Source organism: Canis lupus, chromosome 15 (assembly GCF_048164855.1).
Source record: "Canis lupus baileyi chromosome 15, mCanLup2.hap1, whole genome shotgun sequence".
In the NCBI taxonomy this organism is placed as follows: domain Eukaryota; kingdom Metazoa; phylum Chordata; class Mammalia; order Carnivora; family Canidae; genus Canis; species Canis lupus.
The window spans coordinates 49,774,947-50,063,304 of record NC_132852.1 but is presented as its reverse complement, the minus strand read 5'-3'; the positions used below and the strand labels follow the sequence as shown (position 1 = coordinate 50,063,304).

Sequence of the window (288,358 nt, the reverse complement as noted above, 5' to 3'; positions counted from 1 at the left end):
TGGCAAGATTTCATTCTTTTTTATTGCTGAATATTCCATTGTGTATTTGTATATCACTTCTTTATCCATTCATCAATTGATGAACACTTGGGCTCTTCCATAATTCAGCTATAATGCTGCTATAAACATGCGGGTGCATATACCCCTTAAAATTAGTGTTTTTGTATTCTTTGGGTAAATACCCAGAAATGCAATTGCTGGAGCTGCATTTTAAATTTTTTGATTCAGTAAGTGTCTACTGAGCAGCAAGTTCTTTGTATATTTGGCAAATCTCTCCCCGTATATGACCAGCCTTTTCACTGTCATAGCAATGCCTTTAAAAAATATTTGAGTTTGTCTAATTAATTCGGTTTTAATGTGTCCTATTTCAGAATCTTGGGCAAATTTAAAGTTCTTCTCAAATGTTTTCTGCTGAAAACTTCATAGTTTCACTTCTTTTCTGTGGGTTTCTGATGCATGTCAAGGTACTTTCTGTAGGTTATGTGAGGCAAGAGTTAAGGTACTTTTTGATGGTTTGTTTTGATTTTTTACCTATGGCTACCCAGTTTTTCCAGTACTGTTTGTTGCAAAGATTATTCTTTCCCAGTTGAATTGCTCTGGCACCTTTGTTGAAGAGCAATCAACATAGGTAGATGTCTATTTCTGGACTTTTGTTTTGTTTTGTTTTTAAGATTTCATTTATTTATTCATGAGGACACGGAGAGGGAGGCAGAGACACAGGCAGAGGGAGAAGCAGACTCCCTGCGGGGAGCCTAATATGGAACTTGATCCTGGGACCCTGGGATCACGCCCTGAGCCAGAGGCAGACACTCAACCGCTGAGCCCCCCAGGCGTCTCCTATTTCTGAACTTTTTATTGTGTTGCATAGATCTATCTTTCTGCCAGTACCACGCTGTCTGTATTACTATACTTCATAATTTTGAAGTCAGGTAGTTTAAGTCCTCCAATTTTGTCCTTCTTTGTAAATGTTGTTTTGACTATTCTATGTTCCTCAAATTTCCTTGTAAGTGTTAAATTGTCTTGTCAATTTCTACAAAAAAAATAAAGTTCTGCTAGGATTTTAATTAGGTTTGCTTTGATCTATAGATCAATTTCAGGAGAATTGATACCTTAACATCTCGGTTCTTCTAATTCATGAACATGACATCTCTCTCCATTTATTTAGGAGTTAATTTTTTACAACTATATTTTATAGTTTTCAGTGTACAGGTCTTTCATGCCTTTTGTCAAATTTTCTCCTAAATATTTCATATTTTTGAGGCAATTGCTAATGGTACTTTTCATTTCAGTGTCTAACTGCTAGTATATAGAAATACAATATTGATCTTGTATCCTACAAATACAAGATATTAATTCTAGGAGTTTTTGTAGCTGTTTGGGGTTTCCTACATTAAAGATCATGTTGTCTGGGTATAAAGACAGTTTTACTTTATCTAATCTGTATGTCTTTTAGTTCTTTTACCTACCCTACTGTACCAACTAGAATCCCCAGTACATTGTTGAATAAGAATGGTGACAGCAGACATTCTTGCCTGGTTCCTTATCTTAAGGAGAAAGCATTCAGCCCTTCACCAGAGTATGATGTTAATTATAGTTTTTTTTTTGTAGATTTTACGTTTTTGTTAGGCTTAAGAAGTTTATTTCTATTCCTAGTTTGCTTGGAGTTTTTATTTTAACGGATACTGGTTTCATGAATCAATTTTTTTATCCTTATATTTTTGCAATTTGCATTGATAAACCACCATAACATTTTTTCGTTAGAAAGGAATTTCTGTTACTCATAAAATATATTTAATTTTCAATATTGTCAGTATTATTTACAGGGTTTAAGGAGAGAAGACAAGTCAGATAGAAATTTTAAATTGTTAATTTAGCATCCATAGATTTTATTTTATGTGATTGCCTGCTCTGTTGGCTGGTCTGAGTCATAAGCATTTGTAAAAGCTTTGTATAGCATTCTGGTAAATAATGGTTTATTAAATATCCATTTTGATCCTTGAAAGACAGGATTCTGAGAAACAGGAAAAGAACACAATTGTAGATACACAGCTTATCAGTTATTGCCCATAAAACTGCACTGGTCTTTATGTTTCTGGACTGTGTGAGAGTCTCAAGTGCATATCAAATACTGCTTTCTCTCATTTCTTGCTAGTTCATAGAAAATTTAATTCTCCAAGTTCAACCGTACCTAAAAACTCACCTGGGTAAGATTGAGTCGGGCTTGCATAAGATCCAAACAACCTTGAATACCCTACATAAATCTTTCAGATTAGCTTTCTCTGGAAGGGAGAGATTGGGGTCAAGAGTAAAACTAATTTGATCCTCAAAAATTTTAAATTTATTCTATCATCTAAACAGCATATCTAGATCTGGCAAGATGCCTCCTTATCTTGTGGGGATTCAGTCTACAGAAATAAAATAAAAATGATTCATATTCATAAGCATTCAGGAGCCTGCAGAGTTGCCACAACAGCAAATAAATGAAATGTCCATTTCCCACAGCTGGGTGGTTATGAGAATGCTAGAAAGAAAAGACTTGGTCCCATGGTCCCTTCTCTCCTCTCATCTTCAAGGCTCAGCCTTCACTTGCCTAGGGAAAGTGATATAAATCCCTGGGAAGCAATCTGTCCCTATTCCAAAAATTTATTCCACCCACAAGCTGCCCTCTGGGATTTCACTCATGGATATCCTTGATCATCTGGACTGGAATGCCCTTGACAGCTGTCCATCTAACACTGCATCTTTGGGCGGTTCTGGTTCAAAGAACAGCCATCTAGGGGTGCCTACCTGGCTCAGTCGATAGAGCATGTGAGGGCTTACTTTAAAAAACAAACAAATAAACAAAACAGAATAAACCTCCATGTACATTTCACCCAGTGGTCCCAGTTTCACCCTTGACAATATGATACTGAACAAGTCTACCGCCTTCCTAGAAGACATCCCACATGAGAGTGGGAGATAGCTCTCTAGGCCTTGCTGAACCTGTTCTTTATTCCTTACTAATCCAAATGTATTTCCAGGTGTTCTTAAGACTAGGAGTCCAAAATTATATGCCAAAACCTCCAAAGAAGTCTGATGCCTGTGGAGTCTGATTGGAATTTATATATCTTCATGTTGTGCTCACACTAACACCGACTTCTTGGGGCAGTCGCATCACACCATTGTTTTTTTCTTACAATTAGTGTAGGATGATAGCCCAGCTAAATCTATTATTCTATTAAGAGGCAATTCTTTTAAAAAGCAAATGCCAAAAAATAAAAATTAAAAATAAAAAGCAAATGCCTTGTTTGCAAAGAACACTGTGGAGAGAAACCTGTTATGAATTGATTTCTCAGATCTATTTCCTCTGTGGGAAGTCTGATAATCCGGTACCAAGAGAATACTCAGTTTGAGGGAAGAAGAGATAAATTTGTGAGAACTGCAGAAGCCAGGCCTGGGCTGGGAAGGGATGCGCGGGGAGGGTGCCACAGTGGCCAAATGAAGGAGAGGACACAAAATGAGGAGGCAGGGTTGTACCAAGGAGCAAGTCCAACTTTTTAATAGTTTTTCCAGAATTTAGAATTGCCAAAAACAGCAAGCTTGCTCTTTCTCTTTTCTTCCAGTGAATTCTCTAAGAACAGAAATTCTTGTCAGCCTTCTCACGTGGGGGAAGGGATCATTCCCATTGCTGTGCTCAGCAATTTCAAGTTCTGCACCCTCTTCTGGCATATTCTAGTCCACCCTACTTTTCCTTTTAGCCTTTTTACAAATGAACTCCAGTTTCCTCCTAATCAATATATTCATAAATGACTGCATGGTTCTTTAGCCAAGGAAGTGATTGTGGCAGGGGTAAGGGTCACAGGACAAGCCTGAAAAACCGCCCAAATAACAGCTGTGATACCACAGTCAGAGCATTATGGAACTAAAAGAACATCTGAGTAGCCAAACCACTGGATTCACATCTTACACTAACACCTAGAAACAGAGTACCGTGGGGTTGGTAGGACTCTGCAGAGAGCTGGCGGCCCATCACTGCAGGATCAGAGAGCGAGGGAAGAAAGGAATGTCTACCGCCAGACCCAGTCTGGGGGCTTCATGTATATTAACACCCACACCAACCTGGTGGCACGCATTACAATGTCCACACTACAGGTGAGCTCACAGAGGTGACACTCACAGATCTTGCCCAAGGCCACACAACGCATGGATGGATGACTAGATCTGGGCCACACAAAGTCCATCATATTTCCCCCACTACACAGCCCCCTGAACCCAACGGAAGTGTGTCTGAAACCATTTGCTCCACCTGATTCTTGGCTGTCAAACTTGAATGATACATGCTGGAAACCATGGACACAACTCTAAAATCCAATAGCACTGAGAAAGAAAGAGGCTTGAGTTAAGGAGAGGCCTCGGTCCTGCATTAAGTCCCATGAGGCAAAATCACACACGGCTACAGAGCCTACAACAGGTTACCTCTGCTAAGAGGGCATCAGCGGGGAGCAGAGGGAGGTGACCCACTTTTACATATCGCATTCAGGTGCATCTGCCCCATGTGGGTACCATCACTACTATCATCCCTCACTTTAAAAGAAGTGATGTTTAGTAAAAACACACGCACACAGACATTCGCATTCACAAACAATACGTCACTGTAGCTTAGTTTCCCAATCTGAATCTCTTTTAAGTCCCTAAAAAAAAGCTGCAGCTCTGCCATTTTTGCTTGGGAGGGTCAATCTGGGAGTCAGTGGTGATGTGGAAAGAGAAACACGAGGATCTAGAGTGACCTGTGGTTGGAGAGATGCCATGATCTATAGACGGGGGATGAAGAAAGGCAAAGGAGGGGTTGATGGGCTCCCTGAGGATGATCTGCTAAATACTCATTCATAGTGGATCTTGGAATAGTTAGTAACTCTGAAGTGGTAACCATTTGATTCTAAATGCTGTGCTCACAAAAAAAAAAAAAAAAAAAAAAAAAAAAGGCAATTCAGTAAGGCCACAGAATCTGTAATTTCTGAGGCAAAATTAAACAGCACATCTGTCTCCTTGTGATTCTTTCTTACTAGAAATCACAAAAGATCTTAAACAGTGTACTCACATTTGATGTACTCCCTAGTTCACCCCACGGTAGATAAAATATGTTTTAAAAATACTAAGAGTCATTGTTGGACTCAAAAATAAAATAAACATCCCTGTGGAGCAGCTGCAAAGCAAAGTGATCAGGACTGGAGGTGGGATACTGACTACTGAGGCCCAAAGCAGACAGGGGCACCTGGGAAGAACGCTGGTCACCCTGAAGGAAGGTATGTTAGTCTCCTCCAGCTGCCATAACACAAAACCACAGACAAGGTGGCCTCAATAACAGACACTTATTTGCTTACAGTTCTAGAGGCCGGAGGTCCCACATCAAGGCCCAGTGGGTTCAGTTTCTGGAGAGAGGTGTCCTCCTTACAGGTGCTCACTTTCTCCCTGTCCTCACATGGCCCTTGCTCTATGTGCAAGTGCGCAGGCGTGCATGCACACCCGGGCAGTGGGGGGTAGAGGTGGTAAGGAGAGAGGGCAGGAGTTCTCCTGTGTCCCTTCCTAGAAGGGCCCCACCCTCAGTTAATCTACTTCCTTAGAGGCCTCATCTCCCAGTACAGCCATGCTGGGGGTTAAGCTTCAACACAACATTTGGAAGGGAGTACAAACATGCAGTCCAGAGCAAGGGAATTGGCCTCAGATTGACTGTTGGAGAACACCACTGGGAGGGAACAGGGGGACCAGAAGACAAGAGTTTCTTGCCTCATGGAAAGCAGCTGAGAGCAGGCTGTGGACTTAGAAGGAACCTCCTAATCAGGAATTAAGCTACTGGTCTGTATCTTCCATGGAGCATTCCCATGGAGCGGGAGCCCCAAAACACCGTGCTGAGACTTGATCTCAGACTAAGAGCCTGAGAGTCCAAATGGAAGCATCTTCAAAAATCATCATAAAACCTGAAGATACAAAGACACAAAAAATTGACACAAATCTCCATTGAAGGTGACCCTACTGCCATCTTTAATGAATATTTCTATTTGTTGCCACCACTGCTGCTTCTGTCTTCTTGAAATGGGTACTTAGCTTATTGGTTTTCAGCCTTTTTTAAAAATATGTACATATAAATATGTGCTATAAGTTTCCTTGTAAGCAAGGCTGAAACTTCATCCACAAGTTTTCATCTGTCATATTTTCATTAGGATGCAGTCCAAATTATTTAACATTTTTATTGTTTTTTCTTTGATCCATAAGTTATTTGTGGGAGTATGTTTCAATTTCCAAATATAAAGGATTTTGAATCTTTTGTTGTTGATGGTGTTGATTTTTAACTTAACTATACTGGAATAGAAAGCACATTCTGTAAGATCTCACTATTGTTAAATGTGTTGAGATTTTTTTTTTAAGGCCCATGATAAGGTTTTAACGAACAACAGCTCATATGTTTGAAAACTTGAAATGTACCCTTAAATCATGCACAGATTAAAGAGATAATCATCAATGAAACTGCAAAATATTTTGACCTGAACTACAATGAAAATAATGAACATTAAAATGTATAGGTGCAGTTTAGATTGTAATTAACAATTTAGAGCTTTAAACAAAATCTTCAAAATTAAAAACAAAGAAAAAGATTGACTGAGAAAGAAACAATTCACTCAAGGAACCAGAAAAAGAATAGCAGAAAAAGGTTTTTTAAAGTAGAAGAAAATACAACAAACACAAACAGATACATATGGTAATGTTTGCTGCAGGATTGTCTATAAAAGCTTTAAAAAGTAACTTTTAATTACCAGATACTAGATTCAGAATTGACAGCTGAAAACAATTTCCCTTTAGTTTTATAAGTTGTGGTATGTCCATTCACTGGAATACTATGCAGCCATTTTACATGTATCTGTGACTGTCTGTTTACCTGAGAAAATGCCCAAAACACATAATTAAGTAGACAAGGTTAGAAAGCAGTAAATACTGTATTTACTACATTTCATCAGGTTACAAAGAGGAACTGATTCTGGCTAGAATAGGAGAGACAGAAGGAGAAAGAGAAAGAAAGGGAGGGAAGGAGAGGGCATGGCTTCACTGGAAAGATCCTGGAAATTTTCATAAGATTCAAGAATAAAACATCTAAGAATGAGGAAAGGAATGAAACCAGCATAGTTTTAGGGATCTCAGTAGAAAAAAAATTCCAAAGAACATTTTTTTGAGTTGGTCTAGATTAGTCTAGACTGGATCTGATATCTACACCAAAGCCAAGCAGCTATGGCTTATCAAATAATGTAAATCTTGATTATTAGGATGTTCCCAGAGTAATAAAAATGATTCTAAATGTACCCAAGAGGTATCTATCACCAGTAGGATCCTGTTTTTGTAATATACTATGTGTGGGTATGTGTATGTGTGCATTATGTGGTGATGAACTGATGAAGGTTGGTCACTCACTTCTATACTTTTCTCTGTGCCTCAATGAATATGTATTAATTTTACATTTTTTAAAATGCAATTTTCCATAGGGGAAAGAAAAACTCACTTTAGAATATGCTATCATATTTTATAAGATTCTAGACAGACCTGACAGCTGAAGGTGCAAAGCTGTCATCAAATATTCCTACAAAAGCAAACTGACCATCAGCTCCATCTTCCTCTCTGCCATCTGCCCACCTCTGCTTCCCTGTCACTCACCCAAATCTGTTCCCTGACTTGATAACAAAAAAGAAAAGGTTATTATCCTGTAGGATATAGGGCAAAAGCACGGACAATAGTCTCAAATCATCCCAACAGAAGGAAACAGTTTTCAGCCATCAATTCTGAGAACATCATCTGGTAATTTAATGCTCTGCAAAATTTAGAGTCTTTGATGGAGTCTGCATCTCTCTTTCTGCTACTGATTCACAGAGGATAGGCTTTTGTCGCTCTTTTCTCTCTTTTTCCTTTATATATACACAGTGCAGGAAGAAAAAAAAATCAGGTATTCTTTTAAAATCTTTTCAGTACCTCTTGTGTCTCTGGTAATTCCTGTTCTGGGCATTTTCATGTGCATCCCATGAATAAATATTCATTTGACAAACACTGACTAACATCTCTCTAAGATGGAACAGCTCAGGCTTTGGCATCAGCATGCCCTGGGTTTGAATTTTGGATGCTGTTTTGTTTTTTGTTTTTTTTTTAACTATTTGCATGTCTGAAAGAAATCAGAGGAGTATCCTAAGCCTTTGTTTCCTAACCTGTGGAAGGATTTTGTGAAGAATAACTAAGACAGAGGAGCATGCTAGCTTCTAACTCACACGTACAGCCTGTGGTTAGCATGTCTCTAGCACCCTCTAAACTATCAGTTAAGGGAAAGAATTACAGCTTCTTCATCTTGCCCAGACCTGGTGCAGTGCACACAGAAACAAGGACTACCATTTGTTGCGTTATACCAGACACTACACTAAACATATACCTTATGAAATGCTTTTATTTGTGCCCATAAGTATACCCCAACCATTTTTTGCAATCTCCTATACCTTAGTGTGCCTAGACTGAAACCAGGTGAGTTAGGGGGACTCCCATAATTATTTGCAGAATTAATGCATGCAGCCAGCCAGCCACACATCCTTATATTTAATCAACATCTCATATCAGAAGTGCTCTTCCCAACAGAGACAGAGGCAGTGAGAAGTCACATGTTAATGTTGAACCATTGATGAAATGGAGGCACAAAGATATGAAGTGGATCATCTACCCTCAAGTCAATGGTAAAATGTCATTCTATGTTCCCATATCCATTTCCAACCCAGTCTCCAAGTAAGAAAAGAACAGGAAGTCCCTGGGTGTGAGACGAGGAGTAAATAGCGCCCACACCTAAGGATGAGAATAAGAACAAAGGAGGCCATTCACCAACCTTCACAGAGCATAGAACTGCAGGTGAGAAATGAGGCCTTCCAAAATGGGGGTGGAGATCACTATTTGGGAACCCCATATTTAACCTAAAAAGCCAAAGAGTGAACTGCTCTGTTGGGGAGAAATCCCAAGAAGTTAATGGTGAGCATGTGTCTAGGGCCTCTCAAAGGTGTCAGTCTTCAAAGGCGCCTTCTGCTCCCAGAGGGTGACTACCATGGGCATCAATGAACACTTACACTTTCCTCAAGGATACAACAAATAGAACTGTTTTGTTTGTCAGATGAGCTTGTTTCTATAATTCCAGAATGTGCTCAAGCTGCCCAAGGGCGTTGTGTCAGAATGCAGGTCATGTTTTATTCCAGGGCGGAGGCTGCTCTTCTTTTAACCAATTATAAAAACAAAACAAAAAATAAAGATTGCAGAAAGTGACCATAATCTTGTTGGCTCCATTTATGGAAGAAAAACTCACTTGAAAGTAAGAAAAGTAAGAAAACCAGAGGACTATGTAGAAGTAAGGGCTGCTAATGAAATTCAGGGTCAAGAGTGCTAGCAGATACACTTCCTGCTCTGAACAATTAGCATCCCATCAGGACAGTATCTCTGTCACAGATTACACCTCGACCCCAATGGCTCCTTCACAGATGTACACCAATATCACAAGGCAGCAGTAGGTCTGTGTTACCTGGCCTCACAACTGGAATAGCCCAAAGTGTCATCTTCCCAAATAAGGGCAAAATATATATAATGGGCCAGCTCAGGGATCCTTCCGTCTTTCTAGCAAAGAGCTTTGTGGCTCCATTTGGTGCCACGTATGATGCACTAGGCATCAGGGGTTGTGTTCCAGGGCTGGGACTAGATTGCAATAAGTCCTAAAAAGTTGTACTTAAGGTAAATAATATTCAAATGCAATATTTTCTTAAAAAATTAAAATGAATGCAGAAGCTGCTATAGAAAACAGTTGGAAGCATCCTCAAAAAATTGAATATAGAATTACCACATGATCCAGCAATTCCACTTCTGGGTGGAATATACTCAAAAAGAATTGAAATAGAGACTTAAATGGTTATTTGAATTCCCATATCCATCAGAGCCTTATTCACATTAGCCAAGAAATAGAAACAACCCAAATATTCATCAATGAGTGAATGAATAAGCAAGATGTGTTATATACCTACAATGGAATATTATTCAGCCTTTAAAAAGAAGGAAATTCTGACACATACTACAACATGAATGGACGTAGGGGCACATAGGAGGCTCAGTCAGTTAAGTGTCGACTCTTGGTTTTCACTCAAGTCATGATCTCAGGGTTGTGAGAATAAGCCCTGTGTTGGGCTCCATGCTAAGTGTGGAACCTGCTTAAGATTCTCTCCCTCCCTCTGCCCTCCCCCTATCCCCACTCACACATTCTCTCTTTCTTTCTTTGAAAAACAAAACAACAAGACATGGATGGACCTTGAGCACATTCTGCTAAGTGAAACAGGCCAGTTGCAAAAAGACAAATACTCTAAGATTCCACTTAGAGAGAAGCTGAGAGCAAATTTATAGAAATGCACAGTAGAATGGCAGTTGCCAGGGGTTGGGGGAGGGGTGGATGGAGAGTTAATATTTCACGGGGATAAAGTTTCAGTTGGGGAAAAGGAAGGGACTCCTGAAAATGGATGGTAGTGATGGTCACCTAACAGCATGAATGCACTTAATGCCACTCAACTGTGTACTTGAAAATGGTTAAAATGATAAATTTTGCATTATACATACTTTACCACGATAAAAATGGGGAAAAAATGGCAAAAGATTCATGCTGAACAAAATGGCAACATTTTAAGTAAAGATAGGATCAATACTACTGATTTTTTTCCATTTGCCTGAGGCTCCATTATGGCTCCATACGGCGCTGTTACTAATCCAGTCTTCCTTTAAAATTGTGATTTTGGCAGATACTGCCTTGAAACATTGCTTATCTTGATTTCTGAGATCTAGGGTTCCCCATTAAATTTTGTGACCCAGGAAAGCACCTTCCTCTCCTCACCTGCCTCTCCCTGGGCCCCGTATCTTCCCACTGCTTTCTCTTGACATCCTAACACCTCCGCATTTCCATTTAGACTCTAACATCGCTCTGTTGTGTCTGGAAAAAGAGCAGGGACCCAGAAGCTGGTGACTTTAGATCATCAAAGTCATGTTTTCGTCTCTGGACCTTCCTGATGCTCCCTGGGCTCATCACTGACTATAATTTGGACTTGTTCACACGCCAGTACCCTCTCGCCCTAATCCCATCAGCACCTGGAAACTTTCAGCCTGTGACCCCGTGTTACCTTTAGCAGAAGGCCCTGCAGAGCTCCTGTGCCAGCTGTTTTTTTCCTCTTCTGGAGGAATTGATTCCTCGTGATCCTCTGAGCTGTAATCTCATCAGGCTGGAATAACTTGACACTCCCATTCGTCTGAGACAGAAGTCGTTTGTCTTCCAAACCTCAGAGCTGGGGTTGTTGCGAATTCCACCCATTGGCCTCCTCTTAGGGGACTGTGACCACTCCATCAGCTGCTTTGCCTTGCCTCTGAGAGATCCAGGGCTAGCAAGGACGAGAACATTTCTGAGCAGTGAATGAGAACTGCAAAGACCATTCTGGGTGAGAGCACCTCACCTCCCAAGAGGGAGCCTGGCTCACACAGCCTGGCCTGGTAGCCCGGACAGAGCTCAGGCAAGGGTCTGCAAACTCCACAGGAGGCATAACTGTCCAGCAACAATACTGGATCCTGGGTGAATGCTTCTTCATGGTAGCATATGTCATTGTGATTAGAAGCCTCACAACACTCCATGGAGCACCGAGTGCAGGGTGAGAGAAACGAGAGCCAAGGCCAACCCTGCCCCATAGCAGCTGTGTGACCTAGGCCCTTTGGGCCTCAGTGGCATGACTCCATGGTGGTGGTAAAAATGGGCCAGGCTATTTCAGGGGGAAGCAAACACAATAAAATGAGTTGATCATTGTGGAAATGTTTGAAAACTCTATAGTGCCAAACAAATATGTTATTTTGATAGTTATCTAACCAAAAGCTATGACAAGCCACTTTTCAAGATGAAACTCAAAACAAAGGATTGACCCTTTGTGATACACAAGGCAACCCGGGCCCGGGTCTTGAGAGGACTCGAACTGTGGCAGTGGAGACCTCAGGGAGCATGAGCAAGGCTCCAGTTCCTTGTTTTTTGCTTCATGGGACTGCCGACGAACTCTTGGCTGAGTAAGGGGAGATCTGAGCCATGGGGCAGAAGCATCATGACCCAGAAAGCCCTGGAGGAGACTGGGGTGCTGTCCTGAGGACAGCCAACAGAACATGCAATTGGAAAGAGACCGAACCATCATCTCTTCCACACTCACCCCAAAGCCTGCAGTAGACAAGGGAGTCCAAGAGCATCTGCTTAGAGAAGCAGAGATACAATGAGTAGTGGTCCCATGGAGCCAAAGCTGACCAGAAAGTTCTCATGTTCCTAGGTACATCCCAGGTGACATGTGAGAGCATATACAGCTACAGAGCATGTGTCCAAGTGTTGTGGATATTTTTCTTTTTTGGTTACCCAGCCCCTAATAGCCTCCCTTTGTTTATAACATGTCCCCCTTTGTGCTTCTCTGTAGAAAGCAGGGCCTTCTTCCCACTAGCGATCCTGAAAAAAGCCAGTCTTTCTCCAAGACTCCCTTGCAGCTCAGCAAAGGTGAAAGGCCTAGATCTGTGTGTGCTGGCCTTTGAGTCAGGACTTAGTACATCATGCACAAGAGGCAGAGCGTCCTTCTGGCAGTGTGGCAGCAGCCATGACAGCAGCTTGGATTTGCCAGGGGCAGGCACGTCCAGGGTCCTGGGCTAGCAGCAGAGGTGACATAAGTGGATGTGCCCATTCAGGGATGGCAAGAGCAGGATCTTAGGTGATTGCTTCTTCACGGAAGCTTCACCAAAGCTGTGGTTCGGGATACAGGGCTTCACTGGGCTGTAGTTTGGAATGTGATGGGGGCTGTGGTCCTAGTTGATGCCTCCTCTCTTATTCATGCTTGCTTTCCAAATCTAGGTTCTTGGGCCAACCTAATCCCTGGTCAATAAATGTCTTTGCTATTATGTAAGCAGAAGTAGTATCTCTTGTTTACCTTGATGAATTCTACATGATGCACCAAAAGTGTCACAGGCCGACACCCACTAATCCCTAACACATATTCAGGAACACCCCCTGGCAATGCACAGCTTCTTAAGGGCCCTGAAACAGTGACCTGGGGTACTGATGCCAGGAAAGTGCCCTACTGCTCCAGTCACATAGGGCAAGATGAAAATCTCCCTCAGATGAGGAACAAAACCACAAATATTTAGTTCATGTCAAAAGTTTAAAGAAATTTCATATTTTTGATCTTACGTTTCAGTGGGTTTTATCTTAATAAAAGAATTCTTCTATGTAGTGCCTTTGGCCAGAACCTGGATTAACAGAACTTTTCAAAGTTAGAATGTATTTCTGGCACATGGTACCTTAGGGTGAATAAATGAGGACTTGGCTTGCTAATTCAGGAGAGTTGTCGGTTCCCGAGTTTGGTAAATGCCAGCATCTTCTGGCCATTGCTCAGAAAGAAGATTCAGCTACAAGCCAGCCACCCCCTCAGCCCTAGGCCTAATCCTCAACTTAGTCATCAGTGACACACTGAACTCCAGGTACGTACAGACTCCCCAGCTGCTAGCTTTACTCCTGCAGGAAGGAGGCAAATGGTGTCTTCACCATCTCTTATCCCCTCTGTACAGAATGTGGACCCAGGGAATGCCATGATCTCTTTTGAGTTAACAGCATAAATCAAATAATCACAGAATTCTGAAGCTGGAAATGGTGTGTGCAAGTAAATACTAAATAACCAAATCTCCAAAAAAAAAAAAACAAAAAAACCCAACATGTATAAGGTTACTGTAGATTTTGCTGTTATGACGCACATTTACAATACACAATTTATAGATCGTAAAAAAATATACAACAGCCCTCACTGCAGATTCCACAGTTAATTTTTGCCAAATCCTTGTATCTGTACTCAAGCTATGGTCCCAATCCCACCATGATTTGACAAATGGAGTCGCACATTGATCTGCTAACTCTCCTCCCAATAAATGTATTGTTATTAAATAGGATGAGATCCCCCGATAAACTCACTTTTGTACAAATTATGTTCATTGAACTAATTCCTCTCTCCCCTTTAGCTCCAGTCATGACAGACTTTTAAGTCATAGCTGCATCATTAATGTTTTCTCCTTTACTTTAAGTCTAGAATAAATCAAGCACAGACTTACAGCATTCGCCCACTACCTTGGTGTAAATACTCCCTTTGCAACCAAAGTGTTATCACAGACACTGAGTGGAAAAGAGATGGCCAAGGGCACCTGGGTGGTGGCTCAGTCGGTTAAGCATCTGCCTTTGGCTCAGGTCATGATCCCGATCCCAGGGTCCTGGGATTGAGCCCCATATTGGTGGGTGGGGTGTCTCTGCTCAGTGGGGAGCCTGCTTCTCCTCCCCCTCTGCCTGCCACTCTCCCTGCTTGTGCTGTCTCTCCCTGTCAAATAAATAAATAAAATCTAAAAAAAATTTTAAAAAGATATGACCAGTAGCTCACCATTACATAGTATTTCTACACTATAGGTATGATTGATATAAAAAACACAAAGGCATAAATAAAATGTGATGTTTTGAGTATTTATTACCTTTATTTGTAATAAAGATATTTTTTAATTTATATAATTCTTTTTTTTAAATGTATTCTTTTTTAAAGATTTTATTTATTTATTCATAGAGACACAGAGAGAGAGAGAGAGGCAGAGACACAGGCAGAGGGAGAAGCAGGCTCCATGCAGAGAGCCTGATGTGGGACTTGATCCCAGGACCCCGGATCCCAGGACCCCGGGATCACGCCCTGAGCTGCAAGCGGCGCTAAACCGCTGTGCCACCGGAGCTGCCCAAAGTTATATAATCTTAATAATGGGTATATTTAACAACCAGCTCACTAAATTTCTAAAGACCTAATCAGCTTTCAGATGCTGGTACAAACCAATTCCAAAGCACTCCTAGGTGGAGGAGACCTGGAGAGATCTATTTCTACATCTATTTCCCCGCATCTACAAAATATGCGGAGTTGAGACTCAGGGAAGGGGGTTATTGGGATCAGGAAATCCAACTGCCCACAAAGATGTCCTTTGCATTCTTAAGAAATTCTGGACGTTACAAGGGTGGAGTCTGAAACCTGGTATGACTGCCCTGGCATGAAGCCTCCAGCTCCTCAGTGCCTTTGTGGATCTGACCTATTTTCAGACAAAAAAAAAAAAAAAAGAAAGAAGAAAAGAAAGAAAGAAAGAAAGAAAGAAAGGAAGGAAGGAAGGAAGGAAGGAAGGAAGGAAGGAAGAAAGAAAGAAAGAAAGAAAGAAAGAAAGAAAGAAAGAAAGAAAGAAAGAAAGAAAGAAAGAAAGAAAGAAAGAAAGAAAGAAAAGAAAAGAAAAGAAAAGAAAAAAAAAGAAAGAAAAAGGCTGATTTCTTCTCCAGTTGCCAGCTTTGGCTACTAGCTGCACAGACCTCGCTCTATCCCTGAAGACACACCCTTGGTTTTGACAGCATTTCCCGTAAGCCTGCAGGTCCAGAAGAATGACACAGCTGGAGATGATTTTGAAGACAATTAAAGCTAACGAGCTGACCCAGCAGAAGCAGCAGAGGAGGCAGGAAATGGCTGTGGCTAGAGGGGAGCTTTGCCTGGATAGCCCGGAAGAGACCAGTTAGGAAGTAAAATGGGACAGGATCCGCTTTACTGACAAAAAACAAGGATTTGCTTAACCAAGCCTTGACCGGCGCTGAATTGGGGAGCGTGCTTCTGGCGGTGCTGTGGGCACCCAGGCACTCTTCTGGCCTGTTGACAGAAGTATAAAACTGGAGCCTCTACAGAAGGGACTCTCAGGGTTTTAAGTGCACAATCTCTTTGACCCGGATGCTCAGGGATCTGCTTTGCAACACTGTTAGAATGAGTAATGACACTGGGTTAGAAACCAATTCAAAGTCTATTAACAGGTGGCCTGCTAAATGTATAAACGGTGACAAATCCAGGTATAGGAATATTATACAGCCACTAAAAAGAATACGGCAGCTTTTTATTACCTGATGAGCAATCTGAAATATGCTGTTAACTAACAAAAAAAGGAGGAGCACTGGATGTTTTTTTTTAAATTTTATTTATTCATGACAGAGAGAGAGAGAGAGGCAGAGACACAGGCAGAAGGAGAAGCAGGCTCCATGCAGGGAGCCCGACGTGGGACTCGATCCCAGGACGCCAGGATCACACCCTGGGCTGAAGCTGGCGCTAAACCGCTGGGCCACCGGGGCTGCCCCACTGGATGTTTTAAATAATGTATTTAAACACTTAAATGAGCATAAAATGTCTTTGGAAGGATACATAAAGAAACTGGGCAGTTTACCTCTGAGGGAGAGATCCAATAGAGGGGTGCCCGGGTGGCCCTGCATCAGGCTCCCTGCTCAGTGGGGGGATCTGCTTTTCCCTCACCCTCTGCTGCTCCTCCTGCTTGTGCTCTCTCTCTCACCCTCACTCTCTCAAATAAATAAATAAAAATCTTAAAAGAGAGAGAGAGAGAACTGATAGAGGCCAAGAGTGGAAGACTTACTCCTTACTTACTCCTTACATTTTAATTTCATATCAGGGATTATCTCATTTTTGAGAATTATGTTTTAATTTTACCTCTGAAATAATTAACATTAGCATTAGTTTCAAGGGTACAATATGGTGACTTGACAATTCTATACATCACTTTGTGCTCATGATAAATGTACTCTTAATCCCCATCCCCTACTTCACCCATCCCCCACCGTCTCATTTTTCTAATCTAATACATAATAAAGTGTGTGGTTATTTTTTTTTTTTATGATAGGCACACAGTGAGAGAGAGAGAGAGAGAGGCAGAGACACAGGTAGAGGGAGAAGCAGGCTCCATGCACTAGGAGCCCGACGTGGGATTCGATCCCAGGTCTCCAGGATTGCGCCCTGGGCCAAAGGCAGGCGCCAAACCACTGCGCCACCCAGGGAACCCGTGTGTGGTTATTTTTAAAACACCAACAGCAACTACACTTCAGTGGGTCTTAACCACTGTCTTGAGCTCCCTTGAGGTTTCCTTTGGCACATTCTAAAGGGGCCCCTCCATTGAGTTTTGCCTGGACCCTCCTGGTCCTAGCCCTGAAAGTCCCATGTCCTGGGAAACCTGCGGCCGTAGGGAAACTAGGATGGTTGGTCACACTGTTCCCCTCATGCAGCCACGTGGTCCCTCAGGTAAGCTGACCACAGTGTCTATCCCAACAGGCTCCTTCTCCCTATCTCCTGCCAGTGTTTCCTGATGGCCAAGTCCAGCCAGAAGCCAGGGAGCAGGGAGGGGCAGGGAGCCGTTGGCTGCAGTTAGTCCCAGCAGGTCAGCTTCCTGGGCACTGTGCAACTGGGAGGCTGGAGAGGGGGGCCTGGAGGGGCCTGGCCTTGCCAAGAGTTCCTACCTTGGTGACCTGAGAACAAGGACAAGTAGGGACTAAAACATGGGTTCTAGTTTCAATTTTTTTCTTTTCTTTTTTTTTTTTTTTTTTTTTTTAAGATTTTGAGAGAGAGAGCGCAAAAAGGAGAGAGAGCATGAGCAGAGGGAGAGGGAGAAGCAGACTCCTCACTGAGCAGGGAGCCCGATGTGGGGCCCAGGATCCTGGGATCATGACCTGAGGTGAAGGCAGATGCTTAGTTGACTGAGCCACCCAGGTACCCCTAAGCTTCAAATCTTTCATGGCCTTCGGTCCATCCTTTCCCCTTTCGCATCCGTAAAATGAGAGGGAAAGCAGGCCCCCTTCCAAGGCCTTCGCCATATACCCCTCAACCGCTCAGCCCCACTGGCAGAGGCTCAGGGCCCAGCAGGCAGTGATGTGAGCGCTCACTCCTGCTCCCTGCTCTCCCCAGAATAATCAAGACCCCTGGGCTCTCCCCTCAGACAGCCTTCGCAGACACGAACCCGAAGAGTCTACCCAGAAAAGTTGCCCATGGTCCTCCAGGAGCCAATGCAAAGTTGCCTTCTCTCAAAGCTCAGTTCCTCAGCTCCAAATGTCAATCCCTGGGCCTCACCGCCAGGGGTCCTGATGCAGCAGGTCTAGGGTAGGAGTGCGAGGTAGGCTCTCCCTTGTTCCACACTGGGAAACCCGTGGTCCTAAAGAACAGGGCTGCACCACAGAGTAAGAATTGTGAAATTCATTTCCCTTTCAACGAAAACAAGCCATTATTCTGTAATGGTTATTTTTTAAAAACAACAACAAGAGCTTGGGGACAAGCAATCCACTCAATGCTTTGCAGCATGGACGTGCACGCTAAATGGCAAAATTGCATTTCAAGACATGATCAAACATCAGCCTAATCAGCCAGGTGTTAGATGCTCAATCACAAGCCTCAAAACACATAATCAAGTATCAGTAAGCAGGTGTTTTAAGTGAAGATTGAGATAAACAGTTGCCTTTGTGGCTATTTAGGAGGTTTTGCAACATTAAAATGGAGTACCTCACGCTCGAGCCAGCAGACATCAGAAGCTTCGCGGCTGAGTAAATCCAGGCAATAATTAGCAGTGGAGATTTTAACTGGATTGCAATCAACAGCTTTGAGCTTTATTGGGGAAATCTGGGTCCTTCCTTTGTTTCCGCTACCTGTAAGGCGTCGCCCTCATCATGAGGACACGTGTCACTTTGTTGCGTCTGAAGGTTCCGATCCCGTTAGAGACAACTGTGTGCAGATCACAGGCGCACCTTCAGTGCCACGATGCCAACGACCCATCTCCCCCGTTTCTCCAATGTGACCAGTTCAGGACAGGGAGGTCTGAAGAAACAGCAAAGTTCCTCATTAGAGATTAATCTTTGTTTTCACAATCCAAATGGCTTTGCAGTGGCCCAATCACCAGTCCAACGTCACCTCTCGAAAGTCCCTGGGGACAAATGATGGTCAAGTGACCATCCTCACTTGAAGCGCCCTTTTTGAGAACCGGTAGCAGTAAGACCAGCTTGTCACGTAAGCACAGTAGCTTGTCCCTGTGATATCTTTGAGGACATGCAGAGCAGGAGCCCCGGCTGAAAAGGGCAGCTCATCAATTTCCATTAATTCCCCTTGATCATGAGTAGCCATTGAGCTTTGGGAGAATTTCTCAAGCTTCGTTTTCTGTTTCTTTTCTCTCTTCCCCAGCCTTGAATTGCCACCAAAATATTAATTTCCGCTCTTCTAATTTTATCTCCTACAGTGAAAGGAGCCATGGCTCCACATTTGCTCATACGTGATACCAACCTAACAGAGTCCCAATCGTCCTTACCACTCAGCGGAGATGAAGGTGTCTGAGACATCAGAAAGCTTCATTGTCGATCCGGGACATCAACACACTCCCCTGAAACAAAATCAGGAGACTTTCATCAAGGGTTTTGAGCCTGTGGGTTCTGAGTCTGAATAAGCCCAAAGAACTTCATTCTTCCCTCCCACCAGTTCCCAGAACCCCGTCAGTAATTGCAGACCACATCAGGACTGGTCTTTCATATCATCTTCCTCTTTCACGCGGTAGGATTCAGCGGGGTGCTGGTGAGTGTGTAGTGGGGCTTCTGTGACTCGGGACATTCAAACCTGAACTTTGAGTCTATTTGCAGAGATGAAAGGTTTCCTCCCTGAACCAGGGAGTCTGGCTATCTTTGGGCTTTTCTGGTGCTCCTTTGTCCTGGGAATTTGTACTCTCTTTGGTATATGTTCTCTCTCATCTTTCCTTTCCTGACAGTGCCAGCAGGGGTGTCAACCTCCACTTACCCAGACGCAGGAGGGCCTCACCCACCCTGTCAGCAGCCTGAGCCATGGCAGGAGGTGCTGCAGCTTTGAGCTGGACTGGAAATTCCCTCAGAAGTCCTGAAGGAATCATACAAATGATTCAGATCAATTCTACCACGATTTTTTCCCCTTCTCTAAACCTTTCAATAAACCTCTGGCCTCCTCTTTCATGGAGAAACTAGAAATCATTGAATGGAAGCTCTGTTAATTCCTTGCTGGTCTCCCCTAATTGGAGAACCCTCTCTCCTGTTCCTCCTATCTGTTCCCCCCAGACCAATTCCCCACCAAGACTTTGGACCCCGATTCCATCAGCCTTCCTCCTTTTCTTTCTTTTTTTTTTAAGATTTTATCTATTTATTCATGAGAGACACAGAGAGAGGGAGGCAGAGACACAGGCAGAGGGAGAAGCAGGCTCCATGCAGGGAGCCCAATGTGGGACTCGATCTCGGGACTCCAGGATCGCACCCTGGGCCAAAGGCAGATGCTAAACCGCTGAGCCACCCGGGTGCCCCAGCCTTTCTCCTTTTCTACAGCTTCTCCCTCTGTTTTAGTGCTGGCTCTTCACCATTTATATATAGCAAAGTGTTAAGTTAGAATTTGTGAGGAAAGCACCAAGATATTATGAAGACTACATTCCAAAGGCTGCCTCAGACCGCATGGAAATCTCAAAGCAGGATTAACCAAAAACTGGTATTTTGACTTTTAAATTCCCTCACTCACATGGAGGATAAGAAGAGTCAGAGGGGTGGGGATTGCAAGGATTTGAGAGTAGAGCCAGTAGAAAGCTGTGGGTCTCATCCCCCAGGGAGAGAAGGATGAAGGCCATGGCCTGCCTTTGCTTCTAGCCTACTGAGAAAGGTTTAATAGAACCACTTGGGAAAATTAATGTGCGTGCCCCCCGGAGTGGGGCGGCTGCAGGGACTGGGAACTACCTCATGTCGGAGAAAGTCAGACCGGCCCGTGGCAGCAGGCAAAAGTCCAGATCTAAGGGGTAAGCCCACTCCTGGAGACCAAACCTAAGAACCCAGCTTAGGAAAAGGCTACCTGGAAAAGAAGGCCCTAGACTTCTACCCAAGAGATATTTTTGAGCAGCACCGAGGTGGGCGGGTGGGGTTCAAGGGTGAATCACGTGGACAAGGCCAGCAAAAGGGTTGCCACTGGAAGGCCCTACCAGGTGAGCTTTCAAGGAACCCATGGAAATGCCCAGTGAGTGTCTACTACTCACACCTGCTGACCCACCGGGGGCAAAGCCATCTCACGTCTGGCCCTCCTGGCTCCAGCCCTGACTCCCTCATTAGCAGTCAGGGCACGAAGTGAAAGGTCAGGTGGGGGAGAGAAAAGGAGGACCATGCCAGCCACCCGGCCATCACAGCAAGGGCGCAGCTGCGGGGAGGAGGAAGACGTTAAGCCAGGCTCAGAGTGTTGGTTACTAGCTTGGAGCAGACGTTCTAAATTAACTAACATGAATCAGAACATTCTTTTACATAAGAGGAACCAGAGAAATGACTAGTGCCTGAAACAGATTTAAAGGGACAGTGGAAGGACTGCCTGCAAGGCTCAGTCGGTAAAGGGGCCAACTCCTGATCTCAGCTCAGGTCTCCATCTCAGGGTCATGAATTCAAGCCCCCTGTTGGGCCGCACACCGAGCATGGAGCCTACGTTAAAAAAAAGAGAGAGAACAGTGGAAGACAAAAATAAGACTGCTTTCAGGAAAACACAGCCTGTGTGCTAATGTTTGACAGAGACAGACAGACACCTTAGAAGGCGAAGCACAAACCTCCCCCTGACTCTACATCAATCAACCTCTAGCTTTGCTTCATCTTTTCCCTCAACCTCGCTGGAAGTCAGTCAAGGAATGTAGTACTCCCCCTGCCTCTGCTGCATCCCGTCCACAGCCATCCTGCTTCTGCCTTTTTATTACTGCTCAAAAATATCTCTTGGGTAGAGTCACCTTTTTGTTTTCTTATTTTCACAAAATAAAATTTTTCTTATCATAGAAGCAAATATGCTTATTACAGAAAAATTTTAAACCCCTAAAATGAGCATTAAAAAATAAAATCTAAGGGTGCCTGGGTGGCTCCGTCAGGTGAGAGGCTGACTTCGACTCAGGTCATGATCTCAGAGTTGTGGGATTGAGTCTCGGTGGCTCCATGCAGAGCCTGCTTCTCCCTCTCCCACTGCCCCTCTCCCTGCTTGCACTCACTCACTCCCTCTCTCTCCCTCTCAAATAAATAAAATCTTAAAAAATAAAAAAAGAATTTTAAATAAATAAAACCCATAAACCCATACACACCAGGTCAATTGCTGTTAGTGGTTTGATGCAGATCCTAGACTACTCTGCATATAGACGTGTGGATACAGAGATATACACATGTAAGTGAGTTGATTCGAGTGTTTCATTATTACAGCAATGCTGATTTAAATGAGCTTGCATAAAGAAACAAAAGCAAAAATGAACTATTGGGACTTCATCAAGATAAGAAGCTTTTGCACAGCAAAGGATACAGTCAACAAAACTCAAAGACAACCTACAGAATGGGAGAAGATATTTGCAAATGACATATCAGATAAAGGGATAGTTTCCAAGATCTATAAAGAACTTATTAAACTCAACACCAAAGAAACAAACAATCCAATCATGAAATGGGCAAAAGACATGAAGAGAAATCTCACAGAGGAAGACATAGACATGGCCAACATGCACATGAGAAAATGCTCTGCATCACTGGCCATCAGGGAAATACAAATCAAAACCACAATGAGATACCACCTCACACCAGTGAGAATGGGGAACATTAACAAGGCAAGAAACAACAAATGTTGGAGAGGATGTGGAGAAAAGGGAACCCTCTCACACTGTTGGTGGGAATGTGAACTGGTGCAGCCACTCTGGAAAACTGTGTGGAGGTTCCTCAAAGAGTTAAAAATAGACCTGCCCTTCGACCCAGCAATTGCACTGTTGGGGATTTACCCCAAAGATTCAGATGCAATGAAACGCCGAGACACCTGCACCCTGATGTTTCTAGCAGCAATGTCCACAATAGCCAAACTGTGGAAGGAGCCTCGGTGTCCATCGAAAGATGAATGGATGAAGAAGCTGTGGTCTCTGTATACAATGGAATATTCCTCAGCCATTAGGAACGACAAATACCCACCATTTGCTTCAACATGGATGGAACTGGAGGGTATTATGCTGAGTGAAGTAAGTCAATCGGAGAAGGATAAACAGTGTATGTTCTCATTCATTTGGGGAATATAAATAATAGTGAAAGGGAATAGAAGGGAAGGGAGAAGAAATGGGTAGGAAATATCAGAAAGGGAGACAGAACATGAAGACTCCTAACTCTGGGAAATGAACCAGGGGTGGTGGAAGGGGAGGAGGGCGGGGGGTGGGGGTGAGTGGGTGACGGGCACTGAGGGGGACACTTGACGGGATGAGCACTGGGTGTTATTCTGTATGTTTGTAAATTGAACACCAAAAAAAATTAATTTATTAAAAAAAATAAATGAGCTTGCATGTGTATATAGACATATGTACTTAAAAATATATATGTACATGTACGAACTTGATGTGTATTATTGTAAGTCTTTAGCAGGTTCTAATAGAAGTCTCACAAATGAACAAGCAAAAACAGGATTATGGGAGATGCAAATAGCTTAATTACACAGGTACAATCTTTACCCACACTGTCTTTTTACATAGTGAGCTTGTAAGATAGTATAGTCCACAGCTGCATTTTCTTCGCTCAATCTTTTGCTGTTTTATCTTTGCGTATCTTACATAAATCAAAACTGTTTTGGGATCCCTGGGTGGCGCAGCGGTTTGGTGCCTGCCTTTGGCCCAGGGCACGATCCTGGGGACCCGGGATCGAATCCCACGTCAGGCTCCCAGTGCATGGAGCCTGCTTCTCCCTCTGCCTGTGTCTCTGTCTCTCTCTCTCTCTCTGTGTGACTATCATAAATTAAAAAAAAAAAAACTGTTTTATTCTTTCTGCAACTTCTGTGTCTTCCAAAGATTTATGAAGACATTGGCTTTCATTATGAAAGAAAGGACTCTGCGACTTGTTGGCACATCCATCTACATGTCAGAAAGCAGTGGGAGGTAACAGAAGTATATTTAACACCTTATCAAATAGTAAGACATCATTTATTTTCTAATTATACATTGTGATGTTAAGATAGGAAAAGACAATGGTGGAAATTCTGGGCAGATGACTTTTTCTTGAGCTGCACTTTTATTTTTTTAAGTACACTCCATCCCACAAGGTGGGGCTCAAACTCATGACCTCAACCAGGATCAAGAGTTGCTTGTTTTACTGACTGAGGCAGCCAGGTGCTGCATGGGCAGATGATTCTGACATGAGGAAATATCTTTTACCCTTATAATCATGTTAAGTCCACTTCTGCCAATATGCCAATATATAATTTTTTTACCACCAACTATGGATGTATTTATATGTACATACTACTTTGTTGTTTATACACATACCACTATGTTAAAAATAAACAATATATATTTTTAAATTGCACCTAAAAACTCTCACCCTCTGGAAAAGACAACACTGAAGAATCTCAACTCTGAGATCATGACTTGAGCTGAAATCAAGAGTCGGACACTCAACTGACAGAGCTACCCAGCTGCCCCATTTTATTTAGTTATTATTACAAAATGAGAGATCACACAGACTGTTCTACAACTTGCTTCTTTTACTTAACAATGCCATGAACGATTTTTCAAGTCAAGACATACAGGCTGACCTCATGCCTTTTAACAGTTGCATATTGTTTTATCCCATGTCATGGCCCATGATTTATTTAAGCGTGTCCTTGCTGAGAAACATTTATTTCAAAGAATTTATTATCACCAATAGTGCAGCTCTGCACATCTTGTGCATTTATCTCCAAATAGTTGTCTAATCATTCGTGTAGGCCAAGTCATCAAAGGTAAATTCACTTGGTCAAAAAATAAGCACATTCAAATTTCAGTGGTACCAAATAATACTCTAAAAAGATTGCACCAGTTTACTCTCCCTTGTCCTCTTCAAAAATGGTATGATCGATCTCTCTCTGCCAATCTGATAGGTATAAATGAACACTTTATTTCCATTAGCATTTTTTTTCCTAGTCAGGGAGGCTGTACTTCTCATCTGTTGATTAGCTGTATCATTTCTTCCAGAAATTGCTGATTCCTGTCATTGTCCATCTTTCTGCTAGGTTATTTGTCTTTGCTAGCAATTTATAAAAATCCCTTCAGCTAATAGAGATATTAACTCTATTGTGCTGATTGCAAACAATTATTCCCAGTTCTTATCTTTGCCTTTGTCCATGGGTATCCCCCTTACAAGAAGTGTAACTTTTCCTACAGTCGAGTATATACATGTTTTCTTCATGGTTTCTGGTTTTAACATCATGTTACACAATATCTCGCTACTCTACTGCTCTAAGAATAGTCACCCACGTTTTTCTTCTATTATTTCTAGAATTTCACTTCTATTCTTAAATTGTTATAGAGTATATGCTTTGGTAGAAACAGTGAAATTAGAATCCAATAGTATTAAACTCTGTGTATTTTGACATCATTTTTTTTCACTTATTGTATTGTGATCATATTTCCATGTTCACAGATTTATTCTGTGTAATATCGTATACTGGTTCTATACTTGATTTAATCTTATTTGATTGGATAATTCGGGTATTTGCAATTATTTAAAACAGCTGTGTGATAAACATAATGGAGGCTAAGCCCTTATCCATCACCTAACAGTTTCCTTATTTTTTTAAAAAAGATTTTATTTATTTATTCATGAGAAACACAGAGAGAGAGAGAGAGAGAGAGAGGCAGAGACACAGGAAGAGGGAGAAGCAGGCTCCATGCAGGGAGCCTGATGCAGGACTCGATGCCGGGACTCCAGGATCACACCCTGGGCCGAAGGCAGCCGCTCAACCCCTGAGCCACCCAGGCTCCCTAACAGTCTCCTTAGTTTGCATGTCAAACTCCTTGGATCTTCTCTAAACAAACCTTGCCCTGCCTTTGTATCACAGTGAACTGTACTTCCACCCATCCTATTGCTCAAACCAAAATCTTAGGAGTGACTTTTGTTTCCTCACTTTCTCCAACCTTCAAACCCAATCCATCTGAAAAATCCCACCAGCTCTATCTAGTTGCCCACCTGTCCCTCATTCTCCTCCTCACCTGTATGACTGCGACAGCCCCTCTGTTCTCCTGCCCACTGCAATCTAGTCTCTGTACATCAGCCACACTATCATTTTAGAATATAAATCAGATCAAGTCACTTCCCTGCTCACATCCCTTTAATGGTTTCCCATTGCATCAGAAGGTAAAATATAAGCCCTTTACCAAGCCCTGGAAGGCCTCTGTCATCTACCCCTGCCAGGCTGCCTCTCTGACTGAGGTACCACTCACCCACCTCCAAACACTTTCTGCTCTTTCATTTTTTTTTTTTTTAAAGAAAGAACCCAGTGTGGAGCCCAGCATGGGGCCTGAACTCATGACCCTGAGATTAAGACCTAAGATCAAGAGTCAGATGCTTAATCGATTGAGCCACTCAGACACCCTGATAGGTACTTTAAAGTTCAACATGAATTCTCTCCAACATTTGACACTCCCATGACCTGCTCCGTAAGTCATCACTTCCCTCGGCTTCTGTGACCCCATGTTGCCCTAGTTGACCCTTGTCTCTTGGACTCTACTTTCCTCTTTTCTTCAAGAGCTCCTCTTCTTCAGCCATTCCTGAGATATTGTTCCTCAGGGAGTTCCATCTTGGGGCACCTTCTCTTCCAGCAGATGATCTCTGCACCCCTGTGCACACCTCATCAGGTACCATCTATTTACTCATGACTTCCAAATTCCTACCTCTACCCCATGTGCACGAGGCCACTGAGACATCCCACAGGCCCCTCAATATTTCCCAACTGAAGTCATCACTTCTACCAAGCCCAGGCTACACTCTCAACAATCCTCGCTGTTGGACATGGCTTAGCCTGCTGGCTCTGAAGTTCTGGTTCTGCAGTGGAATTATTGGGGCTGGGTTGCTACAATGCCCTCCATCAGTCTCTGGACCACCAGCCCTGCTGCCAGGCAACACATGTTTCTCGCTTTGCTGCTTAAAACTCTCAAAGGCTTCCCATGGTCCTAAGCCTATGATATAATTCCCTCCCATAGCTTTTAAGAGCCTTTGTGAACTGGCTGTTCATCACTCCAACCATCTAAACCAAACTGTCTCTTCACCTCTGGAGCTACAGATTGCTTCTTCCTAGGTCAGAAACACTGTTCCCTCCACCTCTCCTGTGCCAGGACTCGGACAATATTTGTAAAATTAATGGGCAATTTCCATTCCAGTTCTCATGTCATTATGTCTTTGGTCTGGATCTCATGAGACTTTGAATCACCTTTAAAAATAGGCCCAAATAATCTTTCCCCCATTGCAAGTCCCCAAATGGTCTTTGCTTCAAATACAGCTCAAGATAACCTCTTTGAAATCATCTGTGGAGTTTTTATATCCTATTTACCTTATTTCCCAGGCCCTAATACTAGTTTTTATATCCCTCCCTCTGCTCTGCACCACAAGAGACATCCTAACGACTTCTGTGAGGGTCTGGGTTAATTAGCAACTAGAATTTGCATCCTCCAGCTAAGAATCTAGCCCAGGATTTACATTTTGCTGCCACTGTACACTTGGTAATGGTGACTAAGTATTTTGGCAGCTCTCAAATTGTATAAAAGAAACTCGGAGATAACACAATTGATTATCAAGAACTAATGAAAAAGCAATTTGTTATAAATAAAATGCTGATTAAGAAGTTACATATTAAAACACACATGCAAAAGGAGCAACATACTGCTATCTGCTCAAGGATGTCACTGTTCAGCCTCTGCAATCTGCCTCTAGCTCGACTGTCACTGTCCTGTCAGTTCCTTGGTGTCAGCCTGACATACGATGTGAATGTACTCTCAGCTGGGCCTCTCTAAAGGCAGACTGACTCACAGCCGTCAGGCTACCCAGTTTCCCAATCAGGCCAGCCTGAGACACATCCCCCAAAGGATCATATTCCTCTTACCCTAAATATTATTATCAGGGTAGACAAAGTCACCCTGGGATCTGACACATACCACTGGATCTTGCCTGTGTTTTATGCTGTTTTCCCCAGTTGTGCAGGTCTAGGAGAAGAGCAGTAACAAGTGACAGCACCCAGACCACATCCTCGCCAGGCCATCTCCAGCTAACACGGGGTGAGCAGGGAATTCACCTTGTAGATTAGTGACAGCAGTGCTCACAGAGAATGCACTGGGGAGTAGCTTGCCCCCCTCAACAGGGAGCTGCAGGAGCCTACACGATGTGACTGCGAACTGCAGTTTTGAAAACACACAGCCAAGCACCCCAACATCGTCTCACTCATCTGTGCCCAGTAACATGGGACTCTATTGGTGTTAGGAGCCCAACATGCCCAATGTCTCAAAGCTCTGCCACAGAGAGGCACGGAGAGACAGCCGTGACCATGGAAGCCAGAGAGAAGCAGGTTCCCAAAGCTTGGGGAGAAATCTCCTAACGATGGCCAATGACAAAACGTATTCATGTTGCAATGCAGTAAAAGAAGCAAACTGGCCCTACTGTTCAACCCTGCACTCAGCGCAATGAGGAAATTAGAAACGGGAAATCCCTACTCTAGAGGCAGCTGTGGCCTAGTTCAGGAAGAAAGATCTTTTGCATGTAAAGTAATACCTTGTGTTGGGGCTCTTGGCCCTCCTGTCCCCTGCCCCCAGTCATACTCAATAGGCCAGGGACCCATGGAAATATTTCAATTTCCTTTAAAATCCGAAGAAAAAAGTGAATATAATCCAATCTGGATTACTTTCACCTTTATACCAACACGATCATAAAATATCAATTTTAATATGTTTTAATGCAGAAGGAAGCCCATGCCAGGCCAAACAGTTTCAGAGGCCCATGGAAGTCATCATGCAGCCCCAAGTAGAAGGGAAACCAAACAAGCAGCTACACAAAATGCCCGATCCCTAGTCTGCCCTTGCACTTGCCAGCTGAGCAAGAAGCCTGCAAGTCCTCTCTGCTTTTTTCTCTGGAGCCCCAGAGCTAGCCTTAGGTAGCCATTCTGCTCGCAGGCATCCAGGCCCTGCCCTAAACTTGGAAATGAAATAGAGATTGGAATGATTACGGTGATAATAGTAGCGCCCATTTAATGAGCACTTCTGTATGCATCGGATTCAGTGCTACAGGCTTTGTAAAGTGCTTGATCTCATCTCCTCACCTCTGTAGCCCCGGAAGGCAAGTAACATTACCTACATTTTATAGATCAGAGAGCCACAACTCTAAGAACCTAAGTAACAAGTCCTGGCCACAGGCTCGGCCTGGACAACTCCAGAGGGTACCATCCACATTATAGCCCCCATTAATGACAGCCCCAGGAGTCAGGTGATGGACAGCGCCAGCCAAGCTTTGAATCTTCACTGCCTCTAGAATTACAGACTTTTCCCAAGCCAAAAGCACACCCCGACCAAACAAGAGAGAACAAGAGACCATAGCAGTGGTCCTTTATAAAGCTCAAGCTTTCTCTCAAGTACCCCACAGCTCAGGTCACAGCACCAAAGGGCCCTCATGACCCAGCCCCCAGAGTTTGCTGATCCTGGGGGTAGGGGTGCTCTGTCTACAACTGCCCAGGGGTAGGCAGAGCAGAAAGTCCTCACCCCTTGCCCCACGTGGTGGACCGTCCTCACCCTAGTTTTCCCAACCTCACAGTTGTCACCATCAGACACATCTTTGCCGGTTTCTTTCAGATGTTTCCAAAGCCCTTTGAAAGCAAGGCTGATGAGAGAGATAAAAGTAAGTGCTAATCTTTGTCTATGTATTTCCCATAAACCACCTTAAATTTTTTATGGGCCAAGGGGAGTCTAAACACACTGACAGATGTTGTGCAGCACTTTGCTATTCAAAGCGTGGTGCCCGCACCAGCAGCAGCAGTGGCACCACCTGGGAACTTGCTAGAAATGCAGAACCTCGGGCCTCACAGAGACCTTGCTGAATAGCACATACTTCAATTTCCACAAGCACTAGTGAGGTATGGGAGATGAGCTCACGGCCAAACTTAGCTCCCTGTTCAATCACTGGGAGCTCTAGACGGTTCTGATGATCCTGACCCATGCCGGAGACTCTTCTCTAACTCCCATGGAAGACAGCCTGTGCATTGGGGAGACTTGAAAAATCCCAGGGTGATCCTAACACAGCAAAGCTGGAAAATGCCTTGAGTGAGTGACAGGATGGCAGTGCTACAGAAAGATCTGGCAAGGAGGCACAGCAGGCGAGAAAGGCAGACCTGTGCAGGTGGGCGTGAGCACACATGTCCATGGGGTAGTGAGCACGTGTGTCCAAAGAAAGTTGAGGGCTTGTCTGGGGGCCCTGGGACAGGGACCCTTAGGGGGAGCCGGTGAAGGTCATGCTCAAGTACTCATACTTGAGTAGCAAGAAATGGGGCCCTAGCAGAAATGAAAACCACTCGGCAACCCTTACTCTACCTGTGGATGTGCCCAACCGGCTGGAGAGGAGGGAGCCCCGAGTCAGAGGCCAGCTGCTCACAGGAGCCCATGTGAGACCTGCAGACACTGGAGAGGCAGGAGGACAAGGAGAAGCAGTGAAGATGGCAGACGTGTTGCACTAGTTTGCCAAGGCTGCCATAGAAGCTCCAGAAACTGGAGGACACAATGAGACAATGAGAGTTCATCGTCTCTCAGCTCTGGAGGCTAGGAGTCTGAGAGCAAGGTGTTTGCAGGGGTGATGTCCTCTGAGCTGTGAGGGAGAATCTGTCCCCTGCCTGCTGATGGTTTGCTGGCAATCCTTGGGGTTCCTTGACTTATGGAAGCATTGCCCTGATCCCTGCTCAATGCTCACTTAGCCTTCTCCCTGCGTATGTGTCTGTGTCCAAATCCCTCCCCTTCATAAGGACACTAGTCATCGCACTAGGGCCACCCTAATGACCTCACTTTAACTTGATTGCTTCTGTAAAAATCCCATCTGCAAATACAGCCACATTGTACTGGGGTTTAGGATGTAACATATGAACTGGGCCAGCTGACGGGAGTTACAAGTTCAATCCATAAGACACACCGAAGGGGAAAAAAATATCTAAGACACCAGTTTTTCTTCCTCACACTGTAAACACCAGAAGTCAGCTGGGTGAGATCTCTACTCATGTCTTCTGAGGTTGATGATGGTAGCAGTTTACTGGGGGCAGGTGCAGGTAATTGTGGGATGAAAGAAGACTTTCCTCAGCAGGGAATGTTGGCCAAAATTCGGTTTTTACATTCAGTTTTTCTTACATCATAGCAATGACAGTTGGTTTAAATGTATCAGTTTGCAGAGTATGGATTTATAGTCCATAGTGTAATATTTAAAAGCAAAGGTCATCCTTTGTATATAGAAATAACTGTCAGAGATCCCAGCACACCCAGCAGGAGAGGAAACAGAGACAAGATTCTATACCACCAATGGACTGCAGCCAACACCAGCAAATGGATGGCCAGCCATGGGCTCTAACCCATGTTCAAGAAGATAGGGGATTTCCAGGGTCAAGAGCAAAGGCCTCAGAGGTTAAGGCAGCCAAGGTGTGAAGCCATGATGGTGAAATCATTGTCAAGTCATACCCTAACCTGCTGTATTCCTCTGGTGGCTCTGGACCCATGGCAGAGATAGTACCTGTGGTAGGAGAGACTGTGACCCAGATTCGCAGATCCCACGGGACAAATAGTCAAGGAAAAGTTATGCCCTGACATGGTTCTGCTGCTCCTCACCCAACATTAGCTCAATCTTCATTTTTGTTTTCTTCTCATAACAGAGATATGAAGACTTTAGTATACATTGGAACCAGTGAAGGACTTGTTAAAACACAGATTTCCTGAACCCACACCGAGAGCTCCTGACCCTGTAGATCTGCAGTGAGACCAGAGATTTTCCATTTCCAACATGTTTCCAGGAAACGCTGGACTATGGACCATACCTTGAGAACCACTCTGCAGAGTTATGCACTCTCTTGCTCTCTCCTCTTCATGACCAATGATAAATGTTTGAGGAAGAATGAGCCAAGGTTCACTGTACAGCCTGTGACCACAGAATGTAATTGTCCTTGCAACTGTTTATTGGGGATCTAGTTCAAGATCTCTTGGTCTCATTAGCTTCTTGCTCTAACACATTGAATTAAGGGGCCTCAATGTTTAAATTCTTTTAGGATCTAAATCAATGAAGTCATAAGATACTTACCCAAGGATTCTGACAAGATGAGAATTATTTGATTTTAGAGTAGTCATTTAAAACTAGCTCTCGGGCAGCCCCGGTGGCTCAGCGGTTTAGCGACGCCTTCAGCCCAGGGTGTAATCCTGGAGACCCAGGATCGAGTCCCACATCAGGCTCCCTGCATGGAGCCTGCTTCTCCCTCTGCCTGTGTCTCTGCTTCTCTCTCTCCTCTCTGTATTCTCATGAATAAATAAATAAAATCTTTAAAAAAAAAAAAACTAGCTCTCAAACTCTGGCACAGAGGCCCACTCAGAAGCTTCATAAACTCAATTTAATAAACAAATGAGCAAGACATTGAGGCAACACCAACATAGAGGAAAGAGCATGTGGTATTAGATCAAGTGACCTCCACTGAAATCCCTGCTCTGTTACAAAGCAGCTCTGTAACTTTAGTTTCCTCATCTGAAGAAAACAGAAGATTGTTCAAATTATAACTCAACTAGCATATTATACAGGAGATGGATTTCCCCCTTCTATCCAAAGACCTTTCTCTACTACCATTTACCTCTCATGGTTTTTGAGTATAAAATGAGATAATACGTGGGGAAATGTTTGCTTTGACCCAAAAGTACAACCTCATGGTATTGTAGAAAAAATCTTACACGAACACAAAGAATCATGTTCATGGCAATATTGACTATAAAGAGCCAATGTTGGAAAAATCTAAAGGACCATAAATTATTGCACATCCATACTAATCAATGCAACACAGGGGTTTCAAAGAAGGTACAAATGGGAAAATCTCCAAGGTATATTAAGAGAAAAGAAGGAAATTGCAAAACAATACATACCAAATTATCCAGGTCGTGTTTTTTTAAAACCCACGTAGATATGTGTACACTACATAGAAAGGGACTGGAATAATGCATACCAAGCTCTTCAGAGAAGTTCTTTCTGGGGAGGGGAGGTGAATGGGACAAGGATTAGTTCAGTTGCCCATACAAGCAAGAGTCTGACTTTGGCTCCTGCCAAGGAGGAAAGCATGGGCCTTAGCTGAGCCCACAGAGGTTCTGGGGTTCCCAGCAGCTGGCCAAGCAATCTGGTGATACAGCTTGGGTATAAACTTCAACCAATGACGGACCAGAGAAGATATGGCTCCCTTGGGTGCAATTTTTCCTTGATGGTATCCCACATTACCAAACCATGAGAGTTTTCTTATTTTCTTGGCCAACTGGGTGATGGCTGCCTTGTGTTTATCTTCCTCTTTCTTGGCTTCCTGTCCTGGTTTCTCTCAATCTCTTTTCCCTGGGACTCCTGCCCCCACCCCTCAAGCATTAGCACAGGAAGCTTGGCCTCCAGCTCATTTTTCTAGGGAATCTGGACTAAGACAATAGATTTCTGTGTTCTCTGAACTTTATACAGTGATAATATATGCAGATACTACTTGCAGAAGAATAAAAGATTAAGAGAGGAAGGGTGCTCATCTTGTTATAAAGAGTAACACAAAGGTCACAGTAATTGAAGGTGTTTTGCTGGAAAGAAGGCTAGGTGGAGGAATTGCTGGCATCATCAGTTTCCAGGTCTTCCCAGAGGAGCCTGGGAACCAAATGCTACTGTTTGACCTGCAGTGTTTTCATTGAGCCCCAATGACCTTCCAGTCGGCAGTTGGGTCAACTGTGTCATACCCTCCAGGTATTATCATCTTCTCCAAAGCCTCAGAAGCCTTCCTTCCCTGGCCTGCTCAAGCCTTCCTTCCCTGCTTGTGAAAATGTGTGTGTGTGTGTGTGTGTATGTGTGTGTGGCTTAGGTTGTTAGGTTGTTTCAGACTGATTGAACTGAGGGCTCAAAGAAACAGTCCCAAGGAGTACCACCTATCAGCACACTTTTATTTTTGCACAGCACTCCAGAGAAACTGGGGCTCTCTTGGATTTGAGAAACAGGATGGGAGCAGGAGAAGCAGAAACCTGGACTTACAGTTTAGTGGGACCTGCCAAACTCCCCCATAGCAAATGCCCAGGAAGCAGAAGACACTAGAGGTCAAGATCTCCAGGTTACACAAGAGTGGGAGTTAGGGGAAGTTTCCCCCAAAATCCATTAACAATCAAGTTCATAGACAGCACCACAAGAAAATGGGTTTCCACAAATCAGACTTTAAGCACCAAAAGGAGCCAATACAAAGTCCTGCTGGTTCCCTGGGGTGCTTCTGCTTCAGGGGATTGGGGCGGTGGGGTGGGCGGGATCCACCCGGGCTAAATTGTGCCAGGTGCAATGAAAGAAGCTAACCCGAGGGGCAGCGCTTGGGGATGCTTTGCAAGTGATACAAAAGAACAGAGCTTTTCTCTGCCATTGTTTGTTTTGTCCCAGGAAAATCACCCTTTATTCTGCACCAGGAATTGTTTGAGAAGACAATACGAGCAAGAGGCTGGAGGTACCCGAGTCCTGCCCTTTAGCGAGAGAGGATTTGGTCTCCCTTACACCGGAATCCTCAGAGTCCAATACCCTCTATCTGGACAGGCTTGCCATAGGATTTCACTGGGGGATTGGTTGAAGAGCAAAGTATAAGCAAAAGAAGTGAACATTTTGAAGAAGCCTTGGATTTTGCTATAAAACAATAGGGGTCCAGATAAGTTGCTCTGAAATGAAGTATCTTTCCTTAAAGCCAGCCCTAGCTGGTTCAGTGGGAAGAGCAAGCAACTCTGGATCTTGGGGTCGTGAGTTTGAGCTTCACGTTGGGTGTAGAAATTACCAAAAATAAACGTTAAAGCCAGCCCTGATTGCAGGTGAGGAACGAACTAAGAACTGAGAGATGCCTTCCCCACCAAGATCAGAAGAGGCAGCCTACTGGGCCACCCCCTTCGTCTGATGTGACCCTGTTCCTGTCGACAACTCTTACCACGTCAAGGTTCTCCTGGGGATCATTGGGGCTGCTCAGAGACTCAAGGCTTACAGACTCTTTTATCCACTCAAGCAAGCCCAAGGAAGAACCTTCCATCCCGAAGCAATATTACTTCAGTTACAATATTTATGACTCTGCCTGGATGTTCTGTGGGTTCGTTCAGGAACCTGAGAAGTGCTCCACTGCAAAGCTTTTCCTTAAAACCTCTAGTCTTCAGCTCCAAGGTCACCCTCATCCCGCTGGTGTCTGGGGCCTCCCGGCCCTACAGCTCCATCCTACATTCCAGCAGCCTCCCTTTGAAGGCTCAGCCTCACCAGTCAGGAGCCCATCCTGAGCCAGGCAGGAAAGAGATGCTTGAGCCACAGACCCTCAGGAGATGGAACCTCGAACCTCATGACTGCCCCAGGGAGGCCTGAGCCTCCTCGCACCCACCAGCTCATCTAATCCTTGCCACACACCTGGGTTCCCCCATAAGCATTGAGGCCCCGATACCTGGCCTTCTCCTAACTTCTCCTCCTCCAGGGGAACACAACGGACCCTGTAACCCCAGGGCTTGGGAGCTTTTGAATTGGACAGAGCATCTATCTAGACTCCACAAGTACCCCCTGCCACCACGGTGCCTGATAGCATGCCAGTACTCCATGCAGCCCAGGCCGAGCCTCTCCCACTGCACCACGCCAAGCACCCTACAGCTCAGGGACTCTCACTCTCCAGGGCCATAAGAATACCTGGGAGATTGTTAAAAATGAGAAGTCCTCTGCCCACCATTGGAGATTCCAATCCCGGTGCCTGTCCACCCACCCACTCATCGCCTGTCCTGGCGATCCTGATGGAAAACTCTATGAGCCCCACCTTGTATAAGCCTGCTGGGGGTGAACCAAATCCCCAGCCCACGCCACCGCTCTGGAAGCCCTCTCCCCATACTGCCCACTCCTTCATATGCTCTGTGGCCACGTCTACCCGTCACCCATAACCTCCTCACATTCGTTCTATTGCAGGTGAAGCATCCTGCCACGATGGCATGTGTGTTCCCCTCAACCCAACAAGACTGTAAATGGCCCTCTGGCTTCCCAGCCCCATGCACAGGCTCCTCCTACCTTCCTTGAACATTAAATAAATTCTCTATCAGGCGGTGACAAGAAGCTAACCTAAGGCCTACACATTATTACAGACAAGTGTGTGTGGATATTTCAAGAACAATGAATTTTTAATGAACTGCAATCACACAGAGAGGGACAGATTCACCTAAAAAGGTTAAATAATTTTGTACTTGCTCCATTTGGTCTATCTTCAGCCTTCTTACATTGCAGCAGAATACATTTTGAGCTGACACCAGAAGGAACTTTCCATCGTGGCTTTGTTTCAGAAGGCTGCCGGCAAAACTGGCACCCCATCTTGTGGGCAGAGAGCTATTTGCATAACCACCCTCTTCCCCCCGGGAAGCACCCTGCCGGCATCCCCAGGGAGTCAGGCAGGCAACCCTGGGACTGTGCAATCCCATCTCCCTTCCTGGGTGGGCGGGGCCCAGACCCCCGGGGGCTCACCCACTCCTCCCTCCAGCCCCTGCTGTGCTCCCTTTCTGCTCTGTCCTCTTGGCTCCCCAGACACAGCACTGGGGCTCACATTAGCATAGGGAGCGACAGCAAGAAATACAGCATGTGGGAAGAGCCTTCCGCTCTCTTTCTCTGCAATTATCACTCAACTGCCTCAGTCCACAACAGGAGTGTTCCCCACATGCATCATCACCATCTACAGGATTAAAATAGTCCGGAGGTTACGAAGGTAACCACGGGCTACTTGGAGATTTGGAGAGGCATTGCTTTTCCTGGCTGAGCCTCCCCCAGAGCCTTCCTTGCTGAGGAAACTGAGGCCCGACAGAAGCTAAGGTGGCATCTCTGGGGAGAGAATTTTAGAAAGAAACAAAATGAACAGATAGCAGTGGCCAAAGCAGGCCTCTGTCCCAGCGGCTCTGGGTCCCCCGTGAAGGTCCCCTGGCACTCCCCGTACCTTCCTGGCCTCGGCCTTTGGGTTCCATAATCTCCTCCCTACGGCCAGGGTTGCCTTGCCCACCCTGGGGCTCCCAGCACACTGTGCCCTGGAGTTGGGGCTCACACTGTGCAAGCCCTGGATGCCAGGAAAGATAGCTCTCTGGCTCTCTGGTAACGGCTGGCCCATCCACAGGAAGAAATCATTTCCATGGTCTTCAAAGGTGTCCGGAAAGGGCACACAAGGGTCAGCCGTGAGCCGATTTAGTGGTGCACACAGTCCCTACTGGACGCAGAGCTCACAGGACTGACAAAGTCAAATGACAAGGGCCAAGAAAGTAACATTAGAGTCATGCCCTAACCAGAGACATGTGTCACCTGAAGGCCTTCAAATTCAAGTTTAAAAACTGTGCTGCTTTGTGGCACCTGGTGGGGGGAGGGGGGTGCTCAGTCAGTTAAGCGGCTGCCTTCGGCTCAGGTCATGATCTCAGGGTCCTGGATCAAACCCCATATCCGGCTCCCTGCTCAGCGGAGAGTCTGCTTCTCCCTCTCCCTCTGCCCCTCCACCTATTTGTGCACACGTGTGCTCTCTCTCTGTCTCAAATAAATAAATAAATAAAAATTTTTTAAATGTGCTGGTCAAACAAAACACACGTGAAGACCGGGTTCAGCATCCTGGCTTCCAGTTTACAACCCCTGGATTGGGGGGGGCAGGAGGTCAGAACAACTGGGTCAAAGTATTTAGCTCTCCACCGTTCCCACAGCCCACATTCGCACTCTGCTGTGGAGCACCATCCAGACTATGGAAAATGATCCCCAAAGGACATACTCTCCAGGGAGGTTTTTCTAGGAATCAGGATGAAGTCCACCAGCCAGGCTCTCTGTTCTCATCCCTTTTGAGACCAGGGAACATGTGTAATGTCACAAGTAAATCTGTGTCCACGGGATGGTTTTCTTCTAATTGAAACTAATTAGAACTGGCCATAATAACAACTCCAGGACCTGGACATGGTCAGCTTGGTGTTCTAAGAACAGCACCAGCCACCTCAGTCCTCAGGTATTGGCGAGGATAGGAATGAAGAGACACATGACAAATGTGGCCCATCTGGCCACCTGCATTGTGCCAGTCAAAGCCACCGGGGAAAACCTCGGCCTATCACCTAACACCATCGTTACTGTTCCCCATCCGAGAGGAGGAGTTAGGGTTCCATCACATCAAGCTAGACTGGAAATGGATGGAGCTCTGTGTTCAGGGAGCACCTGGCTAGCATGATTCCTGCAGGTGATCCCAGCAAAGATACCGCTGGTCCCTGGAGACTCTGGGCAGGTTTATTGGGGGGGTTGGGGGGTGGGAGAGGGGGGTAAGAGAAGGGACTGTAGTTCCCAGGGTTTGGAGGCTTGGGAAGCAAAGGAGGGGGAGGTCAAGCTTCGGGGGGCTTGGATCCTGTAGGAGTCCTATGTGGCGTGGTCCAATGAAGATCAGTTTGGGGGATGGCTGTAAGGATTTGAGGTCTAATTAAACAGATTATAGTTAATTGGTTTAAAAACATTTTCTTCCCCAAATGTGTGAATTGAAGACACCTGTTCAGTTCCCTGCCTTTGTATTTTCCATAAATAGGAAATCTCTAGGGATATGGGAGCAGGAAGGAAGATGCCCCGTGGTGCATGCATTTTGAGGACTAGTTAAAGAATCTAGAATGAGGAGGGCACTTGGTGGGATGAGCACTGGGTGTTATGCTATATGTTGGCAAATTGAACTCCAATAAAAAAAAATTTAAAAAAAAAAAAGAAGAAGCAGCAGCAGCTTGGAAATGGGAGGCCCCAAGGACAAAGGACATCCTTTTGTAAATAACTGTTTCCAGGAGCCTCCCTAGTGCCTCCCACCCCACAGCCTCACTGCCCAGGAACTCCAGCCGTCCACTGTGGGGCCGCCTGGCACCTGCAGCTCCCAGCCCACCAATGCCCAACCACCCCGCCTGGGTCCTGCACTCCTGCCCCATCCCCACAGCCCCCCTAGCCAAGCAGGCCCAGGCGCTGGCAGAGGAGGCTCGGGCCCATCTGATCCTCGGAGGCCCAGGAAGCCTGGCTGGCCCCCTGCATTTTCCCCCAGGCGCCCTATCGTGGCCGCCGTGGGAACTGCAGCCTCCGCAGGAAAAGAAATTGAGGAGTCTGAGCTCCCCTGGCCAAGATGTGCCTGTCACCCACCGAGGGAGAAAAAAAAAGCCCAGGCATCTGTGCATGTGGAGACATGGCTCAGATGATGACAATCAAGACAAGATATGCCAGCAGGCTTGAAAATGTCCACGCCAGCTCCAACCATCCCAAATCTCTGCCTTTCTCAAGCAGCCATTGAACGCAGGGCCAGAGAGATAGGGTCCTAGAGTGTAGACATTTTCCTGACCTGCCTGTTTTCTGGATTTTCACTCGGTGCCTAGCACCTGATAGAAGATGCATAAATACATGAACACAGGCTGACTGGTTTCCTCCCCAGAACACTTGGCCTTGACTGAAATAAGTACTGAACTCAAGAGAACACCCAGGCAGAAATGCAGGTCTGCCTGCAAAGTGAGAGGAACACAGGGCACCTGTCAGGATCCGCTCTTCAGAGACCCAAGCAGCCCTGGGAAAAATCATGTCGGGGCTGCCTAAGGAGGGCCCCAATCACAGAGAGTCTCTTAGCTGGTCTCCTTCACTCTGGTCTTTCTTCTACCCTCTCCAACCTGTTTGCCATGTGCTAGTTGAAAGAGACCAGTCAGGTCATGGGATCCCCTACCTGGAAACCCACAATGGCTTCTCATTGCTCTCAAGATAAAGTTCTGATCCCACTACATGGCTTCGTGATCTGGTCCCTTTTAATTCCTCCTCCTCCTCCTCCTCCTCCTCCTCCTCCTCCTCCTCCTCCTTCCTTCCTTCCTTCCTTCTTCTTCTTCCTTTTTAAGTAGTCTCCACACCCAGGATGGAGCCCATGCAAGGCTTAGATTCAGAGCCCTGAGATCAAGACCTGAGCTGAGATCAAGAGTCAGCCGCTTAAGTGACTAAGCCACCACCCAGGTACCCCAAGCGGGCTAATTTCTTAATATCCCCTGCCAAGAGGTCTCCACTCCCACCTCTACTTTCTCAGAAAAAAAAATGCCATCCCTTCCCACCATGCCTTTCCTCCTCCCAGAGCATCACCCCACCCCAGCTCTCCTTTACCAGACCACGTTCGTCCCACAGGCTTGGCTTATCATCATTTATTCCCTCATCTCAGAATATTATGTGTAATTACAAACTGTGACCAGAGCTATCAGAGCTGTGGTCAGAAAAATCTTCAAAGAATCTGAAGGATAAATAGAAGCCAATTAGAGTGACTGGGTTTGGAGAATATTCCAGACCCAGGAACCACATCATAGAAGGCTCTAAGTTGGGAGGGAGCAAGACAACTAGAGATAACTAGAGCTAAACCCCTCCAAGGTGCTCCCACCACCCTCTGAACATCTTTCACTGTAAGTTTAGCTTACAAATATTTGGAGATTTACAACTTTTTGAGGGCAGGGTATGTGCACATCAGTTTCAAAGACACAGCTCTAGCTTCTAACACAGTGCCTAGCACATAGCAGTGGCTCAAAATACTTAGTGAATGAATCAGTGAGGAACCTGACACTCAGAACTTACAAGGTTTACCCAAGGTTGCTCAGCTAGTAAGCAGTGTTGAAGCTGTGCCTTGGACCCAGATCTGCTAAGTCTAAACCAAAGTTTTGTCTATCTTGGTCCTGTGCCTTATGTTCTTAAATAGATTATACATTCCTTGTGGGCAGGAATGCTATTTCCATCTCTCCAAAGAACTTAGGAGTTGGTGTTGGATAAATGTATCGAATGGATAAAAACAAAATACTCATTGGCTAGGGGAGCTCATTTTTATACCCTTGACTAGATTTTTTTTTTTTCAGTATATCTATCCTAAGTATGTCCCCTGGGTTATAGGATAAAGCCTCCTAGGATTAGAGAGAGTGGTTGTACAAAATCCTGTTTTTCCCCAAGGTAAGAGTCATTAATATTCCTGGCAGGGTTCCCGAAGGCTCCATAAAGGAAAGAAGTAGGACTGTCTTGGGCAAGTCTCAAAGCAGAACCCAGCAGAACATGGGGAGCCCAGCCTTCTTGTACGTCTATAAGGAGTCTGTGTTCTGAGTCCCTAAAACATAGCCCCATAATCTGGAATTCCCAATCCAATTTGTAGAGGGTTTTCCAGCCTTGAGTGTATCAGTCAGGATCCTCCAAAGAAACAGAACCACAGACACATGCTCACAATTATGGCAGCTAAGAAGTCCTGCCATCTGCAAGCCAGAAACCCAAGAAAGATTGTGGTATAAATTACTGAGTTCAAAGGCCTAAAAACCAGGGGGATCCAATAGTATAAATCCCAGTCAAGGGCATGAGAGAATCGTAGAGGAGAGGCAGGAAAAAAGGTGTGAATTTCTCCTTCCTCCGCTTTTCACTTTCCCACAGTAGGTTGTCTTCCTCAATATGGTAGACATCACCCAATGTATTTACTGAATCCATGAATTCAAATGCTTATCTCATCTGGACACACCCTCACAGTCACATCCAAAATAATGCTTAATCTGGCATCCCAAGGCCAGTCAAGTTGATACATAAAATTAACCATCACACTCAGATAGCTTCCCAGAATTTTTCTAGCTTAAAGACAATGGAGAAAGATAACTTCATTCATTCAGAACTCAAAAAGAATGGTCTCTGGCGACATGAAGTTCACTAATCAAATACATTAGGTTAAGTCTGACTTCTTCACTTGACTGACCAAATTCCACCATCCTTAAGAGGAAGAAGAATTTCTGACTTAAGTCTTAACCAACTAAAAAAAATTAGTGATCGATGGCCTGGTCTTTGTGTTTGATGATGATGACAGGTTAGTGTTTCCTTGTTTGGCAGTATGTGGGGACAACAGAAAGTCTCCAGGAGATGTGAGATTGCCCGTTAAATAAGTTCTGTGTAAGAAGAACTGCAGTAGAGACAAAGTCTCCTGAAAGAGAATGACTCCCAACCCTCTAAGACTGGATTGAAGGCATAACATAGATGAAACAAGAACACGCCATCAGAAATGGAGTTGGCATCCCCACCTGACGTGTGTTCAGGAATGATACGCTGCCCGTTTCGAGTTCATCAGAGCAAGTTCACTATATCCCACACGTGGCTGTGATTGATCGCACTCTCACAACTTAAGGCTAGTCAGCACCAAACCATCTAACTAGTTCCGTTTGTCTGATTCCAGGTTCACTAAGCAATCTACCATTGACACTTGGCCTGAAGACTGTTCTAGGGGAAGAGACAGGTATAGGCCATCAGAGTGTATTTTATCTGCAGGACTTCTGTGTTTTTCAGTATAAACCAACAAAGTGGCATTCTGTTTTCAGCCAAAAACCTATATATTTGGTTGGAACAAACCTTTCTCAGGCATTGGATCTGCTTTCATGGTGCTGACTTAATCAAGCCTTGAGTCTGTAAGGCTAGGAGCAGACCCTAGACTTCGGGGAGGTCAACATCATTATCGTTTTGTGACACCCCTTTGGGTCAGCCAGCTCCCCTGGATATGCCTCACTCTAGACCTTCAAATTACATCTTTAACTTCCATTTGAGTTGTTTCCACCACCACCACCACTCCACCAGGAGTATGTTGGGCTACCCTGAACCTCATCTCCCAAAATCAAAGCCATAATTTGCAAGCTATCTGCCTGTGAATGGTTTTCCCTTCTTTGATAGGTTACTTGTTATCTCTGGGGATTAAACCCATAACTCAAGTCTCTGGGCACCTAGCTCTGGTCAAGCGAGTTGAAAAACTCTGGTAGAGGCACCTTGAACACTCTCCATTCCAAGCATCTTACCTGGGGTGGCGTCTCCGGAGAGACAGTAATGGCTTACAAAGTTAACAGAGGGGGGTGGTCAGCTTCCCCACCCCCCTCAACCAGAGTCTTACAGGCTCACCTTCACGGCAAGCTTTCCAAGGATGTCAGCAAACACTATCTTCCTGCCTCCTCTCCATGACAATATCCCAGTGCCTCAGAAAGTGCCAGATCCATAGCAGGGGCTCAGTAACTGTTTTGGGGGGGAGGGAGTGAAAGAGGCAGGCAATTCATTCTCTCCCTTTCCTCATTCCCCACGTACCGGCTCCCGTTACACAGAGCGATCCTCAGTAGCACAGGAGAGGGAGAAGGAGTCAGCTGAGTATCAAAGTATCTAAGGCCTTATGTTTGATAGTGCCCCCACACCCACTCCCCAGGAGATTCTAGAATGTCCACGCAGACCCTTTTGGAAAGAAAGATAAAGAAAGCACTCCCGCTGGGCCTCTGGCCAACCCTGGACAAAGCCAGACAGAGCACCAAGGAGCGGCGGGGAGGAAGGTGTGGACCCCCCAAGCCTGCAAGCTCTGCTGCTCTCGTACACCCATCCACATGCCTGGAGACCCACTGCCAGGGTTGGTGTTTGCCATTCCCGGCACAGAAAATGGTAAGGTAACTTTGTTTTCAGAAAAACAAGTCTCCCACTAAAACATGCAACCCCCGAGCAGAAGAAGCCAGGGAGGAAGCGCAAGAGCGCACCATCAGGGCTTCTGCGTGAAGCTGCTTTGCCCTCTTGCCTGAGACAGCGCCGGTCTCTTCCTCTGCCTTCGGGTGGGAGCCTCACCTCTACCTTCCACGCGGTGCGAACACAGGCCAAGCCCCAAGGCCACTGCCACTGGGGTCCGAGGAGCCTGTGGGAGCACGCGAAGAGCCAGAGACCCACTTTTGTCAGCACCAGCTACGTGCCCGGGTGGCCTTGATACGAAGGTCTCGGCTCGGCTCATTGAATGAAGCCACAGGGCCGGGCCTGGAGGACTGAGAGACAAGAGCCCATTTTGAAGTGAAACCCACCGGGATGGATGGAGAAGAGCCTCTGGAGTGCAGAGCAGTGGGTGGGGAGGGGCCTCCCTGGAGCAAGAAAGTGGCCAAATGGTAGATCAGAACCACAGGACCCGCCAGCCTATGTCCACAGCCTCTGAGAGCTCCAGGGCCCCGCCGCTCTTCAGTGGGTGCCGAGAGAAGGGTGCGGAAATGGCTGGAGACAGCCCCCCACGGCCTCACGTGTCATCCTTCCTTCCACCTGCCACCAAAGCAACAGCAGCGCAGCAACGTAAGCTTGCCCCAAAGGCATCGTGCAAAGCCAGAGATGAGACAGGAGGGAAGAGGGCCTGGTGCCCAAATTCCTGCTGCTTCGGAGTTCTGGGGGGGCAAGGGCCTGGTTTCCCCCGAGCCACCGACACGCTGCACAGGGACTTCACACTAACAGCCCCGCTTAGCCTTTGTAGCCCCGTGTGGCTGCTCGGTTTCCAGCCAGGAATCAAAAGCTGCTGCTTGCACCTGCCTTGGTCCTGCTCAGAGAGAACCCAAAGACCCCGTTCCTGGGCACAGCAAGGCTCGGACACCCCCAGACGGCAAAGGCCTGCTTGGACCTAGGAGCCACAAGCAGAGCAGCCACCAGGCATGGAGTGCGGGCCCTGGGCCGGGCACCAAACACCCCAAGGGCCCTCTCCCCTCCAAGTAGAGGCTCTGTGCCCTTTGTATAAAGGGGACGCAGAGAGATGCCTGGGTGGCTCAGTTGATTAGGCATCTGCCTTTGGCTCAGGTCATGATCCTGGGATCCCAGAGTCCTGGGATCAAGCCCTGAGTTGGGCTCCCAGCTCAGGGGGGAGCCTGCTTCTCTCTCTGCCTCTGCCCACCTGCCCACCCCTCTGCCCCACTCATATGTGTACATGCTCTCTCTCGCTCGCTCGCTCTCTCTCAAATAAATAAATAAATCTTTTAAATAAAGGGGACATGAAAGGGTTGAGCCCATGCCCTGGACAATAACCTTCATCCTTCCATCCAGTAGGATCAGTTCATAAAACTAGGACATGGAAAGAAGCTTGTTGCTACAGAAGACAGTTTCCTCCCAGATGTGAAAAGAGAAGCCCCCACACATTCCATTTTCTATTGCCTGCCTTACCCCCATCTAACCAAACATCTGCCAAGATCGCATGTGTCTTTCACCCACCTCCATTAGCATCTCCCTGGGTGCTGCTCTAAAACATTTGGCATCGGAACGGTAGTGGCCAGAAGGTCCAGGCTGCTGGACTCTGGAGTCTTGGCCTGACCTATGAGAACAGTGGCCATTTATTCACTGGCTCCCCTGCCAGACACACAAGAGACAGGGGCTCTCTAAGATGCTCATTTTGTAGGTGGCTAAGAGCCTCCCACCCAAAGCGAAGCTGAAAAGGCATCTGTCTTCAAGGATGGCAGGATCCTCCTCCTTTTTATTTTAATAAGAGGGAAATTAAAAAGCTGTGCAAAGTACTGAGAGGATGGAATCATAAAGCATCAGAAAAAGAAGATTATCCACTGTTGTCCAGGCTAGCCCCGGCAGCCTGGTCAGCAAGGACAAACAGAGGAGGGTTGGCCTGGAGGATTCTGTGGTCCAGCCCTGGCAAGGAGCAACCAACCCCTCCCTAGAAAAACCTGGCCCTCTGCAAGAGCAGCTGTCCCCTGCTATCAAAAAGTAGGGCATTCCTAGGAATCCTTCCCTTAGCCAAAGTGGCATAAAGCAAAGAAGCAATTCCAGTACCATTAATTTATATGGAAAAAATGTTAAGCGTTCCCAGACACCCCCCCCAAAAAAAAATCACCTCTCTTAGGCTTTTCTGATACCTTAGGGCACATCTTGCTAACAGATGCACAGAATAAATCGAGAGGAACCACAGATGCTCAAAGGCAGTTCAAAGCTGGCAGCGTGATCGGGGGAGATGCTGAGCGTGGTTCTCAGGGAGGGAGCTTGGTGGCACCCCTGTCCCAGATCTCAGGCGCTACTGGTTCTATACAGCCCATGCAAAGCCACTGCTGAAGGCTAATTCCCCTTTAAGACCTTCCCTAGAAGCAAGAATCCTCTCCAGATTTCCGTAGGTGAGAACAGGTACTAATGTAGTAGAAGCAAAGCAGCGGAACTCGAACTTTCAGAAAGCAGAGGTTCCCTTATGGAGCTGGCCCTCCTTCTCAGGGGCTCTAGAACACTGGTCCTCGGAGCCAGGTCCCTGGAGCAGCATCAGCATCGCCTGGCAGCTTGTGAGAAATGCAAGTTCTCAGCCCTGCCCCCCACCCAGAAAACCCGGGTGGGGGGGCCCAGCCTGTGTGGTTCTGATCCGCCCTGGCTCGAGACCCGCTGCTCCTGGCACCGAGGCCTGCCTGGCGTCTCCAGCCCATGACCGAAGCCACAGAGGGCCTCTGCGACCTGCAGGTCAGGACGGAGTCCCCACCCTGGATTCGGACTCCCTGGGCCACCCAGGAATCATGAACATGTTGTCTCCCCGGTCACTGGGGATCCGAGGGTCTCGAAACTCCATCTTCTGGCCAGACTCGGCCTCCTGCTCCCCTTCCCAGGCGGATGGCTCCAGGGCTCCCACGGGACGAGGGACTGTCACGGACTATACCAGGTCCGTCCTCGCCAAGTGCCTTAAGCCACGCCTGGCCCTTCATGGCACCCCAGGAAACCAGGTCCCCGTCTCTCCCTCCTGCTTCTCCCATGCCCCCCAGAGCATGGCATAGCTGGACTCCCCTCTGCGCATGTTCATAGGAGCAACAGCTCCTCCAGAAGTGGCTGATCCAGCCCTGCTGGGGCGGGGAGCGAGGGGGCACCCTCCCTGTGAGAAATACGCCAACACTCCAAGGCATTTAGTCTGACCACCTAATACCACCCATCACCACCCATCATCACCCATCACCACCCATCATCACCCATCACCACCCATCACCACCCTCACCACCCATCACTACTCATCACCACCTATCACCACCCATCATCACCCATCACTACCTATCACCACCCATCACCACTTATAACCACCCATCACCACCCATCACTACCCATAACCACCCATCACCACCCATCATCTGCCACTTCACCTGGGCCTTGTTACTAGTGTGACGCTGTTTTAGCACAAAGATGAAACCAGGTTGCAAAAATGAAAACCACAGATTGGATCGATCGCTTGTCAGCATGGGCATGGAAATTTCTAGTAATCCCTGCCATCCAACAGGAGAGCCATCCTCTATGGGCAATTGGCCTGTTTTGTCTCTGCAGGAGGAGATGGAAGTTTCATTTCATGGGACCCAAATTTAAGCTCAGGCCACCATTGTTAGATCAGCAGTTAGCAACCACCCCAGACGGTGGGCGGGCACAGCCTTGGCCTGTCTTACATAGATGTGGTGACCTTGGGCCGCCCAGGAGCCAGTGAGAGGCCTGCAAGCTGCTCATGACCCAGTGTTACTTGGGGCTGGGATTCCAGGGTGTCAGCGGATTGGTTGGTTTTAAGTGTGGTGCAGGAGAGCTCCTGGGCAAGGGAAATGAGGGTGGAGGCCTCACAGCTTCCCCACAACTTGGAGCCACTTGTTTACCTCTGTGAAGAGCCCAGCTGACTGCCCCTCTGCTTAACTCGAGAGTCCCTGGAATTCTCTGGAAGCCACTCTGTCCGTCAGCTCTTCAGAGGCCACGGCCACAGGGCCTGGAAGGATGGTGTCTGGGGCCAAGCTGCTCTCCAGATGCCACATCGCATTCCCTTCCTTTCTCTGTCCCCAGAAGAACCTCCTTTCGTGCCTCCTTTAAGGGCCTGAAAGGTAAACAGCTTCCAGACTCTTCTACCTATAACCAAAGCCCATTCATGGAAACCCAGAGGGTCTGAAAACACACCTGAATGCAATACCTACTTTCCAGAAATACACCGGGTATTCTTTTTGTCTTGCGAGGTCTCCTGTGCACTCATGCCTGGGCCCATGCACCTCGCAAGCTGAGCTGACCCCCAACCCCAATGAAAAGACCGAAGAGAATATTCCCTCAGTCCGTGTGTACAGCACGTGCTGAGGTGCTGCGCCAGGCCTCAGAGTCCCCACCCGGAGCCCAGCAGCGCCCTCAGCACCTCAGTGTGGAGGGCCACAAGCAACCCCAAGAGCAGACAGCCAGATGCACACATCATTAGGACCCCTGGGAAGGGCTGGGGACGAGTGATATGCCATGCTGGAGCAGAGGAGGGACCACTCAGAGCAGCCCCTGAGAAGGGACATTAAAACCAAGACCTCAAGGACACCTGGAGGGCTCAGTGGTTGAGCATCTGCCTTCTGCTCAGAGTGTGACCCTGGGGTCCCAGGATCGAGTCCCATGTCAGGCTCCCTGCATGGAGCCTGTTTCTTCCTCTGCCTGTGTCTCTGCCTCTATCTCTGTGTCTCTCATGAATAAATAAATAAAATCTTAAAAAAAAAAAAAAGAAGAAGAAGAAGAAATTTCTTAAGGTCAAGACCTCAAGACCAGAATGGGCAGACAAGGGACCTGGGCCGAGGGCTCCACCGGCCAGGAGAGCAGATGTGGGCAGTGTCACACGGGCTTAGGGAAAACCAAGAGTTCCCTGGAGCGGCCCAAGGGAGGGGGCGAGGAGGGGAGCAGAACAAGGGGAAGCTGCAAAGGAAGGAGGGCGGGGCCTCGATGACAGACAACCTTGGGTTCGAACCCAGGTCCCAGCCCCTCAAGGAGCGGACAGCCTGAGGCAAGTCACTTGCCCTCCCTGAGCTTAAAATCCACGTCCTTCTCTGGAAAACGAGGACCATAGTAACTTTCCCACGTGGCTGCTGTGGACCGAAAATGAAATGGTGACTGTAAAGCTAAGGAACCACGATACGTGATCATGAAATAGAAGGTATTACTGCAAGCTGCTCATCTCCTCACGATCCTTGCCCACCTGTGGCGACACTAGGGAACCACTGGGTGAGAAGACACGAGGCCCGAGAAGAAGTACTGAGATGTTTGGGAGATGGGGGGAGAGGGGGATGATTCCAGAACCTCGGGAGTCTGATGAGTGAGCACCTCCCTAACCTCGGTGGGGGCCGGTGATTTCAACAGGATTGCTGCGGATCTTTCGCCTCCCCTGTAACTGCGTTTGTGTTGCATCAGTACCACCGCGAGGTGTCCTGTTCATTTTCTGTTGCTTTCATAACAAACCATCACAAAGTTTGTGGCTTAAGAGAATACAAATTTATTATCTCAGAGTTTCTGTGGGTTACGAGCCCCACACGGGTCCCACTGGGCTAACATGGAGCTATGGGCTGGGCTGTGTTCCCCCTGGAGGCTCTAGGGGAGAACGACTCCCAACCCACTCAAGTTGTTAGATAAATAAGATCAGTTGCTCACAGTGCTGGGCCTGAGGTCCCCATTTCCTTGCTGGCTGGAAGCTGGAACCACACGTGCCTCGTGGAGGCCTTTCTCCGGTCCTTGCTACATCTCAGAACAGCAGTGGTGCAGCAAACCCTCCCCAGGCTTGGAATTTATCTCCTCCTCTCCTCCCCCTCCTCCCCCACCTCCTTCTCACCTCTTCCCTTTCAGCCAGAGATAGTTCTGCTTTTAAGAGCTCCCACGATTACACTGGGCTCACCGGGGCCCAATCTTCCATGGTAATCTCCCTGTTTTGAAGTCTGTCATCTTAATTGCACCTGCACATAATCCAAACTATTCATTCGGAGGCTCCAGGGATGAGGGCATGGACATCTTTGGGGGCCATTCTTCAGTCCAACACAGATGCAACACGACTTTCCTGATTCGTAATAGAACAACCTAGACAGTCAACGGGGCTTTATAACCAAGAGTTCTAGCCAGAGGGTTTGGATTCACAGAGCCTGAGAAGAAATGACAGGAACACCTCAGAGCCCCTGGGCAGGACCAGAAGGTAAGCGAGCCAGCCAGAAATTCTGGACTGAGGCCACAGGACAGAAAACCAGCTCCATGAAAGAGCAGTGGTGGATGGTGGGTGCAGAGTTCCTGGTACAAGGCAGAAACCTAGTGAGTCTAAGGGGTACAGGATGGGCAAAATGGGCAAAGGGGAAGGTGGGCCTTCCAGGTGTGGGATGAACAAGTCACGGGGAAAAAAGGCTCAGCCCAGGGGAGGTAGCCAACGGCATTGCCGTAGCTACACTTGTGAGCATGACATACAGATTTGCCGAATCACTGTGTTGTACCCCTGAAAGTACTAGAACGTCATCAACTACACTTCACTTAAAAGGAGTGAAAAAAAGAAGAGGAAAAAGCCTAGTTACCCTACCACACAAGATCAAAGCAGCCTAGCGCAAGGTTGGCTAGATGTTGGGTCTTTAGGGCTCCTGCATTAGGAGCCCTTAGCATTTTCTGACTGCGAACAGGGTGCTCAGAACCTGCAAGTTGTCTCCCAGTGTCCCCGGCTGGAAGAACTTTGGTTTGAAGGGAGAAAACAAGGTAAGTCCTGACAGCAGGAAATATGGCAGACATAATTCACAAATGCCCTTGTCCTAGCAATTTTCCTTCTGTATTCAAATACCAAGAGGTAGAAGAATCTTCTAGTTAGTTCATGGAGATGCCCATTTGCTTTCTTGGTCTTTGATTCGTGTGTGTGTGTGTGTGTGTGTGTGTGTGTCATTGACTTGTAAAGTTAGGCCCCTCCCTTTCAGTCTCTGGACCTGATGAAAAGCTGATTATACTGCTCTACATTATAAAGGTGAAAAATGTAAAAATCTATAATCCACGGGAAAGATTAGAGGCAGCAGAGCCCTCCCTAGAGCATAGCACCTTGGTGTAACTGTTTGGGGTCATATCACCCAAGACACCAACAGGAGGATGAAGGAGGTGATTCAGAGAACAGACTTTCTAGAAAAAGAAGAGAAACCTCATCTCCCAGCACCCTCTCCTGCGTCACCACAGACAAAGGAGAGACAATTGTTTCAGCTTCCAAACAATAGTGCTTGTTCTTTTCCGTACTCCCCACTCCCACTCACTTCCTCATCTCTGAGGCTGTTTTTCCATCTGGCTTCTCTCTTCTCCCCCAGCAGTTCTACTGACGACCAGGCCAAATGTCGACTCTTGGCTTCAGTGTTGCTGTGGATGTTTATTTTAACTAGGTTTTCCCAGAGCGGGATTACTACAGGTTAGGGTGGGGGAGGGATACTGTTCAGTGCGGCCAGCTCTGCCCCCAATGCCCTCAGGATGGCTCAGAACCCCAGTGTAAGAGACACACTTAGCAGTCATTTTGGGCCCAAGTCTAGGTCTTCCTGTGGATTTCCATCACTTGGCAGCCGTGAGAGGCAGAGCCCAAAGTACTAGAGTCCTGTGGAACCCGCCGAGTAGGGTTGGGGGGTGGTCAGAGCAGGTTCTGTGGAAGGGCCCGGAGATGAAGTTGTGGGTGGGGTGTTGAGCTAACCCAGCAATTCCGGCAGCTGGCTGTGTGGCCTCTGGCAGGTCACCTCACCTCTCTGGAACTCAGTGTCTTCAACTATAAACCAGGGGCTTGGGATTAGATAGGACACCTCCCAGCTCAGTGAGCCTCTGAGCCTATCATGCAGCTCACCTTCTCCGATCCTTGACAAAACAAGCGGCCTATGAAGGGTCTGGGAAGTAAGGGGATTTCACATCTAAAGCCCCAATCAGGGACGCCCGGATGGCTCAGGGGTTGAGCACCTGCCTTTGGCCCAGGGCGTGATCCTGGGGTCCCGGGATCGAGTCCCGCATCGGGCTCCTATGGGGAGCCTGCTTCTCCCTCTGCCTGTGTCTTTGCCTCTCTCTGTGTGTCTCATGAATAAATAAATAAAATCTTTAATAAACAAATACCCCACAATGACACACTGTGGAAAGACTGGCCTGTGCCCTACCGCTTCTTTTTCCCAACACGGGCTCTCGCAGTTCAATTAACTTGCTAGAACACTGTGCTCCAGTATCTAATGCGCCCACCCCAACGAGACCGCAAGCTCCCGGAGGCCAGGGTGGTGTCGTCGTCCTTTGTACCCACGGCTGTGCTTCCCAAGCTCATCACGACCGAAAATAATACAGATGTCAGGGCCCAGTCCCAGCTTGCCTGAATGACAGTCTCGAGGAGCAGGCCAGTGTCCCTTTCAAAAGTTCCCTGGGTGACTATACTGCGAAGCCAGCTTACAGTGGGTCCTGGATTTGTCGAAAGCACCCGGAAGTCCAGACATCTGGTAGACTTGATGGTGATGGGAAAGAGAAGGAGAAAGGGAGGCTCCTCGCTGCCAAAAGTGAGACGCTGTCTGGCTGTCCAGGCCCAGTCTTCCTGTGCTCAGGTTGGTTTTTTCTGGAATGGCTATACTTGCCCTTCAGGATCATAAGGGTTATTTATGGGGTGACAAGCACCCTGAATTAGGGACGTGATGAGGCCAAATTCCTCTGCCAGCCCTGAGGTCCAGGGAAGGGGATCTGCCCTCTTAAGCCTACGGATAAGAAGGCGCAGCTACACTGTCTCGACTCGGGTCGGCTCCAGAACGCAGTGGCTCGTGGAGAAGGGGAAGCCGGCAGGGAAGGCAGAGGCAGGAAGGCGAGTGGAAAGGCGGGAGAGGATTCCGATCCTGTCCTCCCTCGGTGATCCCGGAGCCGATCCCGGAGAAGAGTCATCCTGGGCACCTGCCCTTGGCCTGCTGATCACCATCGGGGTTGCCTCGGTCCAGACGATCCTCGCGGCCCATAACACGGGCCAGAGACGGACTCGACAGCAGCCACTGTAGCTCTTTCCTCCCTCCACCACTGGCTGGCGCGGGACCGATGCAAAGGAAGGGGAGCCAGCTGCCAGCTGCAGGGGACGGAGGCAGCCAGGACGAAGGGCAAGGCCCTGGCCATGAGGAGGTCATTTTATTTAAAGATTTATTTATTTATTTATTTATGATAGACATAGAGAGAGAGGCAGAGACACAGGAGGAGGGAGAAGCAGGCTCCATGCCGGGAGCCCGATACGGGCCTCGATCTTGGGACTCCAAGATCACACCCTGGGCCAAAGGCAGGCGCTAAACCGCTGAGCCACTCAGGGATCCCCAAGGAGGTCATTTTAAATCAGGAGACTGGTATACACATGTCAGAGCAGCTCGTAGCCCCACGGCCCCAAGGTCTGCAGCAGCAGCAACAAGTAGGGGTTTGGTGGTGGAGGGAGGTTAGGGAGGCCACAGCTCAGTTCCTGACCATTCTAATCTGGGGGGCGGGTCGGGGGGAAGCCCTCCACCGGAGGAGATCACACTGGAACCTCAGCTGGAAAGGCCAACAGCATTAACAGCCTTAATAAGCTCACAGGTTTCCACCTGTGGTGGGCACCAGACTCTCCTGGAGAATCTTGTTAAAATTCAGATTCCTGGGCCCACCCACAGAGGGCCTGGCCCTATCGCCAGTCTTGACCCTAAGCCCTGGAGTTCCGGTGGGCAGGGGGAAGCTGGCATCTCCCTCTTGCTCTATTTCCGCATCTTAGGAAACAGATCCCACTCTTGGCCTCCACCCAGCAGGTGCATCGGCTCAGAGTCGCGTGGCCCCTGACTGGCGGCGGTGAGGCCGACCTCCTGGAGGGCCGAGCTGCCCCAGATGCCTACAATTTCAGTCACAGTTAATCCCATACTGACAGGTTCTGGTTCTGAAATGGTCCATAGGGAAATTCAGCCCCGGGGATGCATCAGGAAGGCAGCTGATACTTGAGAAGTCACTGAAAATGTGACCAGGATTGGGTTACCCCCTTTGAGCTGCTCAGGTCAGATTTCCAGATGCAGGGAAGGCCTTCTGGGGACACGGCTTCAGATGGCCTACCCCATTGCAGTGTTCTATTTTGGACTGTCATATTGCCTTGCAAAGAGAGAGAGCGTGTATCTGTGTGTGCACGTGTGTGCGCACACATGTACTTGGAAGTACAGATGTTAAGGCACCTCATAGGTGTACAGCAGCAGTAAGGCCCTGGGTGTACAGGCATAGGTCTCTGAAGATCATTGTTCATTTTTTCCTTCCTTTTACCGAGGATAAGACATTTTTACTTTCTAAGCTTTGATGGAGCACCTCCCCGGTATGTGGGCACCCTTAGGCTACCAGAACTTACAGTCTAGCTAAAAAATTCTGCAAGATAGGGATGCACATCACTTGACTTCTTTTGACTCCATTCCCAGTTTCATGGCACTCACAGAGCCCAGACCATTCCCGTTTGCCAGGATTTACTGACCAGCTATTATGTGCCCGATATTGTGCCAGGTGCTATGGAGCACACCAAAAAAGCATGATAAATACTTGGGGAGCTAAGTTTAGAAGGCATAAAATTAATCAGAGGAGAAAAGAAGACAAATTTGTAGTGCCAATAATTTGTACATAATACAAGTATCTTCCCTCCAAATCATAGTTTTTCTCAAGCCAGAGTAACAAATAGTCCCCTAAAAGGAAAAAAATTTCAGAGACCTTCCAGGGTGACTTAAAATTTTTATAAGGTTACTTGAATAAGTGTAAACATAAAAGGGACGCCTGGGTGGCTCAGTGGTTGAGCATCTGCCTCCAGCTCAGGTCGTGATCCTGGAATCCTAGGATTGAGTCCCACATCAGGTCCCTTGCATGGAGCTTGCTTCTCCTCCTTCTGTCTGTGTCTCTGCCTCTCTCCTCTCTGTCTCCCATGAATGAATAAATAAAACCTTTTTAAAAAAAAAAAAAAAAAAAAGCATAAACAGGGATCCCTGGGTGGCTCAGCGGTTTAGCGCTTGCCTTAGGCCCAGGGCCTGATCCTGGAGACCCGGAATTGAGTCCCACGTCAGGCTCCCGGCATGGAGCCTGCTTCTCCCTCTGCCCGCATCTCTGCCTCTCTGTCTCTCTCTCTCTCTCTCTGTCTATCATAAACAAATAAATAAATAAATCTTTAAAAAAAATGCATAAACATAAAAGTTGGTATAAATGCTTTAAATTTATAAACACCCAGGCAAATTTTTAAATTGCATGCCACGAAAAAATTCCTGAAAAGCCAAATAATTTTCAAATTAGCAACACCAATTCAATGATACTGTTTTTGCTGAAAGTGAATTAGTGCTCTTTAATAATAGAAAGAGAGAGCCTCAGGACTGGTTCTTATTTAATTGCTGGCTTTGTATTTTGACTTTGAGAATACTAATTCAGAGAGCGCTTACTTATGGAAGAGTGCTGTTCAAAATGATACTCATGATTATAAGGTTTTGCCTCCTAGTTCAGAATAATAAAACCTCACACTTAACCAAAACTTGCCACATGCAATTCTCAGCTGCCTCTTTTAGTGATGTATCATCTGATAACACTGTAAAACTGTCTAATTCAGTTGAACATGAGATTATCATTATGACACTCTTGAATCTGCATTGAATTTAATCCTACTATTGTCTGTATTCACAGAAGAAAACTTCTTTGTTGTAAATTTACTACTTTACTTACATTTAATAAGCTACAAGTTGCAAAGTATGCAACTCAGCTGAACCATGGCATATCTGGCTTTTACATGTCAGCTTGACTAGGCTAAGGGGTACCCAGAGAGCTGGTAAAAACAAACAAACACAAAAAAAAAAAAAAAAAAAACAACAACAAACACACACACACACAAAGATGATTTCTGGGTGTGTCTGTAATGAGGTTTCCAGAAGAAATTAGCATTTGAATCAGTAGATGAGTTTTTTTGAAAAAATTGCTCTCACCAATGCAGGAGTGCATCATCCCATTAATCAAGGGCCTGAATAGAATAAAAATGTGGAAGAAGAGTGAATTTGCTCCCTCCTTGAGCTAGGACATCCAGGTTCTCCTGCCCTTGGGCATCCGCACTTCAGTTCTCAGGCATCAGATCTCAGTCTGTGAGACTTACATCATTGGTTCCCCTGGTTCTCAGGCTTCTGGGTTTGGACTGGAACCACACAACCAGTTTCTCTGGGCCTCCAGCTTGGAGATGGCAAGTCATGTGACTTCTCAGCCTCCATAATCATATGAGCCAGCCCCTCATAATAAACTTCTTTCTATATATCTTTACATATCCTATTGGTTCTGTTTCTCTGGAGAACCCTGCTAATGCCGATGTGAAAGTGCAGTGGTACAGGTGCAAGTTCTTTGGCCTCCAGCGTGCTTCCCCAGCTCCACGTTGGAAGAGGACACAGTTCTCCCCCACTCAAACTTCCTTATTTGAAGCTACAAAGCTTCATTCATACAACCACTGTGACTTCATTTGACTTTCACTTGGCACAAATGGGATTGGGTACAAAAATTGTAAATGCCAGCATGAAAATATTATGACAGCTTCGAATGATCATCCAGGAAATCTTAGATTAACATTTTTACATTTTCACTGAATTAAAATTATAAAGTTAAAAAAGTGTTGTAAAACAATCAGAAGGGGCATCTGGGTGGCTCAGCCGGTTAAGCATCTGCCTTTGGTTCAGTTCATGATCCTGGGGTCCTAGGTTGGAACCCCAAGTCAGGCTTCCTGCTCAGCGGGGTGTCAGCTTCTCCCTCCGCCTCTGCCCCTCCCCCTGCTAGTGCTCTCTCTCTTTTTCTCTCATATAAAAAAAAATAAAATCTTAAAAAAAATTTCAGAAACCCCTGAGAACGCTGAGATGCACCCATTACCCTTCACTCCGACCTCCCAGTTCCCATTTCTCCATGCCAGGCTTCACTGGAGCATACTCAAAACTCAGGTTCATTAAAAATATGAACTTGACATTGAAGGGGAAGAGATAAAGCTGAGCATTACATGAATAGGACTTTGTCAGACTGCAAAGGGAAAGCATCTAAGGTGTTAAGCCCTCCACATAAGGTGCAGCCTTCATACCTAACCCAGTCCTCAGACCTGAAATCCCCCTATCTCTGCTCAAAGCATCTCCTTTCATCCCAAGTCAGAATCTCCAATTATCTGCTGGGAAAACCAGAGCCCTGTGCACCAACAGTGACGTCAACGTCCGCCACAACCTCCTCTACCCCTGTTAGTACTATTCTCAGGTCTACCTCACGTAGTCTGGAGGCAGGTCCTGAGAACTTTCCTAGATTGCCACTGATGGCCACTAACACCTCAATTCCCAAGAGCAGCCCAATGGATTTGGAATTCCCACTTTCCTAATGGGTCCAGCAGAATCTTCTAGGTTAAGTTGCCTTTGTGATCTCTCATCTGAAAGATTATGTACTGTTTCTTTAACCATTGGATCTGTTGAAACAGGTCCATTTACACACACACACACACACACACACACAGCACAGCCCAAACAATGCTCAAAGACAGTAGCTTCCACTGGGAAGATAATAATCTCCTAGGCACCATCTCCATCCATGAGGACAGAAAATCCTATTACTATACAGAACAGTGTTTACTTTCTTTCTCTCTTCTTCGCCAGCTTGCAGAATGAGAAAAAGATCACACGTTCCTTAGTAGCTGGTCCCTCAGAACAAGAAAAGCTGTGAGCTGACCCTTCTAGTGAGAACTCATCTAAATTATTTGCCAATGGCTTTTGCCCTCTTGGTGACTGGCCATTGAGGGAAGGGAAGGCTGTGAGGTTCTCTTCTAGTTATAAGGTTTATAGCTTCTCAAAATAGTGGGCAAATATCAACAGTTTCTGAGTTATCAAGGAGGCTTCATGAACAAGGGAAGGGCTGAGTCGACATTTGAAGAGCAAGTAGGCTCAGCATAGATGTAGTGGAGGTGTGGGTTGGGGCAGGTGAAAGGAGAAGAAAGAGTGAGATAAAGGCATCAAGGAAGGCAAAGAACCTGCCCTGGGCCAGAGGGTGTGAGGACACTGGCACAGGAGGAAACAGAAGAACATGGGAATAAATAACTGAGGTGGGCAGATTATAGGGCCACTAATGTAACAGACTCAGTTTGGGCTGAGTCCAAAAGGCCATGGGAACCACTCTATTTATGTGAGTAGAAAAGAGAGAATTTAGAAATAAAGTGGTATCTGGGACAGATATATCTGACAGTGGTGAACAGGATGGATTGGTCTGGACACAAGTTAAGGAGTTACTGCAATAATTCAGGTAATGAAGCCTAAATTGTTTGACTCTAGTTCCAAATGGGCAAGTGCTGGGTCACGCTATGATAGATCCGAAGTCCACAAGTGGTGCCTCTCAGACAGGAGAAGCTCACTTCTTCAACTCAGATAGGCTAAAGCCTAGTGACCAGGAGGTATCAGTAATGGAACCCGGGTGAGGACTACCAAAGTCTCCCACTATGTTTAGATGGACACCAGACCTACACGTGTCTGGCTCAAAGAGCCATGATCTTCTGTGTTCTTTTTTATTTAAAAAATGTCACCAGAATCTCCAAGCATTTTCCCAGTCTACTCCCACTAGTCTAGAGCAACAAAGAGATATGAGGCAAGCCCAATAACTCCCAGAATCTCAGGGGTAGGAACACTCCAATGGCACTCCCGTCCTATGCCAGTATCAGCCATCTAGTGCCACAATGTTGTTGTAGAACAAACAACCACAAAACCCCAGTGGAGTACAAAAATAGATATTTCTATTTGCTTTTGAGTCGATGGATTGGCTGAACCATCTTGCTAATCTGAGCAGGCTCACTCATGTGTTTGGCAGATCAGCTGAGGGCCAGCTGGTTTAAGATGGCCCCAGCTGGGATGACTCAGCTCCATGTGCCTCTCAGTCTCCAGGAGCTAGCCCAGTTTTGCTCACATAAGGTAGCAGAAGTTGAAGATGAGGAAGAAAGCAAACGAGTTTTCACAAGTCTATACTTCAGTCTAATTTGCTCCCATCCCGTTGGCCGCAGCAAGTCACACATCCTGCAAAGCCACACACAAAGGGCAGAGATACAGAGAGTTCATTAATGGGGACCATTGATGACATTACTGTATCACCATGCCAGAAAAAGACTAGAAGAAATTTGAATTCCTTTTCTTTTAAGATTTTATTTGTTTATTTGAGAAAGAGAGTGAACACACAAGCAAGGGGAGGGGCAGAGAGAGAGGGAGAAGCAGATTCCCTACAGAGCAGTAAGTCCCATGCAAGGCTCTATCCGAGGACTCCCGGATCATGACCCGAGCTGAAGGCAGACACTTAACCAACTGAGCCACCCAGGCACCACAGAAGAGATTTGAATTCCAAAAGCAGATCAAGACCTGGATTGAGGAAGGAAATCTCCACGGTGATGTTAGGAAGGAAACGGTACAACTGGCCACCAGGAGAAGTGAACCTTTAGTGTTAGAAAGGCTGATGAGCCTTGGGGCACCTGGGTGGCTCAGTTGGCTAAGCAATCCAACTCTTGGTTTTAGCTCAGGTCATGATCTGGGATTGAGCCCCGTGCCACGTTCTGTGCTCGGCAAGGGATCTGCTTGATGATTCTCTCTCTCCCTCTCCCCTTGCTTGTTCTCTCTCTCTCTCTCTCTCTAGTTACAAAATGGGTAAATAAATCTTAAAAGAAAAAAAAAGAAACAGATAAAAAAAGACTGATGAGCTTCAAACACACCCCAAGAATGAGGGCTCATTCTTACCTCTTGGCACCTATGGGCAGTGTGAGCATGGACAATGAGTGGCTATTTTGGTCTTCACTGCAGGTGATCACAAATACTTTTGCTTTCCCTACCAACTGGATTCTTCCCTTCTGCATTCATATATAATCTCTTCACCTCTCTCGCTTGACTTCATATGCCTCTCCAGCCAGGCATTCTTGAAATATAAGGAGGAAAAGGAGTAGATGGTGACCTTCTATGGCTATTCCATCAAACTGGTATAGTAAGATGTAAGTTAGAAGCAGAAGGTCCTGGTCATGACCAGCTGGGGAGAAGAAGACCAGATCTTGACCTGCTTATGTCATTGGAAAGACGGCAAAGGTTAGAACATGGTCATGGCGTGCCTTTTACTCTTGACCATGAGAGGTGGAATAATCCAACTTGTGCAAGATGTGGGCAGCCTCCTCAAACTTCAGAAAAGAAATGAGACATTCACTTTACAAAATTCCCAAGACCCCACTTCCCAAGGATGATTCCTCCTACAAGAAAGATCCTGAGATCAGACCTGTAAAGTTGAAGAAGGCTCCTGGCTTCCTGATGAGACAGAGGAACAACCTGAGGTGAGCAGATTTGAAGCAAAGGGCTTGGGGAACAGCCCTTTGACATGCCCAGGAGCCAGGGCAACTGGCATTGGAGGAAAGTGAGAGCCAATAGCATGGGAATGGCTTCTGGGGAGGATGCAAGAACAGGGCTCAGCTCAGAGAAGCAGAGGGGCAGACCGAGGAGCCATAATCAGCAGGAAGCTCTGCAAACAATACTGGAGGTGACAGCTGGGGGAAACAAGAGCCAGCCAGTAGGGCATGTGGCCTGTGTTCCAGCCCAGGTCAGGGAGCAAGAGCTGGCATCTGTGACCAAAATGGGCCAAAGCAAAAAGCACAGCCTCAGACTGGGGTGCTCAGGGGGCAGCAGACTGCCAAGAAAAATAAAAATTCCAGGGCTGGCCAGTTGGCCAAAGCAAGGCCCCAGGCAAGCATCGGAGATGGTGAGGGGAGCACCTCAAGTAGATGATCAGTGCCCACACATCTATGTGGGGCTGGGACAGTGACAGGGACTGTGAGGGCCACTTCCCTCACCTGAGCAGCATTTGCTCCCTCAGAACCCTACAACCAGCAGTAGAATCTAATCATAGATGTGAAATGCTGACCCGCAGAGCGTAGGAGGAGGTGATGGGAACAGGAGGGACCGTGCATTCAGAAGCAGGTTGTACAGAGAATTCTTATACCTTCTCTGTCTTCTGTCTGGAGATGGACGAACCTATTGGTCACTTATTAGAAGTAGGGGATCAGTTATATCGTCCTCTCCTTCATCTGGGAACGTCAAACTCCCCTTCCCCTAGGAATGAAAATAATAACGCTGAGTCATAAGATCCCAGATACATGTTAGTAAGGCAGCAGGCCAGTGACTTTGCCCTGAATATCACTCAGGTCAAACCAACTGCCCTAAAAATTAAAAACAAAAAACAAAAAACAAAACAAAAAAAAAAAACCACTTTTTTTTTTCTTTTTTTTTTTTTTTAAGTTGACCTAATGCAATAGGCGACAGCCTGCAGAGGAGTCCGGCTCTCTGGCTGCTGGTTCAGCAGTTAGAATGGCGCTCATTGCCTCCTTCTCCTAAGAAGAGAGCGCCACCTTGTGTGGAAGCCCTGAAGTCCAGGATAGGTCAACCCATTATTTTATTTTAGCTCACCAGGTTTCTAGAAGACCTGGGCCCTCCTGTCTAATTGCTGGACTACACTGACACAGCATATTATAAGCAAAATAAGGTATCTCTGAGCACGTTAAGCTCTTGCCAGGTCCAGGAGGTGATGCTAAAGATGTACCTGGTCCCTGGAAGCTACCCTTCAGCATAGTTTTTGAGGACCTACTACTCGTCTTCTTCAATTTGGGGCTTCATAGAAGTAGAAACTCTGTGTACCCGAAATTCCCCTATTTAAAGCATGTCTGTGAAGTACAGGCTTCCTACAAGCTCCCCCATTCAAGTCTGAAGCATCCCGGTAGGCTTTCTGCACGAGCGTGTGGGCCAGCCACAGTGCTGCCGTGGGCAAGCCAGCAGCGTGCTGGTGAATCAGCTCTCTTGCAAGAGTGGCCCTGCTTTTGCACCATTTGCTGGTTTCCTTACTGCAGATACTCCCACCGGGGCTGATTTCAAGGACCAGCATGATGACATCACTGCTCCTGAGCTGTGGGGAGACACATACCACTGGCCCTTCGCAGTAGGTGCAAGCTCGCTCCAGGGCGCCACCCGGCTCACAGCCCCACGTCTTGGGCTCATCTGTGGAGAATGTCTCCCGCTCCCTGCTCAGAAGTAAGTAAACAGTCAAAAGGGTCAGAAGAGCTGATGGAAACAGACCAGATTGGGAAATCCAAAGATCCAAAAAAAAAAAAAAAAGAAGAAGAAATCCAAAGATCTACAAAAGCACCAGGCAACACTAGGAAGAGGGATGGGAAGCAAAGAAAAGTTGCCTTTCATGCTTTATAAGGACACAGAATTCCAGGGATGGGGTCTTGGATGCAGTGTTCAGATGGACAATAATACATGGAGGCACCTAACACAGAGTGTGTGCTCAATAGGTTGTCGTGGTGGGCGTTAAGACTACAACTCTTTGAGTTGCCTCAATGGGGCACATATCTTGACAAATCTGTCATTTTCTTCAATTAAGTTCTAAGAGGAATAACTGTACCTTTTTCATCCTCCAACAGATATACTCAGCCTCTCTGAAAGGCCCTGAATGTTTTCATCTTTCAAGTGAGATTGGCAACCACACCGTCAACCAGCACAACACTACTGGGAAAATGACATTTATTGAGTACCTAATGCATAATAGACAATTAATAGAAGATCTCGTTTCTTTTTTGTAGCAACTCTATAAATAAGATGCTATGGCTTTCCTTTCATAAAGAAACTGGGGTTCTGACATATTAAGAGATTAGTCCACAGCTGTTTGGTGAGATAGTGCCTGAACTGAGTGGTTCAAATTGGGACTTTTTGGGCTCAAAGTATATCACTCTCACCATGCATCCACACCACCCTTGAATGAGAGAAGTCAGATCAAAGAAAGCATTGTCACTAGTTTGCAAACCCCGTTCTGCGTATCACATCACTGTTCATGTGAAATGGAACCCTGCGTTTGTGCAGTGCACAACCTGTGCACCCTTCTGTGGCCATGCATGTATTTCCCTCCTCTCTTCCCTGTTACTTGTCCACAGGGCCATTTTCTCTTCCTTAGTTACACTAAAGCAGAAAAAGAAAGTTAAAAAAAATTAAAAACAAGCCCACTTCCACTTAAGTGAAAGACGAAGATTTTCTTTTCAGAGACCTGATGGAAGGGAGAGAAAAGATGGTGGCCACTGAAAACAGGAGTGGAGGATGGTCTGGACTCTGGAGGGATGAGGAGCAGTTAAAACGGAAGAAAGGAGACCCTTCAGTCAGCTCAGTAAGAATGAGCTGCCCAAGTGGAAATTCCCTGCCAGGTTCTCCCACGAACATCCTAGACATATGTAATTCCCCCTGACCTGCAGGTAGGGAACCTGGGGCGGGCGCACCAAAGGACAACTGCTTTGTGGCCAAGGGGTACCTGAACAGAAATCGGAGCAGGGAGGGGCATAACCCTGCAAGCAGGGGCAACATAGAACACCCAACCACCTCACAAGTACTGCACACCCCACCACTGTGGGTACACATACCACCCAAACGGCGCAAGCAGTGCTGGGGATAAAATTATCACCTTGCATAACTGCCTCCAGAATTTCTCTTTGAGGGGAGACTGTCTGTAAGAGTAAGTTGGTGAATGCTGGGGCCTAATAGTGAACCCCTGAGGGGCATAGATGATGTCCTGGGCATAAGGGCTTCCAAGGAGAAGGAAGGCAGGGCAGCTCTGCTGGGGAGGAAGTACAGCTGGGTGTGGGGGGAGGGGAAGAGAGGGGAGCGAGAGGAGGGGGAGGGGGAGGCCAACAGGAAGACAGGAGAAGAGAAGTCAGCAGGGTGCAGAACACTGTGTAAAGGGCTGGGGTGCCCCCTCCCTCAAGCACCCCACTCCAGGAAACATTCAACAGGTGCGAATGGGACTCTGGCCACTGAAGAAGCATCTGCGGTCATATCTGGGCTGCCAAGGTGTGGGCCTGGGACACAGACAAAGACTAAGGGACCAGCAGGCTGTGGTGGTGGCCTGACTCCAACAACCTCTTCATCCCTAGAATTTGAAGAAACAGCAGGTTTCCTAAATAGCAAGTTTAGCTATACCGTGCGACATTGGGAGGCCCCAGCTGATATCTGGCTTACGTAAGTTTAGAGGATGGAGGGAGAAAACATAATTCCCAGCGTGAGAGGGTTCAGAGAATGCTTCGCAGAGCAAGACTTAGCAGTAGAGCTTTGCTAGCTAAGAAGATGCTGCATTGCACATGCTCGGAGGCCCTTCCCATCATTTCACCAAGTAGGTAAGTCACCCCACCCTCCTTCCTGTGGCCCGAGCAGTGCCAGGGGAAAGGAAAGGCAGGTTTCTCCCTGCTTCTTCTGAAAGTGTGGAAGAGCTCAGGGAGAAATGTGGGGTGAAGGAAAGGAAAAGCCTTTACCAACCACTCCCTCCCCCCCCCGCAAAAAAAACCAGCTGGACATGTTTGCCTTCTACCTCTACCTATTGCAGAGGCCCAGAGGGCTAAGTATAATTGACAGGAAGGGAAAACCCTTATTTAAATTTTGAATACTTGGGGATCAGAAATTTGTTCTTATGCTATGGGAATAACTTGACTATTTTGCCAATGTCTAACTGTACATATTTTAAGACATGCCTCTGCCTAAAGCTAATAAATGCTTAATTTTGGTGTAACTAGCATTGGATCCATTGACCTGGAGGTGCAATTCCAAGTAGTTGCCCACTTGCAGGTGTAGCACATGGTTGGCACACAGCAGATGTCTGTGGGACAGAGGAGCCAGTCTCCGCAGCTGAGCGAGACAGCCACCATAAGCTCTGGAATTCTGAATGGGAAGTAAAGGGGTTTGAAGGCAGAGGGCACTGTCCTGCCAGACACCGAGGATGGACCTTGCCCGGAGCTCCTCTAGCTTGCAGAAACTACAGTGAAGGGCTCGGATCCAAGCATTCCAGAGGCTACCAACATCTTCCCAGCCCGCACGATGGGTTTCTCTGCTTTGCTGTTTGCTTTCCTTTGATTCTGCTCTTCAAAGGAAATAGGGTGTGTTGATGTTTTCATTAAAGAATGTGCTTTCAGGATGATCTAAATCATCTCACAATAGAATGGAAAGGAAACAAAGAGGCATAAGGAAGCAAGGCTCATGGAATACCTTGATAGAATGAAAACATGTGAGTTTTTGTATATAATGGCATATGACCATGGATATGCCATTCTGTTGTGCTGTGTCCTCCATCCTCTACCCCCTGACCCACAGTCCACAAAAACATAAGCAGCGTGATGAATAAATGTTACTGGGGTAGAGATGAGGGGTGAGTACATGAGGAATTGACATATTTGACCCAGAAAAGAACTCAGCACACATACCACATTCCATCGTCACAACAGCACAAAGGGTAGCTAGCGTATAAGCAAATAAAAACAAACCAAAGTCTTCCCACTGCTTCCCAAAGGCAGTGAGGACTCTGAAAATTACAAAGCAGTAGAGCTTGTGCGAAAATTGACCTTAAGCCAAATGCACTTACTCCCGGAAATCTTCAGCTTAATAAAGGTCTCAGGTTTTTTAGAATAGATGTGGTATAGATGAGATATTTTTAGCTAGCCTACTTATATCAATCTATTAGGCTATATTCTTCCTACTGTAGTTGTGGATAGGGAGAGTAATGGGATTTTGCTCTTAAGAAGGTTAAATCACCATATCTAAGCAGCTGCGGTATGTCGGGATAAGGGAGTTATTTTGCCTCCTGAGACAGGCGAGAGCGAGAAAGCCGGTTACAAAGGCTATGCAAGTCCACACATGCCCCTGAGTCCAGAAGCTGGAAAAAGGGGGCAGAGAGGTGATTATTAGACTCTGCCCCTCGCTTTGATTTCATTTGACTTGGATTGGTCTTTAATCGCAGTCTGTGCTGATGTAAGAAATGCCAGGACTTTGTCTACACCTGCCTGAAACAACTAGAAGACTGGTCAGCTCTTCCACTTATCTCTACAGATGCCAAAGTTCCCTGTATTTGCTGACTTTTTCATTCTTCGTCCAAATGCTTGGGTGTTTGTACGTTTCATGCCTACAGATGCGAGGGTTCCCGTAGAGCCAAACATTTGGACTTCAAAACCTTGAGAATATACACATGGCTGGCTTTTTGTTCAGACAGGGGGCATTGTGTAAAGACAGTTCAGTTTCAATAACAACGTCTAAGAATGGACAGTGCTGGCTAGTAGTAAGAGGGAATCCCGCTTCATTCTAGGGCACTGTGTATTTTAAAAGCCAGCGAACATTTTTTTTAAGTAAGCCCCACACCCAACATGGGGCTTAAACTCATGACCCTGAGATCAAGAGTCATGCGCTCCACCTACTGAGCCCGCTGGGTGTCCCCGCTAGTGAACATTTTTATTGGGCTGAAGTTCTACTTGGCCTGAGCCCCCCGCCACCATCACAGAGGGCCAAAACGGGGTCACCATGCAGCTAGGAAGAGATCACAGCTGCTGATGCTGAGCTGGACTCAAGCTTTACACAAGCCAAGAACATGAAGAACAAATAAAACTGTGATCTAAGGAGTTTTTTGGACCAGGTTAGAGAAGCCAAATTTTATTGTCAGATACAAAACCAAGGGGGTCAGGAATCAAATAATAATCATTTAAAGACCAGAAAAAAATGAGGAAGGAGGTCCAGGACCATCTCTCTGAATGGGGCTGACATGACTGAGCCTTGTTTTCCACACATTCATGTTGAATGTTGTTTGAAGGTGCAGGTTGGCAAGGACTGTCTTATAGGGCATAGATTTGGAGTGTCTGTTCAGGAACAGCTTTCTCAGGAGACTTTTCTAGTCGCTGAGAGTTACAGTCCACAGCCCTTCCAGAACAAATCCTTGGCCAATCTCAGCCTGACAAGGACAGATGGTGTCCTTTGGTGTCATGCAGGCTCATACACCACATCCCTGACCAGGTGGATAGAGAGGGCATGAAAACAGAAACTGGTGCCCACAAACACAACCCCCAGTAAATTTCAGGTCTTGGAGGAGGTAAGGAAGGAAATATAGTCTAGGCTGGAAATTGCAGAGGTAACAGTATAATCATGGACCTCGAATTCCTACAGATCAGCAGCTCTGCAGCATAGTAGGTGTTTGGGAACACAGGACTAACTTCCCTTAAACCTCAGCTACCCCATCTGTAAAGTAAAGCATAATAATAATGGCACCCACTCTCCTGAAATTCTATAAGGTTTGAAGGGCATGGCAGTAGCTGATGTGTCTTGAGTACTTACAGGGTATTGAGCATCTTACATGTATTGTTATGTTTGTCAAATGGTAAGGACACAAATGTTCGCTATAATAACCATCTATATTCTAAAATTAGTACAAAGACTTTTAACCAAGCAGCACAAAAGGCAAGTTTTTATTCTTTTTTTTTTTAAGCATACTCCATGCCAAGTATGGAGCTCAATGTGGACTTGAACTCACAACCCTGAAATCAAGACCTGAACTGAGATCAGAAGTCAGCCACTTGACCGACTGAGCCACCCAGGTGCCCCCAAAAGGCAAGTTTTTAAACTCAAGTCACTAGTCATGAACTATTCAAACCTTTGTCTACAGGGTATGTTTGAGGAACAGTCCTGGAGGCTATCCAGAATGCAAAGATGGTCTCTGCTCTTGAGGAGTTTCTAGTCTAAAAGGGAAGATCAGATGAACAGAAAAATAACGGCTAGTTACCATATAAGAGAGCAGATGTGTGCTGAAATCAAGATTCAAAGAGGATTAGGAGCAAGGAGGGAAAGGGGCTCCTCTCCTCCTGGATGAGAGCATGGAGCCTCCAGGAAAGGGAATGGCATGGCGGACACAGACAGTGGGCTCACCCAATGGCCATTCCCACCTCCGTGCCCTCTTGCTCACTTGCCGATTAGATACTGACTTTCCCAGCCTCCCTTGCAGCTAGAGTAGGAGTGGCCATGTGACACAAGGCTGGACATGAGACGTTAAAGGAAGATCATGAAAGCTTCTGAAAATGTTCTTAGTATTTGATAAAAGGGAAATGCATCAATAGTGACACCCTTGCACTTCTTCTTACTCTGAACATGGACATGATGCTTGGAGCTAGAACAGACACTTTGCGACCATACTGAAACAAGCCAACATGTTGAGGTGACCGAAAAGAAGGATCCCCAGGAATGAGGTCTTCGGTGACGTGGCTGAGCCACTGCAGCAGCTCTGGGAAGCCCACCTTTGGACTCCCCGTTACATGAAAGATTGAATGTTCTTCTTGTCACTGCTATTTTATGTGACTTGTAGTTAAATGCATTCCTAACGGATACAGAGGAGGAGAGAGCAAAAACACCAAAGCTGGAAAACACAGAGCACTTGCAAGGAAAGGTGAGTCTACCCTGATTTGTTGGAACACAAGCAGAGGAAGAGGGAACATAGCAAACCAGGCTAGAAATGCAAGCTGGAGGGCCTTGTGTCAGGGGGAAAGTTTACATTTAGTGGTGGAAAAGTTCACGAAGTGTTTGCACAAGGGAATCATGTGAAAAGAATGGTATGTCTGGAGGCACCTGGGTGGCTCAGTCGGTTAAGCATCTGCCTTCAACTCAGGTCATGATCCTAGAATCCTGGGATCAAACCCCACATCTGGCGCCCTGCTCAGCAGGGAGTCTACTTCTCCCCCTACTCCTCCCCTGTTCGTGCTCTCTCTCTCTCTCTCTCAAATAAATAAAAATCTTTAAAAAATAAAAAAGAAAGAACTACACCTCTGGAATATGAAACTATGGGTAGCTTGGTTTGGAAGGCAGAGGTGCTAAAGGCTGGGCGAGCTGCTGGTTAGCATGCCACAGTGGGTATTCAGGGGACAGGTGGCGGGTGCCTGTCCAGGGGGTGATGGAAGCAGGAAAGTGGATGACATAGACACAGACTGAATTCTCTTTTAACTTCTCCTCAAATATGGAGAAGTGCAGTCCTTAAAGCAGAACTTGAAAGGACCGTTTTTATGGACTACCTACCTGTATTTCACACCAAAAAGTACTCTTACGAATCCCTATCTCTCCTAATCTATAAAAACGCTTTGGTTAGGGCTAGCGAGTGCGTGCGAGAGCATTCAGAGGGACCTGAGAGAGCCAGCACCTCATGATGCCTTCATCTGCCCCATGAGAAGGATCCATGTTTCAAATGAATTTCCTGGGGGAAAGAAAACATAGAAAGCCCTAGAGGTGTGAGGGAACAAAAACACAAGTTATTTATTTGTGCCTGCTTTGTGCCAGAAACAGTTCTAGAAACACATGCACACTATCCCTCATGTTTACCAATTTTTAGAACTGGTATAATTGTCTTCCTTTTCCAGCTAAGAAACCATGGGTTAGAAAGTTTGCCCCTAACCCACATTATGCACCTGTTACCTGGCAGGGCTGGAACCAGGCATTAACTCAAAATCCTGTGACACGCCTCACGAAAGCGGTTATGAGCTGAATTGTGTCTCCTCGAAATTCCTCTGTTGAACTCTGGATCCTCAGAACCTCAGAGTGTGACTATTTGGAAGTAGAGCGCCATTAGAGAGAGAATAGAGGCAAAGTAAGGTCGTATGGCCAGGGGCTGGTCCCATCTGACTGGTGCCCAATGAGGGGAGGAGACCAGGACACAGCCAAGCATGGAGCAAAGACACGGGAGACGCAGGGAGATGACGGCCATCTGCAGATTAAGGAGAGAGGCCTCGGAAGAAGACAACCCTCCTGACACCTTGACTTCCAGCCCTCAGAACTGTGAGAAAATACATTTCTGTCGTGTCTGTTCCCCAGTCTGTGGAACTCTGCTCTGCAGCCAGCAAATTCACACAGCTTTCTTCCCCCAACCTGGTCACTTTTCCTGCCACCCCTGAAGACAGGGATGCCAGAGGACTGGCTCTGGATGAGAAAGAGGGAGGCTCCTTTCTGTACCACCAGCATGCTCCAGTCTCAGAATAAAGAGAGATTTACTCCACTTAAAAGCACTGGAAGGTACCTCAGAGAGTTAAACGTATAATCACCGTCTGACCCAGCTATTCTGTGTATGTATCCCAAAGAACCGCCAATGGGCCTCCACAAAAACACTTGTACACAAATGTTCACAGCAGCATTATTCATAATGGCCAAAAAGGTGGAAAACATCCCAAGGGCAGCCAACAGACGAACAGACAGACAAAATGTGGTCTATCCACACGATGGAATAATATTCAGCCATCAAAAGGAATGACCTGGTGATTCACACTACGACAGCTATGAACCTCAAAAATGCGCTCAGTGACAGAAGCCAGACACAAAAGGCCACATACTGCATGATTCTACTTACGGGAGACGTCCAGAATACAAATCCATAGAGACAGAAAACAGATTAGTGGTTGCCAGGGACTGGGAAGTGAAGGGAATGCCGAGTGATTGCTTAATGGGCTCAGCGGTTCCTTTAGGGGAAATAAAAATGTTCTGGAATGAGAAAGAGGTCACAGCATTGTGACAGTACCAAATGTCCCTGAGCTGTGTGCTTTCAAATGGTTAATTCTGTATTACATGAATTTTGCCTCCATTTTTTTTAAGGGCCAGGAGCATAGAGAATGGAGGAGGAAGGGGATCTGCAGAGACATTGGGCAAAGCAGGGTGGTGGAGAAAGGACCAAAGTGACAAAGACACCACCTCTGCCGAATCCAGCTGTGTGACTGTGGGTGACTCACCCTCGTTCTCTCCTCTGTTACAACAGCCAGCTCCCAGCAAACACTCTACAGATGTTAGTTCCTGTGCGGAATTTACTATGATCAATGCTATGGATCTATATGACCTTCTCTAATGACCTCCTAGATGCACCCCGGTTCGTAAATGTTTGCTTGTTCAATCACAGCCAACTTCTAAGACAAAACAGCGCCAAGAGGCCAGAAGAAGAGCCTACTGTTCTAAGAAACATTCTGTGTTGCATGAGGGGAGGAGAAAGGCAAAGCAGAGCCAGCAATTCGGGAGTTAGAGGAGCAAAAGCAGGCTTCTGGCCAATGTTGTTAAAGAAAATACGTTTTTCTTCACCATCTTGCCAAGTCCATAAATAGCCCACAGTATAGGATGAAATATGACATTGTATGTAAATGTGATTCGTAAATTCTAAGGCTTGTCTGCTCCGGGGAAGAGCTGATTTGTAACCATGGGAACATCTAAGAGGCAAGAATTGGCTGAGCACATTGGCTGTAATCAAGTCAAGACCCCGCCCCTGCCAGGGAGCACCCGAAGTCAGGACCATGATGGGGAGGGGGCCTCATGACTGCTTTCTCTTGACCAGAAGGACACAGCCACAGACACATCCTGAATGCTGTGGTCTCCAGGGCATGTGGGGCGTGGTGTTCCATCCTGCTCCACCTTCCAGAGGACAAAGCCCACATTTTCCCTCCTGGCCCTCCAGGCCATGCTGCAGGGAAGGACTCCAGGTCCCCCGAGGCAGTGCCAAGCAACGCTGGCACAAGCAAGCCTGCAGGGCGAGTCAGGCCATGGCTGGATGGGAGGCTCCCCCAGGATGATGGATCCTGCGCCAGGGTGCCACCCTGTCTTGCCTGCCAACAACCACCTAACCCTGGGAGCCCCTGTGCACAAGGAAGAGAAGCATACGGATTCATCTAAATGCATTCCCCCAGGCCTTGTGCATCCTGATGCTGTCTACGTGGGCTTTGCCTTGACCAAAAAAACACTCACACAAGGAAAGACCCAAAACATGGTCACCTGGGGTCTTCCTGCCTGCTCAACAATGTGCCAACTTCTATTCTAGCAAAACTGATATGTGTATGTCTATTGCACACCCAACATTTGTTAGGGTCAACTATGTTCCCAACATTTCCATTTGGCAAAGCGAGAGGGTCATAATAAACAGAAGGCAAGTTCTCTGACCTAAGGACTTAATTTGTTTATTCATGGATTCATTCAGTGTTTTGGTTGTTTTCTTTTTTAAGATTTCATTTATTTATTCATGAGAGATGCCGAGAGGGAGGCAGAGACATAGGCAGAGGGAAAAGCAGGCTCCCTGCAGGGAACCAGATACAGGACTTGATCCCAGGTCCCTGGGATCACCACCTGAGGCAAAGGAAGATGCTCAAGCACTGAGTCACCCAGGTGCCCCTGATTCTTTTTTTGAGCCACCTATTATGTGCCAGGCTCTGATGCTAGAAGTTTGAAGTCAACATAGGGAGGAAAAGTATCCTATCCAAATCAGCTATAGAGAAGAATCTCAAACAGACATAGCATGTAGGCAAATCGTACCAACTGGTGACACAAGATAGAAGTTTAGCCATTTGTGTTCATCATCATGTAAATTCAGGCACTTTGGAGCTAGAAGGGACCCAAGTGACCACTGAGTCCAATGCTCCCTACCCAGTGACTAGCTCATCAGAATCTCCTGGAGAGCTTCTTAAACACGCAAATTCCTCACATACCCACCAGGATGGGAGAGGAGGTAGAGAAATTGGAACCCTTGTGCATTATTGGTGGGAATGTAAAATGGCTATAGGACGCAGTATGGCAGCTCCTCAAAAATTTAAAAATAAAAGTACAATAAGACCCAGCAATTCCACTTCGGGGTGTCCACCTAAAAGAATTGAAAGGGGGACCCCCAAGAGATACTTATATACCTCATATAGCAGCATTAATAAATTGTGAAAGCAACCCAAGTGACTGTGGTCAGATTAACAGGCAAGTAAAATATGCCAAAAAAAAAAAATTAATTCAACCTTAAAAAGGAAGAAAATGCTGTAGTATAGTATAACATGGATGAACCTTGAGGACATTATGTTAAGTGAAACAAGCTGGTGGTAAAAAAGACAAATACTTTATGATTCCAGTTATTATGAAGTACATAGAGTAGTCAAATTCATAGAGACGGAAAGTAAAATGGTAGTTGCTCTGGATGGGGGGCAGGGAGAGAAGGGGGAGTTGTTTAATGGGTACAGAGTTTCAGTTTAGCAAGATGAAAAAGTTTTGGAGATTGGCTGCTCAACAGTTGGAATATACATAACACTGCTGAAATGTACTGTTAAAAATAGTCAAGTTTGTCAAATTTACATCATAGGTATTTTACCACAATTTTTAAAATACAGGTTCCTGGGCTCTGGTCCCGAAGATTCAGATTCATTAAGTCTGGAATGGGATTCAAGAATCCCAAAGCTCCCCGGGGATTGCTGATTTGAACCAGTTTGGATATCTCCAAACCAACCAAGTTCTTATTCCAGAGATGAGAAACTGCAATTCAAGGAGGTAAAGTGATTTGCCAAAGGTCACTCAGCTCCCTAGTGACTGTGCTTGGACAGGCCTAGGTGGGTGGTTTCTAACCCTGGCTGGACATCTGAGTCACTCACTGGGCCCCAACCCAGACCCACTGAATCAGGATTTCTAGGGGGAGAGACCTGAGCAATTGAGTTTTGTAAATGCTCCACGAGCTCTCAAAATCTTGACCTCTGGCCAGAGTCGAAGCTCCTGACAAAGTCTTTTGGTTCTTTTCACACTCACGCATTGGAGACCAGATTGTAATTAAGAACTGGGGACCGTGTGTCTGCTGTTTGAGAGGGCTGCTACCAGCAGAGCTTCCAGCCAATTTTGTTGGTTTAGCAACCATGGTTTAGCACCCTCTTGAGACATAAAGTTTTGAAAAAAATCAGAAGACCTCACTACTGCATATTTAGGGGTCTACAACATGCCTCTGAATCATTCATACAACTGAGAACACAACCAGAGACACATGTGGAAGAAGGAGCAGGATACAACTGCTCTGTTCCTCTTCACTAGCCTGGAAGGCAAAAGAAAGCCATGGTTCTAACACAGTCTCCAAGCCCTCAGCTGCCTAAGACAGTAAGAAGCCAAGACATATTTCTAGAACTTTCTTTCAAAAAATACCCAACAAAACCCCAAGCCTGCTTATGCAGACCAAAGGGCACTCCACCTTAGCCTCACCACACATAAGCTTTCCTGCTTAAAGCAGATCAGATTCCAAGGAGCCATTGGGCTAAAGTTAACAAACCATTTCTAGGTTTACCAACAGGATTGCCATTCAAACATGCGAAGCTTTCACACTACTTGGGAATGGCATGTGTGTTTGGGGACGGTCTCCTCTAGAATAGGCCAATGTGGCTGTCATCAAAAAGACAAGAGACAACAAGTGTTGGCAAAGGTGTAGAGAAAAGGCAGCCCTTGTGTACTGTTGGTGGGAATGTAAATTGGTGCAGCCACTAAGAAAAACAGTGTAGAGGTTCCTCAAAAATTAAAAATAGAACAACCATGTGATCCATCTATCCCACTTCTGGGTATACATCCAAAGGAAATGAAAACAAGATCTTAAAGAGATCTTCACCCATGTGGGTGAAGATTGCAGCATTACTCACAACAGCCAAGATATGAAAACAACCTAACTGTCCATCAATGGAAAAATGATGGATAAAGATGTGGTATATACATAAATACAGGGAAATCCTGCCATTTGCTACAACTTGAATGAATCTTGAGGGCATTATGCTAAGTGAAATAAATTGGATAGAGAAAGACAAATAGTATATCACTGATATGTGGACTCTACAGAGCCAAACTCGGAGAACCAGAGAGTAGAGTGACAGTTACTAAGGGCCGGGGATGGGAAGCAATTGGCCAAAGGATTCAAACATTCAGATATAAGATTAACAAGTTTAGGGATCTAACAGCATGGTGATTATAGCTAATAGTCCCACGTTAGATATTTGAAAGTTACTAGGGGAGTAAATCCTAAGTGAAAATCTTAAAATTACATGTTGCTTATATCTCAATAAACATGGGAAAATAATTAATTCTTGATAATGGGATAGGTCAATATCACCTATGCTGAACACCTGTTGAGGCAGGGAACCCCCTTCCTGGATGATCTCTGCAAGTGTCTCAAGGAATTCTTTAGCAGCTGATCTCCAGGCCACTGTATCTGCAGTCACCCCCTCAAATACACTCTTTGATGCCAAGCAGCAGATCATAGATGGAACAGAGCAGTTATATCCTGCCCTCTCTTCCACGTGTATTTCTGGTTGTATGCTCAGTTGCAAAAAGGAAGCAGAGGCAATGCAATAGACCCCAAAATGTGTAGTAGGAAGGTCTTCTGCTTTAACAAAGCCTTTATTTCTCAAGAATAGGTTTTGAACTTCTGGGCCACATTCAGCTTGTGATGGTTTGGCAGCAACATTTTTGCCATTTACAGGCTTTTAATGTCCTAAGCAAACTGTGTCACCTGAACCAACAACAGTAAGCCAAGACTTCCAGCAATGGTGCTCAACGTCTCATCATAGCAGCAAATTTTGATTTCATCAGCCACTTTTCCTTGTCTTCTTGTGACTTGACAAACATCTCCCGTGTTGCTTGATCTACTCTTTGTCCTTGTAACCATCCTTACTGCCTAATAATAATTCTCCCTGCATATGCAAGTGCAGAGTAAGCCAATAAATAGTATGGCTGCCAGAAAAGGGTCCCCTGGCAGGAGCTTTCCTGCAGCCACCTGCTGGGGGTGGGCAAGTTGGTGCCCTCTGGCTCTGGATCAGGGCTCTGTGGTCGGAGGTTTGGAGATGGAGAGGCCTTCTGTGCTCTGTTCAGTTGCCCGACAGCCCTGTTTTCTCCATCCTGATTCCCTTGATCCTAAAACACGTTGTCACTTCCATTCACGGGAGCCCAGCAGCCCAGGACATGCCCATTTACCCCAGGAGTGACTAGGGCAACATAGTGGAGACTCTGATCCACAGAAATAAAGGCAACAAAAGGCTTAATGCTCACTGCAACTGCAGACCACGCAGAGCTCCTCATCCCTCAGCACGGTGTCCAGCCACATGCATCCCACGAAAGAGAGCAGGAACTTGAAATTCAAAAGTTACGTCCAATAACCTACCCTCCCCATTCGTGGGGAGATGCAATGACTCCTCCCAAAGAGACGTCTGCACCCCCATTGCAATATTTTTCCTTACAGCATTATTCACAATAGCCACAATACAGAAACAACCTTAGAGTCCATTGATGGATAAAGAAAACGTGATACACACACACACACACACACACACACACACATACGAATGTTATTCAGCCATAAAAATGAAGGAAACCCTGCCATTTGTGACAACACGGATGGAATTCATACAGAAAAAGACAAATACTATATGATCTTACTTATACGTGAAACCTAAAAAAACATGCGGGAAGATACACACGCAAACACACACACACACAGCCATTCCCTGTCCCAAAGCTACATTCATGGCTCCAAGATGATTGATCTAGAGTAGGTCCTGAATCTGCCAAACACCACAGCCGAAATTAGCCCTCTCAGTTCTGGACCAGACTCTCCTACCCTATGGCGAGCTTACCCCCGAGAAGCTCCTCTTATCCTTTCCTGCCATCTGACCTCTGTTGGGCAACTCAGGATACAACGTTTGTGGAAAAAACATTGAATATTCTTTTTTCCCATTGTTATTGAGATAAAATTGACATATAACATTGTAAAAGCTTAAGGTGTACACCATAATGATTTGATATATGTACATATTGCAAAATGATCACCATGATAAGTTTAGTTAACATCCATCACTTCGCCAAGTTCCTATTTTTTTTTTCCTTACTACTAATTTTTCCTTTATCCTGGTGCAAAACTCTTAAGATCTCCTATCTTAACAACCTCCAAACATACAATGCAATATTGTTAACCATAGTCACGATGTTGTGCATGATAGCCCCAAGACTTATTTATCTTATAAATAGAAATTTATACATTTTGACCGCCTTCACCCATTTCCTCATCCTGCACTCTCTGCCTCCAGCAACCACAAATCTTCTGCTTCTATGAATTTGTTTTTTTAGATTCCACATGTAAGTGAGATCATATAGTATTTGTCGTTTTCTGTATGAATTCCATCCATGTTGTTCCAAATGGCAGGGTTTCCTTCATTTTTACAGCTGAATAACATTCGTGTGTGTGTGTGTGTGTGTGTGTGTATCACATTTTCTTTATGGACTATAAGGTTGTTTCTATATTGTGGCTATTGTGAATAATGCTGTAAAGAAAAATAGTGCAGTGGAGGTACAGACGTCTCTTTGGGAGGAGTCATTGCATCTCCTTAGGATAAAGACCCAGAGGTGGATTTACTGGGTCACGTGGGAGTTCTATTTTTAACTTTTTTACAGAACCGCCATACTGTTTTCCACCATGGCTGCACCAATTTACATTCTTACCTGAGTTTTCTGAAGAGAGGATTAAAATCTGAATCTGTTCCCTCTCTAGAGATTCCTGTGCTCCATATGCAAAGGTATAGCCACTCTCTCTATTACAGTGAACTTGCTTTGCATGTCTATCCCTAAAAAGCCATTTTATCAATAATTTTCCTAGAATGAAACAAGTGAAAGCAGGTAGAGACACAAAACTTGGAACAGCAGAAGTAAAGCGTTGTTATTGAAGGATTCTGTGATGATACACCAGGCAACCGAAGGAAACTGACAGAAAAACTACCTCAAAAAATAAGAACATTTAGTAAGGTAGCAGGCTATCGAATTCATAAGGAAACACTAACCGGTCAGACAACATAATGTGGGGGGGAAGCCCCATTTACAATAGGAACCAGAGAGGAAAAACATAAAATAAACTTAACCAAATAGCTTAAGGCCTACAGGAAGAAAATAGTTCTGAAAGAAACAAAATAAGATTTGGACAAATCACGTTGTGATGTCAACATTCCTCTAAATGAATTCACAAATTTAACACTACATCAATAGTAAGTGCCAGCAGAATATTTTCTGGAGCTGGACAACAGGATTCTAAAATTCTTCAAGAAAAATAGGGGTGCCTGGGTAGCTCAGTTGGTTAAGCGTCCGGCTCTTGATTTGGGCTCAGGTCACCATCTCAGGGTCATGAGATCAAGTCCCATGTCGAGCTCTGTGCTAGACATGGAGCCTGCTTAAGATTCTCTCTCTCTCAAAAAAAAAAAATTAAACTTCTGCATGAAGAAAAACAGCCAAATGAATTATTATAAACAAAGACAAATGACAAATAGAAAGATACAACTCACACCCATATATACAAAAAGTTCTTACACATCGACAAGTAAAAAGATCAATGACCCAAAGAAAAATGGGTAAAGGGTAGCCCACTAAAAAGGAAATATAAATGCTCTCCCTCATTCACAATAAAAGATGCAAATTAAAGCCATCAAGATTTCATTTTTCTACTTAACAAATTGGCAAAAATCCCAATGTTTAATAAGGCGGAAGTCAGAAGAGGAAACAGGTCCTCTCCCTTATGGCTAGTGGGAGTGCGAAGTGATACAATCTGTTTGGAAGCAATTCAGCAATGTCTGTACAATCACAAAGGCATGTTCCTTTTGGCCAGACAATTCCACTTCCAGGGATTTAATTAAACAGTCACTTTTTCATGCGTGCGAAATGACCATCATATAGAATTACTAGTTGAGGTGTTGTATATGGTAGCAAAAGATTGGCATCAAATTAGATGTACACCGATGGGAAGTCATGGTCCAGCCAGACAGTGGAATACCACACAGCTCTAAAAAGAGACGAGAATGCTCGTAAAGAACGGAGACAGAAAGGTCTCCAAGATCAGAGGTCACAAGGGAAAAATAAGCACAGAATATAAAGAACACTGTTAGTTGTTTTTCACATTCACATCTGTTCATACCTTTCATCATGCCTCTTAAAGGACACCCGAAGGAACTAAATCATACTGGACACCTGCTGGAGGAACAGAAACTGGGAGGACTAGAGACAGATTGGGGCAACAGCCAATGGACCTATTTATAGTTTTCATCTTAAAACTATGGAAATGTATTTTTTAAAAATAGCCTATGGGCGTGTATTACTTATTTTTAAAAGAAAATGCTAATTTCTTAAAGAATGCGCCTAACAAGGGGGTTCAATGATACTTCCCTTGCTTAACTCGTGCAAAACACCGTGTCACAAACAGAAGTGGGGCTGCTGTCTGCTTATCGCAGAGGGGCCACGGTGCTGAGATTCCAGGCCTCACCCCATGAGTCTCAGTCCTCAGGACAAGGCCAGTCAACTGTCAGCCCGAAGTCCCTGCTCTGCAATCCCACCCCCAAGCATTCCTGGGTCGGTAAAAAGATCTAAAACAGCCAACCTGGCCCAAGACAGTCTTTCTTTGGGAAGCTAAAGCTTATTTCCCACACCACATTGTAAAATTTTAATGAGTTGATGCCTTCTCAATACTCATTATGGAAAAACGACTGAATAATCTGCAATGACATTATAAGATAAACGTTCCTTTTGGAGCAAGACTACCAAAGAACATAAAGCCGAGATGTGCTGGATGTCTCCCACTGGCTCTCCATACTGTGTGCTTTTCAACATGGTGGTGGTTCACCGATCTCTCAGAAGCAACCCTTTATCCTGACGAGAGCTTATGTTAGCTCTTATGTCTTAGATAACACAGCCGTAGGCAAAGCTATGAATTCTTTCTTTCCATGAGAACCGTGGCTGTTGAAGGCAGTGGAGCGTCTTGATGTGGGCTGTCACTCTCTGCGTTGAGTTGGGCAAGTGGAGACCCTGCATGGTTGCCCACCGTTGAACCCATCTCCTTCCTAGACTTGGGTGCAAAGCAAGAGTATGTTCGGAAAGCAGAGTTTTGCTCTTCTTCTGAGTGGCTAGACTCCTACTGTAATATTTGCTGTATTCTCAACCAGATGTCCCAAGGGAGCAGGGACAGAGGAGAGGAGGGCAGGGGCATGAGGAAAGCAGTGTTTCTGTGTGCCTGGAGACACTGTCCACCGCGCTCCAGCCAGCGCATTCTTGCCTTCTTGGCCTGCTTAAGCCCTATTTGTTCGTCGAGACAGAAGATATTGCCTCCTCCAAGAAGCCTTCTCTGACTCTCCTGCTGCACAGAATGCCCATCATTATTTCTTCCTCAGTGTCCTGTGCCCATCTTTTATCAAAGCCTAATCCTATCACACTCCAACAGTCTCTCCATATGTCTTCTTTCGTCTAGACTGTGAACTCTCTAAAGCCAAGAGGTGTACCTTATTCATCTGAACCGTCAGACTAAAGAGCATCAGCGGGTACGCTGTAAGTGCTCAGCAAAGACTGGATAAATGAATAATGGTTCGGAGAGAGGAAATTTCACCTACCAAGGGTTAGGAGACAGCAGAGGTCAAGTCTTTCCTTCTATCACCAGTTAACAAACACAAGAGGATTATTTGGGAACCCTGGGGAAGGCCCAGAGACCTAAGCTGTCCACGAAATTTCATCTCCGGTTGCAGATCTTTAAGTGGGTCATTCTGCCTTCCATGGACAGCTGGGCATGACCAGCGGGACAACAGCTGCACCAGCAGGCGTCCCCATAAAGTAGCTAAGTCCAAGAAACTGAGCCCATAGGGGCTCTAGGAGCTCAGAGGGGAGAGAGTAAGGGATTCCTGATGGGAAGACCCCAGTGGGGAGCAGAGTCTCAAAGAAAGGAAGTTCAAGACCCGGATTGCTGAAGCAGACAGTGGCAAATGGCAGGGGGGCTAGGACAAGCCAACCACACAAGTGAGGATGAGCTCCTCACCTCCTCTACCACCTACCTTCCACCCTCCCCGCCTCCTCCCCTGAGAATGCCGGGCTCTGAGCTAGTGGGGGAACATACAGCCCAAAGTAGGAAAGTGGCAGTCAGGATACAGGGAGGGAGAAAGAGGAAGAGCGATGAGACCCCAAGTCTAGAGAGAGAAATAGTGTGAGCAAAGGTGGAGAGGACAGAGAACACACAATGAGTAACTGCACAAAAAAAAAAAAAAAAAAGGCTGAACAGGTAAAGCAGAGCCGTCCAATAAAAACAAAAAACAAAAACCCCACCCAACAGGTGGAGGTGGCAATAGGGAGCCATCGTGAGCTCTTGAGTAAGGATATGACAAAGGCAATGTTTTGAGAACATCAATTTGACAAACATTCAGGGTGGTTAGAGCCGGACCATTGGGGGGTGGGGGTCTGCCCGGCCAATCAAGGGGTCGCCCCGATGTGCTGTTATGATGACAATGAGAGCTACATGGAGAGAAAAATCAAGCAGTCCATTTCTAAGGAAGGAAAAAAAAAATTGCTGCCTTGAGGACAGTTTGAATATCAGGTGCGAAGCGCAGGGATGGGTCTTCAAGAAGAATCTAAGGCTTCTACAGCCTTTGTGGAAAGATGGGCAGCTCACCTAGTGGGGAAGGATCTGGGACTCAGGTAGGAAGATGACTAAGGAGGTGGACTCCGAGCCTGGTGAGGTGCTGGGAGCAGTGTGTTGAGCTGATGGGCCAAGCCTGGACCTGGACCAGGCCACCCACATGGCTCTGCACGTGGACGCAAGGGCAACTTTTATACTGTATGCTATGCAAGTCCCCTGCCCAAAGAGATTTAAGGAGGGGCCCATCTCTGGGGCTCCCTCTTTCTGAAGTCAGAGCACCCCTGGGTCCAACGGCTCTGGATGGACCCAGGCAGCTGTGCTCGTGCCCCACAGGCCCGATTTTACCTCTTGGCTCTCACCTCACCCTGTGGGGTCGGTCTCCCTTCACTCCACGGATAGGAACTTGGCCTCGGGCTGAGGTTGGCTTTGAATCCAGCGTTCAAACTTCATAAAAATCACCTCTTTTCTCACTGAACGTCTTGTTGGAGGTAAGTGCTGTCCTTGAAAGGTTTGAAAAAGCAGCTTAGGACAGAAATGTTATTCTTCCAGAAACACCCTCCCCAGGTCCCAAACCTTGTCAACAGGGGGGAGGGAGTCCCTGAAAAGCACAGGGTCTGGGAGGAGGGGTGGGGGAGCTATTTTTAGGCCATGATGTCACCTCCCAAGGGCCATGAGTGTCAGTGGGCGAAGGAGGGAAGGAGGGCTGGCCCCAGGACTGTGTTTCTCAGCCCACATTCCAGGAGCTGCTGGCTGATGAATGGTTATTTTCTGCAAAGAAAAATGTGCTGTCCAGATGAATGGGGGTCTGTCTGGGGCCTCGCTGGAAAACCTATTGGTGGATTTCAAAAGGAATCCTGGCTGAGCAACCGACCGCAGAGCTCCATTTCCAGGCCTGCTCCCGTCGCCTCCCATCTTCTCCCTCCCTTCCTCCCTCCCTGTCCTCCTGGGCCTTCCCTTGTCACCTGCCCTCCTCCCCTTTAATATTCCAGCAGGCAGCTGCTTGGCAAGGAGCGAAGAAGGGGTGCGTGGGCCCCACAACAGGAGGTAGGGGCAGCCGCAGCCCACAGGCCCCAGGATCCCTGCCCAGATGAATACAATCTTTTTTTTTTATTTTTTATTAATTTTTTTATTTTTTTATTGGAGTTCGATTTGCCAACATATAGCATAACATCCAATGCTCATCCTGCCAAGTGCCCCCCCATTGCCCATCATCCAGTCACTCCCACCCCCCGCCCACTTCCCCTTCCTCTACCCCTTGTTTGTTTCCCAGAGTTAGGTGTCTCTCATGTTTTGTCACCTGCACTGATATTTTCACTCATTTTCTCTCCTTTCCCTTTATTCCCTTTCAATAATTTTTATATTCCTCAAATGAATGAGACGATATAATGTTTGTCCTTCTCCGACTGACTTATTTCACTCCAGAAACTGGGTTTTCGATGGCTACAGACAGGCAAGACCAAGTGTACTTTTTTATTTTTAAGATTTTTATTTATATATTCATGAGAGAGCGGGGACAGGGAAGTGGGGGAGAGGAAGAGAGGCAGAGGGAGAAACAGGTTCCTTGTGGAGCAGGAGCCTAGTGCGGGACTTGATTCCAGGAGCCCAGGATCATGACCTGAGCTGAAGGCAGACGCTTAGCCGCTTAGCCACCTGGGTTTACTGATGCCTCCTCCAGCTGTACCCAAATGTCACAGGGTATACTTCCTAGCTCATGCCCTATGAATAACTTTGAAATCGAAGATACTTCAGCTGATAGGGTTTACACACAAGATAAAAGAACCCTAGAACCAGGGTGATTGACTTGAATAAGGCTAAATTCAGGTCAACACACCTCGCAGTAGATTCTGGAACCCATCTAGCTCCCTGCCTAAAATTGGGCCTGTCCCTTCCCCAGAGCCCAGCAGTAAAGTGAGAATTAAATGGAGACAGTTAACTGGCCCCCTCTGCTGGGGTGGGACAGTTCCGACAGCCAGGCTGGTCTCCAGGGGGCTACTTGGGGTAACCAACCGGGTCAGTCTAGCAACCAACGTGGGCAGGTCTGAGGACGCCTGAGGTCCTGACTCGGAGTCCCCTCATCTCTCGGACAATCAGGGAAGTGTCCTCTTGCCAAAACGGTTGGCAGCCAATGGCCTAGCCTATAAAAGGTGCCTGTTATAAGGGTCTCCTTAGAAACAACTCAGCACGTGGGATGCGCGGGGGGGCTCAGTGGTTGAGTGTCTGCCTTTGGCCCAGGGTGTGATCCCCGGGTCTCGGGATCCAATCCTGCTTCGAGCTCTCTGCAAGGAGCCTACTTCTCCCTCTGCCTGTGTCTCTGCCTCTCTCTGTGTGTTTACTAAATAAGTAAAATTTAAAAGAAGAAGAAGAAGAAGAAGAGAGAGAGAGAGAGAGAGAGAGAGAGAGAGAGAGAAAGAAAGAAAGAAAGAAAGAAAGAAAGAAAGAAAGAAAGAAAGAAAGAAAGAAAGAAAGAAAGAAAGAAAAACTCAGTGTACATATCCCTGAATGAAACCTTGTTTGGTTTTTCCACATTTGCAAACCTTATGTCAATGGAGTCATTGGGAATGTGTTCATCTGTGAATGGCTCCTTTCACTCAACACCGCTGCTGAGATTTCTTCCCCCAGGTTAAAGTATGAGCAGTCGTTCATTTCTTTTCCACTTACGTAGTACAATGTGTATATTCATTTAACCCTGGGTGGGTATTTGTGTTATTTTCAGGTTTTTTGTTATTAGCAACAGCTCTGCTATGAAAATTCTTGTACATCTCTCTCAATCCTCATTATGGGAGAATTTCTCCAGGGGTTACATACTGGAATTTTTCTGGGCCATTGAGGTATTGTGCATCTTCAGCTTTTCTAGATAATGCCTTTTTGCTCCCAGAATACTAATTTACACTCCCACTAGGAGTGATTTGTTCCACATCCATGGTATTGTCCAAATGATTGATTTTTTTGCCAGTCCTGTGGCATAAAATGGCCTCTCTTCCTTGGTTTAATTTGCACTCCATGATTAATAATGAAGTTGAACCTTTTTCATATGCTCTTAGCTATGTATCTTTTTCTATTTGTATTGCTCTCATGCCTTCCCTACTTGCATATTGTGTGATTTACCTGCTTCTTAATGATTTCTAGAACTTTTTGATATATTCTGGATAACAATCTCTTTTTCTTGTTTCCGTGTGCTAAAGATGTCTTCCCACTCAGAGCTTCCATTGTCCATCTTTTTTTTTAAAATAACATTTTCTTAAAGATTTTAATTATTTGAGGGAGGGAGCACAAGCAGGGGGAGAGGGAAGAGCAAGCACCCTGTTGAGTAGGGGATCATGACCTGAGCCAAAGGCAGATGCTTAACCTACTGAGCCACCCAGACGCCCCTATTCTCTTGTCTTCTCATACAGTCTTATAATAGTTCTTAATTAAGGTAGTAGGATTATCAGTCTCTTCCTGATGGCTTACACTTTTGAGTAATGCTTAAAAAATCCTTCTCCACCCCAAGGTCTTAAAAATGTTCTGTGTTTGTTGTTGTTGTTTTTAAGATTTTATTATTCATTCACGAGAGACAGAGAGAGAGGCAGAGACACAGGCAGAGGGAGAAGCAGGCTCCCTGCAGGGAGTCCGAAGCAGAACTCAATCCCAGGACCCCGGGGTCACACTCTGGGCCAAAGGCAGACGCTCAACCACTGAGCCACCCGGGCGTCCTATTCTGTGTTTTTTCTAAAAGGCTTCAAGTTTTACCTCTTACCTTTGAGGTCTTAATCCAGAATTGGTTTTTGTACATGGAAAGATATAGGGCTTCGATTCCATTTATTTTCCGTACGGATGATTATTGAATAGTCTAGCACTTCCCTATTTTTCTGCAATGCCACGTCTGTTGTTTATCAAGTTTCCAAATATGTGGAGGTCCATCTCTGGGCTCTCTATTTTGCTTGTCCTCTATTTGTCATTTGCTACACGAACATCTCATTGTCTTGGTTCCTATTGCTTTATAACGAGGCTTGATAGCTAGTAGGGCAAATTCCTCTGTCCTGTCCTTTTTCCTTCTAGACTATGTTGGCTATTCTTGGACTTTCACTCTTCCATATAAATATTAGAATCAGCTTGCCAACTTAAATGAGAACCATGTTGGTATTTTTATTGGAAATGTTTTGAATCCCGAGCTGAAATTTGGAAAGAAATGGACACAATTTCCCTATACTTTTATTGCAATTGTAAATGACAGCTTTATCTAATTAAATTTTCCAAATGGTACTGATATATAAAAATACAATTGACTTGCTTATATTGAGTTTATAATTGGCAATCTTGTTAAACTCTCTTATAAATTCTAACAAATTGCCTGTGACTCTGCAAACAATTATATTATGTATGAATGACAGGTTTCTTCCTTCCTAATCCTTAAACCTTATAAATCTTTTTTTTGTTTTGTTTCGTTTTGTTTTGTTTTTGGCCTCTTTTACTGGCTCAAAACTGGTGAAAGCAAGAATCCTTGTCTTGTTCCTAATTTCTAAAGGACCGGCTTTTTCTGTTTCATCATTAAATGTAGCTTTTGCTGTAAATTACTTTTTATCAGTAGATGTCCCTTATCAGGTCCAAAAAGTTCTCTTCTATTGCCAGTTTTCTAAGGCTCTACTTTAAGTTGATGTTGGTTTTTATCAAACAATTTTTCTGCTTTTATTGAGAGAATGCCACGTGAATTTTCTCGTTCGTTCCATGACAGGGTAACTATAGTGGTCAATTTCAAATGTTGAGCCAGTCTTGCATTTCTGGGACATGCTCCCATTCCAATTTAGTCGTGATCGGCTCTCTTTTTATATCTTGTTCATTCAGTTTGCTAAAATCTGTTTAGGATATTTGTTTCTGTGTTCCTGAGTGAAATCGGACTATAATCTTCCTTTCTCATATTGCCCTCATCTGCTTTTGGAAGGAAGAGGGTTTTTTTTGTTTTTTTTTTTTTTTTTTTATGAGCTTCATAAACCAAGCTGGGGAATGTTGTCTCTTTTTCTATTCTTTGTAAGAGTTTGTGTGCTATTTCGAGGATCTGTTTCTTGAAGTTTGTGAAACCTGCTTGTGAAGCTTTCTAGATCTAGCATTTTCCTAATGGGAAGATTCTTCAGTACTAATTCAATTTATTCAATTCAATGATTACGGAAGTACTCAATTTTTCTTTTACTTTCCAGTCAATATCAATGTTATATTTTCCCATTAATTTGCCCATTTCACCTAAGTTTCTATTTTATTGGCATCTATTTGTTCTTAATAGTCTCTTACTATATTTGTAAGCTGTTCCTGCTAGATGTTCCCTTGTTCATTTCCTAATATTATTTCCGTCCTCTCTCTTTATCTCTATCAATCTTGCTAGGAGCCTGTTAACTTTGTTAGTAATATCAAAGAACAAACTCTTTGTATTGATCATTTTTATTCTATACTGTATTCTCTAGGTGTTTACTATTTCATCAATTTCTTCTCAAATCTTTATTGCTCTCTTTATTCCACTGTCTTTGGGTTATTTTAATGTTCTTTTTCTAGCTTCTTAAGTTAAATACTCAGCTCCTAGATTTTTAGCCACTTTTATTTTATAAGTGTTTAAGGCTATAAAATTCCTTATAACTGCATCTCACAAATTTAGAGATGTCACATTTTCATTATTTTCCAATCAGAGCATTTTATTTTTCACAAAACAGCACATAGCCCCATGACTTGCTATAAAATGAACAGTTAACCAAAAATCAACCTGAAAAATAGAATATTACTTGTACCCCCTAAAACCCCTGAGCATCTCTTCTCAGCCAGTACACTCTCCCACCCTCCCTGAAGCTAAGCATTATCTTGATTTTTGGTTATCCTAGCCATTTTTTAATTTTTCTTTTTTTAAGATTGTATTTATTTATTCATGAGAGACAGAGGGAGAGAGGTAGAGACACAGGCAGAGGGAGAAGCAGGCTCCCTGTGGGGAGCCCAATGTGGGACCCGATCCCAGGACCCTGGGATCACGACCTGAGCCGAAGGCAGACATTCAATCACTGAGCCCCCCAAGTGACCCTAGCCTAGCCTTTTTAAGTCATTTTTTCCTCTTAAGTGTTCACCCCTTAATACAACAGTTTTGTTTTGCAATGTTCATAGTTTCTCTGTTTGTTATAAATGGGCTCATCTAGAGTATATTCTTGTGAATCTGGTTCCTCTCCCTCAACATTATACTTGTGAAATGTATCCACATTTGTTTATAGCTAGAGTTTGTTCATCTTCAATGCTATAGTTCTTATTGTATGAATATATCACGAGTTAGTTAACACTCTACTCTTAATGAACACTTGAGCTGTTTCCACTTTGGAGTTATTACACACTACATTGCTGTGAACAATCTTGTAAGTCTCTTAGCACGTATGTGCCTGTACTCATGTTAATTAAACACCTATCAGAATTGCTAGCTCCAAGGGTATGAGAATCTTCAACATTGGTAATGTGACAATCATTCTCTAAGAGAGTCATACCAAATTACATTACCATCAGCAGTGGAGCTACTGCTCCACAATCTCATTAACACTTGAAATTGTCTTTGGTTTCAATGCTAGCCGTTCTGATGAAAGGCTAATACTTTCTACTTGCATTTGCCTGATTGTAATGCTTCATAGGCTTACTGAGCAGAAGAAAATATTAGTCACTGCTAAAGAAAGAACTATAAACTACAAGATAGATTTAGAGAATTCACCCAGCATATAGCACAGAGGGAAAGAAAGATGATGAAATTGAGGTTCTATGAAATGGAAGACAGAGTAAGAATATTTAATTTATTGTTTCTTGGAATTCTGGTATAAAATAACATAACGGAAGAAAATAATATTTAGGGAGATATTAACTTAATATTTCCAAGAATTGATGAAAAGTACAGATCTTCAGAGTCAGGAAGCCCAGTGAATTCCAAGAAGTACAAATAAGAAAGAATCTGCATTCAGATTCTGACAGTCAGGGCACCTGGGTGGCTCAGTGGTAGAGCATCTGCCTTCGGCCCAGGACGTGATCCTGGGGTCCTGGAATCGAGTCCCATATCTGGCTCCCTGCATGGAGCCTGCTTCTCCCTCTTCCTGTGTCTCTGTCTCTCTCATGAATAAATAAATAAAATCTTAAAAAAAAAAACATTCTGACAAAGACAAAATACTAAAGAGAAAGAGAGGATCTTAAAAGCACCTGGTGAGAACAGAAAAATTACCTATGATAGAATAACTATTACATTGACTTCTGACTTCCCAACAGCAATAAATGAAGCCAGAACACAGGGGAATAATATTTTCAAAGGCCTAAGAGTCACCTCAGACTGTCACCTTGGAATGGATATCCAATGATAGTTTCTTTCAGGAGCAAAGATGAAATAAATACCTTTCAGACCAACAAAGACTGAAAAACATTTACTGACGTTAGACTCTCACTGAAGCAAAAGACCAGATCATTGGTAAAACGTTGTGGCAGCCATCAGGGAACAAGAGATTCACAGGAACCAGAAAGGAAAATATAATACTGAGGTGTCAATCCAATCCTCCCCCTTTTGTCAAGAACAACAGAAATACAATTTTCAAAAAGTTAACACGATTCTCATACAAATAAACATATGTCAAGTTTGGTAAGTGTGTGTATGAGGAAATCAGCAGGATTTGGTGGGGGCTGGTTCAAAGGAGGAGCACAGGATGAAGGGTTACATCATCATTAAAGAAAGAGAATGAATATCTACTGGACAAATATAAATTATCATGTAGACTTCAGAGTCTGGGTCTTTTATCAGTAGCAGAAAGTGAGTCAAAGGCACATCTAGATAATTAAAGAAACTTTAGCTGGTTAAACAATGCTTCAACATGACATTGAAGGACCTACTGTCCTCCTTTTGCCTTATTTTCAAATTTGAGTTGATTTTTCTTCACAGAACAAATCTCTACCTACCTAATGAAATGAACCACAGCACGAATGTTGGTATCACACAACTCTCTGTCCCTGGCCACAGACTTGATCACAACTGACCCGACCTAGGTTGCTCAGCTTCTCTACCAGCTATTGGGAACTGGGGCATCCTCAGGGCTTCCCCTTGAACTAGGGAGCAGTCCACCATTCACCATTTTGTGACAGCCATGTTTATCCATGCTCATGCCAAAGAAGTTAAAGCTTGTCTCCAGAGAAAAAGAACGTGATAAAGAACAGATCAAACATGGAGAAGGAAGCAAAAGAGTTCAGGTGACCCCAAGTGAGAGAGAAGAATCAGAATAAAAGAACCAACGAGATCCCGATGACTTTCCATCTACTTCCTGATTCCAGGCCTTCGTGAAGCTTAAGCTATAGCTATTAGCCTTGGGTGCTCTGAGATACTTGAGTATTCCCCAGCAAATTCCCTTTTGTGCTTAAACAGAGTTAAGTGGGTTTAAAAAAAAAAAAAAAAAAGATTAGCCCACAAATTGAGAATGAGACAATCAAGACAGAGCAATGTGAGACTGTCCAATCAATGCAGCTCTACAGGTCCAAGTTCAAAGACCCCCTTGATATGTCGGAAGACATCAGTTTTTATGTATTTCCTGTTAACCAGCGGAAGACATCAGTTTTTATGTATTTCCTGTTAACCAGGGTAAGGGTACTCCGCTGTGCAATTAAGTGCCACATGGAAGACAGGCAGTTGGGACTTATCATGAGCCACGAGTTGCACTGGGCTGAGCCCATGAGCTCATCCCCACAACACATGTGGCAGATCCGGGAAGACAGTCACACCTCCCTTCTTTCTAGCTTCTTATCATTCACTCAGATGGCTTACAGCTGGTGTCTCTCGACCTGCAGTAAATCCTCTGCTGCTGTATTGGTATAAAGAAAAACATAAGAAAATCTCCACAGCTCTTTAGTTCGATTGCTCAGGCCGATTGGAGGGTGCGTCATGAAATCAGAATATCCACATGTCAGGTGGGTAGTTTCCCCTATATTGAATTCTTTTTTTTTTTTTTTTAACTGTTCAAGATTCGGGGAGTAGGAGCAGGAAGGCCAGTGGTGCGTGGGTAGGAAGAAGGCTGGGGAGGGATGGGCCCCCGTGAGAGAGACGAGCTGGGACCGAGATAACAGAAATTGAATCTGATAATTTGTGGCAAACAAGGGAAAGCCAGATATTACCAACTGTTTACCCTGTATAGACCTTTTTAAAATTACCCTGGTGTGTGTGATAGCAAGTAAGAAAGGGGAAAGGGGCTTTTATGGGAAAGCTTCTCAGAACGTGTGAAATAACAAAAGGCCTGGCTTTCCATCTCAGCTCTTTTGTGCAGTTACATCAAATGGAAACTCAGCAGGCCCAGGGGCCACCGCTGCTTCTAATTAAGGCCCCAAGGTGAGGCAGCGCTTCAGGAGGTATCATCCCAGCAAAACAGAAATTCCACCTCTGTCTCTAGCAGCGGAAGGCTGATCTGGGCTCGGGGTGCTGTGTTTGTTCTCAGCTTGCACTAGAAGTGGCAGGTGGCACCTGCCTTCCAGACACCCTCCAAGCAAGTCTATTCTAACGCCGATCCTCTTGTTCAAATAACTCAGAGCACGGATAACAGATGTTAAATGGAGGAGGAATGAGAAGCAAAGCATTTCCCCCTTTATGTGTAGTTTTGTGTGTTGTGTGCCTGTGTGTGTGTGTGTGTGTGTGTGTGTGGCAATTCTTTGTACATAAAAGAATTCCTATTGCTTCCCTTTGCAAAAATGCTGTCCTATGCCATCACACAGGAGTCGACCCTGAAATTTGGGGTGTGCTGGTAAGGAGCCTTATCTCAGCCACGTGTCTCAAGGAGAGGGGTTCTCACATCTGGGAGATGATTAGAATCACCTGGGAGGGCTTGTTACAATGCAGATTAGCAGCCTCACCCCAGGAGTTTCTGATTCTGATTCCATAGGTCTGGGGTAGAGTCCGAGAATCAGTATTTCGAACAATTTACCAGGTAAGGCCCTGCTGCTGGTTCGTGGACCTTGCTTTGAGAATTACCGTTCTAGGACAATAAAGAGAAAGAGAAAAGGTGAAGAATTACGGGCTTGGTGACCTCCGACCCGGCCTGTGGGTATTTTGAGAGAGAGATAGCTGGTAGACAAAGGAGAGAGAGCTGCTGAGGATCTGAGCAGGTATGTGGAAAGGCAAGCTGAGAGCAAGGAGAAGGTGCTTTTAAAGGATTCTCAAGTGTGGGAGGGTTTGTGAGGAGGAAGGGGTACTTAGCAGAGAGTGGGCTTCACATTTGCTGCAGGGGTGGGGGTGCATCTTCTTCACCCTGCCCCAGCTTCCTGGAGTCTTCTGAAGCCTGGGCGGGGTCTCGTTCTGCGTTTCTTCCCTCTCTTAGAAGCCGTGGGTGTCCGGACCCCCAGTGGTTACCCCACTCCTGCTCCCCACTGCCCCGTATCTCCCCTTGTTGGAAAACCCAGCTGCTGGACAAAGGAGCTTCTTCAGCTTGGTTTCTAGCAAGGAGGGCTGAGAGTCAGCACATTCTAGGTTATACTGTTTCAGACCCGAGCTGTAGGGCACAGACTGCCTCTAACTGCATCCCCAGCCAAGCATCCCTCCCAAACACTCCATCCTGCCAGAGGTGGGTCATTCTGTCAATTTTGGGGGGACTGCAGTGGCTGGGGAAGGGAATCTGTCGTATAGAGGGTGTTAGATTAATTAAATGAGAAGGCCTTCCGAGTGAGGAGGCTCTATTGCTATGCAGCCCACTCAACCAAAATCTAAGCTTGTAATGATGCAAGACTAAGAAATCAAGACACCAAGGACGACCAATCACAAACAGCCAACTAGGCTTTAAACTGCAGCTAATTAAGCAATTTTCTTTTTTTCCTTCCTCACTGTCTCCATACGAGTCTTTCTTCTGGCTTCTGGGTCAGAGCGCGCCTAAGCCCTTCTGGTTTGATGTTGCCTGATTCAGATCGATTTTTGCTCCAGTAAACTCTCAAAGCTCTTAAGAGGCCTAAGTTTCTCTTTTAGAAAGGAAAACAAGAATATGACATTCATGTTTCCGTTTATCCTTCCCACTGACCCCCACCTTCCGCTGGTTTCCAGGGAGAGACTACAGGCAATACTGATAAAACAGCCACAGCTCCTGGTCTTGGCCATACGTAGCATGAGTCATGGACCATGTTATTTTCAGGGCCCAGTATAAAATGAAAGTGCAGGGCCCCTTGTTCAAAAGTATTAAGAATCTCAAGATGGCAACAGCTGAGCATTAAACCAAGCATGGAGCTCCTCTATGTATGTAGCTCTGGGCAACCACACCAGTCACACAACCATGGGGCCAGACCTGGCCATAGGGTCACCTAAAAGAGCCTTAGCATCAAGGTAGAAAGCTCCAGGCTCTCCCTAGACTGGGCTGCTGGCCCCTTGTTTCCTGTCAAACAGGAAACAAAGTCTCTGACCTCAGAGACTCTCCAGGGCCTGGGAAGGCAGACAGACACCAACAACTGAAGGACAGGTTCTTCTGTACAGCTTCACGTGGGTGAATTGATATGGCTGACCATTTACATGCCTAATTCTACTCGCTGGCACTTTTCCAGCAAGGTTATCTAGGAAAGGTAAGCACAGGAGACCTTACACTTCCAAGGGCAGGCAAGGTAAAGCTGAAATTAGGAGGCTCAGGCACCTTCTGTATGATCACAGCCTCAGCTTCTGGAGGGTTCTAACAGTATTTAGAAATCCAATGTGCAAATCAGAAAGCCAACTTGAACATGAACCCAGCCTTCTTCACAATGAAGGTCCAGTTATCTATTATGTAGCAAACTATCCTAAAACTTGGTGGCTTAAAATGACCACCGTTTTAAAATATCCCACCATTTTATGGATTAGGAATTCAGACAGGGCTCAGCCGTTTGATTCTGCTGCTTCGCATGGTATCAATGAGGGAGGACCCAAGATGGCTTCACTTACATGCTTGTGCCTTCATGGAGATGGCTGGAAGGCTGAGCCCAGCTGGGACTATCCTCTGGAGCACCTGTGGGCGGCCTTTCAAGCCTGGACAACTCATGGAAGTCAATTCTTACCTGGCAGCAACCTTAAGCCTCATGGAGCTCAGGGCTCTCAGAAGAATGTTCCAAGGAGCCCAGCAGAGAGTTCCAAGTCTAGCTATGGGAATCCCAGAATGTCACTTCTGCTGCATTCTGTAAGTCAAGAAAATCACTAAGACAAGCTAAGATTGAAGTAGAGGAAAATTGAACTCCACCTCTCAATGGAAGGAGTCTCAAAGCGACTGATTGCTATGAATGTGGTCCATAGAAGAAAGACGACAGGGAACTCCAATCAGCATACCCATGGTCAAAGAGAAGGCCTAGACTCAACATTAAAATATTAGGAAATGAATGTATATTTTACATTTTAAGTTAAAATAAAATGCTTAAGGGACGCCTGGGTGGCTCAGTGGTTGAGCATCTGCCTTTGGCTCAGGGAGTGATCCCACGGTTCCAGGATCGAGTCCCACGTCGGGCTCCCTGCATGGAGCCTGCTTCTCCCTCTGCCTGTGTCGCTGCCTCTCTCTGTGTGTGTCTCATGAATAAATAAAACCTTTTTAAAAAATAAAAATAAAATAAAATGCTTAAGATATATGGGTCCGGTTTTTATATTGATTTCACAATCTTTTTTTTTCTTTAATTTTGACCAATTGTATGAGATAAAAATCTATTGTAAATTTTTTAAAAAAATTCAAGGACTTAGATCCATCACAATTGCTTATTTGTCCTTCAGAGTCCAAAGCACCAAGCATAGATTGTTTGCTAATTAAAGAGGGGGGAGGAGGAGGGAGTAGCGACAGTTTTTTCTGCCCCAGAGCTTTCTGCCACAGTGCCTATGGTTTATAATGTGAAGTTTCTACATCTAGGGCTCTATCACCTTTGTTGTGGGCCACTTTCACCTCTTGTCTCCACCAGCACCTTGGCCACACTTGCCACTTTCCAGAATCCACCTCAGCCCCAGTCCCCTCAGACTCTCTCTTTCCCTGCCTGCTTCAAACTTAAACTGGGGAATGCTTCTCACTCCAGAATTCCAATGAAAGCCAAGGTTTTCCTTCTGCAGATTTTGAAATGCCCGTCATCAACCTTCCTCTCTCATGAAGCCATGATTGCTTGGACCCCTGACAGCTTCACCAATGATCCAACCCCAGGTGCCATCATACCCTGGGCTCCTGCAGACCCTGTCCCTCTGAGTCTACTCATCCTTGGTTGCCATGGTAACCATTTCTGGGCTTCCACATCCCCTCCCCCTATGCCCATGGGGCCTTCTCCAATAGGCGCTGGCAAAAGAGTACCTACACTTTCAGACTCTCCATCCCCATTAAGCCTCTTCCAGTTAGCTTCACCCATGGCTGTTCTTGCCTCATTTTAAATCCCAGTGCTCCCCTGCCTGCCCTCTGTGCCATCTCTCTCCCTGTAGCCTATGCATCACATGAAGACTGCTTCTAGATCGTCACGCATCCATCTTACATTACCCCCACTAAATCACAAACCCTTTGAGAGCAGAGACCTTGGCTGACGTGTGTGTGTGTGTGTGTGTGTGTGTGTGTTGTGTTTTTCCTTTGGGTACAGAGAACGGGACTGGGCTTCCCAACACATGCTCTAAAGACGTATATCAAAGTTAAATGTCTAAGAAGTGTATGGAAATGGTGCCAAGCACTAGACTAGGCACTTTATGTGATTTAATTTAATTCATATATTTAATTCTTACCCTGTCCCACTATTACCTTCTCTCAGGTCTAATTTTAACAAAATTCCGCAAAGCAGAAAGAATCGGAATGTCCCATGTGGTTCATTATAATGGGATTTGGCATCTGGTACAAGCACAGCTCAGAATGCCAAATAGAGGCATGAGCATCGTCAGGTGGGGTCAATGGCAATGATTTCCTGGCAGGTGAGCTCGAGTTGCTTTAGGAGGGACATGGCTCAGACTGCAGGCAGAGAAGGGGACGGACAAGAAATAAGTTTCCTGTTCTAGAGGGAAGGAGCCATGCAGAAGTCGTGGGGAATGGAGTTGTGGAAGTGGTGGGTGGATCCCACTTCCTCAAAAAAGTCAGACTTTAATTGTCTTATTATATATCCTACAAAAATTGGAACCAGGGAGAAAAAAGAACAAGCCACAGAAATTCGTTCTTGGCTCCTATCAGACAACTGAGTCCCAAACCACAGTCCTAAAGTCTGTTTGCTATTGAAAAGGCGATTCAAAGACCAAAAGGCACCAGCACGTCTAGTGGGGCTCACTGGCCCAGCTGCCAAGTTGGAGAGTTGGGAACACTTGCCAGCAGCCTGCCCTGGTACACTCTGTTCCTGTCCCAATCTATGGCGGTAATTAGCTTTGCTTGTTAGTTTCAAGTAAATAATCTCCTTGTCACAGCTGGGATCCCTTATCAGAAGAGTGGACATGAGGGTTTCCAGAAGCAAGTCATTTTTCCCCCCTTGGAATTCCCTGGAATGCTGAGTTATGACCCAGAGATCTGAAGGATGCAAGTAAACTTCCAAAGAGATCTAAAAATCCCAGAGAGTCGCTCTGCCTGGGAGGCGGAAGGGTCGGGAATTAAAAAGCAAACACATGCAAACAGGACAACCTAAACAAACGAATCAAACAACCTTCGGGGTGGGTATTGGCCTTGCCTTCAGTCCAGGTTCAGGGCTCAGGGCCCCAAACATGCGTCAGCATCTGCTGTGTGCAGGGAAACAGCGCTGCCCTCGCAGGTGCCCAGTCTCGGGGGATGGCAAGTGAACCCATAGTAAGGATGCTAAGAGCACAGATGCACCAGGGGTGCAAACGCAGGGAGGGCGGGCCCCCGATCGGCCGGGACCTTCACGGGAGCTGCCCCTCCAGGCGTGGGTAGTTGGGAGGGCGAAGGGGATATCTTTTCACTTGTATTGATTGGAAGCTACAAACTGAGGAGAAAAGTAAGGCAAAGAGTGAAAATAATTGCACGATGATTAAGAGCCTGAGCTTTGGAATCAGATAGCGCTGGATCTAAATCCCAGCTGTAGAGGTCTGCTCCTGGATCTCCCCGAACCTGTTACCCCATCTGCTAACGGGGTGTAATAGCAGTCAGTACTCACCCCAGTGGGTCGTTGTACAGATTAAATGCAGTCATACGCGTAAGCGCTTCCTGCAGCATCTGGCACGTAGCACCTGCTCAGTAAACATCAGCCCTTGTTTTTTGGCGGCCGGTTGCATCCCGCATGTCAACGCGCAGGATGCCCAAACCCCCCAGGGATTACCAGGACAACTGCCTTTATCGGATCATTTAGGAGATAGCCAACAATTTTTTATACTAGTCGTTTTTTTTGGGCTTTTTGGTTTTTTGGTTTTTTGGGGTTTTTTGGGTTTTTTGTTTTAACCAGAAAATGAAGAGACTTTCTAGAAGCAAAGAAGAGTTCCCAGGGGAGACCGGAGCTACCCCAAGCCTATCTGCCAGGATGTGGCTTCTCATGTCCTTTCAGGCAGAGGGGCTTATTTGATGGGACTTTGCCTTATTGGTGCCCAGACTCCACTCAGGGGCACAGTTAGTGCCCTGCGATGCCTCACCATGGGCAGGCCAGCGTACCGAATCCTGGGATGAATGGAAGTCAAGGTGAGAGGCCTTTGCCATTGGTTTATTTATTTATTTCATGTCACTTTTACTTTGATGAGCAGCTACTATGTTCAAGCACTGCTCTGGAAATCACTGTCTAAACCTGGGACAGGAGGAGCAGAGTCGTTGAATGGGCGGCCCACTGATTCTGAAATCCCTACTCTCCGTCCACGGCCATGCTCACGCTCCATGAACTCTACTTACCCCCAGCTGTATAATAGGTCAGCATTGGAAATAACACATTCATACCCATGGCCTCCCTGCGACAGAGGCAATCCGGGATTTTGATTCTTGTCTTTCAGAGGCAACGATTTCCCTGGGAGCTTACGTACTGAAGTATAGCACCATTTACCTTTGGCCTTTTGATTCTAAAGCTCTTACGTCACTAAATCAGATGGATTTTGTCACGTGGAGGGGGCACACTGCAAAGTCTTTGGAATGCATTCCAGAGAACACACTTCTGGGAGAGCTGGCTGGTGTCCAGGTATGGGCTATGATGGCCCTAGAGGCCCTAATCTTCACTTATGTCATGATCTATCCACCCAATGAGGGAATTTTGTAACTGGCTTTATCACATTCCAAATCCTGCTGTTACTTGAATTAGAACTATTCCATCAGCTGGCTAAGCCTGAGTAGAGGGAAACCTCTGGGACTCTACAGGCCTTCTAGGGGGAGGAGGATAGAATGAGCTGTGCTTTTATTTTTTTTTAATTTTATTTATTTATTCATGAGAGAGAGAGCGAGAAAGAGAGAGAGAGAAAGAGGGAGAGGCAGAGACACAGGCAGAGGGAGAAGCAGGCTCCATGCAGGGAGCCCGATGTGGGACTCGATCCCATGTCTCCAGGATCAGGCCCTGGGCTGAAAGCGGCGCTAAACCGCTGAGCCACCCGGGCTGCCCAGAACAAGTTGTTCTTGAGGGAAAATTGCGTCTATTGCTCCAGCTGGTGCAAGCTTTCTGACCTTCAAGCCATACACTCTATCTCTTCTCAGGCTTCAGTCTCCAGGAATGAAATGAAACTGCACTGACTGTAGGGTAAGAATTCTTTGTGTAGGGCGAGCAAGAGTTCTGACCACTGCTCGCCTGTAAAGGTTTCGGTCAGAGGGCTTAGGAAAAATCCTTACCTGGAGAGCCAGCACCCCCTGCCCCCGATCCTTGAATATTCTTGGTATCCTCTCAAATAGAGGGGAAGCCACATGGGGAAGCTAGACACAGTCAAGTATCTGGCAGGAAACAAAACATTCAACCACCCATCAGAGTGAATGGTGTCAGAAACTAAAACATCAGAATGGTAAACTTTCCTTCAAATGGCCAAAAGGCCCAGAATGCCAGGGCTACCCCAAATATGTTCTAGGGATTTTCTTCCACGGTACTGCAACTTACTTAACAAGGATTCCCAGTCCTTACCCCTTGCCCTCTTCTGCTGTGGGGGCGGTCGATATAGTCTGTATCCCAGGTGGCATGCTCAAGCTCTAAGTCAGCCTGTCCTGACTACTCTGCACCTACTGTCACATGCAACAAAAAGACCCCTTGAGTTTCAAGCTATTGGATGTGGGTTCTCTCCCTGCTGCAAACCCAGCAAAGCCTTCCTCTCCAGCCTCTCCCGCAGAAGAGTGGGACGCGAATTCAGTTGCCATGACCTTGGCAGTGCCCAACCCCAATTGGTCTGGAAAGATGGGAACGTTCGAACACAGATGGTGTTAAAGCAGATAGCTTCGCCTCACCCAGCCTCTCTCTCCCTCTTCCCCCTACCTGTTCCCTGTTCTCCTGAACTGTCCAGAGCCCTTATTTTCTGGCCTTTCTTCATATTCTCTATGGGTCAACCCCTCTGCCGCTCAGTCCCTACAAGAATTACCTATCCTAGCATGCAATAACCAACCCCAAGACCCTGCTTCCAAACCAAATGTGGAGTTTGAAAGACTCTAAAGAATTAATTCGTTCTAAAGGACATTAGCTTAATACATTGTGTCTCTCAGGTATATGTGCATTTTTTTAAGGAGAAAGTCATTTATCTGAAGACTTAAAGGCTGACCTTGGGGCATTTATGACAGGCAGTGGGGAAATACTTTGCAGCAAGGGGCTGTATCAGCCAATAGGGGGCTGTCTGGTGTGGTGAATTCCCACCCACCCCACCCACCATCTGTCCACTATGGTCAGCCCTAGGTCACTGCTTCTCCTGTGAAATCAGAAGCTCCTCATCCAGCTGCTAAGAAGAGAGCGCAAAGCTGCCAGCTGATTATTATTCAAGAACAAAGCAGATCATTTATTTTAGCAGGTTCAGAGCCATTATCTCCCCAGGACATATGCTACAGTGCCTGCTAGCTTTATCTAGCCACATTTCCTTCTGTCCTCAAATCCTTAAAGAGTGTGCTGTCCCTCTCTCTGGAGCAAGACAAAAGAGAACTGGAGAAAGAAATTTGTTGTCGCAGTGACCTACGAAAGCTTCTCTCTCCTTCCCTTGCTGCCTAGACGTCTCCAAAGCAATAGGATTTCCTGTCTCTTCCCGAAACCCAGGCGAATGAGAGGAGCTATGAGAAAAGAGGACTTGGGTGGCCATCTTCCATCTGAAACAGGGGCAAAACCACACCCTCAGCCTCACGACCGTCAGCAAGGTTTCAGTCTCCTTTGCTGCCAACAGTCTCCAGAAAGGATTGCCAGATGAAACACAGCATGCCTGGCTAGATTTGAATTTCAGATGAACAGTGAATAAATGTTCAGTATCTAAGTGTATCTCATGCAATATTTGGGACATATTTAAACTAAAAAACATCAGTCATTTTTCAGATGTGCTAGACATGGCGACCAACCACATCATCTCTCACTCCTCACTCCCATCCCCTGTACCCTCTCCCCCAGCTGGCTCTGGCCACCACACAGTCCTAGACTGGACACTGGTAATGCAACAGACTTCCTTTGCTGCAGATGAGGATTTATGGGGGTCCACGCCAGAAGCATATAGAATGATGTAGATCTGTGTTAAGCATTGAACAGTGTCAAAAATCAAGCTCACTGGGAAATGCTTCATGTCTGGCTGCTTCTGACTTGCTTGCCTAAGGTCATGCTGAACACCTGAAAAACCAATAAATATGTGCAATGGTCTCAGCAAATACAGGGACCACTTCTCTAGAGGAGACAGTGAAGTCTAGGAGGCTTGCCTACGTCAATCTCCCTCGGCCCTATCTGAAAACTGTGAGGTTCGCCTAAATGCCAAAATTCCTTTCCTGCTCAAAATTCGTGAGTCTGTCCACCCCCGGCTGGCTGAGAGGTCCAGGCTTCCTCCCTTTGGTGCTGCCCAGACTTGCTCCAGTCCTAGGCTCCCCAGGGGTCGAGTTCCTGCACCCAGAGCCTTCTCCCACCGGCAGTCCCAGCGACAGACTGTCTCCCAACTATTCCTGGCACATCTGACACTTCTCCACCCTCCCATCCTGAACATGGGTCCTGTTTGGAGGTCCTTATCTGTGCTAGGACCCCAAGCCTTTTGGCTCTCTCACCGATCCTGCTGTATCTCCCACTTTCCTGAGAACAACCAGTCAATAAAAAGCAATGGTCATCATCCTGGAGAGACAGGCACCTCCCCAAATGTAGGCTGAAAGCAGCCTCAGGAATTCTAACACAATGAGGGTCCTAAGGTGTGGTCTCTGATGCACAGCAGCAGCCTGGTAAAACTCACTTTTAAAGTAATATTAGCCCAATACCACCCATCCTTCCGTCTTGCTGCCGTATCTTTGTTCCCTTTTTTGGTCTTTTTGTTCGATTTTAACTGTGTTCTCTTTTGCTAATCACACTGAAATCAATTTGTCCATTTGAATTAATTGACCAGTAGAGTCCTTGGAAAGGTCAGTCCATCTTTTCTGTTAAATTAACTCCCCTGTGGGACCTATCTAACCAACAACTTGTCTTTTCTCTCAGTCTCTGCCAGATTTTTTTCTGCCCAAAGCAAACCACAAAATAAATCTTGAAATTCACTGGAACTTATATTTTCTAGCTTTGCATATAAGGTCTTCTGAAAGCACTCCCCCATCCCCCCACAAAACAAAACAAAAACCCAAACAAAACAAAAGAACAACTTTACCCTCTCAAGCATGTTATTGTTTGGAAGATAGACACAGAAGAGGTTACCACTTACCTAAAGCCAACACTGATGAAAATTTCTGAGATTAAGAAAAAAATGAAAAGATGGGATTTTTGTGGTAGATTTTTCCTTTTATATTTTACTTGTGACTTGCCCCTTGCCTAAATTGTATGACTCTACAACAAATACCCTCCTGAGGCTCTCGTGGCTGCTAATGGCAGTATTGGGGGGGGGGGGGGCTTTTTCCTTTAAACATGAGAACCTGGAGGCTTAAAATTCCAGAATGCTGGTTTTATCCCAGTGAGAAAAATCTCTTCGGTATAGTATCTATTGCTATTGTTTTGTAGGAATGAAAAGGAGTCACATAATTAAGCCTGGAGCATGAGAAAAGGAGCACCAGGAAAAGACGCCTCTGTGGGGCTATGACAATGGATGACAAAGCAGATGAATGGGAGGCCCGCACCTCCCCCAGATAGAAAGAAGGTCGCATTGGTCATTCCTCTGCCTCATGGAATGGTGTTTCATATAGTACTAGATACCCAGCAAACCAAAGTTTACAGTTCAGGGTCTCCCAGTAAGCTAGTTCATTCATTCATTCATTCATTCATAACCATTTCTGGCCTATCTCTCATATGCCAAGTGATATGCCGCCCACAGAAAACATCAAGGTGAATGGGACCCAGTCTGCGACCCTAGAGAACTTTCAGACTAGTACATGAGACAGATCTACACATGATAAATGCATCACCATACATCTTTATGTGTTGAACTGTAAGAGCTGGCTCTCTGCCACAAGGGTTCTCAACCGTGGGTGAGTTTGTCCCTCCGGGGACATCTGGCAACGTCTGGGGGCATTCTGGGCTGTAACAACGGGGGTGAGGGGTGCTACTGGCATCTGGCGGGTAGAGGCCAAGAAAATTCCTAAACATCCTGCCATGCATTGTCCAGCGCCCCCATGACAAGAAACTACCCAGCCCCATATGGAGATGGTGGGGAGGTTGAAAAACCCTGGTGTAACTGAGTGAATATGATGGGAGTCATTCCTATCACGTTGGCTCAGGTACTTGAGTCCACATGGCCACTAGGGCTCTTTCCCTGACTCTGTCATTGATTGGCTTTTGCCCCTAAGCGAGTCACTCCCCTACTCAGCTTCACTTTCCTTGTCTATAAAATAGAGTTGGAGTCTCTGGTCTCCACTCCCTTCCTGTCTGAGAATCTATGGTTTTATTGGGCCAATACTTGTGCTTCCATGGAGCCCTGCTCCTGTTAGGAGAATATCTTGGCCAAGGACTATCTACTCCACCCAGGTAGAGGAGATAAGCTTGTCTCCTAGGTTGATCCTAAGGCTAAATTATGGAGGGTGTGTGTGACCTCTGCCCAAGAACCTCCACTTAGGACACCACCATCTTCGGAGACTGTTTTCCCATCAGCAAACAAGAACCGCTTAATTCATCTTCCTCCCTGTGTCAGGAGGAAATGAATGAGTCAATGAAGCAAGATGGAAAATTATCCGGATCTGCTCCAGTGATTAAGCCCAAATGCTACAGTCTACTTCTATCCTTCCACAGGGCTCCGAGGCAATGAACGGGTACAAGAGACCAGCTCTGTGGCCTCAGGTGATGGGCTGGGGAAGGGTTAGTATCTCTTTATATGTCTTTGGAACTGCCTCAAGGAGAATCTCTGTCATTGGTCTCCCTGAGGGGAAGTTAGACTTAGATTTTTGGCCACATATTTGAGGCAGTGGGGCTGGGTGTGAGCCCAGTGCCCTTAGATTCTCTCTCTCTCTCTCTCTTTCTCTCTATGTGTCTCCTTCTTTCTCACTCTTCTCTCTCTGGCTTCAAAGTCCTTCATCAAAAAGAAAGGCCCTTTCAGGGCCAGTGGGCTGGGGGACAAGAGGAGCTTTGGAGCAGAGGGGAAGCAGGCCCTGAAGTCTGGGCCTAAACATAAGGCCCATCCAGAGCTCCTGTGGTGCTGGCTGCAGACAGAACAGCAGGAAACGGGAGACAGGGCAGGGCTGGCGTTGGCAGCTACGTTTATTTCTGTGTCACTAGGCTCACTGTGCTGGCAGGATAGCATCACGGTCTGTAATTGGAGTGTCCTCTCCACTGCCAGCCTGGTGCCATTTAACGTGGCGGAGTCTGTGTGCAATGAGCAAATGAACGCCCCCCTTTTTTTTAATAGGGAAAAATACTAAAATTCAGACATTAAGTAACACGCCCAAGTTACTTAAAATGCTAGGCCAGGGGACTTCTGTTAGTGCTGCTTACCGCTAGATCCGCTTCGTGAGCATGTCACAGTAACTGTCCTAAGTCCATTAACCACGTATTTCCCATCCTCTGTGTGTCCATTGTTTGGGTTTTGGTTTTGAGGTTGTTGTTTTGTTTTGTTTTTCTGGTATGATTTACATCCGGTAAACCTTTTGCAAACCTTAAGTATACAACTCAATCTCACACACACTCACACACACACGCGCGTGCGCACACACACACACCCACAAGGCATTCACTTGGATAAAAGTATAAAACATTTCCATCATTTCAGAAAGTTCTCTTTTGCTCTAGTCAATATCCTCCCTCACTCCAGGCAGTAACTCTTTTTTTTAATACTTCTATTGCCATAGTCTAGTTTTGCTTGTTCTTCAACATTGTATCATCATCTTCCTTTGCTCTATACATGCTTTTCCGGTTTATCCATGATGTTTCAGTAATTTGTTCTTTTTTATTGCTGGATAATATTCCACTGTATGAATTTACCATATTTTCTTTTTTTTTAATAAACAATCTTTTTTTTAAGATTTTATTTATTTATTCATGAGAGACACACACACAGAGAGAGAAAGAGAGAGAGAGAGACGCAGAGACACAGGCAGAGGGAGAAGCAGGCTCCATCAAGGGAGCCCGATGTAGGACTTGATCCTGGGACTCTAGGATCACGCCCCGCCAAAGGCAGGCGTTAAACCGCTGAGCCACCCAGGGATCCCCTTTTACCATATTTTCTTATCCACTGTTTTATTGATGGATATTTGCACTGGTTTTAGTTTGGGGCTATTATGTTTATTTGATTTTGGGGTGGGGGGTGGTAACTGGTCTCACATGCATATTTCAATTTTCTATTCAGATGAAGTGTAATGAAAGTCACCCTCCACAGGTCACGGTATGTTGAGAAAGAAGGAGGTATTAGTTGATCTAAAGTCCTTCCAGCCATGAGACCCTCTAACTCAACTTCTTCTCTAAGAGCTGCTTGCACCCACTTGCACATGGGTTATAACAATGTCCTCTCTGAACTATGGGGCAGAAAGTGGTTGTTTCCTCACAGGGATGCAACTCTGTACCTCTGCATCCACCAGCAAAGACCAGAAGAAGTATAGGAAACGCATGCATTTTTCTTCACCAGATGACAGCTATCTCAGAGGAAAGGTGCTCTCCTGTTCTATCCACTGGAAGCAACCTGAGGGGGACCAGCAGACCCGGTGAGACATAAATAAATGTATCTGGGGCGCCTGGGTGGCTCAGTCGGTTAAGAATCTGCCTTCAGCTCAGGTTATGATTTTGGGGTCCTGGATGGCTCCCTCCTCAGCCAGGAGTCTGCTTCTCCCTTTCCCTCTGCTCCTCCCCCTGCTTGTGCTCACTCTCTCTCTTTCTGTCAAATAAATACATTTAAAAATACAGTAAAATAAACGTATCTACTTCAGCCAATTTCTCTGCCCTCCGTGGAAAACAACCATTCTCCCCTGAGATATGTGGGAAAAATATGGGCCTATATGGGGCCATGAACCCTGTCTCCAAAGTACTTCCATGAGATGGAGTTTACAGACCCTTGAATGGATGCTTACCACTCATTATTATTCTTTCTGATTCTCATTTTGTCTAACAAAACCGTAATCTACCTGGAGAGTCTAACTTCAGTGCACAATCTCCATCACAACTTCAAGCATCCATTTAACCACAGGAAAGGACTTTTATACTCCTCGACATGCAAAGAAAAATTGGGAACAGTCATTTGGATGATGTGCATTAAAAAAAAATCACTTTGTCTTAAGATTTATTCAATGGATATGTATTGAACCCCAAAGACTTGAAGCCCAAATCGTCAAAATTATTACTGTTGTGCTCACACCATGCATGGTTTTCAACCAATGATAGCCTCCCTTCTCACACATAGTGTCCTCACAGGGAAGATCCGAGAGGCAGAGCAGTGGGGGGGTGGGGGGTGACACAAATTCACCCATTCCCTTCTGGTCTCCTCTCATCCCTCCAAGCTCAGCCCTGGATCTCTCCTTTCTTCCAAGCTCCTCCTCTCCTTTCCCTCATCCCACTAATTAGTTGCATCTCTCTCCTAATCTCCACTCTATGGGCTCACAAGAAAAAGAGAAAAGGACAACTAGGTGTGGGTGTCACAACAAAATGGCCTCTCCCCAAGCCATTCAGATTCCTAGACCTCCCCCAGCCTGGACTACCTGCCCCACTGTCGGCCCCTCAGATCCCCCACCTAGGCCCAGGAATTTCTCATGTGCACCAGCTGCCCTCACACACTGCTGTTTCCCCAATACCTTCAAATCAAGACACATGCTTTCCTGTGTGCACACCCCCCCACTTTGCTTTTCCAAGATAGGGAGCCACACTGTTCCCCAGGGCCTTGGTCAGGGGGAGGTCCCGGGTGCTTACCTCTCGTTCATTTGCAGGGCAGGTCTGGGTGGTGCTTGTCTGTGACTTGACTCCTTCCTGTTCCTCTCTCAAAGCTGCTCTCACCCTTTGCTTAAGGGTGACAACCCCATCCCAGGCCCCGTGCGCACCAGCCCTGATCATGCCTTCCAAAAACCAAGGTGTTTGCTAACTTATTCCCTCCTCTCCACCCACCTCTTCTTTCAGGAACAAGTTCTCTCCCCAGCATTTCTGCATTAAGAGGAAAAGAGAAGGGGCACCTGGATGGCTCAGCGGTTGAGCATCTGCCTTCAGCTCAGTTCGTGATCCCGGGGTCCTGGGATCAAGTCCTGCATCGGGCTCCCCTCTGTCTGTGTCTCTGCCTCTCTCTTTGTGTCTCTCACGAGTAAATAAATAAAATCTTTAAAAGTAAAAAAGAGAGAGGAAAAGAGAAAGGAAAGAGACTTTCTCCCGTTTTGATAGCTGATGAAAATAAATTCGTTGTCAGTTATCTGCCAAAATTGGATTCAGGAATGAACCGGCCCTGGACTGGATTGGGATTTTAAGGACAAACCTGAAAGAGCTTCTGAGGTATTGTTTTGAAAGTTTACCAAAAGTGGCCAGGAGGTAAATTTGCTCGACTGTGGTTATTGGCATTAGGGGTTTGCAGAGGCAGGAAATTCCCTGCATAACTAGCCTCTCTTCCCGAGGCCCGCTGGGATCAGGAACCACCAACTCCTCCCTGGCCGCTTCTTCCCATTCCCAGCCCAGACACCCACTGGCTCCGAGCAGAGCCCACCAGCCATTTACTGTAAGTGACAGCTTTCTAGCATATTTTCACATCCATTCATCAAGTCCCTGCTAAGCAAGAATTCAGGATGGAAGATGGGAATTTCGCTGCAGAGACGCCAGTACTTACTTCCTCCTTTCTAAAGTCTCAGCAGTGTCTTCGCCTTTTACGGAATCCTAGCAAAAGAGCAGCCAAGATGCCCACCCCAGAGAACTTTCTGTTCTGAGAAATGCATTCTGGAATCACCCAATCACCACCTCCGACCTCTCTGACACTCCCACCTCCGCCCAACATGCACACACACGCACACACTCACGCACAGGGTATAGTGGTCAGGGTAGGCCTAACTCCTGTAACAAACATTCCCAACATCCCAGTGGATTGACATGCTGAAGGCTTGCATCTCACACGTAATGCCTGATGCTCTTATCAGAGATTGCCTTGATCATAAGTTTTTTCTAATTAAATCTCTTGCCTTCTAGGTCATAATTCCTTGAGGGAGTATGACTTATACATTTTTATGTAACTGAGATGCCCCTCTTTATCGTTTGCAGTAAAAATAGCATACCTCGACCGCATCCCATAGTTGGTAGTAGCTCCAGATCCAGTTTATGTTATCCAAAGCCCCAGCAGCTTTGCCTTCGTCTACCCAAAAATATCCGAGTTCTTATTAGTATGTAGGTAGGGCATTGGAGGAGAAATTGCGAAGGAAATGAGAAGTCTTGTGGAGGGATCAAATGGTCTTTAGTCCTCGCTAGCTGTGCCAACAGCAGCGGCGGGCCGAAGGCTGGAGAAGATTCTCACTTGCCTGGGTATGGAGTCGCAATCAGCAGCCCTTCCTAGAAACCACACAACAAAAATCCCTCTGGACTGTGCCCGGTCAAGAAAACTATACCAGGGATCCCTGGGTGGCGCAGCGGTTTGGCGCCTGCCTTTGGCCCAGGGCGCGATCCTGGAGACCCGGGATCGAATCCCACGTCGGGTTCCCGGTGCATGGAGCCTGCTTCTCCTTCTGCCTATGTCTCTGCCTCTCTCTCTCTCTCTCTGTGTGTGTGACTATCATAAATAATAAATAAAAAAATTAAAAAAAAAAAAAGAAAACTATACCAGTGGGGAGGGGAGTGGGAGGAAGGTGGTCAAAAGATACAAAACTCCAGCTATCAGATACATAAGTACCATGGATATGACGCAGGACGTGATGACCACAGCTAACCCTACTGTGTGACGTATCAGAACAGTAGATGCTCAGAGTTCTCATTGCGAAGAGAACTTCGGTGGATATTGGCCGAAGCTCTCGTGGTCAGCATTTCACAAATGTAAACCAAACCATCACTCTGTACACCTTAAACTTCTACGGTGTCAATTATTTCTCAATAAAACTGAAAAAAAAAAAAAAAAGGAAAGCTATATTGAAGGTCTGAGGCCGCCCCACCACTACCACTACCACCACCAAAGTTTCCTTCAGCTGCTTCCTCAGGTGAGACAGCCCCAGGAGAACTGGATCAGGATGGGCTCCAGCAGAACCACTACCCCCTTCTCTCCCACATCAGTCAGATGGATATATCAATCCATCTATCTGTCTATCTGTCTATCATCATCATCATCATCTACCTATCTTGAACTCCCTGGTAACTTCTGTCTGGGGGGATTCTGTTTGGCAGTTCCTTTTGCTGAAGAAGAAAAAAAATCATAACCTTTCAAAACACCATGCGACCACCTATATTTCCCCCACAGCAGCTTGTAGCAGTGGACACCAGTGAGTGTTTGTCACGTGAAGGCAACTGGAACAATTCTAAAAGGAACTAGTAGCATCGTGAGTATAGTTCGAAAACCTAAGGGATGGATGGGAACACCTAGAATTTGTTTCAGCTAAATCTATACACATGCTATGTCTCTGTTTTAGCTAACCACACACACACACACACACACACACACACACACACTCACATGCATATACTCTAGAAGCAAAGGGTGTAACTGGCTATTTTCAATCTGAGAAATACAAAGACCCCAGGCTGGACGAAGTCCAACAAAAATACAGTCTCCTCTCTCTGGCCTCCCCGGGCAAGGCACCTGCATCTAGAATGGAGAGCATGCAGTCGCGTGGGCTGTAGAGAAGCCAGGCAGCCCAACTGACTGCATTTCAGATGTTGTGGGGACGTGGACACCCGGCTCCAGAGGCTTTGCCCATGTAGCCTGAGCTTAAGGGTGTTTCCACCAGATGGGAGATCTGACCCATTTTGTTCAACTGGCCCATCAGTTCGTGACCTCACATTCACTCCCCCAAATAATTGCTCCGGCTGGCAGAGCTGGTAACAACTGGATGTGGAGGCCTTACATTGACACACGAGCTCAATTACCCTAATGTTCCTTTTACTCCAAGCACAGTGGACCTCTGCGTGGCAGGAGGGTGTCCCGGCCTGGCCCGGCACAAGTGTGCACGTACTACTGAGTCATTTATGTTGGCACCTCTTAAGGGCTGGAGATTTTTCTGCGTTACAGGCTGGCGCTTCATAATCACAGCTGTGTTTCTGTTGTCATACCCAATTACCTCACTTACAGCCTTCAAATAGAACCCAGCCTAAAGGTGCTGGCTGTACAGACAAGGAGGGAGGCTTCCCCGGACTCAGAACCTGGGTGCTGAGCCGGGGAGGGTGGGGGGCAGGGCTTGAAGCCAGACACAAAAGCCCTAACCATGAATACCTATGTCACCTCTCCTTTGTCCCCATGATGGAAACAGAGCAGTGCCGTGAAATTGTCTGTTCCCAAACTAGAATCGAGAATCATCTTGGAGTCCTAACTCTGTCGTGCTCCCATTCATCTACTTACTTACTAGATATGAACTACTCCCCTTGCCTTCCGCGTCACTCTCTTCCCTGTTGGTCACTCGGCCTTGTACCTCAGAGACTGACATGCACCCTTTCCTACAGACCACATCACCCTGCTCCCTTGCCCTCTGGCTGCCAGCTGGGCTAGACTAATGGGAGCAGAAGATGGAAATTTGAAAGTGGGAGAGGAGAGAAGTCAAGGCATCCGCTCCCCTGTTCCGCGCTAGGCCGTGGTCTACAGCAGTTGCATCCTTCTACCTGGCCCACAGCTCCTGGCAGGTGGCCTCTCTCACAGTTCATTGCAAACAGTGTATTTCCTCCCCTTGTCCCTGAAGCCTCTGAGGGATGTATCAGTGTCCCAGAGATGCTGTAACAAAACGTCCCAAATTGGACAGTTGGACAAGTGTATCGTCTCCCAGTTCTGGAGGCTAGAAGTCTGAAATCAAGGTGTTAGCAAGGCCGCGCTCCCTCTGGAACATGTCAGGGAGGCCAGGTAGGGCTTCCGAGGGAGAGGGACACTGAGCCAGAATGCAAAGGATGTAATATGGAGTCAACAGCAGCACAGTAGAGAGGGTACAGCAGGAAGTGAGCGCCTAGAAACTAAGGAACACAGGCCCAGAAGGCAGGCTCAGCACTTCCACACTGAAATCACAGTGTCCCGGAAGCCAGCACCACCTCCTTCTGTGCTCAGAGTCTCAGCTGGGGACACCCCAGAACTTCTTATCTGCCTCCTCTCTCCCTCTCTCAGCTCTTGCTCTGAGGAATCACTGTGTGTTCCCGATTTTACCTCTTCAGTCTTTCTCAAATCATGCCCTTCTCTCCTTCACCACTAGCCCCTGCCCTGATTCAGGTCCTTAGCATCTTTCCCTTGAACTTTGCATCTGCTCCTTCCTCGACTGGTCTCTACCCTATCAAATCCACCCTCAGCAGCCTAGCCACCTCACTCCTTGGTGGTGGCCTCCAGGACTCCCTGTTCCTGGCAGAGTACCATCCAGGTGTGACGCAAAAGGTTCTCCGAGATTGGGCCCTGCCTCCCTACCAGCCTGCCTCCTGCTGCTGCCTGGTTCACCCTTGGTCTTTCAACAAGACCACCACTTTTAGTTCCACATTCACATCAAGTTGTTTCTCCCCTCTGTGCCATTTTTCAGGTTGCCCCACTCCCCACTGTCGCTTCTCCCACAACCTAAGTAAATCAAACCCATACTATTTCAGGTGTCAGCTCCTCCAAGAAGCCTTCCCAGATAACCCTCCCCTCTCATTTACTACCATAGGATCGTCCCTCATTAACTCTAACATCGCATGTTCTAAATACCTATGGGGTGTCTATTTCCCTGATTAGAATAAAGATCCTTGATGCCAGGGACCATGTCTCCTTTGGTTTGGTATGCCTACTGCCTGGCATGGAGTTGATGTTCAAAGACTACACAAATGGGACAGCTGGGTGGCTCAGTGGTTGGGCATCTGCTTTTGGCTCAGGGTGTGATCCTTCCACGTCAGGTTCCCCTCAGGGAGCCTGCTTCTCCTTCTGCCCGTGTCTCTGCCTCTCTCTGTGTGTCTCTCATGAACAAATAAATAAAATCTTTAAAAAAAAAAAAAAGACTACACAGACTACACAGATGAAGGAGTGAACAACAAAACAAATGGGTGTTGACCGTGTCGCTTCTGTGCTGGAGCCCTCAAAATGAACAGAATCCTCCCCACCCATTACTCCATATTACCTGGGCCCAGCCCAGCAGTCCCTCGGCCACAACATGCTTCCAACGTGTAGAAGCTGCTTTACTGGTGCCATGTTTTTATCTCAGCCCCTGCTAGGTAGGCTATGGGAGTACTCACCACTTCATAGTTGTGTGACCCTAGCTCTTTATCTTTTCTAGATTTCTATTTGTCATATGTAAAATGGGTTCTATTTTAATAATAGTCTCCACTGAACAGAATTGCTATAAAAGCTGAATGAAATAAAATGTGTGATCAGAATTCAGTAAATGGTCAGGGTAACTAAGCTGTAAAGCATCTGGTGCTGACAAGAGGTACACAGGTTACATGCACCGGGAGTTCAGAGGCAAGAATGTCCTTGAAAACTGTTACCTTAAGTAGCACATCCTCCCCAACCCCTAAGTGTTCTTTACATAAGCAGTAACTCCGTGAAGCTCCATTGTTGTGGGTTTACTGTATTGTCACATAAGGCAATGTTTCCATTTGCTTGCCAGTCCTACCTGGCATGTGCAGAATTGCAGCATGAACAAGAAAAATCAGGAGAGCGGGGGAGGGGGGGAATCAGTGCATTAGGCCAGGGTTTTCCTGGCCAGGCTTCAATGAGGCTCCCAAAGAAATGAAGCATTTCCCTCCTGCTGCCAAGTTGTAGCAGTGGGAGAGAAGGCCTAGTTCATCATCGTATGAACTGAAATTAGTTACAAATACATTCATTCCCAACCCAAATCCAAAAGCCAATCCTCAATCCAGTTTAGGAATTAGTAGGTAACAGTTTGGTGATTTGAGCCTACAAATGAAAAAGTCTAGGACCAGAAGCCAAGAGTATCATTTCTGGCCCTGGTTTCCATGTGGCCAGGCAGTCATGTCCATCTTCCCTCCCCAGTACTGTCTCACTCGTGGAAGTGTTGGCAAGAGAACAGGGGGAGCTGGAGCTTTCTCTGTTTCCTCATCAGTCAACAAATATTCCATGGGAAGCTAGAGTGCCCAGTCCCGTGCTAGGTCCTTTGGGCTATCTTTGTAGATTTAAAAAGGAAGTACATTGAATAGCAAAGGAAACCAAAGCAAAATTAAAAGACAACCTACAGAATGGGAGAAATTACTTGCCAATCATATATCTGATAAGGGATTAGTATCCAATACATATAAAGAACTCATACCCCCCAAAAAAAGAACTCATACAACCCAACAGCAAAAAAACAAACAATCTGATTTAAAAAACAGGCAGAGGAACTGAACATTTTTCTGAAGAAGACATACCAACACGTATACGAAAAGGCCCTCAACTACACTCATTACTTTCTCTGAAATTATAGATTTCAGAGAAGGTGAAGAAGTGATACGAGACAAAAACCACGGTGTCTGTCTATGGCAGTACTTTAAAAATGATCAAGGACATCCAGTGTTCTCGTCACAAGAAAGAAACGACAATCATGTGACATGATAGAGGTGTTAGCTAACGCTACAGTGGTCATCATATTGCAGTATGTAAGTGCGCCAAATCGAATCACCACATTGTACACAATGTTACATGTCACCACCAAATCAAAACCACAATAAGACATCACCTCACCTGTTAGGCTGGCTATCAGCAAAATGACGAGCAGTTACAAGTGCGGGTGAGGATGTGGGGAAAAGGGAACCCTTGAGCGCTGTGGGTGAGAATGTAAACTGGTGCAGCCACTGTAGGAAATAGTATAGGGGGTTCTCAAAAAATTTATAATAGAATTATCATATGACCCAATGATGCCATTTCTGGGTGTATATAGGAAATGAAATCCCTATCTAAAGCTGACATCTGCATCCCATGTGCATTGCAGCATTATTTACAATAGTCAAGACATGGAAACAACCTAGTGTCCACCGCAGATGAATGGAAAAGAAGATGTGGTTTGTGTATACACAAACACAAACACACACACACACACACACACCGGAATATTTTCAGCCATAGGAAAGAAGGAAATCACACCATTTGCAACAATATGGATGGAACTTGAGGGCACTATGCCAAATGAAATAAGCCAGATAGAGAAAGACAAATACCATATGGTCTCATTTATATGTGGAATCTAAAAAAAAAACAAACTTAAAGAAACGGAGAGCAGACTGGTGGTTGCCAGAGGTAGAAGAAATGGGTGGAGGTGAGTCAAAGGTACAAACTTCCAGTTATAAGATAAATGTGTCCTGGGGATGTGATGTACATCACGGTTAGTACGACTAATAGAACTTGATTGTACATGTGACAGTTCTAAGACAATAAATCTTTTATGAGGTAATAAATGCTAATTAAATTTATTGTGTTGATCTGGCTCCAGAACCTGCCCTCTTGCCTTCTAGCTTTGCTCTGACCAGTAGCCGCTGGTCACATGTGGCTGTTGACTACTTAAAATGTGGCTGGTCTGAACCAACATGTGCTGTGGGGAATACACATTGGATTTCAAAGACTTGGTTTGAAAGAAAATATCCTGTTGATATTTATATTGATGACATATATGAGCTTATATTTTAGATATATTGGGTCAAATAAAATGTATTGTTATGATGGTTGCAATACTGTTTCTTTTTCCTTTTTTTAACCGGCCTACCAGAAAATGTTAAATTACATTTGGGACTCACATTATATGTCTACAGGACAGGAGTGCAGTCCTGTATTGTCCTCATAGCTTGCTGCCAGCATTAAATCAATCAAGATAAGGAGAGGACCTAGCACAGTGCCTGAAACAAATTAAGCACCAAAGGCTATTGTTAATATTAGTAAGATCAGGGGTTTTCACATCTTATAGCCAAGTTTGTTTTTCAGGCAACTTTTTATAACAAATTTTAAAAAGGAGCTCTGCGGGTGCCTGGGTGGTTCAGTTGGTTGAGAGTCTGCCTTTGGCTCAGTCATGATCCTAGGGTCCTGGGATCAAGCCCCATATGGGGTTCCCTGCTCGGAGGGGAGTTTGCTTCTTCCTCCACACTGCTCGTGCTCTTTCTCTGTTTCTCAAATAAATAAAATCTTAAAACATAAATGATGTTCTGATCAAAGCAGAGAGACCTTGAGGTCTCCCCCAAGGACCCATTCACACCGGACACCTCCTCCCCAGGTTGGAAACCCACATGGCCAAGTCATCCAGAAATGTCCTTGAAGCTCTAGCATTACACATCTAGAATTTCAGAGAAGGTGAAGAAGTGGCATGAGACAAAAAACCACGATGTCTGTCTGTCTATGGCAGTACTTTAAAAATGACCATGGAGCTCCAATATTCTCGCCACAAAAAAGAAATAATAATCAGGTGACACGAGAGAGGCGTTAGCTAACACTACAGTGGTCATCATATTGCAATATGTAAGTGCGCCAAATTGAACACCGTACACAGTGTTACATGTCAATTATACCTCAATAAAAGTTAATTAATTAAGTACCCCCCCCAAAAAAAAAAGATCATGGAAAAACTCTACCATTTTGCTTGGGGGAATCAAAGGGGTTGGTCCTGGACCCAGCTAGACACAGTCCAAAAATCGGGCTGTCATGGATGTGTCATGGATCACTGTAGGTCCCTGGGTCATTGGCTGCATACACCATACCTGGGCGCCACAGCCCTGCTCTGCTTCTACTCCTCACCACTGCTGACTCCCCATCCAGCCACCAGCTGGGTGGGGAAGGCTCCCGGAGCTGACCCGAGGCACCAACTCCACGGAAGAGCCACAAGTGACGCTCAGCCCAGACACCACAATGACTCTGCTGTCCTGAAGGCAACTCTGGCCCGGCAGCCCCAGTGTCTGCCAACCAAGCCTCCCAGCTCTTCCTGCAGCCCTCGCCCCTGGCTCTGCTGTGTGTGTGTGTGTGTGTGTGTGTGTGTGTGTGTGTGGACGGGGACAGCAGCCAGCTCTCTGCCGGGCTCTCTAACAAGTTCCACGAGTCTGTTTGTTAAAGAAAAATTCCAGTGGGTCCATCCAACACATGGAACTCAAGTACAGAAATTATATTTATCCACCCCACTGCCAAGGAGATCACATGCCCCGTGAGTCACTCCAGATGTGCTCAAAAACAGCGTCTCTCTGTGGAAGCCCAGTCCCCAATCCCGGAGAGAGTCGAATTAGCAGAGGTCCCAATTCCTGTCCCAACCCCCCGACCCCCCCTTGTTTGATGTTCATTATTCTCCCACCCTTCTGGGGCAGGAGAGGGTATCTGTGCACCTCTGCAGAGGGAAGGGGGTAAGAACTGTATCCTCACACTGGGAGGACCAGTAGGGGCATACCTGTAGCTCCGGAAGTCCCATTGGGTTTGCGGACAGTTTTTCACCTTTTTGGACGAAAAGATGTGTTGGAAGACGTTGCTGCTTCTGCTGTTGTGTTACGATGCCCAGGCCACTGTGTCCCACAGGTGGAGCAGGGGTAAGTGGCTTTGTGTTTGTTTGTTTGTTTGATGTTCATTATTCTTTTCTTAAATACAATTGGGAATTTGAGGGGGAAAGAGTAAGTTGGCAAAAGGAAATTAGAAGCCCTGCACTCCTCCTCCCTTTTATCCCCCCTCTGCCAATTGCTTTATGCTTCCTGATGTGTTAGAAGGTGCTAGAAGCTGATGAGGATGGATGGGACACTGCAAAATATCAAAGCCACTGAGGGCACCTGGTCGAGGTGAAGAAAGCAGAGGGCATCCCCTACTGACCTCTTTGCCTCAAAGAAGATTGAGCAGACTCCCTCGAGCCCCCCCGCGCCCCTCACCCAGCAGCTGCAGCCAGGCAGGGCATGTCAAGGGCAGGTACCTGATGCTGGCATCGAGGGACTCTGGGTGCTGCAGTGCAAAAGGCCTGCTACCCGGGGGACCCCAACAAGGGATGCTGGGCATTGGCTGTCCACATGGAGGTCTCCATGCTGCTTCCGAGCTGGGGTGGACGACCCCCTTCCAGCTGGGGAGAGCTGGCCCAGGGGCAGGAGAGGAAGAGTAACCCTTTGGCGTTGACGTGCATACCGGACTGCTACTGCCACCCACCGGCCCCTGGGTCCACCTGGAAAGGAGGGAGCCCGGCGAGGCTGTTCCCTCATGGACAACTTCCTTTCCCTTGGGACCATGTGGCATCTTTTTCCTATGCCCCGGACTGGCTCCAGTTGGAATACAGGCTCCAGTTAGCACGTCCAGCCAATTAGACTTGATCACTGCTGGGGACTGAGGGAGCAGGAGTGTGGACCTCTCTGTGCAGAGCTCACCAACCCTCCCCACTGCCTAAAGTCAACTGAGGTCTCTCTCCTCAAAAGCACCCGAAAAAGAAGTCAGGCTCCTAGGTGTTTCTAGAAATCCAAAACAGGATGAGGGCTGGCCTGGCGGGAGGGGTGGGGGTGGGGGGCTGAGGCTCCACGTTCTCCAGAAGAGTGTTGGGGAAGGAAGGAGCAGCCAGTGCGGAACTGGAACCGAGCAGCACAGAGCAAACGGATCTGACACGGGTGGGGAGCAAACGGCGCTGCATTGATTCGGATTCTATTCCCTCATTTTTAGGCTTGAGATCAGGGACTTGCCAATTCTCTTAGCTGAGCTGTGAAATGATTGCTACTTAGAGGCAAATCATTAATGGAGCATTTTCCTTTTTTTCTGGTCATGTCACCCACACATCCCTTCTCTGCTCGTGATGTGCACAGACTTTAGAGGCAACACTTGGGAAAGCAACGAGACCTTGGCATTACCTTAGGCCACTTACCCTGTGTGCTACTGGGGCCCTTCCCTATTCTGTCTATTAGAAAAAGAGGATAATATCCCCCCCGCCCCCCAATGCAGAGGCCGTTAGAAAGCCAAATGAGATAATTCGCTTTATAACAAGGCTTGCAAATACCAAAGCCACGTCATGGGCAATCCTGCAAGGAACTCAGATTTAAGCCCTGCCTCTAATTAGCTGTGTGATGTCTGGCAAGTCTCTTAACCTCTCTGAGCTTTGATTCACTAACAGGTCACATATTAACCTATCAAAGCTTATCTTCGCTGCGCATGGTGAAGGTCATATCCAAAATGTGAATAACACGCTTTGCAAGTGGTGAAGCAGCTGATAAATGTGAGTGATCACCTACCACATAAACCAATGGCAAGTTTTCCTTGAAGAAAGTTTGAGGCTCTCCTTCAACAGAAGGTTCTATCAGCAACGTCCTGGGAGCCAGTGCTGTACCCGCCCCCCTCCCCGGGGAAGGTCTGCTCCTAAATAATAATATCAAATCTATCTAGAGACAGGAAGCCTGCACAGCTGGACCAGAGGCCATGAGGGGGCAGCTTTGTTAAGCGCTGGATTAGCGGTTCCCGCAGGGCTTGGAGTCAACAAGTGATAGAGTCCCTCCAACCATCATCAGAAGTCTTCCACGTAGTTGACTTTTTTTTTCATTTTTGACATTTTTTCCTAATTATAAAAGGAATACCCAACTGCCGTTTTTGAAAGATGGAATGGGAGTCACACCCAAGTAAAAAAACAACTTTTCCAAATGTACTTAACTGTTCCTTTCGCCTTCATCCTTACCCCCACCCCCACCCCAGCGCCAGGCCTAATTTAGCGGAATTCCCTGTCCATACAGCCTGAGGACGACCTCTCCCTGCGAGGTCCTCCTCCTCTTCCTACAACACCTCCCCCTCTCCCCCCGCCCTGGACCCCTCTCCGGCACCACCACCACCACCCACCCCATCCCTGCACCAGCAATCAGGCCTCCACCCTCTCCCACCCCCTGCCCCAAGTGGAAATGTAGAAATAACCCCAAAAGGAACACACCCTGCTGTCAGGACAGCCTCTCCCTACAAGTGCTCTCTAGGATTCCGCCCTGGGAGGCAGCTTTCCATGCCAGCCCCACCAGCTGGACCGAGACCCAGATGACTCACCTGTGGTTAGTGAGGCCAGCCCGGAAGCTGGACACATCTGGCCCAAGCCCCCAGGTCCTGCCAGCGTGCCCTTTGGGGGGCTGATGGGAACTAACCAGTCTGAAAGAAAGAAAGAATGAAAGAAAGAAAGAAAGAAAGAAAGAAAGAAAGAAAGAAAGAAAGAAAGAAAGAAGGAAAGAGAAAGAAAAAAGAAAGATATGTATTAAATACTATAAATAAGCGTTTTTATTAAACACATGTAAATTGTTCTTTTTAAAAGCAGGTTCATAGGGAAGAATGGCCCTTCAGTTAGCAGGTGGATTGTCTTTGTCAGGAGTCCCTTTTAGTGCTGTGTGTGTTTCCAGTCATGAACACTCCACGAAGGGCAGGGCCTGTGATTGGTGGATCTGTGTTCAACAGGTATTGACTGACTAACAGGACGTAGCTGAGCGCACCCCCGCCCCCCTCCACGGCCGCGGTGCCTCCATGGGGCAGGCGCTCCTCTGAGCATCCGCAGGTAGGAAGGTAGAGGATGGGCAAGCAATCCACGAGCCCAGATCACTCAACTCGAAGGCGACAGATGGATTTTTGGCAGCCAACCCATGTCTGGGGCATCAGGGTCTGGCTGCCCTCCCTCACCACCCTGGAGAGGGTGGGCATCCCCACCCAAGATCTTTCATAAAGGAAGTTTTTCCTTTCCACGCCCATTGCCATTTCCATTGAGTCGCTTCAAGGGATTCGTTGAAAATATCATTGGGTTTGGGCTGATACGGTGTGCAGCCTGAATCCCTTCCAGCAAGCTCTTTGGTACAAATGCTGTGTACAGTTACGTGGGAGCCATGGTTAGGCTTAATGCCATTCTGTTCTATTAGACATATTTGGAGGATTTGGGGGAGGAAGATTTTTATCCCCAGATTACAGAAAGTCGACAAGAAGGTCAGGCTGCAAAGCAAAGATAGGCCCTTCCACTTAGGGAGACTTTTGTCCATATGTCTGGGCAAGAAGACTTGGATGGCTAAAGTGTAGGGGAGACAGCTGCCGGCCTTTGATTGAGATCATTAAAAGTAGCTTCTCGGGGTACCTGGGTGGCTCAGCAGTTGAGCGTCTGCCTTTGGCCCAGGGGTGTGGGATCGAGTCCCACATCGGGCTCCCTGCATGGAGCCTGCCTCTCCCTCTGCCTGTGTCTCTGCCTCTTTCCCTGTGTCTCTCATGAATAAATAGATAAATAAAATCTTCTAAAAAAAAAAAAAAAGTAGTTTCTCCTAGGGAGGAATACAGGCTCCTGGGAGATAAAGGGAGGGGATGGCAGAGACAGACCTTATCTATATTTTGATAATTAGCCAGCACTTGGAACTGCAAATAAGTTCTAGAATCAACTTGTTAGATAGAGAAGAATTGAGGGGCGTCTGGGTGGCCCAGTCAGTTAAGCCCCCAACTCTTGATCTCAGCTCAGGTCTTGATCTCAGGGTTGCGAATTCAAGCCCCATATAGGGCTCCACAGCCAGCTTTTAAAAAAAGGGAGGGAGCCCCCCCCCCACCCCGGAGAGAAGGATTTAGTAAAGCACTCTGTTTGAAAAGGGTGGAGTTTAGTGACAAGGGTAGTTAATGTGTTTCTATGGGATCATCTAATCCTTCAATAGTCATGGGCAGGATGCTATGTGCCGGGAATACAGTATCGAGCAAAACAGACAGGATCCTGGGATCCCTGGGTGGCTCAGCGGTTTGGCTCCTGCCTTCGGCCCGGGGTTTGATCCTGGGTCCCAGGGTCGAGTCCTGCGTCAGGCTCCATGCGTGGAGCCTGCTTCTTCCTCTGCCTGTGTCTCTGTGTGTCTCTCATGAATAAATAAATAAAATCTTTAAGAAAAAAACAAAAAAACAGACAGGATCCCATGACCTCAGGGAGCTGACATCCTAGTAAGGGAAACTGACATAAACACGTATATAAGTAAGACCTCTGGTGTGCTGGATGACACTATATGAGAGACAGAGTATGCAGGATTATATTTTCAAATAGAGAAGTCAGGGAGGGTGTCCCTGAGGGCGTGACTGATGGCCTGGAGGAGACATGGAGTAAGCGACTGCTGGAGAAAGTAGTCCAGGCAGGAGAAACAGAGGTGCAAAGGCCCTGCAGCAGAAGCATGCCTGGTAATGCTCAAGGAAGCGGCCTGTGGCTAGGGTGGCAGGAGCCGGTGGGGAATAACAGGCTCGGAGAGGTAGTAAGAAGTCAAGTCACATAGCACCTGGTAGCCATTTGAAGATCTTTGGCTTTCACACTGAGTGAGATGGAAAGCCATTGAAGGTTCTGGACAATGAGTGACAGCATCTGACCTATGTTTTCACAGAATCACTTTAGTTGTATTAAGAATAGGATGATTGGGGATCCCCAGGTGGCCCTGTGGTTAAGTGTCTGCCTTCGGTCCAGGGCATGATTCCGGAGTCCCATGTCGGGCTCCCTGCATGGAGCCTGCTTCTCCCTCTGCCTGTGTCTCTGCCTCTGTGTTTGTGTGTGTGTGTGTGTGTGTGTGTGTGTGTGTCTCATGAATACATAAATAAAATATTTAAAAAAAAAGAATAGAATGATGGGGCGCCTGGGTGGCTCAGTTGGTTAAGCATTCGACTCTTGATTGCAGCTCAGGTCGAGATCTCAGGGTCGTGAGGTCGAGCCCTGCATTGGGCTCCATGCTCAGCAGGGAGTCTGCTTGAGGACTGCCCCTGCCCCTGCCCTGCCCCTCCCTGCGCTCACACACACTCTTTCACTCAAAAAAAAAAAAAATCACATGTGATTCATTTCAGAATATGTTTTATACCAAATGCCTTCATCCATAATGAACTACATTATCTTCCCTGAGCCCAGTCTTCAGGCGCCACACCTGCGGGAAGATAGCATTGTCCTCCGTCCCTATCAGGGAGATAGGCTTTGGGAGCCTACAGGTCTCGATTTAATCTCAGAGCTACAGCAAACAAATCGGGTGGCCTAGGGCCAGTTTCTTAACCTCCACGTTTCTTCATCTATGAAAAGGCACGTTAGTACCCACCTGACAGCACGCTGTGCAGCTAGGAGTGGGCTCACGAGCTGCCATGGCAGCTGAGCTTCCCATTGTGACCACTTCGGCCTGCGGTCCGAATGCATGTCCCAGCAGAAGAGCTGGACATGACCTGCCATAGCAGAGGACCCTGCAATCTCTGGATCCGGTTCCCGGACTATCTCAGTGCATGTGCATGACTTTTAGCAAGTGGGTCCCTCTCCAGCCTCTGGCCTCGCACACTGCGCCCCACTACCCCCCTTCTCTCAGAGAAGCTGCGTGGCTAATGGCCATCCGTGGGGAGCACTCAAGACTCCCTGCCATCAGCCTGCTGAAGATCATGCTGCCCGGAGCAGGTCACTGATTGCCCACAGTGCACAGGCAGCAGGACTTGCAGGGACCCCCGCAGAGAGCAGGCCAGGGGAAAGCTCAGCAAAGCCTGAAGGGTCTCCGTGGCTGGTTTGGCTTTCTTTAGGCTTTTTAGAAGTCCCTGGCTTTGAAATCCTTTAAAACCACCCCCACCCATACACTGAGCCTTCCCTTGGAGCCCAGCCTCGTGCAGACTTCGAGGTCAAGGAGGGGAAGCATAGACGTCCCCCCTTGCTCCCAGGAGCGGGCCACCCCAAGGAACGTTTTCGGGGGGCCAGATGGCAAGATGTGAAATGGGGGGCCTGGCCGCAGAGGGCAGAGGGGGCCGCAGCGGCGGCGGGGTTGCAGGGAAGGGCCCCCCGGGGGAGCGGGGCTGGTTCCAGTCTGCACGGCTCTGCTCCCGGGAGCTGCTCAGCTCCCGCCTGGGCCGTTCGCATGTCTGGGAGTCCAGCCTCCGCTGTCGGAGACGAGAACATCTGGAGGGACTGTGTATTTAACCTCTCACCCACATGTTTCGCTGTGGCCCGGACATGCCTTGTGTCCACCCCTGCCTCCAGCATCTCCGCAAAGGGGAACTTACACTCTCCGGGCCTCCCCCTGTTCACAGAAAGTCAGACCCGGGCCTCTCCGACGTTGGGCCCAGGGCCGGCTGCACTTGCACACCCAGCGCCGTCCGAAAGCATCTGCCTGCCCCACTGTCCCAGCAGCCCCAGCATGGGGACGAGTTCCGGCAGAAGGTGGTGGAAGCAGGTGGAGCCGGAGAACCAGGAGGGAGGGATCCATCCGTCAGCTTTCTGTGCTTCCCTGCACACACTTTCTGGGGCAACGATCTGCCTCCTGGTCTAGAGGCTGACACCTACGATCGTCCCCAAACTGTGTTACCAGTTTTCAAAGAATCAGAATAAGGGCGCTTGGGAACAACAGCATTTTCATTATCCAGCTGAGCTTTGAATCCACATCCATTTTCCTCCCCATTCTTTGAGGAGTCAGGGTCCACTTGGTGGCGGGGAGGCGGGGTGTTAAAGGAGTGTTGGTGTTCACAGGGAGACAATTTCACCATGAAGAACTTCCCAGAAGGCGGCCATCCCAGAAAGGGCTCCATGCACAGGCCATTCATCCCCTCCTAGCCTCTTCACCTGCTGGGGTGTGGATTTTTTTTTTTTTTAAAGGAACAATACTTGTAATTTCACAGTAAGAATGGAATCCCAGGAGAAGAATTAAAGAAGTAAAGTTGCTCTCAGATCCTATCCCGAGAATGAGATTTCATCCACCCTCTCATGGTAAGAAGAAAAGAAGGGCATGCAGAAAGAAGCAGGCCACGTGTTGGTCTAGGACCAGGTCTGGTCCTGGTGTCCTCTCCCACCAAGGAGAAAGTGGAGTCAAAGTACCTACCTTATTTGTGCCTCTATTCATTTGTCTCCAAGAACATGATGGCCCTGGTCTCCTTAGATGACCCCTGCAGATGGGTGTGGGGTGTGCCTCGTGGCATGACCCTGGATCTGGATAACCCAGTGGCTGCCCACTGCAAGGACCTGGGAGCTGTAAAAAGTCCTGCTGCCTACACCCACCCCAGAGATGCCCATGCATTGGTCTGGGAGCTGGCCTTCGGCCTTCAGGATTCTCCAAGCTCCCGGGTCAATATTGAGAACCGCTGGGTTAACTTCCAAGCGGCATCCGGCCAGGGCAGCTCCTTCTGCACGACGTCAGGTCAAGCACCCTCCGATTCTCAACCCTGGCTGCCCCTAGAAGCCACCGTTAGAAGTCTAGGAAACTTCAAAAAAAAAAATCTTCCAGTCGCATTTGCACTCTGGTTCCATTAAACCCAAACCTCTGCGGCTGGGACCCAGGCTTCATCCCTTTGGGTGATTCTAATGTGCGATCTAGGTTGCAAATCAGGGAGCAGGAGAGGCCTCCTTCCTCCACCTGCCACCATAGGGAGAGGCAATGAGCGAACAGAAACGAAGGCCTTCTCAAGCCCTAAAATCGATGGTTCTATGGGAAGTTGGCACTTTTCTGGCAAAGAAAACAAATTTTGCTAAACTGCTGGGCTAGGAAATATTGCTCTGCGATTCATTGGCTCCTTGCCCCGAAGGGCTCTGGGGGAGCAGAGCTGGTTACCCCACCGCTCCCTGGCTGTTGGTCGCCAACACCTGCACACTACCCCGGAAGCCTGCGGGGCTCTGCTGGGGGTGCAGAAACACGAAACCATCTGTATCCTCGCCCATGAGGAGCCCGCGGTGTAGATAATAAATGACTTACACAGTAAACAGTATTACAGCAGTACGACGCCTTGCTGACCAGTTTTTTCCAGGAGGTGGGAGATGCCTACCAGTGAGCTTTTCAGGAAATGCCCTTTACATCGAAGATGTTGCATTTTTATCACTTGCAATAGAAAACCCCAAATACTTGAGCAGTGCCCTGCCTTCTTTAACTGCAGTATGCTGGACCACACTGGACTCTTTCTAGATGGTTCCAAGGGCACCATCATCGAGAAGGAGAACTGTCACATAGGATTGCACAGCTTGTGCTTCACACACCTTTGGGGGGCGCTACTTACCTCCAGGTCTCTCGTGGATTTTTACAGCTAGCTGTCCAGGCTTCTGGTAGATCCCAATCAAGTGTCTTGAAGAAGATCCACGTTTTTTTGTTTTGTTTTTGTTTTTTTTTAAATCAGCTGGCAGCAAGATCACCAGTCACTTCTGCGCAGTGCCCTGGTACGAGGTGGGGCCATGGGGTACATGGGGTTGTAGGCTCCCACCCAACACGATCCTAGAGGACTGCCATTTCTCATGATCATTCCCATACTCTGTAACAGTTTGTCTTCTCCTTCACCTGTCCCGCGTCACCTGCACCCCCCGGCCCCGGCCTCCAGGGGCTCATCCATCTTCCTCCAGCTACAACTTCTAAATGCAGTCACCAAGGAATAACACTGGCAAGTCCTTGACTTCATAGCAAGTGCATCTCTAAGTCCGCCGGCCCTTGGGGGAAGCCCTGAGTTTAGCTCCACACACCCCGAGGGCCAAGTGTCAGGGTCTGGTGGCCGCTCTCTTCCTGAACGTTGTCACCTGTATTCAGATTCCTGGCAGCTCTTGCAGATGCCTGGGGAATAGCCGCAAGTCTGCTCCTCTGATTAAAAGGGTTGTCCATAAACACGAACCGGCCCTTCACACTGATCAGCGGGACCGTATTAGAGAACTCCTTTGTTAAATTAGGGAGGGCAAGGGGTTGTCGGTTTGCTCACTTCTGTTTTAGTTTGCTTTACATAAATGCCTTAGGGGATACATATCCTATTTTTCAAGGCTTTCTGGGACGCTTCTGATGAGGAGCCAGGTTTGAAGTCACTGGTCTGAGCTAGTAACATCTGACACGCCTGGGAGCCCTCGGGGACACACCAGAGCTGTCACCTCTCCCCGCTTCACAGCCGCCACCACCTGGAGTCAGTCGCTCCCCAGGCCGGCTGGGAGCAAGGAAGCCATGTGCACGCAGTGGCCCCCCCGAGCTGACTCTTGTTTCTTGCAGCCGTGCTCTTCCCTGCCGCCCACCGGCCAAAGAGATCCTCATCGATGCCATTGAACCCCGTCCTGCAGAGCTCCCTGGACGACGTAGAACTGCTCTACGAGGTAGGCAGATGGGACAGTGGTCAAGTCCCGCCAAAGGCATTGCACCCTCTCTGTGGTCTCTTGGAGAAGGAGCCTAAGTGTGGGAGGATGAGCAGCCTCTTGCCATAGGGCCTGGTCTAAATGAATTGGTAAAAAAATTAAAAAATTAAAAAAAAATAAACGATTTGGTGGGCTCATCCCATCCTGTCCATCCCAGAATGACGTCGTCCTCACACCTCCTTCCCATGACAGGGTCACTCATGGTGGCATCAGGAGTTCAGTGGAGGCAAAATTAGAGATTTCCATGTGGCCCAGAGGTGCCACTACAGGCACCCAAGGAACAGAGCAGGGCAACATTCCCAAGCACAGGCCTTGAGGCAGGACCCGTCGGGGGGGCGGGGGTCAGGAGATGCCACACCACCATCTGAGGAGAGCCGTGTCCCTGTCCCCAATAACTGCATGCAAAGACCCCACCCCGCCTGCAGACCACGGGGGAGCTCCCCAGAGCTGCTCGGACTGGTTCACGATAAGGCTTCAGATTCAGGATCCGAGCTGTAGCCCTGGCCCCCATCAGCTGTGTGACCTTGCGTAAGCTACCATCGCTCTCTGGGCCTGAATCTCCTCAACTGTTAACTGGGGAGCTATGGCCATCTCCGAAATTCCCCTCTGGCCTCTCACATCCCCCACGGACCAGGACTGTCTGGCTCAGAAAGAGACAGCCTACTGCGGCCGAGCGGTGAGCTAGGGGGAGGAGGGGAGATTTCAGATCCTGCCACGGGGAACCAACTTTGTCAAGTCTTGAACTTGGGAGTCACATGAACAGAGCTGTTCTAGAAAGATAACAGACAGTAGCATGGAGGATGGATTAGTGCCAGGAGGAGTCAGAGACAGGGAGGAAAGTTAGAACTCGGAATCCAAGAGGCATTTATTAAGTTCCTGGTATGAGTCTGGTACGGAGTGGGGGACCCATGTGGCAGGCTCTGTGCTGCTCTTCAAGAACAGGTGAAAAATGTGGCCAGATCTCTGAATCCCACTTCATTCCTAGCACCATTCTCTGCATCCTTCGAATTCAACTTCTGATCTTGGATTACCCAAAATAGTCAGTTCATGCTTTAGGAGATCTTTGGTGGATGTGAGGGAGGGAGGCAGGGAAGCAGGGGCTGGCGCGGTGGTCCAGACCACTGGTGACAATGAGCAGTCACTGAAACAGTGGCTTTGTGCCTGGCACGGTACTAGACGTCGTCCGTACTTGTCTTCTCTCAATATCCCAGGGAAGTATGGTCACTAATCATTTCACAGAGGAGGAAAATGAGGCTCAGAGAAGTTGAGTAACTCGTCCGGGGGGTGACACAGCCAGTGGAAAGGTCAGAACTGGAACCTTTTAGGCAGCAGCCGCCCTAAATGAACATCTGTGATAACGATCGCAGTGATGCCCTCGACGATGCCCGAATGCTTCATGTCTTTCTCCGTCCCGTGTCTCTCTCTCCAGTTCCTGCTAGCTGAACTTGACATCAGCCCTGACCTGAAGATCGCCATCAAGGACGAGGAGCTGGCCTCCTTGAGGAAGGCCGCTGACTTCCATATCATCTGCAATGACGTGATCCCCAAGCACATCCCGGATATCCGCCGGCTGAGCGCCAGCCTCTCCAGCCACCCTGGCATCCTCAAGAAGGAGGACTTTGAAAGGACAGCGCTGACCCTGGCCTACGCGGCCTACCGCACAGCCCTGTCCCAAGGGCATCAGAAGGACATCTGGGCCCAGTCCCTCCTTAGCCTCTTCCAGGCCTTGCGGCATGACTTGATGCGGTCCTCGGGCCCCAGAGGGTCTCCCTGAGAGACCGGCCCACACCCGACCACGGGACAGGGACCAGCACACACAGTAATCCAAATACTCTTCCTTCTCTACTCCGTTTACAGAGCCCAGCAACAAAGCACATGCCACCAACTCAGAGTAGCGGAGGTAAAACAAGTGGCGCCACGTTCTTTGCCCTTTGTAGATCCCTGACAAGCACGTTTACCCATGTCACCATGTGACCTGCACTGGAAGAAAGGGCAAGGGTGGGAATTCGAGATTCCTCCAAAGGCCAAATGATTTGCTGAGTGTCATGTGGAAGTCTAGGATATGCCTCAACACTGACTGCCGCAAATACCCTAGGGCAAGGCCAGAGCTAGAGGATCCAGCACAGAGGTTTGGGCACAGCGGGAAGATGGAGGACAGACCTCTGGGGTGTGAGTTGATTAAACATCTTTCCAAAGATTCTATGGTAAAATATTAAAAAAAAAAAAAAAAAAGCCAACCTAGAACTATAGCCAGATAAATACGTTGTTGGTCAAAGATAGGCTTCTCAACTTTTCCAAAAGTCACCAAGAAGAATCAGTTAGAAAAGCAGTAATTTAATGACCTATATGTCTTGATTCTTCTTCTCTGAAAGCTGAGCTAACACAGAGGAGAAACAGGAAGGGGGCTGCCTTCCTGGGGAGAAGCAGAAAGCCAACAGTCATGCCCTGGCTCTTGTCTTCTCAACAGAGAAAGCAAGCTAGTGCACAGAGGGTCCCCCTAATGAGGAGGTGGCACCAACGGCCATGCCTAGCCAAACGCTTGAAATTATTTAGCACCATCAGAAAATGAGATGCTCCAAATAAAGATATTTCGGATGATGGAATTTCCCCTCTCAAATGCCAAAACTTTCCTTCTAGCAATATTGACCTGGTACCTTTTTAAACTACACATACGAAACACCTTAAGCTTTTATTTAGTTATCTTGAAGAATCCTGATGGAGTTGGATAAAACACCTCTAAGAGGGCTCTGCTTCTGAAATGTCCATGATCACTGAGGGAACCGTGAGCTATTACAGAGAGGAAAGCAGGACCGAGGGGTCTGTTGGACTGTCCCAACCAGCCCTGGAAGGCCCCAGGCTTTGCTAACTCTGCGTGTATGGGAGCTCCTCTGTCGCCTTCTTCACTGTGAGACTGTAAGAGTGCACTTTTTCTTTCTTGCCTACATAGCCTGCCCTTTGCAATTTGTTCTTTTGTAGAAGAACAGGATGGCTAGGCTTGTTACAACCCGATGTCAAATAAGTGTTAGTAGATGAAGGTCTCTGCTCGCAGTGAAGCACTGGGCTCTCATACAGATTCCTCACCAGCTCAGAGATCTTTCTGGCTCCCCTAGGTTGATGGCTGGGTTTGGGAGGCTAACACCGAAAGAGGTCTAACCTTTGAATGAATGAGACCTTATCAGGCTAAATTTGATTCCGAAATGGGTATTTAACAACTGTCACTTGGTGATGCCTAAAGCTGCTCTGGACTTCTTAAAAACTTCGACTACATGATTGCCAAGCAGCCCAAGCTGCATGATCGCTTTGGAGAAATAACATCCTGATGTTCTTGGGCTCAGTATATTAATAACTTCAAATTTAGTCTCTGATACATGCTTTCTGTTCAATTTCTCTCTAATAGTATGTGTTCTCTTTGACACACGGTCACTAAGCTGGTCTCTTTTTGTTTTACTTGATGTCTCTTCTGCTCTTTCTTGGGGCCCATTGCTGATTATCTTTGGATCCACCTCTTCGAGGCATCTCCCAGTCTCTGTTGGTTGACTTTTGCTCACTCGAACTCTGCCTGCCTGCACTCTGACACCCATTGTCTTTCCACCCCCTTTAGGTATCACTGTGTAACTCAAACAAAGGTCAATGTACAGGGTCAGGATTTCCCAAGAGGCAGATTAGCCTCATGGCCTGCCTTCACTATTTGCACTTTCCCTAGATGTGGGATGGGGAGGAGGTAGGTGAGCAGAGGCCACAACCTTCGACATTGTGCAATAACCTGACATCAGAGACTTGTATCCCACCCCAGGGCCCCACCCCCATCAGGATAGATCTGAGCGCTTTCTTCCAGTCACTGGGTGGGAAGACCACCCTGTAGTCCCTGGCTACCATGTTATGATATACATGGCTGCTTTGACAGGTAGGAGATCCATGAATGGGAGGATGGTCCCTAGGACCAGTGATCAGATGGTAGTTCATTCACCCAGCAGCAAAAAATTAAAGGCACTTGTGTAGTCATAAATTGGGGCCCATATTTACGTGGCAGTCAATGATTGAAAAAAAAAAAAGAAACAAGAAGGGCATGACCTTTTGAAAGGCAAATGAAAATTTCATTTTCAGTAACTGGATGACACTATTAATTACTATTTTAGGCTGATCACAAAGTGATCGTTTACCCACAAGAAATTTTATAACAATAACTTTATTTGAGTGCAAAATCAAATATATCGCTCGCCACGACCACCCCACGACCCGACCTTTTGCTCAAGGAACAGTGAAGTAATAGACCAGACAGAAACGGACTGTCCCATTTTTGCCTCATTAATACCACACTGTAAACACCATGATCACAACCAGGTCACGTTTTGCCCTATGTACTCATAGACCGAATAATTGGGGGTGTGGTGTCTGTGGCGGGCATTGCCATTTCTATACCACCGGGGACTTTTAGGATCTAAAAATTCTGAAACTTCTTCCAGGGTTGGAATCCTCATGGCCACCTCTGGTGTCACTCAAGAGACATTGAAAAACATCAATGTTTTTCTGAAACTTCCATTGCTCTGTCATCTATCATCTTGAGTCTAAAAGAGAATCACCTCAGTGATAAATCAGCCAGAATATGTTTCTACAGGTGAACTGGTCTCAAATGAAATGCTTGTCAAATGTCTACATGGCGTCCCTTAGTCTCCTAACCCCTTTTTAATGTCTTACGTGTTTTTAGTTGTGGTCACCAACACAACGCGCGATTTTCCATCCGAATGTCTACGTGTGAGGTATGGAAACACTCGGACAGATCTCTAGAACTTTTCATCTTGCAAAAAAAAAAAAGAAAAATAATACTTCTGGAACCATCCCCCCCTTCCCCTCTGCCCCGCAGTGCCTGGCAACTGCCTTTCTCCTTTCTGTTTCTAAGAGTTTGACTACTTTAGATACCTCATCTAAGTGGAACCTGCCTTGTATTTCTCAAGCACAGTATTCTGGAAAATGTTTTCTTCATCTGAAAAATGGATAAAGTCCTGAGGGAGAACTACTGGTCTTAACTGTGTTGCTCACCTTACCTAATTTTATTTAACAATTAATCACTTTTGGTGTAATAAAAATGTCATGATTGACTTTACTAGGCTCAGTGGAATCTTTGTCATGTCAGATTATCTCACCAAGGAATTTGAAGTGGTCTGGGGGTTTAGTGGTGGATGTTGATTTCCTCCGCTGTTTATTATTTTTCAACCTCTTTACTATTTGCCACCCAGACATCACACAGTGTGGTCTGGTTCATTCTGAGTTTCAAAATCATCACGAGAATGAGGCCCGAATGGAGCGGGTCTCCACTGGGGCGGGTCTTTAAGACGTGTTTAGAGAGATGGGTCGCTGTCGCCCATCCTACAATGGCAAGATAACCTCAAGGGAACCTGGACTGTCCATAATTGCACCTGCCTTGGGAGTCAAGAAGAACTGGTTTTCTGGAGTCACTTCTCCAGTCACTTTGCTTTTAGCCTGGGGATCATTTCTGACTGGTATAGCTGCACACCTGGGGGTGCCATTCTTGCATTTTGCGAATTCAAGAAAACAAAGGTAACCTCAGCCATGTGTCCCTTCTGGGGAAAAAAAAAAAAAAAAAAAAGAGGCTAACAGCTTCTCCTGATCTCGAAGCAGCAGAAATTCCAGAGTGCAACAGCTGCTAGGGCCCTGACCCTGAACTCTTCAGCTTCTTCTCTGCCCTCCCACGTCCTTCCTCCTTGCATACCAGCAAAAGGAAGCTTTCTGCTTCTTTTTTTGTAAAGAGCCTCAGAGGGGAGCACTTGAGCCCCTACCCCAGTCAAGAAAGACCACTGATGTCTGGGCTCCAGGGGTCTTGAGTTGAGACTGGCATCTAGACTTTTCGAGAGAGGTAGCTATCCTTCCCAATGTCCCTAAAAAAGGTCTGTGGTCTTTTCTTACAGGCTAACACTCTCTGCTGACCCAGATGCTTTGTATTTACTCAGACACTGAAGCAAACGGTCTTTGTCATCAGCGAAGTCTGAAGGGCTTAATACTGTACACACCGGGGGGGCAAATTTCTCCAGAATTATGATTTCATTTTCTCCCTGCCACCAAACACATGGTCCTAAGGACTGCATTAGGAAGTGGCTCTCCCAGGGAAAGCTCTGCGTGAGTGGGATTATGCTTACGGTGATGATCATCACTCCAGCCCCTAGGATGTTTGAGAAACAAAAATAAGCTCTGCAAGTTGCCTGGGTTCTGCAGACTCAGCAAGCCCCTGCTGGGACCAACCAAGGAGTGCAGTTGGAAGAGATACGGCCCGGATCTTTCCAACCTACCGATTGGCTCTGAGGCCTGGGCGGGGCTGCTGCTCCCTCCGGCTTCCCATAGGTGAAGGAAAGTTAAGGTGGACCTCCCGCAAGATTTTGTCCCTTTGTCCCGTGACAGCAAGGAAAGTCTTGGGGATTTTTTTTTTTTTTTCTGCTTTGGAGGCCCAGGCTCCAGGCAAATTATAAGTGGGAAACCAGTTTGAAGGAAAGAAATTGGAACCGAGTGCAGGTGCCAGATCCTGGGGAGAGAAGACCAGCCCTGTTTGAGGCTGCACCTGCCGCCGCCAAACTTAGGGGCCCGTGTTAAGGGAAGGGGGTGCAGCAAGCAGAGGTAGAGGAGAAATCGGTACTGCCCCAAACGGGCCATCAGACAGAGGAAAACTGATGGAGGGTACTTATCACATGTGCTCGGTAGTCTTCAGTTTCTAAAGCCTGTCGGTGATTTCTTCAAGGCTCAACAGCAGCAGCAGAGGTGCGACTTTGATTGGTTAGGGGGGCTTTTGCCTGAGCCCTAGGATGAAGTTTCTGTACTGCTAACCGAGCCAAGGGGGACCCCACTATGCCTCCATCCATCACCCTCCCCCGGTGCCTTTCTGCTGGGCCGAGAACGATGCTCAGCAACCCCACCTAAACCCGAGGCCCGGCGTCCAGGCTTCCGTGCACAAGAGAGGAGCTGTCACTGTCCTCCCCTTCTGCCCCCAAGACAGGAGAGGACGCTTGGAAGCCCAGAGGGGTTGAAGAAGTCTTTCTGGACTGAGCCGAGGTGGTGAGTGGCGGAGGGAGGGCGCGCAGGGTCACCATGGGCCTGCTCAGGGGCCTCCTCGGCGCCAGGAACCTGTTGCTCGTCATCTTCGTGCCGCTGTTGCTGCTGCCACTGCCCGTGCTCCACCCCAGCAGCGTGAGTACTGCCGGGCCGCGCAGGGAGGGCAGGTGCAGGTGCAGGTGCAGGGCCGGGGGGAGCCCTGGATGGGGTCTTTCGCGGGGGAGGCCTGGGTGCTTCCCTCCCCCCATTCCCAGGGCCCGGACCGCTTGTCCCAGCCAGGGGTGAGGGGTGGCGGGTGGCTGAACCGGCTCATGGGTGCTATGCCGTCATGGGGCCACCTGCACAGTGTGGGGGGGCCACACACTGTGCCCCAGGACTGGCCCGTGGCCAGGTCACTCTGTGACCGTGGCTCTGTGAGGGAGCAAGGAGGCCTCCCAGTAAGGGGGGGGTACCGGGGAAGGGGTCACCCTGCAGGACTGGAGGGTCGTGGGGGCGTTGCCCGGAGGCCCCTCTGCACCCAGCGGGCTCCGGGGGCAGGCCATGCTGGGTGCTGAGAGCTACACTTTAAAATGCAATGGCCTAGGACGCTTGGGTGGCTCAGCAGTTGAACATCTGACTTTGGTTAAAGGAGTGATCCTTGAGTCCCAGGATCAAGTCCTGTGTCGGGCTCCCTGCATGGAGCCTGCTTCTCCCTCTGCCTGTGTCTGTGCCTCTCTCCCTCTCTCTCTCTCTCTCTCTCTCTGTGTGTGTGTGTGCGCGCGCGTGTGCATGTGTCTCTCATGAATAAATAAATAAAATCTTAAAAAAATAAAATAAAATGCAATGGCCCAAGTCACCCTGAACCTTACATTGGGAGCAGAGCCTGGCATCGTGCCCCAGTCCCATGCACATGGCCCTCTGATCCTTTGTAACCTCTGTGGTTTCTCCTCTGTGCTCTTGAAGGAGAGACATGCAATGACACAATAAAAAAAGAAATAAGAGCCCCCAACTCTAGACCACGGCCTAATTTTTGACTGGGTCCTTGTGAGCAGAGATGCCAAAGCTTTGGCTCTGCCTTGCGCTTGCTTCTCAGACCACCCTTCTCCTCCCCCTTCCCTTCCTGTCTCCCTCCTCCTCCTCCCCCTCCTCCCCCTTCCTCCCCCTCCTCCTCCTCATCCCTCTCCTCTCCTCTTCCCCCTCCTCCTCCTCTTCCCTTCTCCCCCTCTCCTCCCCCTCCTCCCCCCTCTCCTCCCCCTCCTCCTCCCTTCTTCAGGGGCTTTACCCCTAGTCCCGCTGGCACTACCCTTGAGACTTCAGGAAAAACAAGCTGAGAGAAGTTAATCATGTTTGTGAGCGGAGAAGAGATTTTCCAGGCAGCTCCCTGAGTAACTTGGTAACCAGCACTGAGTTATAAAGTTAAATAGAGGGGATTAGAATGGCTCGTCTTGAAAACAAACTGGCTTAAATCTTTACTAGAATAAATACCCCGGAGTGCCAGGGAGATGCTGATTAACAGCAGGCTGGGATTAGCAGACAGTGTTTGCTGCTGACAGTTTTCCTGGCCTCACGCTAGTCAATTCTCTGCTTTAGCCGAATGGGCTGATTTCCTCTTTTTCTTTCTTCCTTGTTTCATGGTGTGTTGTTGTTGTTGTTACTCAGTGCCTGACGCATTTAAGAGAATGTTCTCCAGACACGTGGGCCTCTTCTGCACAGTGGGATCAGGAACCTCTGTGTCCCCCGAAGCCAGCCCCATCTCTGGGGACCATGACTCTAGGCTGTGGTGTTGTCTACCTTTCACCCTGGGGCCCTGGCTTTGAGCTTCTTGGGTCACCAGTGACCGAAGTATCCACAAGAAGAAAAAAAGTAAAGTCACAAGTTATTGAAGTAGGCAAAATAATCTATAAATTCGATGGAAGACAGGTGTTATAAAAAAAAAAAAGAGGAGAAAAAAAATCTTAAAACAAGAGGAGAGAAAAGTGGTGAGTCTCTGCTCTGTTTGGATCTATCAATGACCCTTGAACAGATTTTGTCGGCTGGGCTTACTGAGACCAAGAGCCTACGTCCTCTCTTGGCCTAACTTTCTCTGTCAGGCTCAGCTTCAACCTTCAAACGTGGTGTTTCAACAGCCACAGCAGTGGCATTCGGGGCCACATAACTCTTTGTTGTGGGGAGGGCTGTCCTTTGCCTTGAAGGATGTTTGCAGCATCCCTGGTCTTCACCCATTAGATGCCAGTAGCACACAGTGTCCCCCCGCCCCCAACTAGGACCGTCAAAATGCTTCCAGAGATTACCAAATGTCCCCTGGGCTGGCAAAGGGACGGCAAAGGGGGGTGCAGAATCACCCCTGCTAAGAACAAGTGCCCTTTTAGGAAAATCGACATAACACTATGCCAGAGCTTCCCAGCTGGTGCGCATGGGTGGGTATCTGGACGCCCATAGCCCTGGGGGCAGCTAGATGGAGCCTGGGGTGGCCAGTGCCTTCAGAGCTGGATGCAGCTAGCTTGCCACTTACCTGGTGTGCCCTGCAAAGATGATTCCTCTGCGTGCCACAGTGCCAGCAAGAGTTCTGCTCACCCTGTACGGTGCCATACAATCACCTTGCGGTCACCAGCACCCACAGTAAGCGCAAACCAACACGTAGAACATCTCTTGCCCATTCTTACTCCCGGGCCTGGGACTTTTCGAGTCTGATATTTAATCCCCAAGATTCCTAAATGGACCTGTTTGCTCTGGGCTGGCACTGAGAGATGTGACCTGGACAGACGTGACTCCCAGGCTGCTGTTCCGATGGGTTCTTCAATAAGATAGTCCATAGCGACATTTTAGGAAGGATTAGAATGACCTTTCCCCTTTACCTGCCCAACTCTCTAAAACCAGGGGCCCAGACTTGGTTTAGCATGTTAAAGAAGAGGAGGGTACAAGAGGGCGGCCTCCATAATTGAGCCCTGCTTTGGTATCTCTGGTGGGATAAAAGTTCTACCCACAGCCCCAAGCTAAATTTCGGAAAGGCCTCACATTCACTTATGACAGCAAATAAACAGACCCTCAAGCCCTTTCCAGTGAACTTTGAATGGAACATAATGGAGGTGACCAGACAGCACGGGAAAGAACAGACACAAACATCAGTAGGTAGCGGGGTCAGGAAACATCCCATATGGAGGGAGGCCCCCTTTGAGCTCCCTCTTTTATTTGTAAACAGAAGCAAAAAGAGAAGTGACAAGAAGTGACAATCCTTTAAAGGCACTGCCTGAACCCTCATCAACCACTAGGCACCTGCTGACTAGTGGCGGTGGTAAAGGGTCTAGGGCTCCCAGAATATTCTCTCCAATAGATGCATAAGGGAAACCTGATAGCCAGCCGAGGAACCCAGTCCAGTTCCATCATCATTCACCCACCAGACACTGGCCAGACATGGGGCCGCAGGACGCCTGCACTCAAACCTCACCAAGGTTTTGGGGGGTTATCTAGATATAAGCTTACCTATTGAATTTTGAGAAGGTTCAGAAGGAACAAAAAGATGTGTACATAAATTCCATGGGTGGACTGGGGGGGAACTATGCAAAGGCCCTTGGAGGGGGTCTCTTGGCCATTCTTCTGCTCTAAGGAAAGTCCAGATAAACACGATGGTGGTAGTTTGTCCTATTCTTAATGATGCTGGATGAAGGTGGCTTGCTGACTTCTTCCAAGCCAACCTATTCTAATTCATAACAATAATTACAGTCAGAAGGTGTGCCTTGGCTTACCCAGATCCTCCTCGTTCCCACTAAGATGGTACCTGGTAGAAAGTTGGTTCTCTCTCTCTCTCTCTCTCTCAGTCTGTCTCCCCTTCCATTCTCTCTTAATTCGTGGCCCTGTAATGACAAGAAAGGCTAAAGGTTCTCAGGAAGGAATAAAGGCTCCCAGTGAGGGCCAGATATCCTGGCCCCTTTGTCTCCAGCTGGAGTTAAGACCCGCATTCTGTTTCCCAGGGAAGAGATAGGAATAAGTGGGCTGAAGGTGGCCAAGGCCTTTGAACTTCTTTAAGTAGTTTTATTTCTGCAACAAAGGGGGCATGTCTCTAAATTGCATTATTTTCCAATGGAGCCTTTGTTCCCCCCACCCCCATCCCCCACCCCTGACTGACTCTGTTATCTTATCAGCAACCTCCAAAAGTTTTAACTTCTTTCTCATCTTTGGGCCCCAGAGGAAATCTCAGTGGGAGCTACAGTCAACAACTGTTGGGCCCCGTTCCCATTTCTCAAACCCCAAGGCGGTGATCCATGCATATCAGGAGGGAGCAAGGGCCCATCCAGCCAAGCTGGGTTAATCACTCCTGACGCCCCTCACTGGTCCTGGCGACCTTTTGTAACTTTCCTGCAAGAGTTTGAGGACGCTTGTTCTGAACCCAAGGGAGAGATAAACAGAACAAGATTGGTCAGGTTCCTTGATCACCAGCCAGCCTCGGGGCAGGTCAGACCTGAGCCCAGATGGCTTAGAACGATGTATAAATTGAGGGACCCATAGCCAGCTCGGGCCTTCTATACAGTGGCTCTCCAAGTCCACTGTGAAGGCCCTTGGACAGTGACCCCCACTGACAGCAAGCCAGTGACCTTTCTCAGCACCGTTAATCAGCATGACTCCCAGCAATCAGCATTGCTAGGGACTGAGGTTAGGGAGGACTGGCTGTTGATAACAGGGTTGTGCTCTTTCACTGTGTACACACCAAGGTTGCACAGCCAGCACAGTGAGGGTGTTGGGGGGAACTCTGGTAAATCTCCAGGCCTTTCCTTGCAGGTGGATAGCACTCTTTACTTCCTTCATCAGAAGGGCGCGTCTAGGTGCCTGGGTGGCTGGCTCAGGGGTCGAGTGTATGCCTTTGGCTCAGTTCCTGATCCCGGGACCTGCTTCTTCCTCTGCCTGTGTCTCTGCCTCTCTCTCTCTCTCTCTCTTTCATGATTAAATAAATAAAATCTTAAATAATAAAAAAAAAAGATGTTTTCATGTGCATCAGGCCAGTGAAATGGAGTCCCAGAGCAGTGAGAACCAGATGCTGATAAGGGCATGGGTTCTCAACCAGGGACAAATTCTCCCCCACACAGGGACATTTAGCAATGCCTAAAGACATTCGTGATGGTCACAATTGGGAGGTGCTACTGACATCTAGTGGGTAGAGGCCGGGGATGCTGCTAAACATCTTGCACAGGACAGCCTCCCACAGGTGGAATGACCCAGCCCCCAAATGGGCCAACCTCACCCGTGAATGAGTTGCATGAACTAATCCCAGCTTCCAACCACCCCAAGAACAACTAGTGGCCAATCAACTCGACACCAAAACATTCTGCTGCACGCTGAAGCTGGGAATTCCATCTTTGGAGACCATGATCTGGAGTCTGGACCCTGAGCTGATTTCAGTCCCCATCCTGCGCAGTTTCAAGCGCCAGCAGAGCGGCGCTATCCTAAGTCTGGTGGCGAGGCCCGGCTGCAGACCACATGCCAGGCACGGCCCACGAGAGGAGCAGCCATCACTTCGCACACCCAAGTATAGGCCCCTCCAAGTAGCCACCACATTCCCCTGCCAAGGCCAGCCTTGCACCTCCCGGGGCCGGCCGTGCCTTGGTGCCCACATTCGAGTGTGGGTGCCTGCTGCCTCCACCCTGGGTCTCGCGCGGGTTCTCAGTGGCAGTGGCTGCCCTGTAGCTAACGGCCCCCCTTCCCCCCCTTCCAGGAGGCTGCATGCGCTTACGTGCTGATCGTGACCGCCGTGTACTGGGTGTCCGAGGCCGTGCCTCTCGGAGCGGCAGCCCTGGTGCCCGCCTTCCTCTACCCGTTCTTCGGAGTCCTCCGATCCAGCGAGGTGAGACCACGTGTGGCCCAGGCCCCCGCTCGGGTCACTGCTGGGCCAGTGAAAGAGGGCTTGAGCTGAAGGGAGAGTCACCAAGCACTTGAGGAGGGGGCTCTCTTCACCCTCTGGAACAGCCTCTTAGCACTAAGCCTTTGCACCTGCTGTTCCAGACCCTGAGTTCCTCTCCCATGACCCTCATCTCCCTCAAACTGCCTCTTTCAGGAAGCTTATTTGACTGGTCACAGCCAGTCTCTCCTTCAGTCTGAAACCCTCTAGGAACGGTGTGATTGGCACATACAGGCAATGGCTGTTGACCTTTCTTAGCCATTTATATGTCCACTTAAACTACAAGGCAGGAATCTGAGGCAGGAATCGGGTTTCCCAGGTCTTTGGAATCTCATTATAAACCTGAGCCCGTATACAGTAAGTAGGTGCTGTGTGTAGGATCAGTGTGACTCTGGGACCATGGCTTTTGTCCCTCACGTTAACGCATTGGGCATTCGGAAAAGCATCTTCTGAGTTCTGTCTCTACCATGTGCCATGTGGGATGTTCCAGGTACCCTGAGGGTGACAAAAATGAAACACACAATCTCTGCCCTCTGGAGTCTCACAGCTGATGCTCTGGAGTCGCCCACTGCCAGCTTGGACGTATGCGTACAAATGGTTAATGTTTGTGGTGTGGCGATGACGCGACGGTCAGCAGGTGTTAAGAGTTTGTTGCATGCAGAGCTTAGACTTCCTTCTCTGTGTCTTGCTGCAAAGAGATACAAAATGATAGAAATGCCTCCTGACCTTGAGAAGCTTCTATTCCAAAAGAGAGAAGGCACAAACCAAATGGGAAAACACAGAAGACCCATGTGGTAATGCCTCATTTTCTGCCACTGCAGAGGATTCACACAATTCCCCTAGAGGGAATGTTCTAGATAAATGAAACTTACCCCACCAAGCATCCAAACTTTGCGTTGATTGCGTTTTGATCGACGCCTTTCTAGAAGGCTTTATAATTTCCCTAGCCTTTTTAAACAGAAGTTGTTGAATACAAATTAACTTTTTCTTTGGAGCCTTCAAAATTTCCAGAGGGGAAAAAAATTCTCAATCAAAGGAGCCAGTGTGGGCTGGATGATAGTGCAGCTGAGCAACTTGAGTGCTGGCTGAGCAGCTGAACCTAAAGAATCTTGAGTAACATATTGACAGTAGACTAGAGAGAGAGCCCAAATGAAAATATAAAATGGCACGTTATCAGATCTGCAGATGACTCCAAGCTGGATGGACCAACTAATGTCTGATGACGGAATCAATGCTGACAGGATGAGACAATGGCCTGGAACTGACAAAATGAAGTTTAATAGGGATGAATGTTAACAGTTTGTGTGACCAAGACCCTTGGCTTTTAATTGAGTACGGATTCTAGTATGAATCATCCATCAGCCCAATGTGGCTGCCAAAATCTGGAGCATTTACCATATGCCAGGCACCCTGGGAGGTCCTCTACATGCTCTTCATCACTTAATCCTCTGGAAAGTAGTTATTCTATCTTTACAGAGGAGTTCAGAAATTCAAGTCCAGAGAGGTTAAGGAACTTACTAAGGGGTGGAGCTTGGACTTGAACCCAGGAGTGTGTGATTCCAGAACTTGTGCCCTTAACCACTGGCCAATATGTACCGAAGTCTACTGAGTTAATAAATGTATGTGTCCAGAGCCTCAAACTCTAGGTAAGGAGCTCATGCAGTGGTGGGTGGCCAAGATGTCAAAAATCAAGAATGTGAGTCACATGGGGAATGAAGGGAAAACTCAGAGGGACGTGATTTCTGGCTTCTGCAGCTCAACACATGAGGCTCAGAGGGTCAAACCAGAACCAGAGTCCAAGCGCCATAAGAGACACCCTCTCTATGTGAGGGAAGATGCTGGAATGGGCTGCCGTGCTAGAAGGGGCTGCCATGGGGGGTCTGGGTATTCCTCTCCCTGGGAATGCAAGCCAGGTGACCATGTCAGGGACATTAGAGGTAGATTTTGTGCCTTGAGAGAGGGGATGGATTCAAGGGGCCCTTTGACTTTGATATTCTATGATCTCCTTGTTAGCATCCTGCCACTACTTTCCCTCCACTGGTATCCAGAGCTCAGGCCTGGATGTTAGGTTTGTTCTTTATTTGGTCTCCAGAATGACGCTCATTGCTATCATTATATCTGCCTCAGAAGCCCTCTATGCCCTTCTAAGGTGCTGCCGAGCCAGGGACAGTACCGGTGTCCATGAAGTTAGCTCAGATTTACTGTTTCTAGGAGGGCCGGAGCGAGAGTGCTGTCCGGGGCAATAAAAGGCATGGTTTGAAGGATAGGGCTTGGGAATAGTCTCTGGGGTGTCCAAAGTCAGGAACCACTTCCAGCAGAGATGACACCTGCTTCTATGTCTCCCCTTCCCAACACACACTCACACGCACACACTCCCCCTCTGCTGTCTCCATGACCCTGCACTGCAGGCCCCTGGCAAGTCTCCTTCACATTCTAGCCCCTGCCAGGGCAGGAAAGACAGCAAGACAGCTCCAGCTGGGGTAACAAAACGGCCTCTGCAGCCGCAGGACACATGAATCTGCCTCCCTGTTGGTACCGATCTTTCTGACCTGCCAGATTCCTGACCATCACCTAGACCCTGACTTTCTCTGTTTCTTTAAACCTGGGAGCATTTTGTATACCACTCACTGCTCTGCCTTTCTGGCCTCTGCTCCCCACAGAGGCTGACCCCCCTGCGTACAGGCCTGTGGGGAGGTAGGCTGAGCAGCAGGACACGGCCACCTGCCTGAACCCACCCAGATGCAGCCCAGAGCCGAGCTTCACAGCCTTTTGAGGGAGGAACCTACAAATGTTGTAGCCTTTTGAGGCCAAGTTAACATTTCTGGGGTAAGAGCTTCTCCCTGCATAGGAGCCAGCCCCTTTGCCTCTGGACTCAGAGCCCAGCCCCCTGCTTTAGTTTCCTCCACTGGGGGCAGTCGTAAGGTCCCAGAGAAGAAACGGGGGTTGCTTTATGGGTCAGCATCCCCAGGAGCTAAGTCGACTTCTGGGCCAGGTCAGCACTCATCTGAGTCTCTCTGCTTTAGACCTCTCTAGGGTACGGTTGGCAAAGAATGCTGTTGCAGCAACAAAACCTTTTCTTTAAACCACATCGATACATAAAAAAGATGGAAGAGGAAGTCCTACTCAAACTGGGCATGGAAGCACAGTGCCCCCACTGCCTGGGCCCTCCCCACAGGCCTCCTGAAATTTCTGAGGCAGTGAGGGTGGTTCACAAACCTCTGGCCTTGGGGAGTGCAGTTAGGTGATTAGGAGGGTGTTGGAGCCTGCACAGATTTATCTAGCAGGAACAGCATTCCTCTCCCCAGGGAAAGGCCTAGAGTCAGCCACACTGGATTTGGCTGCCTTGCTGGGGCACCGGCTGGAATGAAGTAGTGTGAGCTCCAGTTCTGGCTGGGGGCTTAGCTTCAGGCTGAGGGGGATCCAATCCAGGTGTCCCCTCCTGGGGTCTAGAGGACCTCACTGCAAAATTGTTCAGATGTCCAAAACCGCCTCAAAATGTCCAAAATGGCCAGAGGCGCCCACTGGTATCCTGAGGGGCCACCACATTCCCACCACTTGTAGGGGCTCCCACAGCTGACCTGCAGAGTGCTGACTGCCTACCTTTCTGGGGCACCCACCCAGGGCCGCCAGATGTCCGCAGCAGGACACCGCCCGACCCACCACACATCATGGGGTCTCTGGCTGCTGCCACCATGAGCCAGTAAACTGGCAGCGTGGAAAGGGTCAGGACCCAAGCTGGGAGTAGGGTAGAACTGAGTTTGGATCCAGTTTTGTCACTAACTAGTTTTGAGCAAGTTGTATAATCTCTGCAAACTGCCATTTACTCATCTGAAAAATGAGGACGTAGAAATAGCAACCTCCCAGGGGGCTGTGAAGCTTTTCCGTTCTGGTGAGCATGTGGCGGCAGGCAGGACCGGTCGGTCCAGGAGCCTCCTCCACCGGGATGCCCCCAGGGAGGCTGACTTACACTCCTCCTGAGAAGAGCACCGAGCTGAGCCTGCTTCCAGCGCCTAGAAAGAGAGCCACAACCTTAATAAAAGCTGTTTTAAATATTTAAAACCTAACGAATCTTGAGATCAATAAATAATTCCACCTTCAGAGAAAGTAATGTCTTAAAAGCTCATCAACTAATGGAGGTCGCCTGCAGTTCACTAACTGCGAACCCTCTGTCCTCAGGCCTCTCTATCCAGCCTGGAGCACTACGCTCTTCCCGTGTGCTCACACTTGGCCAAGAAACCTTGGAGGAACCTCTGGTTTTTAGGTCCGCCTTGCTCCTCCTTATTTCATTTCTTTCTCTTATTCCCTCCTTGGGTCATGCTGATCTACCTGGCATCACTCTCAATCTCATCGTGAAGCTTTTTATTTTTTTTTAAACTTCTTTAATAACATGGACACTTATTGAGCACTTCCTGTATGCCAGGCACCATTGTAAGACCCCGCCTGCCTAGCTTGCCAAGAGCCTCCAGCCCACCTACAGGGAAGCAACGACCCTTCACTCCCAGCTAGTTCTAGGCCCAGGACCCATGCGATTGCCCTTCTGGGCCCCCCCTTTCCAAGCAGCCTCCTTGAATGCATCTCTTCTAGAACACAGTCCAGGAACCCCTCCGCTCTCTAGGCTCAGGGGTCTGGCAATGGAGAAAAGCTGCAGAGCAGAAAAGCCACCACCCCAAAACCACCACCACCAACAGGGCAGAAAGTGAGGACTCTCCCCAGGGGAGGAGCCCTTCTGTGGGGACCCTACTTCTCCTTGCCAGTAATTCCAACAAGTGTCGTTGCCTGGGTTCCTAACTCAGAGAATATTAGTCTGAGAAATGAGGGAGTGGGGAAAGGAGGGCCCCCAACAAGCAGGAGCAAGCAACGCATTTTAGAAAACAATGAATGAAAATAAACCTCAAGAATCCTGGAAGCCTGGTGTTCCCTGGGAGGTTCTGAATAATCGAGGTTTTCTTGTAAAACAACAACAACAACAGTGGGCTGGATAACTAACAAGCACCGCCATTGGATAGAATTTTAATGTATAAATGTGGCAGGGCGGCTTTGTGCCGGGACGGCTCTGGGTACGAAAGGCCTCAGCAGGTCAGCCTTCGTGCGGAGCGCAGAGTGACAGGGGGAGCTGCCCACAGTCCCGGCTGCCGAGCTGGCGGGCCCTGCTAGCTGATTTGCCTCCGTCGCTTGCTCTCTGACAACAGCTTTACAAAAGGTGGGAACTCACATAATCTTTTTTTTTTCTTCTTCTTCCTTAAATTTTAGATGTATAAATGAAGCCCAGAGAGGTTGAATAGCTTGCCTGGGATCACACAGCTGAGTCCTGGCTGACTCTGGAGGCCTTGCTCTGCCCCGCTTGGCTGTGCTGCCTCCCAATCACAACCTCCACCCAGGCTGGCTGGCCCAAGCCCCTGGCACGGCTTCCCAGGGGGCAGGGAGGACACCCCAATAGACCTAGGCCCACCAGACACCAAGTATGAAAACAGCCCAGAGCCAGTACCCCTGGAAAGCTGGGCCTCGGGCTTACAGTGGCCCAGGCCCGCCTCTGCAGGACCAGTGTCAGGACTGTGACCATGAATGGAGACAGATGTGTGTCAGGGAGACCTAGAAGACCCCTCCCCACCCCGCCAGAGCTGCATTAGCTGCATGGTTTCCCAGGGGCCCACCCTGAGGATGTGTGGTGCAGCAGCTTCGGATTCAGATGCTCCACCCCGCACCCTCAGACCTTGAGGACTTCCTGAACCCCTCTGGGTCCTTCCTCACCTGCAAGGTGAGGTGCTAACATTCCCTGACTCCTAGACTGTTGGGGCGCTCCAACGAGAAAGTGAATGTGAGATGCAAAACTCCTGGCACAGAGAAGGCACCCTGCAGGTGGGTTCCTTTCTCCTTCCCCTTGAGAGGAATCCCGAGAATGTGGCCCCACTGTCCTGTAGGCTCTGGGCTCCTCAAATGCCACCACCACCCGGCATTCTATTCTGCTACATGCTAAAGAGGCAGAAAATGAAAATGTTGCCAGCCAGTCCCCTGGGAAAGTAACCCCGAGACTTTGTAAAGGCTTTTTGCAGTTGGGGTGGGGGGCCCTTGGGTGGCTCAGCAGTTGAGCATCTGCCTTTGGCTCAGGTCATGATCTCAGGGTCCTGCGACCAAGTCCCGCATCGGGCTCCCCAAAGGGAGCCTATTTCTCCCTCTGCCTGTGTCTCTGCTTCTCTCTGTGTCTCTCTCTTCTTTCATATGTGTATTTTTTTACTGGAGTTCGATTTGCCAACATATAGTATAATACCCAGTGTATCTCTCATTTTAAAAAAAAAAAAAGGCTTTGCAGGGGTCTGGAGTCATGGGAGTCATGGGGCCAGTAAAGGGACCACTCCCTCTACTCATGTCTCCCATAGGTTTCCTTCCTCAGTAGATAGAGGAAAAGAAAACACCGAGTCCGCCCCAGAGCTGCCCACCCCAGACTTCCAGGAAAGTTCGGGTGCAGTAAGACAGGTCTCGGATGCCCTGAGGCATCCCCGCAGTGCCCCCCCTCCCACCAGGGCACCGTCTTCCCTGATGCTCCCGCAGCCCAGAGGCCTCCCGGCTGCTCCCAGAGGGGACTGTGCCCTAGAGTCACCAGCCCTCAGAGCCAGGGAGTCTTCCCTGCCCGGCAGGAAGCACCAGTGACAGTGCCAGCTGACGACTGGGTTGGGGGACAAGAACTAGATTAAGCAGAAGCAGAGGGCTCTTCCAGGAAATGGTCACGGGGAGGGCAGGTGACCCTTCTTGTCCTACATAGAGCTCATCCAGGAAACACAAGGACCTCTCCATGGGACATGAAGGGGACGGGAGGGAGAAACGGAGCGTGCTGCTTTGTCGTGGCTTCTAGGCTGTCAAAGGGTCAGCCGTGTTTAAAAAATCAAATAATACTGAACCACAACGCAAAACCAGCAGCTGCCTTCCCCACCCCTCGCCCTCTGCACCCCCACCGAGCCCCCCACCCCCACCCAGGGCCACTAATTTTCTTCTTCGTTAACTGATTCTTCTGGAATTAAACACCATATAGATTTTCTTTCTTTTTTTTTTTTAAGATTTTATTTTTAATAATCTCTATACCCATGTGGGGCTGGGACTCACCACCCAGAGATCAAGAGTGGCGTGCTCTACCTACTGAGCCAGCCGGGCTCCCCTCTTACTTGATATTCTTATATTAATTCTTGGGTTATCACTTGTAGACACTCTCAGTTGACTTGTGAGGACAGCAGACGAGGATTTTGTCCTCTTACATCCCCCGCTTCTCCTCCTGGTAAAGGTACACCATGGTTTCTGTGAATTCAATAATCAAAGTTTACCAGTAGGATTATGTCGCTTTTGCTTATTTCCAACACCACATAGTTTACTATATTTACGTTTCCTCCAATTTTCAGCTTTCCTGCAATGAGAAATGTTCTTGTTTTCCCCCTTTACAGAGGGTCTCTACATTAGAAGTTCAACGCCTCTGTATCTTTTCCTGTCCGTTTCTGTCATGGTTCCCTCGTTGGGAACAACTCTGGGTGTGAGAAATATTTATTGAGCATCTACTTTTGCATCTTGGACTCCTAGAGGTTAAGAGATACTCAAAGAAGCATGGCCCTTGGCCTGTTGGCAGCCTAAAATTAAGTTGAGAGAGACGAGAGAGGTACACATAAAAAAAAAACAAAAACAGTGTAAGCATGAAGCAACATAGTCAAGCATCGCCCTGGCTGCTCTGTGAGGGGTGGAATTATGGTGCCCACAGGAAATGTTCTAGAGTCAGAGGCCAGAGTCATAGGAGTTTTCTTCTTTCACGAGGAAGGTCTCAACTGGGATTTGAAATCTGATTATGAGAAAAGGGCAGCCCTGGTGGCTCAGTGGTTTAGCGCCGCCTCTGGCCCAGGGTGTGATCCTGGAGCCCCAGGATTGAGTCCCACATCCGGTTCCTTGCATGGAGCCTGCTTCTCCCTCTGCCTGTGTCTCTGCCTCTCTCTCTCTCTGTGTCTCTCATGAAGAAATAAATAAAATCTTTTAAAAAAAATAAAAATAAAACAGAGAAGAGAATGTTCCAAGTGGAGAAATCAATGCAGGGTTGATCTGCAGACCTCAAACACAGAAGCATCTAAACAGCCCCAGCTTTAACTTCCTTGTCGTTAAGGGGCAGGAAGGAGTTAATTACTGGTGCTTGGTTGTGGAAGAGAAAATTATTGTTCGTAGAAAACAGTCACTGAAGTGTTTTCGGGAAAAAAATTATTGTTCGTAGAAAACAGTCACTGAAGTGTTTTCGGGAAAAAGCTAAAACATACATAACTTACCCTCAAACAGTTCAGGGGAAAAAAAATATAGACAGTGTATGGGCATTCCTTATACTGTTATCACTTTGGAACTCTGCAACTTGGGAATTATTTGGAGTTATTTATTTATTTTTAAGATTTTATTTATTGGAGAGAGAGAGCACGTGGGCATAAGCAGGGGCAGGGAGCATCAGAGGCAGAGGGAGAAGCTGACTCCCCACTGAGCAGGGAGCCTGATGTGCGGGACTCGATCCCAGGACCCTGAGATCATGACCTGAGCCGAAGGCAGACACCTAACTGACTGAGCCACCCAGGTGCCCTTATTTGCAGTTATTTAAATTTTTAAGAGTTTTTAAGGATTTAAAGCAAGCTACAAAGATACCCTCAAGGAAATAATCACATTTATATAAAGTTGATGATTTAAACAGATTCTTTGTTCCATTTGTAGTCTTAAAAAAAGGAATCAGCCTAAACATTCAATGAAAGGAAAATGAGCCAAATTCTGTGGTATGTTATGCCTCTATTAACATGAATTTTTCCAAAACAGTGAAGTCAAATAAGAAAATGATCAGGGTCTGATGTTAAGGTGGGAGGAGCAGAATATAAAACTACATACTGTATAAATCTGATTATGTGCCCATGTAGACATAAAGTAGAAATATACCAAAGTAAGGACAGTGGTAGGATTAAGGGTAGTTTCACCTTTAAACTTTTCTATGAAGTTTTCCATAATGAGCATGTATTAATTTTCTAATAAAAAAAAAATGAACATAACTTTCTAAAAAGCTAAAGGAAACGATGAGATTTGGGGATGAACCCAGAGTTATTTTACGCTTTAAATTTTTAGTGGGGGGACGCCTGGGTGGCTCAGTGGTTGGGCATCTGCCTTCGGCCCAGGGCGTGATCCAGGATCCAGGATCCAGGATGGAGTCCCCCATCGGGCTCTCTGCGTGTGTCTCAGGAATAAGTAGGTGAGATCTTGAGAGAGAGAGAGGATGGGCTGTGTTGGGCTGGGCTGCGCCCCGGCCGGCGGGAGGGCTGAGCCGCCGTGTCCCCGCAGGTGGCCGCTGAGTACTTCAAGAACACCACGCTGCTGCTGGTGGGCGTCATCTGCGTGGCGGCTGCCGTGGAGAAGTGGAACCTGCACAAGCGCATCGCTCTGCGCATGGTCCTGATGGCCGGAGCCAAGCCGGGCATGTGAGTAGCCCCCGGGGTGCCCAGCGCAGCGCCTCCGCAGCTCCCCGGGGCCACCTGGCCAGGCTCCCAGGCCACAGGGTGACATCCCGGTTGTTTCCCTACTAACGGGGATGGAATGACATCAGGGCTGCTGGGCTCCTGCCTGTCCCCTCCACCAGAGGCCCCCGATCTGAGACTTGAGTGTGTGACTCTGGTGTCATTTATGATCATACTCTAAATACCTTATCTGAGCAACCTAGACTTCACGGGCAGCAAGTCACAAAACCCGGGGTAGGTCACAACCTACCTCGTTGGGTAAAACGAGGCAGATGACCACAAACTGTTTCTCAACCTTTGCGGGTGTAACAGGGACCCGGCCAGACAAGGAAGTGGGTGTCTTCTCCTCTGTCGCTTAAGGAGCCGTGGAGGAGTCCTCCCCTCCACCCTGAGCTCTCGCTGTCCCCGCCCAGACATGTGGCCACTGATCGGGCGTCGGAGATGCGCTGCAGCGCGCGCTGGGCCCTGGCCTCTTGTCTGTCGGCGGCCAGGAGCGCCAGTGGAGACATTCCCAACCTCGGGGAACGTGTGGGCAAGTCGGGATTGAGGCTTCTGTGTTAACCTCACCTCTACTGCAATCGAACAACACTGCTCCTCTCTTCCCTTTGGAACACAGGTCTTACCTCCTGCTGTTTACGGCTTCCCTGCGACACTTTATATAAGCTGCCCTGACTCCTTTGGGAGTCCAATAGAGTATAAATAAATGATACGGTACCAGTTTTCAACAGTAGTCACTTTGATGGACACAGGTCCATGCCTCAAAGGAGATTCCTATCTCCCATTTAACTACAGCTTAATTTGGTGTTAACTTGTCCCCTTGCTCAGTAATAAACGTGCACCCCACACTCCACCTACTAGGCACACAGTGGCATCTACACATGGCGTTGGGACTCCACAGCTCTTTGAAACCTCTGTGTACTCAAGCTCAGAGTCCAACTCAAGAATGCTTACCCCATTGCATCCCCACTCTTTCTCATTTAACCATCCCCCAGCATGTTTCCACCACACACACCCCACACACCGCGGTGCTCTCTGTCTGCTGTTGGGGGGCCAGGCCAGGCAAGCTCAGGTCACCGTCAACCTAAACAGAAACATCACCAGGACGTGGGCCTGCCTAACATAATCCACACGATAGATGCGCTGTCCCCACATTGCGTGAAGCCAGCGACCCCATCCCAAGTCATAAATGTGGATAAGTCTTTACGTTGGCTTGTCTTATAGATGTGAGAATCATGTCTGCTCCGACACATTGTATGTCCTTAAAGGCAAAGCAAAATAACCTGAAAGTTATTTTTGTTAGTGTTTTCCTCCAAGTGTTGACTCCTCAAGATCTGCTGGAAAAGTGCACACAGTGATATGGGACACTTGTGTGGCTTGGTGGGGGCTGTGCTTTCAGCAAGCTGGCAGTGGGGCAGGGGGTGGGCGAAACTGTGAACTCCATACGTTAGTCTCTATTTGGTCACTAGTAACTCCGGCCACGTGGCTGCGAAGCAAGGACTGTAATTGTGCCTGAAGAATGGCTGGCTGCAGGGCAAAAGAAGAATTCCATTATACATAAAACACACATCTTTACCAAGTTAAAGTCTGCAGAGTCGAGCAATCAGTAGGTCTCTGCCCTGTGCACCCACGAGCAAAGCTAGTCTTCGCTTAAGGAAGGGCTTTCTCTAGCTGAGGCCATGAGCCCGTGAAGTGTGATTTATCCATTCAACAAACATTAATTTAATGTTTACTCTGTGCCAAGTCCTGGGAGTACAAAGCTGAACGCACCACATAAGACCCCGATCTTCTGGATACACACCAGCACCCCACCCTTCTCTAGGCCGGCTCCATCGGGTTTGTTAGGAGGCCCCAAAGTAGCCCTGTGAAGTGAGCGGGGTGGCCCCTGGGAGATGGCCATGCCGTGGAACCATGCCCCAGCGCCGCTGCCTTGCAGGCTGCTGCTCTGCTTCATGTGCTGCACCACAATGCTCTCCATGTGGCTCTCCAACACGTCCACCACCGCCATGGTGATGCCCATCGTGGAGGCCGTGCTGCAGGAGCTGGTCAGTGCCGAGGAGGAGCAGCTCGTGGCTGGCAACTCCAGCGCCGAAGAGGCCGAGCCCATCAGTACAGTTTGCTGGAGTTCACCTCCCCTTTGCCCCTGGCCCCTCCTCTTGTGACACTGCCCAGCTCAGACCCCTCACCTATGCCCCTCTCCTCCCCTCCGTTCCAGACCAGCCCTTGAACCTCAAGCTCCCTTGTAACCCTGCATTCCTGGCCTTTCCTTCCTCCCCTCTCACAGCAGCCACCACTGCTCCTTTCCATGCACCCCTCACCCCAACACTCAAGGGTTCTGACAACACCCTGGGCTGCCTGTGTGTCTGCAAGCCCTGCCATGCTTTCAGAGCAGAGGGAAGGGGAGTTGCCATGCATGCCTCCAGCAAGATATGCCCTCCCCATTCAGCCCCAGCCCTGAGCCCAGGCCTTACACAGTTTGCTCCGCCTCCACGTCTCACGTCTGCTTTCCTTTGCTACTGCAGGTCTTGATGTAAACAACAGCCAACCCTCTCTGGAACTCATCTTTGTCAATGAAGAGTGAGTATGACTGCCCTCCTCTCAGAGTCTCGCCAGGCCTATCCCAGAGGTCAGGAAAGCCGGTACCTGAGTTCCTAGAGAGCTCTTTCATTTTTTTTTTTTTAAGATTTCATTTATTTATTCATGAGAGACACACAGAGAGAGGCAGAGACACGCTGCGGGACTCAATCCCGGGACTCCAGGATCATGCCCTGGGCCGAAGGCAGACGCCCCACCATTGAGCCCCCCAGGCGTCCTTAGAGAGCTCTTTTAGGTGTAAGAGCCAAGCTCACATCTTGCAACACCATCACTTTCCTCTGCCTCAATTTCCTCTCTGTACCTGGGAACCACCTGCCAAGATCCAGAGGGCAACTCCTCAACCACAGGGTGTTGCAGTCATGCGGGAAGAGACAGGCGGGCTCAATCTGATTGTCCGCACATCTGCCAAGTAGAATTTCATCAGAACTGCATCCTTAGGAAAATCATACATTTAATTAATGGAAAAAGCATAATAAATGTCACCGGAGACGCTCGGAGAATCACAAAGTATCTTCTAGATACTAGATGTGGTCTTATTAGATTGGGCCTTGCCAGATACGACAGGGAAAGATGAGGTGACAGGCAGTGGAGCTGAGGACAGTTGATGAAAGAGCTGTGTGGGGGCCGAGAGAAGCTAAAACAGGAGAAACACACCCCCAAACATTCGTGGGAACCAGATCCATTAACAGCTCACTTCTTCCAGAAATTGTATATCAACATGTGGCCTTCAAGGGGTACTGTGAGGAATAGTGCCTGGAAAAGCTGGGTGTGCAGCAGAGCTGAGTTCTGCAGTCTGGTGTCTTCATGGGCAACGAGAGCTGCCCCGAGCAGAACTGGGAGAGCCCCAAGGGTGGGGACGAGCTCGGCTCCTCCCCCGCACCGCTGCCTTCCGTCACGGCCACCCCGTCCCAGTCCACGGCCCTGATGAAATCTCAGGCAAACCTCGCTTCTCTCTGGTTCCTTTCGGTGTTGGAACACATTGAGCTCCTTCACAGATAGTCCACAGTCTGGTCCCCACTCATCAAAACTTTGGCCTCTCGGCTGCAGCACCTGCTGCCTATCCCCCAGGCCTGCAGGGTCAGAGGTCAGAGTGCATGGGGACAGACTCCTCTCTCAGCTTCCCTCCTCCCAACCTCTGGGCCCTGCTCTCCCTCTGCTGCTTCTGACCTCTGCGGGCATCCTCCCCTCTCTGAGACCCCCTGGCCCTCTCACTTGCAGGGGCCCCCCTTCAGCGTCCCTGGAGCATCCTCCGGGTGAGCTTCTGCATGGCGCCGGGCTGATGGCGGTGGCGAGGCCCTCCCGGATCTGCCACCACACCCCCCCCCCGAGCCTCTTCTTTCTGGGGTTGCCTCTGCCTCTGGGGTAGGGACTCTTCATGCAGCTCTGGCTCTGCCACCGTCCTTGTGCGCCACCTGAGATGACACCCAGCGTCATGCCCTGCTTTCGTTCTTCTGCGGACCTAAACATGTGTCCCCAGACTCCAAAGCTAAAGCTCAAGTAGCCCCTCGAAATCCCTAGCGGGGTGCTGGTGGGAGCCAGGCTGTGAGCCGGGTGAGGACACCAGGGTCCCCGGGGGGCCAGCCCCCAGGTTGTCTGAGGGGCTCCGGGCTGGCCTTCTCCCCCGCTTCGGGAAGGAGGGACAGGAAACATTGGCCCACTCTAAGCCTTCCAGGCTACCAACCCTCTTCAAAGAACGCCTCCCCCCAAACCCCATCAGCTCCTGACCCTCCCCAAAGGTAGCCCTGACGCTGACAGCCCTGCACACCCGGCCACCGCCTGTCCTCACGGCACCACTGTCCCCGAGCCAAGACAAACTGAAGCGTGCACCTAGCACCAAGCAGCGTTGCAGTCCAGGGCCACCCCCCTGTCTGGGGTGGGGGGACCCGTGGGGCGGGCGCAGGAGCGGAGGCCACCAGTCGTGCGGTGCAGCAGCGATCGGACGCTATCCCAGCCCCTTGCTCTCATCTGTCCCTCTCCACACACAGCCCAGGCCCCCCCGCCCCTCCAGCCTCAGATAAGCCTTCTGGGGATCCCTGGGTGGCGCAGCGGTTTGGCGCCTGCCTTTGGCCCAGGGCGCGATCCTGGAGACCCGGGATCGAATCCCACGTCGGGCTCCCGGTGCATGGAGCCTGCTTCTCCCTCTGCCTGTGTCTCTGCCTCTCTCTCTCTCACTGTGTGCCTATCATAAATAAATAAAAATTAAAAAAAAAAAAAAGATAAGCATTCTGCAGGTGTCCCTTAGAGTCAGTGACCTTTGCCGAGTCAGCTGTGAGAACGTGCTCAGGGGCCCCGGGGCTCCAGGCAGACAGACAGACAGACAGCAGCTCCTCTCTGGGCCCACCGTCTACGTGGGAAACACATGTAGTTATGGGGGCGCCTGGGTGATTCAGATGGTTAAGCACCTGCCTTCAGCTCAAATCCTGATCCCAGGGTCCTGAGATTGAGGCCCATGTCGGGGAGTCTGCTTCTTCCTCTCCTTCTGTCTCCCCCACCTCTTCATGCTCTCCTCTCTCTGAAATGAATAAAATCTTTTTTTAATAAATATTTTATTTATTTATTCATGAGAGAGACACAGAGAGAGAGGTAGAGACCCAGGCAGAGGGAAAAACAGGCTTCCTGTAGGAGCCCGATGTGAGGTCATGCCCCAGGCCGAAGGTGGTGCTAAACCACTCAGCCACCTGGCTGCACTGAAATGAATAAAATCTTAAAAAAAAAAAAAATGCAGGCAATGGTACCTGTGCCATCCGTCTGTTATGAGGATAGCACTGTCGTGAGAACTAAAGTCCATATGTAAGTGGACTTGGCCCCTAAAAAGCACTCCATCTTAGTTACTAGGAGGGTCAGCGCTGCTTCCGAGGAAATGCTGACAGCATCTCTGTAAGGCCAGGAAGACCCATGTGAGATTAGTCTTCTGGGTAGCCAAGGAAACCAGACCCTACAGAGGTCACTTACACCAAACACCACTGTTGGCTGAGGGACAGCATTCCTATCTCGTGAACTCTGGTCCTATGTCGTTGTCCCATTTTCTTTGCTTTCTTCCAGCCCGTCGACTGCAGACTTCGCCTCTCTGATGCAGAACAAGGTAAGGCTTTGGGTTTCTTCGGTGCTTTAAGATCACTTGGAGGCCCCTCAAGATAACTCAGGGACAGAGGTGGCCGGCAGCTGGTCCTGGGGCTCAGCGGCAGCCACTGGTGTGGGAGCAGAGAGGTGCTCCCAAGAGCCTGGACAGGAGAAGGGCTGGATGGGCTCTGGGTGAGGGGTTGCCTGCCTCCGAATCCCGGCCCTGAGAGGGCTTAGGTTATAAGCCCTCTCATAAAGTGCAGGTTAGACATTTGCATGGAAACCCAATACTCAATTCTATATGTTGGCAAATTGAACACCAATAAAAAATAAATTTATTTTAAAAAAAGAAAAAGAAAAGAAACCCAATACTCAGCCATCCAGATTTCCAAGAGTCACAGGTTCACCCTTGGGATTCCTTGTGGTGGGGATGCCATACAAAAACTGTAGTATAAAAAGGGCCATATTTAAAGATGTATTTATTTTAGAGAAAGAGAACACACATGTGCTGGGCTCCTGCTGAGCATGGAGCCTGATGCAAGGATCATGGATCATGAGATCATGACCTGAGCTGAACCCTACAGTCGGATGCTTAACCGATTGAGCCACTCAGCTGCCCCCCAAAGGGTTGTATTTATAGAGGAAAACTCAGTCTATGGCCTCGCCCCTTCCCCCAGAACTGGTTCTACCTCTTCTGACATCAGCCCAAATTCTGATCACCAAACTCTGGACTTTGTTATGGTGAGATTTTTTTTCTTCATTTTCTTCGTGTTAAAGAAAAATGAAGGATTCTTCATTAGCTAATGAAGTTCCAGAAAGTCAAGCTCTTCTACAAGGACAGAGCCATGTTCTACCAAGTTTTGAAAGCCTCTGCAAGTGGGCAGCTTGGCACCACCTGGATGGGAATCTGTGTCTCGGAGGCACAGTGGGGTGGCTCCCCACTGCATGCTCTCCCTGGCTTCTGGTCTCCAATGGCCACAGTGCTGAGGCATGGGATGCCGTGGGGTGATTATGTGGCACCTCTGGAGGCCCAGCACATCCCCTTCCTGACAGAGGGATGGTCTTTGTCCTCACAGAACCTGAATGGTGTGCCCACAGTCACCAACCCAGTCAAAACAGCAAATCCCCAGGGCAAGAAGCAGCACCGATCCCAGGTAATGGAACTCACCCCCTGACCCTGTTTCCTACATGGAATTCCTCTCGAGCTTCCCAAGGGGCACTGACCTTGAGGTTATGAGGGTGGCAGGCTAGTGTGCTGTCACCAGGCACTCCATCCGCATACATGTCTGGCCTGCGTGCGCCATGGAGATAAAACACCTAACTCACCGTTGATTTTGGCAAGTCATTGTACCATCTAAGGCCCTATTTTTTCCTTCAACTATAAAAGCTGGGGGTTGGACTAGATCATAGGTATTCACATTTTTTTCCCAAGGGTGCTTCGGGGACAATGCAAATTATATTTGAGTATTCTAAGATTGCAAGAAAACTACCTTTTTTGTGTGAATGAGTATTTTCCTGCTACTTACTATCCCACTGAAACAACATACAGAAACAAAATGGATATTGAAGCTGGCATGAACTTGCGGTTATCACTGACAATCCTTGATTTCAAATTTTTGTGTCCATCCAAATAATCTCAATTCTTTTTTTTTTAAATCTCAATTCTTTAACATCCACCATCAACATCAGTAACTGCCACCATTTATGAAACACCGATTATGTACCAAGTGCAGTGTGCTGAGCGTTTTCTCCCTAGTTTTGGCTCGGGGAGGTAGCAAGTCTTGAACTCCATTTCTGCAGATGAAATGGAAGGAGGTGACATCGCGTGTCCAAGGCCTCAGAGTCAGTAATTTGAGGAATATCTCGATTCAAATCCACGTCTCCCTCACCACACGTGTCTACTTTCAGTTATAAAACAGATGTATGCTTAGTAAATGCTACATTATGCTTTATATATTGGAGGTCCATGAAAATTTTCATGGAAAATTTAGAAAACCACCAGACCAGAGAATCTGAATTCTCTTACAGCTCGAATAATGAATCTCTCGGGAAGGCTTGCAAGGGTCCAGACCAACTCAGGCCCTCCTGGGAGGTGGGGCACTGGTTAAAGGCTTTGAGAAAGGAGGCAAGGCGGCCTCTTTCCCAGGGCTTTCCCAGGATTTGGCCTCCTGATGTTTGCATCAGGCGGCTCTGGGTCTTACGAAGACTCAGTTGGCAGGACACCAGGCCTGGAGGGGCAGAGGGTACTTGCTGCTGCTTCTTTTCTTTTTCTTTCTTTTTTTAAGATTTATTTATTTATTATTTGAGAGAAAGAGAGTGCACTGAGGAGAAGCAAAGGGAGAGGGAGAGAGAGTCATAAGCTGGCTCCATGCCAAGCATGGAGTCCAATGCGCGGCTCCATCCATCCCAGGATGCTGAGACCACGACCTAATCTGAAACAAGAGTTAGACACTTAACTGACTGAGCCAGCCAAGTGCCCCACTTGCTTCTTTATCTACACTTAAGGCCAGAGGTCAGCAACCTCTGACCCTGAAAGGCCACACCATCAGGCTAAGCAGGGCCTTGTAGGAGCACAGAAGGCCAGCCTCATATGCAAGGGAAGGGAGAGAGTGGGGATTCAAAACCAAGAGGCTAGAAGGAGAAAAGGGTGAGGAGAGAATCACACATTGGACTCCCTCTGCCTCCCAAGGCGTATTTCTCAGTCCTCTCCCAGGCAGGACTTTTACTCCAAATCCAGAGAGAGAACCACCAGCTCCCATGTGTCACTGACACACAAAGCGGAGAGCGACCAGGTCTGCTGGAGTTCAGGTGAAAATAGAACATGCTGTTACTAACAACAAAAGTAATTATCGCTTACCATTTGTTAAATGCCAGGAAGTATTCTCAGTGCTTTCCATATATTACCTCAATTACTCTTCACAACAATCTGGTGGAGAAAATAGGCTTTTCTTCATTTTGCAGAAGAATAGGTGACTCAGAGGAGCTGCCCAAATTGGTAAATGATAGAGCTAGGATGGGGATTTATCCTTCTGACCCCCAAGCATCAAACCTTCCAGGGCACCGTGGTGCCCCTGCTTTCATGCTTTGTGTGCTGGACAGCCCACACTGGGTTGGAAAGATTCACTAATTTTTCTCTGATAGGAAAAGCCACTAGTCCTGATCCCCGGCCCCAGGAACCAGGAGCTCAACAGAAAGTACAAGTCCCAGCATGACCAGATGATCTGCAAGTGCCTGTCTCTGAGCATATCTTATGCTGCTACCATTGGGGGCCTGACCACCATCATTGGCACGTCTACCAGCCTCATTTTCTTGGAACACTTCAACAAGTAAGGAACTCACCAGATCCACAAATATCTACCAACCACCCAGTACATGTCGGGAGCAGAATGAGATGATAAGGATAGGGCAGAAAATGGAACTGGAACCGTTTCCATACCCAGAGGGAAAAGAGACTATGGAGCATGATAGCTCGGTGTGACTGGAGGGGGGGTGGTTCTTCTGGGAGAGCCCACGGGGGCCGCCCAGTCTACAGGGAGGACACGGCTCCCCAAGGACACAGCTACAGAAACAATACTGGAAGCACAGTGGGCATACCCTGGAGAAAAGGAGGTTTTCCAGACCAACACAACAGTGAGTGGAAGGACTCAGTGGCCAGTGAGCAGAGCACATAGGAGAGAACGGTAGAGGGTAAAGGGAGGCCAGAGGTAGACACAGAGATCGCAAAGGGCCTCCTGTGGCCCACTCAGGAACTTGGACTTCATCTGGAAGGCTGTGAGTAGCCTTTGAGGAATTATAGGCAGGGAGCAAGGTGATCAGATTTATAGTTTTGAAAACTGATTCAGGATTGAAAACATGGAAGAGAGAAAGTAGGCAGCAGGTGGACAACTTTGGACACCACTGCAGATGCCCAGGAGAGAGCTGGTGGTGGCCTGCAAACCCAGGCAGCAGTGAGGAGAAGTGGTCAGATTTGAGAGAAAGGCAGAGGTAGGCTTGACCAGCCTCAATAGGATTAGAAAGAGCCTGAGGGAGGGAAGGGCCAAGTCTGATTGTCAGACTCATGGTCTCCGCAGCTGGGAGAACAGAGTTGCCCTTGACCTAAAGGAGCAGAAAAATAAGGAGATGTTGATGTAGAGGTTGAGATGGCCAGAGGGATACACAGCTCTGAATCTCCTAAACATTTTTAAGTGAAAGGCATAGATTTAAAGTCAGCGGCCTGCAGAGCTGTCTTCCTGAGCACATGACCTGTATGGTCCCACTGGACCACGATGCTGAGAAGGACCCCACACTTAGCTTGATGGTCCACTGTCACCATCTGGGAATTCTTAATCATTTTTGAACAAGCAGCCCCACATTTGCATTTTGTACTGGGGCCCACTAATTAGATAGTAGTGGGTCCTGGTGGGAGGCATGTGGCAAGTGAAGCCAAGAGAGTGAAGGAGATCCATCACTCTGGGAGAATATATGGAGTAAGTAGAGCAGGGGCCATAAATATTAAGCTCAAATTTTTAAAGTAGACTATAAATGAGAGGACAATAGGGTATCACACAGGGAAGAGGAAAATCTGGTGTCATTCTATCCAAGGGAAGAAAGCGTTCAAGGAGGAAGGCATGAGCCATACTGTCTAAAGTGGCTGAATGACTAAGCAAAAGGACAAAAAGATTCAATTCCATGACATGAAGGTCACTGGTGACCTAGGCAAGAGCAATTCGGTCAAGTGACTGAAAAGTGAAGCCAAATTTCCATGAGTTGAGGAGTAAGCTGGGGGTGAGTGGACAAAGTTGTCTGTGATGAGAAGGAGAGGTATGGGATAATGACAACGGAAGAGTCAAGTGGGGTCAAGAGGGACTTTTAAGATGGAGGACATTTGAATGTAGATAGGGACATCCAGGTGAGAGGAAGATGAAAGATTTGGGAGAGAGGGGACGACTGATAGCCTGATGTCCCTGAGAACGCAGGAAGGGTTCTAGAGCAGACAGGAGAGAAAGAGATCAGACAAGAGCAGAAGCACTCCTTTCACTTTGGCAGGAAAAGGAAGGAAGGAAGCAAGGAAGGAGAGGGAGGGGGGAAGAGACGGGAGGAGGAAGGGCCAATGAAATGTTAAGACCCAAGTCCCCAGGATCTGAGCTGTGAGAATCCTCACATCATATTACTCTGTCCAGACTCTGAGTCTCTGCTCTTTAATTCCTGATTCACCCTGTGGTCGGGCCAATTCATATTCTCTTAGCCTCCTTCCTGGGCTGTCATGGTACCTTTAGTCACAACCATGGCTTACGTGGACGATAGGGATCCTGTGAAAGGACGGTGGGCTCTCTGGATCTCCACTGTCTGAAAGTGCCGCCACACTGTTTCTCTTGGCGTTGGTGAACAGACCACCCCCCGGGTTCAGCCTGGCCGTGTTGCAAAAATCTACAAGTTAGTTGCTACACTTTCTAAAGTGCCATAAATGGTAGTAGGCCCTCATATTCACCCACAAAAGTTTATTTAATCTATTCTAAAAGCCCATTCCTTTTTCCTGAGTCCAGGAGCAGGGCCTAGATTTCTATGTACAGAGAAGATGACGCAACAGACCTTAGGCCGGTTAGCCTGCGCAGGCCAGAGTGAGTCACCCAGTGATTTACGCCCTCTGGTATCCTTCTAGCTCCAAAAGTCCTTCTTCCCGCCACCCGCTATCAGTGAGCCACTCTGGCCCTTAGGGGAGGCACAAGCTGTCACAATTTCCCAAGAAGCAGGTGGATGGTAAAGGTAAGTCCCTGACCAGACCACGGTGCAAAAAAGTGGATGTCCCTGGGATGACGTTGCATTCTCCATTGCATTCTCTCTTGGGGGGAGAGGAGAATCTGCTCTTGGTCTCTTTTTCCACGCAGTGCCTAGTGTGAAAAGAGGGGCAATCTCCTCCCACCTTAGAGGTAGCAATCCCAGAGGAAAGGAACACAGACGTTGTTTTGGCTAAAGTCATGGCTCACCTGTGGCCCATCCCAGCTCCCCAGGAAAACAACATCAGGGCTGGAGGCCACAGCCCTTCCTGAGGAATGAAGAGTCCTCTGGGTAACCTCCCTGAGCCCCTAGGATAGCAGTGGATGTTGATCAAATATTTGGGGATTCCAAGCCACGGTTCCCTATGGGCACAGTTAATACCTGGAACCTTCGTGATGCTCTAGAGTCCAACTTCTCCAGAATCAGTGCCTTGCATCCCCTAATCAAAGCTCACATTCCTTTGGTTTCCTTATAAACAAAGTATACCAGACTGCTCTTTCCATTCTCTGTTGACCTAAAAACCAGATGAGTAACTTTCCAGGATCTTTCCATAAATGAAGAGCAAACAGATCCTGAGTGGTTCTCCTGAGTGCAAAATATATACACTTCAGTGATTTATCAAGTTTGGTTGCTTAGGTGTCCTTTTTGGCTTACTTCATCATTCTTGGCTGGGTCCTGTACAGTTACAACTGTCAAATACGTGAGTTCTAGATAATGTTTCACTGTATCATTACCGTCCTCTCTACCATTAGCTGTGATGTATGTGTTCTTAAGGAGCGTTTAGCTTATCACCCCCCAGAAACCACGTGAGAATCCATTTCCAGTCGCTGACTTGGTTCTTTCCCCTCCAGCCAGTATCCAGCTGCAGAGGTGGTCAACTTTGGCACCTGGTTCCTCTTCAGCTTTCCCATCTCCCTCATCATGCTGGTGGTCAGCTGGTTCTGGATGCACTGGCTGTTCCTGGGCTGCAAGTGAGTCCCAGGGCCCTGCCAGTGAGGTAGCGAGGCTCTCCCATCCCTCCAGAGTCATGGCGGGAGCCCTGGGGAGCACTATCCAAGGGGGAGCTGCCAAGTGACCACGGAGGATGTGCGAGGAGAAGGCGCTGGACTAGACGGGGAGTCAGGCATCACCGGTTCTAGGAACTAAATATACATGGCCTTGGCACTTCACTATAAGCTCTACAATGGAATGTTCTTAACACCAGCTAACTGGTAACCCCCACTCCAAACCCCCCCCCCCCCCACCAACTACCTGGTTAAAGGAAGTATCAGATTTATAAAAAGTCTGAATGGGACTGTGGTCAATGTAGTTTCATCTCTTTCAAAGCAGACAGAGTAATTTGAACTAACTTCTAAAGAAATGTGACTCCAAGTAGAAGAATTCCTTAGGCTTCGATAGATTCCTATCGAATCTTCTAGACATGAGTGATTCATGCATAGTAGTTACATGAAATATTCACATATCTCTCCAAATCACAAGTTAGATATTCCTCTTGCAATATTATTTCTGATATTAATCTGCTTAGCAAGCTTTTCTTCATAACCATATTTTGATGATCCTCAAACACATAAAGGGAAGATAAATAGGATGTCTTGGTTCACGGGATCCAAGACTCCCATTGGATTTTTTTTTTTTTTTCAAGAACTCAGAGGCAACTATCAAATATCAGTGACAGCTGTATACTTCTGTATGTAAAAACTACCCCCCATCCATACACTCACACAAGTCTGTCAAACATGATCCTTCACATCGATACACCAGAGATACACCCAGATGGATAGTCCTGGAAGCCAAGGGGAGAGTTTGAGGGGGGGCTGAGTCGTAGGACAGCCGGGGTTGGAGGGGCAGAGTGTGGAAGAGGGGGTGAGTGATTACAGCCAGCCAGCAGTTTAGTATTTGCTTACTCCTTGACTCCTCTAGGCCTCAGAAGCACGCTTTCTTTATCCTTCTGCTCTTCTTCTTTCTCAGCTTTAGAGAGACCTGCTCTCTAAGCAAGAAGAAGAAGACCAAAAGGGAAGAGCTGTCAGAGAAGAGAATCCAAGAGGAATATGAAAAGCTGGGAGCCATTAGGTAAAAATCAGCCCTTCATCCTCTCTCCTCCTCCAGGAGAGAAAGCATGGCAGGTAAAGTGAGCACACAAGCAGCCTTGTTCTCGGCAGTCCCTTGCGCTGGGGGGCTTTCCACAGCTACGAATCCTGGCACTTAGAGATGCTGCTGAATGCCCAAGGCCAGCTGGCCCAGATTGCAGGAGGCCGCCCTCCCCCTTTGTCGTGTTCCAAGTCCAAGGTATAGCCATGGTGTGGGGTGGATGGCGCAGATGGGGGGCCGGGGAAGGAAGTGTGAGACAACACAGCACCCTCTTGGGACAGACCCAATGTCCTGTGAAGTCAGCGCCCCACACTGCTCTGAACGGACCACTGCCAGTCCCAGGGCCACTCCTAGGAAGCTGGGGGGCATCGAGCATCATCAAATGCAGACTTAAAGCCAGAGGGCCCAAGGAATCACCACCCCCTCAGCCATCATCGGCTTTCTCCAGTGACCACAGATCCTACTTGGTGGGGTTTTTCTCCTTTCATGGTGTAGGCAGATGGCTTTAGGCAAAAGGATCCTGGTATAAGCAGTATTTTTAAATGGTTTGATTTATAAAAGGAGTGCATGTTCATTGTAGAGCATTCAGAAAATACGGAAAATAGAAAGAGAGAACTAAAACGGACTTTCCTTTTATTCAGTGTTAACTGTTCCCAACTGTTACCGTAATTACTCTTCCTTCTGTTTTTTTGTGCAAAATTATATGCATTTTTGCTAAAACTCAGTCCAAACTGAACATGGTCTTTTTTCACTCAGCGCTAGACTGTCCTCTTATTCCCAGGCCATTAGCTCTGCAGTGCAAACATAATGATCAGATGCATCACATTTGAACCTACAGTTAGACCAAAATGTATCTGATGTCACGGGATATCACTGAATATGTAGGTTGTTTCCACTTTCAGTGTTTAATCTTTAAGTAGGTAACATATCACTGTGCATCTCTGGTTATTCCCTTACACGAAAGGAAGGACCAAATTTAAGGCTCCTGGTAGCATCGTCAAATTCCCTCCGAAGGGTTGTGGCCGCTCCAGGCCCACTAGCCGAGTGTGGGGGCCTGTGTCACTGTGTCCTCGTAGGAGGCCCTGCTCTCTATTGTTGCCTCAATGTCTGCGGCTGTGCCCCCTCCTCCCTTCCTACCTCAGCTGCTCCCGGAGACACGGGCGACATCCTGTTTTCTGGCATCTTCTTGGCCCTCTTCCCACTTCAGTCGGGCTGCTCAGAGCAGCGGGGCAGTGGCTGTTCTGTCTCCAGGATGGGGGCTCTGGACACAGCAGCAGCCCCCCCTCCCCCCCCCCCCCCCCCCCCCCCGCCGGGAGGAGTGAAGAAGCCAGCAGAGACCTCCCAGATCCCGGAGCAGCTCTTCCTGTTGTATTTCATAGCTACCCTGAAATGGTAACTGGATTTTTCTTCATCCTGATGACCGTGCTGTGGTTTACCCGGGAGCCTGGCTTTGTTCCTGGCTGGGATTCTTTCTTTGAGAAGTAAGTGGTCTTGTCTCCTCCTTTAAGAATCACCCCCTGATGCAGATCCTTCAGGCAGGGTGTCCCTCCTTGGCTCGCAGGGGCAGCCATGAGCCCAGGAAGCACAACATCCCCTTGCAAGTGGCCTCTCTTGAGGGAAGCCAAAGTGTGGAGGCAGGAAGAAAACAGAGCATGTGGCATCTGAGTCTGGGGTTGGGATTTCATGCTGCCCCCTGACCAGCCATGTGACCTTGGTTTTGTTTCCTAAGCTCTTGAAACCTCAGTTGTCTTGCAGGTGGCTCTGAGGCTTAAGGTCAAAGGCCAGCTGTGAGAGAGTGTGGCCGGAGGTGGCCGAGGCCTTGGCAGGCTGAGGCAGGCAGTGGCAGGCAGAGGCCCCAGGGCCACCCCCACAGGACCCCCGAGGACCAGGGCCACAGCTCTCTCTGTTCAGCTTCTCAACTGAGCAAAGACACACACAGAAGTGTGACCCTTGTAGGAAAGAGAAGTTATCCTTCCATAGTCTCCTCTATCGAAATAACCCCTGATCTCTCCTTCTAATGGGCCCATGATCCACACCGAGACGTCTACACTAGTGGGGCCCGGCCTCCGGCCTCCAACCCTTGCCCATTAAATCAGTATGGCAGCTGATGCAGGAAGGCAGGCGGAGGACCCTCTAGATTGGGCCCTAAAGAGAGGCACTGTGTTCCCACAGACCGTCCTGAGACCTGGTGTTCCCCTCCCTCCTGGCCCTCTGCCCCCAGCCCTGCTCATTTCTTTGCTAGGAAGGGCTACCGCACCGATGCCACGGTCTCTGTTTTCCTCGGCTTCCTCCTCTTCCTGATTCCAGCAAAGAAGCCTTGCTTTGGGAAGAAGAGTGATGGTGAGAGAGGTTCAAGGGAAGAAGTCAGGGCTGGCTCTGGTCAACCATACCCAAGTCAGAATTTTCAGAAGAGCCTCACCAAGGCTGTTCTGAGGCTCCCCTTCTGCCCCCCAATAGCAGAGCAGCCTCCCCAGCCATCAGTTCACCAATTAGGTCCTTGTCTCCACAAACCCTCATCCTGCTCTTCCTCTACCTGTGATCCAGGGCAGAGCCAGGAGCCCTCCCTGGGGACAGAGCCCATCATTACATGGAAGGACTTCCAGAAGACCATGCCCTGGGAGATTGTCATTCTGGTGGGAGGAGGCTATGCTCTGGCCTCTGGCAGCAAGGTAACTCTTGATTTCTATTCTTATTGGGCCAACAGTTTGTTTTAAGCAGCTTTACCTAATGAGTCATTTCTATTCTGGGAGGAAGACTCCAAGGTGCTGAGGGAGACATGAACATTCACCCAGGGGAAGAGTATGGCCAGGCGTGGGTATCCTGTCCTGCCCTGAACCTCTAGGCTAGCACTACTGAGGATGGGGAGTTAGAGACCAGCCGTGCTGGGGAGTCAGGGCATGTGGGCACTCCCACCTCACTCACCAGCCCACAATGCCACTGGCAAAAGGTTGGTTTCTATAGCCATCTCCTTCTGGGCATTTGACAGTGGTAGTAAGAGGCTGTAGGGGTCCAGAGACACCCCAAATTGACACACAGCAAACTCCTTCAATCCTCCCACATGCATACATTGAGCCCCTTTGGAGAATGCATGCTAACGCTGATGTAAATGCTACACAGGTGCCTCGCTTTCCTGATTGGGAGGAATTGGGATAAGATCTTATAGAAGGGGCTGGTGGGAAATAGTTGAATTTCCTAAAATGTTAGCCCTTCCTGAAATAGAAAAGGACTCCCCCAAATTAATCAGGTTCACACAGTTTTTCCCTCGACCTTTGCTATATTAACCTGGCTTGCTTTTTGGCTGCCCATTCACTGACGGCCGATGCTATCTGCATCTAAGATCACAGAATCCCCCAGGTGGAAGGAACCCTGAAGGACACTGCGTCCCGTCTCCTACCCAGTGAGAGAATTCCCTGCAGGACACCCCTGGGCTCGAACACCACCAGTGGCAGGGCACTCCCTGAGCAGGGAACAGAGAGGTGGTCTTTACTTTTAGCTCTGGTCTTCCGTATGTCTTCCACTGTTTGGCTCTGTTCTCTCGAACCCTAACCTAGGTAATAATGATTAAAGTAATAAAGTTATTAGATCCCCTTAGATCACCCCCCCCAAACTAAAACTCCCTAGTTCCTCCACCATTCTTCAAGAAGTAGTGACCCCTTACTGTGCTGGTTGCTCCTTAGGACTCACTACACTCTGCCCTTGGCCTTATTCCAACATGGTCCAGAGGTGGCCAGTCTCCTACAGAGTAAAAGTCGTATTACTGGAGCCCCATCTCTCACCTCCGATCCAAGCACCAATCTGTATTTTTATGAAAGCTTTTATAAGGCTTCCTTGACATTCATATCAACATCTTTATTGAAACTAAAATCCTCATTCTTTTCATTGCTAGCCACTACTACGTGTCCCATCTTTCAAGCAATCCTGTATATGTGCTATTGGTATTTCCAAGTTCAGAATATCATACTTTTCTTTATTGATAGTTTGGGCCACTGCATCTAGCCCGGAAAGATTTTAACTACAAATGTGTCTGTGCTACAGATAGCATAGTTGATATTTCTGTAAAATCTACTGAGTCTACTAATTTTAATATGTCAAGTATGACATAGGTGATTCCTATCAAGTTTGAGATAATTTCAGTCTTGACACGAGGTTAAATCCAATGTAAAATTTTTTTGTACCAAGGTTTAAAAGAGTAAATAAATAAGACGTCCTTTGTTGTGCTTTTCTCTAAATTGGCAATCTAATTTGTGGATTTCTTTCAAATTACAGTATAAAAAAGCTTCTGGAAAAAAATTGCTATTTTTACTTTAGCTCTGAGTACTATCTGTATAATGTGATAAATGGAGCTCTGTTTCTTTATAAGAAGTACTATTCCCACTCAGCTAAATGTTCTTCCTCCTGTTTATCCAGTGGGTAAGGCTTAATATGCTAGAAGAGGTACCAGTCATGAATTGCTGTAGTCCCATGTTGGATTTGCAGCCCATAGGCAGTAGAGCAAAAAGAAAAATGTGCTCCCAGGTAAAATGGCCACAGCAGAGAGAATTCTGAAGGCCTTTTACCACCAGCTATCTACGAGCTTGCCTTGAGGTGGTCAGGGTGCTGTAGAGATCAAATAGCCTTTGAGGAATTTGGAAAGGGGAGATAAAGCAGCCTGCTGACAATGCGGTGAGGCTGTCTTTAATATGAGTAGGAGTCATAGCTTGAGGAATCATAAAATCTCACCTTGCTTTGGGCTCTACTCTCCTTTCTTCAGTGCATTTGCAGTCTCTAGGGTAGGTACAAAAAGTTAGAGCACACCAACCATAGAAGAGAGAGGAGGAAGGAGCGAGGGCAGGAGAATGCATATGGTAACCTAGGGTTTTAGTATAAACCTCAACAGCGTCCTTTATTTTTTAAGGGAGGGAGGGAATCTTCACCACTGGCAAATGAACAACTTCTAACCAAATATGTTATTCCAAGTGGGAGATACTCATTTATTGGAGTAGATCTATATAAATTTTGCTAATGGAAAAGGGTTTGAGAGTGGCAACATGCCTTCGTATCTTGTGTCGTGAAAAAGCACTGGTGGATTGTAGATCCTGATGTCAGCCATGATGAGATTGAACCTGAAACAGGCCGGGGCTGCATGACAAGATTTGTGGCCTAGGGGGGTGGCATCTTCCCACTAAGCTCAGATAGACAGGTAATCCCTCTATGTAAAGCTTCCAGGGTTTAGGCCTGCCCCCCGACTCTGCACAAACCGCAAGGAAGGGGACTATCCAAAGATATTGATAATCTTCCCCCTTCCACAGGTGATAAGAGAGCTAGATTTCTTAAGATTTTATTTGAGAAAGTGCATGTGATAGAGAGAGAGAGAGAGAGAGAGAGAGAGAGAGAGAACTCGAGCATGCGCGCACATGAGCAAGGGGGAGCAGCAGAGGGAGAGGGAGAAGCAGACTCGCCGCTGAGCAGGGAACTCCATGGGTGACTTGATCCCAGAGCCCTGAAGGACTCGATCCCAGGAGCCTGGGATCATGACCTGAGCTGAAGGCAGATGCTTAACTGACTGAGCCACCCAGGCACCTGAGAGAGCCACACTTCAAAAACAGAATTAAGGATTACACTGGCGGGGGTGGTCTGTGTAAAAAGCACCATTGGCTGGATGACAGAGTGAAAATGTCACAGGCTGGAGAGAGTAAGGAGATTGAAGTTGAGGGGCCCATTGCCCCGAAGATCTTCAGCCCCTGCCAAACCATCAGCAAAATCGTAAGAAGAATCACAGCAATTAGGATGGGTTGCTCTCTATACCCTGTGATGAATGCCTAGGAAATCCCAAAATTGAATGTGATAGAACCATAAAGAATTTTCCGGGCTGTAAAAATGATCCCATCATCAAATCAGTAATGCCTCTGGGTCCAGTCTGCTTGAAAATAGGAAGGCAAATTAGATGACTCCTAGTGGTTCCTTCCAGCCCCCCAACATCCCTGACCTTCTGGAGTCCAAAACTTCCATGGGGAATGTGCTTTTTCTCCTTTCTTCTTACTCTATCACCCATCTTCCTGCAGAGCTCTGGCCTCTCCACATGGATTGGACACCAGATGTTGTCTCTGAGTGGCCTCCCACCGTGGGCTGTCACCCTGTTGGCATGCATCCTGGTGTCCATTGTCACAGAGTTTGTGAGCAACCCAGCCACCATCACCATCTTCCTGCCCATCCTATGCAGCCTGGTGAGTAGGGAAGGGCTCCCACGTGTCAGGACGGGCTGCCTTGGGCCCGAGGAGCAGGTCCACGGCTGTACTCTCTCGTCTGGTTATTGCCACAGCCTCCACTGATTGGTGCTCCAGCCATAGTTTGGAAATGAAGTGTTTCAAATATGATAAGTGAATAAATAACCCTAGGATTCCAATTCCTCACAATCATCATTTCTATCTCTCCTAAGACCTAATAGTAGGGCCAGAGGAAGAACTATGGAAAATGGGGACAAAATGCTCCCAGAAGTACACTCAGCTGTCAAGCCCAAGACCACAACTCTGTCATCACCACCTCCCCCGAGTTTCACTGTCGGGGGTGGGGGTAGGGGTAGGGGAGGTCCTGAGAATTGAGGCAATCAATGCCACCCTCATCCCATGGTCTCAGAACAATCTTTTATTCATGAATGAGGGGAGGGGAGCCACCACCGGATCTCAGCCTGGCTAAGCAGCCCCCAAGGTACTGCGCTACACACAATGCTGCGTCTGTCCCATTAGCAAGGTGGAACCTATAAAATGAAGCCACCTCCTCCTCATCCCCAACAAAATGATATACTTCTGCTCTTTTTAACCCCAAACTACCCCCAGCCACTGTCTTTGCTCTTTGCTCAGATGTCTCCTTCCAACTGCTCCCTCCATCGTCTGTGTGAGCACCGGGATACACTTGGTTAAGACTCTGCAACACTGAGGGCAAGACCATGGGTTCAAATCCCATACAATGCAAGCATCTTACCTAGAGGGACCCCTCACCTCAACCAAAGTAACTTATCCAAGAGACTTGAGTTTGAAGAATGAATCTCCTGACTAAAGAATAAAATTAGACCAGCACCAGGAAATGACACATCCCTTCTAGGAAGGAATCCCAAACCCATGTTTCCACAGGGAGTGAGTGAGCAGTAGGAGCCCACCTGGGTTGCCCAGCACCGTGTGCCCTTAAGGGTAGTGATTTAACTACTTGTAGCACATGGCATCCAGCAGAAATTAGCCAACGCCGAGCTGCCATTTTGAGCATGTTTGCGATGTTAAGCCCAAGAAATGCAAGCCTAATGTCAATGCTCATGTTTCTGTGAATTCTCTCTTCTCCTAGTCTGAAACGCTGCACATTAATCCACTCTACACTCTGATCCCAGTCACCATGTGCATCTCCTTTGCAGTGATGCTGCCTGTGGGCAATCCCCCCAACGCCATCGTCTTCAGCTATGGGCATTGCCAGATCAAAGATATGGTAAGTCGTGGATGCCCTCTTCCTGCCATGAGGACAGGGACCAGTGGTCCCCAGCCTCCTCCTGAAGTTTATTATTTTATAGCAGGCTCTATAGTCTGTCAGCACTCAGTCTAGTGTGGTAGAAAGAATGGTGCTGGCAAAAAGGCTGTTGGGGGGAAAGGAGAAAAAAAAGTGAGAAATATCAGAAAGGGAGACAGAACATGGAAGACTCCTAACTCTGGGAAACAAACTAGGGGAGGTGGAAGGGGAGGTGGGTGGGGGGGTGGGGGTGACTGGGTGGCAGGCACTGAGGTGGGCACTTGACGGGATGAGCACTGGGTGTTATTCTGTATGTTGGCAAATTGAACACCAATAAAAAATAATTATTAAAAAAAATAATAAAAAGGCTGTTGGTTGGTCCATGAGGCCCAATAACGTGCTCTCCCAGCCTTATCTGGGAGAAAGGGGGTACACAGAGAAAGCTGGAATAGTCACGAGATGCAGCCCAGGGTGAGAGGCACGAGGGTTTCCCTCAGTTTCTTCACTGGACCAGTGGGGATGTTCATTGCAAAAGGTGCTGTTTACTTAGAGACGTGAAGCAGGAGAAACTGTAGGAACCTAGGGTGGAAGGTATGATGGGACAGGCCCCTCCCATTGAGCTCTCCCCAACACAGGCAGCCCTTGAAGCAGCAATGGCCAAGCGAAGCACCCACAGCTCATTGCTCGGTTCTCAGCTGGACTCCCACAAGATGGAGGCAGATGGTCAGACTGTAGTGTTGGGCATATTTACCCTCGACCCCTCAGCCTATACCCCCTGCTGTGCTCCTGGGTATCCAGGCTCCTGGGGGGGCTGGGGAAAAGATAAAAACAACTCATAATTACTGGGGCTGGGTGGTCTGAAATAGGGACCAGTCCCCCTTGCTGAGGGTCTCACACGTTCTTGTTCACGGACGTCCAGACGCATTCTCAGCAGCCCTGTAAATGCCAAATGGAGGAAAGGGAGAGCTTCGGGCTGGTAGCAGATATTCAGGCCCTTTCTACCATTCGAACTGCTCATCTAAGTCACCTGTAATACTTCAGGGAAGGGAGGTCACAGCCATCCCCCTCGCCCTCATCTCTTACTGCACAACCCTGTCTGCTCAAGAGAGTTGGGCTCGGTTCCAACTCTCCTGTCCCCCCTAGTTCCTCTTCTGGGTGCCCCCACCACTCATCCCCCACCCCCACAGTCTTTTCTGGACCCAAAAAAGTGATCAGAGACAGTGCCTTTCAGAGATACCGGGTGACAAGAAGTGAGCCAATCGCGGGTCTATTCTCAGCCCAGGCACTGACCTGAGACCTGCATTTCCTCATCTGCTAAAGATGGAGGGTCCGACCAGATGCTCCGTGCGGTTCCTTTCAGCCCCTTTAGAACCTGCCTCCTCTGCTAGGCGACATGGGCAGTTCTCCGCACCCAAAGCCCAGGGAGCAAGAATGACTAATAAGCCCAGGGCTCTGGCCAGAAAGCAGAGAACAACACATCTAGTCACTTGCTTGGGAACGATTTCCTAGCATTCATCTTCCCTCACAGCTTTCCCAACTCAATGGCAGCTAGTGGCGGCCACACACGGTGTGCTTGGTCCCTCCCTGGTGGGGTGCCAGCTATCCTTACTGTACATTTTTCCATCTGGCCCTGGCCCTGCCATCCATCAACCCTCACACCCCTCTCAGCCTGTGTCAATTCCATGGCAGACGTGGGAGGGCTTAGAGCTGTTGACGGGACATTCCCTCGGCAGAAGGCAGCAAAGCTAGCACATCTGTCACCCGTCACCCGCCCCCAAGAAGGGCTGAGCAGAGGCAGCTGACCTGGACCAGTGGGGATGTTCATTGCAAAAGGTGCTCATTGCTTGGGTTCTCCAGGGGAACCCAAGGTACACCACCTTCTTCCATAAGCTGTTCCTTTGGGAAGGAACAAATACTGAACAGTGGCAAAGTCTTTGTGGAATATGGCCTCTCCTATCGGTCCCCACATGGGTCAGGACATTAAAGGCTCCAAGAAGCGCCTGCCTTAAAGCAGTCCCCTATCATGTAGCTACAGAATCCTTGCGTAGTCTAACCCTGGACATTCTAAGACCTGTGCTTCAAGCACCCACCTTCCAGGCTTCCACTCGGGAGTGAGAACACAAGTGGAGATGGTTCTCATAGCCTCTCTCCTCCTGCCGCAGTCCTGAGTCACCCCTAGAGGCCCCACTACAGATCCCATACAGTGGCTGGAGCAGACCAGGACCAGGGCTTGGGTGGGGAGGCACAGAGGAGGGATCTGTGCTGTTAACTGTTAGTGACTAGGGTGCACTGGTTTGTGTCCTACAGGTGAAAGCTGGCCTAGGGGTCAATGTCATTGGCCTAGTAATCGTGATGGTGGCCATCAACACATGGGGAGTTAGCCTCTTCCACTTGGACACTTTTCCAGCCTGGGTGAGGGTCAGTAATATCACTGACCAGGCCTAACACAAGTGGGCAAACGGCCCGAGCGAAGGAGCTGCCAAGCACCTAACAGAGGCTGACCAACAGGCCGAGAGCCGCCAGGACGAGCGACCAACTGACACCAGAAGATCCTGGAAGATCCTGCTGTCCGTCGCCTCAAGTGCAGCAAGCCTCCGACAACCTGAACACATGCTTGGATGTTAGTGCCCTCTTCCCTGCCCTCCGTCCTTAGCACCACCCACGTTAGTACCTGTTTTTGCCAACGGAAAGAAATCTCAGGAGGATCTCCAGGTTTCTGAGAAAAGTCTGCATAGCATTCAGCGCTGATTTTGCAGCGAGCTGGTAGAAGAGCAGTGCACAGCCTGAGTGCCAGCGTGGTGCCACCACGCCCCCTCCTGGGAAGCCACACCCAGCATCCCAGAGGCAACCTACCAGAGCCATCAACTCTGCCTGGGAGCGGTGCTTTGTTGATTTTGTGCAGGGTTAGCGAGATGTGCCCCAAGGTATTAGAGAAGCCAGAGAGAGGTTCCTCTTTGGGTCTGGGAATGCTCTTTGCTCAATGCCATTTCAGCTTACGGAAGGTTTCATAGGAATGCTCTACCTTTGCGTAGCTGGGGCAGGGGGGGGCGGGGGGACACCTGTCTCTCTCATCACCTACCACTCATCATCGATACCACTGCATTGGTTCTGTCCGGAGGGAGACAAGAACTCTCGTACCTGTCTTACTCATGAGGCCAAAGCTAGGATTCGGACCACAGTACTATTCATGGTGTCCGACTAGCTTTCTTCCGGATGTAATGAGGAGTTCATGCCTGAGAAGACAAGTACAGAAGGTTCCAAACACATCAGTCGCTTTCTACAAGTCAGTAACCCCTTGAGGGGAGAGAAGATGTCTTCTGTTCCTTAAAGTTTCCAGCAACTTATACAATAAACTAACTAAATGTTGCCCGTGAGAAAAATCACTCTGGAAATTAAGGCCTCCTGAAAACCCTGCATTTTCTCCACAGCAGGTGTCCTCGCTATATGACTGGATGTAGCTCCCAACAACCCTGGCTTGTAAGCAATACATATTTCTGATTTCCACCACCAGTTCCTTGCTAAATAGGTCTCATTGGAAAAGGAATACCCCACAGTTACTACATTCTTGTAATTGATTTTAAGTTACTATTGATAGCATGGGCAGTCTTCCCACAACTTATCAATAAAGTCATTCCCTTAGTTTATCAAGTACCTGTGAATTATAAAATTTCTTTTGTGCCACCCAACATCTGCATGCTCTGATCACAGCACAATGACCAGATTTAACCATAGATAGTACTGCTGCCGCCCTATCAGTTGGGTTAAGCCGCATTATTTGACTACTTATAAAAATAAAGAACGACTGAGCCCAAATAAAATACTAGTGTTATATACACTATAGCTCATTGGATCGAGTCAGCATCTCTATAGTTATTTTACTATAAAATGTTCAGATCATGATCATCTTGTCACAGCTGCCGAGCTGTCAAATGTCTGACCCATTATGGAACTAGACACCAAGCCTCTAGTCACATGAAGACAAAGATGCACATAATAAGGCTCTGGGGGATCCCTGGGTGGCGCAGCGGTTTGGCGCCTGCCTTTGGCCCAGGGCGCGATCCTGGAGACCCGGCATCGAATCCCATTTCGGGCTCCCGGTGCATGGAGCCTGCTTCTCCTTCTACCTGTGTCTCTGCCCCCCTCTCTCTCTCTCTCTCTGTGACTATCATAAATTAAAAAAAAAAAAAAAAAAGGAAAGAAACTGGGACATAGAAGTCTATAAAAAAAATAATAATAAGTCTCTGGGAGTATAAATAAGTAAAAAAAGAAAAGGTGATATAACTTAGAATTATGGGCCATTGTTCAGCATTTGAGAACCTCATTCACTGCTAAAGGGAAAGCCTAAAACTCCCCTCAGCAGTTGCTTGCCAGATGCTCCAAGGAGCTAGTGTATTCAACCGGCCAATTTAGAAGGAGCATTTATTTCAGTATGGTCTACTGGCTGCCCTAAAGAGCAGCTGTATTCTTTCCCAAAGCCAGAGTTTAAGCTAACCAAGACTGCTCATTCCGGGGACAGGAAATGTCAGATATGACTAACAATTCCTTGTCATCTAAAATACTCCACTCCATGGGTGGACAAGAACTAATGGCTCTTCTTAGTAGTCTCAGATTCCTGGCAAATATTATTTGATTTTTATCTTCTAATAGCACAACACTATATGGATGGAAAGCAGTAAGGATCATCTTATACCACCTCATTTTATAGATGACTGAGAAACGACATTAAGTATAGTTGCACCTTATTTTCAAGTCAATTATGCACCAAAGTTGCTTAATTGCCTTTGAAATTCCTTTAAGTCACCCATGAAGTACATGGTATATAATCTTTTATATTAGCATTTACATGGCAAAGATTCATGAACCATCTTTTGTTAAATAAACTATAGCTAGTGTTCCCTCCAATGTCAGAATAAATCTGTTTCTTCAGCTGAATACCAAATAACTTAGTTGGCTTCACGCTTAGAGAGGTCTGAAAAAGCCCATCTAAACCTAAGCGTCATCCTCAGTATAGCAACATGTTCAAACTATCAGCACCCAAGTACACAGGTAACCCACTCTGCGGCTGCCCTCACTAACTGAATTCTGAGCATAACTGCCTGGCTACTTACCTGGTGACTCTTTCTTGTCCTGATCCTGTACAACTGTACATACAGAAATAATGCAGCCACACTGCACCTTTCATAAGACCTTGCCACAGGGGCAATGATCCAAACACACCCACGAATCAGGTTTTGCAATGCCCCACCCTGCTCACTTTCCATAAAACTCCACTGTTCTGTGGTTTCCCAGTGCCTTGCAAAAAAATGTATTTTACTAAATATGCTGCATGGAGATTTAGGAAAGGTAAAAACTAAACATGAAAATCTGTGTCACAAGCTCCCCGATTAAGACCAGGCAAGATCTCAAAGTATGTTCCCTTCACCACCCTGTTGCCTTCCACAGAGCCTTAAGAGTCACTAGGGAAAAAAGAACTCATTCATGAGTAAGAAATGGAAATACTATGTGCAAAGTCCAAGATGGGAAGTTTAAGAAAAGTCTCATTTGTTCCAGTACAGTCCATGGTGTTCCTTCCGGGGGAATAACAGAAAAAGCATTAAAAAGGCAAGAGACCTCAGCAGAAAAACAAACACCAGCATAGTATCTAGGGAGTGAACTGCTTAGTGGAAATGAAATATGCATGTGTACATATGTTCTATGAACCCATATGCACAATTACAAAAAAATATACACTGTCACTTTCTCTAAACTCATACAAATGAAAATTGAGTAAATGGGTTAGAAAAAATGAAATTGCTCCTCTAAATCAGAAAAGGTCATTGCCTAATAGCATTAAACACCAAATCAGGGCAGCCCGGGTGGCTCAGTGGTTTAGCGCCGCCTTCGGCCTGGGGCATGATCCTGGAGACTCAGGATCAAGTTCCATGTCGGGCTCCCTGCATGGAGCCTGCTTCTCCCTCTGCCTGTGTCTCTGCCTCTCTCTCTCTCTCTCTATGTGTGTCTCTCATGAATAAATAAATAAAATCTTAAACAGAAAGCAAAAAAACACCAAATCAGAAGAAATGTCTAATGGCATCACCTGGTAACTTCAAGTCCTAAAATATAGCCCCTTCTGATGATTTTAAATAAGGTTGTTTGGGTTTTTCTCTTTTTTTGGGTGGATTACAGGTTAAGGACAAACTTTTCAAGTTCATAGTGTTTATGAAGTTCCTAGCTAGCATCAATCCTAAAGTCTTTTGCACCTGTGGGTAATCTTCCTTTTATGATCAGGTTTGGAAAAAAGTTTCCTTAAATTACATTGACAGGGGTTTTCAAACAATTTTAAAAGAAGAGGAGTATGTGCTGTGGTGATTCTTGCCATCCCCCCGATGGTTTGTGAGACAAAAGTCCCAACAAAACACCAGGGGGATGTAATTCTAGTGCCACAACCACAATCGCTGCAACCCTCACCCACATTACAAAGTTTCAACTAACCCTAAAATTTGTGATGGTGCTGAGCTCCTCCTACATCTTAGTGAGGATAATCTCGCCTGAGAACTGAGCCCCCTTTCACTGCTGCAAGAACTTAACATTAGAAGAGGGTATCTGAACAGTGACCATTAAAGCAGCCTGTGTTCACTGTGTCATAGGTCACATGAAGGTGAATGCAAGAACAGGATTTGCTGGATGGCTCCTACTGGTAGAAAGGAGCCCATTAGCAAGGGCAAGAGTCACTCCTGAGGGAAGCCCTACATCCAAATGAGCTTTGTTTATGAAGTATAATATAGAGATTCCTAATCGAACATCTAAGTTGTCTTCATCCCTAAAAAGGCCACTCTGGGAGACGACACACAAACAATCCTGCTACCCTGTGACAAGGAATCCCTCTAAGCTTGTAGCATTTTTAAATATATCCTCAAAGGTAGTAAAACTTTATCCTTCAAGGCTGTATGTAGTTCGTTCTGCTAACAATTCAGTCATTCAAGATCAAATCTTGTGAGCCAGGAGGTATAATCAAGGTAGATACTCTAGATTTTCATCAGCAACCAAGACAGTGACCACCAAGTGACACATTTTGTATGGTTCATAAACTGGTTCCAAAAGCGACTGCAGAAAAATAAAGTATTCTGACCAAAAGCAGCATGTTCGGACCAATATCTATTATTTATTGGCAATTTGCAAAGCACTGTGCAACACATCACATGGATTACCTCAACCGTTTCTCAGGGGAGCTGTATGAGGTAGATACTGCATCCACACCTTAGAAAATACAACAGCATCAGAAAAAGAAGACCCTTGCCAGTGATCTCACTTCTAGGGTGAAGGCAAACCACAATATGCTGCTAATCTGTATCACACACCAGCATAAGCTGCCAGGGATAAAACCTATACCCATGTAGGAGAGATCCTTGTTTCCAAAGAGAAACAGAACCCCTTTGTTTTAGAATCACATAGTACCAATGTCATCACTGTCTGAAAAAAGCATCTCTAAATTACTCTTCCAGTTCACCGATTCTAAAATGTTTTCAGAAATGGCATTATCAAAGACCTGCCTAAGTCCCCTAACACAAAATACACAAATGGGATTTTATCTAGTTAGTGCAAATTTCACTTTTAGGATTTAGCTTATAGCTATACCCTGCACAGATATGTATAACTTTAGGCTCAAGCTATCACTGTAACAGCAAAAGACAGGAAACCTAACATTCATCAGTAACAGATTAAATAAGTTATGGTATATCCATTCAATAGAATCTCATGTAGCCAAGAAAGAGAAAGAGGTTTCTTGTTCCTTACATACTGATATGGAATGACCTCCATTAAAAAAAAAAAAAAAAGGGCCAGGCATAAACTGAGTAGTTTATGATCTGTGTAAACACCCCCTTTACACACATGTATTTGGTCAGGCACAGAATCCTTCTCAATGTATACAGGGGACTGTTGTTGACAGTGCATGCGTCCAGGAAGAAGAACTAGCTGCTCAGGGACAGAGTATGAGGGGCCCTTTATTCTGATCACTTTTATATCCTGACCCATGGAAAAAGTGATGTATACAAACATTTTTTTAACTTAAAAAAATGGACTAATTATACACTTGACAAATTACAATGGTGATTCTTGCTTTTTTTTTTTTTTTTTTTTTTAAAGCTTTAGTAGAAGTTTACTGAATACACTGAAAGGAAGCAGTGGGCACCACAACAAAGGAAGGACTGTCTGCCAAGAGGCAATGGTGAGGGGCTATATTTACAGGACGAAATAAGGGACTATGGGGCCGGATGGAATTCTCCCTTTTTTGGCAATCTTAGGAACAGTAACTGGTTTTAAGTGGCCCATTGGTCAGTTAGGGCCTATGGCTTAATGACACTGCATCAGCTCAGTGGTCACTGTGGGCCCTTTTGCCTTGCTCAGGTCTCTATTGCTCAAGCCTGTTGCCTAAAAGTGGCCTCTATGTTCCATCCTGATTTATCGACAATGACAAATCTTTGGCATTTGAGTGGAGGTCTCATCTTCAGTAGCTTCTTCCTAAATGAGGGATGTAGAGATATCCCTATGTATGGGTCAACATACATAGGGTCAACATACATGGTGATTTCTGAATACAGGAAACAAAACAAAACCCCTCAAAGTTTCTTATGAGAATTGCTATAAAGTTACAATGTAAATACATTTTTTAATGTGAAGAGGCATAAAATTTCCTTTACAACGTATCGTTTATCCATCATGTAATGTCAAATGCACCTGTAATCCCTTAAGGTGAGTATGATTCTTTGGAGGGAGAAGAGCCAAATCAAAGACATGATTCAGGGAAAGATATGCATACTAGACTGAATTCTTCAGAGGATAAAGGCCATTATTTTACATATTTTTAAACTCCCTAGTTCCTGACAGGTCCCTCAGAATATAGTTCCCCAGTTAATGAATAGTAAATCAATTTACTGATTAAATTAGCAACTATGGAGCTGCCTGATAACAGCATAAAATAAATGGGATAATTCCAGAGTAACTGGTTTCTGGGCTTTTAATTTTAAGGACTTTACAATTGGAGAAGGACAAACATTATGTGGTCTCATTCATTTGGGGAATATAAAAAATAGTGAAAGGGAATAAAGGGAAAAGGAGAAAAAATGAGTGGGAAGTATCAGAAAGGGAGACAGAACATGAAAGACTCCTAACTCTGGGACACGAACTAGGGGTGGTGGAAGGGGAGGTGGGCGGGGGTTGGGGTGACTGGGTGACGGGCATTGAGGTGGACACTTGACGGGATGAGCACTGGGTGTTGTTCTATATTTTGGCAAATTGAACACCAATCAAAAATAAATTTAAATAAAAAAAAATTTTAAGGACTTTAAAACAATCTAATTTCTGGGTGTTATACTGTATGTTGGCAAACTGAATTCAAATACAATTTTAAAGTTAACTCCCTCCCCCCCCCAAAAAAAACAACAAATTTAGTACCAAATGTTTAAACAGCCATTATAATTGCTAAACTGTGAAATTAGCATTATTTATGTCTGATCGGCTATACAAAACTCATCAATTTTTCTTTAGAAAAGAGTAGAAATTCCAAAGAATAAAGAAGAGACTACTAATTAAAGGTCACGTTTACTAATCTAGCACCATAATTCCAGTCAGGCCTTCTCAAGTGGCTGGGAGGAAGAAGGGATGAGGTGAGGAAGATGGAAAGGGTGGTTCTTAACTTCTGGCCTCATCTGTGCTCTCAGGCAAGGCAGGATCTAGCAGAGAGGAAAATGGTTGAGGCTGGAATTTAAAACAAAAGCTTCTGGTTCAGATGATAAGGAAGCCCTCAAGAACAGCAGAATCAATGTATCCAAAAGGCAGTGCTGGAATTCGCCTCATGAACTAGGGGGTTTCTTCTTGGCATCCAAGTCCTTTTTAATTTCTTCTAGTTTTTTAGCCACGTTTGGTATCTTTAAAGAGAAAAAAAATTATTGTAATTTTACATCTACCTCATCAATAGTCTTTCACTTATAAAGGGTTGTGGTACAAGTCTTTATTTTCCTCTGAAAGGGACCTACTAAATAGAATTTCTTAGGCTCCTAACCACAGAAGAAGGATCTCAGCAGTTGTAAATTGACATACGCTCCCTTCCTAGAAGCCAAGGAAGCCCGATTCTGACTTCTACTTTTACCTACTCACTCAGCACCTCAATCTAGTGCTAAGTAGAAGCTGTACTTATAAATCATAAAGGTGATATAAATTAATAAAGCTCCTGCCTAGAAAACCACATAACTCAAGTGAAGGTTGGTAAAGAATTTCTTTTGTCACACTAAAACCTTCACCACAAACAAATCAAAAGTTAGTATCTTGTTTCCCTTCTTTCCCTCTTTCCTCCCTTCCTTCCTTTCCCTCTCTTTACAACAACCTTCAGGAATCCCCATTCATGGGTGGTTTTGTCATGGGGTTTTCAACTCCCCATCTATAAAATGAGGCTACTATAACTCAACACTTGCAAAACTCTGTCCTTAACTGAGCTGCGTGATAAAGATCCATCACTAAAATTCTCAGTCATTACTACTGGGTAGCGGGGGCTGAAAATCAGATTATCTAATTAGTCTTTACATTCCCACTTACACATAATTTTCCATAGAACTGTAAGAAGACTCTAACTTAGTAATTCCTTTAGGCTAACAAGCACCAGCTCAGGATCACAAGACCATCTAAACTGATGGGATTTTGCCCTCTTGTGGTGACAGGGAGGACAGATGCTTCTATGAGGTGTATTTTTGAACAATGGAAAATCTTTCTACAACATTCAGGACATTTTCCTCAGATCTATGGACGTCATTTATGCTGGACACATAACTGACTTTAACAAAGACAAGTCACTACAAATTAGTGACACGGAATCAGGGAGGACATGGATATGGTCACTTACGTCATAGTTCTGAGCCAGATACATTCCAACCACGTTGCCAAAAGTAAATCCAAGCTGAAAGAGTAGAACAGAAGAGTTATACTAGATACCAAGTTCTGTGCCATCCGATACCAAACTATACAGACAACAGTCTAAGGCGCTCAGGACAGTTCAAGACCCCAGGGTCCAGTCTAGGGCTAGGCAGCATGAGATTCAGTTTTCTTCTGTAAAATAAACAGAAATACTCTCCCAAAAGGTTGAAGAGCATACAAAAGTGAGAATACATGAACGGCAGCACTCAACAAATCTACCCTAGATTCTCCTTGTCCCCACAACCTCCATAAATACTTAACTGTCAGTTCTAGAAACCCAAGCCAGAGTGATGATTTTGTTGTTAAAAGCAACTTGGTTTTGGTCTTTCTTTCTTTTTTAGTTTTTAAGTATTGTTTACTTCTTGCTACATCAAGTAAAAGACATCCGACTAAAAAATGTACTTCTCTATACTGTATTATCTTGGAAAATGAAGAGATTTTTCACAGTTTAATCTCTTCAGACCTGAGGCCCACAGTAATGAGGTGACTTTTTCAGGGTCATTCACAACAAAGGAACACAGAACAACCTCAATTAGATTCACACTCAAAAACGAAGATGTGTCACGACGGAAAAGCATAGGAACCTCTGACACATCTGAGATGGCATACGGTTCAGCGCTCAGGCAGGGGTGGAACCTAAGGAGCAGAACACTTGAGACCCGTGGGTCTCACAGATTCCCCAACCAGCACTTACTCAGTGAGGACAGACAGGCATAAATTTTTCTTGAAAGATTTTTATTTATCTGAGAGAGCAAGCAGGCACACAGGCAAGAGGAGCGACAGGCAGAGGCAGAGGGAGAAGCAGGCTCCCCGCTGAGCAGGGAGCCTGATGTGGGGCTGGATCCCAGGACCCCGGGGTCACGACCTGAGCCGAAGGCAGACCCTTAACACACCGAGCCACTCAGGGATGATTTTTAGAGAACTATAAATGCTTATCCCATTGGGTGACTATTTTCCTGAACAAAAATGGTTTCATGGAAATTTAAAGCTCTCCACTCAAAATAAAAGAACCAAAGCTCATTAAACTTTGAGTTCTAATGATGACCTGTGATTCCCTGGAGTTTTTTCCTCCAATAATTAAGAATCTCCAATGGGATGCCTAATTTCTAATTTCATAAATTCAAACTTGCATCTGTTCCTTTTTTAAAAAAATCAGAAGAGTTATAGTAGGTGTATAGAGTATACTGCGTGTAAGTTTTTTTCTCTAATCAGCACTGTTCTTATTGAATACACAGCAGATGTTACCAAAAAAGGGTGGCACTTAACACCATCAATTCTACGTGATGTGGTCTGTCTCTTCAGGTCAGAGATACATGGAGAAACAAAACGCAGCCTTCCTGAGCCTTAAACACCGGGGATCCCTGGGTGGCGCAGCGGTTTGGCGCCTGCCTTTGGCCCAGGGCGCGATCCTGGAGACCCGGGATCGAATCCCACATCGGGCTCCCGGTGCATGGAGCCTGCTTCTCCCTCTGCCTGTGTCTCTGCCTCTCTCTCTCTCTCTCTGTAACTATCATAAATAAATTTTAAAAAAAAATTAAAAAAAAAAAAAAAACACCAAAAGCACAATTTAAATTGGTTGTTAGGGGCAGCGGGTGGCTCAGCGGTTTGGCGCCGCCTTCAGCCTGGGGTGGGATCCTGGAGACCAGGGATCAGAGTCCCAAAAGTCAGGCTCCCTGCATGGAGCCTGCTTCTCCCTCTGCCTGTGTCCCTACCTCTCTCTGTGTCTCTCATGAATGAATAAATAAATGAAACAATTAAAAAAAATAAATTGGTTGTTAAAGAGCATAAAAGAGTCTCTACTCAGAGTCCATTTTCTAATCATTTGATTAATCAGGCACATTTTGTGAAATAACAGTTTTACCAATGTGGCACCAAGAAGCAAAAGGATTTTTTTTCACTCCAGTCAGTTGAAACTAGGTAGACAGAGGTTTTCCAAATCCAGAAAGAGTATTAAATTTACTTGTAAGAAGAGGGGGGAAAAAAACCCTGAGAATTTGAGCTCTAACACTAAGCACAGAAAACATAAGGGTGAAAATTTTCAAGAAAAAGAGATTTCGGATTCTACCGCTCACCATCTAGCTATGTAGCGGTAGCTGATTTGAGTTTCCTGATCTATAAAACATACAATGTTCCTTCCTGCTCCAACAATCTAAGATTCCTTGTTCTTACCACGTGTGTCTCAACATAAATATGGAGTATCTCATGTGGCTTCACTTTGGCAATTTCACCAGCACATGAAAAAAACAGTCGTTATTTTAAAATACAAAACAGTTATTTTAAAAAACAAACAAACAAACAAAAAAACAAAGGCACCTGGGTGGCTCAGGGGTTGAGCATCTGCCTTCCACTCAGGTCATTATCCTGGAGTCCCAGGATCGAGTCCCACATCGGGCTCCCTGCACGGCCTGCTTCTCCCTCTGCCTGTGTCTCTGCCTCTCTCTCTCTGTGTGTGTCTCTCATGAATAAATAAAATCTTTTTTAAAAACTCCCCACAGGGGATCCCTGGGTGGCTCAGCAGTTTAGCACCTGCCTTCAGCCCAGGATGTGATCCTGGAGTTCTGGGATCGAGTCCCACATCAGGCTCCCTGCATGGAGCCGCTTCTCCCTCTGCCTGTGTCTCTGCCTCTCTCTCTCATGAATAAACAAATAAAATCTTTAAAAAAAAAAAAACCACAAAACCCACAAAACTACAGGCCTCTAGACAAGTCATATCCAATTCTAGTTTCAGAACACTTCCAGGTCTACCACTGGGATTTTGTAAAATTAAATATACAACATAAGAGAAATGTCACATATTAAGTGAAATATTGAGGAGAATGCATGAGGCCAGAAAAGCATTTATGGGTTATTCATGGGATGCTCACTAGGCAAGTTTACACAGAAAAAAACCTATAAAATCTAAATCTGAGGAATGGTGACTCATTAGTCTGACAAGTTAGACTGGAGCCAGATTATAGGTCTTGAATGACTCTGCACCTCTCTGCAGGCCAAGACTGTTTCATTTTTTTTTTCAGGCCAAGACCTGACGAGGAGTCCATCCAGATGGCTGTATGCCACCTTCACAGTGCCCCGTCGACATCACTGATTCCCCCATAGGATTCCCTGCAGAGGAGGTAGTGCAGAAAAAAGAAAAATGACTGCTTCGCAAGCTCAACACTAAATAAATTACTATCACATTCTTTCTGCAGTCATTTTGAGACTTTAGGAATATGCAGCTGCTTCTCACAAGCAAAGGGGGGACAATCAACAGTAAAACACCAGGAATGTGGGGACTGAGGAGTGATATGAGCAAAGTGGTTAGAGGACAAATGGGTGGGAGGAGGAGGCTGCAGCTACAAGCCATGGGAGGAAAGTCTGAACTGGCCCAGGGCAGCGCGCAGAAGAGATAGCATTTTCCAGCTCTACAGTCACACCATACACTTAGAATCAGTGAAGCTCCTCCATCCATTATCTACAATTCTGAAACCCAAAACTCTATTCAAACTGTTTCGCTATAATTTAATTGGCAGCACAATCACACCTGACTTGAACTATGCTATTTATATTCTATCACATTTCAGCATGAATACTCACTTTTTGTTATAGAAAAAGCAATCTTTATTTTTTAAAAACAATCTTTATTTTTTTAAAAGATTTGATTTATTGGGCAGCCCGGGTGGCTCAGTGGTTTAGCGCCTGCCTTCAGCCCAGGGCATGATCCTGGAGACTCAGGATTGAGTCCCGCATCAGGCTCCCTGCATGGAGCCTGCTTCTCCCTCTGCCTGTGTCTCTGCCTCTCTTTCTCTCTCTCTCTCTCTCTCTCTCTCTCTCTGTGTCTCTCATGAATACATAAATAAATAATCTTAAAAAAAAAAGATTTAAGATTTGATTTAGTTATTCATGAGAGACACACACAGAGAGAGAGAAGCAGAGACACAGGCAGAGGGAAAAGCAGGCCCCACGCAGGGAGCCTGATATGGGACTCGATCCCAGGTCTCCAGGACCACGCCCTGGGCCAAAGGCAGGCACTAAACTGCTGAGCCATCCAGGGATCCCCAGAAAAAGCAATCTTTAAAAATAGGATCCTACCCTATTGGAGAATACATGCAACAAATATTTTAATGTATGTCATTACAGAGTGCTATCCCAGAGTGCTACTGGGTTAAATAACAGGTATATGCAGCTGAGATCTTTCTAAAATCTTAAAAAAAAAAAAAAAAAAAAAAACTAACAAAAAAACAAACAAACAAAAAAAAAACCTCAAATACCTCTGGGCCCCAAAGGCTTTGATTAAAAGACTGAAGACCCTTCCTTATATACTAAAAATAAATTCATATTCAGCCCTGTGAAAGGATTATAGAACAGCGTCTACACATCTTAAGTTTATACAATGTATAGGAAGAAAGCTACATATAAATAAAATAGTTATTTAACAAATGAAGGCAGCAGCCAGTACAGGACCCTGAATGTAACAGATGTGGGAAAAATCAGAAAAGGGTCATGCATTGTTTCCAAATGGACGAAACAGAAGTGATTTCTTCTAAGAAACCATATCTGAAAGAGAGCAGTGTACCTCAGTATGTTATTAAAGCCTCTATGCCAAGGAAGAGTTTAAATTTAAACTGAGAAGGGAACTGAACGTGGAGAAGAATCAAGGCATAAGGTATGAAAGCAGAGGGGATGAGTTGACTAAAACTGGACTGATCAGAAGAGGATGTGAATTTTGAAATGGAGAGAATGAAGTCTGGCGCCCTGGGCAGGGCTGGCTGAGGGACCTCAGGAAGCAGGCAAAGGAGTTTAGTTCACATGCAATCTTGGTAGGGAGCCAATGGCTACTCTTTACCACCACCAACAGGATGAAAGCACTGCTCTGGAAGTATTCACCTAGCAGCTCTACTCAAAAAAAGGCTGAATAATGAGTAAGTACCCATCAGGCAACACCCAGAATCAAGCAAACATGACTGACTCACTTTTCTTCCTTTTTTTTTTTTTTATTTATTTATGATAGTCACAGAGAGAGAGAGAGGCAGAGACACAGGCAGAGGGAGAAGCAGGCTCCATGCACCGGGAGCCCGATGTGGGATTCGATCCCCGGTCTCCAGGACCACGCCCTGAGCCAAAGGCAGGCGCCAAACCGCTGCGCCACCCAGGGATCCCTCATTTCTCTTCTTAAAAGTCAATGATGATTCCTAAATAGGCTCTAATCTATAGAGAACTGATGGTTATCAGAGAGGAGGTGGGTAGGGGAATGGGGAAAATTGGTGAAGGAGAGGAAGAGTATACTGATCTCTGGTGGGCACTGAGTAATATACAGAAGTGCTGAATCATTATACTGTACACCTGAAACTAATGTAACACTGTATGTTAACTACATTAGAATTAAAAACTTTAAAAATAAAATAAAAATCAATGATGATCAATGAAATACAGATGAAATGAAATGAAGGAGGACTAAGCGAGGGAGAATCCGAAGCAGACTCTCCACCACCAAGCTCAGAGCCCGATATGGGGCTCGATCTCATGAACTGGAGATTCATGACCTGAGCCTAAACCAAGAGTCTGTCAATTAACCAACTGAGCCACCCAGGTGCCCCTGGTCAAGTGATTTTTAACAAGGGTGCTAATACAGTCAACGGAAAAAGAATAGTCTTTTCAAGAAACGATGCTAGGACAACTGGATATCCTCATGCCAAAGAGTGAATATGGACCCTTATCTCACATCATAAACAAGTAATTCAAAATGGATCAAGACCTAAATGCAAAAGCTAGAACTAGAAAACTTGAATGACTCTTGTAAGGGCGCAGCGGTTTGGCACCTGCCTTTGGCCCAGGGCGAGATCCTGGAAATCCGGGATCGAATCCCACGTCGGGCTCCCGGTGCACGGAGCCTGCTTCTGTCTCTGCCTGTGTCTCTGCCTCTCTCTCTCTCTGTGTGACTATTATAAATAAATAAATAAATAAATAAATAAATAAATAAATAAATAAATAAATAAATAAATAAAATGAAAGTGTTTAAAAAAAAAAAAAAGGAAAATTCTTGTAAGAACACAAAGGAGTAGGGATGCCTGGGTGGCTCAGTAGCTGAGTGGCTGCCTTTGGCTCAGGCTAGATCCTGGGGTCCATGGATAAGTCCTGCACTGGGCTCCCCACAGGGAGCCTGCTCATGTCTCTGCCTCTCTGTCTCTCTCATGAATAAATAATTTTTTTTTTTTTTTTAAAAAAAGAACACAAAGGAATGAATCTTCACAACTTTGCATTAGGCAACAGTTTTCTTAAATATGACATCAAAAGCACAAATGATCTCCCCCCATAAAAGAAAAACTGGTGTTCATCAAAATTAAAAATGTTTGTGTTTCAAAGAATACCATTAAGAATACCACCCTGCACTGAGTTCCCTGCTTGGTGGGGAACCTGCTTCTCCTTCTTCCACTCCTGCCCAACACCACCCGCCCCCGCTGTGCTCTTACACTGTCAAATAAATAATAAATCTTTTTTAAAAATTAAATAAATAAAAATGAGCAAAGGATTTGATAGACATTTCTCCAAATAAGTTATACATGGCCTATGAGCACATGAAAAGATGCTCAATATCACTAGTGAAAGGAAATGCAAAAAAAAAAAAAACCACAATAAGGTGCCATATCACACCTACTAGGAAGGACTTTAAAAAGATAAAAGATAGACAAGAAAAAAAAAAAAAAAAAAAGATAGACAAGTGTTGAAAAGGATGTGGAGAAAGTAAAACCCATTGCTGATGGGATGTAAAATGATACTGCCACTCTGAAAAATGGTCTGGCAATCCCTCAAAAAGTTGAGCACAGAAATGTGATGCAGCATATGATGCAGCAATTTTACTTTAGGGCATACACTGAAGAGAACTGAAACATACATCCACACAAAAACTTGTTCACATATGTTCACAGCAAGATTATTCATAATAGCCAAAAAGTGCAAACAACCCAAATGCCTATAAACTGGTGAATGGATTAACAAAATGTGGAATATCCATACAATGTAATATTATTCAGCCATAAAAGTACTGATTCATGCTATAGCATGAATGAACCTTGAGAATATTGTTCTGAGTGAAAAGCAGTCAGAAAAGACCAATATTATAGGATTCCACTTAAAGGAAATGTCCAGATCAATCCATAAAGACACAAAATAAATTAGTGGTTGTCCAGAATTTGGGAAGAGAGGAATGAGAAATGAATGCTAGTGGATATGGATTTTCTTTTGGGGACAATGAAATATTGGATATAAAATTATAGTGGTGATGGTTGCATAACTCTGTGAACATACAAAAAAACCATGGAATTCTACACTGCAAATGGTTGAATTGTATGATATAAATTATCTTAAAATATTTTAAAAAATCAGTCAGATTTGGGAAAATATTAGTAGCTATATGGGCTAAAACTAGAAATCAAAGACAACTTCATGATTTCCAGATTGGACAGATGTTTAAAAAGAATGGAAATGTTAGAGTGAAAAACAAAATGATGACCACTGAGATAAATAGCTGGCTTTATGTATAAACACCACAGAAAATCAACTCTATGTAAGGATACATGAGCAGGTTAATTACAACACTGTATCAACATACACAAGCACCAAGTCTTAAGAAAGTCAACTCCAAAACAATCTGACTCTTCTCATTTGCTGTTTAACCCCTTCCTCGTTCAAAAAGTTATGTCTGTCAATAAAGCTACAATTTTTACCTGGGGATGGCTCCTGGCAATAACCCCGACTAAATGCTACTTAACTAGTCTGAAATAGGACTCATCAAATTACATTTTCAAAGAGTACACACTCAAACCCAAGTTCTGACACAGAATCTGAACCATCTCATATTTACTGACAAGGGATTTTAGAAATCTAAAAATAATCTCCTTAAAAATAAATAATAAAAATAATCTCATTGGGGATCCCTGAGTGGCGCAGCGGTTTAGCGCCTGCCTTTGGCCCAGGGCGTGATCCTGGAGACCCGGGATCGAATCCCACGTCGGGCTCTCAGTGCATGGAGCCTGCTTCTCCCTCTGCCTGTGTCTCTGCCTTTCTCTCTCTCTCTGTGTGACTGTAATAAATAAATTTAAAAAAAAAAAAAAAAAAAAAAAAATAATCTCATTTTACTTAGCCAATATTGCTATGACTAGCATTCAGAAGGATACCTAAAAATGTTTTGTGGTCTTAGGTGAGAAAACTACACACTGACAAGAAAATCAGAAGTATACATTATCTAACATTAATAAAAGATAAACTGCTGATTTTGTCTGTCTCCACTTAAATCTAGAGACCTATAGAAGCTGGCTGAAGACTGCTCCATTCCAAGGAGGTAAGAAAAAAATTCACTTTTAGTCTTTAAACATTTAAGACTTGTTGTGAAGGCACCTGGGTGGCTCAGTCGGTTAGGTGTCTGCCTCCGGGCTCAGGTCATCATCGTGGGGTCCTGGGACCGACCCCCCCCATCAGGCTCCTCACTCAGCAGGGAGTCTGCTTCTCCCTCTCTTTCTGCCCCTTCCCTGCTCGGGCTCTTTCTCTCTCTCAAATAAATTAAAAAAAAAAAAAAAAAAGACTTGTGGAGAAATCATCAACTGTGTTACACGTCTGCTTTGAGGGGCACCTGGGTGGCTCAGGGGTTGAGCATCTGCCTTTGGCTCAGGTCGTGATCCTGGGGTCCTGGGATTGAGTCCATGCAGGGAGCCTGCTTCTCCCTCTCTGCCTCTCATGAATAAATAAAAATTTTAAACAAAAACATCTGTTTCGAGTAATAACAAAACCCACATCTTATTCAATAAAACAAAAATCTGCTGAGAATATAGCCTAAATCTGTTCTACTACCACCAAAGAGATGTGCATTTTTTAAATATAAGCTAGGTTTTGTATTCTATCATTTTCCTTAGACAATGAAGTGGGGAGAGGGGGAGCTGTTAATTCTTCAACTGAGCCAGTCAATTAAATAGGGACATTCATGAAAGATAGCTGTCACACTTCGGAAAGAGGTCCATCAGGTAGAACCAGTCTGGTCTCAAAGAACCTGATTCAAATATTCTATCTTAGGAGTATCGGAGAGTAGTAATCAGGCAAAAGAGTAGTATCTAATTAAATACATGAAATAAATCACATAGTATTGACTAAATGTCATGTGCTTAGGGAAGTTATGTTGCTTCTTCTGGAATTTATGATCTATTCTAGAAAGACAAGACTATTAGAATAAGTGAAGGTGCAGTGAATACAACAGTGAGAGTGCATCTCCAAATGATGGTGTGAGTGGGCCACACAGTTCAAGTGCTTCGTGTTAGAAATCTAATGGAATCTGTATGAACATATTAAAGGAGAAAAAGGGGATCCCTGGGTGGCTCAGTGGTTTAGTGCCTGCCTTTGGCCGAGGGCGTGATCCTGGAGTCCCGGGATCGAGTCCCACGTCGGGCTCACTGCATGGAATCTGCTTCTCCCTCTGCCTCTCTCTCTCTGCCTCTCATGAATAAATAAAATCTTAAAAAAAAATTTTTTTTTAAAGGAGAAAAAGCACTTCTTCACCAGATGGGGAAATAGTATAATAAAATCCAATTGCCAATCTCAATGAAAACTCTTAAACTAGCAATAGAATTTCTTAATCTGTTTAGAAAATCAGAAACACAAACATTATACTAAAATCTGAGAAGCATTTCCACTAAAGCAGAAGAAAAAACTAGGATATCCACTCTCACTATCATTGGAAGTCCGAACTCAAGACACAGAGACAGAACTTGGAAAAGAACACAAAACTGTCACTTTTGCCTTCACTGGAGATTATGACCGCTTTCACAGTATTGCATTCATTTATTTACTACCTTTTTAAATTTTTTTAAAAAGTTTTTTACTTAAGTAATCTCTATACTCCATGTGGGACTCAAACTCATGACCCCAAGATCAAGAGCCACACAATGTCTCTGACTGAGCCAGGCAGATGCCCCACTTTTATTAAAAAAAAAAAAAAAAAAAAAAAAGCTCTACACCCAACATAGGGCTCAAATTCACAACCCCGAGATTAAGAGTCACATGCTCTACCAACTGAGCCAGCCAGGTGCCCTATCATTGATTCACTTCCAAGTGAATCTACAAACTATGGGAGCTAAAAGATAGCCAAGACGTTAGATTAAAAAAAAAAAAAAATCAATAGACCAAAATCAGCATTTCTATACATCAGCAATGAATTTGAAAATGTAATTTTAAAAAGGATGCCACTCACAACAACTAAAAAGTACCTGGAAATATAAATATGAAAAACAAGGTGAAAGACTATTACTGAGAAAATAATAAAACATTGATGAAAGACACTTAAGACATAAATTAACAGAAAGATGGATCCTAACAGTACGAAGATTTTAGGAGTGTAGGGTCACAAAGAAACCTCATAGGGAAAGACAGTAGTTGAGCCATTAAGAGTAGTTGGGAAGGCAAAAAAGAGGAAAACCACATGGGAAGGTCTGCAGGCAGGAAGGTCCACAGGTGGTCCAGGTCGGTAAGCTAGCTTAATCATTCTAAAACAGAGATACGTTGAAGGGCAGCAGGAAGGGAAAGTGGAGTCAGATGAGCAAATCTTCAAAAACCAAGTTGCAAGTGGTTACTAGGTGATGTGCAGGGTCATAAACACCACTGACAGTTTCTGAGCACAGGAGTGAAATAATGCCTCTGGTAGTTCAAGAGAGGACAGACCACCAAGGGCTCAAGGGAAACAGAGAACTGGAGACAACAGCCTTACTGATCAGACTGGATCGGGAGTGCCATGTTTCAAAAAGGGGGGGAAAAAGAATAGAAAAACTAGAATATTCAGAGACGGCTAACCAGCATGAACTTGAAGCCATAAACAATGGATGGAAGAATGAGAGATGCTTAGTCTAAAGAAAAGACTGGTGGGGTCAAGGGGATAGAGAGAGGTACAAAGGTAATGCTTCTCAAAAATGTAAAGGGTTGTCATGTGGATTAGAACTGCTCTTTAACACCAAGAATTTGTCAGGGAGACACTGATCAAAAATGATAGACATCATCCATGATGGAGATGAGCCTATTTTTAAGGGAAGGGACAAAAAATAAACCAGATGCCCCCCTCCCCAAGTAGTGGAAACTGATGTGTCAGCATGTTAGCTGGACTGCAGAACCTCATACAACTCTTCCAACTCAAAACCCACATTCCTACACCAGCTAGGTTGGTGTAGCAAGGGCAAGGATGGAGTAAAAGAGACTATGAACCTGGCAGTGGGAACATAAAGATGGAACTTTCCTAAAGTAATGAAGACCCGATGGCTTAAAACGATAGCTAACATTTACGGAGTACTGTGTGCAAAGTCGCGTTCTAACTCTTTTTCAAGAATTAACTCAGGGTCTTCACAGTCTCATAAGCAGGTATTGTTATTGCCCAGTTTATGCTGGGGAAACTGAGGCACGGAGCAGTTAAGTAAGTTGCCCAAGAGTACAGAGGGAAATCTATGTGTTGGGCATAGCAGCTAAATGCTATGGAGAACGAAAGGGAGAAATAAATCAGAGATCATGTCAGTATTTCAAATTTGAGAAAGCCGGGGCTAGAGAAGACAGAAAGAAGTTAATTGTGAGGCGTGTGCTACAGGGTGGGGAATAGGGGAGGTAATGGGTCCAGATGTGTTGGATCTGGAACAGAGGGGGTGACAAGAGATGTTCAGCAAACAGCTGATGACAGCAAACTGGAACTCAGAGACAGGGATGCAAGGTGGTCTTGGCAGCAGCAAAGAGAAGGTGATAGCATGACAAGGAACACACTCCCTGAGGGCAGTTTTGAAGAGAAGATCATAGTCAAGGACTAGGCCTTGAGAAACATCTAGAAACCCAATGAAGGAAAAAGGCAGCCAGCACGGGCAGGCGAGATTAGATAGGGCCATCTCCCAGCTGCTGCACCAAGATACTGACCCACTCAGCTCCTGAGGGGCCAGCATTCCTAGCCCGTCACCTTCACTCCGCAGGTTCTTCCATGAAAGTAAAGCCGTGCGTATCATAATGTTAAAGAATGTCAGAAGATACTGAGACGAGAAGGATCCAAAAGCTGAGGGAGGGGGGAACTGAGGCAGAGGTGATTAGGAGTACCAAGCGCTGCCACTTCAGGTCACAAGAGCAATACTTAGCCCTCGCGACACTACAACAGGCAGTGGACACGCAGCTCCCAGCGGCGCCGGTCCTCCCTGTCAGGTTTCCCTCAAAAACTTCCCAAATTTCCTTACGACAACTGTAGCCAAACTTTAAGGAAGTTACTGCAGCAAAAGGAAAGGGCAACAGGACCACGGGAACAAGGTTTTGAGACTGGAATGATGGGCGAGTATTTGAATCCACGGAGGAAGGAAGGATGGAAGGCAGAGAGAAGTCCCCTACTCGGGTGCAGTGGTTTTCCAACAGTGTTCCAGGAAGTGACAAGTGTAGGAAGCGTCCTGGAGGGTTCCAAAATGTGGGTGGAGAGGGCACAGGTTTACCTCGTAACCATTTTCGTCACTTTCCAAACTTGTCCCACCACCTACCTTTCTGAGGATAAATGAATCCCCATTTTAGAGAAAAAACCATATCAGAGTTCAGCTGCTGTCTCGTAAGAGAGACACTGAGCAACGTCTGAGTCCTTACTAGGTGTCACTGTTCTCTAAGTACCTTCACGTAATAACTCATTTTCAATCCTCCCAACTCCGAGGCCTGTAGGTTCCCATTTTCCTATGTGGAAACTGAAGCACACAGAATTTAAGTGGCCTACTCAAGTTCCCAGTGCTTAAAAACAAGGGAGCTGGGGTTGGAACCCAGACACCTGACCTCTTCAGCACTAGGACAGGATGGCTGGTCCCAGGTCAAAAGCTCGAGGGCAACATAGGGACCACCTTCAACTCATTGTTTTATTAATCAAAAGGCTAAAACGAAGAGAAAGGGTTAGCCCAACATCCGACAGAGGGGGAATCGAGGTGGAAAAGAATACCATTCACATCTTTTCAACAGATGCAGTGAGGAGATGGGGGCGACAAGAGAACACTCATGTTCCATTGATTAATTAATTAATTAAAACATTAATTTTTCCCTGTCTCTCATGAATAAATAAAATCTTTAAAAAAAAAAAAAAAAAGGAGAAAGAGGATTGTTAAGAGTGCCCCCTCTGTCTTTTTTTTTTTTTCTAAGGTGGTAATTGATTTTTTTTTTTTAAGATTTTATTTATTCATGAAAGACACGGGGGAGAGAGAGAGAGAGAGAGAGAGAGAGAGGCAGAGACACAGGCAGAGGCAGAAGCAGGCTCCCTGCAGGGAGCCCGATGTGGGACTCCAGGATCACATCCTGGGCTGAAGGCAGGTGCTCCACCGCTGAGCCCCGCCCGGGCGACCCCACAATCCTGTTTGATAAAGAATCTAACATTTGGGAAGGCATTTCGTCCCCGAGCGCTCCGTGTGGCCACCTGGAAGCGAAGCGGCACGCCTGCGTCCTGGCCGGAATCAGAGGTAGGAAGGGAAGGCAGCGTCGCGTTCCGAAGGCACAGCAACGTGCAAGACAAGACTGACTTGGGGATGGACGTCCGGCGAGCCCTCCGCAAACCGCCAGCGGGCAATCCCTGAAACACACTCAGCCGTGCCAGAAAGCCGGGTTTCGACCGAAATAAAGAGCCATGCGATCGAATTTGTTTCCTCACGGTTAACACCCGCCCCCCTCGCCCCCCACCCACCCCCAGCACCCTGGAGGAGTCAGGTGCACGCCCAAGTCCGGGAGCCGCTCCCCCAGGCCCCCAGGCCTGACCGAGCCACCCGCCGGCCCCGCCCGCCCGCGCACCTCAGGAAACCCGCCGCCGGGCTCTAAGGCCGGCACGGGGAGTGGGGGCGGGGCCGAGCCCCCCCAAGGCTGCGACGCGAGGGCGGGGCGGCACACGAGGGGCCCCGCAAAGGCCGGCACGGCCCCCGGGCGACCCGACGACTGCACACGGCGGCACCACCGGCCCGGGCGCAGCCCCCGCCCCCCCCACGGGCCACGGCGGACGCGGGCCCCACGCACGCCCGCCCCCGGAGCCCCGAGTCCCCGCTCACCAGGAACTGGAGCATGGCGTCGGCGCGGAGGGCGGCGCAGCTCGGCGGGCGGGTCGGACCCTGCCGCTCCGAGCGAGGGGCGGAACCCGCCGTGCGCTTCCGGGTCACGCCCCGCCCCGCGCCCCGCCACGCCCCGCCCCACCCCGCGCCACGTCACGCCACGCGCCCCGCCCCGCCCCACCCCGCGCTGCGTCACGCCCCTCGCGGTGCGCCCCGCCCCGCCCCGCGCCGCTCGCGGCGACCTGGCGCCCCCTGCAGGAGCGCCCCGGGATTACCGCCCGAGCTGGGCGCCTCGAGGAGAAGCGCGAAAAGCAAGCCTGACCTGCACATTCCAGGCCCGCGGTCCCCAAGCCCAGCTTCTGCAGACCTGCGTCGGCCTCCGGGATCCAGAGGACCACCAGCACCCCCAGCGATTCCGATGCACAGACGGGGTTAGGGCTCCTTGGCCTGGAAGGGCTGCAAAGCGGACTCCTCCGGGGCGCTTCTGCAACATCAACTACCCCGGGCCCCCATGCAGAATCTACGGGGAGGAGGGCTGTAGGGCTCAAAAGTGCCCCAGGTGTGCTGTGTAAACTGCAGTGAACACTTTTGATAGGGGACAGGTGCCTAAGTAGGTAGGCTAGAGGCCTTAGGAGTCAGGCGCAGTCTCCTCCAGTTCCTGGCTGCCTTTGCTTCCTGGTGACTTAACCTCTCTCAAGTTTGTTCTCCTTGTCTGTAAATGAGACTGATTCCAGCTCCCTGTTGAACTGTTGTGGGAATCAAAGGAGACAACGTGAGGGGTCAGGGGTGGACAGTGAGCTCTAGAAGACCTCTCTCCATCCCGTCTCCACACAGAGGGACCACCACCTGCTCCTGGTCTTCACCCTCAACAGCCTCCACTGACACCCTTAGAAAGCAAGAACACCTTTTCTCCTTGCTCTCAGACTTCGGAATTCACCCTTACTCGTTACACTAAGTAGAAACTCTGGTTCCAGGCTGCAACAGCCAAATCATATTAACCTAAGCCATATGGGAGTCTATTATAAAGGTACAACGGGCAACGATGGGGAATAAGGAGGCTACCTGGAATTAAGCAGCATTTTCTCCCCCCCCCCCCCAGATCTGCTTCATTGTTCTCATTTTGCCTAATTCCCCCCCCCCCCCCCCCCCCCCCGCTTCCAGAATATGATCATTGTAACTTTCTGGAGTTTACTCATTAAATGATCCAACAATAGAAAAACCAGATCACTCTTTCCCTACCACTTTCAAATACCTGGGAAAGCAATGCTGATTGGCCAAGTTAGTGTCAGGTGCTCTCTGATCATTGTAACTAGAGGAGTAGGATCTCTTTGAATTAAAGTGACTGCCAAGATGTAAGAGGTACTGGTAGGAGGCTCTAACACACTTCATTTTCCAACATCTCTAGATTAAAATGTGACTTGGTTAAATCTTGCCCAGTGCTTCTCAAACTTTTTTTTTTTTTAAGATTTTATTTATTCATTAGAATATACAGAGAGGAGAGAGAGAGGCAGAGACACAGGCAGAGGGAGAAGCAGGCTTCAGCAGGGAGCCTGAGGATCACGCCCGGGACTGAAGGCAGCGCTAAACTGCTAAGCCATCCAGGCCGCCCCTTCTCAAACTTTTTTTTTTTTTTTAAAGATTTTATTTATTTATTCATGATAGACATGGGGGGGGGGGGCAGAGACAGAAGCAGGCTCCATGCCAGGAGCCTGATGCGGGACTCAATCCTGAGACTCCAGGATCGTGCCCTGGGCCAAAGGCAGGCACCAAACCGCTGAGCCACCCAGGGATCCCCCCCTTCTCAAACATTAATGTGCATTCAAGTCACCTGGAAATCTTGTTAAACTGTAGATTCTGACTCAGTTGCCTGAGTTGGGGCCTGACATTATGCATTTCTACATTGCTCCCAGGTGATGCTAGCAGCGGCCTGTGAAACATTTTGTGTTGCAAGACACCATACTGTGAGCTACGTAAGGATGAGGACTTCATTCCACTCATGACTCCATCCTCAGTGTCCAGCAAGGACTTGGTGCAGCCTCTGAACCTAATATTTATTGAAGTTCTTGCATAAAACCTTAACCCCTTCTCACAGATAAAGCCTGAAAGGAAGCCTTTTCTTCTAAGGTCTTTCCTAAGGTTCTTTCTCTTATACCCCCAAATAACTACAAGGAGAAGGGGGGCAAAGGGCAGAATTCTTTTTGCTACTTTTGAGATTATTACTTAAATGTCCTCAGATGAAAACACTTCAAGATTCATGCCTTCCCCTTATCCCTTCATACCTTCATCTATTGACTTCCCAAATGGTCCCCTCATTTACTAAAGGCTTTGGCATCTAACAGCCTTCCTTTCAGCCTTGCCAAGCTATCACAATCATGGGTGACTCCCAAGGCCACATAACACTTGTATTTTCCAGAATCCTTACCTCCAGTGACCTTCATCCTCACACCACTTCAGCAATCCACCATGTTCATACTCACACTTCGTCATTTACTGGACCTGCTCCACCTCTGAAGTATCATATTCCCAAATCTTATCCCCGGTTTTACCAATTCTTTTTTTTTTTTTTCCACGTTTTAAAACTTTATTTGCATATTAAAAAATTTGTGCATTCCAATAATTAAAATCATTTGAACAAAAAAATGGCACTCTGATTAAACTGCATTTTAACAGCCTGCAAGATACCTTGGGCCAGCGTGGTTTTTTACTCTAGATCTCACTGTCCTCCCACCCAGCTTCTTCCTTCACCAACATGCAAGTTCTTTTCCTTCCCTGCCAGCCAGCCAGACAGGCAGATGGGAAAGGCAGGAGCCTTCGTTGTCAGTAGTTCTCCATTCTTTGATGTGAAAAGGGGCAGCACAGTCATTTAAACTTGATCCAACCGCTTTGCATCTTACAAAGTTAAACAGCTAAAAGAAGTAAAATAAGAAGGCAATGCTTGTGGAATGTACAGTGCATATTGGCGGCGCACGCCTCATTACGATTCGCCTGCTTGCTTCTCCTGTTCAATCGTTTCTTTCGAAGGCAGTGGATTTTTCTCTTGCATTTCTGTTTTCTTCAATTCCGACTTATCGAATTTCTCAATCTCAGCCATATCGGGTTTGTCAGACATGGTTGCAGAGGAAGCGGAGCGCGGTGCACGAGCGAGCTGGAGAGAGGAGAGGGATCCGGTCTGCGCTGCGGTCGCTGCCGAATCCAATTCTTTAACCTTAGCCAGATCTCCAGTCTCTCAGCTATTGCATATTCTTACAAGCTGTGAGCTCCCCTCTGGCTTCACTCCCTTTCTAGCTAGCTGGTCTAAACTCCACGAGATCTGAACTTCAATCAGTGGAAACAACCAGATGCCCTTCAGTAGGTAAGTGGATTAAACAAACCGTGGTACATCCAGATAATGGAATATAATTCGGTGCTTAAAAAAAAAGGGCTATCAAGCCATGAAAACTTGGAAGCTTAAATGCATATTACTAAGTGAAAGAACCTTATCTGAAAAGCCTGCATACCATATGATCCCAAGTCCATGAAATTCTGGAAAAGGCAAACATAAGGGGACAATAAAAAAGATAATTGCTTATGAGGGTGGGGATTAAGCGGGAATGGAGAAATGAGCAGCAGAGTGCAGAACGTAAGATTTTTTTTAGGGCAGTGAAAATACTCTATATTATGGTGATGGATATATGTCATACATTTGTCCAAACCCAAAGAATCTGCACCAAGAGTGAACCCTAGGGCAATTATGATGTGTTAATGTAGGATCATCCCTGGTAAAAACGTACCCCTATGTAATCCAGAGACCTTCTTACCCATCATATGTCTCATCCAAGAAGACATGTGTGATAATCATTGCAGCGATGTTTGTAATAGCAAAATACTGGGAATTTAAATGTATGCCAACCCACCAACAACAGAATGCATAAATTAGTGTCTTTGTAAAATACAATAACTACCACTATTTATAATAGAGTACGAGGAATTATTTTTAAAAAACTATGTTGAACCAAAAAAAGCAAACTGCAAACTGTTCCATAGTATGCTATCATACATATAAATATTAACAACCTATAAAACAAGGGATGGGTTAAATAGGTGATGGGGATTAAGGAGTGCAGTTGTGATGAGCATCAAGTGATGTATGAAAGTGCTGAATTACTATATTGTACACCTGAAATTACTATAACATGCTGTTAACTGGAATTACTTGAAAAAACCCTGTAAAACAATTATTTTTTTTAAAGATTTATTTATTTATTCATTCAGAGAGAGCGAAGAGAGAGGCAGAGACACAGGCAGAGGGAGAAGCAGGCTCCATGCAGGGAGCCCGATGTGGGACTTGATCCCGGGTCTCCAGGATTACACCCCGGGCTGCAGGCGGCGCTGAACCACTGTGCTACCGGGGCTGCCCAAAACAATTATTTTTAATGCCTATGAACACACATGTAGTGGAAGCATAAAACATAAATGGTAAATTCAACAATGAATTATTGACAAAGGTTATCTATGGGAGGGCAGTAGGGACATTGGGATTAGGGAGTCACAGGAGCCCAAATGTATCTACTAATAGATTTCCTTTAAAAAATAATTCTGAGCAAATATGGCTAATTTTAAGATTTGATTAATTTATATGGTATGAGGGTAGAGTTGGTATCAGCATGTTTATTATATTGATTATATTATTTGTATGATTGAAGCCATACACAATTTAAAAAATTTGAATACATAGTAAAATCAATGGCTGAAAAGGTTTATGGAAACAAATTCAGTCTCAAAGTATCAATCCACAAATTATTCATTACAAGAGGAAAAAAAGACAGCTTTTGCAATGGAGAGGTGTGTCAAGCACTACCTTAATTGAGCAAACTTAAAATAATGGGACAAACTCATATGTACCTCCTAATATGATATACTGAAGGCATATCACCCACAGAATTGTATTCTTGCCAAAAATGTTTAACCTGAATTAGAAAAAACAAAAACCGGGGGACCTTCTCCAAAACAGCTAACATGTCACGTTAAACACCTCTCCCCTGAAAAGGTAGGGGAACCATTTCTGAATCAAGGAAACAAGAGAGAACTAAATGTAATGTGATTCTTGATTTAATTTTGGGTAAAAAAAAAAAAAAAAGTTCTAGAAGCACATTTTGGGGGCAACTGAAATTTGAATACGGACTGAATATTAGAAAATTTTATGGCACTTTATTAGCAAACATCTTACGTGTGATAATGGTATTATGATTTGGAAGGAAATACTTGCTGAAATATTATGGATAAAGTGTCATGATGTCTACAATCTACTTTCAAACAGTTAAGGGGAAAAAGCCAGTATATATACACATACAAAAAAAATAAAGCAAATGAGCAAAATGTTAACGGTTGGTGAAGCTACAGGTTCACTGTACTTTTCTTTCAACTCTTGTGAAGAGACATTTTTCAAAATAACTTGGGAAAACAAATATTTAGAAAAGGCTCAATTGTGTATGAATAGCTTTTATAGCTCAAGATAAAATTCAGACATTTTTATACAACACTATTTTATGAAAAATACAATAATAAACTCACCTTTTTTTCTTATCCCACCAAACACAGTAACTCAGCGAAGAGGCTGTATTACGATCCCTTGCTTATTTAGTATTTTTTAGGAATAGATGAACCTACGCTTTAAATGCTAAAACTTAAAAACCAAAGTTCTACAGTGTTTTGACCCCCTCTGCTTTGCTGCAGAGCACAAGCTGCACCTAACAGCCCCTTTCTACATCCCAGGTAACCATGCCAGTCAGGCCCTGAGAGCTTCTCCCTCCGGATTTGTTATACAAATAGCATCTCTGGCCAGTCTTCTAGGCAACACACCTGCAGCTGCAATCCTTCAATGCCCTCCCTCCCCACACATTTTCCAGTGTCCAATTTCCGTTCCACTCTGCTGTAGTTTTGAAGAAATGATGGGAAAACAAGAAAACAGTTTAGTGAATTTAAAAATCTTAACCTTCCATTTACCTTCACATTCCCAAGGCTTAAAAAATGCTTTGATTCTGTGCTCCAGGCTCCTTTCTGATTCTTTCTGGGCTCCTGTCTGTGTTCAGATGGTACAGGTCACCATATGCCCAAACAGGGTTATAGTTACTACTCCATGGTGGGCCCACTTATTCATGCATTCACACTCCTCTATGATTTCTGTTTATTAGCAGGATGCTTTCCAGCTAAAGACTAATGTTTATAAATGGTGGGCAGTTAATTCACTTCAAAATATAACAATGGCAGAGCCCTTTTAAAAGTTGTTAAAAGGTCATGGAAATGATAAAAGTTTGTTTTAAAAAACCAACACTGTATAACTACATATAAATTTTCTGCTACTGCCTGAATCAAGACTCTCCCTTTCTGCAACCTCTCCTACATATTGGGCTGAAATACTTATTGGCTAGAAAGGGAGAAAATGGACTTTGAGATGATGTAGTCACTTGAACATAAATACAACTGGGCAAGAGGTAGAGTGATCATTGTATACATTCTTTTGCCCTAACTGTAGCCATCATATTAATTACATGAGAAATATTAGTAGGTGATTAGTTTGGGAAATTTAACAATCATTTCTAAGGAACGAATGCAAATTATTATAGTCATTTACATGCAGAAAAGAAAAAAATTAGGAAAGAGATGGCTTCATTTCTTGGGACATTTCTATAACACATTCACAGTACTGAGTACACTATTCTTTTATTTATTTATTTACTTATTTATTTAAAAATAGTTTATTTATTTGACAGAGAAAGAGAAGCAGGGGGAGTGGCAGGCAGAAAGAGAAGGAGAAGCAGACTCCCCACCGAGCAGGGAGCCCGAAGAAGGGCTTGATCCCAGGACCCGGGGGATCATGACCTATAGCTGAAGCATGCTATAGCAGCATGATAGGATCATGACCTATATGCTTAATGGACTGAGCCACCCAGATGCTCCTTACATACACTCTTCTGTGAAAGAGCACAGCCATAGTTTATTGTCCACTCTACCCCAGGGAGTAACCCTGATTATCACAGAAGTGGAATATAGATAACAAAAAGATAAAAAATTGGAATTTTCAGATTATGCCTTTAATAGAACATTCAGAATTATATCCCTAATGAGAAAACACCACTGTGAAAAGTTTGTTAGGTTCCCGTTAATGTTGATCATTTTCTAGGTCAAATTTCAAAAGACTAACCAGATATTTTGTTTTTTAAAAAGTATTTATTTTTTTACTAGTGAGCTTGGAACCAGGCAAAGAAATTTACAGAAAAGATGTCCATATATAAAGAAAGAAATAGCAAAATATTTTTTGGTCATAATTTAGAAACAAATCTATAAAAAGGGGACAGTTTCCCCCAATTCATCTCTTCCCTAGAAGAGTATAAGCACAGGCCCTCAGTTCCTTGATATCCTCAGCAGGCCTCGGATACGTCTGACTAGAGCTTGTATGAAACTATAGCGAGATCGAACTTTTGAGTACAATCCTTCAATGTCCAGAAGTTTCTTTTGTAGTGATTCTCCAAAAGCGTTGATGGCATCAGCCTGAAGCTAGAGGTAATACAGATGATGTTATTATTAAAATTACAGTCTCAATTATTTCTTTTATTCTATGTCTTCCTATTTAAAATACCTTGGAATTTTTGTAATGTGGTCCTTTCTCCCTCATGTAGCTAATTAAACATTTACATTTCCATGTTAGAATTTATTGGTATGAAATTGTTTCTCCCCCCTTTCCTGTCTTATATAAATGTGTAAAATTTTAAATAGGAACAAATGTGGATGCTGTTGATATATAGTCATATACACAAAAACACTTCCTGAAGGGTGATACAAGAAGCTGTTAGGAGTGGATGCCTTTAGGGAAAGAAACAGGTAAGGTGGAAAGAAGCTCTTACTTTTACTTGATTTTTCAACTAGAAAGAAAAATTGCTTGTGTATATTTTCAAAGAATATAAAGAGAGAAGAGCCTGGTATACACTTTAGAATTCATGTATTTTAGAATGCATAAGTAGTTTCAGATGGATTCTTTTGGCATTATCCTGAAACACTAAAATTGAGTAAAAAATTAGATGAATCTACCTGCCTTCAGTTTTGCAGTAAAATCAAAGCACAGAGGGAGAAAGTTATTTATTAACCCTATAGTTTAACTTTATAATAGAACAGTCTAATGAAACAGAATTAGTCTAGTCATTAATTCAACACATATTTATTAAACATCTTCTGAAAGATCTATTTGGCTAATTCTGCCCATGGCCTCATTGAACATTGACTTCCCTAAACAAACCTAGCCAAAATATGAATTACATTATGAAGTCAACTAAGGGGCAGATAGTAGTCAGGGCTGGGATGAGAGCACGCTATGTATGACGTCTGGGTAGGTATGGTCTGGAGAATACTCTTTCCTGGATAAACTCAACCTTCAGCTTTAAGAAAGGCAGTGACCAAGAGGGACTAGGGAAAAGCACAGGCTTTATCTCATTAGGGCTACGGACACTCAGATGCCTAGCAGCAAATCTAGTTGCAATTCAGTTTATCTAACATGCCTACCCTGCTAACTGCTTTGTTCCTAACATTCCTATTAGATTCATATGAGGTTTTCACTTTGTTTTTGGAATGCTCTTCATCATTCCAACATTATTGGTCAAGAGGTTACTAAGTACATAATATATAGTATTATAGTCTCCTGCAATGGAACTTTTAATGGCTATTCATAATCTCTCCATTAAAATTATTTTCTGAAAAATTAAGTGCTAAGTGACACGTTGTGCCTAAGAAGTCTGCAAAGTCTAGAAACTGGGAGTTTCCAGAACACAATACCTACTAACGACTGAACTCTCATAATGGTCCTTCCAGGCACTACAGCCCTAGGAGCCTCACATATGAAACTTCATTTCATTCTGACAAAAACACTTTGAGGCTGAACTATCCTTCCCTTCAGTGAGGAAATGGAGGCTCAAAAGTAACTTGTTTGAAGTCCCGTAGCTGTTAGGTGGCCAGGCTAGAAATAAAATCAGGTCTTTGTACACAACTCTTGAAAATCATCATCTTACTAACATACTAGGCTTTTCCTTTTTCCTTTCAAAAAAGAAAAAGAGTATGAGAACAGAACCTCACCTGGTCTAAGTCATGTTGGCTCACTCCTGTCAGTCCACTTCTAAAATCTAGGTTGGTTTCTGAAGTGAAGGAATCTGGAGATAAAAGACACAGTCAAACCAGCTTTACAACTATGTATCTACCATACAGTAGAAGAACCTGAAGATAATGAACCAATATCATGAAACACATGGGTCAAGGCTGAGAAATCTATCTCAACTTCCAGTAAGTATAAGCCCTTGGGGAGCATTTCACTGGTCTAGGCCAGGATTCATAAGCTTTTCTTCCATTTCTTTCCCACTAAGGGATCCAATATGTGCTCATGGCTCAAAGAGGCTCAATGTAGCAATAAGAATCACAGCTTAGGCTGACCCACTTCCATTCTTTAGGAAAATTATTTGTGACCAGGGAATTCTGGAGCTGGCCAGCCCTTAACTGCAAGAAGCTGAAGAGCGGTATCTCAGATGTTCTTATGCTCCACCCAATCTTCCATGAATAGACGTAAAATACAAGAAACAGCTCTATCTAATAAGTAAGTAGCTCTCCATTGCCCAACCACTCTCAGTAACTTGGAAACAGAAGAAGTAAATAAAAATGTAACTAGTTCTTCAAGGCACTGAAATCTGTAGGTGTGTATGGTTCACTAATTTTCATAATAAAATTTACCTTGTAGTCTTCTGCTTTTAAATAAGGTTCTGGAGGCAAACAAGGAATCTTGAGAATCTGTGGGCGTGCAGTGTAACAAGTAGTACTCCAGATGGCGCCAAAGAATAAATAGGCAGGTCTCTATGATAACTACAGAGAGCTCTGACTAAAGGAAAACAATCTCATCAAACCAGTTTCTGAGGAGGAAAACAGAGGAGAGCTGGATCTACCTCGTGACATACCCACCACCTTCCACTGAAGGTGTCTCCCCAGAAGGCAGCAAACTGTGGTCAGAGGAAGGAGTCAGGGACCATGGGGTGCTGCACCAGCACAGTCAACAATTGTCCCTGCCTCCCGTCCAGAGTGACTGTAGACATTATCAGGATTATTAGCTACTCTGAACAAAAATTTCAATTTGGAAATAGATCAGGCACTGGCACTTACTGGGGAAAAAAAAATCATGTCCCAATATGTCCCTTTTATACAGTTTTGCTGTGTGAGAATCAGTAAACAGTTCCCGCATTTAAAGATTTTCTTAAAGGTCACCACCACTCAAGTTCCCACTGTGACTTCATTAAGGATACAAGAACAGAGGGAAAGCAGTTTGGCTCGATTATTGATCAACTTCACCAAACGCCGTCTTGCTAGAACATATTTCTGGGCAGTAGAGATTTTCTCAACACCAACAGGCATCACAGACTGACACAACTGAGAATCAGAAACAAACGCAGGATTAGCGATTACATAAACTAACAGAAACTTCATGAAGAGAGGGTCACTTATGACAGGCCCTGCAAAAAAACAAAGAAGTTTAAACATTCCTGCAGATGAGAGTTATCATCTGGTTAGGAAGCTGGTAACTTTATAAAACCGAGAGCCAAAGTAGTGGAATTCACAAATGAAGACTCCTCTGCCGATTTCTGCAAAAGGTCTTATCTCTGTAACAGATGTTTCCAATCTGCTGAGGGGCCGACCAACCCTGAATCTCTTGTCAAACTAAAACAAAATTCAACAGTAGGTTTTTCAGGCCGTGGGTCTAACAACGCCATGGAGATTTTCTGTAACAGCTGTCATGTATCTTCTGAAGAAAATGTAAAAGCCGATTTCTACAGCATTAACTAAAATAGGCTCATCAACCAGAACCTCCTTTCATCACACCTCTGTTTGGCATAAGCACTGCGGTCCGATTCAAAATTCAGCTGCTGGGTTGGACAGAAGGCAAACTGAAGTGGGGCTGGGAGGGCACCGCACACTTGCCAGGAAGGCTGCCGTTTCTCTGGCGAGTGCTGGTGTCACCTGTAAGCTACGCGTGTTGGGGAAGGGCTGCCAGATGTAAAGCCCCCCACTTCAGGGATTACTAGAACCTCATCAGTAACTCCCGCCTCAGGACCTGCTAGCTGTGTGGCTTTGGGTAAATTATTCAAACTTCCAGGGCCTCCACTTCCTCATCTGAGAAAATAGGAGTGGCTACACTATCTGCCTCATGTATTGCAACAGAACTTGTCTGGCACATCAGAAACACCCACCAACTGCTCCCTATGATTGCTGGAAGCAGGCAAGAGGGAGGAGGTTTTGACTACTCTGAAGAGTAATGTGGAGCTTTTCAGGACAGTTGGTGCAAAGGAGGAATGGCAAAATGGCTCCACATCTAGGCTGCCACGGGCCACCAGGGAGCTTCAGCACCGGCCAGGGTATGCCTTGTGTCATTCAGCTGTGCCGGATGGGAGAGAAAGTGGCTACTTAGGATGTAAGCCTAGCGACTCAGTATCTTTAGCTACAATATCGGTGAATGATTCTGGGTCACTGAGGGCAGGCAGTCAAGTCTTATATGCTATCCCATTTGTCTAAAAAATTCTCTAAACAGATACTGAAGATGCTGAAGACACAGAGACCTCTTACTTAAGGGATCACTTCTACTGAATAAGCATCTGCAACAGAAACCCAGGTTTCTCAGCACAGATTTCAGAGTATGAATTACCAAAACTCTACTTCAAAAGCCAGCTGCCGTTCTACTGAAGGGTAGCAGGTGGTGTTCCTGAACAGATGCACTTCACCATCTTCCATTCAAGTGTTGCCCTGATTACCAGGTGTGGTGCTACGGGGAGGACTCTTCTTCAAACCACACAGAGGCATCATTTCAAGCCCTTTTATCACTGCATACATCATCTTTACACACAAGTCGGACACCAATATTTTGGTCATTAGGAAAAGCAAGGATTCTCCAAAATCTCCATGGCTCATTATAAGATTCATACCTCTTTTATCTCATCTGGTGGAAGCTGCTCTACATTCTGTAGCTTGTTGACACTCCGTCGGTGACTGTCATAATAGCTGAAGAAATCATTAGCGCTCTGTTTCAGCAGGTAGACAATAATGCCCAAACCTGGCAGGCGCCAATATGGAATCACTGGAGCTTGGGTATCTAATAGAGTTGATAATAAAAACAGAATGTTCCACTTACAAGAATATTAAATGAATTTCAAATGACCTGTTTTAAAACAAGGGATGCCCAGAACTGAAGGGCATGTAAACTATTATTAAAACCAACCCACAACTACTTTTAAATACTTCTGACAGTTCAGAGGAGTGGTGAAGTGCCATGGTGATCTGGGACTCAAATCTAGGCAGTTCATCATCAGTCTCTGTTCTTAACTGCTAGCTTAAACTGCTTCTCTACAAATGAATATTCCTGAATCTACCACAAACCCACCCCCTCCTGTGTCTACGACTGGCAAAGGTTAAGTTTGCTGATTAAATCTTTAAAGAGTCTAAGGAAGAATAAAGACCAATATATATTAGGCTTCATAAAGTTCATCAAGTATTAAAGATCGGAGAATGGCCTAGTATGTGAAAGACAGGCTCAAAGTGAAAAGAAAGCAAGTGAAATTTTAATTGTTAGTGATGATTATTAATGTTTTTGAAGAATAAATGACAAAACTATAATTTCATTTGAAAATGTTATGATCAGGCTCAACTTAACTTGTTTTAAAATGTTAGATTCGGGGCAGCCCCAGTGGCTCAGCGCTTTAGCGCTGCCTTCAGCCCAGGGCATGATCCTGGAGACCCGGGATCAACTCCCATATCAGGCTCCTGGCATGGAGCCTGCTTCTCCCTCTGCCTGTGTCTCTGCCTCTCTCTCTCTGTCTCTCATGAATAAATAAATAAAATCTTAAAAAAAAAAAAAAAAAAAGATTCAAGGGGGAAGAACGGAGCCCCTTGGACACTTTATAATGGAGTTGCACAGAGTTGTTAGTTCCTGGCACCATTTACATGAAACAGTGGTTAGATACTGTTAAACTAATATACTTTAATAACACCATCCTACTAAATCTTTTATGTGATTAAGCAATTTTCAGGGAAAATAAGATCTTGAAGATGAAAATGTGACAAAATGATTTGCAGAAAAATCACAGAGCAAGCACCACTAACATCCGAATAGACTGTCTTCTGAGGGTCCCATGGGATAACAGCTTTCATCAACCCACAACCCTCACATTCCAGATCTCACCTACTGGGTCCTTAGGAAATCACAGACTATGTCAGTTTACTTAGCATCCACACTTTACTTTGCTGTGATACAGAAATTTGGAGCCATACTACGAGACCCAATTCAGACACTACCTTCAGCTTAACATGATCTTACGCATAAACCGTCTGTTATGTTTGTACATTTTTCACCCAGCTAGTTTACTTGCCCATCTTAGATACTTTCTTTGGGGTCTCAAATACTATTCAAACCCAAAGCTCTTTGAAATTTATCCTTAGAAAATCTTGAATTTCTCTGTCCTCTTGAGCTCTCTAACCTATCCACAGGACTGACACCAGTACCTCCTTACTGATCTTTCTTAAAGTCATTGACAAATTTTCCCACTAATTACACATAAAGAAAAGAGCTGCATTTCACTGGAGCCATCTAGAGCTTATTTTAATCACAGCAACTTAATCCTCAATTACAGCAAGAAAGAAGTCCACTCACCTTGCCGAGGTCCGTCTCTGTTAATGGTTTCTGACAGGCTCGGGGTGAAGAGACACATGGCATGCTGGAATGTGGGGGAGCTCTGTAACATGAGTGACTGGCAATATTCCATGACATTGGCACAGATCTACAAGGAAAAACAGTAACAAAAATATTAATTCCCCAAATGCCCAAATATCATGGAACTCCAGATTTGAAGGAGAACCAAGTTACTAAATCAATTTCTAAAATTACAACATTATAAATCAATGTGTAAAATCATTCACATCTGGTATCTTTATCATATGCTTCCAAAAATATAAAACCACATGTTCAAGAACGTATATACAATGCCCACCCCTCTCACCTGCTGCATGGCCAGTTCGAGTTCATCTTTCTTGCTCACTCTATCTCCCTCCACGTTTTCATCTTGAAATTTAAACTGGCGCAGTCTGTCAGAGCCTCCAAAGCGGCTTAGTAGTCCTAAACACTGGCGCTAAGAAAGAGAAAGATATTTTGTTCATATTTAATTGGCTAGGTCTAAAATCAGTGACCTCTCTTGGCGAGACATAAAGAAAACCTCATTCGGGAGTGGAATCACCTTTTAAAGGGTCTAATTTCTTACTTCCAACTGAGGCAAATAAAGTTAGCCCTATTAAAATTCACCTATTTGCAAATATTATTTGCTTGACAGTCAACTCATTAAAAGAACATCACTCTTTTTTTCTTTTAAGCAGTTAATCCCCATTACATTGTAAGCATTAGCCAAGAACATTCTGTTTCACACCAAATAATTCCTGGGTAGATACCCATTAAATAAACACAAGTTGATAAACACTGAGAAGCAAAATGAGATGGCAAACAGAAGACACTTTGTAACAAGCACATCCATAATTTTGTCTATGAAGGCTCAACTTTAAAGGCTGTTTCACTGAGGGCCGCTTCTGGGACTTCAGAAAGGGGGTGGGAACACACAGGGAGCCTTGGCAGATAAAATGAAAATGTCATCTGCTTGAAATGTTGGTACTTTTCCCCTGACAATACAGTTCTTCCTAAGGTTCTTGGAGGGAAAGAATAAGCTTTGCACAATATATCTAAATGGTTGAAATCAGAGACATGGGTTCCAACAGGAGGTACCTGACCTCTTGTTATGAGACCTGAAACAGGTTACTTAACCTCCACAAGTCTCAACGCTCACATTCCTAGGATACAAATAGTGATTACTACCTTATCAGATTGTGGTCAAGATTATCTGAGACAATGAATGAATCATATTTATATTAGTAATACAGTGCTCTGCACATAGAAAGTGGACCATAAAAACGTACTTTAAAACTAGCATGGCACACACACACACACCTACATACACATACAGACACAAACAGATATAATATAAAACAGCTTATGTAAACTGATGTTAGTTTACATAATAAGATTGGTAAGCCAAAACATATTAAGAAGACAATATATGGGACGCCTGGGTGGCTCAGCAGTTGAGCGTCTGCCTTTGGCCCAGGGCATGATCCCAGAGTCCCAGGATCGAGTCCTACATCGGGCTTCCTACATGGAGCCTGTTTCTCCCTCTGCCTGTCTCTGCTTCTCTCTCTGTGTCTCTCATGAATAAATAAAATCTTAAAAAAAAAATAAGACAATATAAATGTATTTTGCCAAAATAGTTGTATCTATTTTTAAAATATTACCTGCTGTTTGCTACCCTTACAGATAATACAAGATGCACTAACACATTTCTAGAGGTCACCTTGTGAAATAGCCTCAAAAATATCTTTTTCTCCCTACCAAACAAGAAAAATTAGAAGAAAAAAAAAAGAAGAAAAAAATAAAAGAGTATCTGAGTTCGGCTGGTAACAGTGCAACTCTTTCTGGAGTGCTGTTTGATAATGACTCACCATGTACTCTGTATGTATATTTGGGCCTAGTGAGACCAGTTATGTTTTCTAACCTATAGCTCAAAAATGTGTACACAAAATTGATGACAGCAGTTTTATTTTGGAAACTTGAAAAAACAGTTCACGAAGAGAACTGGTTAAGAAAACTACTGTATTGGGGCCTCTGGGTGGCTCAGTCAGTTAAGCATCTGCCTTCAGCTCAGGGTCCTGGGGTGGAGCCACACTTTGGGCTCCCTGCTCAGTGGGGAACCTGTTTCTCCCTCTCCCTTTGTTACTCCCCCACTTGTGCTCTCTCTCTCTCAAATAAATAAAATCTTTTAAAAAAGAGAAAACTACTATATCAAAAACAATAAAATATAAATTCTAATATATAAATTAATATTGTGCAGCTAAACAAAAGTGAAGCTGCTCAGATCAAAGCAGGCCACGAGGCTCCCAGAAAGAATGTGATAAATACCTAGTTGACAAGTTATCTAGTATGTCTGAATATATTAAAAGGAGATTACACAACTGCGAGAGAGCTTGGGAATAAATTAGAAATAAGCACATAAAAACCAAGCAAATAAAGAAACAATTACTCACTCTAGGGAAAATACAAGGTTGCATATAAAAGTAACGTATCACATGGAATGACATAATGGAGCTGCACAAACTTAATCATAAATAACAATACTGATCTAATCAAAACTATGATATAATTATATTGAGTTTAGGGGAGGCATGAGAAATGTCCATATAATATGGCAGAAGAAAAGGAGAAAAAAAGATCTAAGTTCTCATCCTCCTTGATGGAAAATCAACAGATGATTCCTAAAATTCAAAAACAAGCGTATTTTTTCGAAATACCAAAAAAATCAATTAAAAACCATCAAGAGGGTTTTGTCCAAATCTAGGAAGCAGAACAAGAGCATGGGTGAGTGGACTGTTGTATTTTGCTGTTAAGTCTTAGAACAGCTACTCTGTAAAGAAATAAGAATCAATTACCTGGAATCTTCCAATATGTCCCTGTAGTTCCATTAGAGATCCTTCATTTACATCAACATCAAGTTCACTTAATATACCTATAAAATTTGGAATGCTTTTAAATATAGTTTTATAATCAACAAAATAAAAACATTAAAAAAATTAGAAGAGTAATGCTAGCATTTTATACTCTACTAAAACTGGACACAGACTTAGGAGTCTGTGGGAAAGAGTTTTGGGAAATACAACTTTGCAAAGATTATAAACGTACCATTACATGTTCATTTATAAGCAATCTAAATCTAGATTGAATTAATAACTTTAAAAGGTATTTCTTAAAGTTTTTGAGATGGGGGCAACTGGGTAGCTCAGTGGTTGAGCATCTGCCTTTGGCTCAGGTTGTCATCCCTGGGTCCTGGGATTGAGCCCCACACTGGGCTCCCCGCAGGGAGCCTGCTTCTCCCCCTGCCTACATCTCTCTGCCTCTGTGTCTCTCATGAATAAATACATTTAAAAATTTTTTAATTTTTTAAATGAAGTTTTTGAGATAAATCCTTTTATTTATAAGCATAAAAGTTAAAATTTTCTAAACTCGACAATAAATAACTTTCTCATGAAAGAGTTCAGGATATTAAACCCTTATAACGAAATACATTTCTTTTCTCATTTAACTCTCTATACTATACCATTTGATTTTTTTTTCTTTTCCCTTAAGCAAAGTACAGTTTGCACATACACAGAAAAGCTCCCATTCAACTTCTGTTTAGATTTATTACAAAATTCTGAAACTGATCAATTTCTTATAATACCAGAAAAAAACCCCACCCTTTATTTCTATGGAGCCCTCCAAGCAAATCCACAGGGCATCCTTCCTTTGTTCTGAGGTTATAGTCATGCTGAGGATCCACCTGCACCTGTCTTAGTACCCTAACTTTGTTTTTGCAATCCATTTAATTCCTTATTTCTAAGCATACGCTCCAGAGCATGTACTGGAACCTTACTTATCCTTTGCTCCTCATAATGACAAGACCTCCTCTTTGTAGGTTTCTCAGCCCATGACCTCACACAAACCTACAGAAGATACTCCTACCATTTGGCACATACTGGCTTGCTATAACTCACCTGTGCCTCATTACTCCATCCCTTCCCACCTCCACCTCCTTTGGGAGTCTGTACCCAGAATCACCTTCTATTCCATTTTACCAAAATCTACCTTGCCAGAGAGGATTTTTCCTCATCATTTGAAAATATGTTCAGTTCTCCCTTATACTCCCAAAACCAAACAAACAAAAACCTAGTTAATATCAAATTCTTGAAATATTTTTTTCTACACTTGCTGCTTGTAATTTTAAGCCCTTCTTTCCCAACCTACCCCTTGAAAGCTGGATCATGTACCTAACACTATCATGGAATTCAGACCTTTTCCTCTTTGTCCTCAAACTTCCTGATCTCTGCAACATGCGTTGCTATTCCCCAGTTCTTTTTTATCCCCACCTGCTGCCTCTTCTTAAAAAGACTAGTTGGAGCACCTGGCTGGCTCAGTCAGTGGAGCACGCAAACTCTTGATTTTGAGGTTGTGAGACGGAGCCCCACACTGGGTATAGAGATTACTTAAAAATAAAATCTTAAAAAAAATATATACCAATTCTCAGTTTCTGTAAGACCCTTCTGTTAAGTGTCAACTGAGTCCTCTGTGTACCACTCAGATCGCTCTCAACTCCAAAACACTTTCCAGAATATTTGTGGGTCACAGAAAAAAATTAACCTGCTGTTTCAGTATTTGAAGAGGTAAAACATAACCAGTATAAGGCTAGGCAATATGGGGGACACAGTTAAAAACGGGCTTGTAGTTTAATGGGAGCATTTAAGATAAAAAATATACAGTAAAATTATGGGAGAATACAAAACAATATGTCATCAAGGGCTGAACTGCACAGAGTAGGGTTGACAGGAGTTAAAACTGTTAAAAGTTTAAAAAATTTGGGAGGGTACTTGGCATTATCTTTTAAAAAAATTTAAGTATATGTTTTCTGACCAAAAACTGTCAGGAATTTACCAAGCCTACCAGCTCAAACCTATAAAAACACATATGTATATAAACACACACACTGTTACTAAATGCCATACTATTGGAAATTTTAAAAAAGACTGGAAACAGTCAACATGTTACAGGGGTCTGGGTAAACAACAAAGATCTGGTTAACTCTTCACAAGTGGAAAATTATGTAGCCAATTTAAAAGAATGAGGTAGGAGCTCTATGTGATAATGAGAAAAGATCTGGAAAAAAGTCACAAAGCAGTGTGTATGGTATGATTTCATTTGTGTAGGGAGGGGACAACTTTACACCACATGCATAGAGATTTCTAGAAAAATAAACTGATAACTGATTCCTTTTAGAGAGCAGGAACTGCTGGTCATGGTACTTTTACTCTGTTCCTTTGTTTGAATTTATCATGATCATGTAAAAATAAACTGCTTTTCTAAATACAATCTTAATATGCGGATTACTCTGTTTATTTTGTTTGAATTTATCATGAGCATGTTCAACTGTGCTCTTCTACAAACAATCTTAATATGCTGAATACAATCTTAATATGCTGGTCAAATGATGCTATTAGCAAAATACAAAAATTTTAGGCACTTAAAAAAATTAATGACAGGAGACTTCATGAATAAAACCACCTTACCAGAGGTTTTGATAAAAGGCAAATTCTCTTTATACCTATTCTCAGCACTTTTGGGTGAAGATGGCAGAATGAAGTAGCATCATACAATGTCCCTCCTGTCATCAACCTACAAAATGAATGACATTCACCAAAAGAGGTGGGAGGATTTATGCCATAAATACTAAAAAATGGTGATGGCAAAGGAAAAAAAAAAACAAAGAAAATCCTGGTGAAGTAAACAGCATGTTTCAGCTCATGGCCCTTATTCCACTCTTAGACGCAGTGTGAAGGAAAGAAGATAAACCAAAACTCTTGCAAATATACGAGATAAACCAAAGACTCTTCAATTTGCAGAGAAGCCTTTTAGAGTAACTGGGTAAGGCCTCAAGAAATCAAGGGAAAACTGAGAAAAGGAGAGCCACTACAAAGCATCATGGGACCTTAAGGAGAGGTAAGAAGGAGGGCCTGACTGGTATCATCTAAAAACACTGGAATGAGTTGAGGAAATGAGCAGAGCTAAGCCTACAGGACTGAGATACACCACGACTGGATGGAGTAGAGGCTGTGCTCTCCTCCGTAGCAGCATGGGATCCAAGTGTTTCAAGAGGCACTGCACTCAGCCCTGCCAAACACTCCCAATATGAAGGACTCAAGCACTGACAGCCCTGGAGAGGAAAACATATTGGGGTTGGTGGGGTGGAATCATGGGCTGGCCTTAGATTTCTCTGTAGCAACATAAAAATGGAGGTAGTATAGCCTACAAGTTAACTGCACAGGCTCAGAAGCCATACTGGCTGGGAAACTACACTACCAGTATTATCTATGTGACTTTGGACAAGGCAACCTCTCTGTGCTTCAGTTCCCTCATCTGTAGGAGGAAAATTATAGTTCTACCTCATAAGACTGTTGTGAGAATTAAATAAATATGTTAAGTGTTTAAAATAAGTACTTGGTACACTATGCTTAATAAATATGAGCTATTATCATGAGCTACAAGTTCTGAGGGAAATCGTAATCAGCTATGCCATTGTTTAAGACTAGAAGCAACCTTTAAACGTTCATAAACATCAGGGAACTCAGGGACTACAATATACTTTTTCTTAGGGGACAGGACCACAGTATAAATCAAAAATAGCAAGAAATGGGGACACCTGTGGCTCGGTTGGTTAAGTGTTCAACTCAGGGTCCTAAGGCCTAGCCTGGCACCGGGCTCTGTGCTCAGCACAGAGTCTACTTGTACCTTCTCTCCCTCCCTCTGCCCCTCCCGCTGCTCACAAGGGTGCATGCGTGCTCTCTCTCCTTTCAAATAAATTTAAAAATCTTAAAAAATAAAATAAAATAATAAAACCAAGAGATAAATCAAAAGGAAGAACTAGGACTGGTGAAGCCATGGGAGAAAAAAGGTACTGCTGTTTTTCAATGAATGCATGTAAAAATATACAAGTAGGGATCCCTAGGTGGCGCAGCGGTTTGGCGCCTGCCTTCGGCCTAGGGCGCGATCCTGGGGACCCGGGATCGAATCCCACATCGGGCTCCCAGTGCATGGAGCCTGCTTCTCCCTCTGCCTGTGTCTCTGCCTCTCTCTCTCTCTCTGTGACTATCATAAATAAATGAAAATAAAAAAAAAAAATAAAAAAAAAAAATAAAAGCAATCTACTTTAAAAAAAATATATATATACAAGTAAAACTAAATAACTGAGGGTTTCATGGATGCAGGACTGAATGCAAATAAAACTTGACAAAGTAAAAATAACATAAGCAAAATTAATCTAAAAGTGGAAGAAAAAGTATAAAAGAACACGACTTCACCTCTCACATCAGGAGTTGATTCTGTCTAAAATATACATGTACTAAAGAAATCAAAATGCAAAAAAGTAACCAAAATATGTTAATAATGATTCATGATCTTTTTTTCCCTTCTTAATCACAGCGATCATTTAAGAACTAATAATTCTTATGCTCTGGCAGCGAAGAAACATATGTCTGGAATTCAGCAAGCTCTCTGATTTCTCTTCCATTAATTTTTTAATCTGTTAAGTTCATGTAAAATTAAGTAGTTTTCTAAAACTGCACGTAAAAGGTAATCTCGTTCTCATAATTCACCTCAGTATGTCTCCAACTCTCCTGTGTGTGCATATACAGAAAACAACATCTGAAAAGCTACTCACCAAATGTTAACTTGTGGTGATTTCATGCTTGCTTTGGCAGCACAAACACTAAAAAAAGCACTGGGTAATTTCTAGGTAGTGAGGTTTTGAGTATTATTTTCTTGAACTCATTGAATTTTTTTGTATGTCATACGTATATATACTTACTAATTAAAAAAAAAAGCAGTTAAACTTGTTAATTTCAAGTAAGTCATATGTACTGCAAAGCTGTAAAAGCCTCATTCTATTAAGTGTACGTCAATCTGTAAAGAATTATTCAAAGTCCATTCAACATAATCAACTCACCAGGAAGTGCTGCTTTACTTATAATTCCCGTCAGCAGAGCCAGTTCCTGCAAAGACCCAGCACTCACATCCTGACAGCGCAGGATTGCTTGTATGGTATCAGAATGTGAAATGAGAAACTGCAACACCTGAGCCGATGAAAAGGAGGGAAAACGGAAAAAAAAAGAGGTCAAGAGTAGCAAATTGTATTCTACATCTGAAACTTACCTTGTCAATAATAATGAAGCACAAAATTTGATGTAATGAATCACACTGAACGTAGTATAAGCAACTGTCTTTTGCATTTATATAGTTTATTTCTTCAAGAAGCAAACATTTACCTAAAATTCCTAAGAAAGCTAAAGATGATTTCAAATTTTAGAAATTACTATATTTAGAGGCTAGGGTAGAAAGGTATAATATACCTTAAAACTACTGTATGAAAACCATTATGAAAACCATTGACCCTCCTTTTATTTTATTTTTGTCCAAATGAAACTAGAACAGGAGTTTAAAATGAGTGGGCATAAAAATGACTTACTGAATTTAAGTTGTTCTAGGAAAATCTGGCTAGCCTAACATGGGGACAATCACATAAAAGCTTTTGCTAAATTCTCCTTTTGATATGATAAATACCAACGAGATAAAAATCCTGACCTCCAAACTCTGCCCTTCCACCCTGACATTTTCTAGCGTACTTTCATGGAGAAATACAATTATTACACATGTGATGTCTCCTCACCAAATCACAAATGCCTTGAAGGTTGAGACTTTGCCAAAACAAGCCGAACATTGGAATTACTCAGAAACTGTGTCCCCTTTTATTTTTAATTCAGATTCCTGGCCTTCAGCCCATAATTGTCAGATGTGGAACTCTGAGCATGGAGCCCAATGCAGGGACTGAACTCATGACTCTGAGATCCAAACCTGAGCTGAGATCAGGAGTCAGATGCTTAACCAACTGAGCCACCCAGACGCCCCTAAGTAATCTATATTTTTAAAACAAGCTCCTTGGAGGAATTCTGCTATAGGCAGTACAAGAGTGGCATTAGAACTGACTCAAAGTCCACATATGAAAGTGTTAGGATGTACTAACGCAGTATAAAACAAGGTGCCATGTTAGAAACAACAGCATTCTATCTTGGTGTCATATGCCTGAAGACTGATGGCAGGAAGAGCACCTAAAATCACTGTAACGTATTAGGACACAGTTCCTGAAGCTGTCACAATAACAGAGTAATACAATAAAAAACTGTGGAGTCATAGTGATATCTAAAGAGTGAAGGTTTTTTGAAGGTTTCATTGAAAGGGGATGAAAATAAAATTTCTGGTGCTCAATGAAAACACTTATTTCCTTCTTTTAGAAAATTCACTTATTTCAATTACTTCATGCTCTAAACATCACAACCCAATGGGCCATTATCACCTTTCATAGGTTCTGCAGGGCCTAACATAGTGTATGGCCTCTCAATAAAGCCCTGGTTAAATTACATCTTGGAAGCCAGTTTATTCCTATCATGATAACTGCTTCCTTTTGCAGAAGAACAGATTTAGAGATCTTGCTTTCCATCTCACTATTCTATCTGTTCTTTGCTATAGGGTTTCATTCAAGTAAAAGTAAAGAATGGGCCAATGAAGCTCACAGCAAAGTACAAGGGGCTGGCTTTTGATGCCCAGGTTTGCCACAAACAGTACAGCTAAGGTAAAATCACAGATGTGGTCTAAGCCTTGGGTTTCTACAAGGGAAAATGAGGACTCTGCACTAGGACTCTTCCACACTATGGACTCTTCCACACTATGGACTCTTCTTACCTGCCCTGCTGCCTGTAAGTGCTGGGCAGTGCTGGATGTGAGGATGACCTGGCACAAGCGGAGAGCCGGGAGCAGAATCTGCCGGTAGCGGTCCACAGGGGCAGGGATGAACACTGGCGGGTCTCTCATGCCGAACATGCTTCATTCATTCCCACCCAACAAAGAGAGAGCGACAGTCCAAGAGTTAATGGACACCAACCATCCCCATGGCAAATAGTCACAGGTGCCTGATTAAGATATGAAGCTACTAAGGAGGGACGCCTGGGTGGCTCAGCAGTTGAGCATCTGCCTTTGGCTTAGGGCCTGATCCCAGGATCAGGGATTGGGTCCCACATTGGGCTCCTTGAATGGAGCCTGCTTCTCCTTCTGCCTATGTCTCTGCCTCTCTCTGTGTCTCTCATGAATAAATAAAATCTTAAAAAAAAAAAAAAAAAAAAGCTACTAAGGAAAATTCTGTGTCCCAAATCAACAAAAACAGTTATTTCAATTCTGAAAAATCTTAGTAAAGAAAATCTGCATAATTTGAAGACAATGCTTAGAATTTATTCAATATATTTATTCTACTCTAAATGCTTCTGTGGGCCATAAAAACTATAAAAAAGAAACAGGTAAAAACAAAAGTTATTTTCTCTAAATTTCCCTCTCCTATATGCAAAGCCAGAAAGGAGTCAACATTGCCTGTTATATTAAAGAAAAAAATTAAGATTTAAAAAAATTAAAGATAAGGTATTAATAAACTATCATTTACTGTAAATGTTTATATTTAAATTTTTAGACAAAAGAAAATGATTGCCTGTCAAGAAGGGAATGGATACAAAATATGGAGATACATAAGAGAAAGGCTTTGCACAAAGTGATTATACACCAAGGGCTGAGGAATGTAATTAACTCAATCCTCTCTTTACCTAAGGGAAAATAATAACTCTCATGTTTAAAATTTTAGAGAGTAATATTTAAAAAAATATTTTTCTGAAGGTAAAATTAATCCTGTTAATCAGTTAATCCTGAAACACTCAAATATTCACTTTGGCAATGGATCTTTTGAAGAAACTTAGTGAAACTGACCTAAGTGTTATTTACTGCTAAGAAGGTAGGTTAACAATGTTGCAACCAGGTAGACAAGAAAAAAAAAAAAAAAACAACCACCCAAATTTGAACCCAACCAAGGAATCTGTTAAAAAGCTTGAAACTTAAAATAATTTGACTAAAAGATTTCAAATATGCAAGTATTTGGTAAGACTCCACACTGAGCTCAGAGCCCAACAAGGGGTTTGATTTTATGACCCTGAGATCATGACCCCAACCAAAATCAAAAGCCGGACACTCAACCGACTAAGCCACTCAGGCGCCCCTAAAAATATATATTCTCTTGAACAGAACACTAAAGTTGGGAAGAAAAACATTTACTAACAAAATGTTCTATTTCCTTCTTACATTACTGCTCTAAAATGGAAAGCATTAGGTCTTTCCTACTTTTACCCTGACTAGCAACTTCCATTCATTAGTAAATGGCAGGAATGTAGGACCCAAAAAGAGTCATCAAGAGGAAAGAGAGTATTGCTCAAACAGCATGATAAACCAATGGCAAAATTATGTTTGGAACTTCTTTTTTTCCTCACTGATCCTTTACAGTGAGGAACTAGTAAGGAAGCAACACCAGTGTATATGGACACTTACCCCTGTGGGTCCATCTCTGGGCGCATGTCATAGACCTGACATTGTGCCAGTCTCACTATCACCCCAGACCTCAGCAGCTCTAGTGCACCCTGCTGTATCTTAGCCACTCTTGTAAGAAATGCCTAAGAAATTACAAAAGGAAAATCGTCAGTACAGAAATCATATCCCAGGGCCTCAGATAAAAATGAGACTCTCTCACAGTACATTTCTGATCTTTAATCATACTGAAGAGAGGGGATCCCTGGGTGGCTCAGCGGTTGAGTGCCTGCCTTCAGCCCAGGGCATAATCCTGGAGTCCTGGGATCGAGTCCCACATTGGGCTCCCTGCGTGGGACCTGCTTCTCCCTCGGCCTGTGTCTCTGCCTCTCTCTCTCTCTCTCTCTCTCTCTCACTCTGTGTGTGTGTGTCTCTCATGAATAAATTTTAAAAAAAAAATCTTAAAAAAAAAATCATACTGAAGAGAAATTCTGAGCTAGCTATGCAGGGGCACATTATACTCTGTTTCTCATATACACTGAAGATTGGCACCGCATATCTGAAGTGCTGCACACAATGCCTTCCATGAAATAAGTATTCAACTCAACTGTAGTTTCTCTTATCATCATGTGGGCATATGGAGGGCAGGGAAGATTGTTTTGCCTACACCTTGCCTCTAGTACCTAGCGCCATGCCTGGCATATAATAGGTATTTAATAAATACTTACTGAATAAACAAAGGAGGGAAAAGAAGTTAGTAAGAAATCTAAGATTTCAAGGTTCCAATTATTGTGACAATGTAGTATTTTCAACCAAGGGGTAACAGAGAAAACACATTTGGAGGAAAGGAAATGATAGATTATATATTATATTGAAAAATTCTGTGTTAACAAGCAACTAATACAGTCTGAATTTCTTGTGAAGAGACAATTTTGTCCACTGCTGTCCTCAGAAGACTGAATGTCCTATCATTTGCATTTGCCACCATTAGCAACCTGAGTAAGTAGCAGTTCCGTTAACTTACCAACCCTCTCAGGATCACTTCAACTCAACTTTGGTATGCTTAGAAGACACGTTTCTAACACATGTTCCAAATTTAAAATTCCCAAAGATGATTACAGCTTACACGATAGAAATATCCAAAATGCTGGCCACATTAATATTCTTTAACATATCTATAGCTCTAAGAGGAACTGAGCTGCTGCTCTAACTTGTAATGAATGCAAAGCCTTACCATTTTGGATTCGTACGTATAAAGAGCTTTTAAAAGGGGAGGTTGTGGAGTTAGTAAGCTCTGCAAAGTATGGTCATCTTCTACCAAGCTGTCCACAAGCACCTTCAAATAGCCACTGTTAGAAAGATACAAAAGCCACTGCTGCTGCTTATCTACGGAGACAATCCGATCAAGTAGAGCCAGTGCCAGCATCTGAAGGAAGAACAAAACCAAAGTTCAAAACATAGAGACAGCTACCAAAATCATTGACAGAAACTGCCTTTATATGAAAATACTTAGGATTTTTCTGACAAGGGGAATGGTGGCTTGCAATAACATTTTCTTATTTTGTTTTTCTGAGAAACTAAGAACTATGTATACAGAATCTCGATTTATTAGTAAAAGGAGGAAAGGGACTTCTTTAAAATAGTTTTTCCTTTTCTTTTCCTAACTGTGAAGTTTTACATGCTCATTACAGGAAACCTAGAAAAGCATACAGAAAATATGTGGTCTGACAACACTGTTAATCCATTTTGGTCTCTCTCCTCCCAGTATTTTTTCAATGCATAAAAACACTTAAACTTTTTTTAACATAACTGAGAACTTACTACACAGTTTATATTTTATCCTATTTCTTAAACTCCTGTTTCCCATGGTCTTCAAATACAGCTGACCTTTGAACAACATGGGGGTAAGGAAAATCCACATATAACTTTACAGTCCCCACAATCTTAATTATTAACAGCGTACTGTTGACCAGAAAAGGCTTCTGGTAACAAAGAGTAGAGTAATACAGATTTTCTGTTATACGTACTATATACTGTATTCTTCCAATAAAGTAATCTAGAGAAAAGAAAATGTTACTAAGAAAATCATAAGAAGAGAAAATACATTTACAGTGCTGTACTCTGTCAAAACAAATCTGCATATAAGTGGACCCACACAGTTCAAACCCATGTTGTTCAAGGATCAGCTGTGTATGATTCAAATGCTATGAAATATTCCAGTAGCAGGAAGTTATCTTCTCACTGCATTATCACCAGTCTGACACAGTATTTTAAAGATATATAAATGTAAATTCCCCTCCAGAAAACAGAGAAAGACATATTCAGTATAAAAGCTATGTATCCAGCATTCTCTTAACCAAAGATCTTCATTAAGCAGCATTTCTACCACTGTAAGGCCAACCTCACCATCAGCAGAAAAATTATTCTGAGGGAAATTCTGAACTGAGATTCTAAATAGAATTAAACAAAACATGAATAAATATAATAGAAGTTCCAAATCATAGCAAATAAGGAACTACACTTATATTACAGAAAGTAATTCTCAATACGCAACATGAATTTGAAAAGCTAATTCAGTTTATACCTTAAAAGCCAAAATTTTAATTCAATTATTATACTAATTGGAGTTACTATACCCTTCCAATCTCGTGACCATCACAAGCATCTCGACAGACCACTTCCATGAGGGCAGCGCCATAGCTCTCAATGATGGCTATGTTTTCTCGCTGTAATTTACTAAATACATCTTCAGGGGCTGTCAGCCTTTCCCACATGGTTTTCTTGGCTAAAAGGATTATAAAAGAAAATATTTAAAACACTCCAATAAAAAAGTTTGGTAACTGAGTAATTACACCTCATACATACAAGAAAAAAAATCCCTCCATTCCCGTTTATACCCAAAGGCCCACCAACCAATGGGGTCCAGGCCAGTGAACTTAAGGACCCAATGCACACATTCTATGTATGTATACTAAGATAACAATGGTAATAGAAAAAGGACAAATTAGCTATTCTTAAAGAAATCAAGATGAATTATAAGACTATAAGAGAACCAATATCCTATATTTATTCTGCTAATAAATCGTTTTCATCCTTTATTGAGATATAAGAGAAATCTGGCTTAAAAAAAAAATCAGGGGCAGCCTGGGTGGCTCAGCAGTTTAGCGCTACCTTCGGTCCAGGGCATAATCCTGGACACCCAGGATGGAGTCCCAAGTTGGGCTCCCTGTATGGAGCCTACTTCTCCTTCTGCCTTGTCTCTGCCTCTCATGAGTAAATAAATAAAATCTTAAAAAAAAAAAAAAAATCAGGTACAAAGTCGATAAATATCCGCTTACAAAAAAAAATCAATCTTATTTATATTTTTAATTGAATTACTTATTAAAAGAAAAAGTATATCCTGTATGATGATAATTAAATATACAAAGATAATTAAAGTGGAAGGGGAGTGGGTGGGGGAATGGGGTGACTGGGTGATGGGCACTTAGGGGAGCACTTGATGGGCTGAGCACTGGGTGTTATATGTTGACAAATCGAACTCCAATAAAAAAAAAAAAAAAGACATTCCACAGCTCTAAGTCATCACCAAAAAAACAAAAAAGAAAAAAAGAAAAAACTAATCCTCTCCTTGCATGGAAAGATAAATTTTTCTTGTTTTTTTTTTAAGAGTATGACTAATAAATCTTCCCTAGAGGAAAAAAAAACAAAACAAACAAAAAAAACAAAGATAATTAAAGATATAATCATGTAAATCTTCTAGGAAAGTTTAAAAAATGTATTACATAAAGCTATAACCTGTATTGAAACCAATCTCATGACTTTTTTTTCCCCAACTACTACATAGCAGCTGTTTTAAAATCAGGGAAAAGTTCTCGAGATGAAGTGATCAGAATGGAAAGTAAATACGATACAGGCTTAATTATGAAAAACAAAAGTTAATCCACATTGTGACCGACATTCCATTATAAAGTTTGCAGCAGGCAAACTTCCAGAGTTTTAATATTTTTCCCCTAAAATATTTTTATTACTATAATTTTATTTCAGTTATACTTATTTTTAATTTCAAATAGTGTCAAAGGAAGGTCTGGTTTTCCTTTTCTCAATATGTCACTCCCTTAGGCCATCTGGTCCCATCTACTTCTCAGCCTCATCTTCCACTCTTCACCTCTCCCACTAGCTGCCACCACATGAGCCTTTCCCTGAAACTTACCACTTTGGTCTCAGGATCTTTGTTTGCACTTTGATTTTTTCATGGTTTTCCTCAGGTCTTAGCATGGCTGCCTCCTCTTCATCATTCCAGCTTCTAATATCATTTTTCTCAACACATCCAACACTCCCTATACATCACATCCCAGTACTATCATATTTTCTGCATAGTAGTTACCAGTACCTCAGGTTATGTTACAGTCAGATTATCTTTTGTCTACCACTAGTCTCCAAGAATCTAGCAAAGTAGCACCAATATTATTGACAGACTGACAACTTCAAGAAAGCTCAGAAACTTGCCCCAGGGATGCCATCACATGTCCTCTGGATGGGTTTTCAAAAAAAAGTGTGAGGAGCTATGGCATCTTTTCTATTTTACACCTAGGATTGCCACAAAATTCTGTTCAAATAAAGGTTCTGAGTGAAAGTCTGAAAGCCATCACTTCATAGTTTGCATTAGCCACAAATTCCCTATTTCAAACATGGTTGAAATGAGGGCAGAGGGCAGCTAGAAAAATCACTCCAGACTCAATACCCCTGAGATACCCCTCAAGAATCCCTAAGGTCTCACAGTGAAAAATGAAAGCAGTGGTTTGCAGACAACCAGGCTAGGTATCAAAGAAATAGCTGGATTTTTGTTTTCAAACTGTGAACAGATCAAGTCCACACACTATTTATTAACAGTACCACCTAGAAATAAGAAAATTCTAAGTCTGAAATTTAATTAGAACTTTAAATCTTCATTTTTGAAGGGTAAATTGGTTCATTAGAAACCACCTAGTTTCTTAAAAACACCAAACTGTCCCTTCTTCCAACATACCTTATAAATCACTGCCATACAAACTTTTCTAAATATCAACATCTTCAGATCACTTTTCTCAGTAACTTAAAATGGTTACTGATTGCTTAATCCAACCACCTCTAACACTGCAATTTCATTTTCAAGGTCATTAACAATATGGTCTACTCTCTCTACTTGACTATATTTGCCATCAGCCTCCTCCCTTGCTTATATCCAGGACATTGTCCTTATTCTTTACCCCCTCCTAGTGTGGGCCTTGCCTGAAAAGCCCTCCTCTACTTATTTCTACCTAAATACATCTTTATCTGCAAAGTCCAGTGAAAGTCTTGATCCCCCTTTTTCTCTTACCTCTTATGATTTATACTTGGGATGTGAAAACGGAGGCAAAATCTGACCTGTTTTTATAAAGCTTTAATGCGACATACCAATGGCCATTCACTTGGAGTCTCTGGCTGCTTTTGTACTATAATGGCAGGAATGAATAGTTGCATCAGAGAGGATCTGGCTTGCAAAGCCTGAAATACTTACTATCTGACCCTTTACAGAAAAAGTGAGTTGACATCTGGTCTGTATCATCCAATTTAACATTTCCTGTTTTATAAATACATATGTTGTCATTTCTATTAGAATATAACCCTTATGAAAACAAGAATCCAATTAATACTTTCTGCTTTTTAGAATAAGTGAAAATAATCAACCACCAAAGGATTACTGATTTTTATTTGTATTATGAAAAACTGGAATCTAAATTTCCAAAAACGGGTAGGCTAACTAAATTATGGTGTTCCAAAAGTGACAAAATGTATAGAGCTATTAAAAATATTATTTAATGAAGAAAAAAAGCTCATAAAATACTGAGTGGAGGGAAAAAGGAGATTATAAATCAATATAAAATGATGGCTGGCTATAACCAAAATGTTGTGATAGTTCTTAGTAGGGTAAAATGTCTAAATTCCTCCCTTTGTTTATTAGTATGTTCTAAATCTCCTACAATCAGTATGTATTTTGAAATAAAAAAAAATAAAAGCTAAATATATTTTTTAAATAACTCATTATTAACTTTACTCAGGTTCTCAGGGGTTTTTTTTTTTTTTGAGAGAGAAAGAGAGAGAGAGAGAGAGACAGAAAGTGCATATGTATGTGTGTGAGTTGTCGGGGGAGGCAGAGGGAAGAGAGAATCTTAAGATTCCATGCCCAGCTTGGGGCACAATACAGGGCCTTCATTTCATGACCCTCAGATCATGACCTGAACCAAATTGAGTGAGTTGCTTAACCAGTTGAGTCACCCAGGAGCCCCAGGTTCTCAGGTGATAAGAAGTGATAAGAAATGTACATCTAAATTCATATCGAGCAAAAAGCCTACACTTAATTACATACACACACACATAACTATAACTAGTGTTTTTAAGTCACTTATTGGAATCAGACTCAAAAGAAGAGTAAACAACAGGCAAGATGCTCTGTGAAGTCCTTTTAGTCCCACTACTTTATGCCTTATAAGTGTATTTATAATGCCAGATCACACTAATGCCTAGACCTCACACTAATGCCTAGACCATAAAAACTGAAAATCTCATAACAGGATTCTCAAAATTTAATAATGGCAATAGATTGTCTTTTCTAACCTCCTTCTTAAAAAAGATGAATGGATATTATGGTTTCACAAAGAACAAGAATATTTTTGCTCAAAGGTCACAAGAACCCAAAAGAACTATGAGCAGAGAAAAACATTCCTTGTTAGGACAATTTTTAATGTTTACTTATAAATAAAGTATAAAACTATCATTAACTTGCCAAATTTAAGAGAAAAGAAAAGCCAATTTAAAAGAATTAGAACATGGAGCACCTGAGTGGTTCGGTTGGTTGAGCATCAGACTCTTGCTTTCAGATCAGGTTATGATCTCATGGGTCCTGAGATCAAACCCTGTGTTGGGCTCTGCACTCAGCAGGGAGTCTGCTTAAAGATTCCCTCCCTCTGCCCTTCCTCCAACTTATGCATGGGCACACACATGTGAGCTTTTTTTTTTTTTAAGATTTTATTTATTTATGAGAGGCAGAGAGAGACAGAGAGAGACAGAGAGAGACAGACAGGCAGAGGGAGAAGCAGGCTCCACGCAGGGAGCCTGACATGGGACTCGATCCCGGGTCTCCAGGATCAGGCCCTGGGCTGAAGGCGGCACTAAACCGCTGAGCCCCCGGGCTGCCCTCTCTCAAATCCTAATAAAGATTTAGAACATATGAGAAAACTTTGTATAATAGTGCTTAAAATCCCAAGAATTTAAACAATTTTAAAATTAAGTATTTTAACAATACCTTCTATATAGCTATATCAGGTATAAATTAAATAAGCTTCTAGAAAATGAAAAGATATTAATGAAACTTTTAAAAGCAATATAATCCATTTAACTGAGATTATAATAGAACATTCAAACAAAGCTAATCTCATAGAAATAAAAGGAAAAGGAACTACACCCCTCTGCTCCAAAGTGTTAGAGTAACTTTATAAATTAGCTTTATAAATAAACTTCTAGGGATCCCTGGGTGGCGCAGTGGTTTGGCGCCTGCCTTTGGCCCAGGGCGCAATCCTGGAGACCTGGGATCGAGTCCCACGTCGGGCTCCCGGTGCATGGAGCCTGCTTCTCCCTCTGCCTATGTCTCTGCCTCTCTCTGTGTGTGACTATCATAAATAAATAAAAAATTTAAAAAAATAAAAAATAAAAAATAAATAAAATAAAATAAACTTCTATTGAAAACACTTACCTGATAAAAAATATGCTGAAAATGTATATATTTGTAAGTATCAATTTGTCTTTAAATGTGAAGCATTTTTATAATACTAGAGTTTAAGAAGCCAAAAAAGAAATTAAGAATATATGGATGCCTAGGTGGCTCAATGGTTTAGTGCCTGCCTTCAGCCCAGGACATGATCCTGGAGTCCAGGAATCGAGTCCCACATTGGGCTCCCTGCATGGAGCCTGCTTCTCCCTCTGCTATCTCTGTATCTCTCTCTGTGTTTCATGAATAAATAAATAAAGTCTTTAAAAAAAAAAAAAAGAATACTGGTGCTTCATATTAAACATTTATAGGTTCTGGTCAAATTATCCATATTTTCTCTTAGTGATCACTGGTAGAAAAGGTGAAAAGAATATAGACAAAGAGATATTCACAGTGTCAACGCTTGTCAACTAACCCCTAGGGATTACATATGCAAAAGCAATGTCAGATTTTAACTATACTGGTCTTAACTGGAAAGACATTTAAGAATCTTCGAAGAATTTTACTCAAAGAACATATGCTTTTGTTCCTCCCCAGATCTGCATTGCCACTTGGAAGCAATGGAATCTACCTATAGCGATTTCCAGAAAGCTAACTATATGCTTAAGAGTCATTTGAATTTCCCTAAACTGTTTGCTCATATCCTTTGCCCATTTTTTTTACTGGGTTATTGATTTGTAGGTGCTCTTTACATACTAGAAAATAGTCCTTTATCACATGAGCTACAAATATATTGCTGGTAGGTATTATCTATCAAATTAAAAGGAAAAAACTACAAATTGCAAAAGAAAACAACAAAATAGATGAAGATGTGAGGTGCTCTGGTCAGGAAAAGCAACATTCTATTACAAATTGAAAAAACTGAATTCTTTTTTTAAATTTTATTTATTTATTCATGAGAGACACAGAGACAGGCAGACATAGGCAGAGGGAGAAACGGGCTCCCTGCAGAGAGCCCGATGCAAGACTTGATCCCAGGACCCCAGGATCATGCCCTGAGCCAAAGGCAGATGCTCAACCACTGAGCCACCCAGGTGTCCTGAGAAAACTGAATTCTAAATTCTGATCTGTCACAGACAAGCAAGTCATTTCATCTCTGTAAGTCAGATTCTTTTTATACAAAACAAGGAAAATGGCTGCCCACTATCCAGTATATATAGTTATGTTAAAAATAAAGTAAGGGTGTGTGAGTGGCTCAGTTGGTTAGGCATCCAACTTTTGGTTTTCTGCTCAGGTCATGATCCCAGGGTCCTGGGATTGAGCCCCACATCAGACTCTGTGGTCAGTGGGGAATCTGCTTGATATTCTCTCTCTCCCTGTGCCCCTCCCGCTTATGTGTACTCTCTCTCTCTCTCCCCCAAATAAACTCTTTTTTAAAAGATTTGAGAGAGAGAGAGAGAGAGAGAGAGAGAGAGCATGAACTGGGGGGAGAGGCAGAGGAAGAAGCAGACTCCTCACTGAGTAGGGAGCTTGATGTGGGGCTCAATCCCAGGACCCTGGGATCATGATCTGAGCTAAAGGCAGATGCTTAACCAACTGAGCCACCCAGGCACCCCCAAATAAACTCTTTAAAAAATAAAGGAAAAATGGTATGGAAAAATAAGCACATAAACATTAAAAATTCAGTTTCTGTTTTAAAACAAAATAGTAGGTACAGTGTCAAAATATACACATACACATATAAAAGTAGGTCCTCGATAAGTATCTATTGAATTTAATATTTTTTTCTTTCTTTTTTTTTTTTAAATTTTTATTTATTTATTTATGATAGTCACAGAGAGAGAGAGAGAGAGGCAGAGACACAGGCAGAGGGAGAAGCAGGCTCCATGCACTGGGAGCCTGATGTGGGATTCGATCCCAGGTCTCCAGGATCGCGCCCTGGGCCAAAGGCAGGCGCCAAACCGCTGCGCCACCCAGGGATCCCTTTTTCTTTCTTTTTTAAAGTAGGTCCTCGATAAGTATCTATTGAATTTAATATTTCTTTTTCTTTTTTTTTTTTTTTAATGTATTTCTTTTTAAAGTATGCTCCATGCTCAGCGTGGAGCTTGAAATGAAGATAGAGAGTCAATGCTGAACCAATGGAGCCATTCAGGCCCCCTGGAATTTAATACTTCTAATTTGAAACTTAAAAACACTAGCATCTAGGGAATAAAGTACTTTGCTATTTAAAATGAGTCAAAACAACCAGCAATTGGGGCACCTGGGTGGCTCAGTGGTTGAGTAGCTGCCTTTGGCTCAGGTCCTGCTCCCGGGGTCCTGGGATTGAGTCCCACATCAGGCTCCCACAGGGAGCCTGCTTCTCCCTCTGCATGTATCTCTGCCTCTCTCTGTGTCCCTCGTGAATAAATAAATAAAATCTTAAAGGGCAGCCCCAGTGACCCAGCGGTTTAGCACAGCCTTCAGCCTGGGGTGTGATTCTGGGGGCCGGGATCAAGTCCCACGTCGGGCTCCCTGCATGGAGCCTGCTTCTCCCTCTGCCTGTGTCTCTGCCTCTCTCTCTGTGTGTCTCTCATGAATAAATAAATAAAATCTTTAAAAAAAATTTTTTTTAAATAAAATCTTTAAAAAAAGGCAATTAAGTGATTAAAAAAACTAATTAAGGGAGGAAATAACTCTAAAAACAGATCACTTGAAAATTTTAAAAAAAGGATAATTTTCATTTGTGGTCACGCTACACTAATCACATCTTGATAATGCCTTATAAAAAGCATGTTGTAGAGTGTCACCTAGTGGCTGAGTGGTGATTGTGCCATAGTTCTAGCAAATAGAATGTTACCAAATTTTAGCCAAGAGAAAAATAAGGGGGGAGGGGAATGGAATCTCCCATTACCATTAGCCTTATAAAGACTCCTATTTGTTTAAAAAACTTTTCTTAACTATTATTTAATAACTCTAAAAAATATTTTTGTGCATTTAAGTAGGTAGGACATTTCTAAAATTTCTCTGATCATTTGGCTATTACTATCTTCTAAAAAAGATATGTAAAAATATATAGCCAGTAAAGAGTAGTATGAGATAATCTGGGTCTTACACACAGAGTGGTTTTTAAGAATCTGTACAAAATAGCAAATACTTTAAAGGTTCTCAGAAATGTACTAGGAGTCCATTACCAAAAGGGGCTTATGACAAGTTCTTAAATAACAGAGTAACTCTACTGTAGAGTATTATAGACTCATCCACTAAATGGCTAAAAACATTTTTCATATCCAGAGACCAAAGAGTCCAGGTTATTACTCTTAATTAAAAATGCTAATTATATTTTAGTGGAATTTGCCAGTATTTTAAATAGGTATTACCTTGACTGAGAAATTCTACTTGGGATTTATCCAAGAAAAATCTCACATTACTCCAAAAAGACACATGTACACTATTGATGAAACTTTAAACTGGGAGAAAGCCATTTGGTAGAACCTACCAAAATAAAAATGTGCATACTCTTTCAGATGGAAATTTCACCATGAAAGATTTTTCTTGAAAAATACACAGGCATATAAAAGAATATTTGATACAGCACCTTTGTGACAATAAAAAACTGTAAACAATGGAAGTGCCTATGAATAATGCAAGTAGGGAAATAAACACTTCCGTATTATGGAATAAGAGTCATTTGAAAAGATTCAATTAGATACGCTCTGTGCTGTACTCAAAGCGAAGAAAGACATGGACACACTAAGTACAGCATATTGTTCAGTGGGACCAGAGATAATAGAGGCAATTAAAAAATATATATAAGCTAAAGTGGTATCTGAGGGTTTGTTTTTATAGTACTCATGTACTATCTTCTTAATTTTAGAAAATTAAACATTCTTCTTTGACTTGTGAGTAGGTGCTTTTAATGATTCCATAAAGACTCATTTATTACAGCTTTGCTTAGCCAAAAGATGGGAAAAGGGATTTTTTAAAAATTGAAAGTAACCAATCTCTAAAACAGAAAGACTAGAAATCTATCTAGTTCTACCTGCTTCTAGTGTATCTGGTTCATCTGGTCTCTGGGCAATCTGTAAGTAATACAACAGAGAGCCGTACAGGTGTGTCCTCACTCGTTGGAATCCGCCACCTAGGGAGATATATAGCAAAAAGCTTTTTTCAAATTAAAGTTAAAACAAATACAAAATGTGTAATTTGTAAGACACTTAGATGAAAAACCTGTCTTCAAAATGAAGTCCAAGAGCTTCTTCAATATGATGTGAAGTGAAGAATCTCCAATAGAAGCAAAACCCACCATTGGGTTCTCTGCTGGAGGAGGGGAGGTGAAAGAACTATCAAGCATAAAAGCATAATGGGTCTCTCCGGGTCCCAAAACTAATGGTTGCTTCTGTTCTGTGCGAACGGCTTGGCTTAGGTGAGCAGTCAGGGTGAACACAGCACCTGCCACCACCGGCATTAACTCTTGTGCTGCTTCATCATCCAGTATCTTAAAGCAGAAAGACAAATCAGAATGAGGACTCCACTTTCAGCTACAGTCATTAACAGGTTTTATATGCATTTAGCTTTTCAACTACCATAAGAGTGTAAGAATGGAATGGCACTGTTCACTGAAAATAAAAGCTAATATGTAGAAAGAAATTTAAACATGACACTGGTAACACGTGTTCTTAACCAGAAGGAATTCCTATCACAAAATTCCTTAGAGATTTTTAATGTAAATTCACATAAATGGCTCACCACCAGAGTGTCCCATCCAGTATGTCTGGAGTAGGATCTATCCCTATGTATTTTAAAAAAGCTCCTTAGATAATTCTGATACACACTCTGATTGAGAGCCACTACTGTACAGAAGCCCTTCTCAAGAAAAGTCTTAGTAACACTGACAGTGCACAACTCTATTTATTCCTAAAATAAAAGGGAAAAGAAAGGATGGTGGCAAACTGTTTAAATGGTATATAAATATTTGTACAGCAATATAGGAGTAATTAGGAAGTAAGGAAGTTTAGGAAGCAATTTAAGAAGTATGTCACCTTATCATGCACATCTTGTAAAATATCACGAATAATCAGTTGTCGATCCTCTGCCTGAATGAGGTCCTGAGGACAAGCTGTCAGTATAATTTCCACCAGCTGCCTCCATGACTCTAGCACATGCCGTTTTGCATGAAGACACTGCAGCAATTTGTTTCTTCCTACCACATACTGAAGTATGGTGCTAATTTCCTAAAGCCACAGAAATTAAATCACAAGGTTAAGACATGGGCAAATAATATTTTTTTATCAACAGAGTCCTATTTTTTTTAAGTTTATTGGGGTACCTGGATGGCTCAGTTGGCTAAACGTCTTGACTTTGGCTCAGGTCATGATCTTGGGGTCCTGGGATCAGGCCCTACATCAGTCTCCCTGCTCAGAGGGGAGGTCTGCTTCTTCCCTCTCCCTCTGCCACTACCAACTCGTGCGTGAGAGTGATCTTTCTCAAATAAATAAACAAAAGCTTCAAAAAATAAATAAAAGTTTATTTTTTTTTTTCAGTAATCTCTATACCCAACATAGGGCTCAAACTCACAACCCTGAGATCAAGAATAGCACGCTCCTCCAGCTAAGCCAGCCAGGCACCCCAACAGAGTCATATTTTTAACACTCTCTGTTAATCTGAATACATTTATAGTATACTTTGGAAACCTTCCACATGCATGCCAAGAAGCAGAGGTGGTAAGGGTATAAATGAGCTCTTTAACTCCATCTTTTCTTGGTACTGTCTACTTACACTTACTCTAGAGCACTACAGTTACCTAAACCTCAAGGTCAAGGGGATGTCTCCCTGACACATCCTTTATTTCTTTGCCTCTTGCTGTGGCCTAGCCAGCTGTTTCCATGTATGTGGTTCTTCCCACCTGACTTCTTACCCATTACTCCCCACCTGTGATGACAAATGACTGTCTTCTCTCGCTGACAGAGAATGAGAGAATACACAACATGAAGAGGTTGCAAATCCTTAACCAGCCAAGCAGAAAAAGAAGTTACTTCTGGCATCTAGACGTTAACTTCAGTTTAGTTTATAAAAGTTTTAAAGTCAAAATGAAAAGATTCCATTAAAGTTTAATTTTAAGTAGTTTACTAATCAATGAACTAACTATAAGTCAATTTTTTGTTTTTGTCTCCTAACTGGCAGTTAAATAGTTAAAAGGTTAAAACTAACATATGCTCAATAGGGCTTACCTCCATTAATAGCGGTCTCTGTCCTATGGCTGCCATACCCTGAAGAGCATTTACTTCAGCTACAAGAACCCTATGAAGAAGCTAAATAATTGAGAAAAGAGAGGAAAAAAATCAGACCATTGCAGACACTGACAGAATAATAAACTCTAGCAATTACTATAAACTGGGAAAAGTTTTGGATGCCTTTATGTATAATCTTCAAGTGGCACTGTCCAGTTTCTAGTCAAAAACTTAAGGTATCCTTCACATCACTAAAGTGGTACCAAAAAGCCTCTGGTACAAGTGGCCTTGGATATCTTCTTCCTATTAGTGAGGCCATTACCATTTACCTGGTAGAGAGTTAAATACCTAAAACCATTCCATAGCTGGGCAGCACGACTGCTCTCAGGAAGGTGATAGGGAAACTTCATAAGAGGTAAAGTTAGTGTGGCCTATTCGGTTTCATTTCCCAGCTATTTGAAAATGAAAACTACAGCTCAATAAAACAGTATCCTTAGCAGAAAACAACTGTATGGTTCTAATTTTTGTTCGATGACTCAAAGTTAGAAGTACCTGATAAAGCACACACTTCAAAACAATCCTTACCTTGACATTGCAGACTGTCTGTCCCCGTAAATTCTTGTGTTCACAGTTAGCAATAACTTGCTCGATCTGGGTCCGATCAAAGAAATCCAACTGCAAAGGCTCAGGGATCTCCTGACTGAAGTCAATCGAGTCCAGAATACTTAGAATTTTTCGGCGTACTAAAAAAAAAAAAAAGTAGTTCAATCTAACTTGGTACAGTGAAAAGAGCAAATCACTGTACTCAGCCCCCTCCCAAAGGTAATGCTATGTTCAAAAGAGTCCAGCAACAGAAGACTGTATTGAAATATAAATTTGACTTTATTTCTAATATATCCATTTGCAATAACATTTTTTTCCCATTCATTCATCCTAGTTACAAAAAAAAAATTTATGAATGACAAATAATCCTTTCTATAGCTTTTCCATACCAGTTGAGAATTTGCAGATACAGGTATAATAATTACCTCTTGAAATTTTAAACAATTTAATATATACCTATAAAGTCATTATAGGTTCAAAGGGCTTTACCTTTTGTAGTAGTATCAAAGTGAAGGAATCCTGAGACAGACCTGTTTTCATCTTCTATTCCTCCTTCACCATCTGTTAGAGCATCAATAATAACAGATCAGGAAAAGAACACACTTGTCAAAATTATTTGGAAATTACAAACATAAAGTATTTCTTTTTCTAGGTCAACAAACTCTCTGCAAATGGATAACTGAAATGCAAAGATGGTGAGGACTTACCAACAACATTCATCTAATTCTTTCTGTCCTTAGGAGATCCACTTCACAATTGTAAAGAGGATAATCAGAACTCCCAAAGAGGCAGGACCCAATCATACCCATGAGATGATTAGGAAAGCTTATGTATAATACACATTAAAATATCTTGGAAAAATAAATAAATAAATAAATAAATAAATAAAATATCTTGGGTCAGGCAGCCCCAGTGGCCTGGTGGTTTAGCGCTGCCTTCGGCCCAGGGCATGATAATCCTGGAGACCTGGGATCAAGTCCCACGTCTGGCTCCCTCCATGGAGCCTGCTTCTCCCCCTGCCTGTGTCTCTGCCTCTCTCTGTGCGTTTCTCTGAATAAATAAAATCTTTAAAAAATAAAAAATAAAATAAAATATCTTGGGTCATGCTGGCTCAGTGTGACAAACTCCACTGAATTTTTGTGTATATGACTATAGCAGAATGTGGATGCTTCAAACAATAATAAAATGGCAATTATGGGGTGATTTAGACATTTTGTGTTTTAAGGAAAAAATTCTAAAGAGAGAAAGAACCTATTTGGTCTATAATCACATACTAAGCACAAGATTGTTGTGCATGCATTCACACAGACCAGTCAGCAGCACAATAAAACAAACGCCAGCATGCTGACCTGAATATGGTTTCACAGGCATGTCATCCAGTAGGAGGTGTAGGAGCCTCTGGGTATGTGAGCGTTGACGATTCAGAGAAGTTACCCTTAGTTCTATTGAGGCAGTCTTCATTAGCCATGACATCTGGTTCAGCATAGACATTTCATATTCTGCAAGTTAAATACATAAGCTTAGTTTCACAGAGTAATAATACAGAATCATAACAGATGTAAATTCCATAACTCATCAGATATTTTCCCATGTAACACACTCAATAATTTATGAAACTTGTCATCAAAATAATTTATCACTCTGTAAGAAAACTTAAAAATCAAAAACAGATGCTAAGAGAGAAAAAATAAGCAAACATATGTCTATAAAAGATGAGCCAAAGTAAACGAAGAACAAAAGAGAATCAAGTTTCCATTACCAGGATAATTTCATACATATCTACAGAATTCTAAATCTGTCCTATTTTGATATTAACATAGAATTTCATACTTAATAAATTCTCAAATATGTAACTTGTAAAAAAAAAAAAAAAAGAACCTAACATACAGTTTAACTTTTATTTCCTGAAACAAATATACAATGCATAATTTTATATTTTAAGATATCTCTTAAGATAACCAAGGACACTTGACTTAACATATAACTAGGGTTAGTCTTTATACCCCAGAAGCCACTGAAGAGCTACAGCCATGGCCCTCGGCTACCCTACAGCTGTGGATCTCAACAAGGGCCACAGTGACCAAGAACTTGAGAAAGCTGAAGCAGAGCCACCACGGGCTCCTCACGAAGCACACCAGATTCATGTGGGATAAGATCCAAGAGGTATGGCTTCACACCATGTAAACAGTGTGCTGTGCTCAGAGTCTCCAAGGGCAAGGCACTCTCAAGTTCATCAAGAAAAGGGTGGGGAAACACATCAGCACCAAGAAGATAAGAGGAATTTAGCAAAGTCCTGGCAGCCATGAGGAAGGTGGCTGCAGAGAAGGACTGAGCCCCTCCCCACTCTGTGCAGACTAAAACCTTTCCAGAAACAAAACCAAAGCCAAAAATGAAACCTATAATTAGGATTGGGAATCACTTATGTTTTTGAATCCAATATTTTCAGCATGCCTCATCTGAAGTCCAAATTCTAATAGCATAAAACATAAAATACACCAAATACTACCCCCACCACCACCACTGCTAAAAGGCAAAACGAGAGTGACTTTTAAAAGACAGATACAGTAATGGACGAGACGTTAACTTTTCTTTCCAATTAGGTATAAAGGAGGGTTTCTTAAAAACCTTGTTTGATCAACAGAATCTTAGGCCAAAAGTAAGACATGCTTATTATGAAAATGAAGTGAAAAATTTTTTGCCATTAAATAATTCCCAAGGATCTCTCACACCACCACTCTAAAAAGTAGTTTAGAAGCTGATAATTACTAGTAATAAAAACGTATTATGAAATCTGTGTTCTTATATTTCCCAAAACGTAAAAGATGATACTACATAAACTCCAATAAAAAAACTTCATAGACTACAGCTGTCCAGATATAGTATGAATTAAAAAAATTGTCCAAATTGATCAAAAAGAAACTTATATAAAGCAGAATCCTGTAAAACACAGGTAGCCTGGGATTGTATTGATCAGGTCAGCAAACTCAGCTATAATTTCCACTGCACTTAGTTTTCCATTTTTTATTTCAAGATCTGAATAGGTTTCATTACATATACAAGAAATAAAAGTAAAACAAGAGATTTTAAACACCTTCACTCAAAAATCTAAATATCTGTAATTTTCTTACATAAATATTTTCTTATCTCTTCAACACAGTTTGAAAATTTTATTTGGTAGTACAAGGATCAAATTCCATCCTTGATAAGCCATTTTTAAATAATTTTATGTCAGCGGCTAGAACATTAGGCTTCTCAAGAACAAATTACATAAGCAACTCAAAATAACAAAGCAAAGTAACAAAATGAATTTGCAGAATTCTACAAATACTATAACTGCAATCCCTGAATGCTGTACAAATAAAATCACTCAACATGAACTTCACAAATTATTTTTAATAGTAAGAGAAAATGACATCCTACCTTTGTTAGAAAAAGGTAAATGTTGTAACTGAGAAAATAAGAAATCCTGGCTGGTTCTCAAGTACCTCATAGTAGGACCAGATGTATCTGCGCATGCACACAACTGATATATCACCTAAAGAGTTAAAATGAAATAAGAAAATCCTCAAATCATTTTCTGTGTTATAAATTTTAAGATAAAAGGTAAACTTAGGTTTACTAAATGGAAACTAAGACCTATCAATAACTCAAGCAAAATGGATAAACACACATATTACACAGATGCTCAATTACAAGCTGTTGTTGGCACCCCAACACAAGAAAATGCAATGGAATTTAATTGAGAGTGCTAATGACATTATTATAGAACTAACCTTTAAGTCAGCCTAAGTATACTTATTAATATATGCAGTTAATAAGTTTTACTATTTTGACTATCAGTAATAGCAAATTACTCAGAAGTAACTTCTAAAACCTGTACTTAATTTATCTGAACCTCAGGAAGATGGTAACTTACAAGGACTGAAGTAATAAAAAAAAAAAAAAAATACAAAGACGATCCAAAGATTCAACTAAACAAATATAAATTCTAAATTAAATAAAAATATAACAGAAAATAACAGAATTGAAGATAAAAGCTTTTATAACAAATATAAGAAAAAGTGAATACCTATAATATACATAAAGCTCTCCATTAGGTACGAGTATCATAAAGATTCAAACAGATAAACTGGCAAAAAACATTTTACATGAGGAAAAAAATATAGATCATCCAAGAAAAATGTCCATCTTTTTCAGTAATAAAAAAAAAAATTAAGGCAACAATAAGGAAGGTCCCTTATTTTAAACAGCAAAATTTTTAACTGTAGAAAGCAAATCCTAGTATTTGGCAAAGTGGTAGCGAAAAATTTTACTTGTGAATATTCTATAAATATTTATTAGATGCTTTGTAACAGGCATTTTAAATTCATCTGTTATTAGCTCTATTTAATACCTATCATAACTCATGCTTACTTACAAATTAAAATCTCAAGTCATAAAACTATTCATAGTCTTTGACCCAATAGTCTATCATCATCTATAGATTCTGAATTTGTAAATTCATCTACATGCTAAACTTATTTGTAATTTCACAATTAATACAAGCATGCTCTTGTAGTTGCTCATGGAAAGGTAAGGAGCAGCAAAACATTTTGAGTTGCCCACCTTGCATGCTCTCAGCTGAGGCTGAAGAAGGCAAGGCTCTTTGTCCTGGTTTCAGCTCTAATGTTGTAACAGCTATCCTTTCCATATTTCGTATGTGATCCGTTTTTCATACTTCGTGCATTTTGTTAGTGATTTTGCTATTTAAAACGGCCAAGTATAATGCTGAAGTAAGTGCACCTAAGTGCAAGGACATGCCTTACAGAGAAAATACAGGTGTTTGGTAAGCTTCACTCAGGGAGACAAGCTATAGTATAATATATAGTATATAGTGCTACTGGCCATGAGTTCAATGCTAATGAATTAACAGTATATATTAAATAAAGTGTCTTTTAACAGAAACACATAGAAGGTTATTTAATTATCAGTTGAGAAAAATACTGGGAGGCTTAAAAGGTCCTAACACTATGTCTTCCCTAGGAGCAATGGTTCAATATTCGCCAATTCAGTATTCACTATGAATTTTTAAAACCAATAATAACAATCAACTGTTAATCCATGTCAGAGAGGTGAGAGCAAAGGTACAGGCTCAGTGTCAGCTTCCTGACCAGAAGGCCTTATACTGCTGGAAGATGAAGGGTCAATAAGGGTCTAAAGACTTTTTTCTGAAGCAGAGTAAAGTATAAACCTACAGGTGAATGAAGTACCTTTCATTAAAAATGGAGCAGTGCTGCTGACTAAATGCAGATTCTGGAGCAGAGCCTGAGATTCCGCACTAACATGCTCCCAGGAGGGCAGCTGATTAGGCTGGACCCCATTTTTTTTTTTTTTGACCCCATTTTGAATCGAGAAAAGTCACAGAGCATATGTAATATTGCTGGTAGTCTGCTGGGACAGACATGTTTTCTTTGGCCAGTATAGTGTATCACAAATCGGAGAATCTGGTAAACCAGAGTCTGCATTCTGACGCGATTAACAATTAGCAGAGCTGAGGAGAAGTGCATGTGATTTCGGGTCTGTCAAATCCTCCTCCTCTGCCCTCTCCCCACCCTTTTCTCTTAAATCTGGCTCCATTTGCTTACTTCACCTAACTCCTTTAGCCTCCGTGATTAAGATTATCAACTACTTCTACTAAGTATGTTGAATTCTAGAACGCTGCTGAAATGTACATCAGGTTTGTTCCCTCATTAAGGAAGAGTTCATTTTCATTCTAAGGAAGACTTAGCTTACAGGCTTTCCTTAGAGTATTTACAATGAAGGGCTGTTTGGACAGCCAGGGGCCAGAAGGAAATAGTAAAGAATTAAAAAAAGAAAAATAGGAGAATAATAAAGAAAAATCTCCAGGGCACTAGAAGTCAATGATGCCTTTTTTATTATGAAAATATAAATCACAGGTACTACTGAAATTGAGAAATTAGTCACATCCTATAAAAGGCTAGATTTTTGGACATTTACACTTACAAATGAGTAAGACAAAAAAGAATCACAAGTGAACACAGGCAAAACAAAAGTTCTCACTACAGTTTAAACTTCACGCTAATGTGACTTTCCGCCACCTGACATGTAGCTCCAGGACCGCAGGATTCACATGGTTCTTAAAAAGTGCTTTCATCCACAGTCTGACATTCAGTTAAGTCTCACAAAAGCCCACTGCTATTTAATTTAAAAACTCAGGGAGGGATCCCTGGGTGGCGCAGCGGTTTGGCGCCTGCCTTTGGCCCAGGGCGCGATCCTGGAGATCCGGGATCGAATCCCACATCGGGCTCCCAGTGCATGGAGCCTGCTTCTCCCTCTGCCTGTGTCTCTGCCTCTCTCTCTCTCACTGTGTGCCTATCATGAATAAAAAAATAAATAAATAAATAAATAAAAATAAAAATAAAAAAAAAATAAAAAAAATAAAAAAAATAAAAAAAATAAAAACTCAGGGAAATTTCATGGCATGCTCAAGCTGATTAAGCTCAAGCTGGTTAAGGGGAGGAGATGAAAATCAGAGGTCTTCTACTGTCTTCACCAAAAAGAAACAAACTGAAATAGAACCACTGGAAACTTTCTACACTACCAAGTCAAAATCCATCTCAGAAATCTAATCTCATTTTTCAAGGGAGCAACATATAGCTCTACAGATTTATAGGATCTTGGGGCTTGTGCTCCATGGATTTTATCTATAAATGAAAAACAAGCCAAACTATCAAATGAACTCATTTCAACTCAAGTCTGTTACACTTCCGTATCTGTGATGTGTTCAAGCACCTAGTTAAATTTCTTCTACTAAGTGCTATTAAGTACAGCCTTCTGTATACCTGGTAACATAGTTCAGCGAGTTGAGGAGACTCTCTCACTGCCACCGGGCCTGTTCTCCCTTCGGTTCCTTTCTCCAAGATGTTTAAAATGGCATGAAGGCACGTCCGAGGGCAACCTAACACTCCTATGTGAAACCAAAAAGAAATTTAACTTTTAAAATTTCTGCATTAAAAACCCTAAGATACCTTGAGAAAAGTTAAATTCCAAAAACATATGCTCCACTGTAAACACACTTGTAAATACTGACATGAAAAATTAGTAAGTGCCAATTTTCCAAGGCTTAATTTGTGGACTGGATCCAAGTTCTAAAGAGTTACCTACCATGTGACCTCTCACTTTCAATGAATTATCCCATGAGCCCAGAATTCAATGAATGACCATTTAGCTACATAAATACGAAAGAAAAACAACATCTATGTGTACAATGGCTGTACCTGGATCTTGTAGGTTTGTGGTACTGACAGGTTTCTTCAGTTCAAATCCCAGCAGGTAGAGAGCAAGATTGGGTGGGTTGCGTTCCAGAGAGGTGATGAGAAGATTCAGGATGTGGATTCTTGTTTCATGACGGATTCCAGCTAACTTCTTCTCAAGCTCTGATCCTTAATGTGGAAATCCACAAAACAAAATTACAAAACTAAAAAAGTCAAGATAAGTCAAGTTTAAATATATAAAGCTTATATTCCAAACCATCACGTTCTCTTTAAGTTCACTTCACCAGCCATTACAGTAAGTTCAGATTTGTTTAAGAGGATTCCACAAAGCCTTACATGTTTGTGCTAGCAAATTCTCAAACTTCTGTTTCATCACCAACAATTAAAGTTCTTGTTATATTATTTATATAAAGTAAAAAATAAACATGTTAGTGGAAGACCTACCCTCTTCTAGGCGTACAAATTCTTCTGTATCTTCACTATCCAAACACTCCACAAATCCAGCCATCAGCTTCTGACTTACACTCTGGGTTCACAGATTTTTTAAAAGACAAATTATAAACTTCTTAAATATTAGAGAAACTATACACTTGTCTATAAAGAAAAAAGGCAAATCTCTAAAGTATTTAGGTTTTAGTTTTGCTTTTAATAGGAAACTCAGTTCCTTAAAATGCCATACGCTCTCTTTAGAAATAACTGAAGACGCAAAAAATTTTAAAGTTTATTGATTTCAAAACTTGCTTCTCCAAATTTTCTTTCTCAAAGAATCAAATCAGTTTAAAAAAAATAACATTAAATTGCCATCTCATGACCTCTTCATCATAAACCCAATGCTATGGGATCTTAACTAAAATATAAAATAAAATTCTTATCTTTTCTCTTTAGAAATATATTGCTTATCACCAGTTTTATGTTTCTGGGCTGAGAGATTAGACACTACTTCAATCTCCTCGAGGAATCTAGCAGGATGTTAAAATTGGTAATAATAATTCATACTCAAATGTTTATGAGTGATCTGAGAACTCTCACTTTCCACATCCCCTATCATGTGGTTTTTTGTGGATTTTTTTGTTGTTGTTGTTACAACTGATTAATGGAACTTTAAGTCAATCTGTGGGCGATATATTGCCAGCCCAACAAAGGAAGATTCTGATGTAAAGGAGTACACAACAAAATCCAACTAGCTAAAGCAGTGATTTCTAACATGAATGAAAGAGGGGAAAAAGTAGCAGATTCCCCAAAAGTAGCTCTTCAGCATAGAATAGAGCTGTTCAAAATAGAAAGAGAGTATAAATTGGATTAACAGAACATCTGAAAACTGTCTATAGGGCAATATCAAACATATTGACACAAATGGAAGTCACCAGAAAGCCAACTCAACAATGAGACACATTCAGAATTGCACAGGCTCGAGATACCTGGGTGACTCAGCAGTTGAGCGCCTGCCTTCAGCTCAGGACATGGTCCTGGAGTCCCAGGATCAAGTCCCGCATCAGGCTCCCTGTGAGGAGCCTGCTTCTCCCTCTGCCTATGTCTCTGCTTCTCTCTCTGTCTCTCATGAATAAATATTTAAAGTTAAAAAAAAAATTAAGACCAGAGTCTGAGTGACTGACAGAGTGAGACAAAGGATGTAGGACACAAGCAGAAGCTGCACTGACAAGCCTCATCACCTTATTGTACTCAGAAGAGCAAGAGTCTCACTCTGCTTGCCAGGCACACGCTACAGTGCCTATGGTATCACTGTGGATGGTATTCTTTTCAAACACAAATCACAGCCCAGTACACAGATAGGTTTTCACCATCATATATAAATACACTTACTCTCATACAACTTTTTCATAAACAAAAATAAGATTCCTCCACAGACACTGTGACTTTCATATGTGCTCAGAACGTACCAAATGAAATAACAACAACAAAATCAGTTACCTGGTCATGTGTGAAATCTCCAACCAATTTTATCTGAATATTAGAGTTGCAAGAGATACAGCAGAGGATCTTGGCACTTTCAAAAGCCAATTCTGAATTAGTGTTGCCATGATACAGGTATCTTTAAAACAAGAAAACATTTGAGGAGCGATGTGATGAAACTTTTGGCTTTTTACTCTTCTCAACATCTTGGGTAAATGACAAAGGCTTCCATCCTAACTAGATACAGTCTGTTATTGGTTAAGAATTGCATTCCTCCAAAATTTGATCGTTTATATCTGAACCCACAGTAACCTTGTTTGGAAATAGGGTCTTTGTAGACACAGGCAATCAAGTTAAGATGAAGTCATTACAGACAGCCCTAGTCCAATGACTGCTATCCTTATTCAAAGGAGGGATTTGGGATGGACACACACACACACACACACACACACACACAGAGAATGCCATGTGAAGCTGAAGTAATCAATCAGGGTGACACCTCTACAAGTTACAAAACACCAAACACTGCTAAGCAAGTTACAGGAAGCTAGGATATATACAATGAAAAGTTTGCTCCTTAGCCCTAACCAACAAACTTCTAGTTTCCTTAATATATATATATTTATACATTTTATTAGTTTCAGAGATAAAATTCAGTGATTCATCTGTTGTATATAATACCCAGTGCCCAATACATCATGTACCCTCCTTAAATGCCCATCACCCAGTTACCCCATCTCCCCACCCACCTCCCCTTCAGCAATCCTCAGTTTATTTCCTAGACTTTGGAATCACTTTTGGTTTTCTTCCCTCTCAATTTTCATTTTATTTTATTTTTCCTTCCCTTCACCTAAGTTTATCTATCTTGTTTCTTAAATTCCACGAGTGAAATCATAAGGTATTTGTCTTTCTCTGACTTCTTTTGCTTAGGATAATACTCTCTAGGTCCAGCCACATCACTGCAAATGGCAAGATTTCATCCTTTTTGATGGCCAAGTAATATTCCTCTCTCTCTCTCTCTCTCTGTGTGTGTGTTTGTGTGTGTCCTTGTCCCAAATCCCTTCTTTATCCATTCAGCTGTAGATGGACATCTGGGTTCCTTCCATATTTTGGCTATTGTGGACATCGCTGCCATAAACATTGGGGTGCAAGGGGCCCTTCTGAATCACTATGTTTGTATCCTTTAGATAAATACCTACTAGGGCAATTGCTGGGTCATAGGGTAATTCTACCTTTAACTTTTATAAGGAACTTCCATACTGTTTTCCAGAGTGGCTGCACCAGTTTGTATTCCCACTAACAGTATAATATTGTCTCCCTTCAGGAGACAAACAATACTAAGACAATGTCGTTTTATACTAAGAAATGCTTAAGATACAAATTCATTAGAAAGAGAAAAAAAATTGTAAAGGTCAGAGTAATTAAAATCAGAAGGACTAAAGAAGGCAAGAACAAAATGAGCCTCCCAACCCCCAAAGTAATGAATGAGGATCTGACCAGATTTAGAAATCAAAGGTGGAAAGCAAGCCCGCATGATTTATTTCGTCATTTTTCTATCTACAAATATAACTTACCTGGCAATATTCACCACATTATCAGCCTTCTTGGTTCTGGGATTGATTCCCTGTAACAACTGTTCTAGAGGAGAAACTATTAGAGCCAGCTGACTCTCTCTTAGAAGGTCCATAAAGAGATTTTCCTTTTGCAGAGTCAGATTGAGAAGTGCAAGGCAATGCTGCACTGCTTTCTCCAAGTGTTTCTTCCCTACAAAAAAACATAAAGTTAGAAAGTTCTACATGAATCTTAAAAATGCACAGTTCTTAGGAAAACAAGCCAAAGGACAAGTTGTGGACTCAAAAAGCCCTCAAATGTCCACTTACAGCAGCAACTTCATAAAACTACTCATCAATGTCAATTCACCATAATTTCTGTAATTTAAGATTACTTGTATGCAATGGCTTCTCATTTTCCCTTATCTCTTCCTTCATTATTTAGAGCAATGGTTTTCAGATTGAGGGTAATTTAGGTCCTGGAGGACACTTGGCAAGGCCTAGAGATACTTTTGGTTGTCACAACTGGGAAAGCACTATAGGCATCTAGTGGGTGGGGGCCTACAATGCACAGAACGGTCTCCACAGCAAAGAATTACATGGCCTGAAATGTCACTGGCTCCAAGACTGAGAAACTGATTTAGAGTAATATATACTCACTGCAGAAAATTTGCAAATAAAGAAATTGAGAATTTGAACAAAGATTATCTATAATCCCACCATTCAAATTTAAAATACATGAACTCTGGAGCCAAATTGTCTACGTTCAAATCACAGAGCCAAAAGTTACCACCAAAAGATATGAAATCTCTTTGTTACATCAATTTCCTTATTTATAAACTGGAAATGATATCTAATAATATAAGGCTTTTATACAGATTAAATGTGTTAAAAGTGCTTTTAAAAGCACCAAATGTATAGTAAGCTCTCAATAAATCATAATTAGCAGTAGTAATGATATTTTTTCTTAAAGATTTTATTTATTTATTAGAGACAGAGAGAGAGAGAGAGAGAGAGAGAGAGAGAGGCAGAGGGAGAAGCAGGCTCCATGTAGGGAGCCCGACGTGGGACTCAATCCCGGGTCTCCAGGATCACGCCGAGCTGAGGGCAGTGCTAAACCGCTAAGCCACTGGGGCTGCCCACAGTAGTAATGATATTAAATAATATCTATTGAACACTATGTAGCAGGCAATATATAGTTAAGTGCCTCTACGAAGACTATAGAGACAAGAAAACAAAAAATACATTAGATTTAAATATAGGCAGGTTAAAGACATTAAAATGAAAGAAAAATAACTATAATTACCCATTAAAAAAACCATGCAATGAGACACAGTTATAGTGAGAGACACTGTACTTTACTCTTTCACTTTTTTTTTTTTTAAAGATTTTATTTATTTATTCATGAGAGACACAGAGAGAGATAAAGAGAGAGAGGCAGTGACACAGGCAGCGGGAGAAGCAAGCTCCACACAGGGAGCCCAATGTGGGACTCGATCCCAGGACTCCAGGATCACGCCCTGGGCCGAAGGCAGGTGCTAAACCACTGAGCCACCCAGGGATCCCTCTTTCACTTTTAATATACTTTCACTGCTTGACTCAATGAAAACTTTACGTAAATATGGAGAACCTCACATGGAAAAGGACTTCAGAAATCATCTATTTTAACCTTCCAGTTATAAAAAATGAAAATATGAGAACTGTTTTCAAGACAGTAAGACATTCGGGCACATACCAGGGAAAGGGGCATAGGTATCCAGCTGCTTAACGCCTTCTTCCAATAAACTAAGAGCAAGCTCCAACATTGGTGACTCATTCAGAAGATGATACATGAGACTAAATCCTGGTGGCTTGTAGGCTATGATTTCTTCTCCTAAATAGAACACAACATAGTCCAAAAGACAGTTAGTACTTTTGTCACACCCTTGGTTTATATGAAATGTATGAGACTTGAAAATTAAATGGCATCTGAATGGGCAAGTTTCAATTTAGAGACAAGGATACAAATTGTATACAGTGGTAATTCCCAAATGGGCTGTTTTGCTCACAGCAGTTAGTTATCTATAACATGTTAACTTGTCAAATAATCTGTAAGGCAGTGTTGTCTTTCACTCCACAAAATTTTACTTTATTTTCTCTTGTTCAGAACAATTAAAATAAATAATGTAATTAAAAAGATTACACTCTAATTTATAAACTTAGAAATAATTTGTATCATATATATATATATATCTAAATTATAAGTAGCTTTATAAATAGCTGACAGCTTATTTGAAAGTGACAGAATTACCTTGTTTTTTTTTTGTTTTTTTTTTTTTTTTCAGAATTACCTTGTAATTCCACAAACTGGTCTACAAAATCTTCAAGTTGAGGCTCATAATCTCTGAGCAATTTATAAAACACCTCCAAAACAACCTCAGCAACTTCCCACTATGGAAAGACACAAATGTTACAGTAACAATAAAACAGTCCAATGTGATAGCCATGCTAGGCTTTTCATTCCTCCCACTTTACTCCAGAACATGTCAAAAGTGTCAAATATTTCATATTTTCTCTAAAGATCTCAGCTATAAAGGGTCTAAGAAACCATCTAATCACACTTATTTCAAAGAGAAAGCAAGTGAAGCTCAGAGCATGAATAACTTCCCTAAAACTATAAAGCTTGGTAGCAAAGGTGCTGGAAGGCAAGCCCTGGACTTCTATTCCCAGACCAATATTCTATCTTACACCTCGAGCCAAAGAAGTTAAGACTCCATCACTAGTAGGCTTGCCCCTAATGGCCCCATTAATACCCTTCTGATAAAAAATATTTTTAAAAGCTATGCAACAAGGAAAACTACTTATGCCAAAGGAAAAATATATTTTAAAAAAAAATTTTTAAAAAGAAAAATATATATAACAGTATAGATAGGAAAATTAAGACTTTGTTTTAAAATAAATCCATTAAATAGAATTTATTAAGGCTGAGTTTGATAACTTAGATAAGGATTTTTTGTTTTTTCTTTTTAAATTTTAAAATCATTTCCACTGCACGTAATTTTATCAAGACTAGTTTGGGAATTGGGACTATATGGTGATTTTTTTAAATTATTTTAAAATTATCTACTATCTGTACTTCCCAAAAATTTCAAGATCATTGATTTAAATAAAAAAGGCTTATCACCACATAATAATGAATTTTAGGACTGACAAATATATACACTGGCTCTAATAGTCTATGTTATTTATCTCGATCTAAAGCACTGTTTTAGTACTCTAAAATATAACGACAGAAGTTAAACCTGAGGAAGACTTTCAAGTGCAAAAACTTCATGAAATTGAGGGAAAAAAGTCAGAGGGTATATATGTTAGGGTGGAACTCCAATCAATGGTAGCAAGGGAAATAGCAGCACTGCAAGTATCCAGATGCATGAACAAAAAACAATAATCTGGAAAGAATGTGGCTAACTGAAGCTCTAAACACTTAGATCATAATGACCTTTTAACAAAAAGGCAAATAAGCTACCTAAGAGAAGTGCAAAAACATATCAGAGCATTTGTTGAAGAGATCACAATTCTCAGCATCCATTATTCGGCATTCACAAGGACTTTTAACAAGTCATATGGTCGCCATTAATTCTTTTCATCAAGGAGACAGATGTTAATGAGGTAATTTTAGGACTTAAATGTACACCCAGTGTTTATTTTTACTCTGTGAGAAGCAAAAATCATAAGACAAGTGACCAAAAATGAATTTCAGTTACTTGGGATGAAATATTAGAAATAAACTGTGTCCAATGAAAGGGAAATGAGTACATACACCATGCTAAAAACAAGTAAAGATCACACATTAAAGATTAAAGAGACTGTTTTCAAAGGATCTTTGATGGCATAAAAAAGTGCTCATGATAACAAATTTAGTAGTCAAAAAACAGATGCAAACTAATTTAACTAATTATCTCAAAGTATATATATATAGGAAAAAGACTAAATTATCCCTCCTAGGGGATTATGGATAATATCATTTCTTCTTATATTTTTCTATATTTTCCTAACTGTCCCAAATTAGCATAAAAATTATTTTTATAATCACTAATACAACAACGAATAAAACCAATAGGTTCAAAAATAGCAAACTATAAAAATAAAGCAGAAATGTCCCTACAAGACACATCCAAGCGGATCTGGGAGGCAATAAACAGTATTATAGACTAAGTGAATTATGTCAGAACCTGGAAGGGTCTCTTACATAGCTTAGAGGTTATGAGCTTGAATCTGGAATCAGAGTCCTAGGTTCAAATCCTGGTCCTAGACCTTAGGCAAGTTCCTTAACCTTGCTAAGCCTCCGTCTGTAAAATGGGAATATTAATAGTACCTGCCTCACGGTAAGATTGGAATTACATAAGATGATATATGCGATAAGTTGTGTTCAGTTGTGTGTTGTAACCAGAGCAAATACGTATATAAATGTCAGTGCTCCTTCCAATTCCATCCGTGGCAAACATACCTGATGGACCATAATATGTCTTCCCACTAAGCTAAGACTCTACAACTCAAAAGTGCTACTAGATCAATAGAAGTTGGTGTGCAAGTCTAAACTTACTTCAATCCCTAAACAAAATCATCCCCAAAAAGGACAATGTGTTTCCACCTGACAAAGGTGTGATATTTTTGGTTCAATTTTGGTCCAAATTTGTTCAACTAAAGATATGAATGACTATAAATTCATATCAATTAAATTACTGATCACTAAAAAAGCCAGTGCTTTAGTTTTAATGCACAGATTGATTTTAAAGCATATAAACTAATCAGATCATGGGCATCTCAGCATTAAGACTATGAATTGTATTGATTGTCAAAGGCTAAAATGAATTTATAGCATCTTATAACTTTAATAAAAGAAAAAGCATCAATAAATGAATAAGGATAAAAAAGGTTTCTCTGAACATTACCTTTTCAGCTGCTCTCCGGTAAGCTCTCGTGCGGAATCGGAGAAACACAGAATCTCTGAGGAACTGCAAATAAGGGTCAAAGCCAGGGGGCCGCAGGCCAGCACCCAAATTAGAAGGAAATGAACTCTCCACCAAGGTACTAATAAGCTGGCAAAAAGCTCGAGTCAATGGGTATTCTTCACACCGGGATTCTATTTCATTTAGTTCAACCTTTCAAAGAAAAATAAAGACATTTAGCAATATAAAACAATCAGCTATAAAGTACATTTTGCAGACATTGACTCATTAATGTTGAGCTTATCATCATGACACCAAAAAGAAATGTAACAAATATTACCATTGTTCATTTAAAGGAAAAGACACAAAAGTAGTATATAAATCTAGATCAGATGGAAGAATTTCAAATTCCCACATATTATTCCCATCTGTGAATTAAAAATAGAAATCTTATGCTTCTTCATGAAAAAGAAAAGGAGAGCATAGAGTGAGAAAAAAAGAAACTAAAACAAGTAAAATCTCACTTTGGTTGACCCAAGTAACTGAATTAAACTAGATTCAAAGCAAACTTTCAGCTCGGATGGCTGCTTTGTAACATCTTTTCCCAAAACTGAAACCTAAAGCTTTTGGTCCCTCTCATGAAAAGTTTCATCTCCATTTCAACACTGCCCTGACTACACTTCAAATGAAATATACTAAATTTGAAAATTATAAGAAACCAACAGAGTAAGAACAACTTTTGTTAATTTTCATCATGTGAATGTACAAATAGAACATTTAAACTAAAAGGAAAACTTTACCTCGATACCAATAGCTTGCCTCTGGCTTGGAACCCTTACGGTTTGCAGTATCTTAAAATAAGAAATAGATGTTAGGAATAAGAAATAAATGTTAGGAACATTCCCCAATCCTCAATGAAAAATAGTGGCTCTGCAATATAAACTTTTCTTTTTTTTTAATTTTTATTTATTTATGATAGTCACACAGAGAGAGAGAGAGAGAGAGAGAGAGAGAGGCAGAGACACAGGCAGAGGGAGAAGCAGGCTCCATGCACCGGGAGCCCGACGTGGGATTCGATCCCGGGTCTCCAGGATCGCGCCCTGGGCCAAGGCAGGCGCTAAACCGCTGTGCCACCCAGGGATTCCTGGCTCTGCAATATAATAGTCATATTTCTCACCTACCACATATATGTATCTTATGATCCTGATCAGAAATGACAATTGAGAAGTCTCTGGGACGCCTGAGTGGCTCAGAAGTTTAGTGCCTGCCTTCAGCCCAGGGTGTGATCCTGGAGTTCCAGGATCGAGTCCCACATCAGGCTCCCTGCAGGGAGCCTGCTTCTCCCTCTGCCTGTGTGTGTGTCTCTCTGTGTGTCTCATGAATAAATAAATAAAATCTTAAAAAAAAAAAAAAAAAGAAAAAAGTCTCTGATAGGACTTTCATTAGTAATTGTATGTGATTCAGGTAAAACCTTTAATTATCTGGGCTTCAGAAAACTGGTAGTTTCTAAGTGCACATAAGAACAATATTCAACAAATACCCTCTGAAATATTCTAGGAATGAATCTTAAGAGGATTTACAGAATAAAATCTCACCAGGGTTTGAGACCAGCCCCACTGTCTGCACCAGAAAACCAATAATTAAATTTGTTAATAACAGATTTGAACAAATTTCTTATGTGGGCAAAAGTTCAGAGTTAAGATGTTCTGACCTGACCTTGCTAGGTACATAGGCAGTATGCGGCATAATGAATGACACTTCATGTTATATTACTTACCACTCTTACAAGCTGAAAATGTACTATCACGTAGAATCCTTAAAAAAGAAATCCTGCTCTAGAAATGTCTAAGCCCAACCATACTTCATTATTGGTATAAAGGAGCGCTAAGAACTTAGAACACTAAGTAGTGACACATTCATAAATGAAAAAATATGAAGTATTGATACTAAACCCAAAGTGACTCAGCCTCTCAGCACACACCAGCTCCCTTCATTTTGCTCTTATAAAACATCATCACCTCTTCAGGACACACGTTAGAAAATAACTAGAAATTTTACTGCTTCAAAATGGTGTTAGAATCACAGGCTCCTATATGTTTTACTGTTTTTTAGACAAACACATATTCCACTGAACCATTTTTCTAGAGATATGTTTGTAAAGCACATCCTTCTTTTTTATTCTAATATGTATTATATATAATCATATAATATGCATTATATAATATATATTATATAGAATATATCGTATATTATTCTTAATAATTATATAACATTAATGATTAATATGTTAATAATATATAATTATGATAATAATATATTATTTTATATATATTAAGTAAGTATACCTTCATAGAAGAATTCCAAAAAAAAAAAAAGGATTCCAATAAATCTTACATCTTAAGAAAGAAAAATTGAGGGCAGCCCGGGTGGCTCAGCGGTTTAGTGCCTGCCTTCAGCCCAGGGCGTGACCCTGGAGACCCGGGATCCAGTCCCCCATCAGGCTCCCTGCATGGTCTGCTTCTCCCTCTGCCTCTCTCTCTCTCTCTGTGTCTTTCATGAATAAATAAATAAAATCTTAAAAAAAAAAAAAAAAAGAAAAATTGATAGAGGACATGGAAGCAGCAGAAAAGAATAATAGGTAATCCTAACATTTAGTAAGTACAAATAACACCTGCAAGCTCTTGTCAGCCTAGCCTCACAGACGGAGTAAGGAATTCTGTCCATTTATTGTCTGTGCCCACAGAAAAACAAAGTCTTGAGAGCCCATCGCTAGTAACCTAGTAAAGCTGTCAACTGATGCAAGAGAAAAACCTAACCCTGTTAGTTTCTGATGCTGTGTTCAGTACTAAAACCAGGACTGTCTAACTGGGAAGGTCCTGGTATACTGTAAGTTGCAAACTGGATGCTCTTGCTTTTACCATGTTACCAGGCCTCACTTTTCAAACTATAACAAATAAGAGAGCTTGTAATCTACTACCTGAGTGTATTCCAGGGACTGCCAGAGGGAAGCAGCAATTTCAGGAGATTTTCCAAAAGCTGCAAGGGTCTTCAGCAGCTCTGCTTTAAGAACGGGGGGAATACTGCATTGTAGGAGTCCCAGAATCACCACAACCGGGGTCCACTGAGGATGTTCACAGAGTGCCAGGCGAGCATTTTCACTCTGGGAATCAAATACAGAAAGAACAAGACTTTCTCATCTTTAAAAAAGCTAAGGGAAATGACTAGCAATCATCTAGTCATTTGCTAGCACTTACACCGAGTATTCATAGACTTACTACGTACTAAAACAAAGACAAACCTATGGCTTATGCTTTGAGGTCTACCAGTGGATCAAATCAGATTATAGCTCAATGTAAAGAATGGAGGAGAAATAGTCTTTTAGAATTATTTTTATAGCTCTAAGCATGGAAAATAGTCCATATGAGATAAATGGTCTACAGAGTCACATAAATCTTACCTAAACACTTTCAAATCTTTCTGAAACAATGTAGTATGTTTTCTACTACGATACATGAATAACTAACTTCATTTTTTGAGAAAAAAATGAAGATTATAGAAGTGCCTGGGTGGCTCAGTCAGATAGGCATCTGACTTCAGCTCAGGTCATGATCCTGGGATAGAGCCCCATATAGGGCTCCTGGTTCAGCAGGGAGTCTGCTTCTCCCTCTCCCTCTGCCTCTCCCCCAGCTCATGTTCTCTCTCTCATTCTTGCTCTCTCTCAAATAAATATATAAAATCTTAAAAAAAAATGAAGATATATATATGATATCAAATACCACTTATTTTTCTTTTTTAAGTAGGCTCCACACCCAGAGCGGAGCCCAAGACAGGCCTAAATTCACGACCCGGAGATTAAGATGCGAGCTGAGATCCAGAGTTGGAAGCTTAGCTGACTGAGTCACCCAGGCATGCCAATACCATTCCATTTTAATTCAACAAAAAATAACTACTAACTTTATGTTTTAATGTTAAGCATTCCTGGAAAAACTGAAAAGTCAGAAGACAATATTCCTGTCCTCAGGACAGATTGTCTCACTAAGCAATTTTGCTCTAGGAAATAATAGAACTAAAAGAGGTTTCTGAGTAAAGATATTATGTAATGAAACCAATGTTTCTTATAAAGTCTAATTTTGGTAGTGGCAGGTAAGATGGGTCAGTGTAAAGAGAGAATAAAAGAGTAATTCAGTGAGTAACTTTTCTTTTTCCTTTAGTAAATAACTTTTCTCTTTAATCAAAAATAGCTTTAGGTACCTGAATGGCTCAGTCAGTTAAGCATCCAACTCTCGGTTTTGGTTCACATCATGATGTCAGGGTCAAGACATCGAATCCCACTTCAAGCTTTGCACTTACCGTGGAGCCTGCTTAAGATTCTCTCCCTCTCTACCCCACCTTGTACCCTGCTTGCATGTGCTCTCTTCTCTAATAAAAATAATAAATCAATTTAAAAATAAACTTTAAAAATAATTTAAAATATATTCTTTATGCATACATAACACCAATACATACACATCCACAACTATGCTATGAGACCTTCTAGAAGGATGTGCATCCACAACTGATTCTTCTTTGCCTATTTTCCTTCAGGCATATGCTATTATATTCCCACTAGCTGACAGCAATAAACTGGGCTACCATTGCTAAACCCTCTGAAGGTAAAGAAACACAGAGCCTAAAAATAGAATTCCATATATGCAAAATTCATCACTCATAAACCTCAAGCATTTCATGAAAATTTGGGAGTTTCTTAAGATGCCCCTGTGCTAGAAAACAAAATTAAACTCTCATATGATGTGGATGATAATTACCCAAGTAATGATGGTGGAGGTGAGCTGTAAAAAAGCAATCAATCCATCCTGTTCCTTCTGGGTGATTCCACGGGAAGGAAGGTGCCGGTACTGGACACTATCTGCACTTGGAAGATCCTTCCGGAGGTGCTCATGGTAAAGCATTAAGGAGTGAAAGAAATGTTCCCAGGAAACAGGACTGCCACCTGTTCCCTGAATATTTTCAACTGTAGAGAAAGCACAGAATTTTGTTTCAAAAATGCCTAAGCATTTCCTTGGAAATGGAGGGAGAAAATAAATTTAAAGCAATAAATTTTACCTTTGTCCTAGATAAGTAATCTTTGTCTCAATTAAGTAGCGTGTTGAAAAAGGGCTAGAATTCATCTATGAACTAAAACTCTGAATTAATTTTTCCTCAGGGCTGAGAATGGGTGGTGTCCATATAAATGCAAAGGCAAATTACTTTGGAGTCAGCTATCTACTTTATATCCATAAGAGTTCTCTGTGTCGTGCTATACCATATAGGGCTACTTTCCCCATCAGATAATTCCTAAATTCCCAAAGAGAGAGAAGTACAGTCTAGATTTGTAAATTACACTACTCTGCTATATACCAAGTCCTGGGCAAGACAAGTAGGCCTTGACAGGGTGGTCAGAACACTGGCCTTGGAGTGGGGCAAATCTCAGTTCCAATCACGCTCTTCCTTGTGACCCTGGTTAAATTACTTCTCTAAACCTCAGTCTCCTCACATGTAAAAATGAAAGTAATAATATCTACCTAGCAAAGCAGATACTTAATAACTATTTCTTTCTCTTCTCTTTTACAGTGTTGCAATTTAACCAGACTCAAGCCTGAAAATTAAATGAGGAAATTGGGAGAGTGGACAGCGAAACTGTAAGTACAGAAATTTAGAAAAACAAGTACTTATGAAAATGAATTTAAAAAATCAAACTCAGGGCACCTGGGTGTCTCTGGTGTCTCTGGTTAGGCATCTGCGTTCGGCTCCGGTCATGATACGGGGTCCTGGGATCGAGCCCCACATGGGGCTCCCTGCTCAGCAGGGAGCCTGCTTCTCCCTCTCCCTCTGCCACACCCCCTTGCTTATGCTCGCTCGAGCCCTCTATCAAATAAATAAAATTTTTAAATCTTAAAAAAACAAAAAATAAAACTCATGTGGCAAGAGTATATATTTTAAGTACCAGATGTGTTCTTCAAAGTTTTTATGTATCAATTCTGATTTCCTAAATTGAATAACATTTTATAAAGCACACAGTAAAACTGTCCAATCTGTGAGACCATCACTATGCATAAAGCTACCAACGTACTCTTTCCCATTACTATAAAAATAATTTATACAGGTAGAACCTAGTACAAATAACCAATATTCTTTAATAGGCAGGGGGATAGTGAACCCAAGAATGTCACCAACAAACTTAGACAACGTCCAGATTTTTCTTACCATGACTACTACCATTGACTTTAAGCAGGCTGAAACAGTAGTGGGCGCACTGGGGCCCATTAGCCAATCCCTGAAGCATTTTCAAATACGGAATGTATATCGTTGGAGGCAATAGGTCACCCATTTGCCTAACAAACTTTGACAAAACAACCTGAAATAGGGAAAAATCAACAGTTTACGTAAAGCTTATGGACTAGCTAATAAAGACTACAGATGAACTAAAACTAAGCAAGTGCTCTGATTTACTAATCTGGTATTCTACTTATGAAAAATTGTTTTTTCAAGATGTCATTAACAATTTAATGCGGGCAGCCCCGGTGGCACAGCGGTTTAGCGCCGCCTGCAGCCCAGGGCGTGATCCTGGAGACCGGGATCGAGTCCTGTCAGGCTCTTTGCGTGGAGCCTGCTTCTCCCTCTGCCTGTGTCTCTGCCTCTCTCTCTCTCTCTCTGTGTCTCTATGAATAAATAAATAAAATCTTAAAAAAAAAAAAAAAAAAACAATTTAATGCAATTACAGAATACTTCTGTGAATATAAAGTACACGTTTAAAAAAAAAATCTCAATGTCACAGAACATAAGAACTACTCACATTTTAAATAGGTAAGGCAATGTTAAAAAAAATTTACTCCTCTAAAATTAACCAGTCCTCAGATATGCTTGGAACTTGGGGTTCCTGAATCCTAGTTAAATTTAGTATGAAGACCTAGAAACCAGGGCACCTGGGTGGCTCGATAGGTTAGGTGTCTGCCTTTGGCTCAGATCGTGATCACAGGGTCCTGGGATCAAGCCCCACATCAGGCTCCCTGCTCAGTGGGCAGTCTGCTTCTCCTTCTCCCTCTGCAATTCCACCACTGGTGCATGAACACTCTCCCTCAAATAAATCTTAAAAAGAGCAAAGAAACAAACAAAACCTAGGAACCTGAAAGAATTTTGGATGCTAACCTAAACATACTGTTTTGTGTTAAGCCAATACCAAATTCCTATACTCTCATTCTGTAAATCCACTTTAGTTTTTCCTTGTATTTTGCTTATTCCTTAGATCTAATAACAAAAATGCTATTCAGACATCGAGGCTCATTGGTTGGAATTCAGAACTGAAAAGGTTACAGATTACTGGAAATCACTGTTAAATCTGTTAGGTATAACAATGATTTTCTAATTATGTAAAAGAATATCCTTATTTTTGGGGATCCCTGGGTGGCTCAGCGGTTTAGCATCTGCCTTCAGCCCAGGGCATGATCTTGGAGTCCCAGGATGGAGTCCCACCTCGGGCTCCCTGCATGGAGCCTGCTTCTCCCTCTGCCTATGTCTCTGCCTCTCTCTCTCTGTGTGTCTCTCGTGAATAACTAAATAAAATATTTTAAAAAAAGAATATCCTTATTTTTAAGATATATTTATCTAGTAAGAGGTGGAATGTCATGCTGTTTATAATTTCAACATACTTCAGCAAAATAAAGGTAGTAAAAATAACAGTAGTACACAAAGCAAACAAGGCAAGTGTTAACAGCTATTAAGATGTTGGGTGTTCATTAAAATTATTCTCTTATCCATATGTTTGAAATAATATAAAGATTTTTTTAATCTTCAAAACATTTTAATAAACCCTTCTCCAAAATATTTTTGTAAATGGGGAGAAAAAATGAAACAATAAATATAAGAAATGCAGTAAAAAGGTGTCTGATCACAGATTCTAGCATAACTGAAAATTACTTGACATGAAAGTGTCTAATATAGTAAATCCCCAAAACATGTAGATACTGTCATCCATCTTTTTGCTACTGTGTATCATACTTAATATAGAATAGAAAATGGACTTTTTCCAGTATCATCTACTGACTCATAGGTATTTTGTCATCACTTCTAACTTCTAAGCCTTTCCTTCTAGTTTTTATACCTCTCCTATCTTCCCCAATTTGTTAAGAATGGTGTATACTGGGGGCCCCCTGGTTGGCTCAGTCTGTGGAGTATGTGATTCTTGATCTCGGAATTGTGAGTTTGAGCCACATGCCAGGTGCAGCGTTTACTTAAAAATAAAATCTTAGGGGCATCTGGGTGGCTCAGTGGTTAAGCACCTACCTTTGGCTCAGGTCGTGATCTTGGGAGTCCTGGGATCGAGTCCCACATTGGGCTCCCTGCAGGGAGCCTGCTTCTACCTCTGCCTGTGTCTCTGCCTCTGTGTGTATATGTGTTTCTCGTGAATGAATGAATAAAATCTTTAAAAAGAAATCTTAAAAAATGATGTATATTGGTTATTGTCATTCCTATTGAGGACAGACTAATACTAATACCAATAAAATTCAAATAAGCGACACAAAGACTAGACACCTTTCTGTCTACAATTTGACACATAACCAATATACTCCAAAATGATGAAAACTTAAAGAGTTTCAAATTTCCTTAAGGAAGAAAAAAGTGTAAATTTCTAAGTTACACAAATGGTCATTTGTGTTAACAGCAATAACATCAAGAAATGACTTTTTTTTTCATGGTTCAAGACTCCCAATTGCCATACCAGAGTAGAAAAGTAAAAAACTAAGAGCTCACCTGGCGTTGAGGGGGTCGCTGATGAGCCACCCCAAGGTAAGAACCCATGATAGTGGAAGTCTGAAGAGGCTCTGAGGGACACCAATATTCGAGAGCAAGCTCCAAATTAAAAGGATTCTTTTTATATAGCTCACCAATCTGCAAAGTGTAAGCAAAGACTAGGTGAAAATGCCTACAATTCAACAATTACTTTTATTTTTTTTCAACAATTACTTTTAAATGAAAATTTACATTTTTATGGAATTCACTTGTATATTTAGATATTAAACATGAAACTTTCCACAGTTAGGGAATAAATAATGGAAGGAGGGAGAGATAACCATCCATTCACTGTAATGGCTTACCAAGAGCATTAAGTGTTCCAGATCTCTTCTAAGTGAAATGGGAGGTTCATTACCCATCTGCATACTCATGTGAATTATTCGAGCATCTTCATCTGCCCGATTCCTCAACTGTTTCACCTGCATAATATGTTATATAGAGTTTAATATGGAAATTTATTATACAGGTTAATAATACTGAAATCAGAAAACTCAGACAACTGTATAAAAGTGAGTATATAGGGATCCCTGGGTGGCGCAGCGGTTTGGCGCCTGCCTTTGGCCCAGGGCGCGATCCTGGAGACCCGGGATCGAATCCCACGTCGGGCTCCCGGTGCATGGAGCCTGCTTCTCCCTCTGCCTGTGTCTCTGCCTCTCTCTCTATCTGTGTGTGACTATCATAAATAAATAAAAAATTTTTAAAAAATAAAAATAAAAATAAAAGTGAGTATAGAAAAGAAAAACTGTTTAAAAATCTATTCCGGGATCCCTGGGTGGCGCAGCGGTTTGGCGCCTGCCTTTGGCCCAGGGCGCGATCCTGGAGACCCCGGATCGAGTCCCACGTCGGGCTCCCGGTGCATGGAGCCTGCTTCTCCCTCTGCCTATGTCTCTGCCTCTCTCTCTCTCTCTCTCTCTCTCTCTATGTGACTATCATAAATAAATAAAATTAAAAAAAAAATAAAATAAATAAAATAAAAATCTATTCCACTTTAATGACATGAAAAAATACACTAGGAATTTTGTGATACTATTATCCATAATTTATAATATGTTAACACTTCAATGCATTTTCCAAGTTGAGTTTAACTAGTGTTTCTCAATGGAACATTACTGGCATTTGGGCAGGACATTTCTTCTCTGGCTTGATCATCCTAAACATTGCAAGACAGTTTAGCAACTCTGGACTACCTACGAGCCACCAATAACTCCACCAAAGACATTATAGCAAAGAAAAATGGTGCCACTAATTTACCAAACACTCTCTGGAGGACATTATTATTCTGCTGAGAACCATTACCTTATAAACATTTGTGTGAACTAAATGGCAACTGATATAAGAAACTACTCTTTCAAAATGAAACAAAACAAAAAGCTAGACAAATCCACAATTATAGCTAAAGATTTCAATACTCTTCTCTCAATATTCATCAGAACAAGTATACAAAATCTGTAAGGATAGAGAAGACTTAACATTAATTGACATTTACAGAATACTCCACAGAATAGCAGCAGAATATACATTCCTTTCCTGTGTGCATAGAACATTTTCCAAGATAGGGCATATTCTAAATCATAAAACAAATCTCAGCCCATTTAACATAAATTGAAATCCTATAAAGCATGTTCTCTGACCACAACAAAAATAAAACTAAAAATCAATTATAGATACCTGGAAGTCCTCAAATATTTAGAAATTAAACAACCCTTCTAAATAATCCACTAATCAAACAAGTTCCAAGGAAAATTACAAAACATTAAATTGAACAAAAAAGAAAACATATCAAAATTTATGTAACACATTAGAGATAAATGTGTAACATTAAGTGTTTGTATTAGAAAAAAAGAAAGGTTTCAAATCAATACTCTAAGCTTCTACCTTAAACTGAAATGAGAGGTGCAAATTAAGCCCAAAGCAAAAGGAAGAAAACAATATAGAGCAGAAATCAGAAACAGTAAACAAAGTACAAGAAAAATCAATAAGGCCAAAAGCTGGTTCTTCAGAAAATTTAATAAAAATGATAAACCTCTAGCCAGGTTAATTAAGAAGCAAAAAGAGAAAAACGCAAATTACCAAATTCAAGAATGACAGAAGAAACATCACAGATCCTATTGACACAACAGTACAATAAAAGAATATTAAGAATAACTTTATGTCCATCAATCTGAATGTAAAGGACAAATTCACTGATAGGCACAAACCAAAGCTCCTTCAAGAAGAGACAAATAACCTAAATCCTCTTACAGCAAAGAAATGCCAGTATCCTCGATCGTGTGAATTCACTGTTTACGCTAGTCAAACTATTTATGATTATCTTCCCATAATCAAAGTCCCATCTGGATTACTACTGATTAGGACATGCTTAAGCCTTAATCTTTCTACGGCTTCATTTCTGCAAATGTAAAATGAAAGGATTAACACACTTCTTCCTACTCCAAAATCTTGTGATGTTCTTCTATCAAGCCCTTCAAGGTTCCTGAGGCTTCAAGTTATGTTAAAGTATTCCTTGACTACTCTAACCCTGACGGGGCTATTCTTAGCTTAAATAAACCCATAGCAGTTTACTCTCTATACCTCTCATTTATTTACTGTTACTACCTAACCTAACTAAATTATAAATTCTTTGCTGATAAGGAATGAGTCTCTTACTTACTTTTACTTTTCTTTTCCACAACTCCTAGTATAGTACTGGCACACAGGAGAAACTCAACAAATAATTCATTAAATAATAAATAAGCACTTCACTCCTTGAATGTTTGTTGCCATCTGAGGTAGCCTTTCCATTTGTCTTATGTATTTCAGTAGGTATGGTAGCAGACCTACACAACAGTATTATAAGTGTAGGTTCTTTAGGGTGTTTTTTAAAATACACATAAAAAGTGAGTTCATAGGGCTTATTCCCTCATTTATTTCCTGCTCCATTTTGATGGCTTTCTTGGCAAAAAAATTGCACAAAATCATATGCTCTGAAGAAACGGTATGAAATGGCTCTAAAAATCCTTTTTTGGATCAAACTTATAGCTTGAACTCTTTATTTTAAAGTTGTCTTTGCATTAGTTTCCATTACATTACCTGTATCCATGCAGAAGCCCATTTCTTCACTACAGTAAAAGAATTTAAACAATTACCTATAAAACTGGAGATTTTTCACTATGCCTCTTCCAAATCATGTATAATTGATCCCTGGGGTATCATGGCATTAATAGTGTTCTGCACGTAGTGATTTATCTATTATTCTCTCTCCCTATAAGCTATTCTCAGTATCAAATATTTTGTTCTTTTAACTTATTCTCAATTAACAGGTCTTATTTCATTTCCATGAATTACAAATTCCAAAGCTGTAATACAACTATTGTCATATTATGGTCTACAATAAAAGATTTTCTTAGTTTCCAAAACATAAAGTTCATTATCAGTTTTACTACTTCATAAAATTTTTCTACTACTCTTTACTTATCTTACATTATTATACCTACCTTCATTGGCATAAGCGCCAGGAAATCTGTGATGAGATTATGGATTCTACGAATATAAAACTCCTCCTGATAGAAGTTTTCTGACACCACTACGGATTCAGTGAGGAACAGGAAGACATTGTCAGCAATTGCGAGCTCTGCCATTGCTTCATCCGCTTCTGTAAATTCAGCCAGAGCTAGAAATAGATTTAGAAAATCAGCACATGGAGGAAAAGTTATTGAACGAAATTGTAATATCTCCCAATACTCTGTGATGGTTCAAAACTCAGGTATTTGTGCTATGCACAAAATAAGACCGTGTAATACTGTGACTAACTCAAAAGAGCTACTGAAAATGTACACTAGAAAACCCCGAAAACCTCATGCTCTTCACAATAACATCATGAGTAGTAAGAAATTACTTGAGACATACGTGTATAACACTGATATAGTCAGGGAGTTAGTATCAAAACATTAACAGAAGAAAACAATGCTAAGGCTTTAATCTCAATGAAATGAACTTAATCATTCAGAAAGTCTTCAGAGCTAGTAAGCGAGTCCAAGACCTGAACATGACCACCTATGTAACTCTTCTAATTTGATAATGAAGTAGCAAAAATTGAAAAACTAAACCTTAACCTAAAGACAAACTGGTCTATTTGTACATGTTTTTAGCTTTTTATTTGAAACATTTCATTTTTTAAAAAAGATTTTATTTATTTATTCATGAGGGACACAGAGAGAGAGAGGCAGAGACACAAGCGGAGGGAGAAGCAGGCTCCCTGCAGGGAGCCCCATGTGAGACTCGATCCCGGGTCTCCAGGATCATGCCCTGGGCTGAAGGCGGACGCTCAACTGCTGAGCCCCAGGGCTGCCCCTATTTGAAACATTTTAAACAGTTATCTAAAAATAGACCAGTTTAATGAACCACCACAAACTCCATTACCTAACTTCAATGCTACACCTTTATAGTCAATCATATTTCATCTACATTTCCATGCATTCCCAAATGAGATTAAAGCAAATGCCAGACAATTTAACATTTCACTCATAAGTATTTCAGTATAGAACTCAAAAGGATACTTAAAAACAAAAGAAAAATAAACCACACAAACATTACACTTTAATACACTTATATCTTAAAAAAATCAACAGTATCAAATATCCACGAAGTAATCAAATTTACAACTGTCCCGTAAATGTTATAAAAGATTCCAGTTTGGTTTTTTGCTAATTTTGTCTTTTGTGCAATTTGTTTGGTTGAATCAGGATCCAAATAAGATCTACAGATTATATTTGATATATCTGTAGGCACTTCCTGTACCTTAATTTTTCCCTTCCCCTTTATTTGCTGCAGACACTGGACTTTCAGCCTGTAGAGTTTCCACAATGTGGTCTGGTATTCATCCCAGTGATAAAGTTAACATATTCCACTGTCCTCTGATTATACTAAAAATTTGTAGTTTGATCTAGAGAGACCTGATCTGACTTACATTCAATTTTTGTGGTAAAAGTATGTCATAGGTGCTGTTGAATCCTTATATAAAGAAATACATTGCTGCTTCTTTTAAATTTACACATAAAACTGCTAGGTAACTTTGTGGTAATCTGGCTTTGGAAAAGAATGCTATGTAGTTTATTCTGCTTGAGCGTCATACAGACCAAATTCAAAGTGTGCTACTCAAACTACATTTTCATAGCCTTGAAAAGGGTCATATGGAATAGATATAAGCCAAGAGTCTCAACTGAGGAAAATAGATGGGTTTTTATGTTTTATTTTGCATTCTGAAACAAAGCCTGCCTATCTACCCATACCATACAAACTCTTTGAGAATGAAATAGTTTCGTTCTTTATGACAACTAATACTTATTATTAAAATTACTAATTAAGTATTAATAATAGTGACTAATTACAAGCCTTCCCTTGAATTCAGAAATACTAGAATTTAAATCACATGATGATCAACTTAAGAACTATTTCTTGAAGATTCAGGTAACAAAGCAGCATTAATATCTTAATGTAAATTGAGTATTACTGTCTAAAAAGTTTATTCAAATTTTGGAGTTTAGTAAAGTTCCAAACACATTATAAGTTAGTGTAGTAAATATGTTTGATAAGTTTTTCATAAGTCTATAAAGAGAGTAGGAACTAATTTTGCAAAATTCCTATTTTATTAAAATTTGTATTATTTCAAGAAATGACTATTTTTTTTTGAGACCGAGAGAGAAAGAGTACATGCATGTGTGTACACAAGAGGGAGGAAGGGCAGACATAGAGGATCTTCAAGCAGACTCCCCACTGAGTGAGGAGCTTTATGGGCTCCATTCCATGAACCATGAGATCTTGAGCCAAAATCAAAAGTCAAATACTTAACCAACTGAGCCACCCAGGTAGCCCTAATGTATTTTATTTTAAAATAATACTAGATTTAAAAAAAATTGTTTTAAGATTGTATTTATTTGACAGAGAGAAGAGAATGCACTAGCAGGGAGAGTGGCAGGCAGTGGGAGAGGGAGAAGAGGCTTATGGAGCACAGAGCCCTATGTGGGGCTCAAGCCCATAACCCTGGGATCATGACCTGACCCAAAGGCAGATGCTTAATCTAAAACTGAGCTACCCCGGCACCCCAGATAATACTAATCTTAAAATCATGAAAAATTATTTTCTGAAAACCAAGGAGGAAAACATTAAAAAAAAAAAAAAAAAAAAGAAAGAAATCGTAAATTTTAATTTAAAAATTATTGTGATACTATCATTTCAAATTGTATACTCTTAAGTAAAAAAAGAAGCTAAAAGAGCACTGTCATTGGCTCTAAGAAAAGGAAATAGTTCATAAAATTTCTTTTAGGATACAATGGGAAAAAAATGTTATTTCACCACATTCCAAAGCTTCATTTAACATAATTCTAGGTATCTTCCTGTGCTCATGCTTATATATGTCAAAGATAACCCCTCTTTCAAAACACCTTTAAAGCAAACAAACAAAACACACACACCTTTAAAGCTGGTAAGTTCTTTCCCATAACTAAATTACCTACAATCAATTTACCTGTCACATCAGGTAGCTGAGATATTCCTCTCAATGCCAGTGCCCAGGCAAGTCTAACAGTGGCCTGCAGGCCAGGCAGTTTCCAAAGCTGTGAGTCTTGTAGGCGAGAGTGAATTGTTGCAATGTATTGTCTTTCTGTCAACAGTGGAAGTTGATGAATCATATCTGGAAACACAAAAATGTACCAAAAAGTAGGGAAGTTCGGACTTTTGATATATAGGAATAATGTCTACAAATCAGAAAACCAGAGTGCTCTTATCAAATAACTATGGCTAATTAACAATGTTTGACAAACCAAAACAAATACATTACCAGAAAACTTCTATACAAATTAAAACTGAAAGAGGCAACCCACAATAATTCTAAATTTTAATTCTATCTTTTGCAATGTCTTTTTAAATAAGTGTACTATAAAAAAATTTTAAAAACAGTTAAAGAGTCATTCATTTTTCTGTATACAAATTCTAAAATATGTCAGGGCGCTGGCTGGCTTAGTCGGCTGAGCGTGTGACTCTTGATCTCAGGGTTCAAGCTTCCACATTGGGTGTTACAGATTACTTAACAATAAAATCTTTAGGGGCACCTGCATGGCTGAGTTGGTTAAGCATCTAACTCTTCATTTTGGCTCAGATCATCATTTTGGAGTCATGAGATTGAGCCCTGTGTTAGGCTCTGAGCTGAGCATGGAGTTTGTTTAAGATTCCCTCTCTCGGGCAGCCCCGGTGGCTCAGTGGTTTAGCGCTGCCTATAGCCCGGGGTGTGATCCTGGAGACCCGGGCTCAAGTCCCACGTCGGGCTCCCTGCATGGAGCCTGCTTCTCCCTCTGCCTGTGTCTCTGCTTCTCTCTCTCTCTCCTGTGTATTCTCATGAATAAATAAATACAATCTTTAAAAAAAAAAAGATTCCCTCTCTCTTCTTATCCCTTTCCCCCTACCCTGCTGCTCATGTGTTCTCTCTCTCTAAAACAATAAAATATTTTTTAAAGATAAATAAATAAATAATAAATCAATGCCACTTAAAGATCAAAAGAGGGATGCCTGGGTGGCTCAGTGGTTGAGCGTGTACCTTTGGCTCAGGTTGTGATCCTAGGGTCCTGGGATTGAGTCCTGCATTGGGCTCCCCGCAGGGAGCCTGCTTCTTCCTCTGCCTATGTCTCTGCCTCTCTCTCTGTGACTCTCATGAATAAATAAGCAAAATCTTAAAAAAAAAAAAAAAATCAAAAAAGATATAATTTGGGGTGCCTGGCTGGCTCAGTTGGTGAAGTGTGTGACTCTTGATCTCAGGGTTATGAGTTTGAGTCCCATGTCAGGTGTAGAGGTACTTAAAAGTAAAACTTAAAAAAAAAAAAAGAATTTTACTAGATAAATGCCTGATTAACAGATCAGACAAAAACTGGCTAAAACAAAGGATCCAAATCACAGACAATTATCTACTCTGATTATAACAAAGGAAACTGCTAAAAAATAAATAATTTTCGATTTACTGTTCAATTATACTGTGGTACTTCAAACAAGCATAGGATTCTGAATAAATACTAACATGGGAAACACCACTGACACCTAAAATTTCATTTATTTTATTATTTTCTTGTACTTCTTTTTGACGTCAGTGGTTCCCAACCTTTAACCAAGAACACATTCTTTAATTTCCTGTATTTTAAGTTTCTGTCTACTACTATACATGCACTAATAAGTCACTTCTCCCATTTTTAACCAAACATATACAGAACCAACAAGAAATTACAATTAAAATGAGTTAATTAATATAAGCATCCTAAATTGATAAAATTACAACCTAATACAAAACCTTACATGTTAGCCTACAAAATCTTCCAGGCATTTCATTTTGCTTTTGAAAGTCCCACTTACAAGCTTCCCTTAACACATCCTACTCCTACTTAATTCTATGCTTCATTTCATTCAAGACAGGAAATATGACCAATGCATTAATTGGCAGCATTCCTACATGAGCACAGTTACCACTTGTTCTGTGACACACAAAGCACCGCGTGACAATTTGACTAGAAGGAAGGGGTACTTATGCTTTCCATAAGCCTTTCCTAATGCCGAAGGATAATCATTAAATGTGAGTGGAAAATGTCTATACTCCTTACATACCTACTGAGAGAAGATGCTGATGATACAATCAAAAGTGGACAGGGGAAAACTGTTCAAATAAGTATAAATATCTAGGATGTTAAAAGTCAATAGTCTTCAAATCATCTTTGGGAATCATTTCTGAGATCCTCATTTCTGAGCAGTAATCGTTTATAAGGTTACCAAGTAAAAATATTATCTTCTTCAGAGACAATATAAATCAAACATCATATATTACTAATATGGATCATTATCCTCGCTTAGAATATTTTGGTGAAAGTTTGCAATGTGAATAAAATGTAAAGAAATAAACAATTAGGCATACAAAACTCATGAACATGTATTACATAACCTTTACCACTTTCCTATTCCAAAATTGAAAAGAATAGAGATATCTAACAGGTGCATATTTTTAAAATGTGATCTTATATCTAAATATTCAAGTATGGATGAATTACACAGAATATAGGAATAAAATATACAATTTCTCCTTTTAGTAGTTAAAATATTGCCCTTCTTAAATGTAATCTCCACAATTTAAGCTGATTTTTTAAAATAAAGGCATTAATAAGTATAAGATCCAATACCATCTCGTTCCTCTGTGCTTTGTTCTAGAAAACTGATATCAAAGCAGTATAGAAGCGCCATAAGAAGAGCCAGATTCACTGCATCCAAGGAGCCATTAGCCTCAACTGTCACTTTTTCCAAATGTCCAATAAGAAGCAGAGTGTCATCTTTGCCTAAAGGTGACTGACAAGCCCAGGCAAAAAGGCTTTCTGCCAGAGACTGCCTGCACTCCTTGATGAGATCAGAAACCTAGAGATAAAAACGTACGACTATCAGTATACATAAATCACAGTGAAGCCTGGTCTTAATCCAGAAAGTAAACTACCTTTTACAAAGCTAATTACATAAATCTGAATCCACAAGTAACGCTAAAATCTCCCCTCTAGAATTCTAAACAAATCCTATTGTAAATTCCTCATTTAAGTTCCAAGCACCTTTATTCAATGACCAATTTTTTGAAGCATTCATTCCAGAAAAAGAGCTACAATAGCATAAATGACCAGAAAGAAACAGCTATGTCAATTTTGGATACAGGTGCTACACTTCAATGATAGAACATTCTAAACGTCATGACTTTTCACCTGAGATCTGACACAGACAACCCACGAAATGATCTCACTAAACCCTTGCCTCTTTTCGATGTTTTTCACTGCCCAAACCTCTCTCCCGCTGTAGTTTTTCAAACTCATTGTTCACATCAATCTGTGACACCAGAGTAAGGACTTTATAAGTCAATCCTTGCTCCATCAGCTCCTCTGTAAACCGTGTTGTCATGGAAACCAGCTCTGGACTGTAATGAAAAAAAATCAATGGAGAAAGTTATAATGACTAGTCACGTCTACACTTCATGATACAGATATAGTAAATGCTCTTGACAATAATGTTTCGTTACTGAAAAAAAAAAGAGGATGAATTATAACTCGGCTCTTTTCATCCTTGTTAGATAATTAGGCATCAATAAACTTCTAACCATAAGTAATTATTTTTTATTTGCAAACAAAATAAATCAGCTTTAATCTATCATTCTTTGCAGAATACTCAGTTATGTTACACATTTTACTTAAATTACATATATTAAAAGGAGAAATTTTTGTTATTTCTAATAATTAAAATAATAATTCTTCAAGTAATTTCTAATAAAGCCCAAAGAAGAAATCCTAAGAAGAAAACAGACCTGAGTTCAAGGGTCCACGTCTTTCCTCGTCTAGACTGTATTAAGGCTTTCAGGGAATTTGCAATGCACCGTTTTCCATCCCAATATAAAAGAACAGCTACTAATCCTCTGGTGAGACCAGGAAAATGTGGCTGTTGGTGCTCTCCTAGAAAAAGGAGTTGAAAAAAGAAAAAAAAAAAAAAAAAAAAAAAAGAAAAAGGAGTTGAGGAATAATTTGGTTAATATGTATTTAGGATGAGACAAAAATGACTATACCAATGTTCAGTTCCCAGAATCCCAGAATCTCAGGGTTTAAGGGATCCTACAGTCCTCTAGTCCAAACACTCATTATCATTTTCCTCCTTCCACAACTTCAAGAGGCCATCCAACTTGTGCTGGAACACCAGCAGTAACACAGAACTCACCATTTCCTAAACTCAATCTTACATTCATCTAGGATTTCCATACTGGCTAACGATCTTCTGGTCTCATGGGGGTCCACTGAATCTCATGATATTAATGCCCATTTTCCTCTCTTACACATGAAATCTTTCAAATGTTTGGAAGTTTCTTCCCCTAGAGTTTTCTATGAAAGTAAATAACCTTTTCCTATGTTTCCAGTTTACTTGCCTTTTCAGCTGCTCCCCTTTGAATAAGTTCCTCTTTTGTTCTTTTTAGTTTGGGTTTCATTTCCTAAGGCTGTCTTCTCCTCCAAGCCCAATCACTCCACTCTCTCCTGTTCGCAAATTCATCTCACACCTCTGTACCAGCCATTTCTCGTGCCTAGATACCCTCTTGTCCTCCTGAGTGCACATCTATTCCACACATGTGCCTACTCATTATTTCAGCACCTAGTTTAGGCCTGGTGAGCTTTGTGAAGACTTCTCTCTACAACCTAAAGTCAACTTAATCCCTTTGCCTCTGGACCATCACTAAATCTTCCATAAACTAGCATTAATGCACTTAACTGTATCATTATTTGTCTCCATGTTTTCTCAATTACGAGACTATGGGCTCCTTTACACTAATTGAAGTTTCTTTTTTTTCTTTTTTTTCTAAGTTTCATCCATGTTTCTATCCCTGGAGTCTTAACACAGTGCCTGGCCCATGGTAAACACAAGATAAATAAATGTTTGTTAAATGATGTTGTGAGTTAAACTCAAAACTCAAGCCTATCCAGTTAATATTTCCATTGTAGAGTGGGAAAATTACCCTCCTGCTTCTCATGATCATACTTCTTTTAATGCAGCCTTAGGTCAAAAAGGATTTTGGAAGCCATATGATATCTTTAAACATAAGACTTTCTTGGGGAGCATGGATGGCTCAGTCATTAAGTGCCCAACTCTTGGGTTTAGCTCAGGTCATGATCTTATGGGTCAAGGGATTGAGCCCTCTGTGGGGCCCTGTGCTCAGTGGGGAATCTATTTGAGATTCTGGCCCTCGGCCCCTTCCCCCACTTGTGCACTCAGGTACATGCTCTCTCTCTCTCTCTCTCTCAAATAATCTCTAAACACATGAGACTTCCTTTCAATTAAGATGCTCACATGTATATGTATACAATGGAATATTACTCAGCCATCAGAAACAACAAATACGCACAATTTGCTTCAACGTGGATGGAACTGAAGGGTATTATGCTGAGTGAAGTAAGTCAAACGGAGAAGGACAAACAATATATGGTCTCATTCATTTGAGGAATATAAAAAATAGTGAAAGGGAATAAAGGGGAAAGGAGAGAAAATGAGTGGGAAATATCAGAGAGGGAGACAGAACATGAGAGACTCCTAACTCTGGGAAACGAACAAGGGGTAGTGAAAGGGAGGTGGGTGGGGGGATGTGGTGACTGGGTGACGGGCACGGAGGGAGGCACTTGATGGGATGAGCACTGGGTGTTATACTATATGCTGGCAAATTGAACTCCAATAAAAAAAATAATAATAAAATAAAATAAACTGCCCACATGGCTACTTCCTAAGGCTCCCTGTTATAACGAAAAGGAATTGCTCACTTTAGGGAAATTTCACATTTTTTCTCTATATAGTAGCCACAGAAATAATTTCAAAATTTTTCTGGATTATGTAACTCATCTGCTTAAAGCCCCTGCCAGCAACTTCCCAGTGCAATTAGAATAAAATCCAAATAGTTTTCCTTGCCTGCAGGACTGATATAATCTGATTCCTGCTCTCTCCTTACCTTCCCTTGCCCTCCCCTTTCTTTGTGAGGTGCCTGTATCTTTTTTACCCATGGTCTCTTTATTCTTTAGTGTGCCTTTGGCCTAACTTCAAGCACTTGCTGTTTGCTCTGCCTGGGTCACCCTTCCCCAAAAACTCTGATACCCTATCATCATATAGGTCTCAGGTCAAATATCCCAGATAAGCCTTCTCTAAGTAATCTAGAGTTGTCCCCTAGCAGACCCCATCTCTCTATATCACATCGTCTTTTATTTTCGTCCTGGTACTCAGTATTACTAAAATTACCTTATTTCTAACCTATTCATTATCTGAATCACCCCCTTAAAAAGGAACTCCAAAAAAGCAGTGAACTTACTTTCTTATTCATCACATGACAATAAATTCTTTGTGCTATAAAATTTGTGAGATGCGGCCAATGATTCTTTGCTAGTAAATTACCATGTAAAATCCTATCTTAAAAGTTAAATTACCTTTAACAAATCCAATCACTAAAGCTCTCCCATTAGTCACAGATAAACAAAAGGAAATACTTTGAATATGGTTTTTCAAATAAACTACTTTGGAATCTAAATGATACAACACTTTAAACCCTGAGTGAATGACTTTATAATTCTGTACTACCTTACCACAGGTTCAATTAAATGTCAACCTACCAGCGAGGAGAAGCTCAACAGCTGCCAATTCTCCAATATCAAAAAGGTCACTAAGGATAAAGGCCTCTTTAATGAGCTGTTCAGGAAGAAGTCGGGTTCCCTGTTGACCCTGGATAGCGACTCCCTCTGTACTGGCTTTCTGAACCTTCTCATGTTGTTGGACATTTTTGGGCTGCAATGGTAAAAGTAAATAGAATCATGGAATGAAAATTGTATACTGGAGAAAAGGTTTTAAAATGTTACCTAGAGAAGTTAATTCATGATAAGGTAGTCAAGTAACATGATGGAAGTACTGCTTATCAGAAAACCTTCAATAGACCTTTATGATGTACCACTACCTATTTACCTGCAGCACTTATGCTATGACTGCCTTCTCAATAAATGCTTTTGCTAAACTTTGAAATACAAAATTTTGAAAAAAACACACACAATAAAAGCACACTATTTTTCAAATCTGTAAGGAATGTTTCCAATTACATATTTAGTAAATAAAAACAATATGGTCTGCAAGTGGGAAATAACAAATGGATATATGAATTATTGAATGAATTAGTAAGACTAAAGATACTTTATTAATATGTTACGTAAAATGTAGTCTTAGTCCCAAAAGTCTTACTTGGTTCAAATATTTAACAAATGACATACAGTATAGAATTACTTGATGGATCATAAAATTTTAGAAATTTTCATCTTAAAAAAGGCCACATAGGTCAATTAATCCAACTCTTCTACTAAAAGTAGAAAAGTGAGGCACCTGTGTGGCTCAGTCAATTAAGTGTCCAACTCTTAAGTTTCGGCTCAGATCATGATCTCAGGGTCATGAGATCGAGCCGTACATTGGGCTCCATGCTCAGCATGGAATCTACCTCAGATTCTCTCTCCCTCTCCTTCTGCCCCTCCTGCTCATGCGCATGCATGAGTACTCTTTCTCTCTCAGATAAATAAATAAATAAGTCTTATTAAAAAAAAAAAAAAAAAAAAAAAAGATGGGGAAGCTGATGCCCAGATAAGTCAGATGATGTCCCTGTGCATATACAACTCTAGTGGTAGAGCTGAGACTGGAACTCAGCTCAACTGGCTCCCAGGCTGGGGATTCTTTCTATTAAAGACAGCCAAAAAAAAAAAAAAAAATACACAAGAGCTAAAAAGCAAAAGGCCATTTCTGGTAAGACAAACAGTTCTCAGATAGTCTTGTTAGTGTATAAAAGAAAATTATCAAACAGCAAGGAAAGGAATTTCCAAATATGAATTACCTCTACTGAAGTATTCTATTCCTGGTTGAAAAAGATTTCAAGATGCAGTGATTAATGACACACAAGAATTAATTGGTTAAGCTAACACAACTTACATAACATTATGAAGAGTTAAAATGTTGAGAGTGTACCTAGAAATAAACAAAATAATCAATCTTACTGAGCTCAGATGTATTAACTATAGGTCAGAAACTCCAAAGAGGGAATATAAAAAACAGTAAAAGGGAATAAAGGGGAAAGGAGAAAAAATGAGTGGAAAATATCAGAAAGAGAGACAGAACATGAGAGACTCCTAACTGGAAATGAACAAAGGGTGGTAGAAAGGGAGGTGGGCAGGGAGTGGGGGTGACTGGGTGACAGGCACTGAGGGGGGCACTTGATGGGATGAGCACTGGGTGTTATTCTATATGTTGGCAAATTGAACACCAATAAAAAATAAATTAAAAAAAAAAAAAAAAGAAATTCCAAAGAGGCTCATATTTCTGGAATATACTAAACCTTCTAACTAGCATTCAAATATTACTAAGATATCTCCTGGCTAGAGATAAATACAATATTAACTTCTGTGGAGAACAAAAAGAAGGTAATAGCTGCTTCTAGGAAAAATTACATTTGTAGAAAACCTTGAATCAAAGACTAGAACAAGTAATATATTTCATTCACATGTATTAAGTTCATTTTCCCTTTAATCTTTTTTTTTTTAAAGCATATCCAAGAAACAGAAAATAAAATTTCCTACTGGGTTTCTGAAGAGTGAGATGAAATCAGGTTTGTGTTTCTTCAAAATCATGTCAAGAAGGTGGACAGCTTCAGGTTGTCTTCTCCAAAGAGCATTTCCCACTGTTTGCCAAATGTCTTTATAAGGACCCCACAGACTGGCAGCTTCAAGAAAAAATAAATAAAACCAGCATCAAATAAAACATACATGTGGGAAAATAACATCAGGTTAATGTCTACACATTTCAGTCATGCTCAGCATGGCTACTTTTAAATATGCAGAGTTATACATACAAACCAAACATTAATATAAAAGCATACATATCAGTATCTCTTTTTTTTTTTTAATTTTTTTTTTTTTTAATTTTTATTTATTTACTTATGATAGTCACAGAGAGAGAGAGAGAGAGGCAGAGACACAGGCAGAGGGAGAAGCAGGCTCCATGCATCGGGAGCCTGATATGGGATTCGATCCCGGGTCTCCAGGATCACGCCCTGGGCCAAAGGCAGGCGCCAAACCGCTGCGCCACCCAGGGATCCCACATATCAGTATCTCAAGAGAGAATACAATTTTATTTAATTTAATATAACATAAAGTAAATCCTGACTTTAAACTGGAATATCTGCTATGGTTTTGCCACTTTATCAGCTGTGTGACATGGAGCAAGGAAATAACCCCTTTAAACTTCAATTGCTGAATATAAATAATAGATATATCATCTACATCATAGGGTTGAATAGATTCAATGATATAAACTAGGTAAAACAAACAGTGCCCGGCATATCTTAGACACTCAATAAACACAAGTGCCTTTCAATCTTCCCTATCATCCAAATAAAAGCAGGAGTAGGGACAAAAGAGCAGGTTCTGTCAAACTCAGCAGCTGAAAAAGAGCACTTTATTTTGGCTGGGACGGTAGCTTTTTAAAAACAGAAATATGGACTTTTGTAAATATATATCAAAAGGATCACATTTTGATTCATAAAGGTAATAAGAATAGTAATATTTTCCTTTTGTTATGTCTACTGAGCATGCTACTGAGCTCTCTACACATAATATTTTATTTCAGAACACTATGGAGTCAGTACTATCTCTTCTTCCATTTTATACATATGAAAATGAGGCAGAGGTGCCAAGAAACTCCCCAAAGGCCAAGGTGCATCATGAACCCAAGCAGTTTGTCCAAAGAGTGTGCCTTAACTGTTAAACTATATTGCCTCCATGCATAATACTTGGAAAATGAGGATGTTTGGGATAAAAAAAAAAAAAGAAATAGGTACTTCTGACACATCTGGTAAGTGAAGAACTTAAGGTCACATCTAGACATATGTAGGCAAATTCAACTAAACTCAGCCAAATTCACTTACCTAAAAATGTTTTAAGCCCATAAATAAGCAATAGAATATTACAGAGGTTAAGAGGAAACAATCTGATCTTTAGAAACTCACAATCAAGTTTTGGAGACAAAGCATACATAAGTGAAAAATTTCAATAACAACACAAAAAAAGGGAATATGATTGTTGCCACAAAAAATAATGATTTCAAAAGATCAAAATGATCGTCAAGAATTTCTATGGGATGGCTACACTTGTGCAGCAATTTTGGGAAAATCTGGGTGACAAAGAGCAGCCATGGGAAAGTGGGAGCTAAGGCTCAAAGACAGGTGTGAGGGTAGAAGAATTCAAAGAGCCAGAATGAGATTAAAGAGAGGTGACCCATGGTACGAAATACCTCAATCCAGTATCCACTGATGTGCAAAACTGAAAAGCTGTATATAAAATACTAATATGCATTCATTATATCAATGCACTCTGAGACTTTGTAACCCGCCCATTATTTTATCCACTATATTTTAGACCCACTGTTTGAATAACACACCCTGAAGACCTAAGTTTCTGTTTGCAAACAGATACGGTACCCATATGTGTTTGTAAAGGCTCTGAAAGGGAAACTAGTCAAAACCAGTCACTCCAGAAACTTGGAACTTATCTAGAGCCTAAACTGTTAAGGGTGATCTGTAAACATGCTTAACTGCTATCTGAGAAAACACAAACCCAAATAAACCTACCAGAGCAGGCAGGACAGTCTCTGCTGAGCAAAGAGTCTACTTGAGATTCTCTCTCTTAAAAAAAAAAAAAAGAGAGAGATTCTCTTTCTCCTGCTGCCCCTCCCCCCTTCTCACGTGCTCTTGTGCATGCACTCTCCCTCTTAAAAAATTTTTTTGAATAAATAAAAAATAAACCTACCAGGGCAGTAAGATGACATGTAATGTAACCTAACTGAATGTGTTAAGTGTTCACTGTCTTATGAACAATGTTGTCAGAAAAAGGCAATACACTGGCAAAAAAAAATTTTTAAGGGGGAATGTGCTGGGAGAAAACAGACTAAACTAGACAAACCAGATCATTCACTCGAGCATTTACTGAGAGCTTTCTAGGACTATAGACCAAGCAAGACAAACAGGATCCCAGTCCTCAAGGAACTTAGAGATTGACACAGAGAAACACATTAAACATAGAATCCAGAAAACAATTACCAATATAATACGAGATGATGGAGAAGTACAGAGTGCTAGGAGAACATATAGAAGGGAGAATCTAGCCTACTCTAATCTGAAGATCAAGGCAGGAAGCCAAAAGTCTTTGGTGTGGGGATGTGAGGAATGGGAATGAGCAGGTCAAGACCTCATTTCAACAGCAGTCTACTCCCTGCTTTGCTCCCATTCTTGCCAATCTTCTGATTTAAAAAATATAGCTTGTCATAGAAATTTCTAGAGTAAAAATTGTGCTGACAAATCAGCATGAGTACGAGTGCAGATATATTCCCATTAAAGATCGATAAATTAAATACTAGTTTACACAGCTGTCTTTTCTGAGTTACTAGGATCCAAACAACTCTGGATATACAAGAGCTCAGGTCTGCAAAAATGAGAACCTAACCCCTAGATCCTATTAACTGCCAGTGACAGGTGCTAGTTGGATGGTAACTAGCTGACTTTCCTAGAGATCATTTTGTTCGTCCTCTCAAACTGCAAAGAATAGTCGGTTTGAGTCTGGATTCTAGGCCACGATGGAATTTTTCCTATTAGTAAATAGGAAAGTTTCTTTTTTTTTTTTTAATTTTTTTATTTGTGATAGAGAGAGAGAGAGAGGCAGAGACACAGAGAGAGGGAGAAGCAGGCTCCATGCACCGGGAGCCCGACGTGGGATTCGATCCCGGGTCTCCAGGATTGCGCCCTGGGCCAAAGGCAGGCGCTAAACCGCTGCGTCACCCAGGGATCCCCAATAGGAAAGTTTCAAGTAGTAGATGACAAAACGAAATTGGTACTAGAGAGCAATGGTGTGGTTGCTGAACTACACAGAACACATGCAAGTCCAGAACCAAGGATGACAGGGTAGGTAAACTGCTAATCAGGTGATGGAGCCTAAAGTAGATGAGGGCAGTAAAACCAAAAGAAAAGGCCTGTTAGTAGAAAAAAGCCAGGACTGGTAACTGATTGGCACAGGGTACAAAAGAAAGGTATCAAGGGGTGCCTGGCTGGCTCAGTCGGTAGAAAATGTGACTCTTTATCTCAGGGTTGTGAGTCTGAGCCACACGTTGGGTGTAGAGATTATTTAAAAATAAAATCTTTTAAAAAGAAAAAAAGAAAGGTATCAAAAACTTGAAGGCAAATTTGAAACTTGCCTTACCACGGGTATTTTAAAATTCTGACAAAGAACTGACAAAGTAAATTCTCTTCTTTAACAGTAACGATATATTGGGGCGCCTGGGGGGCTCAGTTGGTTAATCGTCTGACTCTTGATTTCAGCTCAGGTCATGATCCCGGGCATGAGGGACTGAGCCCCAAGTCGTGCTCGGTTGGGATTCTCTCTCTGCCTCTGCCCCTCCCCACCCCCTTACAGGCACACATTCTCTCTCTCAAAAAGAAATCTCTAAAAAAAATAAAAGTAACAATATGCAACAGAATCTCTGAAAAATCAATAAATGTCTTTGTACTGAACATGCTTAGCATTATAAGCTGAGTTCTAGAGAAAAAATTCTATTTTCTCCCCTTTTATGAAGCAGAGAGGCATCAGCAACCAGTCAAAACTCTACCACAACCCCCATGTATCCTGGTATCCTTAGTCTATCAATAACATCAACACATCACAGAAGGTAACTGCAACACAGAGTTTTTTGCTGGTTTGCCTTTGGTTGGCTAATTTTCATAAGTATCATTCTGTGATTATAAATGAAAAAAAGAGGCTATAAATTCTTCAAAATTACTAAATATGTATTTTTAACATAAATGATTCGTTATTTGAGAAATATACTTTCTTTAATGTTTAGGAATACCTCCAGCAAAACGCAGTCATTCACTCATTTATCATGTGCTAGTTAGTACTGGTGAGCTTAGAGTGTAAGGACAAAACACAGTCATCATATAGCCAGATGTAAGGATAATATCCAACTTGACAAGTGCTTATGAAGGAGAGGTACCCAAGGCAAGAGATTACAGAATCAGGGAGTATGACCTAGTCGAGGAGGTCAGGGAAGGGAAGGATTTCTCAAGGAAGTGATTAGGCTGAAATGTGAAGGATCAAGAATGGAGTTAACTGAGGGCTAAGAATTGAAAACGTACAACCAGAAGAGAGGACAGCATGTGGGTTCACATGGTAAGAGGTAACACTGCCCTCTCAAGGGACTGAAAAAGCCAAGAGTGACAGAGTACAAAAACCAAGGGTTTGGTAAGGGAGGCAACTGGCATAGCACGCAGGGCTCCCAAGCCTATATTACGGATTTTGGTCTTTGCCCTAAAAGATTAAAGAAGATAGAGATTTTTAAATATCTAAGGTACTTAATAGAAAAACAGGGCAGCCTGGGTGGCTCAGCAGTTTAATGCCACCTTCAGCCCAGGGTGTGATCCTGGAGACCCGGGATCAAGTCCCACATCGGGCTCCCTGCATGGAGCCTGCTTCTCCCTCTGCCTGTGTCTCTGCCTCTCTGTGTGTGTCTCTCATGAATAAATAAATAAATAAATAATCTTAAAAAAGAAATAGAAAAACACATTTACTTTATTGAAAGCTAATGTTTAAGGGGACGGGAAGAAACTAGAGTGAGTAGGGGAAGAAGAGGTATGGAAATATATCAGTAAAAACTGATGAATCTTTTGAAAGGTCTGACTGTGAAGAGGAGCAAGAGGATAGTAACTGGAACAAGGCATGAGATCAAGATCCAAAGAAGAGGCTAGTGGAAAGAAAGGGAGCAAGAAGAGATGTGAATAGGGAGAAGGGCATAAGGGGTGGGATTTAACTCAGACAAAGGGAAACCGGTGAAAACGAGTATAGATATAGATCCAGGTTTGTAGGTTTGAGGGTGGAAAAAAAAAAAGAGAGTGCATGCCTACAGGCTTCTATTTTCTCTGTGACTAGGAGGCTGAGGGATCAGCTGGAAGACAAGATTTGAGGAATGTGGAAAAGTCTGAGATAGTCACTGCCGTGAACAGGACAGGGGTGACCAGATGGCCACAGAAGGCCTGTGTCAATCAATGGCTGCTTATCAACAAGTCTGTATGTCTGCTCATCTGGGATGACAACAGGTCACAACACCAATAAATCATGCCGCTGAATCTCAAGCATAGGTCTTAGACCCTACAACCTCTATTTTTTCCCTGTCTACGATAAGATATTTGGCTTTTTTTTTTGGGGGGGGGGGGAAGTAGGAAAAAAGAACTAACAGAATTTGCTATCTTAAACATCTTCAAGGGTTGAGTTCAGTAGCCAAGGGCATCACACTGTTGTACTACAAACGTTCAGAATTTTTTATCTTGCACAAAAGAAACTCTGTAACCCATTAAACAACTCCCCATTTCTCCCTTCCCTCTGGCAGCCAACATTCTGTTTCTAGGAATCTGACTACCTTAGGTATCAAACATAAGTGGAACCACACAGTATTTATCCTTTTTTGGTTTTTTGGCCGGCTTACTTCACTTAATACAATGTTCTTAAGGTTTATCTATGTTGTAGCATGTGACAGGATTCCCTTTTTAAGGACAAACAACATCTCGTAGTCCGTATACACTACATTTTGTTTATACACTCATCCACTTATGGACATTCAGGCTGCTACCCTAGGATGTTTAATTAAATATACATATATTCTCCTGACTCCTGGCTGTGAAAAATGATTCCTTTCCGTGTTGTCGATTACACACTCCTGTCACAAGGCATTATACAATGTATACACTCTTTGCAATTGTTGGTAACTCCTTTTCCTCTTTCCTCCAATGATTTATGTTTAATGACAGTAACTTGGTATGTACTAAAGAATAGTATTTAACCACACGTGTAACATGCAAGCCTTGTTTTTAAGATTATATCTGGGTAGGGAGATTGGGACAGCAGTAGTAAGAGTATAACTTCATGGGCAGCCCGGGTGGCTCAGCGGTTGAGCACCTGCCTTCAGCCCGGGGCCTGATCCTGGAGACCCGGGATCGAGTTCCGCATCGGGCTCCCTGCATGGAGCCTGCTTCTCCCTCTGCCTGTGTCTCTGCCTCTCTCCCTCTCTCTGTTTCTCATGAATAAATAAATAAAAATCTTAAAAAAAAAAAAAGAACATAACTTCATGACCCGCATTCATATATATATGAAAATCTGATGTAATAAAATGAATTAGCTTGTGCTTTAAGTAGTTTAAACACCTGAGTCTGGCTTACGACCATTATTACCCTATAACCCTCAGTGATGTTACTTAACTACCCCCAAGTCTTTTTTCACCAGTCTGTAGACTGGGGTACTTAATAGCAGCTTCTCCGTAGGTGTGCAAAGGGGATTAGATGAAATCATGCAAGTGCAACAGTCCAATGCCTGGGGACATATCAGAGGCTCGATAAACATAATCTTTTATCATTTTTTTTTTTTTTAAAGGTAGGACAGAGTCACTGAAATGGCTAGATTTGCAGAATTCAGATTTCGACTTTACAGTAATACCAGTCCTATGGCAAGTAGAACCAAGCACTCGCACCCCTCCCCCAACCCCACCCTCGCCCCAAAAAACCCCAAAACACTGCGGGGGGGGGGCGGGGGACAGGAAATATTACTCTTGAATGACATTCTCTACCAGTATGTCATAGACACGCTGCTAAAACTGAATCCAAAAAGCTAACTGTATGTCACTGAGCTGGAAACTGCGTTTTGTTTTGTTTGGGGGAGGGAGGGGGGATTGTGTTTTTAAGCCCAGCTCCGCCGCGTGCAGGGCTGAAGGCATCCTCGCCCCGCCCATGAGGCGCCGAGAGTCTGGACGCCGCAAACGCACCCACTCCTCCCAAAGCCTCAGGGGCGGCACCGCCCAAGGCTGAGACACCCCCCTCCCGGCAGGATGCACCCCGACTTCCAGGCCCCCTCTCACTACCGTGTCGGATCCGCCTACTCGGAAGTGCGCGTTCTCAGGTCCTCCGGCCTCACTGCGGGGAGATGGGGGGGGGGGGGCCGCTGGACCAAACCCCCCTGCCTCCCTCCTGAAACCCCACCGTGAGGGCTGGGGCGGCAGCACCGAGGCGCGCCATTCAAACCGGGGAGGGCTGGGACTCTAGGCCCAGAGCTAGGCCAAAGCAAGCACCATACCCACAAGCGAGGGCCTGCATTGCGAGGAACCTCACGGCACCTCGCACTAAAGGACCAACCTTCGTCCTGCCCAGCAAGTTCCCCCTTCTGCCGCGGCCGCCCTTACCCGAATTTACCGCCAACAGCGTCGCCATCTTGGAGGCGCCCTAACGGAGCCCTCCTGCCGCACGGAAGCCCCAGGAAAGGGCGAGGCTGCCCGACGCGATGCCTGAGCAGAAAGGTAACACCCTGTCTCGGAGTGGCACTCTCCACACACTCAGAGGCGGAAGAAGCCTTGAAAGGCGGCTGTAGAAGAAGAAGACGAAGAAAAAAAAAAAAAGCTGCTGTACGTCACAGGCGCCAATTTTCGCCGCGATCGGCTCATTCAAATTAGGCGAGGGCAACCGGTTCGGAGACCGGAGGGCCTCGATGTGACGTCAGTCGTGTAGTGGATTCTGGTCCTTGTAGTTTTTTTCCCCAATGATGAGTGACGACATCAACAGAAAGATGAGACTGATTATTGAAAATTACGCCTATTAAAAAAAAAAGAAAATTACGCCTATTTACGATATAAAAGCCGTAAACTCAGGTCATTATCTCCATATCAAGTTACACCTTCCTTGCATTTCTCTCTGAGGAGTGGAGTGAGGTGTAAGGTATACAAATCTCAAAAAGCTATTTAATCAGTTACAAACTAAGTTTTCATTACATTTCAATATGGCAAGTGTATTGCATCAACATTGTTGCATAGGTTGAAACAAATCTAAGTGAAACAAATCATGACTTTTGTTACATTTGTCAAATGTATACAAAAGTAGAATAATGAACACCCAAAGTTCAATTCGCGGCCTTTACTCCACCCCTAACAGGGAAGATTATTTTGAAGACCTTTCCAGACAGATCTCATAAATACCAAATATTTTTCTACCTAAGCACCCTCAAGTAGCTGGATCTTTTTCTTTTTTAACATTATTTATTTGAAAGAGTGAAAGAAAATGAGCAGATGGTGGGAGCAGAGGGAGAAGGGGAAGCAGACTCCCCACTGAACAAGGACCAGACCTGGGGCTGGATCTCAGGACCCCAAGATCATGATCCCAGCCAAAGGCATACATACACTTCACTGACTGAGCCACCCTGGGACCCCAAATAACTGGATCTTCTTTTTTTTTAGTTACTGAATTTTAGTTTGCAAATTTTCCAACTAAAATATAGTCATTACCATTTATTATTCTATGCCAGATGTTTATTACCAATTTCACATTATAGGATAATGTACTGATTATTATTATATCTCATTTAATCCTCAAAACAACCCTATTAGGAAAATGATGTTAATTATAGCTGATTATCTTAGAGATGTTCCCTCTGCCTTACAATCCCAATTTATCAACTCCTCCAACATTCCACTGAGGTTGGGAGGAGGTAAGGGTTTATATATTTTCTACTTCAGAGTTGGAAATCAGAATTACATAATTTAGGCACAATCAGAGCAGGCATGTTCATTCTTTTGAACAAATTGTACTGAGGGATACAATGTACATTAGGTGGGAGACAAAGGTCACTGACAATTCTTTTTTGAAAGTCATTGTTACATAGATACAAATGCCAGACTACCATCAAAGTTGTTTTAAGGAGTGGAGGGGAAGAGAAAATGAAAAGGCGAAGCGATATTTCCTGAAGTTTAGCACGAAAGAGAGAAAAGTACTGAGCAGAAATTTGGCAGACAGTGGCATTTAAAGATTTTCTTTCTCAGGACGACTATTACAAGCCCCCTTCCCCCCCACCTCCGTAGGCCCACACACTTCCCTCTCAGAACACTGCTTTACTTTCTATGAAGGAACACTTCAACCTCCTGCAACTTCCCCTTACCCACCACCATACTTACAAGGATTCTTTCACAGGTTCCTCAATCCATAGCAACTGAGATATTGACATCATAATTCCCCTAAAACTGTTCTCAATATGGTCACAGATAATCAATTGTCCACCCCATCGGCACTTTTCTGAATTTCTTAGAAAATTCTTTTCCCCCTTGACTTGGGGTGCATCACCCCTGCTGGTTTTCCTTCTACCTTTCTAGTTTTTCTTTTGAAGTTTCCTATATGGACTTCTCTTCCTCTCGCCCATTAAATGTAGCTCTTTCCATTGTGTCTCTACTTCATCCTACCTGCTTTCTCTGGGAAATCCTACTGCTTTGTACTACCATCTGTTTGAAGACGAATCCTGTATCTGAATCTCTAGGCCAGTCCTCTCTCCTGGCAGATTTGCATATCCAGCATGTCTATTCCACATGTCTATTGATTGCTACACAGCCAACTCAGAATCAATTAATGAATCAATCCCAAACTTAAATGAACAACAAATTAGGGTCAACAGATTAGGGAAGAGAGGGTAATCCTAAAATTACTACTTTCCTCCTAAAATTCTGTCACCTGTATCCACTTGACTGCCAAAGTCAGAAATGTCAGAGTCAGGGATCCCTGGGCGGCTCAGCGGTTTAGCACCACCTTCGGCCCAGGGCGTGATCCTGGAGACCCAGGATCGAGTCCCACATCGGGCTCCCTGCATCGAGCCTGCTTCTCCCTCTGCCTGTGTCTCTCATGAATAAATAAAATATTAAAAAAAAAAAAGAAATGTCAGAGTCCTTTCATATGCTTCCTTCAACGGCGACATCTGACTCATTCTATCTCAAAGATATTTCTAGAACCCTTACCCTTTTTCTTTGCTCTGTTCCCTATGCCCTTGTTCTTTTCGGGTCAAGCTTCTTATAACTTATATTTTGCCATAGCCTCTCACAGATCTTCCTGATTTCCACCTCATCCTCTCCTCATGGACCCCAAAGTGATTTTCTTCTTTCTTTAAGATTTATTTATTTGAGAGACAGAGAGAGACACACACATGCACAAGTAGGGGTAGGAGCAAAGGGAGCAAATCAGAAGCAGACTCCCCACTGAGCAGAGTCCTATGCAGAGCTCAATCCCACAACCCATGAGATCATAACCTGAGCCGAAATCATGAGCAGAATGCTTAACAACTATGCCACCCAGGCACACCCCCCCCCCCAATGATTTTCAAATACACAAATTAGAACACGTACTTACCCTGAGCAAAATTCAGCAATGCGCCCTTATCCAAAGATATTTGAAAACTTCTTAGCAAGGACCTCATGCCACTTCCTAATCTGGTTGAGCCTCTGTCTTCAATCTCCTCACCCTCACTCTTCCTCAAGTTCTCTTTTTGTTTTGATCTTTCTGAACTATTTTCTATTCCTTCTATCCCCCGTACAACATGCTTCCTTGTACCATGTATGAATGAATGTCTTTGCACCTCTTGTTCCATATGCCTGGAATGCCCTACCCTCCCTTCCCTAGTCTGTTGACCACTCACTAAACCTCCCAAATATAACCCATTTCCAAGTCTGATGGCCTGTGTTAATGCTGCCTCTCTGATGATATCTGTGATTACTCAAACCAATTCAGGGGACCAATTCAAGGGTTTCTTTTCCTACATTACACTATTAGCCACTCCTATTACAGTCCTATGCGCTGTGATGACTATGTCTCCACTAAAACTGTTAGCTTCTTGTGATAAACTTTTTTTTAAAGATTTTATTTATTCATGAGAGACATAGAGAGAGATGCAGAGACATAAGGCAGAGAGAGAAGCATGCTCCCTGAGGAGAGCCCAATGTGGGACTCGATCCCAGGACTCCAGGATCATGCCCTGGGCTGAAGGCAGGTGCTCAACCACTGAGTCACCCAGGCATCCCTTGTGATAAACTTTTAAAGGCCCCCAATGAATCACACATCCCTGGATTCAAGCTAGTATGTAAGCATCTGCCACACTGAATTTGGGTGGGCCTTATGACTTTCTTGGGCCAAAAAAAATGCAGCGGAAGTGATGTTGGGCAAGCTCCAAAGATTTAAGAGGCATTGCTGCTTCCACTTTTCCTCTTTTGGTGCCCTGAACATAACATAAGGAGACCTGAGCTTGCCTCCTTGAGGATGAAAGATCATGAATAGAGAAGCTTAGCCAGTCTCCAGCTGTTCCTATTACCCCAGCGATATGCCAGATATGAATAAGGCCATCTTAGATCCTCCAGGCCTAGCTGAGCCACCAGTTGACTATAATTGGGTAAGTGAGCCCAGCCAGATTTCAAAATTGTGAGCAAGTAAACAGGTATTGTTTTAAGCTACAGTTTTGTGGTTTGTGGTTTGTTATATTCAAAAAACAACTGATTTGGGACACCTGGATGGCTGAGTTGGTTAAGCGTCTAACTCTTGATTTTGGCTCAGGTCATGATCTCAGGGGTTGTGAAATCAAGACCCACGTTGGGCTCCACCCTGGGCATGGAGCTTAAGATTCTCTCTTTCCCTCCCCTCCGCCTCTCCCCCCCAAAACAAACAAACAACAAACTGATTTAGAGAGAGCAACTATCTCTTCTCATATTTATGCTTCCTGCTCCTGGCTTGCAGGTACATCTCTGGCTAGCAGGTACAATTCAGAAAAAACAGTTTGCAGAACTTGGTGTTTCCATGATCTACTGGAAGAAAGAGAGCACATATAATAGTGGTTAAGAGCACAGACCTTAGAGCCTGGCTTCCTGGGCTCAAATTCTTCTTCCTGCATTTAGTGAAGCCCTCCATAGAGAATCAGTTTCCACATCATTAAATGGGGATGATAATATTAGTACCCTCATGGAAGAATTTTTAAGAAGTTTTTTGTAAAGTACTTAGAATGAGCCTGGCACAGTGCTATGTGCGTGTTTGTTGAATAAAAATCAATTATTTCTAAGGCAAAATAAGTTCTAAATGGAGGTATAGTAAATTACTTAAAGCTAGTTTAGCCAGAAGGACACTGCCAGTGTGCCTGGCTGGCTCAATCAGTAGAACATGTGACTCTTGATCTTGGAGTTGTGAGTTTGACCCCCCACATTGGGTGTAGAGATTACTTTAAGAAATCTTTAAAAAAAAAAAGTAATACAGGGTGCCTGGTGGCTCAATTGGTTAAGCATCTGCCTTCAGCTCAGGTCCTGGGATCCGGCCCTGCATCAGGTTCCCTGCATAGCAGGAAGTCTGCTTCTCTCTATCTACTCCTCCTTCCTCATCCCCTCTCCTCTCTTGTGCTCACTTTCACTCAAATTAATAAATAAAATCTTCCATAAAAAAGTGTACTGTGAATGTGGAAGCATATAGCAGTTAAACAATGTATAGGGTTCTCTGGGGTTAGGGGTAGGACTGTGCCCCAATCAAATAAATCCATTATTTGTAACCTCTCTCACGGCTCCAACTATTTGAGCTTGAAATGTATATACAAAGTGCTTAGAGAACTTAAAATAAGGACAGTTATTTTTTATTTGGAGTCTGAGAAATGAAAATTAGGTAAAATTACACAACGGAGGTAGCACCTTTTTTAAAAAAATTTTTATTTATTTATTCATGAGAGACATAGAGAGGGACTGAGACAGACAGGCAGAGGGAGAAGCAGGCTTCATGCAGGAAGCCTGATGTGGGACTTGATCCTGGGACCCCGGGATCACGCCCTGAGCCAAAGGCAGATGCTCAACCGCTGAGCCACCCAGGCTTCCCCGGAAGTAGCACTTGAATGGAGAGATGATAGGATTTTACTGAGTCATGAAAGTGTATGGGGACAGGAAATGGGGAATAGAACAGTGAAAAAGTAACAAAGTCCAAAGTTTAGTGTTTAAAGAGCTGCAACAACTTCTCTGGACAAGGCTTAGAAATTCAGATGAGTTTCCAGTTCTATGATTTTCCACATCCTGCCCAGTGGAGGACCCCAGACATGAGAGATTCATTGCCATGTGTATGTGTTGACCCTAGCCAGTGGCTGGTTCCTAATTGGCAGGTGCAGAACCACTGGCCCTGAAGTACAAGTGGTCTCTGGTGGAATAGGAAACAAATTTGCCCTAGATTTCCCCCTAGAGATGCACAATTGCAATGCATCAAGTAGGTTCTGTAGAAGAGCTTCCCCTTTATAGGCTGCATCATCCCAATAGCCTCGTAATTGGTCTTCCTGCCTCTGATCTCTTATTTCCAACTCAAATTCCACACCATAAGCAGAGGGATCACTTCATCCTGTTCCCAACACCATTCACATCCATGTCACTGGCCAGAGCGGAAGTCCAATTCTTAGAATGGCCTACAAGGCTGTTCATGATCTGGCTCCTACAGGCCTCTTCAATTTAATCTTACATCTACTCACTTATGCTCTTCTTCAGTAACTAGTAAGTAACTACTAAGATATACATTCTTGGGCAGCCCAGGTGGCTCAGAGGTTTAGCACCGCCTTCAGCCTAGGGCTTGATCCTGGAGACCTGGGATCGAGTCCCACGTCGGGCTCCCTGCATGGAGCCTGCTTCTCCCTCTGCCTGTGTTCTCTGCCTCTCTCTCTGTGTCTCTCATGAATAAATAAAATAAATAAAATCTTTTAAAAAAATGATATACAGTCTCAGCTCCTCCAGCTCCCCAATACCCTTTATCAGTGCAGCCCCCTCCAGCTACTATATCACATCTTCCTTCCCTCTGAATCTTTGTTGGCACTCCCTTCTTAAGCCCCTTCATCTGGTTGGTCCTCTCAGGAAAACATCTTCCCCCACCCCACTCTCACCTGAGGCTAGATTAAATGCCCTCCTGTAGGGGTACCCAGGTGGCTCAGCTGGTTAAGCTTAAAGCATAACCTGACTTCGGCTTGGGTCATGATTTCAGGGTCCAGGGATCAAGCCCTGTGCAGGCTCCCCACTCAGTAGGGAGTCTACTTGTCTCTCTCCCTCTGCCCCTCGCCCCACTTGTGTACACATGCTCATGCACTTTCTCTCTCAAAATAAAATCTTTAAGAAAAAAATCAAATAAATGCCCTCCTGTATTCTTCTATAATGTATTAGAATTTTCCACAACTTTGTCCCTCTGGACTGAACGCTCCACCCAGAAGAGTAGAGGTACCAACAGGTACCCAATAAAGGTTTGCTGAATGACTAAGGGTGAGGAAAGATCATGTCACTTCTACCCATTGCCAAACTATTGTGGACTCCTTGAAGACAGCCTCATAAACCACTAACTCTCTTGCAAGCCCCTGAATACTCTACGATAAGAAAGCCAGGTCTCTCTTTCCCTGATGTATGGACTACCAGCACAGACCTGAGAGGATAGGGTACTCCATATTTCCTTTTATGAAGAACACCAGGGCTCCAGCTAAAGAACTAATTAGCTCTGGTTTTCATATCAGTATGTGTTGGAACTTGGTCCCAACAGAAGGTGCATGACACAGAACTGGAACATGAGTAGTAGTGTAAAAGCACTGAGTGAATTTTTTTAAAAAAAGATTTTATTTATTTATTCATGAGAGACACAGAGAGAGGCAGAGGGAGAAGCAGGCTCCCTTGCAGGGACCCTGGGATCATGACCCAAGTCCAAGGCAGATGCTCAACCACTGAGCCACCCAGGTGTCCCTGGGTGAATTTTTTTAACCTGCTCAGGAGTCTGGATTGTACCCTGGGAATTAGCAGGGCGAGTGTGAAGTGACTGAGGAAAGCAGAAATCTGACACGGCATTCATCCCATCAGAAGAAACTCCAAGAGAAACTATGTACAAGGAACAAGAAACCATTAATTGAAATAAACTGCACTATTCAGGATGTGATGTAAACGCAGAAACAAAGGACAATAGGAAATATTCTCTAGTGCAGACAAACTAAATACATTAGAGAAAAGAGACTTTGAGAAAGATTCCAGATTGACACAAAGATGTTGTGTGGGTCATTTCTCTGCTTCAATTCGGCTTAGGGACTTTCTTCAGTGGTGGGTATTTTGTGCCTTCTCCTCCCACTTCTGGAACAGTTGAGATTCAGGAAGAGAGTGATAAACAATGGAGGGTGAAGCATGCTGGTGAAGTGGAGGAGAGACTTTTAAGACAGGTTGCCCAGAAATCTAGATTCCTATTTTGCCAGGGACTTATTGTGGGATAGTGAGCAAGTTATTCAACCTCTCTCAGCCTGAGATTCCTCATCTATTAAAATAGATTGGAATGCTGTGAAGATTCAGTGAAATAAAGTATGAATTTAACATAAAACACTTAACAGACATTCTGCTGTAGTAATAAAGATGATCAGACTAAAAGAGTAATGAGAGTAAAATATGGAGATTAAAGGAAAAAAAGAGCCATGGAATAAGAGCGTCTGATAATGATGTATGAATGCGGTACTAATAATAGTTTAGCATCAATGAATTCTATAAATGAGACTCCCACAGTGGTATTAACTCAACCATGTTGCACAACCCTATACATATTAAATTGCACATTTAATAAGCACATAAGTAGTAAAAGACTAACCACTTTTAAAATTATGTAGAAAATTGATATGGCTGCAGGAAATCAGAGTTGAATTTACTGTGATTTTTAAGATTTCAATCTCCAGCCAAAAGTGTGACAACCACAAAACAAGGAAATCGTTTTAAAAATATAACTTAGGGGGGAAAAAGGTACTCACCGGCATTGAAATACTGTTGCTTCTTGGTTTCTAAAATTATCTCTTTATAGTACCTTGAGCCAGGCTGGGTACTCATTATCTTTTATTGTGATAAAACATAAATAACCTAAAATTAACCATTTTAAGTATACAGTTCTATGTCATTAAGTACCTAGAACAGTATGTAATATCCCATGGTAGGTGATCAATAAATATTTGTTTAATCACTGACCATACAGGAGAAAAAAGTGGCTTAGTATAAAAGGCAGTTAGATTGAGAGAGAAAGAAGATCAAGAAGGGTCCAAGAAAAAAATCACAAGCAATATTAGAAAATATTTCAAATTAGGGGCACCTGGGTGTCAATTAAGCGTCTGCCTTCAGCTCAGGTCATGATCCTGGAGTCCTGGGATCCAGTCTCAAGTCAGGCTCCCTGTTAGTGGGGAGTTTGCTTCTCTGCCCCTCCCATGGCTCATGCTCACTCGTGCGCGCTCTCTCTCTCTAATAAATAAATAAAACCTTAAATAAAAATAAAAAATCAATTTTAGCAGTTTCTTTTCCATCATAAAAGGACTCTTACTAATTCTTTCTTTTAAAAAAAGATTATTGGGCAGCCCCGGTGGGGTGGCGAGGCGGTTTAGGTTTAGCGCCGCCTGCAGCCCAGGGTGTGATCCTGGAGACCCTGGATCATGTACCACGTCAGGCTCTCTGCATGGAGCCTGCTTCTCCCTCTGCCTGTGTCTCTGCCTCTCTCTCTCTCTCT

General features: G+C 44.0%; 5 protein-coding genes, 2 long non-coding RNA genes and 1 pseudogene across 15 annotated transcripts; 4 read left to right on the top strand and 4 right to left on the bottom strand.

Annotated features, from left to right (window-relative positions):
- Nucleotides 1–15,591: 15,591 nt before the first annotated feature.
- LOC140605182 (uncharacterized) lies at nt 15,592–81,175 on the bottom strand. Of its 5 annotated transcripts, XR_012007903.1 has the most exons (5): nt 46,840–47,025; nt 32,848–32,950; nt 19,722–19,817; nt 19,243–19,314; nt 15,592–18,758 (listed from the first exon to the last, which is right to left on the bottom strand). It is a non-coding gene; the product is annotated as an uncharacterized lncRNA (long non-coding RNA). The 5 variants fall into 5 exon arrangements; XR_012007904.1 differs by lacking the exons at nt 32,848–32,950; nt 46,840–47,025 and adding an exon at nt 80,824–81,175; XR_012007907.1 differs by lacking the exon at nt 32,848–32,950.
- A 32,924-nt stretch (nt 81,176–114,099) lies between these two features.
- Nucleotides 114,100–126,518, top strand: FAM180A (family with sequence similarity 180 member A). The gene is made up of 3 exons (XM_072777349.1): nt 114,100–114,433; nt 123,776–123,876; nt 125,345–126,518. Exons 1-3 carry the CDS (start codon nt 114,358–114,360, stop codon nt 125,687–125,689), a joined length of 522 nt encoding a protein of 173 aa, XP_072633450.1. The 5' UTR covers nt 114,100–114,357; the 3' UTR covers nt 125,690–126,518.
- A 3,745-nt stretch (nt 126,519–130,263) lies between these two features.
- On the top strand, nt 130,264–170,946 carry SLC13A4 (solute carrier family 13 member 4). 4 transcript variants are annotated; one of them, XM_072777343.1, is made up of 16 exons: nt 130,264–131,106; nt 136,655–136,783; nt 146,162–146,298; nt 148,268–148,440; nt 148,854–148,908; nt 151,969–152,008; nt 153,063–153,140; nt 155,128–155,312; nt 158,592–158,711; nt 159,709–159,810; nt 161,208–161,309; nt 162,071–162,168; nt 162,373–162,497; nt 165,870–166,031; nt 167,140–167,277; nt 167,931–168,149. In XM_072777343.1, the coding sequence occupies exons 1-16, from the start codon at nt 131,008–131,010 to the stop codon at nt 168,132–168,134; spliced, it is 1,947 nt and encodes a 648-aa protein (XP_072633444.1). In that variant the 5' UTR covers nt 130,264–131,007; the 3' UTR covers nt 168,135–168,149. The 4 variants fall into 4 exon arrangements, 3 of the variants coding, with proteins under 3 accessions (XP_072633444.1, XP_072633445.1, XP_072633446.1); XR_012007902.1 differs by lacking the exon at nt 167,931–168,149 and adding an exon at nt 169,603–169,671 and having other exon boundaries at nt 130,265–131,106; nt 167,207–167,277; XM_072777344.1 differs by lacking the exon at nt 167,931–168,149 and adding an exon at nt 169,603–170,946 and having other exon boundaries at nt 130,268–131,106.
- Nucleotides 170,947–176,731: 5,785 nt separating this feature from the next.
- STMP1 (short transmembrane mitochondrial protein 1) lies at nt 176,732–192,390 on the bottom strand. The gene is made up of 4 exons (XM_072777348.1): nt 192,267–192,390; nt 191,606–191,800; nt 178,169–178,222; nt 176,732–177,200 (listed from the first exon to the last, which is right to left on the bottom strand). The coding sequence occupies exons 1-4, from the start codon at nt 192,279–192,281 to the stop codon at nt 177,126–177,128; spliced, it is 339 nt and encodes a 112-aa protein (XP_072633449.1). The 5' UTR covers nt 192,282–192,390; the 3' UTR covers nt 176,732–177,125.
- A 300-nt stretch (nt 192,391–192,690) lies between these two features.
- On the top strand, nt 192,691–194,382 carry LOC140605178 (uncharacterized). The gene is made up of 2 exons (XR_012007901.1): nt 192,691–192,825; nt 194,177–194,382. It is a non-coding gene; the product is annotated as an uncharacterized lncRNA (long non-coding RNA).
- Nucleotides 194,383–194,818: 436 nt separating this feature from the next.
- On the bottom strand, nt 194,819–195,473 carry LOC140605177 (thymosin beta-4-like). The gene has a single exon (XM_072777342.1). It carries the CDS (start codon nt 195,373–195,375, stop codon nt 195,241–195,243), a length of 135 nt encoding a protein of 44 aa, XP_072633443.1. The 5' UTR covers nt 195,376–195,473; the 3' UTR covers nt 194,819–195,240.
- Nucleotides 195,474–199,452: 3,979 nt separating this feature from the next.
- NUP205 (nucleoporin 205) lies at nt 199,453–279,399 on the bottom strand. Of its 2 annotated transcripts, XM_072777340.1 has the most exons (44): nt 279,244–279,399; nt 271,557–271,699; nt 269,565–269,736; nt 266,741–266,885; nt 266,197–266,356; nt 265,587–265,815; nt 262,904–263,068; nt 259,875–260,050; nt 256,704–256,820; nt 256,360–256,497; nt 253,816–253,966; nt 252,378–252,583; nt 250,550–250,732; nt 248,373–248,423; nt 247,576–247,785; nt 244,975–245,074; nt 244,380–244,517; nt 242,669–242,858; nt 241,113–241,233; nt 239,628–239,709; nt 239,187–239,351; nt 238,752–238,876; nt 235,330–235,444; nt 233,259–233,408; nt 232,399–232,470; nt 231,892–232,049; nt 231,307–231,387; nt 230,119–230,310; nt 229,307–229,574; nt 229,119–229,217; nt 222,914–222,976; nt 220,014–220,162; nt 218,612–218,803; nt 217,402–217,523; nt 215,725–215,863; nt 213,935–214,061; nt 208,836–208,912; nt 206,312–206,440; nt 205,966–206,092; nt 204,245–204,411; nt 202,574–202,697; nt 202,011–202,139; nt 201,366–201,439; nt 199,453–199,799 (listed from the first exon to the last, which is right to left on the bottom strand). In XM_072777340.1, exons 1-44 carry the CDS (start codon nt 279,269–279,271, stop codon nt 199,647–199,649), a joined length of 6,102 nt encoding a protein of 2,033 aa, XP_072633441.1. In that variant the 5' UTR covers nt 279,272–279,399; the 3' UTR covers nt 199,453–199,646. The 2 variants fall into 2 exon arrangements, with proteins under 2 accessions (XP_072633441.1, XP_072633442.1); XM_072777341.1 differs by lacking the exon at nt 222,914–222,976.
- Nucleotides 233,940–234,241, top strand: LOC140604431 (large ribosomal subunit protein eL36-like; annotated as a pseudogene).
- Nucleotides 279,400–288,358: the final 8,959 nt, after the last annotated feature.

Bases quoted from the DNA above. Each gene is read 5' to 3' on its own strand.
- FAM180A (XM_072777349.1), top strand. From the start codon at position 114,358: ATGTGTTGGAAGACGTTGCTGCTTCTGCTGTTGTGTTACGATGCCCAG. The intron at 114,434-123,775 runs GTAAGTGGCTTT...TGTTTCTTGCAG, and splicing joins GTCCCACAGGTGGAGCAGGG to CCGTGCTCTTCCCTGCCGCC. The intron at 123,877-125,344 runs GTAGGCAGATGG...CTCTCTCTCCAG, and splicing joins ACGTAGAACTGCTCTACGAG to TTCCTGCTAGCTGAACTTGA.
- SLC13A4 (XM_072777343.1), top strand. From the start codon at position 131,008: ATGGGCCTGCTCAGGGGCCTCCTCGGCGCCAGGAACCTGTTGCTCGTC. The intron at 162,169-162,372 runs GTGAGAGAGGTT...CCTGTGATCCAG, and splicing joins CTTTGGGAAGAAGAGTGATG to GGCAGAGCCAGGAGCCCTCC. The intron at 167,278-167,930 runs GTAAGTCGTGGA...TCCCCAACACAG, and splicing joins ATTGCCAGATCAAAGATATG to GCAGCCCTTGAAGCAGCAAT.
- STMP1 (XM_072777348.1), bottom strand. The intron at 178,223-191,605 runs GTTAGATTCTTT...CTACTCTTTCAG, and splicing joins GACGAAATGCCTTCCCAAAT to CTTGGATTTACTTTTGGCAA. The intron at 177,201-178,168 runs GTAAGTGACCAT...TTCTCTTTAAAG, and splicing joins ATCTGGCTCAGAACTATGAC to ATACCAAACGTGGCTAAAAA.
- LOC140605177 (XM_072777342.1), bottom strand. From the start codon at position 195,375: ATGTCTGACAAACCCGATATGGCTGAGATTGAGAAATTCGATAAGTCG.
- NUP205 (XM_072777340.1), bottom strand. From the start codon at position 279,271: ATGGCGACGCTGTTGGCGGTAAATTCGG. The intron at 239,710-241,112 runs GTAACTGATTTT...CTGTGAACCCAG, and splicing joins GAGATTTCACACATGACCAG to AGTGTAAGTCAGAAGCTGAT. The intron at 199,800-201,365 runs GTGAGGTTCTGT...TATTACCTCTAG, and splicing joins GCCAACATGACTTAGACCAG to CTTCAGGCTGATGCCATCAA.